The sequence below is a fragment of the Pholcus phalangioides genome, unplaced genomic scaffold, assembly GCF_987345545.1.
Source record: "Pholcus phalangioides strain wild (caught in Gottingen) unplaced genomic scaffold, Ppha-v1.0 ptg000017l_1, whole genome shotgun sequence".
NCBI classification, from domain to species: domain Eukaryota; kingdom Metazoa; phylum Arthropoda; class Arachnida; order Araneae; family Pholcidae; genus Pholcus; species Pholcus phalangioides.
In genome coordinates, this window is record NW_028301610.1 from 37,482,231 (window position 1) to 37,770,588 (window position 288,358).

The window sequence follows — 288,358 nt, forward strand, 5'->3', positions numbered from 1 at the left end:
TTTTCATTAAATCTGAAATTTAATTATTAATTTCACTAATTCTGGTGTTTCATTAATCTAGTTGTTTTCCATTAAATATGAATTTTCCAGCAGTTTTGGAATTATTTATTAATTTTAAATTGTGATCAATCGTTTCATTTGTTTTAACTAATAATAAGTTCCAAATTTCATTCGTTATGGGATTAATTTCGGAACATCAATTCATTCCAATTTCTGTTAATTATATATTATATCTTTATTAATTATATATTATATCTTTATTAATTATATATTATATCTTTATTAATTATATATTATATCTTTATTAATTATATATTATATCTTTATTAATTATATATTATATCTTTATTAATTATATATTATATTATTATTATATATCTTTAATTAAGTTTATTGTGTGATTCATTCTAAATTTTGAATTTTCTTAAATTTTATATTTTCATTAATTTTCGTAAGCCATGAATTTTCATTAAAATTTTTATCCCTCCTAAATTTATCTCAATTTTTATCCATTTTCAATTTTGATTAATTAATGTAAAGTTTTCATTAATTTATGTACCTTTAGTTTTTTTAAGGAATAATTCATCAGAAACATCTGAATTTTCAATAGTTTTTTAATTATTCGCTGATTTTGAATTGTCTCATCAATCCTAATTTATTTCTTTGTGTTCACGTTTTTATATACGGTATTTTAATTCATATTTTCGGCGCATACTCGTATTTTCTTTTTAATTAATGTTATGTCTTCATTAATGTCAACTTTGATGACCAATAATCCAGGATCCGGGAAAATCCCAAATGACAAGGTTCCAGTCCCCCGAAATCGTTTCCTTTCGAAAACGCTCGTGCACTGGGAACGCGTTCCAATATGCGCATCCCCTCGCTACGCGTAGGGCGTGTTGACGTCATCGTACTCGGGTCCCGCCCGCTCGCGAACGCTGCACGCGACTCAATTTGCGTTTAGCATAAACAACTTCAGAACCGCCTTCAAGAATGTGCGTGTAAAGGCGAAAAAAGTGTGCGGTTAGAAGTGCGCTCTGGAACTGGTCACTCCAGCGTTCAATCGCGAACTCAAAATCGTACGTCTATGCCGTAATTACATTTATTAGATTCTTGCAATAATTTTCGAAGATTTGGTTCCTTTATCTCTACAAACATTATTATATCAGATTTATATATAGATATTTTAAATTACTATTATTATTTTGATAACTTCACAAGCTTTCATTTACCCTCAGAGTGCGGGAAAAATTTTAAATAGTTTAACTAGGGGCTCTTAATCCGTAAGTTCTATTTTTTCTTTTTAAAGAAAATAATTCCTTTTTTTTTAATAGGAAAGTAAATATTTTTTAAGAAAGATCAGTTTCAAAATTTGAAATTAACAATAGAAGTATGTGCATAAATCCATAATTAATGCAAAAATAATACGAGAATTGATGAAAGGAATTATTCCAAAATTAATAAAAATCCAGTCGTGAAAAAAGAAATAATTTCAGAATAGATGAAAGCCTTTCAATAATTTGGGGCCCCTTTTTGGCACTCGTTACATTTCCGTTCACTCGCCCGTTAAGACGCCTACCACTGGCTACAGAAATTTCGAAATAAAAACTATTTTATTATTTAGAAATTTATTCAATAAAAATATTTTTAAAATTGGAAATAGATCTGGGAAACACAATGTTGATGTTTTAAGTCGCGGCTAAAAAAGTTAAGAACATCTGATTTAAATTTGATAGTATAAATTTGACATCAACATACTAGAAAAAAAAACTTTAAAAGGGATTTAGGGTTGTGGAAAAAACTTCCATTATCTGAATATCTGAAGGTTAACAATGATATACTGTTTAAAAAGAAGCACCCTATTCATTAGATTTAGTCAACTCTGCATTCATAGCAGGTGTTCAGTGGACAATGTGCTGTATTTTTTCATGATAAGATCACAAAAGATGTCCAAGGTCAAGTGATGTTCAAAATACCAAGTAAAAGGGATGTTTCGTGTTATAAGATTATTGCCGATTTCACATTTAACACGAAAAACCATTAAATATCATGAATGATGTCCAACTAAAAACGTATTGCTATTCGCACTTTTAATTTTATTGCTGTCAGCATGACACACAACGGAATGTTTTATACGGGTAAGAATACGTATATAGAGTTGTAAAAATTTGAAAAAAAAATTATGCTTCAATTTATGTTATTTTTTGCATTGTTATTATGCTCGACAACATTAAACTGAAATGATTTTTTGAGGATATGAATACAACCGAGAGAAATTTATCAAGAATTTCTTAAAAATATCTGAAAAACAAAGCCCTACAAAATAACACCATAATTTCAAAAAAATGCAGTGAAACCTCGATATAACGATACTTAGCGGACCAAGAAAAAATATTGTTGTAGAGCATAGTCTCCCAAACTTTTTGTTCCATCGCCCCCTTCATCAGAAATATTTTCCTCACATCGCCCCCCAACTCAAGTAAACCCATAGGATCCTATGTTAAATCAGTAGGTTCTATCGCCCCCTTGGACCATTCCACCGCCCACCAGGGGGCGATATTGCCCACTTTGGGAAACACTGTTGTAGAGGGATTATCGTTATATCGGGAGGCAGCAGTTTAACATTAGAATATAGACATTTCCAAAAAAGATTTGAAGACATATCGTTGTAGAAGGATTTATCGTTACATCGAGATCGTTGTAGCGAGTTTTCAATGCAATAATTTTGTAATGGTTTCTATCTATTTTTCTGGCTGGTGGTATTAAAAAAAAACATCGACTACACACACCGACTCAATAATTGATGGAAGAAAAAATCTGATTTTTTCTTGTTTCGGTAAAATTATATTAAGTATATAAACAATTAAATTCAGAAAATGTAGTTAAGAGCTGATTACAGCAATTAAAGTCGAACGAACAAATGAAAGTCGAATCGAAACAATAAAAATTCGAAATTAACGATTAAGGAAATTTTATTTCTCTGAATTTCTTATCAATTGCATAAAAAATTACCATGAATTTGTAACAGTAATTTCAAAAACGAATAATCCACGTAGTAATATATATATATATAATAAGCTTTTTTGAAATCTATATTTTTTCCGCGCAAACGTCATCCGAGTTCGATCTACCAACAGGGAAAAAAACTTTGGCCAGGAACGTAGAGTTTCGTGCTTCCCCGAAAGTCCACGCAAAAGCGCAGTGATGGTAACCTCGTCAAGCAAAATTTCCCTCGAAAATTTCCCTTTTGACTAAATTTTTCCCACATATTCCGAAAATTGTGCTGCCATCTATTGGTGGAAGTATGTAATCAAGTATTTTACACTAGAAAAGCATTGTTTTGCATTTATTTTTTTTTTCAAAAAAAATTCTTTTGTTTGCTGAACATTCAAAATTTCCCACAAACGCCAAGAAATTTCCCAAGTTGACCAATTTTTCCCACGAATATGGGAACTTTCCCAGGAGTTACCATCACTGCAAAAGCGTATGAATTTCGTCACACGCTTCCCTTTACGCACACAATTCTGAACGGGGCCTTCTTTCGTGCAGGAGAGAGCGCGCGCGCTAGAATGTGTCTCTTTTTAACAACAAGCTCCTGAACGCCGCGCTCCTATTCTCCGCGCAAAAGCGAAGGGGCCTTTAGTCTAAATATTTGCGGCGTTCTAGGTACGCCCTTATTAGCATTGAGGAAAATTTTCACCTTCCTGCTGCTAGCAGTGATGTTAACTCGTGGGGAAATTTTGAGAATTCATCAAACAAAAGAATTTAATGCAATGCAATACTTTTCTATTGTAAAATACTTGGTTACGCATTTCCCCCGCTAGGTGGCAGCACATTTTTCTGTATGTTTGGGAAAAATTTAGAAAAATGCGTAACCAAGTATTTTACAATAGAAAAGTATTGCATTGCATTAAATTCTTTTGTTTGATGAATTCTCAAAATTTCCCCACGAGTTAACATCACTGCTAGCAACAGGAAGGTGAAAATTTTCCTCAATGCTAATAAGGGCGTACCTAGAACGCCGCAAATATTTGACTTGCAGTATCTCGATTCGCTATCAGCGGTGGGCAAGAAAGAATTATATGTAATATATTACTTTTCTTTTCGGTCAAATGGTAAAATAAATTCTCTATTAATTGCATATTATTGAAAAATTATTAAAGTTAAATAAAAATTTGATATGATAAACCTATATAAGAAAATAAATTGAGAAATGCTTTTTAAAGATGCATTCAATATTCGAAAAAATAAATTCGAGGAATAGAGTTTACTTAACAATGCAGATGGCGCTAATATCAAACAAGACTTTTTCTCAAAAGACGTGTTCCTGACCGCCGCTAGGTAGCCTTGCACACAAGTCAATAGAAATTATTACAAAGATTGCAAACTACATATTGGACAAAATTTCACGGCTAAAGTGTCCTATAAAAAAAAGCCGGATTACACACTGACTGACTAAGGCCGGGATTACACTATAAAAGTTTGATAAAAGTCCTTTTATAAAACTTGAAAAATGCAACCAATAAGATATCGGTTGCATTTTCTAGAATGAACCGATAATCTTATTGGTGGCATTTTCCAAGTTTTATAAAAGTATTTTTATTAAACTTTTATAGTGCAATCCCGGCCTGAGATTGAACTATGGAAGTTTTATAAAACTCGAAAAAAGTAACCAATATCGATTACATTATGCGGATGTAATCAATAGTCTTATATTTTTGTTGTTGTTTTTTTCAAATTTTGTAAAATGTCTTTTATTAAACTTTTATAATGTAATCCTGGTCTCAGGCCAGCATTACACTACAAAACTTTGATAAACGTTCATTTATAAAACTTTAAAAATGCAACCAATAGGCGGATCAGTTGTCGGTGAATACAGCCCTTAATGTCCCGTTTTTGCTCCAATGAAAAATGGTAAGCCATTTCCTAATACTTTAAGGACCACTTAGCAACTAAAATGGCCACTTATCAGGCTGGTATCAAATACATCCAATATACTATATGTTCTTCATTCTGTACCTCCAAGGCGAACAATAAAATTGCACCACCACTCGATTCACGCGCGTTGTAAAGGAGGGGAAAGGTACCGGTTCCGTTTTGAGCTGAAGCTTCAACCCGAAACGAAACTAGATACCTACATCACCTGAATTGGGAGGTACTGGAAATACCTGTTCTTTACAGGTGCCTCAACTAAAAACACCTGAGTGAACCCAACATCCCCACATATAGATAACGAAACCTCTCTTATCTATACGGGGTGATTGTGACGTACGAAGAGGCGTTTACTAAATAGCTGAGGCACTTACTCTTCGTTATCGTAGTTAATTCTGAATGATTTTCAAATTCAAAAATTCAGGAAATTTAATTTGGAATAATGATTTACCTTTGTATGTACCGGTATAGTTAGTTTTTTTTTTTTTTTTTTCGTACTTAAAAAAAGCTTACTTTTCAGAAAAACTATTTCTTTAACGAGATTATATTTTAAGTTCAAACTCTCTCTCTCTCTTTAGGAGAGTGCGGGACACACTCTTCATTGATTTGAAAACGTGTTGCGAGCAACTTTCCTGATCTGGAACGGCACCGTGGGTTATTCAAGTGATCTATGACTGTGCCGCGGGTAGCTCAAGTAATTTAGAACTGTGCGGCAGGTCACTCAAGTGATCTGTGTGAATGTGACGCGGGTCGCTTAAATGATTTCTGAATGTGCCGCGTGGGCTGAGGGTCGCTTAACTGATCTGGAACTGTGCCGTGGGTCACTTGATTAGTTCACAATGTCATCTACATTCAACATCCTTTGCCAGAGCTAAATTCTGAGAATGCTAGTAATATCAGCCTGGTAAAACATAAATGGGTTAAAGTAGAATCACTTTGGTCTGCTCTAGTCTAATGCTGGGATTACACTATAAAAGTTTGATAAAAGTCCTTTTATAAAACTTGAAAAATGCTACCGATACATCGGTCGCATTTTTAAGAATGTAACCAGTGATCTTATTGGTGGCATTTTTCAAGTTTTATAAAAGTAATTTTATTAAACTTTCATAAAACTTGAAAAATGCAACCAATGAGCGTATCATTTACATTCATAACTAATGGGCTCATTGGTTGTTTTTTTTTTAAAGTTGTTTGTAAGTTTAAGTTTGTAATTGTTTAAGTTTTGTAAAAGATTGATAAAAGATCTTTTTACAAAACATGAAAAATGCAACCAATCAGCTGATCGGTTACATTTGCTCGAATGTAACCAATACGCTTATTAGTGGGTTTTTTTTCAAGTTTTGTGAAAGATCTTTTATCAAACTTTTATAGTGTAATCCAGGCCTAATAATAATTATTGAACTATAAAGCTGGGTCTGGGTTCACAGGGTTCACACCCTCAGCCCTGCGCAGCTGAAAACTGGTTTATGAGGTGGAACTACGGTCGAACAGCTCACCGTCTGACTGACTGAGATTGGACTAGGGAAGTTTGATAAAAGTTCTTTCATGAAACTTGAAAAATGCAACCAATAAAGCTCATAGGTTACATTCGAGCAAATGCAACAGATAAGTCTATTGGCTGAATTTTTCATGTTTTATATAGGACTTTTATCAAACTTTTTTGGTGTAAACTCGGCCTGATCGTCAGTACATCAAAGAAACTGGCTCATTCTATTCGAACGTCGTGGCGTTTACTTCTTTCGACGCGCATTGCTGTCTGAAAACTAATTTTTTGAAGATGACGGGCGTCTTATCAAGTGCACCCTTGTTCTCTTCATATGGGCGGCCCTGTACGGGCATAATGACCTGTCTGATATAATGATCGGTACTAGCGCGCACTCCCCCCACATGGAACAAGCTGCTCGACCAAAACCTCACTCCGTTCAAAGTTGTTTTGCTGCTCTTCTGCTCTGTTTTAAAGCCGCTATCAATTTTTACATGCTGCGGTGTCACTTTGGCTTAGCGTTCCGCATCGGGTATGGACCCGGCTTTAGGCCCGGAGAAAAAACTTGGGCAAGTGGGATCACTCGAGGCCGCAAATTTTTAAATGCATTAATTACGTAAGAATTTATATGAATTTTTAGATATGTCATGTCAAAAATACCGAATTCATAAGCAAACACGCCCCCTTCTCGGCCGGATCCGAGCTTCTAGTGGACCCTTTGAATTGATTTTCTACTAAAGGTGCGTGTGTGTATATAGTTATAAGAGGAATAAATTGAAAAATTGATTTTATATATTCAGGCGTTTATAGGCCAGAGCCCTGTCAACTCTCCCATCCCCCCCCCCCATTATAATGGAGGCACAAAAATTCTTTTCACTTCGGGCAGCAAAATGTTCGTCTGTCCTTGGTTAAAGCAGCTATATACTCTAGTGAGCTCGTCGAGAGTTAGAAGCACCAGTTTTCAGCTCAAAGTGATCTCTAATCGTTAAAAACAATGCATAGAGAACAGTTATTGGCTTTAACCAGGGCCTAACTTTATCATCTAGCGGCCCGGTGCAAAAACACTTTTGCGGACCTCTTCAATATTAAGGGAGAGATGCTATAGGAGGTTAAGCCCAGAGATTAATTAATTTTGCTTTATACATCCATCGAAATTCAATTTGGGGGGGGGGGGGGAAGGCGCTAAAAAAAACTTTCCGAGGAGGGTTTCCAAAAAGCAAGGGCCGTCATATAACACTTGGGTATACTGGATAGTGCAGGTGGTTAAAGAGCCTCCACGTAACACGAGACATTGCAAAACAAAATATAAACTAAACTAATACATGAAATACAATTTTGAATCAGGGTGAGACTGACACTTGAAGTCTGATAGGGTGATGTGCCCAGGGAGTCTTTTTTTTTCCCCCGTGGACTCATGGTGCTGTTAAAACCATGGCCTCTTCATCGGAAAGGCTGACAGTGCTATGGGGGCCTTATATTTTTCTCATATTTAAAACTAAGTGTTCTTGAAATTCAATAGGAGGAGAAAGCTAAAAATCTTTGTCTGGGGTCTTGACAAAATGCAAGGCTCCATTCAAGAACGGGGGGGGTGCACGGATTCACTACCAATGTGTGTCTGTAAATAATTCAACATGTTTTTCATCACTAGAACAATAGAATTTCAAGTTCTGGTTTTTTAAAGCAGTTTTCGTGAAACATTATTCGTAATCAATTCAATAAAATCCATTTTTACGGCCCCTAATATATTGCGGCCCAGTGCGATCGCACCCTTCGCATCTGCCTGATTCCGGCCCTGGTTGTAACGATAGTAGTGAGCGATGAGTCGACCTAGATTTTCCCGTTGGCTTATCCCTGGTTAAACCGAAGTGAATGACGAAAACGTAGTAGAAAGAAAAATTCCTACGGAAGCATATGCAAATGAGTAAATGTATATACAAGCGCGATAACTGGCTTTGAGCAACAACAGTGAGCCGTCAATCAAGAAGGCGATTCGTAGTGATAGGCCCGCCCACACACAAAACAATAATCAAGAAAAAATAGGCAGAACACGTAACTAGTATAGGTGCTTGGTGTCTTCACCGAGGAATAATGATTCTAATTAGAAGTAATTGGAGGGCGCTTTCTAGCCCCTGTACAGTAAATGCATAGCAATATTCATCTCGGGTTTCTGGGCTTTAGCAATATCACCCTCCCCTCCATGGGTGGAGGTCATTGACACAGATTATGGCCCCCAAGTCAGATTTTTCACGGCAATTCTAGTGAATTTATAGGATGAAAAAAATAAAAAAAATTGATGGTATTTGTCCCCTTCCCCGAGGCTGGAGCCCTGTCATTCCCAACCTTGGGGGGGGAGGCATGACGCAAGGACAGGTGAACTGAGAATGGTAAGCGTCTTTATACATTTTTCATGTATCGGAATATTTTTTTAAATAGCTGTATTCATGATTTAATGTCTACGTGAACTTAATAACAAATCAATGGCGATCCGAGTCAGCAAACTTTAATACATAGCTTTTTAACAAATCATTGGACCACCTTTGGTTAGGAATTTTCACTCGCCCCCCATGGTCAAATATTTTCTTGTGGGCATCCCACCAGGGCCATCGTACCCACTTCCTATGCTCGGGGGGGGGGGGGATATGCGGATAAAGGAAATTTAATGAAACCGCGGAAATGATGAACTCGTAGGTTTTTTTAATTTACTCTAACCCGTTCAACACTAAAAACCAAATTTTGTTTATTCCACGTATTTCGTCCATGAATTAACATTTCTAATAGTATAGATGGGGTCGCCCTTACTTTGGTTTCTTTATGGAAAAAGTTTCATAAACAAGCTGTAAATAAACTTTTGCACATTTACTCTTTGAACTCTATGGACTTTTAAATAATACCTCAGGTTTTAGGATTTATTAATTTTAAAATTTAAATTAAAAAAAAAATCTTATGGGCATATAGTGAGTGCCCTTTACCTTGGAGTTAAAAATGAAAAAGTCAATACCGGGGTGTGAGACATAGTGCCTTATGCTGCTACGTTTGATTTTTAATGCGAATGCATTCTACCATATGTAAAATTAATTTAGTCCACTCTGAGACACATGTACTTCCGACAGTAAATATGTAAATCGGTAGGTAGGCATTTCTAGCCAGGTAGAGGCTGCAGAAAAATCGCATTGCCCTGTGACCCATCATGCTCTTGAGACAGTCATGTTTTGACACCAGGAGGTGAACACATTTGGGGGCGCGGTAGCCCGGTCGATAAGATGCTCGCCTAAAGTACCAAAGGATGTTTAGAGGTGCCGTGAGTTCGATACCCGGTTCGTCCTTGTCAGAAAACTTTCCTGACACAGGGGTACAACAAAAAACGGCGACCTGACCGCGGCAAAAAATTGCTACCGCAGGAAGTCCCCCATCGAGGGGTTAGCGCACCAACCTCTCGATGAGTATAAAAAACAAGTCTGCCGTTCGGAGTCGGCAATAAATTGTAGGTCCCGGTCTAATTAGCCCTCGTGTGCAGAAAATGACCGTGGTGTGACAAAAATGATCAAATGATCAAGTGAACACATTTGGAAATTAAAAGTTAGTTGTCAGTATCAAGTTTTCTCAAGACAAAAGCTTTTCTGCCAATAAACAATGAGTTTATTTGCTTAAAGTCTTCACATTCCATATTGTGTACAGTGTATGTGGTAGATGTTTGATGTGCAAGCTGTTGCCTGTCCCAAGGTGTCAGTATTGTCATGTTTGATGGGTTTTTTATTTTCCTTTCTAAATGACCATGAACTGTGTCAGCTCCCATATTGGTGTGGCTCTTTAAGAAACACTTTTGATCTATTCGTTAAATCTGGGTAGGTTTTCAAAATCCAAAAAAAATCCATAACAAGATACATATTCTTATTTTGACTATACAATTATCAATCCATTTGATAATTTCTTGAATGGTGGGCAAATGTTTGTTGTACCTGACCAGGGCCGCAACTAGGGGGTGCAGGCAGGTCTGGGGCACTGGACTAGAGGCGGTGCAAATTTCACTCTTTAACTCTCCTTTAACATTATGAGGGAGAGCCAAAATGTGTGCTTGCCCTGGTTGACCAAGCATCTAATTGCAGCTCTGTACCTGACTATCTTAACAAACACAAAACCATTTAGAGAGAGATAGATGGCTTTTTTCTCAGCTCAAGATATCAAGGAAACAGTTATTTTCCGGATATTATGCTGAGGTGGACTTTTCTTTCCGAGTCCACCTCAGCATAATATTCGGAAAATAACTGTTTCCTTGACAAAGCCATTTCTTTTCCACCCAGAGTCTCTTTACTTTCATTCCACATCATGCAATATGCTGATGAGTTGGAAGAATCATAAATAGTAAAGTTTTCACATGGGGAAGTAAGGCTTTTTGCCCAGAGGCTCCCTGATTATAGGAGGGCCAACATTTGAATATATTCACTGACTAACTAAACATCTGTGATTCAGGTCAGATTTCTCTCCTCCCTGCTGCCTAACTCGGGCCTTGATACAGATGCACAATTTTTTCAGCTTGCATGGGTCATATGACAATGAAAACGGGGATAAAATTGATTTTCAAAAAAATTATGCTATTCAATTGATGCTAGAATAATTTCCTCATAGTTACTGCATTACATTCAATAGTACATAATTATATTGAGAAACCATGTGAGGCAATTTGTCTAGATGGTGCTGTACAGAGATATACGGTTTCAAGTCTACTTGGTGCATTTTGCCTCTAAACAATGTGATATGCCTTTTATGAAGTGAATATCTCTAATTTATTGAAATAGGGCTTAATGTCCTATACATATGTGTAGTATAATGAAAGTGCAATAAATAGCTTTTTCGCAATTTTGAAAAAATTTACATGGCGCCCTTTATCTCTGGCATACAGTTGTCTATTTTGTTTTTCACTGATGAGTGCAATATTGGTTTCTAAATATTTATTTAGTTTTTTGGAGTTGTTAGTATTTTTTATATTGTGCAAGCTGAAAAATAGTGATTTTCATGTTCTTTAATTTCTTGCTATAAGAATTAATTTGATCTCTCATTTATGATCTGTGATCCTAGTTATGCATCAGTACAAGGGAAAAAGAAGTGTAAGCAAATAGCATTATTTACCTATGTCTCTTAGGAGTGCAGAAAATTGTCTTAGCGATAAGAGCAACACATGAGCAATGCCATCTTAATGCATGGGCTTGCCCTGGCACCTCAAGAGAAGTGGGGCTCACGAAAATGAGATCTGGTTGAAATTTTCGAAAGTAAACATGTAAACTCTTGCCTGGTAGGACCTTGGAAGAATCACTTGGAATTGGGGTCCCATGGTGCTTTTAAGACAGCCCTGCATATATGTGAGAGGGTGTATAAGTGAGAAATCACTGTATTATTGTATGATGAATTTGATAATTAAATGTATTGTACACAGCACATTTATGTGAAATGCTTTGTTAAGAGTTAACGCATTATATAAGTTTGAAATATTTTTATTTTTCATTTTAAAAATTGAAAATTCCCCATCCCACTGACACTCCAACAACCACAAACCACCTTATATCACTAGTATCAGTCTGACTTAAGTACATTTTTGTATCTAGTTTGGTTCTTTTCAGGCAGACATCCCCAGCCAGGCTATAAAAGTTTGACTGCCCTTTCCTGTTATCGTAAAATTTTCTTGACCATCTATTACCTGAATCTGCCACCTTTTTGGCTACAGCTCACTTAGCTCCTGTAAATATGCTTTTGCTACCAGCCAAGCAACTAAAATTTTTGGTTTGATTTAAATGTAGTGTAACTGCTATGTATTACAACCTACCTATTTGGGTCAATAACTAATGTGATTATAGTTAGAGGTGGGATGAATATTCTGTTATTTGGTATTTGGCCCTTATGCCGAGTAATGCTTAAGTATTCTGCCAAATATCTAAATCTAAGCACAACAAACTAATTCTAAAAAATTATATTAATTGGAATTTTTCTCATAAATTACAATAAAATATAATTAGTAAATTTTTGTGTTGTATATCCTTTTCTGTGGAAGAGGTTATGTCGGTGAATTTCTAGGATAAGGGAAACATGTAACTGAAAATGGAATTTAAAAGATCTTGATTTCCAACTGCAGTCAAAATGTCTGCCTGGTATATTTGAGGTTTACATAATTCGTAAAATCAATTCAATGAGGCTAATTTTATTTTTGTATCAAAACATTACTTTTGATTAATTGTGTAGTTATGAAGAGAGATTTTGAAAGCTTCTGTTTTTGAAAAATAAAGCTGTAGTGGGCAATCAAAGCCTTAAAAGCTGTCAGAATGACTGATTAGTAATACTTGTATTAAATTACTAATAAAACTGACTTATGTTATATGAAAATCTAACTTCATTTTCAATAGCTCTCCTGAGTTGAAGAAAACTTGCTTGATTTTATACTTGATGTCTGGAGATTTAGAAACCTTTTTTCTTTAGTTCGTCCTGGTCTAAAATATGCTGGACAGTTTAGGAAGTCATTGCCTTTTGAAAGTTGGGAGATATACATCTTATGGATAGCCCATAAGAACAAATAATTAAGAGGGTGCAAAGAAGAGACATAGGCACAATGTTCAAGATATGGTGAGACTAATTTTTTTTCCATCATGTTTTCATTAAAAGATTTCAGACACATTTTTTGGGGGGGGGGGTATGATACAAGATATGATTTTCAAAGTTAGAGACGATTCTCATTTTAGTTTTTTACACTATAAAGGGGTCCCACTGAAGATCCTAGAATAGTGGCCCTTTGCTGGATGATATGGGGACAGGGCAGTCTCGAGCATCATAGGCCCCCAGGCCAAATTATTTTTTTTTTAGGCCCTACATGGCGAATTCTCAAATTTCAAAAGATCTAATTCATGTGAGGAGTGAACCCATGCGTTAAGATGGTACTGTGTGGGGAGCCATGATTTTACCACATATCACGCTTTTGACTGCGCTAATGAATATGTTGATTCACTTCTGCGCTACAATCTCTTTTTTTTGAAAATTGTTGGCCTATTCTGCAACTGTAGAGAAGATCAAAATGATTGAAAATTGTTGCAGTGTTCAAAGTTACCAGATTCTAAAACTTGAATAAAGATGCATGCCTATGTACTCTTGAAAACATCATTCATCCAAGTTCTCAACAGATGGCGTGACTATAACAATTATTCTTTCCCTGAAACAAAGATGCTTTTTTAATATTGGTAACTATAAGCTGTTGAGTTAAATGGTATTCTCAAGATTGTTGTAATCTTCCACAGCTGTTTTTATAATGCTTTCATTTTAGTGCAATGTAAAACAATGGCTAGAATTGCATCTGTCTTGCTTGGATTGGAGAATTGCTAGGAATTTAAATACTGATTATAGCCAAAGCGTGTAAATATATATGGAAAAAACCAAATAAACATGCCCTGATGAACCGGTTTTTGTTTCATGCTTTCATGGAGCAATTTTTTTTCTCTTTTACAATGAAAATGAGGACAAAAAGGAAAAATTTCATAAACAAAAAAGGAGACTTAAAATGACAAAAAAAAATAATTTATAGTAACCCTAACCATGTTAGAAATGTTTCCCATTCATTTCAGTGCATGGTAGAAAAACAAGCTGAAATTTTTGTTTGCTGTTAATTTTGATGCCATAATCAGATTTTGTGTTTTAAGAAAAAAGCAGAATTAAAAATTTATTTGCATTTATATAGACTTTCTTAGTGATGAAGGAATATTTATCATATTGTTGCCAAACCACAACAATAATGAGCTCCTCTCATTGAAGGTATTTGGTGAATAGCTAACTCTTGCGATCTACAGTTGGTAAGCAGAGGAAATCTGGGTCTCGAATAAGATGCCTAGATGAGTTTAAATCGTGGGTAAAAGAAATTTGAAATTATGAAATTTCTGTACACTCTACTAATGAGTGGCATTGATGATTTATACAAAATGAATGCATTCAGTGCAGAATACGGTCAGCATCAAAAAGCTATCTTATGTATGCACTTTACATTTCTCAGAATTTTGTGGCTATTCACAATTTTTCTTTCCGCATATGCAATCTGTTTGTCAATTTCTTGACTATAATATTTCAAACACTTGGTGTACTAGTAATTAAGTTTTAATTAAGCAACAAATTACAACAGCTCTAACAATGACAATCAACACCCCTGTTGTAAAATAAACATTGATCTTATATTTTGACAAGTCCTTTCATTCAAAGTTCCAAAAAAATGATGAATGAAAAAAGGATTATCACAAAAAGATACTGGAATGTATGCAGTTTTAAAAAGTTTTGGTAATGGCAACACACCCCTGACCCTGCCCTAAAGCCATGCAGGTAATAAATTTTGGTAAAGAAAAATAATTTAATGGTTTAAGAACTAGCCTGTGAGAGAGACTGCAGGTCTGGGTTCAAATCTCAGTCTGGGCATGGATGTCTACAGGGCCACAATTGGGGGAGGCGTAAATTTTACTCTTTAACACCTTTTTAACAAAACAGGTGTTACAATTTCATACTTGTCCCGGCTGATTAAGAATCTGGTTGCGGCCCTGGATGTCTACTAACACTAACAAATTCCCTGTATAGATCAACTCTTGGGAATATGTTAGAATCACATTTAAAATTGTGTTTACAATGTAACTTTGATATAACAATATTCTGCAGATGTAGAAAAAATAATGTTGCAAACGTTTATCATATATCAAGAGGCAACATCCTTCCATGTGATCAAATTTGTTTTTTTTTGGCATATTTCCTGAATAGGCATTGTTAGTACCACCATAAAATGTACATTCGCCACAAAAAATAGAAATTGATAGTTGATTAATAAAATTGTTACATGCATAGTCCTAGTAGAGAAGTTTACCGCATTGCACTTTTGTGTTACAGAAAGTAGCAATACTAATAACTTTCTTAGCACTTTCGATGATCCTTTAGTGCAAAGTTAGATACTTTCAGAAGAACAAAAACAAGTGAAGTTTAAATCAAATACAGAACTGTTTTGAGCAAAATATGGAAAAAATATCACTATAGCGGTTTCAAAAATCTTTAAAATATTGTTGTATAGGTATTTAATGTGGTTAAGGATATCTTATCGAGAGGAGTTTTACAATTAGACTACAGGCAATTCCAAACATGATTTGAAAAATATCATTGTTGAGGGATCTATCGTTATATCGAGTATCGTTTGTAACAAGTTTTCACTGTGTATTGAAATTTTCTGTTGGAATCAAAATGACAGCTCACCGTTGTTCAAGTGTTAAGATGCATGAGGTCAGCAATCAAAGAAATAGTGCAATTTTTGAGAATTTTATAAAATTTATGTAAAATTGTGAATAAGAAACTAAAATTTCTAATATGTTCAACTGTTTTATCAGTTTTGTCACCCCATACCTTAACTTTTTTTCTCAAAAAATTAAAAAATTCATGTTCCCAAGAGATCGGTGTGAGCTGGTCAGGGAAATTGAAATTTAGGTTGAAATCAAAGTTGAATTTAACAAATCCACAAAAAGACATTCGCTTGTGTTTGCACATAAAAAAAAATTTAAGTGGGTTCACCCCAGGAGTGTATACAGGACCAATGGGATTGAAGCACAAGGAATATCAAGAGAAATCTAGAGTTAATAGCCTTCAAATAATTTTAGTATTTTAAATTAATAAAGTGATTTCAAAACCGCATGTAAAAGTATTTACTCTTTAATTTTTGATTGTCTGAAAAAGACCTATCTTGCGCCTCTGGTTCAACTCTTTTTATCTAGGATATGGGACGTTTTACTTAATGTGCATCGAGGGTGATCATACGACCTGTACTTTACAGGACCTTCCCATATTTTCCTATAATTTTGGCTGTCCCATCATTTTTATAAAGTTTCTAGTACTTTTAATGATGTTTGCTTATAATTCAATTTTTCCCTGAAATCAAAGATTAGGATTATTTTCACAAGTTTTAAATTATATTTCAGTTATGACTTGGCGCAACAAGTATTTTAGATATTTATATTTAAGAACTTTTCATTGTAATACTATTAATCCAATGAGATTTGCATTTGCAGTAGTGCTATACAGAGCTGTAGCTAGAGGAGGGTAAGAGGGTCAAGTGCTTGAAGCACCAGATTAGGAAGGGCTCAGAGTTTACTGTTTTTCCACCAAAACGAACACTCGTCCTGGATGACAGTAAATTTTCATTTCTAGTTGCAGCCATCGCAAGTACTTGAGTAATGCGATGGTATGCAGGGACACCATTTTGTGAGAGGTCTGAGCTCTCAAAACTAAATTCATGTACACTCCACACATCCCATTCCTCTATGTGCATCCTTTAATCCTGTAGATACAGGACACCTGATAAGTCTGGTTCTCCTCACTATTTTGTTGAGAAACAAAGAAAATAACACATTGCCACCAGACTTCTCACAAACCTTGATAACATTCCTGAACAATGTTGACAGTCTCTCCTAATTTTAATATATCACTTTAACTTTAGTTAAAACATTTCAAGCAGGGGCCTTTGGCAGACTGGCGCTCATCTTTCAGCTGCAGAAAATTACCTGTGCGGCAACTATTCCTTGTTCACATTTTGGAAATTCGGAAAGACAAATGGTGATGGAAATCGATCTTTCTCCTCTTTGTTGATAGAATACAGATACCCGTAAGTATAAAAGTGTTTCTTTTCTGGGTATATATAGATCTTTGTCATATCTTGTACACACACACCATTACCAGTGAAACTCTGACACAATAATCAGAAAAAGTATCTTTATACTGGATTTATAGTGATAGAAGATTATATATATACATGGTGGGCAAAAAAGTTCGACACATTTTAAAAATTACTGGAGAATCAATCAATTGACACAAAAATGTGGTTTGAAAATAAACTTCTCAGTTTTTTCATTATTAAAAAAATGTAGTTCAAATTTTCACTTGGATTGCACTGTATCATAAACTCAAGTAATGTATAAATTATGACACAAAACAGTACGTAATTAATATTTTGATTTGTGTTACATAAAACTACCGCATTTCGAATGAGCATCCTTTGTAGAATCATTTACATCAAAACTAGTTTTCTAAACTTTTTGTTCTATTGCCCCTTTCAGAAATTCTTTGTTCATCACCCCCTTCTCCAACTTAAGCCAACTGGGAACCTATATTATATCCATAGCTTCTATGGTTTCTATATAACCTTCCCCTTCCCCGGAGTTGATATAGTACCACTTCGAGGAAAAAATTGAAAACAATACTCAATTTCAGTCCATGTATCTGAGGACATTGCAGAAGAGTCTTGACCATTTTTATGATCATGATTCTTGTTTTTAGTACCTCTTAGCTGCACCTGAGCCATAAACTTCACATATCCTCGCAAGAAGAAACCTAGGAGATGGTGTTATACCCATGGAGAGACAATGGTGGCCATAACAGCAGTCCATTTTTGCCCAGTCTATCGACCAGGGGAATTTCTGACACTGTTTATGTCACTTTTTCTCGATACAGGAAAAGGGATTGCCATCCGAGAGTTAAATTTTGAACACTTTTTTTTATTTATCAAACAAGGAAAAAATCTTAACATTCTGATAGGCATTTTAGTGAAAACCATGTTTTAAGCTTGCCAATTGGTTGAAAGGTCATGGACTTTCTGCTCGCCCTGTGGGAAGTATCCTAGAAAGCAACAATGATTTTCATTACAAAGAGTGTCATAGGTGCTGAACCTGGGGGGGGGGGGGGAAGTAAAGCTATCGAATCCCAAAAAAAATTGTTTTGCAGAATCCTGGCACTATAATGTGTTTGATGCTATATCGAATCCCTAAATTAACCCTATACATGGAAGATTTGTTTACTGAAAATTTCTGGTGCTGAGCAGGTTTAGTGTATCACCTGGAATGCTATAACAGGGTTTGGCTGTATAGTATAAAGCAGTTTTCCAAACTTTTAATTCAAACACCCCCCCTTTCTTAAAAAAATTTCTCATTGCACTCAACTCGAGCCCACCCATAGGATCATTTACTAAACTTGTAACTTCTACCATCCCCAGAACATTTAATTGCCCACCAGCACGGGAAGATATTACCCACTTTGGGAAACACTAGTACAAAGTATGATTGGAATGCTGGAACAGTGCTCGTACAGTGAAGTTTCTATAACATGATTTACAACTGTTTTGCTAGTTGAGAAATTTCAAACAAAATTTATTTTTATGAACTAAAGATACCTCCCCATGCCAATAATATGTAACATCAAAGCCTCCTTGAGTAAGAGGTTATGCATATTTGTGTTGTCTGCAGAATGTTGTAATCGCCACTTGAAAGCGAATGGTTCACTTTAGGCAAGACCGTCTTTAGGAGTTCCGAGAGTGGCGATCCAAGCTTGAAAGACCAGGTTGAAATACATATTGTATGTATATATAATAATTATTAAGGGCTCTTTGTGATTTAGATGCCATTCCTCAAGCATGTTAATGCAAGTGGGGATACCAAAGTGAAGCCCTTGCTCTTTTACATCATTTTAAAAATACTTGAACTTTCAATATAACAAAAGTAGAAATATAGTGCAATTATATAAAATAGCTTGCACATTACTTTTTAAAAGGGTCTTGGTGGGAACGTTGGAAGCAAGAGAGACTGTTGTAAAATGAATCATTCATTGACCCCATGTACTGTAGCGGAGCCCCTATGATGGCATCTTTACAGACCTCTGATCACAGATTTTTCACGGGGTCCCACTATAACGAACTTATAGTGTGAAAAACAAATTTTAAAAAATGGTTATTTACATTTGCTGGAACCCTGTTAGCCACATCCTTCTGGGGAAATCACCCCCCCCCCCCCATTATTTCTTATGGAGCAGCTTGCTTTGATACACGAGTGTTTTGGATTATGTCAGGTCTACAATACAAATTAAGTTCATTTAATCATCCAAAGTTCCACTGTCCCCAGATGAAAAACGAAGACCCTCCTTTTTGAGAAAATCCTGCATACGCTATTGCAGGCTTGTAATGTATAGCACCCGTGTAATGCCTAGGATAAGCGATGAAACTATTTCACTACTATAGTTGAAATTTGCCCATATAATCCTGTACCATTTAAAAACACATTTTTAATACTGAAGCCATTCATATATTCGGATCCTTAAGTACAGGTCAGTACTTTATAAATATTTGTTATGTCGGTCTATATATACATACACTGTTGTACAAAATTTTAAAATTTATCACAGAAAAGGAAGTTTTAGAATAAAAATATCAGACGTATTTTAAGACCCATTTTTACAGATAAACTTTATTATATATATCTAATTTAATCGCCGGAAACAAAAAAAAATCATGTCCACTATGCAGTATGAATACACATTGGCATATGCAGAATTTTCTCTGGGTTTCAGATTTTTTTCCTTCTGGGGAAACTTTTATTTTTTTCCTGCAAAATAACACTATAATCTTAGCTTTGGGGGGGGGGGGATTAGAACCCCCAAAACAACTTTTGTGTACACCAATGTGAATACATTCTTTCAACACTAAGCAACATATCTTGCGTCCTTAAAAGACAAGACTATGTTTTAGCAATAACAGGCCCAGACATATTGTATAGATGATTTATCTCAATGGACCATGTTTCTCTATACCCCTTACTTCCCACTTGCTGAATATCTGGAGTCTACTTTATTAAAGATATGGTGTTTTATAAAAAGTTAAGTAATTTTCTACTAAGCTGTTCGGAGAGTTAAAATAAAATACTAACATAAACATAATTTTAATTCCTACAAATAAATATTTTAATTTATTTCATTGATAAATGATTGCATAAATTGATTATACACTTGCAAAGTCTTGGCAAAATAAATTATTAACCCATTAAAGACAACTTTCATTTTTAGAAAGAAAAAACACTGATTGCAACTATTCCCACCATTTATTAGTAAAGATTAAAATTTAGAATGGCAAATTTTTTTACCAACAGGTGTCAATGGGTTAATAATTTTATTACGGAGAATTATAATTAACTAGGCCGAATAATACAGAGGCCAGTTGTTGAGCCTACTGTATAAAAAAATATGAACTTTTTTTTGAAATAACGTTTTGGAACATCTCCTGAAACATGGTCATTTACTCCTATTCAAAAATGGAGTTATAAGGATTCTGTATATCGTCAAGCATATCTGTCGCTGTGAAAAACTTCTAGAACAGTCATTTATATCAGTAAATTAGGAAAACATAGAAAACACACTCAACACATTTGCTGAATTCTTTTTCTTCCAAATAAATGGCGACTATTTGCAGTAGATTCTTAATCAAATGAGACTTGAAGAAAGGGTAATCATATTTGAACATGAATATGTGAAAATAGCAGTCATTTACCTGTTCTAGTATTCCTTTCCAACACAAGATTGATCAGAACAACCGACACAAATGCCAGAGAAATAGAAGGTCATCTCAAGTCAGTTTCCGATCAATCATTTTAACTCAAAAATCATGACAATTTATTCATCATAAAACAATTTATTCATCACAAACAACATCAACAAAACATTTCACAAAAGCCAAATTTTAATAAAAGAAAGACAGAATTCCACTGGTACAATCACTTGCAATATTAGAGAAATAGAGATTTTAAACTGCTCTATTATTAGTTTTTACAAAACGTTCAAATCCAACTTGCATGAGTCCTCTGCCGCTTGCTGCTTCCCAAGCTTTGCAAAATTCGGCCACAGCTTCCACGTATGGCATGTATTTCTTCAGATCTTTCACAACATCTGGGCAATACTTTTCAAGGAACTTCTCTTGGTGAAGAAATGATTGCAGATGTTTCACAAGTTCGAATATGGAGTACCTTTCATCGCACAACGTGCAATAGTAGCATGCAACTACATGTAAACCCACATCTCTATACTCAATAACTTCGTTCAATCCGACTATTGGCCCAGTCAAATAGGGAACTAATGCTTGTAGTTTCGCTCTGGTGGGTTTGAAGTCAGATTTTCTGAAGAACTCGATGATGGACTGCGGGCATCGTGCGTATTTTTTGTTTGAGAAGCTCATACTGCTTCCTGTTCTTTTTGAAACGGCAAACTATCAATAGAGAACCGTTACGTTTCCTTCAACTGAGATAATACACGGCTTTATGCGCTGCTCGGCTATTCCCCATAACTTCTACTGACAATTATAAATACAGTGACCATATAACCCATATTTTACGGGACCTTACGATGCTTTTCTTACCCTTGACCATTTTTATTAATGTCCCGTTTTCAACTGCACGTTACTTGAATTTGTAATTTACTGTAATCGCGAATGAAGTTAATTTTCATAGAAAGAGATGGACGGCTTTTTTCTCAGCCCAATATATCAAGGAAACAAACGGATATTTTCTAGATATTATGCTGGGTGAACTCGGAAAGAAGTAATCTTGTCGCCGTCGGAACTCGAACCCAAACCCTCTTGTATACCGGACATGCATGCTACCATCTAAACTGGAGACACGCGACCCTGCCTACCTTATTTCACTGTCAATTATTCACTTTAAATTACGGAAAATGTTTCCTTGGTAAGTTTCATAATTTATAAATTATCGCATTTTTGTGACATGCGTGATCAACATTTATATACAGTCGAATCCCATTATAACGAACTCCAAGAGACCGGAGAAATCACTTCGTTAAAACGAAATTTCGTTATAAAGGAATTCCAAGTTTTTTGCATAGTTCCTATGTAAACGTATCTGGGGGAATTAGAAACGTGTTCGTTAAAACGAGATTTTCGCTAAAACGGGATTCGACTGTATTCGTAATACTTGATCTTATAATTTCGTCAAAAGTTTCTAATTCTCTGATTTGCAACAGCATTTTATTTTCTGCCTGGCGTGGACTTGACCATATGCCATCGAGAAAAAATATGGGAATAGAAGTGCTCCGACTACCGGAAAATACAATTCTTGTCGTTGAAAGAGCTGCTTAACGTGGAAAAATACCAGCAATATCTGAAATTGATTTAAATAAAATTGCCATTGCGGGAGGGATATTAAGAGCTACTTGTAAATACCAGTATGAATTAAGATTTGATACTCGAAGAGAACTTTGCACATGTCAAACATGCGAGAGGAATATAATCATAATTACCGTAATACTCGTATAATTTATAAATAGTGAAAGTTATATTCCCATATCCGTGATTTCATTCAAGAGTACAATTTCACGTTTTTTTAAATGCACTTTATTTGACATTTCTATTTTTAAGTGGGGGGGGGGGGGGGACAAAATTATGGAAAGATCCGGAAATGTCTCCTAAAAAGCGTTGTTTTTCAACCTGTGGTCCAAGGGATCATTTTCATTCACTATCTGTAAAATCGTAATTTATCACTAACTAATGATATGCAAGGATGACGTCACTCTCCGCTACCATACGAAGGATTTAACAACTGGCTGTTGCGAAGATATATTTTGGAAAGAGAAAATTCAACTGCCCCTGCGGGGAATCGCACCCACGTCCTTTCACTTTCCGGGTGAACGCCCTAGACCACTAGACTACAGAGGCACCGAATCGTGTACACTGCTCCAAGGAAAGATTGAGAGATTCGGTGCCTCTGTAGTCTAGTGCGTTCACCCAGAAAGTGAAAGGACGTGGGTTCGATTCCCCGCAGGGGCAGTTGAATTTTCTCTTACCAATATATCTTCGCAACAGCCAGTTGTTAAATCCTTCGTAATGATATGCAACTTGTAAAAAAATAACATAACTTTTGGATTTCAAAAGGGCGGGAAGGGACTCAAACATAGGCGGAGATAGACTTGGAAGTCTGGGGGGGGGGGGAAAGGGCACGATTATGTCAATTCATATATACATTATATCAGTCGACTCCACCTTTGACGTTGGGAGCATTGCCCCCCTCCCGTATCTCCGCCCATGGACTCAAAATTTACCGTCGCCGCAGGAGGCCTGAGAAGCGCTGGCCGTCACTACAGGGTGTCCGCGGTGCATTGACATTCAGTGCCGGGGGGTACCACGGCTCCCCAGTGCGACCCAACCCACATTGGTAAAAGGCTTATACATATAGAAACGTCCTCTCCACTTGTCAATACAAGATTCATCGAAAGACTGGTTATTTGTGGATAACCAGTCGCTTCTGGATGAAGGTTGTTGACTGCTGATGAATTTTCTTCCTTGTAATCTTCATCTCCACAAATAACCAGTCTTTCGATGAATGGGTCGTGTCTGGTTGGTCGTGGGGGACCATAAAAAAAAAGTTGGAAAAAAAACTATCCTCATGGCTCCCCTATCTGACCTAGGGTCACCAACCTTCATCCAGAAGCAAGATCCTTTCTACGTATTGAAATTTTTTTTCAGTAAATATTGACTGCCAAAAAGTTTTATAAGTAAGGTCGCCAGACCACTGCGCTGGAATTTATTGAGCTCCCCTTCTAATCACAGTTCTATTCATTGCAGTCTGAACATCATTCGGGGGTGGGAGCGCGGCTACGCAGTGATGCTCTGGTAGTCCGATACTGAGCTGGAAATAAGAGCCTACATACTAACCATTTATTTTCAAAATTTATTGTACTGTGCAAAATCTCGCCTTTCCCGGGCATGACCCCCCCCCCCCCCACGAGAGGGGACTGACAGGGTCCGGTACGATTCTCGTTTTGTTTTTTCACACTATAAATTTAATATAGAGGAACCCGTGAAATATCTAGCCGGGCCCTCCTAAAGACTTCATCCTGGTGCCCTGCTGCAAAGTGTAGGGGTCAGGGCCGGAACTGGAGGGGGGGGGGCAGATGAAGTGCTCGCGAGTACGAAATGGGACACGAGCATCGAGCACTTCAGGGAGCACCGTGGTGGTCGCGAGCAACGGGTTGAAGATGCCTGCTCTACAGTTATATAGTAACACGCATATGACCCTCGGTTGGACAAGGCGAAAATGTTGCTAAGCTACATGGATATTCTAATCTACGCGAACAATAACGTTAAGACATGGATGTCTAACACATTTTGCTAAACAAGTTTGCTGGGATTTCAGAACTCATTCCGTCTGTGTAGAGCAGCAGTCTTCAGCCTTTCTCGAGTCGCAAGCACTGCCTATACCAAGCCATAATCAAACGAGGACCACTTCTTACGGCAACTTTGACAGACGTATGCCTCAAACCTTCTTTAACTGTAATTCTTGAATGCAATTTCTACAGGATGTTTAGTCGAAACATTGATCAAGTGCTCGCGAGGTTGAAAGATGACTGGTGTAGCGATTGCCACTCGCACAAACTTTCGTATTTCTTGAGTAGGCCGACTGGCATTTGCATCTGCTGTTGGCAGGTTTTAATGTAGTCATCCAAGAACCGTAAAACTCCAGCTGCCCATGGAAAGATAAAAACTAGTGCGTAGAACTATCGAAGAAAAGTTTGTTTCTTATTGCTTAGAACCAAAACAAAAAAGTTCAGATTTTGTTGATTGTGAATTTTTTCAATGTTGGTTACATCCTATATTTTAAAGAAAGATCAGTAAACAGCGGTGCAAAGGAAAGGGTGGCCGAAAATTTAGATAAAATAGACATTTTGCAAATGACGTCTCTGAATCAAACTTCGAATTATCCAAGACATGTAAATTTGCTATTTGCTTGGAACAAGACATTTCCCTATGTCTTGTTCCAAGGCACGGAAAATTGGAATCTGAATGATTCCAATTTTCCCATGTAAAAACGGGGATCCCCCGTTAATTCGTTACACACCTTCACAGCCAAAGTACTGTATATTCATACAGAAATAAGTTATGTCGGCATTATACTGTATTAGCATTGTAGCAGAATTAGTACTGAAAACTGCAGAATATTATACAGAATAAAATGTTATTGCATGTGTGCAGCAATAAATGCTGTACAAAACGATAACTCTGTTGGCTTCTACATCTTCAAAGCGATCTCAATAATGCGATGAGCGAGTTATTTTGCATAAATTTTATGAATTTATGCGCCTCAAATTTGGTGCTGTTTTAGCGAATATTTTTTTCGTTTCCATTATCCCCATTGGCTTACTCGTAATCGAAGACATTCGTTGGTGAAGTACTACTGTACAGTGTAAGTATACTTATTTGTTTATTTAGCAACAAAATCGTTAAGGCCCGAAAAAGTTCGGCATTTTTTTGTAGTGATATTAGGGGATGACCCCTGAGGGTAGAGGTCAGCTCCCCCAGCCATCTGGATGCCATATAACTCCATTCTCGCTACCCAATTCTCTTTTGTGGGGGTGGTGACATGCCATCCAGTCCGTGGAGAAACTTGACAGCGTTTTACTACCCACCCATAGGCCAAAAAGCCGGGAACAAAAAATGACCCCTTCCTTCCCCCCCTAATGCCTCTTAAACACAGGCTCATTCAAAGCCCCATTAACCCACCACAGGTCAGAAAACACTTTCAATGGATTTAAATGTCACAAAAATGTGAATAGTACTGTACTTTAAAACCACCATGGGTTATTAACGATAATATTAACTACTAGCTATAATACCCGGCGTTGCCCGGGTTTTCTTCAATGATGCTTCTTGGATCACGCGATACCTCCCTCTTTCTTTGAGGGACATGCAAACCGTGTCTAAGTTAACCTAAATGGCGACTTCCTGCGCGACTCATGAAATAAACAAATCTAGATTTAAAGAAACGTAGAAATGAATATATATATATATTTTTCCCTTTTTTAAGGGTCGCTCAGTATTTCGATCCCCCCCCCCCGAACTTCAAGTTATCCATCTGCCAGTTTCAGCTTCCAAAAATGCTTAATTAAAGCTGTGGAATTTTTTCGATGTACTTTTTACGGGCCCATAATTAATCTTAAAATATCTTACCCCACATGAATTTATGCAGTTTGAATATCTAAAGACAATACGGACATTAATTTTCATGCTTGAGACAGTGGCGGATTACCGCACAGGCGCATGAGGCGCCGGCAGAGCGGGGGGCCTCCAAATAGTTGTGTGCTTCATCCTACATATGAATTTACATGCGCATCAACAAATCTCTTGAACTAAGTACAGTATCTGCTCTCCCTTTTTTTTTAACCGCAATTTTTTTTTTTATGTATACTCTACGTATAAAGGGAAGAAAAACGGGAACTGAAAGAAAAGAACAATTTACAAGACGCAGCTCTCAAGGGCCAGTTCTTCCCCGACAAAGAAAGAAAAGACATTGTAAAGCGATCATTCAGGGAGGGTCATTTTCAAACAGTATTTCCCTAAGGGCACAAGCAGGAGGAGGGGTGAGAACAGCAGGTCCTAATGTCTGTCCAAAATGAAAATTGGAGTGAAGGCATAAACAGATGTCTCATTCCACAGTATTAAATGCTTTTATGGGCGCCGATAATACGACAGCTTTGGTGTAAACTTTTGTATACAGTATAATGGATGACAAGATGGCTATCGGCAAGCGGCGACATCGACAGGAAGAGAGACTCGTACTAATTAAAATGAATGTAGTAGAGCTCTTATTATTGTGATTTTGTCTCCCACTTGTTTGCATGAAATACTATAAGCTGGTTCAAACAACATATACATTTGCAATCTATGACTGGAACCATACCACCATATGACAAAAAAAAGTGGGGTTTGAAATGAATGCTGAATGACATGCATTCTGAATCACGTGATTTTTCTGTTTCTCTTTTAACACTCCCTCCCCGGCTGAAAAAAATCAAGGGGGTTTCTTTTCCTTCTTTCTAAAAAAAAGAGCTACATTTTTGGATTGGTCAAGGAGGCTTGGGTAGACAACATCTTTGTGTCAGACCGAAAAGTGTTTATTGTTAATGTAATTGTAATGTGTGTTATTGTAATGAAAAAAATTTTCATGCCGATCCTCAAGATTTACTTTAGGATTTAGATTGCAGAATCTCCAAAAATAACGGTAAGCAAAACTAAAAATATATAAATTATCTGATAAATTTTTATTTGAGCATTTCAATTCAACTACAGTAGTCTCTCGAGAATTCGGTCGTGCTCTAATCCGACAAACCAGTCGCGGCCCAGGCTCTGTCCCTCCAGGGATATAAGCCTTTTACCCTTGCGGGCTGGGTCGTGCTCTAATCCAGCACGTCCAGTAGTCCAGGATATTTAGGTGGTGTGGTGTCACTTTTCTCCTGATGCCCTAACCCCTTAACACGTTCTAATATTTCTTAATTGCTGATCAAGTCCTGACTATGTCTTTGCACGAAATTTCCTATATTATTTCAATGGGTTTCTTCAAAGTTAATCCAGCAATTTCGGTAAAATCTGGTACACCGTGGTCTAATACGTACCGGATTAGCGAGAGTCTACTGCAGGGGTCTTCAACCTTTGAGGCATAGCAGGCCATATTGAAACATTTTATAAAGTACGCGGGCCACAATGTTATACTGTGGCATTTTTCGTTATTAAACGAAACGGGGGGGGGCCATAATATAGAAGATTTTTATTCACTCTGAATACAAATAATACAAAGGCAAAGGCCACAACAGGGAGAGTGCCCAACGAGGTGGCTGAAAGAGAAAATAATAATAATTAATATAATAATAGTAAAAATAAAATAGAATAAACAAATAAAAAAAAATAATTTCTAAATTTTTTTAAATAATTTCTTTCATTGACAATAATTTTAATTCATTCTGAAATAATTTCTTTCATTAAATTTAATTCATTCTGAACTAATTTCTTCCATTAAAAATATAATTCTTATATTTACTCTGATATAATTTCTTCCCTCTATTGAAGAAATGTTTTTCTATTAAATATTTCTTTCATTAATTTTTTAACGTCTTTCAATGAGTCTGGTATTATTTTTCAATTAAAAATTTTCATCAATTTTTAAATAATTAAAATTCTGAAATTGTTTTTAAAAGTGATTCTGATATTATTTCTTTCATTAAATATAGATTTTTATTAATTCTGAAATTATTTCTTCAACCAATTCCAATTTCCTTTCATAATTTCAATGTAAAGTAGCCATTTTCTGAAAACGTTCGGTGGGCCCAAATAGCTCCGAGCATTGACGTACGCAAGGAAGGGATTTTGAGGTTCTGACCCCCCCCCTCTTCGTTCGGAGGGGAAAAATGATGTGAAAACCCCTCCCTTGAGAAAATCTTGTGGGAACCTATGGCTCCGAGGGTCACATTTGGATCACGAGCTATATAAGTTGAAGACCCCTTTTTGCATTTAGAATGATTATTATTCATTTTTTTCAGTTAATTTTTCCTGTTTTGTTGTAAAATATGATTATTAGGTTTGCAATGTGTGAAATTATAACATAGTTTGAATTAATTAGGATTTTTCATTGATTTCCTTGTTGCATTAATTACAACCGTATAAGAAGTACAGTGGAACCTCGCTACAACGATACTCGATATTACAATAAATCCATCTAGCCCTCTACCACGATATTACTCCAAATCTTGTTTCGAATTGCCTATAGTCCATTGTTACAATTCTCTCGATACAACGATATCCTCTACTACAGTGGTTTGGTTCTTAACCTATGAATAAAATAAATACTGATATGTATAAATTAATAATTGACGGACTGCAGTCTACATTTCCCAATGTAGAAACAATTTTGAGAATCTTTTTGACAATGCCTATCTGCAATGCAAGCGGTGAACGTTCATTCTCCGTACTTAAGCGAGTTAAGAATTATATACGTAATTCATTAAGTCAATTACGTTTGAGCAATTTGGCTCTTATGTTTATAGAAAATGATGTTGTACAATTGTTAGATTATGAATCTCTTATTGATAAGTTCGCGAGAATGAAGGCAAGAAAAGTTCCACTTTAAACGAACTGTTCAATCCGTTGAAATTGTCCATCTTTATAATAATAATAATAACGTGATCCTCACGTATTCCCAAGGGATCAGCATGATCCGTCCAGGGAATTTGTTAGTGGTAATATTAATTATAATCATATATTATTAATCAGTAATATTAAATTACTAAAACTATGACGGATCTCCATTTTTGCCGTGTGGCTGAAGGCACCAGGACGGACATCTTAGTTAGATTACTAAAAATAGGATGCAGAATTTTACTGTGATTTTTTTTTTTTTAATGGGAGTGTGATTATTTTTCATCTAGTACCAGAGAATATCATTATATTTCCTTATCTTATTTTTGTGTTTATGGTTTTGGTGATGCAAAAATAAAAAAAAAGTTATGATTTTCATAATATTGTTCATTTTAGTGAACCATCTCGTTCTTATTAGGGCCAAAAGGGTGCAGTGGTGGATAAACGCAAATTTGTGGGTGGGGGCGGTGGTTGTGACCATGTGTTCAATTTTTCCAGGACGGTTCTGATTTTTTTTGGAAAAAATTCTGAATTTTCCCCCTTTTTTAAGCAAATTTATTTTCTTGGTTTGTTATTCAGTCAAAAACGTAGAAAACATTTTTTTTCCATTTAATTTTTCTACTCTCGGGGGGGGGGGGGGGGGTGGTGACAGCCCCTACCTTTAATCCGCCCCTGATAGGGGGGCCTTCAGATCAGGTTGCGCCTGGGGCCTCCCAAAATCATGATCCGCCACTGGCTTGAGAAGATATAAATAAAAAGTTGAAATCAATGTTGTTGCATGAATATCCAACTAAAAAGTAGGTCCGGCTAATTACTTCATATTTAATCTCGGCTTCGTATATCTCTAAGCGAACTCAATATTTCAAAAATCGAGAATTCTATACAATTTTTAAAATTATTGATGCCACAGAAAACTCGCCAAATTTCCGCATTTCTACAGTAAAATCGGCAATTTTAACACTGATTTCTATGAGGATCATGTATAGTTACTGATGAGGATCATTCTATGAGGATCCGACAGTTTTTTGCTCATTTGGGGCATTTGCCCTGCTCTGACAAAATTTTAAAGTAGCCTATCGTTCAAGTCGGGTCCCATTTGGTATATATGCAAAATTTGGTGACGATCGGTCTAAAATTGTAGATTTGTATAGAGACCACACACACGGAAAATCAATTTTATATATAATAGATTGTAATTTTGAATTAATGGTGTCGAATATACAAACGCTTGTGCGTAGAAATGCTGACCGTTATCTTCTCATTAATAATGCAAAATCAACCAGTTATTAATTGCGATGTATATATAACTATTCTAATTTAATTTGTCATTCTGGTTTGTGAAATGTCGATTGACTGTGTCCGACTTATATATAAATACGGACAATACATGTGTGATATATACGGCTATATTCTCACAAAATTCAATAATATGCATATTTTAAGTTTGTAATTTAAATCCAGTGAATATGTATAATCGTCAGTAACTATACACGATCTCAATTATATAAGCTTTTTAATTTCACTAAATTTCTCATTTTTTTAGCATTGAGTTTATTATTTAGTAGTAAGTTTCATAATGGTGAACGAGAAATAATTATGAATGTCTGGAAAATTTTACCAACTACATACAGGATGATCCTAATTAAATTTCCCGTACTCTGAGCAGTTTTAATCCGAATACAAATTTTTATGATATCTTAAGATCATGGAAGGAAGATTTATGAAATAACATAGTTCAGTTTTCATCCACCAGGTGAAAAAGTGGTGCTTTTGATTGCATTTTAAATTTTCCCATGGTCCATATAGCGTATATACCAAGTTTCAATGGAATACGTCAAACCAGAATGGGCGCTGCTTAGAACGTGTTTGAATTTATTCCACTGGCGTGTTTGAACCCAATATTACGTCCTTGATCGTATGCCAGTTAACTGAGAAATTCATCTTAAGGCCGTGTAGTAAAAAAAAAATACACGCATGTATTTAACTTTCTCATGAAGTTTTCAATGATTTTGATGCGTTTTCAATGTGAATATTTCCTCCGCATAATCATGGGACAAGATTCTTAGCGCCCCCGCCTTTTTTCAGTCTACTTAATCTCTTTTTTTTAGAATCTAAAACTTAGAACGACTTAAAGGGGTGGACGGTGGATATTAGCCCCCACCCATGTTGTCATCTCCCTAAAAGAAGCGTTTCATGCTGATAGGAACAAGGGGGATGTGAACATGCACGTGCAAACGGTAAATTGCTCATCTTTTTTCATGAGAACGACTAGAACTGCCAGGATGGAAACATTAACCGAATTTATGTCTTTTACCCATAGATGGTCCGTCTGTGGAAGTCTCCCAAGTACAGTAATACCACTTCCAAATACTCCATATGTCACTGGCAACAGTGGAGCGTTTTGAAGGGTTCTTATTTTGGAACAGCTGTACTTTATCTTTCAATGAAAGACACACATAGTTGAGAATTCAGTTTCCCCAAAAAATGTCGTTTTTTGGTTTCTTATCAAGTTTATTTTCTTTTCAGGCCATCTGTTAAAAGCCAACCACTTTATCGCTATTCACATTATTCACATTAACTTCGGTTTTCCCTTTGGGTGATGATTGCTACTTGAGTTTCACATTTCAAATGGACCTAAAAGAGTCAGCACCCAACAATCTTTTTTTTTAATTCGTGTTTTTAACAAGCACGTGCAACGGAAACCACCTGCTCCTTTGAAAATGACCTCCCATCTACTGTATCCCATCTATGTTCTATTCTTATGTTGCAGATAATACATCTTTTCAATAGATTTACATATAAATGAATTGAATAGAAATACGTAGTATTAAAAGATAGTTTTTAGCCACTCAATCCCAGTTCGATGAAATACCGCAACTGTACTTATTAATTGCAATTTGTTGACTGAGAAAAACAAGTTTTTGCTTTCGAGACACTTATGGGAATTTTAATGAGATAAGAATTCGTAAGATAGTTAATGAGATTGAGAACAGGGCTCTCCCTCTCATACAAGTTCTTAATCTCAAATAATTTCGGCTAAATTGGTTAATTATAGCCCCATTACTCCATTGAACATCAAATTCATTAATGTCGAAATAATCTCAGCTACACAAAAAGATAGAATTAAAAATTAAAAATACAGTAACCTACAGTGTATTCTATAGGACAGTGGTTCCTCGACCTTTCATGCCACAGGTTCCGTCTGGAAATGCGTAGGAAACCTGAGTAATTCTAGAAATGTTTAGGAATCTTACCTAACCCCAGTGACTGTGTACATACTTCCAAAGTGCCTACTCATATCCCGCCTCAAAATAGACATAGGCCTGATGTAATTGATTTTGGACTTTCAAAAAATATTCTTTATGATGGGAAAACGCATACTAAAATTATTAATTCTCCACATAGTCTTGTCTTTTTCCAAATTAATTTTTTGTGTCCACGTAACAAACGCATAATCAAGCAAATTAACTGGCCAGGGTTCAGAGACATTCTTGATAATGAAACACCTATTACCTTGGAGGACCCAAGTGCAAGGGAAATTGATGATGCTGTAACCCACCCACCCAACTAATACAATACAACATGCCCTTCAAGAATCATCAACAGAAATAATTCGACCAGACAATCAATATGGTCTTCCAAGGGAAATCTTACAAAAGATCAGACACAAAAATACAGTTCGCAGCCTTTGGCAGAAATATAGAAGATGATCCGATAAAATTACACTTAATAATGTAGATTAACTAGGGAAATAAAAACAGAAGTCACCCATTTTATTAATAACAGATTCACTAATTTTGTTGAAAATGCATCTGCAGAAAACAATATTTGGAGAGCGTGGAAATTATGTAAGAAAAAAAGGTATCTCCAACATTAATAAAATTCAAGGGGAAAATAGAATTTTTTTCTCTGAGGAACAAATAGCTGAAACATTTGCATAAGCATTTGAGAAACAATTCTCCCCTAATCATGTTCAGGATACAGAGACACAAGTTCACTTACGACGTAGAATAGCAGAATACATCCGATACCATAATGTCAACAGTTCACAACATTTTGAACCAACTGATATCATCGAGGTGTCAGACATTCTATCGAAGCTGAATGTCAAAAAAGCTTCAGGCTTTGATTGTGTATCTAATGCTGCACTAAAAAACCTTCCCACAGTAATTATTGTTTCACTAACAAATATTTTCAATGCATTACTTCTTGCTAGCTATTTTCCAACTTTTTGGAAACACTCAATTGTAAAAACCATCCACAAAACAGGCACAGACCCTTTGTTACCCAATTCTTACAGACCCATTAGCAAGATTTTTGAACGAATTGTTCTAACACGCTTTGATAAAATTATCACAGAACTCAATTTGATACGACCAGAACAACATGGGTTCAGAAGAGATCACTCCTGTGTCACCCAATTGGTAAGAGTAACCGAATACATAACCTATCATTTTAATAATAGAGACTGTTGCAGCAATTTTTTTGGACATTTGACAAGTGCGACCATCCAACACTACTTGTCAAACTAATAGACTGTAATTTACCACCTTTATATCATTCTCTTTTTCTACAATTATCTTGTTGGACGGGCATTTGAAATTAAAATTGGTGAGAAAACATAAAAAAAAATTATTCGAGCATCGGTTCCTCAGGGAAGTGTGTTGGGTCCACAGCTTTTCTCACTTGTATATAAATGATATCCCAGCACCTTCCAATGGAATATTAGCTTTATTTGCCGATGATGCTGTGTGGAAATAGAAGTGCTGTACAAGCAGTCAACAATTTACAAGAAACGATTGATGATATAACTGAATGTGGTACTGATTCAGATATTGTTCTTAACCAAGACAAATGTAAGTTTGCATGGTTTACACACTGCAAGAATGTACCCTTGAATAGAAGAATTCACATTAATAATACTTCACTCAGACCTGTTTTGCAAGTCAAATATCTCGGCTGTATCCTGGACAAAACTTTGTCTTTTACACACCACATTAAAAATGCACGTAACAAGGTTAACAATATCATGGGTGCACTTAATAAAATCATCTTCCCTCAAGCAAAACTTTCTATGAAAAACAAAATCTTACTATTTAAATCAATTCTTCGCCCAACATTACTTTATACTTCACCAGCATGGGCGCATGTAAGCAAAAACAATATCAAAATCCTTCAACGTGGACAGAACAGAATTTTCAGGAGATTTGTGAGAGCTCCATGGTTTGTTAGGAACGAAAATATTCAAAAGGACCTTGGAATTCCACTTATTTTCACAAACATTAAAGAACTCAACAAAACTCAGTTTGACAACATGACAAACTCTGAATTCCAACATATACGTGACATTGTTGACTATGACCGAGCCCCGACTCCACGAATTTCGGCAAGAAGAAAGGCCTATCGTAGACCTCAACAAATCTTTCATCTCCAATGGGAGAATGAAAGATAATGCTTGTGTACAAAAACAAAAAAAACATTATTGTTATCTGGCACCTATTTATCTTTTACATCTTATCTGTATTACATCTATTACTCAATTCTATTTTTATATATATATATAAATAAATAACTCCTTCTGATACACTTACTTGGCACCTATCTTAACCTCCATTTTTCTTTCATCTTGGCACCTATTTAATCGCATTTATATCAAAACTTGTAAAAATCTGAAAAAAAAAAAATCACCCTGGCGAATTAAGCTGGTCTGATGTGTATTTGAGTGACCTGTAATATTTTTGTGAGCATCTGAAAACTTGTTTATCTGTTGATGGTGAACTGTTTAGGTCAATTTTTTTTGGACTTCTCTATTGATGTTTTGACAGAGCTTGCTTTAAAATTCGCATACGCATGTACATGACCACTGTACAATTTTTTTGTATGTTAAACTGTTCTCTCCTTAGGTAGAAGTGTTGTGGTGGCATTTTTACATTTACTTTTTGGGCAAAAATTCTTTACGCAATGACCGATCAGGACCATTTCTCCCGAAATTGTCAATTTTTTTTTTCTTTTTTACACATAATACACACTCACAAAAACACACAATTCTTCTCTCCTTCATAGGCCCGTTTGTAGTCCCACAGTTAGCCCCATGGAGCTGGGAATGGGGTAAAACTTTGATTCTGGTCTGGTCACCCCAGTGACGTATTTACGGGGGTAAGGCTTGACGGGCTACAGCCCGAGGCGGAAAATTTGGGGAATGAGTGGCTAAGACAGAATGGGAAGAAGACTGCAAAATTTGTATAAATTTTAATAAATATGCCTCTGCCGAGACAAGGGCCAGTGAGTGTCTTGGAGAGTTTGCGATCACGTGGGTGAGCAAAAGTGTGACCTAGAGCAGCGTTTCTCAACCTATGGTCCATGACGATGGCATAGGTGGTTCGCAGGTAGACTTGATAATTCGGTTCTAACTGAATGAATAATTATTCACATTTGTGTTGTAAATGATATTAAAAATATCCATGTGGGTTCAAATAAAAATTGTATCTTCGTATTTAGGTTCACCATACATCAAGGAAAATGCTGGAATTTTAATTCCCTAAATACAGGATATCGCTAATCGCAGTCAAAAGATGCAATTTACGACAAGTTGTCTAATTACAGCAAAAATGGGTGGTGAAATAAAGGGCAGCTACAAATCGCAGTAAACAAATTTATTTGCGAAAAAACTCAAACGCTAGATGACCATATTTTATTGAGAAAAATAAGGGGAACTGATCTTAAATACGGTAAAATACGGGGCGTCACCAATTGGTCATCAAAAATGTTGCCGTAAGTCAACAAAATTCCCCTGTAGTTAAAATCACTGAAAAATTAGCGCAAATTTCACTTTTACCTCTCCAACATTACAAGGGGGCGCCAAAATGCGTGCTTGCCCCGGCTGACAAAGCTTCTAGTTGCGGCTCTGCGTGTAAGGCTGGGACCTGACTACGGCGCGGTTGAGGTTGGGGGGGAAGGCATCATCTATAGTTTTATTCTGTCAACGCACAGATACAACTGCAACCGCTGAGCGCGGTTTTTTCAACCGAGAAAATCCACATTTTTTGGGACGGTTGGGGTAACCGGAAAGCTGCCATCATGTATTGTAAAGGCTTGCGCTCCCTGATGACGGTTCGGCTGGACCTGCGGTTGCTCTCTTCCATTGTCTATTGAGTGGTTTGACAAGGAGGGTGATGCGATTTCGGATGCACTGGACAAAGGAATTGCTCCCCTTCTCAGGCTGCCATAAAAAAATGAGAGAAGACAAATTCGAGGAACTGTATGGTGAAGTTCCATGCGACGGAAACTAATTCTTTGTTTGGCGCTTTTGCACTGATAACAATAAAAAAAACCAATGAAGAAAAAATTAAATTTTTCTAACGAGTGAAATTTTTTTGCTTTCCTACATGAGCATACATTGAAACTCGATTATAATGACATTCATAAACTAACGTGATTACGCTAAAACCGAGATGTATATTTTAGAACACTTGAATGAAATGCATTGGATCCCGATTATAACGTTTTAGCAAAAAACCAATTAGTTACCTCTTCCAAAAGAGTACAAATTACCACGGGGCCCAACCATTTATAATAAATTCATAAAAAATTAGAAGTAAAAATAATCAGACATCTGAAGGAATATATTTTTATATTTGCAAATTCTCCATATCAAACTTTTGAAACATTTATTAAAAGCCTAAGTATGAACCGGGGATGAAATATGTCCCTAAGAGCTGCATTGTGTGTTTTGCTTTCATTATTCTGTCATTTTGGTATTTATTTTTGTATCGTGTATGAATGTGGCTGTCTATCTGTTGTTTTTGCAATGAAAAAAAACCATCTAGGCCAGCGGTTCTCAACCGGTGCTCCGTGTGAACTCCAAAGGGCTCCGCGGCCCTCGAGGAAAATAAAAAAAGAACCAGTAAATTTGAAAAAAATAATTATTAATATTTTTGAATAAAAATAAATCAGTAACTTTGATGAATAAATAAAAAATAGGCCTACGGGGCTCCGCCATAGAAATTACATACTGGAAAGGGCTCCGTGGGTCAAAAGAGATTGAGAACCGCTGATTTAGACAAAACGTTGTATGCGGTAATATCGAAGAGTGCACCAAGACAATTTTCACACCTACCGTTCTTTTCAAGCAGTTTTTAATTTACATACACACACAAAGCCGCAACTAGGGAGAGCGGGTCCACTGTATCGAGTGCTGAACTAAAGGGGGCGCCGAATTGCCCCTTTAACACCACTCCTTCTAACCTTTCCTTATACGGGGACGCCAAAAGCTTGCTAGCTCCAGTTAAAAAAGTATCCAGCTGCGGCCCTGTATGCACCTTAAACCTTGCAACATACATACTGATGAACAGGGCCACAACGACATGCGTGGTCAGCCGGGGCAAGCACGCATTTTGGCGCCCCCTTTTAATATTGAAGGAGAGATGAAAGGTTAACATTTGCGCTCCTGTCTGGCTCGGAGTTCGGGGCATCAGTCAGTGTCTTAACGCATGGGCCCACCCGAGCACGGCCCGGGTGCCTCAAGAGAAGAGGGGCCTCCCAAAAATGAGATAAGATTGAAATTTTCAAGGATTTACCATGTAGGGCCTCCTGAAAACCACTTGGCCCGGGGGGCCCATAATACTCTTAAGACGACCCTGGCACCAGTCCCACCTGCTCCTCTCTAGTTGCGGCCCTGATGCCGTATGTACAGGGTGTTAAGCGGGCCGGGGTAGCAAGTTCAGAGGGGCGGCAAATTTGAGTAATTCGTGGTCAAGAACTTTAAATTATAACGTGAATGGGGGCAGAGCAATTCGAATAGCCAGCACGTGGCGAAGCCATAAATCTGTGTCTGGAAACGGATTTAGTGTGAAGCATGTAAATAATTTCGTATAAAGACATTACGTTCCCTTCGTGTCATCGCATCATCTGGAAAAAATCATCTGATTTCATCTGATCAGGAGAAATGATAAACGAAGAAGTTTTTATGACGTTTTTCGTTACCACGGTTCTTCGTGTTCATCACAACGAATTTACTAATCCTCCGTTGATGGATGTTCTTAGTATTATTATATAGCGTTATACTGTATCATGTGTGATTGAATAAATTAAAAAAAAAATTACATTAAACGAAAATATATGTTCCAGTGGTTGCCAATTTTTTTGTGAGCTAATGGCCCTTTGTACCGTATTTCCTTCTCGTGCTGGCCCCCCCCCCCATCTTTCCCCAGGACCTTCTACCCCGGGTGGGGCACTGTTTCACTTGTTGGTCGAAAATTGAACTGCAGCTTAATCCCATTATAGCAAACTTCCAAGAGACCGGAGAAATCACTTCGTTACAACGAAATTTCCTTGTAAAGGAATTCCAGTTGTTGCCGTTGTGCCTATGTAAACTGTTGTGGGAGGTTAGAAAAGTTTTCGTTAGAACGAGATTTTCCCTGTAACGGTATTCGTTAAAACGGGGTTAGACTGTATTTGTTTTACTTCATAAATCTCCCCATGGTCTCATTGAGATATCCTGAAAATTTGGATGTACTCGGTTAAGCAGTTTTTGAGGAAAAACTACTCGAAGTACGAGAACTTAAACTGTAATCACCCGTTATGTAATTATTTGCACTCTAAACCGGAGGTCCTCAACCTTTTTCTAGTTGTGAGCACTGGCTGTACCCATCATCGAAAGGAGAGCACCCTTACAAGTTTTATCATACGTATGCATGAAAAATTAGGATGATTTTAATCCTCGAATGCAATTTGAACGAGGTAATTTGATTGAAACGTCGATCTACCGTTCTTTTCAAGCAGTTTTTAATTTACATACACACACAAAGCCACAACTAGGGAGAGCGGGTCCACTGTATCGAGTGCTGAACTAGAGGGGGCGCCGAATTGCCCCTTTAACACCACTCCTTCTAACCTTTCCTTATACGGGGACACCAAAAGCTTGCTAGCTCCAGTTAAAAAAGTATCCAGCTGCGGCCCTGTGAGTACCTTAAACCCTGCAACATACATGCTGATGTACACGGCCACAACGACATGCGTGGTCAGCCGGGGCAAGCACGCATTTTGGCGCCCCCTTTTAATATTGAAGGAGAGATGAAAGGTTAACATTTGCGCTCCTGTCTGGCTCGGAGTTCGGGGCATCAGTCAGTGTCTTAACGCATGGGCCCACCCGAGCACGGCCCGGGTGCCTCAAGAGAAGAGGGACCTCCCAAAAATGAGATCCGATTGAAATTTTAAAGGATTTACCATGTAGGGCCTCCTAAAAACCACTTGGCCCGGGGGGCCCATAATGCTTTTAAGACGACCCTTCATAATGTTGTATCATAATGTTTTTTAAAATTTGATTTTTTACAGTTTTTAAAACATGAAATTTTCAGAAATTTCATTTCGATTTCCTATCTGAATTTTTTTTTTTTCCTGACCATCAAAAGAAATATATATTTTTTTAAATAGGTGAAAATAATTTTTTCCTTTTTTTTTTTTTTTGGTCATATGGGGTTTCCCAAAATTACAATTATTATGCTTAATTTCCATTAATTAGAAATTTAATTAATTGGAAATTCACTTTAATTACAAAGAAAAACGTGCTAAATTCATGGCCAATTTTTTTAAACTTCAAAAATATGTTATTTAAATAGTTTTTAATATATGTTATTTAAATTAATTATGATGATTCCAGTCATGATATATAAAAAAATTTGTGCGATTTGGTCACGAATCGTAAAAGCATCAGAAATGGGTCAACTTGTAGGCCGTCTTTCTTCAACTCTGAATTAATTTCAAACGGCAAATATTGTTACAGAAAATTAAATTTCATTACATGAATATTTTTATTAGTATATACAGTAAAACCCCTCCTTTTTGTGAACACGGACAGGACAAAAAAATGAAATCCATGTAAAATGGGTGACCGTTAAAAAGAAGTTTGAAATTCATACTTTTATATATTATACAACTAAATTATTATTTGTCCGTAAAAGAGGGAGTATCCGTTAAGAGGGGGTTTTACTGCAATGCAGCTTATGAGCACGAATTTGCATGCTAGCTGGAGCCAACTTCAGCTTGGCGAAAATAATTTAGCCAATCCCGAGATGTCACGTGACATTAAAAATGAAAAAAACCCCGGTTGCTAACAGTAGTGTGTGTTTCACGCGAAATTCCACGGTTGCTGATAAGATCAACCGCGCCAGCCGAACCGTAGTGTGCCGGCAGCCTAACCCCGGGAATTCGTGACGGACTATTAAGAGTGTGCGAAAAATAATTAGCAAGGCAAAAAAAAAAAAATTAGTTATGGCTGAATTTACAACGGTTGCACAGAGGCGCATTTATGGTTTTACTGACTGTGGGCTACACACGTTTTGCCGCCCTTTTCCCATTTTAGTCTAATTTTTTTGACTACTTATTCCCCGAATTCACCCTGTACTCGCTTGGCCCACTAAATTTCACTCCCCACTCCTGCAATTAGTTTTTATTACTCAACACTCTCCGAGTCTCCGTTTTCTTTGTAATGGTGGACAATGGCATTCTCTCCTAATTGCTTGCGTAAAATCATTGGAGAGGCAGTTGAAAGTGTTGTTCACCATCTTGTCCGTCAATCCCATCCCCCGACTCTTCTCAATCACTTTCTCATCTCACATTCTTCATTTTTTGAAACGCATTGTATTGCATCTATACCTTATTAAAGATTAAAAATAGTTAGCATGGTAATACTGCTTTTTTGCTCCTCCTTTTCTCCTTTCAAGTAAAATCAACATTTTTTTTTTTTGTTTTTCTGAAAATTCGAGGTAGCCTCCTCGCTCCCATTCACCTCGGATTATCGAGGCTCTGCTCTGCGGGGCGGGGCGGGGGGGGGTGTCTTCAACCCCTTTCATCTAGTCGCGAGCACTACAGATACCCATAATCAAAAGACGACCAACCACCCTTAGGGGCCGTTCAAGTATTACGTCAGCGGAATTTCAGCCATTTTTGACCCTTCCCCTCTGTTAGCAAAATTTCGTCAGCTTTGCGCCCCACCTCCTAAAGCATATTTGTGGGATCGGAGACATACGTGGGGGAGGCATGGGCTCCCCCAGACGATCGAAAATTTATTTTTTTAGTGCAAAAAATTATTTTTAAATTTTGAGAGAGAAAATACCTTTACACGTTGTTATACTCAATTTCTGTTAATTTCAGGGCTATTTGAAGGCTAACTCAAAATTTCTTTTTAAGAAATTCATTGCGATCCATCCTCTACGCCGTATATGGTAAACCCTTGGCCCACGGACTAAATGTGGCCCTGGGGTTATCTGATATGGCCTGCCCCCTCAAACTTAATTTTGTAAAAATGAATTAAGCGGCACATTTTAGCTTATGTGACCCATGGTATAATTCCAGAGCCATTGACACATTTTCAGATCACTCAAGTAGGCCCGTGGCACATTCGCAGATCACTTGAGTGACCCATCACACAGTTCAAGAATACTTAAGTGGATAGAGATCCCTTCAGTGACATGTGGCACAGTTTTAGAACACAAGTGCGGTTCCAACACTCAAGTTACCCGCTGCATATTTACATATTACTCAAGTTATCCGCGGGATAATTACGGATCACGCGTGATCACTGAAACGTGGCACAGTTCCAAAGTACTTGAGCGGTCCGGACACATTCCCAGATCACTTGGATACGCGAAACATTTAGAGATCACTAAAGCGGCTCTGTAGGGGACTTATAAATTGGGAGAATGTTAGTTCAGGGGCCCAATAACTATCGAAAGGTTTTTCTCGTTTTTGGCTCACCGAGTAAGATGGCATTAAGAATATTTCATATTTTTATGAAGGGTGGTTGATGACGTACATAATTTGGATGACGAAATATTCATCCAAACAACCACCCTCCGCCTTGTCATCAAATCGGAACACCCCCTCCCCCTTTCCCAATCAATGCTGACGTAATAGTTGAATGACCCCTTACGGAAAGTTTGACATACGAATACATGAAAAATCAGGACTTTAATCCTTAGATGCAATTTGTACAAGGGGACGTTGATTAAAATTCTCGCGAGCATGAAATTAGACACGGGCATAGAGCACTTTGGATGCTTCAGGGAGCACCGCAGTCTCGTGAGCAACAGGTTGAAGATGCCTGCTCTACTGTATATTAAATAAAGCCAATTATATATAGGGTCCCTGAAAATATTTGTGGTCTCTGGGCACATGCATCGTTATGCGAGAAACAGACACTGAACGAAACTTTTTCTCACATGATCATAAAAAATCGATGACAAAGCCAATCCGAGCTTTGACCGAACTGTTCGCCTTTCCCCACGCAGCAACTGTTGAAAGGCTTTTGGTTCTGTTGCTTCAGGCCCTTTACCAGAAGGGGCCGAATTTGCCCATCGTTTATATTTTTCCGCTCACTGGAAATTACGCGGTGGGGGGGGGGGAACCATAAGAATTTCAGTGAATACGAAACCTCGTACGGCACTGATGTTTGAACGTTGAACGTACATGTGAATTGTTAGGCCTGTTTAGTTTCCTTTCAAGAGGCGGGTCCAATTATGCTGTTAAGATGAACCTGCGTACTCGATGGCCCTGGATAGATGGTGGCCCTGGGATATATATGCATGGGAATAATATACTCTGTATAGTAAATGGAACACAGCGTTGTCTCAACGGAGCTTTCCTCCCTCCCCCCCCCCCCTCCCATATTTTCATTCATTCTGAATTTCCATTATTTTTTATGTGTAAATTTCCTTCTATTCAAAGGCATAAAATAATATTGGCATTACGGGCGTGACAACATTTGCTACTATCTTTATAGTATCTTCCATAGCATTTCTCAAGCTACGGTCTCGCGGACCAGTGTTGCCAATTTGATTATTTCCCAACTAAATCTGGTCTTTTTTTCGGCCATTTAGTTGGAAAAAATACCATCTAGTTTTGTTTTTCCAGTCCTTTAAAAAATATTACTTTTTAATAGTAATCCATTATTAAATTACGTAATTCTCAGAAAATGCGGGACGTATGGTAATCTAAATAATGATTAAATGATTAAAGTAAATTCTGGCTGTTTAAGAACAGTTTCTAGTTTTTGATGAAGAATCTAGATGGAAAATCTTTTGACTGTGTTGGCAACACTGTCCGTGAGGATGGCATCGCTGGTCCGTTCCGTCAACAGACTTGATAATTCAATTCTAACTTAATGAAAATTTATTCACTTGTTGTAATTTATATTATTAGTAATATCCATATGGGTTCAAATAAAAATTGCACCTTCGTCCTTGGGGGGGGGGGGGTGCCGCGGCGGGCTTCATTATACCCCATCAAGGAAAATGTAAGGAATTGCTATCCCATACCTGGGATAAATACAAATACAAGGCCACTACAGGCAAAATGCCCAACGAGATGGATGAGAAAAAGATGACCATAGCAAATATGGATGTCGTATACTGTATTTCTAAAATACAGCAACCCGCAATTAAAAATGCAATTATAAAAACTAAAAATTGCATACACATGATGTTTACATTTTATGGAAATCGCATAATATATGACCATATTTCAGTGAGGAAGATAACAGGAACTGGGATCTTAAATATGGTAAAGTACGGGACGTCACCAATTGTTATTAAAAACGTTGCCAGAAGTCGGCAAAATTCCCAATTGTGGTAAAAATCACTGAAAAATTGGAGAAAAAACGTTGAACCTGGCAAATATGTTTGTAAAATAACATTTATAGCCGTAAATTATGACCCATGATTATCATAAATTAAGTAAACGCTGCTTATTCACAATTTTAGCGAACATTGCAAAATCAAATAAACATCGTTAAAAAAGTGGACAAACGGGTAGAAAAAATTCGGAGTAAATACAAATGCAGGAATGTCCCGTAGAAGAAAGTTCTGGCAGTCCTTGTCGGATTGGGCAACCGCTTGTGAAGTAAACGCTCACCTTACATTCGTGCTGCCTCCGTGGTACTTCCGTTTGAAGCTCCGTAAATGAAATGATGTCTGCTTTTTCAGTATTAATAAAGTGCGTCATTATCCCGTACGTTACAACTGTTAGAATGGTGGCGCGCTGGAATAACTTCACAGAGCTGGCATCCGTGCCTTTTATTCACCGTAACGCAGATTTACGTACGGTTTCTTCCCCAGTTTAAATTTGCATGCTTGGTGTGTTTTTCTCCCGATAAATTTCAACAGGTATGCCATTTTAACGTTTGCGGAGCGGCCCTTTCGAAACGCGCTGGCGCGTTTGCGTTTCATATTAGACCATGTATTCTTCGATGACAATTGTTTGTATTGGTGTGTACTATCAACTCAGTTTTCCCATCTTTTCTGAATCACCCTGTATAGGAATGAATTCTTTCAGTCATCTAAAAAAACCTTAAAACTTTCCCAATAGGCTCTAACTTTGCTTTCAAACGACCTGTTTATTCCTGAATCTAAATTTCGCCACTTCTTAGTCAAACCGCCAGGTATGACTGAAACACAAGCACCATAATTTTTGCAGACGTCTTTTACGTTTTCTTGAATATGAGCTTTCATTGAATCCATAACCAGGAGAGCCATCTTTCAGCGGCTGATAACATAATTTTCTGCAGATTGCCCGCAGCGGTCGATAATCCACATTTTTTTAATAGATAATCCGCGGATTATACGGAGGGAAATACGGTATAGTGCTTGACCCCGCCCCCTTCCTATCAAGTACAATCAATCCTCATGAGCGGGTCAGCCGGATAACGAGTCAATCCCATACTGGGTCACGCTTTTGGAAAATCCGATTGTCCACTGCGGTGCACTAATGTACAGTATATAACTCTTAATAATGCTTCTTTAAATTTCGCTTTAGGAATCGCTTTTGTGAAAGCATCAAAAATTTTCATCGAAATCGAAAATTCTCCATACGATAAGTTTAACGGCAAATTTGGCATTTTTTCCCTCCATTCGACATATCGTGGCTTTAATATGGGTTATGCTTTTGGGCCTGTAGAAGTCCAAGTGGGGGGGGGGGGGAAGAGTTCCCCAAGAAGCCAGCCACCAGAATGGGATAGCCCTGCGACAAACTCTCAATTTCCATCTAATCTTGATGAAAGGACTGCTTCAACTCATTGATTATAAGAAATTTTTTTTTTAACTGAGGAAACACAATTTTTAGAACCCGAGTCAGAATTTTTTCAGATTTGGTATCTGGTCCCAAAAAATCCTAAACTAACATACAACAGCACGATAATTTTCCTCAGACACGTACGAAAATTTTTCCAAAAAGTATTGTTATTAAATACGTATTTCAAGCAAGTTTTCCCACAAAGATTTCTAATAGACTTCCGGAAGGTCGAGAGGCTAAATAGGGTGAATTTCACCCATCACAACAAAATTTCCACTTTTTTTGTATTAAAAAACATAACGGACTGAGTTATTTCCTCATAATTTTGAAAATTCTACTTAAAATTTTCGAAGCTGGCCAAATGAGCATTCACGTGAGTTATAGAAATGATACCACTGTTTGTTTATCCAATCGTTTATCAAGAATATTTCGGTAGATATAGCGCCCTATAACTCTTATATTTTTAAAATATGATAACGTATTGATCCAAACTCTTCGAAAATGAGCGCAAAAAAAACCTTCTGAAACACTTTTTTTTCTCTCCACTTCAGTTTGCCTTGTGATTACTTATTTTATTTAATTATTCATTTTAATCAGTAATTTTTTAGCCTGAGAACTGATCTTTTGCAGTCTAAGCCCTATCTTCAGCTTGTATAATATTTCATGATTTCAGATGGCACGGTTGATTGAGATAAATTATCAAGGCTGCACTCTTGACAACAATGAAAAGGTAATTTTCTGTGTGTACACACAAATGCATCGTAGGACATGGATGATCGAGTCCCCTAACGAGGTTTGACTGCTTTAAATAACTCTTTACGCCTAAGTTTTTATATTTCAGTATAGTCAGACCTAAGTCTAACATCTCTTACAGGTTCATCGGTATCAGAAGATTTAAAATTTTTCATTTTTTCTTGCAATAAAAATAGATTGGAGTAATATTCATGTTTGAGTCGTTTCGTAACAATTCACGAGCGGATTCCTTGAGCATCAAGGGTTCCACGCAAACTAAAACATTGGAAACAGTTTGCTCTAACATTAGAAAATGATACAAATACAAATACAAATACAACGCCACAACAGGCAAAATGCCCAACGAGGTGGCTGATAAAAAGATGCCCATAAAAATATGGTTGTCATATGTTTCAAAAATACAGCAACCCAATTAAAAATGCAATTAACACAAATTACAAACAATATATACACATGATAAAATATTATACGATGCCCATAAAGATTACTTATGGTTGTCTTATTCTAAGAATGGATAGCTTCTCGATTTACCCCAACATGTTTATCGTATTTCTTTTTAAACGTGTCAATTGTGTTACAATTTACTACCTCCGGGGGTAAGCTATTCCATTTATTAACAACCCTATTGGAGAAAAATTCCCTGCGACACCATAACCTTGCATTGTCCCTCACTAATCGATACTGGTGTCCCCTTGTAAAAGCAGTCGATTGGCGGTGTACTAAAAGTTCATGGTCCATCCTATCCATCCCATTGAAAATTTTGAACACTTCGATCATATCTCCTCGACACCTGCGTTCATCCAATGTAAACATATTCAAAAAATGAAGTCTTTCTTCATAACTCAAGCCCTGTGTGCCAATAAGGACACGCGTAGCTCTTCTCTGCACCCCTTCAACCAAGTCTATGTCCCTCTGTAGGTATGGTCTCCAAAACCTTACAGCATACTCCAGTCCAGGACGAACTAAGCCTCGAAAAAGAGGAAGAATGACTTTAGGAGAACGCGAAGAGACCTTTTTGAAAATGAGACCAAGCATTCTATTCGATTTTTTGACAACCGCTGAACAATGTTCAGAAAACTTAAGTCGCTCGTCAATGAGATTCCCAAATCGGTGACTCTAGTTGCATCCGGGATAGTGACACCATTCAACTCGTAAGAGAACCGTGGGTTGTTCGAACCAAAATGAGCGACCATGCACTTATCTACGCTAAACGTCATGCTCCATTCATTTGCCCATGCTGCAATCTTGTTTAAGTTGGTCTGGAGCAACTCCCTATCGCTTTCATTCCCGATTACCCCCATTAGCTTCACATCATCTGCGAATTTGCTAGTAATTCCATCGATACCCTGATCGAGTTTATCGATAAAAAGTGAAAAAAGTATGGGGCCAAGGACACTTCCCTGAGGAACTCCACTTGTGACGTCTGTCCAACCAGAGAATTCCCCGTTCACCATAACTCGTTGCGACCTATCTCTTAACCACGATTCTATCCAATTCAGCAAGTTGCCCCCTATTCCAATCTCGTGTAAACGCTTCAAGAGTTTGCCATGTTGGACCCGATCGAATGCCTTCTGGAAATCAAGGTAAACAACGTCGACATTTTTGCTCTTACCCAAAGCCTTAGTCACGTAATCATAGAAGCAAAGGAGGTTAGTTACACATGACTTCCCTGTCCTGAACCCATGCTGATTATCCGACAATACATTATTCTCGTCTATCCACTTCACAAACTGCCTTTTGATGATAATTTCCAAAATTTTCGAGAGGGAGCTCGTCAAACTCACTGGACGATAATTAGACACCACTTCTCTACTACCCTTCTTAAATATCGGAACAACGTTAGCCAGTTTCCAATCTCTCGGGACGATACCCTCAGCAACACTACTCCTGTATATCTGTGCGACTGGCCCCAACAATTCATTAGCACCTTCCCTGAGAACCCTGGGATAGATATCATCTGGTCCTGGTGCTTTGCTTGCACATACATTTCTTAGAAGATTTAGGACCTCCACGTCTTCCACTTGAATATCGTTGAGCGTTTTATTACCCCATACATCTATCCATTTGCATTCGATCACTCTATATTCGGCCAAGACACTCAACGTTTCAGATAACTGAAATTTCTCTATAGAATATGGTGAGAGAGAAACAAATTTAAGCAGAGAATATTACTGTATATGGCTATCAGATGACAGTGGGACATCGATTTGATTAATCAGCACCTACCTCTGATTCATGCATGCCAACCTTGGAACCAAGCATCTCCGTAGGGGCAATGTTAATCGTTGGGGGGGTCCATTGCCACTTTTTTTAAAATTCGAATCAGTTAGATTCACAATTTTTTTCTAAAGTTGAAGCAGACATTCCATTGTATACCAAACCAAACGGCTATAATACCTGGCATTACTCGGGTTTTCTTCATATGCTGAGGCCATTAAAAAAGTGACAAACCATTGTTTGGGAACCAAGGTAACAAAAGTAGACATTTCAAAACTCATTGTTGAACAGTTTTTGACGCTATTGGGCATTAGCCCAATTCTCACGAACTCCGTCATAGAAATTTATATACTAAAAAGGGCTCCGCGAATCAATAAAGTTTGAGAGAACCACTGTTTTATATCAACCAGGGCCGCAACTAGAATTCTTGTGGAAAAACATGATTTTGCTGACCCCCAAGTTTAATAATTTTATATGTGTTCTTTGTTCCAACCTAAAACTCGTCCGCCCCTTAATTTTGCGGCCCGGGGTCCTTCTCCAAGAAAGCAAAAATTCTCATCAGATGGTATCTGGTGGTTCTCGGAACTGGTCAAAGGGTGAAATTCATAAACAGAAAAAGTTTCAGTGATGGGAAAGAAAGTGAATGGTCAGGAAACACAAGTCTAGACCACACCAAGGAAATGCGTTATTCATGGACAAAAAGAGGTCACAAAAATGAATGTTTTCACTTGAATATATTCCTTGAAATGGAAGAATGGGCATTATTTCTCTTGGAACATGTTTGTCCTGGTTCTGGGGAAGATGAATGGCTGCCTCCCCGTTGAGAAATGAGTCATGGTTTATTATACGCTTTTTTACATAGCTTCTTTTCTCTAATCAGCGGTCTCTTTTGAAGATGGCGTTGAAACCAAAAGAAAGGAAATCCAAGGAAAGAAAAAACACTCTGCCATCTGAAAAAAGGCATGTTGTAAGTAATAAAGATGACAGTTTCAACACTGACCAAAGAGGCACCGGCTGGACATGTGAGATGAGCATTGGAATGGCATTTTCTTTATGGTGTCCTCCCTTTTGGCCTAAGCTAGTGCGTCGATTGGTTTTTTTTTTCTCCTGTTGATGGGTGTTCCTCAGTAGGGCCCTTCAAGTGGGTGTCTTGGAGGGGGTAGATAGAAAGTAGAACCTACAGGGGATATCTCTATGGGAAGAGCAATTGAAAAAAACTTCTGGGAAAAGGGGTGGTTTATGTATGGAACAACTCTCCTTTTTCTCTAAACTGATCCCTATTATGGAGTAATGAATGACAATTGGGGATTACAACCTCCTTGGATCCCTATAAATAAGATCTTATACAGTGTATTCTGCTTACAACACTTTTCAAAATACCGCCATGAAAAAACGTAAGCTGGAAAACGCTTTAAACGGGAAGCCTTATTAATGAGAATTAGAGTTGGGACCACGAAAATAAGACGTAATAAGCGGAAAAACCGCATAAGTTGGAGCATTATAAGCGGGATCGACTGTATCTAATTACAACCATGAGTAAAAGTCACGTTGATTATGAAAAATTAAATCTAGATATTATTTCTATAACGCTTCCCCCCCCCCCACGTCGTAGTAAAAACATCTTTAAAATACTCTGTGGTTGTATTTCAAAAGACAATTTTGCTCCTTCATTGTATCTAAATGACTTTTTAAATCGATATCTACCGCACATGAAATCTGATTTTGGAATAATCATTAGATACCCTCTGTTAAGGTGATAATGATGACTATACAAACAATGTTCTCTCCAGAGGCGCATTTCTGGTTTTGTCGCCCTTCTCCCATTCTAGTCTAATTTTCTTGACTATTTCCTCGAATTCGCCACCCTTTGCTATATCAAACTTGGCCTCCCAGTGCTGCAAGCATTGTCTCTAAACTCTTTTACTCACTCACCTGTTTGCGCACTGCTTTGTTCACACATGGTTGCATACGCTCTAGGTAACTCACTGACTTGGTCCCTCGCTCTGTACGTCACTCGTTTGGTCATTCAAACGCTCGCTCACGCTCTATCACTTTTGCTCATTCAACGTGCTTGCAAAGTTCGTCACTTTTTTGGGTCACTCCCTAACCTAGACTTTGCTGTCTGGACAGAGGCGCGGATTTATATTGCGGGTTACATGCAAGTTTCGCCGCCCTTTTCCCATTCTAACTTCCATGGCCACTCATTCCTCAAATTTACCACACCTCTGAACTTGTCGCCGTAGGCCATAGCCCAGGTATGTAAATACGCCACTGATTCCGTCTACTATTGAAAGAATTTTTTTTATTTCTTGAATACAATATACAATTTTCCGGATAAGCTAAACTTTGATTTTTTAAACGTTCGATATCACGACCTCCCAATATAATGTCCGTTTTCCGTGGAACGAAGGGAGTCATTATAACGAGCGTCGACTGTATTTTTGAATGGATTAATGATGAATCAAGAACTCCCGTCCGCCCAGGGTACCAGAGCCCTAATCAACGGAGATAAAATCAGCGGAAAGTGATGGTGAATATTATGGTTTTTGTTCTAAAAAACGTAACTGCTATTAAAAAGTGAAAAACTTTTCAAATTACGAACTTTTTCGTTTCGTTATTGTGGCCCGCAAACTGTTATAAAATCATTTGAGTGACCTACGCTCTTGAAAAGGTTGAACACCTCTGCTCTAAACATTTTGGACGCATCACACATTGTAGCTTCCACAGAACCTGATTGAGAAATTTTGTATTTATACAATTTTCAGTTGAAGTTTAGAATGCAGTAATAAAGTTTAAATTTCCCACATAAACCCAATTTTTTTTATTTTCGCGTTCACCTTCGAGACATATTGTTACTATTGGAGGTGACTATATAATATTTTGCCCCTTTGATTTGCGAGCATTGAAATACCCAGAAAATAAATTTTTTGAGGGGTTAAGTAAAGAAGCCCCATTTACATGTGCTGAATACTGTTTTACCATGACAAAAAAAAAAAATCAATATTTAAATGGGGAACACACCGTATTTACATTTGCATAATTTACAAAGATTTGAATGGCATAAAAGTGGCATTTATTGTTTGCCTACTTTTTCTATCATTGCTGAAGAATACACAGTATAATGTTTTTCCTCCACGATGGCCCCCACACCCTTGAGCAAAGCCCCTAGGTTCGGATCTTGTGCGGGCCCCTTTATAGTTGAATTTATAGCCTGGAAAAAGCAAAAAATGATCGTCCCGGGCCAAAAGGCTGAAGTACTGTCAGCCCCACCCTTGTGGGGGGGGGCCATTTCCTCCACTCATATTATTTAAAAATCATTTTTGCTTGGCATGTCAAGAAATAGGAGAGGTGTACCTTTGAGCCAGTCATTCTGATGATTGTTAAAGGAGCTTCATACACAGAGCCCACAAGTAAAAATTAAATGTTCAGGAGTGGCTTTAGAAGAGCATCAATGTCAAAACGAGCTCTAAATATACGATGCCTTCATTTGAAAAATTTAAAGCTTTTGCCACTGTTTTTTGGCCATGTTGCTTTTAAGAGCAACACGGCCAAATAAAGTGTTAGTCTTCCTACTTTCAGGTCCGAGGTACGTATTTTTTCGTATATTTCAACCATACCGGTATGCATTTCCATGGTCACCCACAGGATGGTCTAAAAGGGCCCCAGCCAACACCATCTATAGCAGAAGGCCTCCGCGCGAAGCGTCACTGAAGGAGGTCATTTCATCCATGGCCTCCCACATCCTGGAGCAGGGCCCCCTAGGCTGGGATCTTTTGCGGACCCCCGACCAGACTTTCACGGGCTTTACCCTTTATGATGAATTTATATAGCGTGAAAATGCAAACAAATTGCGAGAATTGTCCCGGGCCACCCTGGAGCCTTGTCAGCCCACCCCTTGTGGGGGGCAATGATTTCACCTATAGCTATTGGATATAGCAGGCCGACGTACATCCAATGGTTATAGGTGAGATGACCGCATTCAGTGACGACGTCGCGAACTTAGCACGGAGGCTTTCTGGTGTTGCCCCAGCCTAGTCCGCAAATTTCTTTTCACCCCCCCCCCCGAGCCAATCCATATAATCGGATGGAGATGGGCAGTTGAATTGTAGTGTAACGTAGGCGTGTCTACCGAATTGCTTACTCTTGTTATCTGTCCAAATTACACTGGACGACCCCTCCCCACTTTCCTGCTGATACCGATTGTTGTGTGATAGAGAACTTTCCCCCCTCTCTCCGCATTATTTTTTCTTTCACACTTCATCTCTGCTTAGGACAGGCAGTGTATAGTCACAGGATAATATTAACTGGCGTGAAAATTTAGATTTTTGTAATTAAATAAATTAATTATCCAGTAATTGATTGCTATGAAAATTTCAAACGTGAAATATTTACCCTCTAAATTGCATGATTAATTTATTGAAAAAAAATGCACATGGGTATCAATTTAATTTTTCAATTTATTTCAATTTTTATTAATATGTTAGATGAATGATAACAATACATTAGATTAGTGAAAACCACCAAGGAGACACCAAGGTCTCATACTGGTTGTTACAATGAAGTTAATTCAATAACATTTCAATTATCATACAGTGTAAAATAGTCACTATGTACTGATTTTTTGAGATTGAAAACAAAAAATCATGAAAAAAACATCAAAATAGGAGGGGGGGGGGTTGGGGGAAATGTGATTACACAAACACATTTAATACATAAAATACAAATATATATAAATAATGAATAATGAATAAAATTAAAATTACTGTACATGTTGACTTTTAGTGATTAATTCTTGTTTCTTATTCATAATAAATGTCATTTTGAAATTGAGATTCTTTCTTTGAAAAGGCTACCTGCATATCATCTACATTCAAGTGATTTGTGGTTACTGTTTTCACAAGTGATCGAACCCCATTTTGCTAATGAGTAGCGACTAGTAGAAGTGTTTTCAAATCTGTCTTCCCTAGATTTGTAAGAAAAGTTTCCAATTGAGCACACGGAAATAGTTTTAAATAAGAGTTTTGAAATTCCATTTAAATATATAAATATATATACCTGTGCTGGCTCACACTTCAATAAAATTATTTTTTATTAAATTATCATTTACTATAAGCTTAAAAATTTTATCTGAATTCGCTAACAGAAAAAAACTTTGTTTACAGGCAGTTTTCACATGCTTTTTCAGAGGCGTATTTAATGGCGGGCGAAAAGAGTGCGCACTGAACCTCGACTTCTGAAGGGCCCCGCAAAACCTAAACTTTATAGTTTCTCTAATTTAAGGAGTCCAATATAGTATTTTTTCTGCGCCCGGAATTTCAACCGCCCCCAATCCGCCTCTGCATATAAATGTGTTTTTTCTAAATATATATATATATCATAGTTTCCCAAACTTTTTGTTGCATCGCCCCCTTCTGCTTTTACGAGCAGTGCAACTGGCCCTCGTTCGATCCCCACGTAAAATTTGTAGCTGTTACCGCCCCCTCCCCAGGCAGGTAATATCGCCTACTTCGAGAGAATGACACTAGAAATTTACAATGAGGGCGTGAAAAATTCTGTACGGGAAAGTCAGCTTCAGGATGTGAGGGCCCTGCCCATGGCTCCCACAAGGTATAGGCTGACAGGGCTCTAGCTTGTTTTTAAGGTATATTTGTTATACATACTTACACAGGTATGTTTATTATATAAAACTCTCCATACCACATGTTCTCAAACTTTTTGTGTTCCACATGGACCACTCTTTTCTGAAAAATATTCAGTATGTGATTCAGAAATGAGTTATTCGTTCTTTGATTCAAGATCATTTTCTAAGAATCCCCAAGGGGTCCACTAAGCATGAATCGTTACTGTATACATTTACTATAAGATTAACGTTCCGAAAGACATTAATGTTATGAGTATGCCTCGTAGTATTACGATATCTCGTGAATTGATTATCAAAGTAGGATTTTCATCAAATAATTACGTAATCAATGTACAGTATTATAATTTCGCTTTATGATCCCCTCAAAGAATTTTAGCACTAATCTCAGCTGGGGGAGGGGGGGGGGGTGTTCGAACCCCGAAACACCCCCCCCCCTTGCGTACGCCAATGCGGCCTGCACTCTTCTCACTAGATCAAGTCCGGCTCTGACTACAGTAGTTGGTACACGAAATCCTGCCATTTTCTGACAAAAGTAAATTTTCATTTTTTGCGCACTATTAGTACCTTCTTTGTAATTGATTTTTCCCATCAACCATCGAAAATTGGAGCAGTGGTGTTTTAACAGGTGCATTACCTGACTCCCCCCCCCCCCCCAAATTAATTAGAAACTTATTAATACGAAGTGCACGAGATTTTTCAAATGTAAGTTGCCCCCTCCGAACTCATCAAAATTGCACTTCATTATCTTGATGATAATTACTCTTTATCTCTTGTTTGGAAGATTATATACAGTAGAACTAGGTTAATTCGAATTTTCACGAACTACCCTTGAAAGTTTTCTAATTTAATGTTAAAATTTCTTGTTTAATTCGAACTTTTCGGATAATTCGAAGTTGGGGAAAAAATCATGTTTGTATAAACAAATTTAGTTTGAAAAAATTCCTACAAGACCCCCCCCTCCCGACTTTGCTTTTCTTGATCAAATTGTTTAAAAATTTGTTATTTAAGACTACTAAAAGTTTGAAAATTGTCTTTTTTTTGACTTAATGCCCATTTCCACATTGTTCAGCTGGAGGGCATCGAGACCGTAATCGGTGTCGAGTGGTGTGGTATATGTTGTTCAACCGATGCATATCAATGAGTAGCCTACCATTGAACATCTTAATATTTTTTATTGTTATTAAGGGAGTGAGAGTTCAGTATACGTTAATGAAAGCGTATTTCCTGGACAGCTTAAGAATGATGAGCAAAATTTGGGAAACGGTTTCGTAACGGACGATCATGGACTGTTTCCGTAAGGGCCGTATTCACCGACATGGTTTTAACTGTGGTCACAATTTTTGGATAACAGATTAACATAGATGAGTTAAAAACCTGAATTTAACCAATCCGTGTCGATCTCTTATCAAAAAATTGTGACTATAGTTTAAACCATGTCGGTGAATACCACCCTAAATCAGGCATTGAACATGATCAACGAATTCTGCAGTGGTGCCGATTCCAGAATAGTGGAATAATGTAGCAGCTAAGGTCAATTATATATAATTATTCTAAATTTAAATATTATATATATTTAATTTAAATATTATATATATTTAAATATTCGAAATTATTCTAATTTCTATTTGGGAAAGTTTCTTAACTGGTGGTAAAATTTTAATAATTGCCAATTATTATCTTATATCGATTAGCTTGCAATTTGTAGTCATTTACAGATACAGGATAGATTAATTACATAACTAGAATTTTTTCGAGTGACTTGGGATTAACCAAGAGAGTTCCACTGTCATTTTTTTTTTTTGTATTAAGTTTAATCAGTATAAGATTTTTTCTTTTCTCCACCAACAGACCAGACACGCCCCAGGCTCTGTCCCTCCCGGGATATAAGCCTTAATTACCCGTGTGGATTTTTCTCTCCACCAGCGCGCGCACACACAGTACAATCTTCCCAGAATTCTCTTTGTGAAGAATGCTTCTTTCTAATTGGACGTTGTTTCACAAAGGGCGGGTACTGGTAGGTACCACGTCAAAGCTGGTTGGACAACTTATTTTGTGTAGTACTTTTTATTATGTGATGGGACAGCGAAGTTCTCTCTGTCCACCATGTGTGTGTGCGTGAAGATTTCATGTCTTGGTGATATACAGAAGTTTTAATTCTCAATTAGGTGAAAATATAAAAAAAATCTATCTCAATGAAGAACATCGGTGTAGTTTTCTACTGTGAGGTGAAGGACCAATTGTTATTAGAAATGCACGGATTCCAAATTATGGCAGCAAAAATGAGCATCGGCGTCGAGACTTCAAATATGTTCAAGGTAAGAAAATACAGTATATTCTAAAAAAATGATTTGATCGCAAGTTAATGTCATTGTTGTTGAATTTCGAGAATTTGTTCGCGGATCCGTAAAAAGTTATATCTAGGTTTTTCCAGGTACTTCTGAAAAATTAATTTCTCGCGTTTGGAAAAATATTTGGAGATCAATTCAGTATATTTAGTTATATATATTTTATATCGTTCACCAATTTCATCAATATTGGGCTCGTTCTGAACATTTTTTTCATCACTTAAAAATAAGATTTATTCACTAGAATTCTGATTAATTTGAACATTTTTGTTTTGAACAAAAAAATATATTTAAAATTTAAAAAAAAAATGCATGGTTTTTCTATCCTAAACAAGAGTATTCTCGTCTCAGCCTGATGAACATGCTTAATTCGCGGTTATCATGGATTTTTCTGTATCGGTGGGATTGTATTTGCGCGCTTTTCCGTTTATATTATTCGGTATGACGGAAATTTCGGATCGCTTTGCCTATCTTGATTTTGATACGAGTCTTTAATGTGGCCAGTGGATCCGGGCGAATCTGTATTGATTATTCAAGAACACTTCTGTGCATAAATAACTTCTCTGATCAGAAATGAGACATTTTAAATTATGATGCCGTGTTACGCAACAGAGCCGCGATTGTGAATAGGGACGAATTTGTTTTTCTACAATGACACAGGCGGAGATAGGCGCGAGCCACGATGACGTCAATTCATATGTAAATGTTATCGGTTGACTGCGGCATTACACTGGCGGGGGCACTGCCCTCTGTACAAGGACGCCGGAAGTCAAAAATGATTGGTGTTGCTCAAAGTTTATGGGCCATTACTCAGTACGGAGGGTCATAACATATATTTCCTATTCACCATACGTCCTTTTTTGAACTAGTGTCCCGTTTTTTTCCTCAATCTGTTTGATTTCAGCCGGAACGGGTAATTTAACCTACTTTTGTGGAAAAAGATTTTCGCCTCAGTGAAATATGGTAAATCTATGAATGTTTGCGTCAAGATGATCAAAAATTTAGAGTATTTTTTTTAATAAATTAAAATATCGACAGAAGTTGCATATAGCATTTATATGCATTTTCTTTCTATTTCGGTTTGTTTTAAATTCTTCTTAAAGTTTAGCGATTCAAATTTTTTTTGGGAGAGATACCCCGGTCTCTCCCCCAAAATTTGGTTCTGCGCACGTCCCTGAGCCTGCGCACAGTATATGTAGACCTATTAATGTTACACATACGCTCAAATACATGAGTGTATACATATAGCCTACATGAGCAGGGCTTGACAAATCCAAAAAAAAATTTACGTGCCAACAAAATATTATAGGCGCCAAGATTTTTTTCCCCCTACAAAATCCTCCAAAAATGTGTATTCTGACTTGTTCAGGACCCCTTTCATGCTGGCAGACAAGTCGACGTAATTTCCGATAAATCTGTACTGTCCTCAGACTTCAATAAATTATCAGTTATCATACATAAAAAATATTAGGCGTCAAAGACAATTTCTTAGTCGCCATGAAGACCTAGTGCCTGGGATTTGTCAAGCCCTGCATTTTTCCATCAGATTATTTTGAACAGAAATTTTTTGACAAAGGATTTTGGAATTTTTTGAACATAATTTTATAAATTACTATTATGTAAGAAGACACTCTGAAATGAAAAAAAAAAAACGTTTTTTTTTTCTCCAAAAAACTTAACGACGTCTTTTCCGTCGCTTAGAAATAAAATTTAAGTTGACTGAATTTAGTACTGATAAAAGGATACAAAAATGCATGATAATAAAATAAGAAATAATTAAAGTAATGGATAATAATAATAAATAACTGAATTGATAACATTTTGAGAAATAACATGAGGAAACATCGGCGGGCCACGACGAAAAGCTTCGAGAACCAAATCTGGCCATGCGTTGAAGACCCCAGGCTTATTGAAAGAGAAATAATTTCAAGATATTTTGAGAAGGAAAATAATTTCAAAATTACCACAATAAATAATTAAAGAATAATTTAAAGTATTTTCAGATTAAATTAATTACGAGAATAGTTTTAATCAGCAATTAATCAAACTTTTTTTTATAATAAGTGAAAAAATAATTTGAGAATTAATCAAAATTGATAATCAATAAAACAATTTCAGAACAAATGAAGGTTTTCAAATATTTTTCTCCGGGTTCAACATGGGGCCTACTGGCCACTTCTATTAAGATGTCACTAAATCACAAGATTTGGTGGTCCGTGGGCTTCATGGGAAGTTTAAATTGATCCATCGTGCCTGAAAAATTGAAGAATAGAACCAGGACAATTAGAGGACACCAACAACAGGGGAGTGTAGTGAAGCTCAATAAACTCGAGAACCCGAGTTCTTAAGTGCTTTTGGTTTGCACTGAGGTCTTTTTTGTCAATTTCGGACAAAGCAGCTGGAAGAGAGATAAAACATGTCGGAATATGACTGATGTCATCCACCGGAACATTGGGGCTGAGGCCATTTGAGCCCCCCCCCCCCAGTAAATTTTGTAAAGGGGCTGAGTTCTCGCAATAATTTCTGAAAGAACAATGCATTGCTGCACCTTCTCTCTCCTCCGTACGCGCTTGAGTCTCGTATATACGCATAGGCGTACGCAGAATTTTCCCGGGGGGGGGGGGGGGGGTGGGTGTTCAATTTTTTTCTTCTCGGGGGGGGGGGTTACGTTTTCTTCTGCAAAATAACACTATAATCTCGGCTTGAGAGGGGGGGGGTTAGAACCCAAAACCCCCTCCCTTTGCGTACGCCAATGTATATACGGGACAATCAGCGACTTTCAGCACCCCCAATGTTTTCTTCATGTCGACGCCTCTCGCTGATATATGGGAAATAACATGCTTGTCTATTATTCTACCACCCCCCCCCCCCCCAAAAATAAATTTCTGGCTATGAATATAATACCTTCTTCTAATCACGAAATTTCTCCCTCCTCGATTGTTACCCTACACCTTACGTTATTCTAAGGAACAATTATTTTTTTGGCACTCTTTTACCTCTCGTGAGAAGTTTAGAAATTTTCGTATTCCGGTAAATCCATCTCCCGTTATAATCCACCCCCGGATAATTGAGGTTCTATTGAATTTTGATTAAATTTTGCCACAAACGATACATATACAGTACATCGTAAGAACTGTTTCAATTAAAAAAAAAAGATTGTCTTAGCTATTACAGTGCTGTTGTGATAGCGAATCAACTAAATAGACAGACGTCATAGCTCCCCAAGGCAGAGGCGTACGCAGGAGCAGGGCCGCAACTGGGGGAGCAGGCGGGTCTCGTGCCCCGGGCGCTGAACCAGAGGAGGCGCAAATTTCATTCTCAAACCTCTCCTTTAACATTACAAGGGCGCGCACTTGCCCCGGGTGACCAAACATCTAGTTGCGGCCCTGCGCAGGACCGACTTTCAAAGGAGGCATAAGGAATTTTTTTCAGAAAAATTTTGATTTTACCAACCCTCAAAAAACATTCAAATTAACTTAAATTGGTTTAAATAGCATATTTGAATATCTGGTCAGCGTGGAGGATTACGGCGAAAGACCCTCTAAAAAAAGAAATATGAACTCTGTCAAATAGCATATAAAAAGTATTTCTTTCGATATTTTAATTACGATAATATTTTCAATTTTTCCAAATTATTTTGTCAGCTTAGGGCGGAGGCCCATTCACCCACCCAGTTCCTTCGTATGCATCTGCCCGGGGGCAATGTGACGTGCAATCTGGGTACCACTGGTATTGCACATTCGGCAAATTTGATTATACATAGTTTAAAAAAAAATGGCAGCCTGCAGACGATCGCTAACACGAAGTTAGCCATAAAAAAAAAAGGAAAGTTCTGATAACTTGTTTATATAAAAGTGAACTTACATGAGGTACGACCCGTTTCTTGATAAATGCCGATATGAAATTTCATTGAGGAAAAAAATTTTAAATTTTTCTTTCAGCTCGGCGCGAGAGCGTTTCATTTTACAAATGATGCACGGTACTGGGCAGGGAAAATCCAAACAAAATAAAGGAACATGTTTTCAACAGCAGCAGCAATGCCGGTTTTTTTGCTATACAGTCACCAAATATTTCCAAGAAAATAGGCAGGATGTATGAGCAACAGTCACCAATCCCATACTGATCAGCGGCACTCTTTTTACTTTGTGGCATTGCAATACAATTACTGAGTTCAAATATTCCATGACGCCGACCTAGGGGCGAATGTGTCACCTGCTGTGCAAGAAAGACACTTGTCACCAATTGGGGTTTGGGTGCATGCTTTTGTGTGCATGGATAGCCGTCCGCAAAAGACGATCACGGACAGCAGCTGCAAGGCCGTGGCGAGGGGGGAACTGGGAGGTAAGGTTTCGCCCCCAACATATTAGAAAAAGGCAAAGAAAAATTTATTAACACTTCAAACCTCCTCCAAAAGAATTTCTGGCAATGGCTCTGATAAGCTCCTTCCAATTGAATACATTTGTTCAGAAAATTTGTTCACTTGTTAAAGAAATTAAAATGTAAGGCTTCACACAGGATAGTAATTTTTTAAACATATAAAATTTTATGATTAAAGTAAAATAGGCAAGCAAAAATTTTAAAATAGGCATCAAGAAGAAATCATTTATAAATAAAGGAAAAAAATAACCTAAAATTAAGGATTTAGAAACTGACAAGAAAAAAAATCACTCTTATGCCACATATCAGGTGCCGTAGCCAGAAATTCCTTTCGTGAGGGGACGACCATAGCGACAGAATAGAATTAACTGTCATCCCGTACATATCAGTCATTTTCTTATATTGCGGGGAAAGGTAGATCCCAAGTCCCCACTAGGTTTTCTCTCCGGAGATCCATTTTTTCCGCGATCCCGCACCTAGAATTCAACCGGGAATTTCCCTGGAATCTGAACTCATTTCTCGGAAGTAGAATAAGGTTGAAAGACATCACATTTCTGTACTGAATTTGACATGTCTCAAGAAATTTTTATCACTATAGAAGCATGCATTTTATAAACTGTAACCATTCGCGTATGCAAAGGGAGGGGGTGGTTTGGGGTTCTAAGCCCCCCCCCCCCCTTGAGCCAAGATTGTAGTGTTATTTTTCAGGGAAAAAAGTAAACCCCCCTCAGAAGGAAAAAATCTGAACCCCTTCCCCCCCCCCTCGCGAAAATTCTGCATACGTCTGACTAATCAATAAATTTTGAATACAATTAATAGTATTAATAGATAAATTATTAAAATGAAATACACGCCGTATATTCAACCCTTGACGAGATATTTTGTTAATTCTGCTTAAATCTCTCGCCTATAATTTTAGCGTTTACAAGACTAGACATTTTGTAAAGCTGATCTCTCTCATTAACTGTATGGAACTTTTTTAAATATTACCACCACATATGAGAGTAAATACAGGCATAGGCGTACGCAGTATTTTCTGGGGGGGGGGGTGTCGGATTTTTTATCCTTTTGGGGGGGGGATTTAGTTTTTCCTGCAAAATAAAACTAATCTTGGCTCGGGGGAGGGGATGAGAACTCCAAAACCCTCCTTTGCGTACGTCAATGAATACAGGGCCCCTTCAAGCGTGGGGCCCTGTGTGGTCGTATCTGCCAAACGCCCCTGAGGGCCACTCTGGTCAATTTAATCGAATATTAAATGCTGTATGTATGTTTAATAAATAGCCATGGTTGTTTGCAGTGCATTTATGATTTATGGTACAAAAAATATAAAATCAAAACATCATGTTGCCCTGTCTGCTCCTACTCCTCCTTGTGTGAGCCATGACGTCAATTCATGACCTCTTGGAACAGCCATCAGTCAGCTATGCACATCCAACGCAGTCCAATGCCTGGCCGAGACATTATGTAAAGCGTGCGGGGGAGAAACAAAAACTTCTAGTTTTCCTCTGCTTCAACATTACAAGGGGCGTCAAAATGCGCTCTTGCCCCGGGTGACCAAGCATCTATAGTTGCGGTCCTGGTTTTAGGTGGGGGACATATATAGGTGGAGATGTACTACTTGAAAGGGCCATGATTGTGTGATGTCAATTCATATGATTAGGCTGACCATATTTTCTCAAGAGAAATACGGGACATTGAGATTTCAAATACGGGACAACGCCAAACAAAGTTGCCAAATATTATTGAAATTACGGAAAAATCACAATGGCGGGAAATGTTGCATCGCTGCAAATTGCAGTGGATTAAAATGTATTCCACGAAAAACAAACGTTCAAGACAAATGTGGGAGATTAATATTCTCATATATATAGTTGTAATTATCATAATATAATGTCAATCTTTGACTTCAATAAAGAATAAAAATTTAAGTAGGCTTCCTGTAAAATACGGGAATAACCGGGACACTTTTGCCATAAAGTCGGGACGGCCAAAAAAAACAGAAAATACCGGGACTGTCCCGGGAAATACGGGACGTATGGTCACCCTATTGTGATATACATTCACAGTCGAATTTTGCTGCAGTTCAGTGGCACTTTCACCATAGGCGGACATAGACTTGAAAGTCTGGGGGAGGGGTCATGATGTCAATTCATACCCCATAGCAGCGGCGCTTTGAATGATTTAGAATACCGTGGGAGATGAGATCTTTATCCCTCTTCCTTCCCTATATACAGCTTTATCTTCACGATGTAGTGCGTCGATCGGATTAATTATTGGATATCATCGGGTTTTTCTATCGTCTCTTGTTGTACCTTTTAATATTATCGGGTTGTACCTTTTAATATTATCGGGTTGTACCTTTAAACTAGAGTCCGGGTTTTATTTATAGCTCTGATCGGTTTATTTTTATCCAGTTTTATTTTTTAAGCAACAGGAAGGGCTGTTTTTAAAAGCGTCTGGATGCCTTATGTTGCTTTGATTATTATATTTAGTGATAATTATGTGCTTGTTGGTTTGCGTTGTTTTTTTATGCTGGCGATTTTTTTTTTCCGGTGCCCCGTAGTGTCGGACGCCCGCCTTCGCTACTTTTCGTCGGACATGCTTGGCACCGAAAAAAAATCGCCAAGGTGGAAGCTTTTCCCGTTGAATATTTCGGAGTTGTGCATCGCATGTTTTGGATTCGGCTTTGAAGATGCTAAATTAGTCTATATTTTGCGCTATTGAAGTCTCTTTCTATTGATCTTGCTAGAATGGAAATCGTGGAAGCATTGGCCAATGACCACTTCTCGCTCCCGATCATATTGCCCAAGATAAATCCTCATAATATGATGGTGGGGGAGCTGGCGTTATTTTTTCACGCTATAAAACTACGTATTCTAAGAGGCTGAAAATGCTGCAAGGGAGTGGCGCTAAAATGTTTAGTTCGGGATCTGGAGGCGATCCAAGATTATATTCACCTGGTATCTGTGCTAGATGAAATTAATATACTTGATCATGATGCTCAAGAACTAAATTAGAAAAAAAATTTAGTGTGTGGTACGAAAAAAATATTTGAACAGGGCCGTCTTGAGAGCAGCATGGGCCCCCGGGCAAAAGTGGTTTTTCTGAGCCCTACCTGGCGAATTCTCGAAAAATTCTTTTTTCTGAGGCCCCTCTTTTGAAAGCCTCTGGGTGGGCGAGCCCATGCGTTAAGACGGTACTGGTTGTGAACCTCTATGAAAGTCCCCTTTTTGTAAAGGGTGGCGCGGATCACCCCCTTAAGCGAAATGCCAAAATTCATGAAATTTTCGGAAGTTCTATATGATAATAGTGCATTCAATCTGTTCAAAATTACCTGTATCAATGTTTTTGATTAAATAGCTAATTCAAGGAGACTTCGACTAAAAAACGGGGACGTATGGTCACCATATTCAGGGTGACTGTTTTTCATATAAATGCAACATATAAATACATTAGATCTGTTTTTCATATAAATACATTAGATCTGTTTTTCATATAAATACATTAGATCAGTAGGCTCCAATTTTGACGCTGGGGGAAGGGGCCCCCCAATGCCTCTCCATACTCCCTCGTATCTTCCCCCTATGGCCAGCAGGGAGCTCTAGATCTGCCCGTGTCTAAAGGGGCCCACCTCGAAATTGTTTCCCTGCTCAGTTCACTTCTAGCAAGCAGGGCCGTAACTGGATGCTTCGACAGCTGGGCGAACGTGCATTTTGGCGCCTCCTTGTAATGTTGGAGGAAGCAAAAGGGTGAAGTAAATATTTGCGCCACCTCTAGTCCGGTGCTTCCCCTCAGTTGCGGCCCTGCTGGCAAGGGCCTGTTTTTTGTTTATTCAGTTTCCATTCCCTTTCTCTTGAACATCACTTGCATCAGCGTTTATTAGAAATAAATACACCATTGAGTTATAATTGATAGATAAAATTCAGGTACTCCACACTGTGTTAAGAGGTTTACTGTACTACAGCACTTTTGTATACTACACAGGAAGTAGCTTCATGGCAACTTCATTTACAGTTTCGAAGGGTAGATAGTGCAAAAAATACTGATATTAAACACCCAAAGAACAAAAACTGATGAACTTCAAAATATATTGAAGGTCATTTTGAGTGATATATAAATGGAGGTAGAGGTTTAAAATATTGTTTAAAAAACTTGTCATGGAGAGGTTTATTGTACGAAAAGATATTGTTGCATTAAGAGTAATTTAACATTAATTAGGCCATAGTTTCCTCAAACTTTGTTTCATCGCTCTGTTCTGTAGAATTTTCTTCCCTCATCGCCCCCACCCCACAACTCAAACAAATGTGGACCATTCCATCACCCACGGGGGGGGGGGGCGGCCCAATATTGCCCACTTTAGGAAATACTTAAATAGACTATAGGTAATTCCGAACAAGCTTGGAAATAATGTTGTAGAGCAGGGATAGAAAAATCCCAGGCCGTTATGCACACATGGTAACTTGCAAATAGGTATTGGCACCTAAAATTTTTGATATGTGGTTGCTAAATTAGAGTAAATATCTGAATTGAAGTCTAAAGGATGAAAAAAAAAATTCTGATTTCATTATGCTATATCTTATAATAAGACTGAATCATTGGTTTCACTTATAACAATATATATGACAAAGTGTAACAGCTTTGAAAAGCAAGGCAAATTCTGAATATGATGTTTAAAGTATTTGCGAATGAATTGATTTCATGCTTGGCTTCTTAGGAAAGCTAAAAGAAATTTTAAATTACTTCTAATATCTATTTTTATTATAATTATGAAATGTTGCAATCAAATTATGATTGACAGCATGGGTATAACAAGAAACAAATATAACTCTGACAACACAAGTACATTAGAGCTACAAATAGTAGATCCTGTTTGTTTTTAAAAAATTTGTAAAAATGGAAAATTTTAATTAGTTTGGATCACATGAAAATAAGTCGTACTAGGCAAGAAAACACAAGTGTTAACGTTATAAGGGGGAATCGCCTGTATATGTATACATACACATCACTTTCCAACATGTACCAATTTGTTAGAAATTTGACAGGAATATTAACGAGGTGCATGTACAGTTACGTAATAAATGTTAATGAATAGTAATTAAGATACAATTGAAAAATTAATAGCCTTGCACATCAACAGGGATATAAACCTTTTATATATATTTTTTAATTGCATAGATATTTATGAGTACCAAATTAGTAATCTCAGACGTAATCAGCATGCTGATTTATATTTAATTTTTCTTTGAAGTAATCATGGTATCACTTTCCACTTGTACTCCTGCATGGAGTTCCCAGTGACCTGTAAAGTCAGGGATGGTGAGTGAAATAGAGAATGATCAGAAAAATATGCAAATAATTGACAGGGTTGTTTGCAAGACCTGTTTGCGTTCCACTCACTTCTACAGATAGGAGAATCCGTTTATCATGGTGCAGAGAGCATAGAGATTGGAGTATGGATCAATGGGCGACCGTTCTTTTCACTGAGTCCCGGTTCAGCCTAAGCACCGATTCTCACCGTACGTTCATATGGAGAGAACCAGGGACCCGCTACCTACCGTCCAATGTCCACGAAATTGGCTATTATGGCGGAGGAGGTTTAATGGTCTGGGCAGGCATCATGTTGGATGGCCGCACACCTCTCCATGTCTTTGAAAGAGGCACTGTGACTGGTGTGAGGTATAGGGATGAGGTCTTGGAGCCCTATGTTTGTCTTTTCAGGGGTGCAGTTGGCCCTGAGTTCATTTTAATGGACGATAACGCGAGGCCACATAGAGCTCTTCTGCTCGATGATTTTCTAGAGAGTGAGGATATTCGCCGGATGGATTGGCCAGCCAGATCTCCAGACCTTAACCTTATAGAGCATGTCTGGGACGCTCTGGGGAGGGCAATTGCAACTCTCAACCCCCCTTCGGGAACCATCCAGGGAATGAAAACCGTGTTGCTGAACGAGGGGGACCAATTGCCACAGGAAATGATAAACTGCCTTATTTCAAGGATGAAATCACGTTGCGAGACCTTTATATCTGTAAGAGGGGACCATACCCCCTATTAACCCATTTTTTTTGTTTATTCTGCAACCGCTGTTTCATATCTTCCGACTCCAACGAGTGTTACCCACGATCATGCGTGTGTATTACAATTATTAAATGGTTATTTGTTTTGTATTGTATCAATGTATGTACATATCAAATTTCATTAAAATCCGTACAGTAGTTCTAGAGATAATCGACCAAGTCTGCAAATTCTGTTAATTTCTTACACCAGTGTATTTTAGGCAATACCAACATCAATCAAGAAATGCAAAATAAAGATGTTTTTCATCTTTTTTGTAATTTAGTAACTATTGAATCATTAGTAATTGAATGCTCAATCACTTCCATGATGTGATTGTATACTGCTATCACTTTAAGACAAGTAGGGTTATTTCATTTTAAGGTGGGGCTTGACAAATCAAAAAAATATTTATGTACGTCAGCCCAACTTCTTAGAAGCCAAACATGACATTTGGCTTCTAAACGTGAAATACAGCTCAAAATGTTTTCTTTTACTTTTTACAATTTTGCATCACCCTTCGACTCAGATTTGGAAATTTACTCCAATTTGGCAACTTACCGCACCAATACCAATTTTCTAGTTGCCATGCCAACCGGGTACCTGGAACTTGTTAAGCCCTGTGTTAAGGTACATTATTTTTTAATTTACTTCACCATTGCTTTCTCAGTTAATATTTAAGGTGTGTTTCAGTTAGACTTGAAAATACTTCTGCAATCAAACCTACAGCTTGATCTTCTTTGTTTCATTACATTTCACTGCACCATATTTTTTCTGAATTTGCCAACTGACCTGCTATAATGCATCAAGTTTGGCATAAAATGGAATTATGTTTTGACATGTGTAATGCCTTGAAATGGAAAATTTATTCACTTAAAATTTCTGGCACTAGCAGGGTTGGCAACAACATCTGGAGACATAACAGGGTTTGACTCAGGCCTTTATCCAGAAATTTCGTTCAGGGGACCAAAGTGATCGAGCAATAGATTTGGTCACCTGTTTTTCTTTTTTTTGTTATTTTCTCACATTTTGGGGGAAGACCAGACTCCCATTTACCCCTCCCCCTACTATAGCCTTGGTTTGACTGCATACACCAACCTTTCTTGCCGTGGTTTCTAAAATGTGCATCAAAATTATTTGTCGTAAGTACCCATATAAACTTGATCCCCACAATACTCTTACAAAGAAATGCTTCAAAGCACCAATCATGCTCGCATCAATACTGCCAACTCACTGTAGACTTCTTAGAAAAAGTACTGAGTATCGTAGCGACATTTCACTAGCTATATAATTGCTTACTGCTGGGTTGGAAGAAATCCTGGCAACAGGATAAGTCCGACAACAGAGTTCTGGCATTCATTCAGTTGCTTATCATTCAGTATACATGATTTTCACTGTAATAACTATTAGTATAACTGATATTTATTTTAGCGAGTAATTACTACATGATTGATATTTGTGCCGCTGTTAACCTGATGCTCTGTTGAAAACTTTTTAATTGGAAGAACACAAGTTGAAATCACCATTAAAGTCTTGCCACAGAGCAGCAGGCTTTACAATGGTACAGATAATCAATCATTACACTTCATAGTATTGGCTAAGGCTTCCACGGCCGGCATTCAATGACTTGCAAGCAGTTTCTGGGCTATTAGGTCATGATCTAGGATATTTTCTTCCTAATGTCTCGCCCAAATCTGTGGTGGGGTATCTTCTGAGGTTAAACAGATATAGGTATCAGCGGCACACAGATGTGGGTGAAACGTCTGGAAGAAAATGTCTTAGACCATGGCCTAATATAGCCCAGAAACCACTATAAAGTCCTTACACTTGACAATTCAAAATATAGATGGCGGCACTACAAAATCACACTGCTACATAGGCACTATGACTATTGGCGGCCACTCTCTTTGTTCCAGACTCATGGAGCTGATCCCTGTAAGTTCTGGAGTTCACTCTTTTAGTTGCTTTTCGCTCTCTTTATTATATAGGCCTAACTACATTTTTACACAATGGGAGAAACTAATCTATCATTAATTTTTGGTTGAGTTGATGATTTAAAAGAAAATTAATTTTTCTCATTCCAAAGCTAAGTTCAGGTATGACAAATATTTCAGGAATTCGAATAATTTGAGTTGCTAACCTAACAGTTCTGCCAAATCGGTTGGGGGAACAGATAGCTAAAGACTTAGTTATATAATGAGGATTTTTTATGACCTGAGAAATGTCATTACGGATTGGTTAAAGTTTCAGGTTTTTAAACAATCCGTAATTGGTGTGTTTCTAAGACATAAAAATCCTAGCCCTATGTAATAATTTCTTCCTTCCCCACAATATTAATCATGTTTACTTCAGTTCTTGTCAAATCCCAGGTCACCATATCGACTATAAAAATAGTATTTGCACCTATATATTAAATTGGAATCTGGGAGCAACACAAAATATTTGGAATTTGTATATTGGAATATCACTGTATCTCTCAATACCAAAGGTGGTCATTGTCCTGCAAAAGTCGAAAGAAACATAATTTGTACCCATTTTCCGTGGAAAAAATTTGACTTTTAAAAATTGCTCTGGCACCCTAGATCTTATGTAATATGTTAAGCCCTGGTTTACTCCGTATGCAGCAACAGGGGCATCTGAAGTGTTTGGAACTTGTGTGTGCTCGTCTTGATCTTTACTTAGGAAAATTTTTTGATTTCTGAATCAATTCAATGGGTGCTCAGGCCCATGGTATAAATTAACATGGGTGCTGTACTCAAACACCCTGACAGACCAGTCACGACCCAGGCTCTGTCCCTCCAGGGATATAAGCCTTTTACCCTTGACTCAAACAACACCCCGGCTCTGACAATACTGCACAGCTATATCTTAATGTACAAATTTAACATACACTAGTTTGAATCTCATGTATGAGTAAGCATGCATAGTAATTCTTTGTGTGAATTATGATAAGAATCACAATAGATAATCACAATTTGATAAACAAATACTTGCTGAATGAAATGAATTTTAATTGAAATTTCATTCCTCATAGTGTACATGTGCGAATACATCAGGATGTTAATCAGTCAGTCATCCTTTTTCCAACTGCTTTACTCAAGTCTTGTATGAAGATCTTGAATTCTCGCCTGTCCAAACGTTGTTTGGCGCGATGTACCACACTGGGATAGGTCAGTTCCAGATAATTCAGTTTGTGGGTGTAACTGACCAGATGCTGCATCAGATGTTCGTTCCACATTTCATTTTCAAAGCAACACTCGCAATAATAGCGACGGGTTCTGCTCGACTTCACTATCATCTCCATTCCTACGATATTTAAATTTAAGGAGATGTCTCTTACAGATATTCTACGACAAATTCGGTCCATTATTCACAGAAAACTAAGACACGAATATAGTTCTAACCACTAAAATTATTCAATGTTGACGTGGATCTGTCTTGAAAAGCTGGCTTTTGTGAAGATTTGGGAAAAAAACGAAGTGAGAATTTTTGAAGATGATAGAACATTTTATATTCATTTTCAAATTTTTATTTCGTTTTATTATGGACGAACAATTTTGATTTTAATCATTTGGTTTTACTCTGCCTTTTGTACTCTGCCTTTTGAAGAAGTATGATGACCATACGTCCTGTATTTCAACGTAATGAGGTCCCAAAGCAGAATGTTTTGTATTCTGCAACGTGGCCCCCGACTGACTGGAAATGTTCTACAGTAAAAATTCCCATAATAGTGTTTCTTCACACCTTTCTTAAAATTCTTCCAGGTTGTTTTGCAGTAGCACTGATATGCGTTGCAGATTTTGGCATGAGGCTTTTTGGATCACGTGATATTTCCCTTTTGTTTTTAAGGGACATACCAGCTAACCAATATGGCGACTTCCTGTGCGATTCATGAAACAAACAAATCTAAATTAAACACAGGAATGAATCGTTTTTTCTTTTTAATTGGAGCTAGAAATTTCGAATTTTTTTTAACTTCAAGTTATCGATCTTCCTATTTTTCCTTCAAAAAATGCTTGATTAAAGCTGCGGAATTTCTTCGATGTAATTTATATGGGCCCATAATTAATTTAAAAACATCCTAAACTATATGGATTGATGCAATTGGATAATATAAGACAATAACGGAGACATTACTTCTCATTTTCCCGCTTGAGAAGATGTAAATAAAAATTATAAATCAATGTTGTTGCATGAATATCCACCTCAAAAGTTGGTTTGGCTCATTATTTTACATTTAATTTTCTAGGCTTCGTATCTCTAAGCAAGCTCAATATTTCGAAAACCAAAGATTAAATTCAATTTTTAAAATTATTGACGTGGCAGAAAACCCCACTAAATTTCTGCATTTCTAGTCTAAAATCAGCAATTTTAACATTGATCCCCATATAGATCATCCAGTGTATATCCCTCAGGAGTGATGATGATTATGACGTCTATTCGAAAAGCCTCATTGGTGAAAAGCCATCTGATTTTTTTTGTGAAAATGCCTCTATTTTTCGCTTATAACTACTATGCAAGACTGCTTGCATTTTCCTTTATTGAAATCGGGGATTTAATTCATTTTTCAACTTGAATATTATAGTTGTAATTATAATTTATCATGCATATTTGGTAAGTTTTATTTCATGGAATTAATTTTAATCCACTACAATTTGCAGTGGGGCTTTTTCTCCCCATTTTCGGTTTGTCAGTGATTTTAGCAATATTTGGCGACTCTGCTGACCTTGGCATCATTTTTGATAGACTCCTGATTTCCCGAGGAAATACGGTCAGCTTAATGTGAACAATGTTGTGAGTTTATATCCGTAGTTGGTCAATTCGTAACGGTACAAATTTGTCGGTGTCAATTCGTCGTGTAACCAATGCATCGCAACGTCGATTCTTCGCTGTACATGTTCCCCACGATTTTATATGTAGTTTTTGCCTTAGGGGTCATTCAAGTATTACGTCAGCATCGATGGAGGGAGGGGTTTTCCAATTTGCTGACTTTTGATGACAAGGGGGGGGGGGTTTGGATGGTGCTTGTCATCAACCACCCTTTATGAAGATATGAAATATTCTTAATGGCATCTTATTCGGTACGCCAAAAACGGGAAAAACCTTTCGATAGTTATTGGGCACCTGAACTAAAATTCTACCTATTGATAAGTCCCCTACAGAGCCACTTTAATGATGTCTAAATGTTTCACAGATCCTTCAAGTGCTCTGAAAATGTTTCAGGGCCGCTTAAAGGCTCTCGAACTGTGCCACGTATCACTCAAGTGATCCGTAATTATACCACGGATCACTTAAGTAATCTGGGAATGTTCCGCGGGTAACTTGAGTGATGTAGAACCGCACTGGGGACCGCTTAAGTGCTCTAAAACTGTGACACATGTCACTCAAGGGATCTCTAAATGTGACACGGATCGTTTGTGTTCTGTAACTTGCGAGCTACTTAAGTGATCTTTGAGGTCTACTTCAGTGATCTGAAAATGTGCCGCTAAGTTCATTTTTACAAAATTAGGTTTTGGGGGGGGGCGGCAAGCCACATCAGATAATCTTCAGGGCCACATTTGGTATGCGGGTCAAGGGTTTGCCATATATGGCTTAAAGGGTGTATCGCAATCAATTTCTTAAAGAAAAATTTTGAGTTCTTATTAAAATCAAAAATTATTAAAAATTGAGAGGCGTATGTTAAGCCAGCTTACTGATTCTTCACGGGGGAGCAATACAGTATATTCACGTTCCTTACCATTTAAGACGTGCGAAAATTCAGCGCCGTAACATTACGTTCAGGATCGTTTGGAGGAAGATAATTTTGGCCGCAAAAATACTGCCAGAACCGTTTTGAAGTAGCCAACTTCACACGTAAATATACGTGCAAGCACGCCGGTCGGTAAACATTCACATTCAGCAGGCTGATAACCACTTCAAAGCGGGCACTAAAATGATATTTTTATTGTATTTTTGTCAATTATGGAGATGCGGCGAGCCCTAAACAAAATTTTAATTTTTCGAGGGGTGACCATACTTCCATTTTCCTTCCATGTTTGTGTTTTCTTTCCCAGCATTATTTCGGAAGCATTGGAAGACCCATTGAGACGTTTGAGAGGATATCACAGTTCGCTCCTCTATCTCTAGTAGAGAAAGGTTCAAAAGTTAGGTTTACTAAAGTATTCAGAAGACTTAGAGAGTTTTCGGTTCAGTTACGGATGCTAAATGCGAAGATCGGAACTAGAGGGGACAAAATGTAGGGAGCGGCAATTTTAGATGGGAACAAAACACCGTTATAAAACTATTGAATTTTAAAGTTGTGTGGGTGGCGAAATTGCATAGACTTAAGATATAAAGTATTATTATTATATTATATTATAATTTTGCACAGAGTATTATTACTCTGTGCAAAATTGTTTGCCCCTGGCGGCAAAAATCCTTGTTACGTCCCTGTTAAATGCACTGGCTTTCGTTCCTGAAAATAAAGTGGGTTCCATTTTCGAAGAACTTGTCAATGCGGACTATTATGTCCAAAATGAGGAATTGCTTCAAATCGTGAATTATTTTGAAGAAACTATGATCGAAAAATGCAATTCACAGGGCATTATTCAAAGACTTGTTTCCTCATAATTAGAGCCCGGATTATATGCACTAAAAATACAATATATGCACTTAATGCATACAAATATGCACTTAAAAAACCAAAATATGCACTAAAATATCCTGAAAATGTAAAAAATCCCACTATATGATATATGCACTAAAAATGAGTAAATATGCATTATAAAAAAAAGCACCATGAACACAAAGATGTTTTTAAAATTCATATTTTCTATTTCTTGGTGCATATTTATTTACAAAAATAATATTCCCGCATATGCAGATAAATTCCACATTTTTTATTTAGGTATTTTTAATTTCTATTTTCTTGCATCTGCTCAGTGATGGAATACCAGTAACGAAAGAATTTCGACAGTATTTCTAAAAAAAATGTATATTCTTTGCTTTTTTGAAAAACAAGGTTTTTTTGGTTTAAAGCGGTTTTAATAACATTTACATTGAATGATTTTTCAGTTTTTAATTAATGTCATTAACACAATACCCGTATCAATTAATCTATACTGATTAGGGGTTAAAAGCGGACGAGACATATGCGGACATGTCGGAAATCGGGACATATGCGGACATTTTATGTTTACCAATAATCAAACGTTACTGGCGAGTAATTCTGGCGAATTTTAAGGTACGTTCTCTGGTCGCGATCGGGTCAAAATCGGACATTTTATGTTTACCAATAATTTAACACTTATTGTCGAATGATTCTGGCGATTTTTCGAGCTACATTTTCTAAATGTGTTTAATGGGGGGGGGGGGGGAAATAAGTTCTTGGAAAGTTTGAAGAAGAATCAATATATGTCGGCTGCCGACCCCATGGGAGATTGTACTATGAAGAAGAATAAATTGACTGAGAGCTGGGAGGATGATTAGAGTCAATTGTCGCCTTGTTTTCTTCTGAGAAACGTCGTTTGCCGTCCGTACCTCCAAATACGACTCTTAGCCAGCCCATGGATAAAAAAGTAATTTTAAAACTTTGAGAAGGTTTAAATCAAAGGACTTTTGAGGTGTTTTGCAATAATCTCTGCCTCAGAATTAACAATCGCTGACTTCTGCAAACATAATTTAATACACTACATTCCTCATAATTTTTATTCATGAAGCTTGGCAAAAAGTGACTTCCACAGGGGCGCCGTTATTAGACACGGGGCCATCTCAAAAATTTCGAGGCATCAAAAATGTTTAGGACACCATTAGCCCCGATTTTATATATTTTGTTGGGGGGGGGGGGATCATCAGCTATTATTTCAGAATATGCAGGAATGCTGAGAAATATTCTAACAAAAAATTATAAATGCGCAATAAAATGTAAATAAAACAAATTAATGATAATTCAGTAGTTAAAGGTAGTTTTAAAGTGATGAGAGGAAACAATATTCCAGAAACTGATGAAAATTTCAGAATTGAGGAATTAACAATAACTGTAAGAAATGGATCCAACACCAATGAAAATTCAGAATTAATTAGAAAAATAATAACAGAATTGATTTTTTTTAGAATGAACGGAAGAAAAAATTCTAGAATTGATGAAAATTCGGAATTAATGCAAGAAATAATTTAAGAATTGATGGAAGCCTCCAATAAGTTACCGTGAGTGCGGGGCCCGGTGCAACCGCATCTGCCGCCCACCTCTAAGGGTGGCTCTAAACTTACAGAACCATGAATTCCGTTTGGGACGCATTATAACCAGATTGCTTTTCAGGCAGAAATTTCGAGTGCTTTGACACGTAGACTGCTCAACACTAATTTCATTGAAAAAAACTTTTTAGTGATTTCAGGGTAATTTTGAGTGCTGATTCTGTGTGTGAATCTGGCATTATTTTTTTTCAAACGCTGTAATTTTTAACATAAAGTGAAAACTAAATTTCAGTAGCACTGCATAAGCAGCACACAAATCGCATTTAAATCTGCGAGCGGAGTTTACATCACTAGAAAGCTTGAATCAATGGAATGAATAAATTTAATCATGAAAAGTAATCAATACATAAATTGCAAGATAAGTCAATACTGATGATACTTAGGGCCGGACTTGGGCAAGTGTGAAGGTTGGCCGCAACCGGGGCGTAAAATGTTAGGGGCCTCAAAAACGTGATGAAAGAAAATACTTTGATTGCATTTTAATTTAAAAACTTCGTTTTCAACAAAGCGAATGCATTTAAACCTCACTACAACGATACTCAATATAACGGTAAATTACTCTACAACGATATTTTTTCAAGCCTTGTTTGAAAATGCCTATACCCTAATGTTAAACTGTTACCTCTCGACATAACGATATATAATCCCTACATAATCTACAACGACATTTTTTCTTGGTCTGCAGAGTCGTTTTATCGAGGTTTCGCTGTAGCTTAAAATTTTGTCTAAAACCTTTAAAATTCAGACATCGAACCCTATTCCTCTTGCCTAGGGTTTTCACAAAATCCCTTCCTCCAAGTCAAGTAAAGGATGGAGGTGGATCTAGTGCTCCGGACGATGGGTTGCTAAATTCTTCTTTTAAAATTTAAAAAATTACACAAGGCATACATAATGCATACTTGCCCGGCCGAAAGAGTATGAAGTTGAGGTCCTGGGTAGGTAATCGGTTCAATTTCCCCGACAGCTCTCCAACCTTTAAATGTCTGGAAGCAGCGGGCAATATCGTTTAAATTTATTGTCGAATAATTTTTTTCTCTGTGACCACACATGAAATAGTAGTTTGATGTTCATTCTGCCTATGTAAACCTGGCGTGCTCCAGGGTGTTCATGGTTACTCAGGGATTAGGAAACTCCGTTTTCGAGGGCCACAAAATGCTTAAGCCCGTCCTTGATAATAAAATAATGCGTATTTGTAAATCAATAAATGCACATCTTTAAAAACACTCCACTCAATTATCAGATTTCAATATGCAGGCAATGCACGTCACACGAAATTTGTGGTACATTTATGTTTAGAATAAAAGTAAAACAATATATGTATAATATACATTATACATATCGTGTATACATTTATACATCGTATAATATATGGAATGAAAATAAGGGAATATATTTAGGATATCAGAATAGATCAATGCAGTAATGATATGCTCTATAATGTTGCATTTTGTCCACTAAAATGAACACAAAATGATATTAAATTAATTCAAGGAGAAGTACTTGCATGATTTTCTGTTATGGGTTTTGAATGTCTTTCATAGGAGGCTTCGGTAGAGTAATCAGCCATCATACGTGAGGCTCGAGCTTGCCTTGATACTTCTGTTCCATTACTTTCATATCTTGATGAAACCACCTCTCTTGTCATTAAAATGACTCAGATTGTCTGTGAAATTGGACCAAGTAACTAAGAAGAAAATGCGCCTTTGTGCTCATATATTAACAGCCTATTTTTCAAACGTTTGAAAATTTTTAAATTCAAATTACAAATTAATCGTATTTTACTGCAATTCTTTCATCGTTCTCTGCTTTGTAATCATTCAAAAAATTCTCAACAACCGATACGAAACATGATCAAACTGAAGATTGACCGGATTGAACGGATATTGATTATTATCCGTCAAAAACGCTGAAAATTTCGAATCTTTAAGAAATTTATGAATTTGAGAACCATCAAAAATCCCTGCTCACAGCTGTCTGATGATGTGATATACGTAAATTTTGCGCATAAAATTTCGAAATTTCGCAAAAATAAAATTTTCTAAATTGGAGATTTTGCATTTGTTCGCAAAAATGAACAAAACTAACGATACATTTTTCCTTCAGGTTTCATTTTGAAGCGAAGTAATAAAGTACTTAATTAGAAGCTAATATTTCTGTAGGCTCTCCATATTTCCTTCTTTAATAGTACTTCCCTCTGTGAGTAGTAACGGCGTTGTAGGTACATAATACAGTCGACTCTTGGTTTACGAAGTTAATTCGTTCCTGAGGTAGGTTGGCAAACCGAAACACATTTGCCCATAGGAATTAATGTAAAAATAGATTCATTCGTTTCTAAGACCCCGAAGATTCCTACAGTGTCAATTTTTACACTTTTTCACGCTCAAGTGAATAACTCGAAACCTATTGAATCGGAATATAATCATACTGACATTAAAAACACTTTTTTCCAGAGAAAATCCAGACTTTACGAGAAAACGGGCATATATGCTATACATGGGCAGAGCTGTACCCATGTCTTGTCTGATTAATTTCACATATTAATCTCAATGTCAAAGCTCTCGAAATTTCTGCCAAAGTAATCTGGCTACAATGCGTTCCAAACCAAATTCATGGTTTTATAAGTCACTTGCTGCCAAACTTCATCAATAAGTTCTATGAGTAATGTGGGACATTAAAATGATGTTTCTAGAAATCAGATAGTAGTAATTATATATGTATCAGAGGTTATTGCAAAACGTGTTTCAAAAATTTCTTTGATGAAAACCGTCCCAAAATTTGAAATGACAAGCTGATCTATGAGCTGGATAAAAGGAGTCGAATTCGGAGGAATGCATTTGAAAAAATCGAAATGCGGTCGTAGGCACTTCAATTTCTCCATTATCATTTCGAATTTAGTCAAATATTTTCCTGCTTGCGTGTTCGTAAACCGAATCAATTTTTGTTGTTGGTAAACCGAATTTAACGCAAACCGAGACGTTCGTAAACCAAAAGCTGACTGTGTCAGCATTCTTGCTATTAGCGGGACTACGAAGACTTTGAATTACTGCCTTTGCAAAGTAGGTAGTAGAATTTCATTATATTTAACATGCGCATGGCCATCAACGCATCCATGGCAAACAGGTGTGCAGCAGTCTTAGCTGTTCGAGGAGACCACACGCCCTATTAAAACTCATGCATCATGTCTAAACAGTACTTTTATTTATCGTTTACATGTAACCAAATTGTTGCCCTAAATCATCTTTTCATGTTTTTTCCATATTTTCAAAGAATTAAAGCTTAATTCCAAATTTTTTTACGTCTTTTTTCTGTAATGCGCATTGATACGCGTGTACTATCCATTGTATGCCAATACGTGGCTGTCTCGCACGGTTTTCTTCACTTTTTTGCTTGCTCCCTAATTGTTTTGAGCAGTGTATTTTTTCAGTTAGAGATAGTCGGCGGTTATTTTCACGAAAAACGGCTACTTACCTTTTTCCCATTTGAGGCTTTTCGAATAGACGTCAATCATCATCAGCATCACTGAGGGACAAACACTAGGATCCCCCCATAGAGATCAATGTTAAAATTGCCGATTTCAGCGTAGAAATTCGGAAATTAAGTGAGGTTTTCCACCACATCAATTTTAAAAAATTGAATCGGATTTTTGATTTTCGAAATATTGAGTTCGCTTAGAGATACGAAGCCCAGAAAATGAAACACAAAATAATGAGCCAGACCCACTTTTGAGGTATATATAGCTCCCATAAAAAAGAAAAACTATTCATTTCTATGTTTCTTTAATTTAGATTAGTTTCATGAGTCGCACAGGAAGTCGCCATATTGATAACCTTGTATGTCCCTCAAAAAGAGGGAAATATCACGTGATCCAAAAAGCCTCATTGACTATTCTAATACATGGGCTAACCATATCACTTATTTTTGGCCATCATGACTTTTGAAAAAAGGGACATTTTTGGGTGGCATGTAGTTTAGACCCTTCAGAAAGTCGCCAACTGTGGCATCTCGGAAACGTTTATTTTCGCTGTGCTTGCTTCAACTGGATTGTACTGCCTTCTCTGCTAGGGCTTTAATCCTGCCAAGTGAAACAGTTGTGAAAACAGTTGATATTTTCAGTCCGGGACAGGGGCCCTTTTTAATGGCCGGCGGCGCTTCTTGGCGCCAAGCAGGGTGAATTTTTCACTAGGGTGGAAAAAACCATAAACAATTAGAGCTCTTCTAGTGTAAATCAGAAATTTTACATGTTTTCAAGTCCGTCACTTATGAAATCATTTTTATTTGATTCCTAGGGATGTCATACTGAGGTTTGTTCTAATTATATGAAATACGTAAACATGTATCCAAAATACTATATGTAAATATCAAATGACCGCCATCAATTGATTTTTTATAGATTTTATTATTTTTATAGCTTTAGTAATTAATGTATATCTTGTATTCTCTGAATATGTATTATAAAAACACATACTACACAAATTACAATTTTGTTCATTTATATCCCTGGTTAAATTGTGAGGAAATCTTGCTTAACATTGGAATTGTATAAAAGTTTATTGTATATGTTGAATCTCTTTTTAATATAAAGTACCAGGGCTGGACAAATAGAAAAAAAATCTAACAGGTGAACAATTTTTTAGGGGTTAAATGTTTTTACCCAAAGAAACAAGTCTAAAATAATGCTTCTTTTGACTTTCAGGACATAATGCTGTAACTTCAGATAGTTTTCGTTTATGAATTGTAACTTGACACATTTAGTTGTACAAAGCTCTTAAACTCTCATTGCAGGTGAAAATCTAGTTATTTCAGGGTATATGTTAGCATTGGAGATATCTGAAGCTCAAAATAAAATGGGTTTTATTTTGAATAATTGAGTGTATTGTGGCATTATTTCAATGTGATAAAACTGAAGCATTTTTCTCCTAGTTGATTTAACTTAAATTTATTTGTTCTTGCCCACAAATACTATTATGCATTTTTTGTTTACTGAAATTATACACCTCAAATAGTGTTACAATTTGAGCACTCATTTGTATAAGTATGTATATGTAAATCTTTCTAAAAGTTCAAATTTAAAAAAAATTCGACATGCTGATTATACGTCACATTAAATTAAAAAAAAAACAACAACTTTTTCTCAGTTTAAAAATTTCTTGCAATCCTTTGCTCCACAAAGGCATCTGATTCGGACGGATTTCTTCTTCCTGCTTCCATAACCGATTCTACTGTTCATTTTGTAGTCGAAAGTCAGTTCCTCGTCCTCCTCTATAGGCCTGGAAGCGAAAAATGCCAGCCTAGGAAATCGACTGTCCATGAGATTCACGTACACAGCGAACACTTCAAGGTTCGGAGAGCACGAGTGATTTATAAATCTTGCGGGATTCCCTAATTTTGTACCATCCACGACGTAAGATGATGCCGAGTCACTTCCATCAAAGTTCAGGTCGAACATGTAAGTAGTGCCGTCATCCTTGTTGTTCTTCTCTCTCCTCTCTGCTTCTTCGTTTGAGATGATTTCGCCAAGGTACTCGATGACGAATTGGCCTTTGCTGATCGCCGTCAGTGTTTTGAGACCCCAACCGCGGCCGTCGTCGGTCTTGAAGATTTCGAACTGAGTCTCGACTCCCTTTTGGACCACACGATTGGGGCAATCGATGCCGCACTGACATTTCCTGTTGCATTCAAATATGGGCTGACCCGGCAGGACGTTCAGCCTTCCGTCGATGTAATTCGGCTCTTTGCGGTTCGGATCTGCCAGGGCCGGGCAGCAAGTGGACGACACCGTCGAGCAGTTCCCATCGCAGTCGCATCCGAGAAACGGTTCTTCCCATAACTCAACGCAAGTGGATACGTAGTCACTCAAAATCTTGAAGTCTGACGGTGGACCGTCGTCGTCAACGTCATTCGTGACTCTGATGTATCCAGTGTTTTGATGTACTCTATTAATTTCTATTTCCCAATCGACCAACTGCTCGAAATTTGTTGGGCAATTTTGTAAACAAGTTTCATTTACCGCCATCGCGTTTTAAATTGCCGTACATAAACCAACTGGCAATGTTGCCAACTCGAACAAAAAAATAAGTGATCACGTGACTGGTCACAGAGTACAACTCTCATCTCGGATCTCTCTTGATTTGGATCGTATACCATGCAGGTACTGTATTTCTAAAGTGACGCAATAAGACTGACCATATTTTTTCGAGAAAAATAAAAACTGATTATAAATATATGGGGAAATAAAGAACATATATTGGTATCATTTTTGGCATTAATTGGCGAAGGTAAGCAAAATTGCCAACTATTGCTGAAATCACTGGAAAAATCACTAATGACGCGTATTAAATGTTATGTATATATTTATATTCGTCACCACGAGATGGCACTAATATCCCACCGCCACTGGGTGAGAAGTATTTTATGAGTAGAACCCGGAAGTTTAGGCACTAAAAATGGTCGAAATTGGAAGGTTATAATAACTGCATATCCAAGTGAAATTGATTTCAAGCCCTAAATAAAATGTTAGTAAACCCTCAGGATCGGGCCAATTCAAGGACCACCAGACGCGGAGCCGTTAGAGAAAATGATTCGTGGGGCTCCTCCGAGTTGCGAATAATTTTCGTTTATTTGCTGTATTATTTGGAACAATCGTTATTTTTATATTTGAAACATGGCTATCCTGTTCCATTTTTGTAAAAAAAAAATTTTTTTGTTTATTATCACGTATTTGGGAGTCCTATGTGGCCCGCATCTGTCACACCCCTGGTTGCGACTCGGGTAAATTTAATCGAATACTAAATATGTGCATGTTTAATAGCCATGGTTGTGTGCAGTGCACTTTATGGTACAAAACGCTCCCCAGAACACTGTCTGCTTCTGTGAGCCATGACTTCAATTCATGACCTCTTGGGACAGTCACCGGTCAGCTATACACAAACAACGCAATCCAATGGCTGAGCGAGACGGGTGAAGCATGTAGAGAAACAAGAATTTCTAATTTTCCTCTGCTGTTCTAACACTGACTGCGTTCATATGAAACAATCATTTGTCTAACGCCATCAGGTCAAATAAACGTTTTTGATTCAATTTTTCAAATTTTTTTGGTCACAAAGTTTTGGTTCAGTACATGGCATCACCCAACACCAATTTCTCAGATCACTTATTTGCATTTAAATGGAGCTGGGGGGGGGAGGAAGAGCGCTTTCTGATGGTTATTAATACTGAGAGTTGGAAAATTTGAAAGTTTTTCTTTTGAAGTTCTCAAAGTATCCAAGTTTTACAGATTATGACCTCTGAAGTTCACTAATGAACTTAAAACTATGTTAAAATAGGCACACATTTATGGCGCAAAAATTCCAAAAAAAGCATTTTTACCAATAGTTTGAAAATAGATAAAAGCCAGTTATGGCATATTTTGCCTCAACTTGGGCTCTGTTTATAGCCCCGTTTGTGCAATATTGCGATCTCAACTGGGGAGCAGGCGGGTCCCGGGCGCTGGAGCAGAGGGTGTCCAAATTTCATTCTCAAATATTACCTTCAACATTACAAGGGGGCGCCAAAATGCACACTTGCTCCGGGTGACCAAGCATCTAGTTGCGGCCCTGGAACTGGGAGTTCTAGCACCCGCTGGACGACTCTTTTACTTCGTAACGGCCCAGTTTTATTCATTTTTGTGAGTAGAAGGCCTGGTTAAACTTCTCCCGGTCAGAAATTTTGCGAGATAGATTCGGTAGGCAAGACGTGTGTGTAATTAGTTCCCATATGAATAAGCTTCTTGCTATCAATCCAGTGACAAATTTAACGAATGTCGGAGCGTTGAGGAAATTTTTTGAATGTTAAACTCCTATACGAAGCTTTGAGTCCCTGAACGTCACAATCTGTCGCGAATTTGTTCAACGACAAGATGTGCACGAAAACGAAACGCGATGTATAGAGAACAATCGTTTCAAATCGAATGTAATCAGCTTTGGCAGCTGACGATACAATTTGCATTTTTTGCAAAAAAGATAACCGCGACAAATTTAGATGCAAAGAAATGAATGTTAAAAAGAAAAAGGACTTTCCTGAACGTACGAGACGTTATTTATGTTTTACTCGACAACGTTTATCTCGGTGTAAAAAGCAAAAGACCGAATTGCTAAATTTGCCAAAGAAACATCATGAAACCGTGTTTCAAATCGGTGGAGCCACAACCTTCCTCCCCGCGAGCTGATACAGATAATCCAATATGTTCGAGAAAAGGGTGTCGGAAGTGTCCCAGAGTATAACTGCGTGTAACAGGATCAGACGTTATTTTTACGAACGGTTTATGCAGTAGCTAAGAACGGAAGTGAAAGCTGCATTGCGAAATGCTTAATTGACCCGAGGCAGCCAAATTTCCGTAATTCGCGAAGATATATCTAAAAAATTGTATCTCCCAGTGATAGGTTAAGCCAATTTGAACCTCCAAACTTTTGGGGATGATAAACGAGAGATGATGGCACTGACAAGGAGTGCTGCTGGCCTTATACAACACAGCCGACCCCACCAAGTTTATAACACTGGAAGTAGTGGAAACTCCTGACACACACTAGTGCTGAGAAACTACCACCCGGCTCCCAGATGTTTATGGAACTCTGACTTGGGGGGTCTCAAGAATTGGTGGGGGTGGAAGCAAGTGATGAAAATGGGATGCTCATCGGCACAGATGTCGTATGAGATTTTGACTAGTGAAATAAAAAGAATCAGCAGTTGTCTCGGCCACGAACACCCTGTGTTCTCGATTGGTGTTTACAAGGGTCCTCCATAAAGAATGTAAAGAACGCGCTCTGTGTGTTTGTGTTAGCACGAGGGCTACTGATGATTTAACAACTTTACGATCGTTTTGGGATTGGACTCTATTGGCATAAAAGAAAAAGAAGGGAAAGACCAGGAAGCGTTATTAGAGAGAACTGTTTGAATCTTCGGTCGTTTTGAGGGATGACAGATAGGAAATAGTTTTCTACCATAGGAAAAAAAGAAAATGTTCTTCCGCAATATTTATGGAAATGCCATTTTCTGAAACTTACAGAAAAATTCAAGGCAGACTCAAAGTTTTAGGATGACTATAAAAGTGTAATTGAAAAGTAGAGATGTGGGTCAAATATTTGACTGCTATTCGGTATTCGGCTCGGCCGAATATCTGTAAATCTAAACACAACAAACTAATTTAAAAAAATTATATTTATTGGAATTAGAGTGAGATAGATGGCTTTTTTTTCTCAGCCCGAGATATCGACGAAACAGTTATTTTCCGGATATTTTGCTGAGGTGAACTCGGAAAGAAGTCATCACGTCTCCGCCGGGACTCGAACCCAGTCCCTCTTGCATACCGGGCAAGCATGCTACCATCTACACCACTGGAGACATGACCCTGCCTTCCTTCATGTCTCCATTAGTGTAAATGGTAATTCTTTGCAGGAGGTAATGTCAGCGTGAATTTTTAGGATAAATGAAACTGATAATAGAATTCTACTGCAATAATATGGAAGTGAGTATGAATTATACAAATTCACTGACAGTATTTAGACAAGAAACGTATTTGTTTGCTCAATCAATATTTATCATAAATAGTATATATAGTTGTAAGACAGACCAATAAACACACACGTAAAAACCATGGGGCAATTTTTATATATATATATATATATATGTATATATATGTGTGTGTGTGTGTGTGTGGTGTAGTAGTAGTAGTAGAACCTTGATTAACTGGGCATAATGGTGAAAGTATGTAAAAAAAAATGTGAATATTAAGACAGTGTACATCACCCAGAGATGTGCTACTACTTATGGGAAAGAAAATGTCTATGAGGTAAGGTAATTACTATTACACTGGTCTTTGTTCTCGAGGAGCAGCAGCTGGTGTCTTTATTGGATTATAAGACCACCTGCTTCTAGCATGATGGTGTCACTACTGTTGCTGCTACTTCGTGAAGGAAAAACACAAAAACAAACCCTGAGAGATAACGTACCATTACATCAACATGTGTAATGCAATCTTTATTCATGAATTTTCTACAGATAGAGCATCAGAATGTAGCCAAAGGTTAGAAAACGTGGTAAGAATGAGAATTTTTGGCTTCTATACATAACTTTAAATAACTAAGTTGCTTTACATGTGAAAAAAAATATACATATTCAGAGAGAAAGAGAGCACTTTTAAGACCCCCTGGGGAAAAAAAACCACCTATACCATGTTGTACCATTTAAAGATATATTATCAGAATGTAACCAAGAATATAAAATGTAACAAGTGAAAAATTTTGGCTAATGAACAAATATGATTTTTCTGAAGGAAAAAAAATTGTATTTGGACCACTTGTATTTGATTTTTTTGAAAAAAAAACACAACTTGGTTATAAAATCAACGTTGTTTAAATTATTGTCGCGAAGGAGTAAATGTTATATGTATATATTTATATTATATATTCATCATCGCCGCGAGATAGCACTAATATCACCCCACCACCACTGGGTGAGAAAGAAAAACGCCACTGTTTCTAGGGAGTAGCGTTTCTAGATTATATTCTAGAAACCTTGGTTTCTACATCCACAAATAAAGGATTTAAGTTGGATAGCTGGCGTTTTCCAGTAGTGTTGTCTTTTCGATGTCTTTTTTTTTTTCAACGGGAAAGGAGGCACTACTGCAAATTGCGGTGAATTAAAATTAATTTCGCGAAATAAAACGTTGAACATGACAAATATGAGAGATTGATATTCTTAGTTACAACTATAAATATATCGTAATATAATTTGAGTTGAAAAACTATTCTAATTCTTGATTTCAAGGCTTCATTGAAAATACGTGGAATGACGGGACGGTTTTTTAAAAAAAAAAAAATCATGACCAATTTTACGTGAAAATACGGAATGTCCTAGGAAATATGGGACGTATAGTCCCATAATATTTGTCGACTTTGGACGCAAGTCCACCCTCGGTTTACGAACTAACTTCGTTCCTGAAGTCCGTTCGTAAGCTGAAAAATTTTTCCCACGAGAGTCGATGTACAATGGATTAATCCTTTTCTGCTTATACCTGTGTTAATCCACGATATAACGATTTTAGTCGATTTAACGAATAAAAATGTCGGACTTCACCGATTCGTTAAATCGGGGTTCGACTGTAATCATGTGTGAAGAAAATCTTTCAACACTTTCATTTTTATGGCGAAATACGGACAAATGCTGAAATACGGTTTGATGGACAAATCGCAGACTAATAAACTGGTAAAATGAATAGAATTGAAAATTTTTTTTATATTTGTCAAATTTACCGACTTCAATTAGGAATTATGGATAATTGCGGGTGAAAGTGATAACACAAATTTACAGATAGTGTTTACCGAATTACAATAATCATTAATTTACTACTTTTCTCGCAAAATTTATGGTTGAAATATTGGAGTGAAATTATTTTCCACAACACAAACACATTCGACATTCTGGTGATGAAAACGTTGAAGTTTAATGATGTGACATGGATAGAGAACGTATACAACTTCTACGGAGAATGGAATAAAAAAAAAAGAAAAAAAAGAAGGGGGAACTTGGTTGTGCGGATATGTCGCCAAACCCCGAACTTGCTACCCTTGGATATAGCCCCACCACCTATAAATATTGCAGTGCATGCATACTCGATGATAATACTTGTTCTATGTCTGTCGGTTTTCTTGATGTATTTGGGCTGTAAAAAAACCGCCTCTGTATAATTGAAATTATTCATTAATTCTTCAGCTAGCACTATTTTGTTAGCGAATTACGTATTTAGTAGTTATTTTCCGGATATTATGCTGAGGTGAACTCGGAAAGAAAAGTCGTCGCGTCTCCGCCGGGACTCGAACCCAGGCCCTCTTGCATACCGGGCAAAGCATGCTACCACTGGAGACATGGCGCAGCCTTCCTTATTTCACGCCCTGTGGCGTGAGGCGCTGAAGTAGAGGCATTAGTACCCCCCTCTTAACTTAAGACAATTTCCCAGGCCCTCTTGCCCGGTACGCAAGAGGACCTGTGTTCGAGTCCCGGCGGAGACGTGATGACTTCTCGCCTCGGCACAATATCCGGAAAAATAACCGTTTCCTTGTTATCTCAAGCTGAGAAAAAGCCATCTATCTCTTTCTAAATACGTATTTAGTATTCGACTAAATCATTTTCGAGCAAAGGTGAGCGTATGTTTCTTTTTATTGCTCCTTATCTAACTTTGAACAAGAGCTGACTCCGCCCACTGGCAGTTGATTGGTTGGTTGGGGGGGATGGAAAACGCGTTTTATCGTAAAAGCAGTTTCATTGCGTTTTTATAGAAGACTAAATGTCTCGGTGACAAAAATAAAGCGCATCCAGTTGGACGAGATATCTCGGGATTGCCGCTGAAAGGTTTAATTATAAATGCCTTTTTTGTGTCAATTTTTAGTTTTTTAATTAAGTTATTAGTAATAAGTATACAGCAATTTATGTATATAATAGTTCTTGAAACAATGTTGAAAAATAAATTGACGTCGCGTGTCACACTTGAAGTTAAAAATGAAATTGTTAGTTTATATATATAAATATTTCGTCATAGCTGTGATTTTAAGTAAGATGAAATTTTACCTTTTAGTCAAGAAAATTTGGTTTTCTCGAATCAGAGATGAATATTTATATTTTGAGCTGAAATAATACTCATGTCCATAAATAAAGGATAATTCAGAATCACTCGGAAATCGAAATCTAAAGTAAACATTTCACCTGTAGAATTATCACACATCTGCAAGAATGATATGCAAATTTCAGGAAGCCACCAGATGATGCCGATAATACGTCACAATGACGAGAGTGTAAGAGGGGGGTATACAAGGAATGGTGGCAAAGAAGTAAAATTGTTCACAAGAGTTCTGTAAGGCGCTCAGTGCCATAAGCGAATAGTTATGACACAGAGGACGCATGTGGATGATTTTTTACGTGGTTGAATTATCGGCCGCCTGGAATGTGGGCGTACTCAGATGGAAGTATCCGAGGAAATTGGAATTGCCCAAAGGTGTCATCTCTAAGCTTTGGCAACGATTCCAAGATAACGGAAATGTCAGTAGACGTTACAGTACAGGTCGCCCCCGAGTTACAACGCCGAATGAAGACCGGTATTTGGCAGTAACTGCCAAAAGAAGCAGACGGAGCACAGCATCCGACCTGTCTCGTCAGCTATCTGCAGCCACGGGCATCACAGGTTCAAGGCAAACCGTGTACAGACGTTTGGGAGATATCTGACAGGCTTGCGAGCACATAGACCAATGTGTTCCGCTCACGGCAACTCACTGTCGGCAGCGATTAGCCTGGAGTAGAGAACATGCAATGTGGACATCGTCACAGTGGGCTTGTGTGATGTTTTCCGACGAGTCCAGGTTTAGCTTGCAGTCTGATTCACGTCGGCTTTCATATGGAGAACGCCAGGTACCCGTTACCACCAAGACAACATTGAACGACACCGTTACGGTGGTGCAGCATTGCTCGTTTGGGGTGGAATTATACTGGGTTCCAGAACAGATCTGCATGTTCAAACCGGAACCATGAAAGCCCAAATTTATCGGGACATCATTCTAGAACAACTAGAACAACATGTACGTTTGTTTAGGGGTGCCATGGGCGCAGAATTTGTGTTTATGGATGACAACGCCCGTTCTCACCGAGCAAACATCGTAAACGAATGCCTTGAATCTGAGGATATAACCCGTATGGAATGTCCAGCATTCTCACCTGACTTGAATCCGATGGAGCATGTGTGGGACATGCTTGGCCGACGAGTTGCAGCCCGTCAACCACCTCCTACATGTGTTCCGGAACTTCGGAGAGCATTGGTTGCTGAGTTGAGTGATCTTCCCCAAAATCAGATCGATAATTTGATAGTATGCCTAGGCGTTGTACGGACTGTATTTCATCGCATGGGAGACATACTATTACATGGTTGGTATGATGGTTAATACATTGTAAGTTTTTGTAAAGGAGGTATTTTTTACAATTGCTCCAGGGAGCAAAAATCGTATTTTTTATGAATGGTATCATACATACACCATCGTTTTTGTTCTTTATCTTTTGTTTAATAAATGGGCTTTATGAATAAGTAACGTTTGTTTTGTTTCTGAACCTTTATTTGCCGGAGCTGGCATTATCCTCAATTTATGGATATGAGTGTAGATTAAAATTTTATACTATTGCTGTAGATGTGACGATGACAGATATTAACGCTTCGTGTTATTGGGCAACAACGAATTCTCGGAAGTAGAGAATGAAACCATTGACTTGGAATGTTACCAATTTTTTTTTTTTATCTTGAGAAACATTGAAAAATGTCCTTTTGAATACTCGCGTAGCTCATTTGTCATCATTGCTTATTGCAATAGTAATTTTCAGCATATTCATTGTCAATTGAGTATTATTCAAAAAATACAGCAGGACATGAACAAATTGTTTTTCGTTAAGTAGTATAATATTCGCAATTGATGTGCTTTGGCTTTCGGAAACGAAATGCGGAATAAAATTTTAATTCGTGCGTGCTCCACCCCCAACAAACTTGAATGGCGAATTTATTTTTGTTCTGACTAATTTGACGAAATTAAAATGCAGTGAACGTAGTTTTACTTGATTATACAAGAATAGAATAACTGGAATACAAATGCACAGAGTAATAGAAAAATTCTTTTATATTGTTAACAAAATTTATGGTCGGCATTATTTTTAATGGGCGATTCCCTCTCGCTAATCTTGGTTCACCTTAATAGTAAAGACAATGTCTTATATTTCTAGTACAAATAGAGTAATTGAAACAGTTACAATTTTAAATTGATCAACATTGCCATTTTCCAATCAATACCCAAATTTTTTCTGCGTTTTCAAATGCTTTACATCAAAAAAGGTCCAAATTCATTTAAATTATATTTCTTCCTAAATTAAGATATTAATATTTACTGGAAATTGAATATTTGTGGATTTCTTTTCGGTTGTGTAATCGCAATGTACAACAGTGATTTCCCCCTAACAAAACGATATCCAGATTACATGGCTGAATGGCTCGCCAGTCGGACGGAAAATGGTTTCGATGCTCTCGCGTTTCTCTTTTCCTCACGTTTTTGGGAGTTGCGCTCAACTGACGTTCTTTCAACTGGGATAGCAGCGCCACTTCGGTAAATTCTCAAATTTACCTGAAGTTTCGGTAAATTCTCAAATTTACCATTTAGAATCGCAAATCGAAGTAAACTAAGTCACTCACGGATTAAAAATCATTGTCCCTAGAAATAATATTTTCAGAGACTTTCTTTCGCATTCGAAAATTAATGGTTACGAAAAACCGCAAAAAGTGAACGGTACTATCAAATTTTGCATTTATAACAATGTTAAGAATAAATTATAATTTAATTTTAGCCAAGAACATAAGTATCCACCACTGACTTGAAAAAAAACTTGTATTCATTCGCTGAACTGAAATAGGTGAAAATATTATAGCACTTTAAGTCATAGCTATGACTGATATTTTTCGATTTTCAGTACATTCATGAGAGATTAATTTGTTTCGAAGTTGTTTCAGCGTATTTCTAATTTTGCAATACATTTCACTTTTCAGTAACATTTTATTTTTATTTCTCAATATTAATTACGTGTATTATAATTTATCAAAGTAACAAAAAAAAATAATTAATTTTTGAGAAATTATATGGAAAATACTATTTCCTCTAATATATTCATCGTTTCTCCGGAATCTGGGGATTGAGGCTACTTGAGCCTCAGATTTTGCGAGGGCTGACCTTCTCTTCAATAATTTTTAAATGAAAAACAATTCCACGTGCCACTCCCTCGCCTGTGAAATGATCCCGTATATACGGGGCCACTGGCAACTTTCAGCCAATGTTCTCTTCATATGGTGAATCTTTATCCAGCATAATTTATATAAACATGCATCCAAATAAAGCATCCCTCCATGAGAAACATGAAAAAAGTTACAAATTACCATGTGACTCGTGCAAATATCGAGGATTTACCCATATTATCTACAACTCGATGAAAAAGTACGTATTTCCTATATTGAGTGGATGCCCAAACTCCGGTGTCAGTCTAGTTATAGGAAATGTACGAAATTAATATTCAGAAAAGAAAAATTAAAAAATATACACACATTAGAAGAAAGATTTAGAAATGCATTTTAAACAAGCGCTCAGTCGTTCTCATTACGCATATGAGCACTACCAGACCAGAATGAAATTTATTTTCCCAGGCCATCTACGGGCTTACAAATTGTAGCCCCGGGACTACGTATGAAGGGAAAGACGAGTTCGTAAGTTTATGTGTGAGGCAGTACACCCGGTTCGGACGAACATCCCGCCAATCCCCAAGCAGCACAGCCAAACCCCCAATTAACGGTAGGACAGCAACGCGAGTGCGATTTCCCTCCGTCCCGACAACCGTTAGAAGGCCCAAAGTCTCCTAGAAGTACCATCTAGGAGGCTTTGGAAGGCCCCGCCGGCGCGGTCCGCGAAGGAAGACCCCCGACCACCCCTACCATCCCCACCCCTAAGTACTTCTATTTAAGTGGATATGATTTTACTTATAGATCAGTGGTTCTGCTACCCTCTCGGTCAACGGGCTGCTTGTGGCCATCAGTTTCGAAGAAATCTGTTTTCCCTCAAGTCCGTAGACGGTCGGAAGTCCGTAGAGTTGAGCTGATGGTGTCTCGTTTTCGAAGTTCATGGAGAAAAGAATAACTTATATAATAAGATAATATAATAAAGAATGTATTCTTTTTCCTCCATGCCATCAGCTCACTTGGAAAATTCAAAGTTTCTCTCCAAGTCGGTAGACTTTGTCACTGAAGTCTGTAGAGTTGGACTTTTTTCGCCGCTGTTTTTGGACGAATTTTATCAGTTTTTCCTGATGTCAGTGGGATTTCTAGTTTTTTCCGCTGGACCATTGCTGTTGGACTTGTCTTTTTTGTCACTGGTGCTTGGTGAATCTTGGTTCTAGTTGAATTTTTGCCAAACTGCACGCGGGAGGAAAGTGGTGTCGCTGTAATTTTTGTCGATTTGGACACGGTTAAAGTTGGGATATTAACCTCGGGCGCCTGTGATTTGCGCTTGGGTGCTGGACGTTTGTTTTCAGCTCGTAATTTTTTGACTGCTTCTTTGAAGGCGTCACATTTTCTGTATGGATGACTTTTCCCGCAGTTCACGCACACGGGGATCTTTTCCAGTTCCATTACTGCACGGCGTATCTGGGTGGGAGTTCACACATTTGATGCCCCTTTGGGAGAAATTGCATTCGTTTGCCACATGCGACTAACGCTGGCACTTTGTACACCTTTTAGGCTCAACGTTGTTAGGCCCTTTTTTTTTAAAGGGCTCGATGCTGATGAGAGAGACGTCATATAAACGACGAAGTCCGGTGAGTCCAAGTTACGTCGCTTAGATGTTAGCTGGAAAATGTTGAGTATATTAAATCACAGTTTCTCAAGTTCGTTCTGTATACCTAGTGTATTTGTGGCCGCATCAAGGCCTCTGAGTACAAAGTTGGCTGTACTTTTTCTTTTTTTGTGAAATTTAGTATATCGATGTTGTTACGGCAGACATCCAGGACCGCGTCGTGATCATCTGGATTTTGCAACAGGATTTTATAGCTGTCTTTTAGATGTTTCACGTCAAACCCGTTCAATAGAGGGGGGAAGCTGAAACCAGCCGCCGCCTTTCTGGATTTCAATAGGAAAAATTTCCGACGCTTGGATTCCCTCCGGATCCGGGATCGAGGTGGTCTCGGGGCACTCGTTATTCGATTGGTCAGTTTGGATCACCGGTGGTGAGGGGGCGGAGCTTTCCAGGGTTTCCTCGTACTTGTGCCGTCATCTCCAGGCTAGGACCGACTCCTGCATCTGGTTTAGGCGGGGCCTCGTCAATGCAGACGTATTGTGATTGGTCGCTTGGTGGCATCGTTTGAGAAGGTGTGATGCTTTCTTGAAAAGTTCGTGGGTCTTCTCTTGTTTTTTCTCGGAGCTTTTCCTTGTCCTTTTTTCTCGGTGTCTTTTTCCCGGAATTTTTCGCCTGCACTTTCAGAAGCTCTTGGCAGATTAGAGCGTCAGTGTAGCTGATTTGAGATTTTACATGGGCCAGGCCGCAGTATTCAACCTCTAGTAATTCCTGGAAATTTTCCCAAAGTACCATGTCGATGACACTCGGATGCGATGCTATCATTTTCCGCTTTTGTTGATCATAGATGTTTCGAAGAATGGCGTCGCCTCTGCAGGTTCGATGGAGATTAGCACTCTTTTTCATTCTCTGGAAGTAGAAGTGCCGCTCTGAGAATTTGAGCAGTTGTCTGATAGCATCAACAAGTTTTGTGACATCAGTTTGTTCCTCGGATAGCTGGATGATCTCGTGCCATCCCCAGTTTTGCGGGTCCATCGAAATATCGTGGAGAAACCATCGGAATTTAAGCGTGCTAAAAGACATTAAGTTTTTGTTAAATGCTATTAAATTATTGTTTAAAATTTGCAGAATCTGACTGAGTACGGGTCGCTGAAGTTGAGCAAAAATTATGCGTCCGTGCCTGACGAAGGCTGGGACGTGTTTTCTGTTGACCTGTTTTCTTTCTGAGTTGCATATGCGCACTGCACCCAAACATTCCTATGTAAAGTAAGCTAGCGCTCGAAATAATCCTTATGATGCGCATGCGTTCCAAGAAAGGACACGACTAGCCAAAGCTATAGCCACTACAATAGGGGTCCAGTCGCCTTAGCCAAAGCTATAGCCACTACAATAGGGGTCCAGTCGCCTTAGCCAAAGCTATAGCCACTACAATAGGGGTCCAGTCGCCTTAGCCAAAGCTATAGCCACTACAATAGGGGTCCAGTCGCCTTAGCCAACGCCGCTTAAAGATCAACTCTTAATGCAGCTTTGCTAGTAGCTGTCTCAAACTAGGTACTTGTATTCACCCAAACAGCCGATAATGATGCCACGTTTTTAGTCACTCGTTAAGCTGAAGTATAAAATTCCCACGTCATAGAATTTCCACGAATCAGGATTCGCATCTTTGACATGACGCGGAATCGCGTATGTCAGTGTAGTGTTTATCAGCATTTACCGAAACTTGGTGATTCTATAGTCTGTTTCAGGTTAACTTTGCAGTGAAGAGAAAGGTAGAGTGTATTCCTTCGCAGCAAAATATAGTTCTCATACAGGGTGAACAGCGAATTAGCCCTTATTTCAAAATTAAATATCTCTACAACAAAGATCAATAGAATTATGCGGTAAATGGTACGTTTATTAGCAAAACTAAGAATGTTGTACAGAAATTTCGAAAATTTTTTTTTTTTTTAAATTTTAAACATGTTCACACGATGGTCAATTGATTCATATAAAATGGGCACCGACCTCGCAAAAATCCAAAATGGAAACTTCTATAAACGGAAACTTCCGAAAACAAGCGTATTTCGGACATTTATCAACTCACCTTGATATAACCTAGGTTTTGCCAGTCTTCGGGCTTCTCTCTCTCTCTCCAATCTTCTAATAGGTGTTGGAATGCAATATAGTGTACAATATCTCTAGTTTTGTCACTAAAAATATTTTACAATGAGGAAATTTAACCCTTTCATTGACAAAGGAGAGATATCTCGCCTATGTAGTGCTGTCCACACGATGGCGCTGGCGTATCTTCCCAGCTTGTATAATTATTAGTCTATTTTCTGCTGGTGGCATCACAACAGAAATTGGGAGTCAAAGGCGTCTGGCTCGGTTTGTTGATGGTTGATGTTGTCTCACTCACCAACGCGCGTGTCTGCGTCTCATCATGCACGGGCCACTTTTTCCTCTACCAGCATCCCCGTTCGTATTATGTAAATATTATCCGTTGTAAATAAAGTGTAAATATATATCAACTAAACCTATTTAAAAGCCTCTTTAAATAGGCAATGAAAAGCAAATTTTCGCAAAACACACACCTGTCCATCAAGCATGTTTTCCAATTCCCCCTTCTCGCCTTGTAAGATCAACTATTAGTGGGTGGAGCCATGTTTTGTTCTTATATTGATAACAGGAAAATAGACAATGTTTCGAATTGATTCTGTTTCTGCCTTCCCTTTGTCTGTTTAAGACGCCTTCAACCATTGACGAAGCACGGGAACAAGTCAGTCAAATTCAACATTCTCAATCAGTTTATCTTGTTTTTTTCTGGAGCAGCTGGCCCATGAGAAGAATGTTCAGCAAAGATGGAAAAAATTCTAAAACTTATCACTTGTCTCATCATTTCCCCTTTGGCCCATTTTTTCTTTGCACACGGCAGTTTTCTCCCTCTGCTTTCAGTTCTGTTATTATGTTTGACACAGTTGATCTTGAATCCAATACTACGATTTTGCTGGAACTCTTGAAACTTGAAACTAATCAATAACATCTTTCTTTTCTAAGATAAAACTTCACAAACTCACGTTTACTCATAATTGGAGCCCGGGTAATATGCACTAAAAAAGTGGCCAAATGTGCACTTGAAACTCAAAATATGCACAGAGATATACCGAAATATCCGTTAAAAACCCAAAATATGCAATGAAAAATCCGGAAACTTAATTCCAAAATACGTATGTACCAAAGCCGCTTGAAAGACTCTTAATGCAGCTTTGGTATGTACCGAAAATGAGAAAAATGCACTTAGGAAAAAAATAAAATTAGATGTTTTTTTTAAATTAATATTTTCTATTTCTTAGTGCATATTCATTTGCCCAGGTCTTGGACCACCTACTTATAAATTCTACATATTTTCCATTTAGGTATTTTTAATTTCTAGTTTGTTGTAGCGCTGTGCACAGTAACGAAATACAAGTAACAAAAGAATTTCGATGTTATTTCTAAAAAAAAAATTCACCACTTTTGACATTTTTAGTAATATCCTTACAAAAAAGTAGTTGATATTTGAAAAAATCTAGTATAATACAAATACCTCTATTAATTCTCTAAATCCCACTTGCGAAAAAAACCCATTTTATGAAAAAAATATGCAATACTTTTTTGTAAAACTATGAAAAAAAAGTGAGCTTAAACAAGCTTTCAAAAATATGCACTTAATCTGAATTTTTTTCATTTTATGCGTTCATATGCATTAATGCTAAAAAAGGCCAAAATATGCAAATGCATATAACTCGGGCTCTACTCATAATGATTAAGTTGAAACTTACATTCACAGTTGTAGGAAGACTAAAACGACTCTTCCCCCACACACACTATTGAAAACAGTGAAATTTTGAAAAGCAGAGGTGGGGGGGGGGGGGGGAAATAGCTTGAGGAATTAAATTATGCACAGTTGTAGTAAAATCACGTAATCTATTATTTTGCAAGTAAAAAGGTTCAATGAACGTGTTTTTTAAATTTTCAAGAGGTTGAGCCTAGGACAAAAATTACGTAGTATCACCAAACATAATCAGTAGACAATGCGCTATACTTGTCCAAGAGAACAGTTTTCAATGTCCAAGATACAGAGTATTGTGGACGTTCTTTGGTTTACGATTATGTCCGGTTACATTCAAAACCCCTGTAATAGGTGTCCAAAGTGAAAGGTTATACTGAATTGTTTCCCCAAACCTTTCAGGTCAACTGCCAGTGGGCGGAGTTGGCTCTTCCTCAGATTGATAATGTACCACCCTCCCCATTCTTCCTTATCAGCAAAATTAAGTAGGCTGGGCCAAAACCTAGACTGGTACTGGTCTCAACCAAAGAAAAAGCTTCGGTCCTTACCACATTAACATAAATAAAAGAGTACTACAAAGCATTAATATTTAAATTGTTACACAATTTTTTTTTTTTTTTGAAGGACAATACCTTTATATATGCTGTTTTAATTAATTTCTTTTATTTCAAATGATTCTTGAAAGCTAGTAATTAGCTTGTCCCATTAATTAGAAGCACTCTAGGATAGTAGACCTGGCGAGTTTTGATGGAAAAGGTATCAATATGCAAAGGTTTTTAACAGCTGGCTGATGCGAAGATATATTTGGAAAGAGAAAATTCAACTGCCCCGGCGGGGAATGGAACCCACGTCCTTCCACTTTCCGGGTGAATGCCCTAGACACTACAGAGGCAACGAATATCTCAATCTTTCCTTGGAGCTCGCGTTCACCCGGAAATTGAAAGGGCGTGAGTTCGATTCTCCGCAGGGGCAGTTGAATTTTCTCTTTCCAAATATATCTTTGCATCAGCCAGCTGTTAAAAACCTTTGTATGGATAGCGGAGAGTGACGTCATCCTCAGGTATTAATATGGTTGTCTCAAAAATGGATCCGAGTCACCACCTACAGAAGGCCTCCGCAAGAAGCTCGTGACTTCACAGAAGGCCATTTTGCCTATAGCCATTGAATAGATCAGTCCGACGCATGCGCTATCTTCACCCCTTTTTCTAGTGCCTATTGGTTGTCAGCTGAATGTAACCGATGCTCTTATTGGTTGCATTCAGGGCCGCAACTGGGGGCGGGGCAGCGGATCTCGTGCCGCGGGCGTCGAATTCACTATTGGGTTGGTCGTTCAACATATAAATAACGGAGGGCTTCAATTGCCAAAAGTTATATGAGAAAATGTATAGAAAGGGAAAAAGGAAATGAAACTTCTTTTACATTGACAAATCTTTTTTTTATGATTAACCGTTATTTCGAAAACAAATCAAACAATCCTTGATAAGGTTTCCAAATGGTTTTTACACTATGAACACCGTCGCGCAGATTATTTAGTATTCCGGTACCTGTATGTCAGTCACGAGATGAAGCCTCTGTAAAGCGGAAGGCGACGGTGGGGTAATTTGTCAAACAATGGCAGTGGCCACTAAAAAATTAGTGACTTTTTTGAATTGACCTCATAATTTTTTTTATGTAAGATTTTAAATAATCGTTAGGATATTCTTCACTAATTGCAAGATGAAAAATACTTTCAACTGCGCCAGCTAAATGCGGGAAAATTTGAAGGACAGTCGTGGTGTTCTTATACTACAAAATCATTGATTAGTTTAACAGCAATATCAATAGAAACAGCTAATTTAATAACAGATTGGAAATTTTTTTTAACAACTTGAAAATAGAATGCATGAAGACACACTAATTTTTTTTTTTCAGGCTCCCTGTTGACATGAGAAAATTTGTGCTCATTATGAAATGATAAAAAACAAGAAAAAAGAAGTTTTTCTTTAAATTAGCGCCGCTCTCGTCTTACGTTATTAAAAAATATATTTTTTTTTCTTTTCAACGGCTTGCGGGCTCTTGCATATTGATGCCTTACTTGTATTTTTTTTCCATTGAATTTTGAAGAATTTGACGATGAACATTATTGCATAACGTTAAAATTTCGGTCAACTGTAAGTTTCAACAGAATTTGTTGCAAACATTCAGCAAGTATGTTTACGTATCTTGTGTTTGGAGAACGCAAGAAATCAATAACTACGTGAAGTTAAATTTTATCATGGAAAGGAGTGGTGCATAAGTCCGAATATTGCTTATTTCGAGAAAGACGGAATCTTCAATTTTTTTTTTTCGGTATTTAATGTCATCTTGTGGCTTTTATTGCACTCAAAAATAGCGATCCAGATGTGATCGCACTAATTAGTGGGAAATATATTGTGCAGTGAAACCTCCATAGGCGGGTACCTTTATTCGACCGGAAACCTTCCATCGCCACTAGTTTTTCTCCGAAAGCATAAATAAAAGCATAGCCCACTGAACAACATGAATGTGGAGTCGGCCGTGCTGAAGACCCCAATATGATGGAAAAAAAAAGCTGTGGGGCAAAAATCTTTTTTTTCCTAGGGGAGCGATGATTTTTATGACTTTCTTTGAGAAAACGGGTGGAGACTCGGAAAATAACATTATAAAAAAAAAAAATTGGTACTGTCCCGGGGGTAGGGTGTTGGAGAAGTCTTGTGGGAAGGGGAAGAGGACATTCTTCTTCTAAAGGGGCCTACACACGTTCAGTTATGCCTGCACAGTTATACCTGTACAGGCATAACTGAACGGTTTGATGCATCCACACCATTCAGTTATACCTGTGCAGGCGAAGCTTCTGGAACCGGTTCTAGGCAATCTGTGGGGATATTTTCATTCTTCGATCTCTGTCTTCGCGGTCTTTTGATCAATTCGGATTTTTTCATAGTCTATAAAGTTCGGAATTTTCTAGTATGATTTCCACAGATGATGCTTTGGGTGTAGTTGGATTGGTTATGTCACTGAAACTTATTAACTTGAAAAAAACGGGTAACGTGGTGCAAAGATTGGTTAAAAAAAAGGCAACAATATTCGCACGTTAAATTATTACAGGAATTGAGATTTGCACCAAAAGATTGGCATAATTTTCTCAGAATGGATCAAGATACCTACTCAAAGCTTTTTTTTTTCAATTCCTTTCGGGAATTGCTTCTCAAACTTTATTTTTTTAACAACACTGTCTCTGTTCGCTAGAGGATCTATTTATCTCATTTTCCACACCAATCTCTTATAACTATCATCTTTCTTAATTTTGTTATGGTAATCTTTAGTTTTCACCTGCCACAAGCATTTCTTATTCCTATACATTTCAATGAATTCTTCCAAACATTCGCGCTGCCCGTTTAGAAGATCACTCGTCATTATAAACCTCGAGTCGTGAAAACTAAACTGAACTCTGAACTAAGCTCTGGAGTGTTGAAATTGGTGTTTCCCAAAGTAGGACTATTCAGGCTATGAATGGACACAAGGGGGTGATGGGGGGACGAGAGGAAAACATCAGTTTTCGAAAACTCGGACCATTTTTACCAAGGAAGCCTTTGTAAATATATACCTCTCATAATGACCGATTTTCATGACTTAAGTAAAAGGCACTACTGCCTACTCATGCTTATCAAGAATGCTATCCATATCTACAGTGATTATGACAACATAGGCAATAAAAGATAAATTTTGGTATTACAATCGACGCTCCATATAAAGACACCTTCGTCCCGTCGAGAATCGACGTTATATTTGGAGCAAGGTCGTAGCGAGGGGGAGACTTGGGGGTGTGGTCGGGCCTGATTGGGACGGTCGTTATATAAGTAAAACGTAAAACATTTGGGACTTACCCTACCAGTCTTTGTCGCTATAACGTGAAGTTGTCATAACGAGCGTCGACTGTATCTTCGAAAACAAGCATCGTTTCTCCTCTGAATATACAGATAGCGGATACATGCTCCTTCAGCATCGTATGATAGTATTTTCTTTTCACGATAGCGTCGATTTAAAAAAAATAATTTTTTTGACTTGAAAGAAAACTTCATTTTCACGCGACCTCTTACGATTAATTCAACTCAATTAGAAATTGACTTATTATGAAACATAGTATGTATATTAATAGTATTACTCAATGATATAATTATATTATCAATCGTATATCTCTCTCAAAGAATTTTTCGATTGTTTTCTTACGTTTAACTAGCGTAATTTCATCGGAATTTTTTTCTTTCAATGTTTGAGCTGAAAATTGAAATTCGTTGCAATCTGATGAGATGTGTCCAAAAAACAAATTCAATGAGATTCATTAAGAATTACATGTAAAAGAAAATAATAAATTGCAGTGATTTTTGTCCTGTTGATGCTTGCTGGTTTTCGGTCAAAAAAGGAGTAGGAATCCTGCGTTTGAAATTGCAAACTAACTAAATCGTATAAACACCTGCTTGATTTCTAAAGGAAGTACATGTGAAAGAATACTAAAATAATCCGATGTCGCGGGGCCCCTAAAATCTCCAAGAACCCTACTTAAAAACCTCTTCTCTAAATAATCAATAAACAATTAATAGTCATAGCACATTATTTGAATATAGAGTTTGTGTGTTTCGGTGCATAATTTCAGGTAAATTTAATGAAAAGAGTGACTTCAGAAACAAAATTGCAAATATTAACAATGGTCGAAATATTTCTAAAATTTTATTTCGATTTTTTTATTCGATATGAAATTGTAAGAAAATATCGTGAAAATTAGGCCATTAGAAGATTTTCTTCTAATTAAATGGAATCCCTCTCCAAAACATGTTATTCAGTTATTATTGTTCTATTACATTATCAGTGAAAAAAGAAGAGGGAAGAAAGTAGGGCGAATATAAGAAAGCGGGAAAAAATAACTGCACAGTTATACCTGATGGCCCATACACACGCTCAGTTATACCTGCGCAGGCATAACTGTACAGTTATACCGAATCGAAAAACCATTCCCTTCAGGTCGCCTGCGCAGGTCAACTGACGGCCCCTACACACGCTCAGTTATGCCTGCACAGTTGGACTGTACAGGCATAACTGCGCAGGTATAACTGAGCGTGTGTAGGGACCTTAACAGACAGTGGACATCAGAGAAAGTGGACAAAGAAGGACCACAGTATTGAAAGCCAGAGGACACTATTCTAGGAGGACTGTTGGAGTCAGAAGATGCGAGAGGCAGATAACAGATCAGAAGACATGAGGGTGATGGGGGACCGGAGGAGATGTTTATTTTTACTACATTTAAAAAGTAGGGTGACAGTAGAGAAATGAATAAATGATCAAACTGATCCACTGAACTGTTTTTGAGGAATGGAAGACCACTTTTTCCGGTATATAAGGCATGAAAGCAATCTATATATCAAAAGAGTTTATTCTTGAGGATAAGGGCCCCAGACTCCAGATATTTATTTACATACGTTATAGAAAAGTTTCAATGACATTACGAAAGAAAAATTCAAAGAATGAGGCAACCGAGAGAAATTTAAATTCGTTAAAACAAAAACTGCACGATATTATGCTACATATACGTAGTGGGTGTAAACTCTATAATATAAAACCACAAACTCGAAAAGGGCCTGTTTTTATGCAACGGAAATCGGTTACGTTTGTTGGTGTGTTACGGAAGTCGGTAACGATTTTGGGTGAAGTTTTCATTTAACACTTGAATATATCGGGAACCGTTTGACCCATCGGGACCAAATTATGTACCGAGAGGCGCGGCCCCCACATCCTGCAGCAGGGCCCCAAACCAGTTTTCACGGGGTCCCTTTGTGGATAATGTATAGTGTGAAAAATCAAAGAATCGTTCCGGCCCCTGTCAGCTCTGCCCTTGTGGGGGTCACATGCCGAGAGGTATGTATAATATGCATATATCACCATTGCTCCCACAGAGTAAGAATAATTTATATCTTTAGTCTATGATTGCTCCCAACACACGGGGGGGGGGGGGCATTGCACATACAACCATGAGGAAGTTAAAAGGTTTCATTTCCAGGGAATTCAATCTCATTGTTTTCTTGCTGCTTTAACATTGAAAAATTTGTTTTCCAGCAGTGTTTTCCAAAGTGGGCGATGGTCGGGGGACGATAGAAGCTACGAATTTAACACGATCCTATGGGCAGGACCGTCTTAGGAGCATCATGGGCCCCCGGGCCAAGTGATTTTTCTGATGCCCACCTCGCAAATTTTCAAAAAATTCAACCACTTAGTGTGGCCCCGGGCCCATACGTTAAGACGGCACTGCCTATGGGTTCACTTGAGTTGGGGGGTCGATGAGAGAGAGAGAATTTTCTGAAGTTTGGGAAACTTATATATTTATAGATATAGATGTATTTTTCGAAAAGAAAATATCTATACTGAATGTGTATTTCTTTGTGTTCTTCCCCCCCCCCCTTCTTTCAACGCAGTAATCTCTTTTTCTCGCATCTAACCTTAAACAAGAGCCAACTCCGCCCACTGGCAGTTGATTGGTTGGGGGAGATAGAAAATTTTACGTTAAAAATACCTTCAACGCGCTTTTGGAAGACTGCGTATTTTGGAGTGACTGAAATAAAGCGGCTCAAGTTTGACGAGATATCTCGGGATTACCGCTGAAAGGGTCTAGTGGATATAATCCGGGCGTTTTACTGGCGAACCAAGATATTTGAATTCGAAAAAACGGAGGAAAGTTGGGAAGAAAACAGCTCTAAATCAAAATAAAAACGTTTTTTTCCGCATTTAACGCCGTTCCCCCCCCCCCCCCGCATTTCCTCCGTTTTTCGAATATCTCAATGAACACTTAATTACATGGTTTTTTTTTTTTTTTGCGGCAAAAGGGCCAACAACTTTTAAATAGGTCTTGGGGCACGCGGGGACTGTATAAAAAGTAATTTTTTTTTATTTTAATAACTATACAAACCCTTGAAACATGAATAGCATATCTGAGTACTATACGTTATTTGGAAACTTTTTCTAATTGAAAGTATACTTTAGAATGAACGGTTCACCAGTAAAATGCCATACCCCCGTTTGCTTGCACCCTGTATGTAACAATAACAACCGACAACAAGCAATATTTTTGGCCAGAATTCAGCGATGCCCCGTACTTATGATCCCAATTTCTCATACTTTTCTTTATTTGACGTATTGCACCTAACATTTTTTATTTTAAAAAAAATGTAAACATCGATTATAACGACAATTTCGCTGAACCTTCAATATCATTATAACCGAATTTCGCAATAATTGTATTTGTTATTGCAGAAAATTTGGATAAAAAATGACTTTGTCTGTAAACTCCAAACTATGAATGTATGTATTAGTAAACGGATGACGTGTAACATGGAAGTGAAAATTCCTGTTAATGACAATGGGTATTCTTCTGTAAATTGCAAAATTCACTATAATCATCATCAAGAATGAATAATAGTTTGTTTCACAATTACCTTAATCGAAAAACAATTGCAGATCGGTAACAGGTGCAACAAACACAATACCTTGGGAAAACATATAAAAGACTGCTCACAATAGGATTATTCTGAATCGGAACTTCCTTCTTGCACGAGTTCCTTTAATTTCAATACATTGGAAGAAATGATGGCCATGCTCGCTGTAGTTTTTATCGCAGTAGTAATTCTGCTAATTCTTCTTGACCAAATCGGTAAGATTTAATTTACTATTACTAGATTGTTGATTAATATGAAAATTATCTCTCTAATCAGGAGAAATGTGAATTCTGCATTCCATTTATTTATCGGTCAGAAATAATTAACAATATTTTTCAAATTGAAATACGATTCTCAATGTTTCATTGACTTTTCTGATAGCAGAATGCTACAGGACTACAGGTAAACCACCATCCGAAGGCACCACAGAAAAAGGAACAGCCCAAGGCATCACAATTAAACAAGTTACTAGAGGAATATCTAACAATTACAGAGAGAGTCCGCCATCGGAAGGCAAACGAACCATTGAGACTTTCACTTTCAAAGATCCCGTCTTCTTTGAGGACATGAAAATGAATCCTGGAATGTGATTCTGATGAAAATCTGTGAGCTACGGATCAGCTGTTTGGCCTTTTTTTTTTAAATTGAAATTCAGCATATTCAAGCGAAATCATGATCTGTTGTGGAATTAAATTCATCAAAAATTGGTTATAATAATGCTATAAAATTTGAATAAATATTTTGCAGGGGACAAAATATTAGCAGCCATTTCTTTTTCCATTTGTCGTTTTGAAATGTTTTGTCATACATGTTTTTGTCGCACATTTTTACGATATGGTCACCACAAAAAATTTCGAAAACATTTGAGAAATTCATTTAGACATTGAGAAATTGATTTAGACATTGAAAAATAATGGCGACTTGAAATTTACTATACAAATGTCGAACTATGGCTTAATTTTTACCTTCAAAATTTTTTATATTAACAAATCATCACAACACCTGTATTATCAGAACATTCGCAGCTGGCAGAGTGGCGCAACGGAGAACGCGCCTGGGTGCATTAGCTCAGGTCGATAAGATACTCGCCTAAAGCAGGAATGGACAAATCCTAGGCGATAAGTCGTCATGGCGACCAAAAAATTGGCATTGGTGCCTAGAATTTTCTTTGTGTAGTTACTAAAGTGTAGGCTGAGAGCAGCACAAGATGTTTGGAATTTATAGCAGCTTATCTGCCAGCAGGGTCACTATGGCCCTGAAAAGGTCGAGAAGCATTATTTTGGAACTTTTTTCTTCCGGTGAATACGCTTTTGGTGCGTAAATTATTTTGCGAATTCGTTCAGACATGGCATAAGATACTAAAGAATGTTTAGAGGAGTCGCGAGAGTTCGATACCCTGTTTGTCCTTGTCACAAACTTTCTTGACGCTGGGTACAACAGAAACGGAAGATTGCTACCGCAGGGAGTCCCACACCGAAGGATTAGCACTCCAACCACTCGGTGAGTATGAGAAACGGCTGTCAATCGGAATAGACAATAAATTGAAGGTCCCGGTCTAATTAGTGCTCGCACGCAGAAAATGACCGTGATACGACAAAAATGATCAAATGATAACGCGCTCGACTCCGAATCGGGAGATATTGGTCCAAATCGTGACCGGATCGAACTGTTTTGGGTATTCACCAAACGAATTTTTTCCGTGTCTTTCAACATCGCTGAAGAAATCTGACCACCCAGGCCCATTTTACCATAGACGAAAACATGAACATATTCATGTCTTTTTTTTTTTTTGTGTGGTCTATGCCGTATATGCCCTATTGCCACGAGTGGATCAACAGGGATCTGAGTGAAACACCGACTTTAAAATTGCTGAAGATTTAGTCAAGCCGGCATCACGCTGTAAAAGTTTTATAGTAATTTCATAAAACATGAAAAATGCAACCAATCGGCGTAACGGTTACATTCGCTCAAATGTAACCAATACGCTGCTTGTTTTTTTTTTTCTTTCAAGTTTTATAAAAGATCTTTTATCATGCATTTATAGTATTGTCCCGGCCTTATATACACAGGTATTTTTAGTATGATTACGAATCGGGTTGAGAGGGTTCCATAATACTCGGGAACCTGAACTCAAGACGGCTCGGCTATAGCACAAAATTGTCAAAACCTCTGCACACACTGTGCACTTTATTTTTCATTTTCATAAAATTACGACTTATAAATATCAAAATTGGAGGTGGGAGGGGTGAAAACTCAAAAAGGAAGTAAGTGGATTAGTCTCTCTGGTAGCGTGCCTCACTCTAAAAAATCAACACGTGCGAGCGTGGCTGTTTACGATACGAAACTAGATGGATGTAGCATTGTAACCAAGCGTATGTGCACTAATTATTTTTCTAATTCTGCTTGTAGAAAATAAACCATGGACTGAAACTATTGAACGTGACTTTTGCGTGAAGGGCTAGCTCCTGAACAGGAGCCGCCAGTTGTAGATGAGATTGTGTCCTTGGGGAAGAACCACGCCGTAACCCCCACCACTTTCTCTTGAAATGCCGTTTTCTGTTTTCCGGATAATCCGCGTTTCCATCAATCCGAGGGGGGGGGGGGGTCTCTGTCCTGGTCACCTCGAATTATGAGACTATTGCATGGCTGAACAAATCCCAGGTCGCCGTGGCGACCAAAATTTTTGTATTGGCACCTAAATTTTTCTTCATGTAGTTGCTAAATTGCAGGTTGAGAGCAGCACAAAATGTTTGAAATTCATAGCATATCTGCCAACGTTAAAGGGGGTCACTATGCCCTGAAAAATTCAAAAGAATCTGTATTTTATACCTTTTTCTCTGGTAAAAAAAATTTTAGCGCTAATTTTTTCTACAGTTGCCCAGCCCTGCTCTATTTTATGTTTGATCTTTTTCAGGAGGATCAAAGTGATCAAGAATGCCTTGCTAGACCATGCTCTTCACCCAACTGAAGCATCTCGTCATCCAGTGTGCTTCGCTCGCGGAGGTCATCTCGGAAGAGGAAAGCACCTGCAAAGCGATGACAAAATTCTTGGTGTTCTGAGGATGGCGACAAAGAAGTTTTGAGTCCTTGAATTCAGAGGATTCGTTTGAACGGTACGAAAAAGTACATAGAAGATCGACAAGATCAGCCCACATCCGACAAAATTCGTCCAGAAGATAATAGGGGGACGCTTTGTTTGAAGGAAAAATGGACTCCCTGGGCAAATACTGCAAAATCGTTAATGCGGGGGAGAGAGATAGAGAAAGCCACGTTATCGCCATCCTGTATTCGGATACGAAACACCATAGATACACCACTACCATCGAACATATTCAAATTTCGCAATATGATGCGCCGCAACTATTTGCTACAGTTTCTTCACCACCTGTTGGAGGTTTTTCATTGACAGACAATGGTTTGTATAGTCGACAAATTTCTTTAATTACACCAATCCCTCTTTTATTTAACTCTCTCACAATTTTTTCCCTAATTATTACTGGTATTCGATTTAAGAATAAGAAAACATAGAAATTGCAAGAAAAAAACCTCCTTGTATATTTTGTAGAGCCATTAGTTTTTGATAGTTTTCGTGAGGTCTCGACAAATAAATCCAGAAAAAAATCTAGGCACTTGTCAAATTTCTTTTAAGGAGCCAAGTATATATATTTTTTCCAGTAAAACGATCTAAAACAACTTTTCTTCGACTTATCCACACCCACTTTATGTTGACTGATATGAATTCCGAAAATTTTGTGTAGTCCTCAAATTCCAACTTGGTAAAAATTTAAAATATATATATAAAGCTGAAAGAATAATATATTAGAATAAATGTTAGAATATAGTTTAAAAAGTTAAAAAAGGCTCCACGCTTGAAGTAATGCTGAACATTTTTGTCAGGTTCTGGAATTTCTTCTCTAAGATCTTGTTATTTTTTCAGAAAATCAATCATTTCAGGTTGATCATTGATTTTGGTATTGATATGGTAAGTACTTTTGATTCATATAACTTTTTACGTTAAAAACTGCTCTCGAATGGAAGGGGGTGGGGGCTGATGTTTCCCGAATACGAAAAATGCTGTTCACAATGTAGACAACAAATTTCACTGAAAATAATTGGAAAAAACTATGGAACTCTGAAAAATAAATTTTCGTTGAATCGACGAAATATCGAAAAACTTCATCAAAATATTGATTCAAATATTTTTAAATATGGCCACCCATCTGAAATGTTGCATCTAAAAATATAATTTAAGACATCTAATCGCTTTCGTCAAACAAAAATTATGAATTTTTATTAAAAATTTTAGTCTAAATTAAATCGCATTAACATCGAGCCAATTAACTCAACTGAAATTTTTAACTGCGATTAACAATTAACCGATTAATCGAATAATCGGACCAGCCCTAGTACATACAGGGCCACCCTTACCAGATGCGGGGCTCGGTGCAAAAATAATCGTGGGGCCCTGCGAGCACCACAGAAATATTTTGTCAATCAAGCCTGAAGAGATTAGATATGCTGTCAGTTCCCCGAGAAAAGGAAAAAAAATCTTATTCAGTATTAAAAGATTTAAAAAAAAAAATATATACATAAGTGAAAAGCAGTTAAACAAAAAACAAATTAAATACATTTTTAATAAAAAATAATTTACCAATTGTTTAATACGACTCGCTATTATTTTCAAATGTTTTTCGATAAAACTCGATAGCTTAATTGTCTGAATTGATGACTCACCTTATGGAAATTTTTTTCTTGCTTTCACACCAGCGAAGTCCTCTATTACATCATCAACATTTATTTTATCCACTATGTCTGTTTCGGCTGATAATGCCGCTAAAGATGACTGTTTTCCTTTACTCATTGCAGATCTTAAATAAGATTTTATTTTTTAAGCGTGGAAAGCTTCTTTACGCACTTGCCACTGATAGTGGAACGGTAAGCAGTATCCTTATGCTATATGAAAGCTTCCGAAAAGGATTTTGGATCTTGCTCATGAACTTTAAAAACGCATTGAATATCATCTGTTAATAACTCGCAGGCTCCATTTATTGTGAAATATCATCAACTACTCTTTACCAGAAGGCTGAACTGCGTGCTGCAGAAATTTTTCATACGCACCACGTTGTGTGTTTATTGTTTTCGCTTTTCCTTTTTTTTTTTTTAGCCTTTTCTCTACAAGATTGATATGTATTTCCGAAATTTTTTTGTCAGGCTCTTTCTATGCGTCTCGAAAACACTCTAACTTTACTGTAGCACAGTGTTGCCTTTTGCGAAAGATGGCAGTTGGAACATTAAACAAAATTACCCTGATGTCAACACGGTATAGAGTAAATAAACCTCCCCTCATTTATAGGCATGCAATTTTTCTCCTTGGAAGGAGCTTCAATATGAGGAAAGTGTTGCTAATATTCGATGGGCGACATGAAGGTTAGTGTATGTTGTGCTTGTTATATGTGTTTATGTCGGCAACGTGTGGGAATGTTCCTATAATTCAGTCTCGGTGGCCACCTGCACTAGGGAGACACTCCAACTTTTCTTGGAGACCACCTCCCTTTTATTGATACAATCTTGAAAGATATATACACATATGGCGTGTGTATTATATAAAACCGCTTCCTACATCCGCATTCAACAAATAACTATTCTTTTTTGTTTTATCATTACTGTACATAATTAGTGTGCGTGTGACGAATAATTCTCGCTTATTCATTACATAATTTAGATTTTTCTATCATTTTCTTTGTCAAAATGCAGCAACCTTGTTTTATTATTGAAATTTTTTTTTATAATTGTAATTTTTTCTTTTTTAGTACCAGAAGCGCGGGACCCGGTGCGACCACACCTGTCGTATGCCCTCTAAGAACGGCCCTGACTACATAAATAATAATGTTGCTTCTCGACAACCTCTGATACGGAGACTCTCTCTCTCTACCTTTCGCCAGTGGCGTAGAAAGGCGGGCGCGGTGGGTGCGGCCCGCACCGGGTACCAGCTCTGAGGGGGGGGTGACAAAAAAATTGCCGATTTTGTATTAATGCGCCCTTTTGTTACATAAAATAACATGTCAAATAATTTACATGGGCCTTTACAATCGCTAATTGCAGCTAATTGCTGGTGAACGATGTGATACTGTAAATATTTAGTATTGGGTGGTGCGTGGCGGGGGGGGGGGGGGGGGTGTTCTGTCTCGTTTCTTTTGAACTGTGCTGGTGCTCAAGTAAACAAACAGCCGGTCCTGGTGACTCATCGTCTCATCCTTGCCACAAATATCATTTGCCTCAAGTCATTCTGCCGAAATGCATAAGAAATGTTTTTAGTATTTTCCTTTTATTCGTTGCCTTATTAAAAAATTGCTTCCTCAGTAAATTTCATTTCATATTTTGGTGGATATGGGGGGGGGGGGTGGTAAGTTAGAACTCCACACCGGGTGCCACCAGACCTTGCTACGCCACTGCCTTTCACTTCACTGCAAATTTAACCGCAAACTATACACGAAGAAAATTTTAGGCACCATTACCATTTTTGCCCTGTTGAATGGAATGTCTTCCATTGTTTGAGAACATTCTCACCGTTAGATGGCTGCTGCTATAAACCGGTGTCAGTGATGGTACGTTTTTTGGCGTCCACGACAAATACAGATTTCCAAGGGGTCCATGACCTAAAAGTATTTGGGAACCGCTGGGGTCTATAACAGTGGTTCTGAACATTTTTTTTGGCTTTTTAGCTCGTTTTGGAATTAATTTCTATGAAGGAATACTGAGTGTGAACCCATTTATTTTACATTTCTGGACTTGCCGTGGGAATGAAATAAACGGCCGTGGGGCCCTTTGCTTCGCGGAGCACAGGTTGAAAACCACTGCTTAATGACATGAGCGTGTTCAAAAAATCATTTGGGCGCGGTAGCCCAATTCGATAAGATACTCGCCTAAAGTACCAAAGGATGTTTAGGGGTGTCACGAGTTCGATACCGGGTTCGGTTTTCTGACACGGGTACGTAAAAAAAAAAACGAAGACTTTACCGTAGGAAAAAATTGTTACCGCACGGAGTCCCCGTGGGCGGAGATACGGGGGGGGGGGGCATCGGACCCCCCAGAGTCAAACGTGGCGTCGACTGATCTAATGCATATATGTATAGATATCATCATCGTGCCCCCCAGCAATAATGACCTTGCCCCCCAGACTTCCAAGTCAGTCTCCGCCTATGCGAGTCCCCCATCTAGGGGTTAGCGCACCAACCTCTCGATGAGTATCAAAAAGAACAAGCCTGTCGTTCGGAATCGGCAATAAATTGTAGGTTCCGGTCTAACTAGCCGTTGTGACCGTGGTTCGACAAAAATGATCAAAAATCATTAAACAAACTTGAATGTGCGTATCTAGGTCTGAACAGTTTATACGTCTATCTTTCGCAACCAAGCTTTGATAAGCCGACTCGTTCTTTCCATATTATTCGTAGGAGGCCAAGTTGTGTAAAAAGTTTTGTTTCCTGATTCAAACCTAGTTAGCTTAAAATTTCACTCAATTTATGAAGCTCTTGAATACTTGTTTACAAATTTATCCTGTGGTGGGTCATTCCAGTGAGTAAATTCATCGCAATCTGCCCCAATAGACATTTAAAAATGAACTGTTTCAAGGTAAATTGTGTGATATCCACTCGTGCGATTTGTTTTCTAAATACCGAAATTTTGTTAGCGAGTTCTATTTCTAATCACATCAAAATCAATAACGTTCTATACATGGGCGGAGATAGACTTGAAAGTGTGGGGGGCATGATGATGAGGATGATGTTAATTCATATATAAGCAAATACATTATATCGGTCGGCTTTACCTTCGATGCTGGGGGGGGGGGGGAGGGAAAGAGCGCATTGCCCCCATGCCCCCCCCCCCGCATCTCTGCCCATGGTTCTATAGCGAACTTTCTGTAACCGTCGCACTTGGGACTGAAAGTTTTCACTGTTTTTAAGTTTTTTTTAACAACCTTCAAAGCATGAATTTTTATTTTATAAATTCTGTTGTGCCATATATATATTTTCCCATATTTTTACCGAGGTTGAGCATTTTGCTGGCAAAAATTGATTTTCGCCAGGATAGTGGTAAAAACTAGAGCAAAAACGATTTTCTGAAAAGGGGGGGGGGAATATTTCATTCAATGTGTATTCGACTTGAAATCATAAAAATCACACTGATAATATTGTATTGTGGTAATCTGGTAGAAAATACATTTACAAATGAATAGAGATATAGTGGATGCTGGTTACAATGGGCCCACATTATAGCGATCATTCCATTACAATGACCCGTGGGGAAATTTTTTAATGTTTTTAACGACTATCTTATATCTTTCCTTTCGATAAAATGGCCACTCGTCTTCCAGGACGATCGGGTCGTTATAACAATATACAATTCTTTTGCATAGGTTTTTTTTTTTTTAATGATACTAGATGTATATAAATGAGGGAAGTGTCGATTTGTTTTATGCTTGGCAAAAATCTATTTTTGTCAGGGTGTTTTTTACAGCTATGGAATAAATTTACCAACCCTAATAATTATTCACCATTAAATTGGAATTTGAGTTCACAACTATGTCATTTGCTTAATAAATGGGAAAATAAATGCATAACAATGCCTCACGTGTATAGATAGATGGGAAAAGAATATATTTTTGCCAGGACAGTTTTTTCCACCTATGGCAAAAACCTCCGATATAGTGAAATATTGATATACTCTATGGAGCAAGGAAAGAAAATTGTTGATTCATTGTTATATCGGTCATCGTTGTAGTGAGATTTCACTGTACAGTATATGAAATATGTATACAGTATATGAACTGTGTAATCCCGGCCTTTACACAGTAAAAGTTGGATAAAAAGTCTTTCACAAAAAAAAAAACAACCAGTAACCCTATTAGTTAATGTAACCGATCCTCTCATTGATTGTAAAAGAACTATTATAAAACTTTTATAGTGTAATTCCGGCCTAATACTGGCTTTTTCTCGGAAATGTTTTTCTTGCTTTTTTTTTTTTCTTTCCAGCTTGTCAATACAGAAGGATTTTCGTGGCCCCACCCATCACGCCGTCATCTTTGATTGTTTTCATTGTGAGGATGCTTCTTGCTGATTGGATATCGCTTTATCTCTTGAAGCTGGTGCTGGAGAATTCCCAGAATTCGTCATAGCGTGGTGGGCTCTCTCCAAAGAAAGGTTATACGAAGTTAATGCCGTGTCCGTCGATGATGCGTTTGTGACACGTAACGCAGGAACATTTACTATTTAATTCTCACCAAAAATAATCATGGATATAATCTCAATTTGTGATCTTTTATATGTGTATTATCGACCATGCCTTAAGGAGGATCTTTGTGAAAAGATAACAGTGGAAATTTCGGAATACAAATATGACGAGGTAAGAAAGTATGTTCTATTTACTTGAAATTTCATGCGATTCTAAAATTTTTTTTTATCGATGTTGCTGCAAAACGGGTTTAAATTCGCAAGATTAATTCTAGATAACTACACTTGCAAATCAGTAACTAATCATTCGGCTCGTAGACTACGAATTAAAAACAAGGGTATCTTTATATTTCATTTATTTCGAACAAATTTAGCGTAACTGGAGAAGTATAATATTTCAATTAAAAAAACGAAAAAATGTGTTAAAAAAAACTTAGTTATGAAGGTACTGTGAGTGATGTGGTGCGGGTGCGACCATTTCGAATTCGCAGAACTGGTAGGGCTCGGTAGTGTATTAGACTGGTGGTTCCTAACCGGGGGTACGTGGAAAGAAAATGGTAATGGCGGCCACCCATCTAAAAAAAGAATTTTAAAAAGGCAGGTAGAGGTTTTTATTAATATTTTCAGTTGTAATAACATTGACCTCCCTATCAATAAAATCTTTCATAAAAAAGGGGTTGCGTCCAGCCGTCCGCGTCCAATCTATTAAATCCGGATTCACACTCTCCTTCCTCTCGGCTCAGAAAACTTTCCTGACACAGGGATACAAGAAAAACGGCGACGTGACCCCAGAAAAAATTGCTACCTCAAGGAGTCCCCCCGTCGAGGATTTAGCTCACCAACCTCTCGATGAGTATAAAAAAACAAGCCTGCTGTTCGGAATCGGCAATAAATTGTAGGTCCCCGTCTAATTAGCCCTCGTGTGCAGAAAATGACCGTGGAGCGACAAAAATGATCTTGTGCATGTTATTCTCACAATTTTCTACCAAGCATCTACTACTCGCGCAGAGGCGGATTTAACGACCCGACTTCTACAGGGCCCCGAAAAACCCAAACTTCACACTTTTTTCTAATTTAAGGGGCCCTCGACCGATTTTAATCTGCCACTGTACTCACGTGATTTGCGCTATGGGCCAGTGGATAAAAACTGGGTCCCCGCGGAAGTTAACTGAAACACCAAAGAGAAGTACCGTGCACCTGTAAACGTGAAAACATTTTGCATCTGCCAAGTGATTTTGCCAAAGCTACTGCGGCGGCTCACCAAAGACTGTGGCCAACGGTCGCCAAGTGCGGGGACTGCGCGAGAGAATTTTTTGTGACTAGACAGACCTGAAGATAACGCTGATTCAACATGTTATGTTCTCGATGATACAATAAAAGTGGACAGTAACACTACCAAGACCTACTATATTAGCTATCGTATTGCGAGACGAGGAAAAAGCCGCCCCCAGAACGAAATGGACTCGCTGCTATATTCATAGACAGAGCCCTGCGCTTAGAGAAGAAATAATATTCATTCAACATTATCAAGGTGAATCCTACCAACTACAGGTTGTTCAAATTGTGTGTAGACATGGGCAGCCTTCACAACGCTTAGCTTTTGCACACCGAAGTTAGGTGATTGTTTCCGGGGTTACGTTTTGATGCGGTTGTTCGAACTTCGGCACGACGTAGACTTTTTTTTGGGAGTGTTCGAAACACTTCATGATATCTTGTCACAAGCCGAGCGCGAAATTTAATAGTCGGTAATTTGGAAGGATTGAAATCCTCGTTTGAAAAATATTTTTCAGATCCGGAAATGGGTGATCGGTGGATATCTAATCCTTTCAAAGATTATTTTGGGCCTGCTTCATTGTCGATTCCTGAAAAGAAGAAATAGCTAGAGCTCTCATCAGATACCACTCCGAAGATCCTCTGCGATGGCAGAATGGTAAACCTTGTTTTTTTTTTTTTGATGGATACAGTGAATTTTCCAGAACTTTTCTTCATATACTTACATAATATATAGAAGCAAATTGAACGCAGCTACAGATTTGTGTTTGTATTAATCCACTTTTGAGCGTAATTTTTCAAAACTTCGTAATTCAATAGTCCCAAACATATTTTTTCCAATCTTTGTGTTAATTTGTTAGCTTACTCCAAAAATAAAAAAAACTACGTGTATAATGAAAAAAATAGACATTTTTAATTTAATTCAACATATACTTTGTTTAGGGAAGTATTCGGAATCTGTAATTGGTTAAACAGATTGGGGGAATGCCTGGAGGTTTCGGGCTCGGGGGGTAAGCGGACTCAAAAAGGTTGGGAACCGCTGTATTAGACAAATGCTTAATAATTTATGGTTAAATACGATAATAAATTTTTATATCGAAAGCTGCAGTGGCACCGGGTCGCAAAACAAACACCCGAGTGGCGTCATGGTGAGATGCCAGTCTACCACCGCACAGGTTGCTGTCCCAGGTTCAAATCCGGGGAGAATACAGATATTTTCCCCTAACGAGCATGAGGCGACCACCGATAGATGGCTCCTTCATATCCAATCCAACTCATTAATGGCAGTATATCGCAATACAGCGATATGACCAGAGTTGGTCTTTGGTGAAATAGGGCCGTAAAACAAGTGCATAGACCATGCGTATCTTGATTTGAATTCCATTAAGTTATAAAAATGTCGGACGGAATCGTGAATATACTATCTTACGCCTTAACCACTTCACGATCAAGGACGCAATATTGCGTCCAAACAAGTTCTCTCTGTTCTCTTTCCTCTCTCATCATCGTGAAGCTTTGTTGCAATTCTCTGGGGGGGGGGGAAAGTTCATTTTTACCCCCTATGATGTAAATCATCCTCCTATATGTAAGAACGAGAGAGAACAACAGGTAAGGGTGAAATCTACTTCAACCTACTCTCTTATCTGTAAGTATTACAGATACGAGAGAGAGTATATAATAAAGTATGAGATATACTTATTTATTAATACTGTTTTCCTTTCATTTTTTTTTTACTCTCCTACGTTTTTCCCTTTTCTAACATGCGATTAGGTTACATTAGTACAAGGTTACCATATTTATCGCTGACTTGTGAAACAGATCATTCAAATTTCTTGCCAATCGGTTGTAAACGAAGGGAGTTAAATTTCTGAAAACGTGATTTAAAAAAAAAAAGAAATCAAATTTTAGGAAAATCTCGAATTTATCAATGCATTTTTGGATAGCAAATCACCTAAAAGTAAAAGGCAAATTATAGTATGAAAAATACATAGCTATAAAATATTTAAACATCTATTTAAATATCGGAACTTCGGATGAGAAAAGATGCTAAAAGGATTATTTTTATAACATTATTCGTTTTACTAATTTTTCTACATGTTTTTGTTGTAAGAATAAAAACACATCACAATCAGGAGTCGGCACAAAATATATTGCAATGTATCGGCAAAGAAAATTTGAAATATTTCGATCATTTTCGGACGAGAATTGAAAAAAAAAAGTAGCATCAATCAGAGCTGGATTCGAACCTTAGTCTTCTGGTTCACCGTCCGTTACACTAACACCTACACCATTTCAGTTGACGAATTAAGGAAGGCCTAAAAATGCTTACGACAAAAATCGTAAACTTTTGATGAAGTCCACAGCTTAAAAAATTTTTTCTTTTTCAAAATGTTTTATTTCACTCGCTCCCATTAACTACTGAATATTAATTTTTCCCTTACACGAATTGAAGTAAACAGGGGTGGCGAACAGCTGGCCCGCAAAGTGATTTTTCTGCGCTCAAAAAACTTATATTTTTTTATATTTCGATTAACGAAATTGTGGTTAATATAGAAAATAAAATAATTGCTGATTTGACAAACAATTTGTATTTTTAACACACAAACACAAAACCTCTTTGAACACAGGTCACATGATTGATTTCACAAACTTGCTATGAGGGTTATGGCCTTATGGGAGTAACAGCAGATTTTTTTGCGCAATCATCGGAGGTTAGTGATGGTAATCTCCAAGAGCACAATTTTTCTCAATGTTCCCTTTGAGTAAATAAAAATTTCACATAAAAATTCACAACTGATGTGCTGTTGTGTAATGGTAAAATTATTTTTTACCATTAGTTCTTGAATGCCAGCCTCATGCACCGCCAGTCCATCGTCTCCCCCCAAGCACGAAATCTCTTCCACAAGTAGTGGCTCTTGTTCATGAGCTAGCCCCCCTCAAAATTACGTTTAATAATGCAATAAACCCACATTTTTTCAAGCAGAATTAAAAAAAAAACTTCAGGTGCACATACACATTGCTGCTATGTTACATCTAGTTTCGTATCGTAAATACAGTCGCCCCCCCCCCCATATTCGCGGTATCCGTACTTGTATTTTTTTCCTTTATTGGAAAACATTTTTTGGCAAAACACACAAATCGTCATGCATGTGTTTTGTTTACGAAATTTGAGCTGTGCATCTGTAGGATGACTCGCTAATGCCATTACTGTGATCACTAGAGCCGTCGCAGCTCTTAGGGGAGAGATAGTCACGTCGGGTTGGATTAATCTTTGGCCACAATGTGCGTTCGAGGACACAACCAGTTCTACAGAACCAACTGAAGAGATTATAAAAGACATTGCCACGTTCGCAAAACAGGTGGGTGGAGAAGGATTCAATGATAGGGATGTAGAAGAGAAGTCGAACAGCTAATTGATAGCAATTCAGAGGCATTGACCGAGGAGGAATTAATGTAGCTGACTCAGGGCCGGATTAACCATTAAGCAAAATAAGCACGTGCTTAGGGCACCAGGAGAAAAGGGGCACCACAAAAAATGATCAAATATAGTACTTTTTTCAACAAATAATTTTTTTCCTCCAGCATCAACCATCCGGTAGAAATCCTTAAATGCTAAGAGCACTTGATTGAACAGTTGAAGATCTTTATCGAAAGGTTGACCATGGCTGCAACTAAGGGAAGGGGTATGGTGTCCCAAGCACTGGACCAAGCAGGGAGTCGAGATTATTCTTTTCCCATTAAAATTACGGGGAGTGGCGCCACAATGGATACAGATTCCCCCAAGCAACCGGGTAAATTTTCGTTTCTAGTTGCAGCCTTGAGTATGATAAAAGCAGAGCAACTAAGTTAATTGCGAACAAGAACTCGTGTAAATTCTCAGTTTTTGTGTTCAGATCATAGGCGGAGATGGACTTGGAAGTCTGGGAGGGGGCAAAGTCGTTATTGCTGCGGGGCACGATGTCAATTCATATACATTTATCTGCCCACTCCACTTTTGATGCGGGAGGGGGCGGCATTACCACATTAGATCTGCCCACGCCCCCCCCCCCGTATCTCCGCCCACGATACAGATTACACTGAACTTCCATAAAATAAGAGAGCCGTCTCAACATCTTGGCTACTCCACCAAACCGGCAAAACAAAGTTTTCTGATGCCCCCCTACTAATATAAGTTGCATACTTACTCCCCCAAAAATTGTAACCATATCAAATTGTCACGAGACCTCCATAGCAATGCAGGCTCGAGGAATGACTCTTTTTAACCCCTCCCCATCTTAAAAATACCTGCTTACCAGTTTACATACTTATTCTTGAAAATTTTAAACAGATCTAACTTTCATGAGGCCCCGTTAAGGTTAAAATTGAAGGGGACGGGGCACAAGAAGCACTTGAGTGCTTAAGGCCTTCACATGGGTTAATCCGACTTTGAGCTGACTGCTCCTGAAACAAGTGGTACCAGATGAAGATCAAGAAAAAGAAGTGGGAAACAAGTTGACCATTAGTAAGGGGACGTTCAAGTATTACGTAAGCCGATTTTTAGCCATTTTTGACCCTCTTGTCAGCAAAATTTCGTCAGCAGCTTAGAATATTTCATATCTTCAAAAAGAGTGGTTGATGACGTTAGCAACCTTCAAAACCCCCCCCCCCCCAACCTTGTCAGCAAATCTGAAACTCCCCCCCCCCCCCCCGATGCTGACGTAATACTTTAATGACCCCCTAACATAGCAGAAGGGCTTTGCAAGTTCAAATCAGCAATAAATTATTTTCATGACACAGATCACTCCATGTTATGTTCTTCACATGTAGAAAAATTGGTAGAGGAAGCCTTGTCAACATACTTCATATGAAGAAAAGAAACGGCAAACAGAAATCTCAAAGATCTTTCAGAAAACACATCTACAATCGCTGCAATTTCTTTTACATTCCCTTCTACCCTCTGCGTCACCCTGCTCTTCTCATGATGTTTAATAAACGAGATATACAAAAAAAAACACCTATGATTTCGGTTATTCGCGGATTTCCCGTATTCGCGGCCACCCCCGGAACGTAACCATCGTGAATACGGGGAGGGGGCGACTGTATTCACACTCGCACGTATGTTAAATTTCCGTCTGAGGCATTCTTACCGGAGACCGTAGGGGGGAATATTACCCAAAAGTCCATAACACGTGTGAAGCGAAAGCAAAAAACCCATCAGCTCCATTGTGATAACGTGAAAATAATTAAAAAAGCTCAATTTTCGCTCGTAATGCGAATTGCTCGTTAACCGAAGTTCCACTGTATGCCAAAACTAAATCTTTTATTCAGCTGAGCTAATTACCATGCATCAGACTATGTAATTCTATCAAATTCGACTTGTATTATAATCATTATTTACGGCTCCGTCATGCCAGAATCACGAATGTAATGTCCTTGCAAAAAAAGAACGTGGGAAATGTTTGACTATTTCCCATGTTTACTCTATGCAAGTTATTTTCCTAAAATGTTCTGTAGCGTGTGGTTCAATAGGACATTATTGAAACACGTATGTTACATTCGGGTTTCAGGCGCAACGTAGGTAGCAAAACAAGGTATCCAAACAGCTGATTAAAAAAAGGAAAGTTTGTACATTCGTACTTTCGGCATGCGGCGGACGATATCAAGTTGATACTTCTACTGCGTGAATTGGAGAGAATAACTCAATTTTGAAAAATTGAATATTTCTTAAAAATTAAAAACACAATAGAGTGACATGTGAATATGCGGGAAGGGGATGTGTACGTTTTATGAACAATTTTTTTTAATGGTCGACTCTTTAAGTGTAGAATCCTTTTTAAATAGGATGATTCTTTATTAATCACTTTGTATACGAAAATCAAGGACCATACACCTCCTTAAACTTCCATCTAGCATAAGGGACGCTAAATACATAAAAAAAAAAACTAAGTAAACATTTGTGATATTAAAAAAAATGAATATTTTTATGTCAATATTGCCTAATCGAAACGCGTTCCGAAAAGTGCTTTCGGGACGGCACATTTACTGGCAAAAATTGGAATGTCCCGGAAAACTGGGGTATGTGGGCAGCCTATGTAGGGTCGCCGATACATTTTTGGTCAAAAGGGGGTTTCGCTTCAAAAGGTTTGCTGCTCTAGGCTTTGGACAAGCGGGAACTCGAATTCTTTCCTTGCCCGATTGCGTAAAATTATCGGGTATGGGGCACTAAAATGTATACTTGCTTCTGATATTACGGTCCAGGGCCCTGTCTGTTCCCTCAACATTTTCGTTGTCGAGGCATGCGCTCAATAACACAGTTCCGTCTGTTAAACTTTTTCCGGGAGTGAGGTGGGCAAAACATATATACTCATATACATGTATATATATTTCACCTTATTTGCACATTTCTAATGAATTTTTTAAAGCCAGCGCCCCCCCCCCCCTCCCCCCAAATGATGGGCCTGCTCAAGAGTGGCAGCATCTGGTGTCTTGCGTGAATTTTTAATATTCCTGAATTAAAAAAAAAATTGTCCAAACAAAAGCCCCTAAGCTGCCCGTCCTTTGCAACTAGCCTCCCGGGTGCACTGCCCCGTCGCTCAAGCTGCCCCTTGGGTTGTAGGTACAGTTTTTAGTATTGGGAACTCAAATTCCCCTCCCCCAATGTTTTCTTCCTCAATCTATTCCGCACTTTTTTTCTTTATTTCTTTCCCAAGCAATGCTAAGCTATCTGTGTCAAACAGTGTTTCCCAAAGTAGGCAGTATCGCCCATGATTGGCGATGGAATGGTTCAGGAGGGCGATTGAAGCTACGATTATAACAGGATTCTATGGATTCGCTTGAGTCGGGGGCGATGAGGGAAAAAAATTTCTGGAGGGGGCAAATGGAACAGAATGTTTGGTAACTATGTTCAAGAGCATGTAAATAAAAAGTTGAAATCAATATTATTGCATGGATATTCAACTCAAAAGTAGGTCCGGTTAGCTATTTTATATTTAATTTTCTGGGCTTCATATCTCTAAGCTAACTCAATACTTCGAAAATAAAAAATTCAATTTTTAAAATGAGGCTTTTCGAATGAACTTCGCTGAACATAATAGGCATCACTCCTGAAGGACATACACTGGATGATCTCCATAGAGATGAATGTTAAAATTGCCAATTTTAGCGTAGAAATGCGAAAATTTAGTGGGGTTTTCCGCCCCATCAATAATTTTAAAAATTGAATTGAATCTTTGGTTTTCGTAATATTTAGCTCGCTTAGAGTTACGAAACCTACAAAATTGAATATAAAATGAGCCAGACCCACTTTTTTGAGGTGCATATTCATGCAATAACATTGATTTCAAATTTTTATATCTTCTCAAGCAGGAAAATGAGAATTAATGTCTCCGTATTGTCTTATATTATCCAATTGCATCAATCCATATAGTTTAGGATGTTTTTAAATTAATTATGGGTGCATATAAATTACATCGAAGAACCGCAGCTTTAATCAAGCATTTTCTGAAGGGAAAACAGGCAGATCGATAACTTTAATTCAGATTTGTTTCTTTGAATCGCACAGGAAGTCGCCATATTGGTTGCCTTGTATGTCCCTCAAAAAAAAAAGGGGGGGGGGAAATATCACGTGATCCAAAAAGCCTCATTATCCATGTGGTGGGGAAATTCCCACTGAATTTCCGCAAAACGCGGAATCAGAAATTTTCACATTGATTTCTATGGGGATCATCCATCGAGTTTATATTACTGGAGGGAGTACGACGTCAGCGGTCCCCGAAACATCATTCATCGAAAGATCACGTGACTCGGTGAAAACACAATTTCCCCGTTATTTTCTAATGGCATAAATAGGAGTTTAAACCAATAAACGAAAAAAATAATTTCAGCATCGGTGAGAATTCCAAATTCATTGCAAGAGATAATTTCAGTATTGAAGAAAGGTAATTCCATTCCAGTATTAATGAAAGATAATTCCAGAATGAAGGAAATGGATTTCCAAAATTAATGAATTTTTTTTTTCCAAAATCGATGAAATAGGTAATTTTAGCATAGTAAAAGATAATTCCAGATTGATGAAAATGATTCCAAAATTAATGAAACCGATAATTCCAAAATTAATGAAACCGATAATTCCAAAATTAATGAAACCGATAATTCCAAAATTAATGAAACCGATAATTCCAAAATTAATGAAACCGATAATTCCAAAATTAATGAAACCGATAATTCCAAAATTAATGAAACCGATAATTCCAAAATTAATGAAACCGATAATTCCAGAAATAAGGTAAGAGAAAATTCAAAAATTGATGAAAGATAATTTCAGCATTGATAAAAGAAATAATTTAGTTATTAATGAAAGTGATAATTCCAAAATTAATGAGAGAATTCCAGAATTAGATATAATTTCAACATTAATGAAAGAAACAAATCCAGAATTGAGGAAAGAAATTATCCCAGAAGTAATGAAAGAAATAATTATAATAAAGGAAATAATTCCAGAATATTGATGAAGGAAAATTCCAAAATTAATGAAGGAAAATTCCAAAATTAATGAAGGAAAATTCCAAAATCAATGAAGGAAATTTTTCAGTATTAACGAAAGAAGTTATTCCAGCATTAATGAAAAAAATTATTCCCGTATTAATGAAGTAACTAATTTAATCTTTTTCTTATCTTTAGATGAGTTCTATATCGTTTTTTTTAAATCTTTATAAAAACCGAATATTTAGAGGCAGAACTGTATGACTGAATAATGGGGAAACTGCTAGGCATGAACTGTTTTCACCGAGTCACGTGATTTCCTTGAATTCGATGTCGTGACGGCTGGATGCTCCCACCAGTAATATAAGCTCGATGGGATCATCCTGTGCCTTGTCTATTACCTCCCGTATCTTTATAGGAAACCTGCCCCTCGCCGTCACGCTAATGATGACGTCTGAAGCTTTTTGAATCACTTGATATTTTTCTCTTTCTTGAGGGACATACAAGGTAACCAGTATGACGACTTCCTGCTCGACTCATCAAAGGAACAAGTCTAAATTAAAGGAACGTAAAAATGAATAGTTTTTTTTCCTTTTGATGAGCTCTAGGTATTTCGAAAATTTTTTCGAAGTTATTGATCTGTCTGTTTTTGCTTCAAAAAATTCTTGAATAAAGCTGCGGAATTTCTTCAATGTAATTTATGGGCCCATAATTAATTTCAAAACATCCTAAACTATATGTATTGATGCAGTTGTATATTATAAGACAATACGCAAACATTAATTTTCGTTTTCGCACTATATTATAAGGCAACAGAGACATTAATTTTCGTTTTCGCACTTGAGAAGATGTAAATAAAAAGCTGAAATCAATGTTATTGCATGAATATCCAACTCAAAAGTAGGTACGGCTAATTATTTTATATTTAATTTTCTGGGCTTCGAAATATTGAGTTCGCTTAGAAATACGAAAATTCAGAATTCAATTCAATTTTTAAAATTATTGATGAGGCGGAAAACTCTACTAAATTTCCGCATTTTTACGGAAAAATCGGCAATTTTAACATTGATTTCTATGGAAATCATCCTGTGCCTGTCCCTCAAAGTGATGCTGATGATGATTATGACGTCTATTTGAAAAACTTATTCAAAAAGCCTTATAAACAGTAGTCAAAACCGTCCAAATTTAGGAACACGCGTGTATATTCACATTGAATTCCCGAGGACGTTTTGTAAAAGATTTTTGCACTAATTATCGTCATGGATGAGATGGGTAGATGATTAAGTTCCACATTTTTTTTGTATTATTATGTGATTATATTTGAATGTAGACAAAGTAACGATAATATTTTATTTTAAAGGGATAACGAAACGCGTCAAAAACACAATACACCAATGGTTCCTAACCCTTTTACGGCCGTATTCACCAACACAGTTTCAACTGCAATCGCAGGTGGAAGGATTGAAGATCGAAACGGTTTGGTTAAATTAAAGATTTTAACCAATCCGTGTCGATCGCTGATCGTTTAAATTGCGATCGCAGTTGAAACTGTGTTGGTGAATACGGCCGTTAAACGGTAACCCTCCGTACATAGTGACCATATGTCCCGCTTTTTTAATAAACATGGTTCAATTTCTATAATTAATGATGAAATCAAATTATTTTTCAATATTTGGTTTGCGGAACTGTTTTATTATTTTATTATGAAATTTTCATGTTTTTCAATTAAAGTAATATTTTTTATGATAGTGGGTAACTGGTGTACTCGAAATATTTTTGACGGGCCTTCAGGATATTTTTGAGGCCCTTCCAATATTTTCAATAATTTCACTTTTCTTTTTATCAAAAGAATTTCATAAACTGCACATTCATGTTATTAATTGTTTACAATCTAAAATGTAGATACATATTCTTTATACGTTTAGATGTTGCAGTCGAATCCTGTTAAAGTGCCATAAATTTTCAATGAATAAATCATTCATATAGGGATTATAATGTTAAAAAACTTGCTAACTATTGTTTGCACACTAAGTCTGCATTGGTTTGTGTCCTTCTCCAAGAATTCCCACATTTTTTTTTAAAGGAGTTGTGGATTTATCCCTTTTCGTTTCTTTTGTTGTTATTGGTCCGCATAATAGTGTGAGCAAATCAGAATTTAAAAGTTTAATGCCGGGCAGGAGGACGAGGCCTCTTTCAATGGCAGCTGTAAGGGTCCTGTGAGTGGGTGGAAAATAGGTGGAAATTTGGGATTCTAACCCCCCCCCCCTTGTTTGTCCTTGGACTGTCGATTCAATTTTTAACAATCATACCTTTGCAATTAAATACATTTACAACGAAGAATAGTAATAATCTTTTCCACTGGTTCCCATCAAAGAAGGAATCAACAATAAAGGCAAACAAGGAGAAAAAAGCCATGAATTCCTAAAGCAACATGCTAGAGGTGCCATCTTCAAAGGGCAAATACAACCATTATCAAGCTGACCAGGAATCCCACTTGGGTTGATTACCAAATTTTACGCGTATCGGAAAAAATACGTCATACACCACAGCGTCTGATGTGTCAGAATCAAGGGTGCCTTTCGCGTGGGCATTCTAACCACTGACTACTTTTCTTATATAAGCAAAATTGGTCATTTAAGGAAATGTGGTACATAATAATTCATTTTGATTAGCAATAACACTAATAAATGATTTGAACTCAATGTTCAACAATAAAGTTTGTGAGAAAAAAAAATCAAAATTCAATCGTTAAAATAAATGTTTTTGAAATTATCAATCGAACCGCTCGTGAGACATTCATTGTTATTTTAAGTAAACTTTGAAATGAATTGGATGCAATTTTCTTGTTTTATTTGTTCATTGTTACATTGCTTGGCGAAACTTCATTTTCCCCTGTGAAACCGTTCACACCAGAAATATAACAGAAAATAAAGTAATATAATAAAAAATATTTGTGTCCGGACGCAAATATTTTTTATCTGATATTTTATTTTAATTACGTATCCAAAACACTATCCAGGTATTATTCACGAGATAGCCAAAATATTTGGACGTAAGTCAGAGACCCGAATTCTTTTCTTGCCCAGGACCTTCTCGTGTCTAGGTCGAACTCTGGCTATCTGTCATTTATCTTTCAAAGCACCAGTGTTACTGCAATATTATTTAGGTCCAAATTAAAAAAATATATAATTTTGCATAATTTCAAATGCGCAGGACTCTCTTCTTCCTTGATTAAAACTGGCAAGCATCATTTGGGGGGGGGGGGGGAAGGGAATCATTTCAATTGATTATTTTCTTTTACATATTCAAATTCTGAAACACAAGTCACCGTATAAAATTTTTAATACAAAAAAATAAACTCTTTACTAAACCGACGCCATCGCGAGAAGAAATTGCTGTCATCCAATGCTGAAGGAACGTGTATCCCTTATCCACACACAAATGTATTAGGAGGAGAAATGATGCTTATTTAAAGAGATAGTACCAAAATTTAACTTTTATCCTTATATTGTCGCACGTTCTTGATAAGCATGAAAAGATAGTTCCACTGAAGTGTCTTACCAGGCCCGTCATTTGGGGGGGGGGGGATCCCCCTGGCTTTTGAAACTACACTAAAATTTGTGTATACACACACACACACACACACTGAGTACATGTTCTTGGCCCCCCCGGAAAAAGTTGAAAGACTGCCCCGTGTCTTACTCAATTAATGAAAATCTGTCTATATCCGATCACTTGAGTGATGCGTTGCACATTTCCTGAGCACTTGAAGGATCCTTGAAACATTTAGAGATTGCTGAAGTGGCTCTGTAAAGGATTTATCAATAGGGAGAATATTAGTTCAGATGCCCAATAACTATGGGTGGTTGATGACGTAAGCATCATCAAAACCCCCCCTCCCCCTTGTCATCAAAAGTCAACAAATCGTAAACCCCTCCCCCGTAGATGCTTACGTAATACTTGAATGACCCCTAATGTATTGTCAGATACTAAAAACAGAAATAAATTGTTTGTTCATTAACATAATATTCTAACAAATTTGTCTTCTTTTACCAGACCAGATTGCAGTCACAATGCAAGTTAAATTTATGAATCCCCATAGAAGACTACCATAGCATTATAGTCATAGAAAGAACACCCGTCTTTTTCTTTCTTACTATAATTTGGTCTCAATTAGCTAATATGTATATGTATTTCTATGGAAACCTGTATCTCCACTTACGTGGTTGTCCCATCCTATTGCATAACTTTGGAGTATTAGAAGAATTGGTTTATTTTGGACAAAATTTGCTACTTTCATTGCAAACAAAATTTCGTGAATGATAGGGGTATCAGATGTTTTAAATGCTTTTGTAAAACAATTTATGCTCATTGTTTTGATAACAAGGATATATGTTTATTAATTTTAATATAATTCTTAAACCAGAGTTTGTTTCAAACAATTTTTTTGTATTAAAAAATATTGCTTAACAAAAACCAGTTATTGCCAGAATATTTTTTATTGCAGTTTTTTCTATCAATGGCAAAAACTCAGGCTCAAAAATTAGTTTTGAACACAAACTTTAATATAAGAATTAGCTTATTTGCGTTTAGACGAATAATCAAATGCACAATAATGCCTTACATGTGTGCATAAATGAGAGAAAAATCAATTTTTGCCACTTGGCAAAAAATCTAATTTTTCTGGGACGGTTTTAAGTTTTTTCCAAAAACTTGAAACTATGGCAAAAACTTGCCAACCCTGGAAATTTATTAAAGAAAAATGAATAGAATTTTTTATTATTCAGCACGCTTTATTTGGCAGTTGATATTGACAGTAGCGGCCCTAAAATATATCTACAAACTATTTTACACTGCAGTTCAATAAAATTTGGTGTAGATGTAGGCGGTCAAATGACCAGAAAATATTCTGTGAAGGTAGCATCACAGAGGTCTGTCCATATTTTCTATAACATCCTAGATTTGCTATAGTAAGTTCCTTGATTTTGTATTAAAGAGCACAGGATGACAAAACTATTTTTCAAATGCAGTCCTTCTAAAATCTTATTGAAGAGCTACGTTCTCATCATATATGTTGCCCTTGCACAACAGGGGACATTTGTGCTCTCTTGATCATGCGACTGTTTTCACGAACAGTTGAATGTTCATCCTTTAACTGTTTTTATTAAAAAAAAAGTCCCATGTCAGGTGACCTGAAATTATCGAAACAAAATTCAATTTTCAATGTGTAATTTAAACGTGTTAAATGCAAAAGAATCGCGAAAAAAATTCACTCGTAACTGCTGATCATAAATTCTATTTATCAGTAAGAAATCAATACTTATTTGACTGAATCATATTGACTTATGAAGTTTAACTTTCTCGAACTTCATATGACACATTTATTTTATACCTTTGTCATATTATGGGTATACTGAAAAAAGTTTTTGTGTATTGAATAGTGTAAATACTGAGATAGACAGGGTTATTTTTCTCGGCCCAAGATATCAAGGGAAACAGATATTATGCTGAGGTGAACTCGGAAAGACAAGTCATCTTGTCGCCACTGGGACAAGATGACCTAGACTGGTTCTTTTCTCAGTCCAAGATATGTCATATATAAAAGTCATATTGTCCCGGCAGAGACAAGATGACTTTTCTTTCTGAGTTCACCTTAGTAAATATCCAGAAAATGTTTCCATTGTAAAATACTATGTTTAAAATCTTATTTTTATTTTATTGTATCATTTTTTAGCTAATTTTGAAGGCCATTTTATATTCATAAACAAATCTAGTTTATTGAATACACAATTAACAATGTTAAATAAGAGTAGTTTAGAGAAAAATCCAGGAACTCAAATAAAACTCCTGGTTCTGCTATGAAACAGTTTCTTCACAGTTCTGGTAAATTTGACCCAGTCGTTGGTTTTAGGTATATTGAAAGTGCAGTATTTCTAATGTTAAAGATATCCATTTGAGTGTCTTTGATGTTTTGAAGAATTGACAGTTTTTGTGTCGCATTTAGAGGAGTGTTGAGCAGGGAAGATAAGGTTCATATAAGGACTCGGGTTAGATTCATTATCTCCAGATAATAAGAACAGGAGTGACACTATAGCAGAGAAAGTTATGAAATTGCAATCAATTGAATAATATAAATATATTTTAGAGTAATATTAAAGTTAAATATCAGTTTGTCTCAATCTCAGTCTGCATGATCCTTGGTATAAAAAAGTAACATTAACAGAAAAGAATATGGTGATGAGAAAAACTGACTTTGTATAGTAAAAATATTGAGATCAGCATCTTTACAAGCTTGAAAGCAACGACACTGGATATAAACTGCATGATTTCGTCAGTCAGTGACCTGGAAGCTTTTTTGTGGCAAGTGAGGTTGATGGAATAGGAATAATCCATTGTGAAAATGGTGAGATTCTATGGTAGGGGGTGGATAGGTAAACAATGAAACTTTGTAGTGGGAAAACTGCAATTCACGGATGAGGTGTGGCTGAATTTATGTATAGTAAATGTGTATATTATTACCTACCTATATAGTATGTATTATGTGCAATAACACTGCTAGAGGACACTTCGTGCATGGCACATGTTAATTCTATGATTGTTAGTGTGTTTTTCCACATTTTTCTTGCAGTATTATGTTAGCCCCGACATTTAGACCATTTTACTCATAAGATCAAACAATTTTTTTCCAAATGTTTTAAAAATTTGTCTCTGGGTCATTCCATGTCAAATCACCCAGCCATGAAAACCCATAGTCTCAGATTTTGATAATTTTTTTTATTTGTTGCTTTTACCATCCTTATTAACAGTGTGAAATATTATTTGCATATCTCTAAAACTTTTTGAGAAAAAAAAAGTTGAAATTTATCAAAAAATAACGCAGATGACTTTTCTGAGGCTCAATTTTTAAGCCGCATTGTTTTAGAAAATAAATCGAAACATTTCCGTTTTCAATATATTCAAGTGAAATTTTCACTAAAGTGTTCACAAAAACATACAGAATATGGATAAAAATAATTCATACACTTAAATTTGAAATTTACATGCAAAAAAATTGTGTAAACTTCGTTTTTGGGGAATGTTTCTAACATATTTTTAGACCAGAGGCACAGCAGTTACCTAAACAACTTTTATTTTAAATTTCTCCTAAATATATGAAGTAAAAGACTGGAGAAAAAAAGAGGTTTTTTTTGACCGTTAATATATTTATTTATACAAAAATTGCCACGTTTTTAAGACAAATAAATTCAATTGATCGAATGGTCGACGCGTTTCGGCTCTTCAATGGAGAGCCGTCATCAGGACTGCCGCTGTGGTGGTCGAGTGGTTATAGTGCCGGACTCGCGATGCGAGGATCCGGGTTCGAACCCCACAGTGGTGGTCTGCTGAAATTGGTTTTCTGTGGTTCCCAACTTCAAGGTGCAAATGCGAGCCGATCTCCCAGTTAAAAAGTCTCGCCACAGAGAGCAACAGTCCTACAACGGTAAATCATTCAACCATAACACTTCACTCATAGTTTGTAAAACTGGGGGCAGATGACAGCACTACACATAACAAGCATTACACAGAAACAAACTTTACGTCAGGTTGCACTACACGTACACGCACATTCCCGCATGTACCGATTCGTTGGGGGGTTCCGCGGGGGGGGGGGGGTGCATGTGTGGTGTAGCAGCAGTAGTAGGTAGGGGCTCGGGGATCCATGATGTTCTTAAGTCAGCCACCTCGTTGAGCAATTTGCCTGTTGTGGCATTGTATTTGTAATTAGGACCTCGTGGTCAGAACTCACACGAATGAAGAGTGATGTTTACGTCTGGTCGTCCGAAGAGTTCGCCTTTGTATTTGCTGCGTCCGAGTGGTCTTTGGATGCGAATTGGGGAGCCATCTGTTGTAAAGTGTTGAAAGTTTTTTCACGACTGAGGTTAATAAAGCCTGTCCAAGCTGACTAAATAGGTGGTGTGTTTCTTCCATCATTAACGAGGAAATTCTGGCATGTTCTGATGAAGTATCCCTAGAGAAAATTCCATTCCGAATTGTGTGTTGCTTTTTTAAAAACAAATGCTTTGTCAAAATCAAAATAATGTGAATGTTGCCAACAGTGTTGGGCAATAGCCGAATTATCCGTCCGTCCCTTCTCAACATGCTTTCGGTGTTCGAGAACTCGAATATTTAGATTTCTTCTAGTTTGGCCAATATATTCATTTTCACAATTCTTGCATGGGATGAAGTAGATACCAGATTCTTTGGAGGGTGAGATAGGATCTTTCAGATGGGAAAAGGTGAGTATATTTGTTGGCTGGAATATTGTATGGAAGTCAAATTTCTTGAAGATAGAAGAGATCATGAAACTTCAAGAAACGAATGGAAGAACAACGGTATTAGAAAACCGTTTTGAGTTAGCTGGGAGCAGGTTCGTGGTGCATGTCTGGGTCATTTTTCTGAGGACCTTGTCGATGATAAAAGGTGAAAAACCCCGATTAGAAGCGATGTCACGAAGGATATTGAGTTCATTCTGGAGGGAGGCTATTTCGTCAGCTTGGACAGGCTTTATTAACCTCAGTCGAAAAACTTTCAACACTTTATAACAGATGGCTCCCCAATTCGCATCCAAAGACCACTCGGACGCAGCAAATACAAAGGCGAACTCTTCGGACGACCAGACGTAAACATCACTCTTCATTCGTGTGAGTTCTGACCACGAGGTCCTGATGACGGCTCTCCATTGAAGAGCCGAAACGCGTCGACCATTCGACCAATTGAATTTATTTGTCTTAAAAACGTGGCAATTTTTGTATAAATTAAAACCAGGCAAAGTTACTCATTTTTTGTGATAATATATTTATTCTTTCTCTCAACACAAAATTCATCGAAATAAGACTGGATCGCTCCGATTTCAAATCATTCCACTAGATATTGAAGTGCAACTTATCCTAGATTCCAATTATTATTTTTTGTTTATTGCTTCTACCATCCTTGTTGACCATGCAAAATTTCATGTACATAATCTCCATGGCTCGTACGGTCCTTGAAAAAAAAAAAAAAAACCAGTGTTTTCCGAAATAGTTTCGCCATTTTTTTTTACTCCGTAAGTGACGTCCTTAAAAAAAGTGCAAAACACAGGAAAAAAGCCTAAAGCCGGGTTTTCCTATTAGAACGTTTGCGCCGTGTACAGCGTGAAAACGTTGATTGGTCAAAAAACCTGAATTTCAGGTTTTTAACCCATCAGCATTTTCCGCTCCATACGGGGCAAAAGTTATACTCCTAGGAAAACCCGGCTTTAGCAGCCAATAACCCCAGATAATTGGATTTAAAGCACGTTTTTTTCCCCCCCATTGTTCTTAAGCCAGGTTTTCGTAGGAGCAGGTTTTCTGTGTCTCGTGCAAAGTGAATCGCCCAGCGTGACACGCCGTCCACTCACCAATAATAATAAAACAGGTTCGACTCTGTTTTCCTAGAGAGCGCAACAAGCCTCACGCAAGTGTTTTACGTCGGGCGTGATTCTGGAGGAGTCAAATGCGTTGCGCGCCACGCGCTTCACCGATCTTCTCTTCATTTTTGGTTTTTTTCACTTCCCTTCATCGAGCTCGATGCTTCCCTTCAAACCGGAGCATGCAGACGACAGTAGCTGATGCCACAAGGCCGCACGGGTAGGAAAACACAAACGCGTAGTGTGATTATGTAACACGTTTGTGTTGACGCGAAATGATCCAGTTCGGTTCATACGGCGGCAAAACCCTATGTTGGAATGTTTTTTTTTTCCTTTTTAATCTCTATGCACGTGGAAACTGCTCGGCCCCCACACAATGTGAATCGTCTGCGATCCCGGCTTTATATTGTAGGCTGGTTTTTCTGCGTGTATGTTGGGATTGTTTTCTTTCTCCCTGAGATTGCCGGTTGTTATTTGTCAGCCGTTTTATTTTTTTTTATGATCGTAAATGATCTTGTTTTTTTTTTCCCAACTCAGTGGGCACGCTCTGGCCCCCAACCACCCACTTCTAGGAAAACCCGGCTTTATGGTAGCATGTATCCTGCGATCTTGAGAAATCAATATCTTTTAAAAAAAAAAAGTTTCATAATTTTTTGCCGAAATATTTCAGACTTTCAGTCCGTAAGTGAGCGAAGCTACCTGTGATTAGTGTCAACAAAACATTGATTTTTTTTAAATAAAGGAGTGATGTGAAGCGCTTGTACAATGTTCTTTAAAGAAACAAAAAACAAAATGATTGGCAAGTGTATGTATTTTTAATAACTTGTGGCTGAAAAATGCCTGCTATCAAGATTAGTTGCTGAGTGTGCCAGACAAAAATGCCGCCGAATGCAAACTGTGCTTCAAAATCATCAATATCGCTTCAATGGGTGAATCTGCACTGAAATCCATTGAGCTTATATTACTGGAGGGAGTATGACATAGGGCCATAACTAGGATTTTTGTATCGTCTTGCCGCCCCCACCAATTCGGAATTCGATAATTTTATAACGGTGTTCACATAAAAAATGTCACCCGGGGCAGAACACCCCCTCCGCCCTCTAGTTCCGGCACTGATATGACATCAGCAGTCTACATTATTCCTTGGAAGGTCATGTGACGCTTTGAATGTGGGCGCAATCTCCGTTATTTTCTTATGGCATCCATAGTAGTTTAAAACAATAAATGCAAGAATTAATTTCAGTATCGATATGATTCCAAAATTAATGAATTACAGAATTAATAAAGCAATAATTCCAAAATTAATGAAAGATCATTTTAGAATAAATGATAGATAATTCCAGAATCAATAAAAGAATTCAGCATTAATAAAAGAAATAATTTCAGCATTAGCGAAAGAAGCAAATCCAGAATATGTATATATATATATATATATATGTATGTATGTGTGTGTATATACGGGGTGATTATGAAAAAACTATCCCGACATATGGGCCCCTAACTATCATACCATTCACAGAAACTGAATGAAATTTTGGCATAAGGTATTTTGAGGTATGCGCTCAAGAATGATATGGAAAACAACAGTGTCACTAACAGTTACGGTTACAGTGAGAAAATTTCGAAAATATCAAATGGCAACACCAAGTTTTTTGTATTGGAATGTGATCTCCATTGTGAAAACCCCTAAATAGCGTTGGAATGACACCTTTAGCACGAAAATCCCCAGAGCTAAGCAAGGAAAAAGTAAAAAGGACTTTGCTGTGCACCAGAGCATTAATGTTCGTTTCATTCATCATACCGTTTCTTCGGCTGAGATCCCAGCCTGATTAGTTCTCCACAAGGTCATGTGGAAAATTTGTGAAACACAATAAAATGCTTTATTTTATGCTGCTTCTCTGTCCTTATTGGTTGTCCTCACTTTTAGCCTATCTACCGCCGGTGATTTTCATGCTACAGTTGCCGTTCGAATGCTATTTAGGGTTTTTCACAATGGAGATCACATTCCAATACAAAAAACTTGGTGTTGCCATTTGATATTTTCAAAATTTTCTCACTGTAACCGTAACTGTTAGTGACACTGTTGTTTTCCATATCATTCTTGAGTGCATACCTCAAAATACCTTATGCCAAAATTTCATTCAGTTTCTGTGAATGGCATGATAGTTAGGGGTCCATATGTGGGGATAGTTTTTTATAATCACCCTGTATATATGTATGTGTATTTTGAAGGTTTTTTTTAACATGCTTAATTATAAAGGTATTTTACCAAAAGTGTTAATTTTTTTTAATTACTTTGATTTTTACAGCATATATTTTAATAAACATATTTAATATATATGATAAATATGAAATGGTTATACTTGACAAAGTCTACATTATAATATTTAATACAGGCCTATAGATTTTTCCCAAGAAATAATTTAGAATTGCTGATAAAAAAAAAGCTAGAATATGAGGAATCAAATCACAAAGAAAAATAATTATCAGATACAACCTGATTGTTGTAGCTGAGGCAGATGGAAGAGAGTAGAATTAAAACCTAATGTATATAATGACTGGTGGTGATATATTAGATGTGGTGGTTCTTGTGATGATGATTGTAAAAAATAATAGCTTCTGTGAAGATATAAACTATGGGGCACTGGTCTTTGTTTTTCAGAGGCAGCTGGTGTCTTATTTGATTATAAGACTTATCATCCCAGCAGGTGGTGATAAAGTCCCTGCTGCTGTTTCATTGAGAAAACTAAAACAAAAGTATGTGGGGTGTTAACCCCCCCCCCCCCCCCACATACAAATGATGTGTCTCAATTGTGATCTTGCTGAAGACAGAATGTGCTCCATAGAGTAGCCTACTCCAGGGTTAGCAAATTTTTCTTATAACACCATTTTCATTTGAGCTATATATTTTATATCATAATTTTGGAATTCAAAGTAAAATGTCAGAAAAGACACTTGAAATTTATTGTGTTGGAAAAGAAACTGGATCTGACTGTCATAAAAAGTGTTATGCAAAAGTGAAAAATCTGTTACCCATTACATCATTGGACCCATCCGACATCAATCTTTTGATCTTGAGGAATGAAGCAAGTTCTGAACATTAATCTACTGTGTGTAAGCATCATAGAGCTTTTTTCTCAAAGTATGAAACATACCTGAAAGCATGCTTTAATCCTTTTAAATGTCATAAGAAAAAAAATAAAAGTTTTAAGGATAGTAAACTTGTATTTTTCACTTATAAATGAAATAGAAGGTTGTACAAAATCAATTCCAGGGCAAAAAATATGCCATGCTCTTAGGGACGAAGTGAATAAACACATCAATGAATTTGGTGAAGGAACTTAATACTGTGAAGAGATGAACAGTGATATTGATGTAGAGATAAGTAACTTGGAAATGCCAATTTCTAAACAAGAAAGGTAGCTTCACAGTGCAGGTCAAACTAAGCCAAAAGAAAAGTTGAATCTGCCTGTAACACTTTAAAATTGAAGGTTTGTAAAGTTTTTGATGAAGAATCACCAGAAAATGAATCTCAAAGCACACTTAATGAAGATATTTTCTTTCTGTTTAATATGATTATTTTGATAGAGTTAATCTTTGAAATAAGACTCAATTTAACCATCACAACAAGGGAGAAACTGCAAATTTTAACTCTGGTCCTTGCTTCATGGAACAAGGAAGAATATCTGTGAAGAGTTTGATTTCACTGAATATGCTGTGCGAAAAGCAGGAGAGCTTTTGTGAATGAAAAAGCAAAGGCGAGTTACTGTGGTTTTATTATAAAAAAAAAAAATCAAAAATTAAATTTCAGTAAGTTTTATGCAATCTAATTTTTTAATTCAAGGGTTTAAATTTTCTTTTCTAGTCATAATTTGCATTTTTTTGTGAGCATTTTATTGAAAATTTCATTTGAATGTATTGAAAATCTGATGTGTTATGATATTTTCATAAATAATATTGCTTGAATGGGGTTGCCTTAGACATCATTCCTAGGATTAGAAGACTTTTTTTCTCAGTTTTTGAGATATGTGCATGAAATTTTGCATGGTCAACAAGGATGGTAGAAGCAATAAACATAAAATAATAATTGGAATTTGGGATGATGGGTTGCACTTCAATATCTAGTTGAATGATTTGAAATCGGAGCAATCGTTTTATTTTGATAAATTTTGTGTTGAGAGCCAGAATAAATATATTAATTGTCAATAAACCATTATTTACCCCCCCCCCCCACAAGTCTTTTACTTCATATATTTAGGAGAAATTTAAAATTGAAGTTGTTTAGGTAACTGTTGTGCCTCTGGTCTAAAAATATGCTGTAAACTTTGTTTTTGTGGAATTTTTCTATAATTTTTTTGCATGTGAATTTTAAATGTAAGTGTATGAATTATTTTTATTTTTTATTCTGTATGTTTTTGTAAACACTTTAGGGAAAATTTTACTTGAATATATTGAAAACTGAAAAAGTTGATTTATTTTCTCAAACAATGCTGATTAAAAATTGAGCCTGAGAAATGTCATCTGCATTATTTCTTGATAAATTTCAACATTTTTTTTCCGTCAAAGTTTTAGAGATATGCAAATATTTCACACTTAATAAGGATGGTAAAAGCAAGAAATAAAAAAAAAATTATCAAAATCTGAGACTATAGGTGTCATTTTGGCATTGTTATGATCAAAGTCATAACATATTTTTTGTAAATTATATTAAGGTTTTAGATGGGTATATTGTATATAAAGTGTAGGTGTTTTTTTTTTCGGCTGGTGAAGGGGAATTATTTCATGGATCGTGAGAACGGAAGTTTGACCACATGGCCCCCTCAGACATTCCTTGGATGGACGAGGTCCACTTTCACTTTGAAGGGGTCGGGTGGTCTGAGTTCCTGGAAACTTTCCATGACATAGATCTCATCCAGCATGCTGATTGGCTCAAAGTCGCTCTCCAGGAGTACTATCTTGTAAGTTTCGCTTCTCTCGGGGCAATTCTTGATGACAGCTGTACAAGTGGTAGACACTGAAATATGGCAAAATTACAGTTGTCATTAGATTTTTAAACCAGTCCTCTGGTCCCTAACAATGTCATCTTTCAAAATCACCAGTTAAGAACTAATTGTTGTATAGTCAGAGTTCTTAAAAACAAACAGCAGCTGTACAAAAACCTATGACACAGATTAACTAAGCAGTTGTTCTAAATGTTGGCCACAAGTCAAATTGATTCTAATTTCATTCCCACACATAGGACATCGAATGCTCCTTCATACCAAATTTTTAGTAGCAATTGTAAGGTTAGACAAATTCTGAGTACTGTGTCATCATTTGGACATCATTGGCATTGACATCTAAAGTTTTGTGCAGATCACTAAATTGAAATCTCTAAGGGCACACAAAATGTGTAGAAATCATGTTGGCATGCGTCTACTAATAAAGAAAGGGATCACCAAGTCTCCGAAAAGTAAAAAAAAAAAAAATTCGAACAGTTTTTCATGAAAAAAAATTCTTTTGGCTCCTACGAAATTTGGTGCCAAATTATTTTTTGATTTATTAAGCCTCTACCTATTGAGACTTACCAAGCCCTGATATAAATAAATAGTTCAATTTATTAGATTTGTTTCTTTGTATTTATTTTGCATACATAAATGCTAACAAAAACATACTTGTAAAAAAGCTTTTGTTTTGAAAAGTAAAATTATGGAAGCACTGAGTAGCAACTGTTATAACCTCCCTTTTATGCCAGAGACATGAATATATAAATTTCAACTTTTGAAACTATCAGCTGGGTTTGATCAGTTATTTTACTATTTAAGTTTTGCCAGAACCTAGAATGTGTATCCCTATTGAAACACATTTTACAAAACATACTAGCAAAACAATTTCCATAGAGTAAAACAAAGTAGAATAAACATTTAAACATAGTTTTTCAAGTACTTGAAATTTTCACATTTATGTTTCAGGCGTAGGAGGGGGACCAATATATCAAATAGACATATTATACACTTGATTTATTGTTTCTCTACAATTTGAGAAGGGTATGACATTTTTGAAGAACCATATCAGGAACAGATATACAGCAGCTCTTTCATACATAGAGCTTTAACAGAGCAGATTTTATTCTTTGATTTTGGATATTCCCATGCCTGTGGTTGATAATGGATCCAAAATTGTCCATTTTTTAATACGGGACTGACTTCTTGATTAAACAAAAAATATTTTTTTCAAATGTATTTTTCTTTTTCAGACATGTTTAAATGTGGAAGATGTGCCAAGGTATTTTCTAGTATTGATGATTTCGTAAATCATCTGGAAGAGTGTCAAGTCACAGTCGAAGAGTCGAGCAAGGTTAAAATAGTTGAAGCTTTCTTTTTTCTTTTTCTTTGGGGTAATATAGGAATATGCGTGCAGTATTGAGTGATAGAAAAAAATAAGAGTATGGTAGACCCTTGTTAATCTGTCACATATTAGACCAGGGTGTTTGAAGTTATTGAAATCACTGAATTACTAGACATTAATTGAAAAAGCCATGTAAACTTCTCTGTACAGACAGGCAATGATAGGTTTTCTTCTGCGCTCACAAAAACCCATCCAAATATACCTGATCACTGGAGAGCTGAAGCAGCACACCCATAGGCGGAGATAGACTTGGAAGTCTGGGGAGGGGGTCACGATGATGTCAATTCATATATACATTTATACATTAGATCAGTCGGGACTCCACCTTTGACGCTGGGGGGTAATGCCCCCCACACTCCCCCCATATCTCCACCCATGGGTGTACCACCACATTAATGAAAGTTAATATATTTCTTTTCCTTTTTTTTCTTTTTATTACAAAGCTGTCAGTCTCCAATATTTTCCAGGAGGCTCCAGCATTTCTGTTCCATCTCCCAGACTTCCAAAAATTCTTGTCTCTCGATTCCGACTGTGATGAAAATCCCTACTCTTTTGGGGAAAAATTTATTCTTAAAGAATTTGCTCAAAAAAGGCAGTTCCTTTCATTTTTACAGTTCTTTCGCTTACAAATTGAACACAGTAAGATGCAAAAACACCTGTCATGACGTGTGTGGCTTTCTATAAGTAGAGAAATACTTTTTTCTTTTTTTGGAGAAATTTTTTTTTTGTATTATATATACTTAGTGTATATTTTTTTTTTTTATTAAGGAATGGGATGAATAGAGATTTGGCCAAATATCAATTTTCTTAAAATTCATCAAAAATATAAATAAAAGTGTCATTTTTAATTGAAAATGAATTAGTAATTTCAAATGATTGATATTGAATTTTAATTATGCAATTTATTATTTAAATAAGTATTGAAAAACTGGTAAGACATTTATTGCCATGATACTAGCAATCAAATTCAGCAATACAATATATATTGTATTTTAATATCACAGTGATACCTCTGCTAACGAAGATGATTCACTCTGAAATCAAGTTCACTAGCCGAAACATGATTTTCAGTAGGTTTCTATAGAGGATCATGATTCATTTCAGCTTCTGCCTGAAATTTAAAGACAAATTTTTGAAACACCAAGGAGCAGTATAAAAAAGGCAGAAACTGATCGAAAACTAAAATGAACAGCTTTGAAATTGGATAAATGAGAATTTACAGGAAGAAGGTACTGAAGGTCTTATTTTACACTAAATGTTATACACACATAACTAACACCAGCTTCCATTTACTAAAGTTGGTGTTGACACAACCCAGTCAGTTTTGTAGATGTCCTCATTCATTTGCGACTTGGTGAGCTCATTTCTGTGTCTGATACATAAAAATGGAAAGATAAGCTCTTAGAATGTTCAGGCTGTTCAGTTTCATGCTTTCATGTTGCACTGAGAGAACACATGCTCTGAAAATAAGGGCTCTCCCCCCTTTTTTTAATGAATTTTCTAATTTGACTGAATCTTTCATTTTGAAATGGTTCAAAGCATTTCAGAGAAGAAAGTGTAGGTACATCTAAAATAATATTCCAAGTTGGGCATGTGAGTTCATCAGGCTGGAGTGATAGTAATTCTGATCATGATAGCCGCATCGTGTTAAATTTTTGCAGCAATTTTGTTAGTGCGTTCGTTCATATCACTAAAAATGTTTGTTAGCTGAGGCAGAAAATCACGAAAAATCTTCAGTAGACAAAAAATTTTTAAGCAGACACATTTGTTAGCCAAGGTATCACTGTACTTACACAGAATCGTTTTTTTTTCAATACTTGTTACAATTTTATATCTAATTAAGAAAATGTCAACCACTATTTATGCTCAAGTATTAATGCGTCATAAAATTTACGATTTATTTTTCCTTTCTAAATGTTCTTTATCCCTTTGAGTAAGTAGATCAATACGTTTCTTGTCTAAGTACATCCTTCAGATAGCGAACTTCTGTAATTCATGCTCACTTCCACATTATTGCAGTAGGATTCTATTTTCGGTTTCATTTATCCCAGAAATTCACCCTGACATAACCTCTTGCACAAAAAGGGATAGGTATGCACCACATAATGAAATATAATCAGTAAATTGTGTTAATTTATTCTAACAATTCCAATTAATGATTTTTTAAAATTAGTTTGTTGTGTTTACATTTACACGGATATTCGGCTGAACCAAATATTCAGCAAAAGGGCCGAATACCGAATAGAAGCCAAATATTCGTCTTGTCTCTCTTCTTTACTGTGCTGAAAGAAAGGGGAAAAAACACTTTTTCGTAACAAAAAAATATAATTACTGGTAACAGCGTTATTTCATTAGAGTAACAAAAATTGGGGGTGCACAGGGAGCATATTCCTTGGCAAGTTTAATTGAAAGTTGAGTCATTTTTGATTAAACCCTGATGACCAACGTAGTGATCATTGGTTTTAATAGCCATTGTCTTAATAATTTTTCTTTGTAGACACCTGTGGTTCATAGGCAAAGATTCTCGCCAAGAAATTCCCAGAAGCCATCTCCAGTTTCCAAAGTTGGCGCTGGTGGTTTTCCTGGAGTGTCAAAGAAAGGTTTGGTTCTTTAACTGTTATCATTGAGATTTGAAAAGCTGAAGAGCCAAAAAAACTGGTACAGGCATGCGTATGCAAATAAAGAGATATGGAGCCAATCAGAGTACGGCGCTGCGGTCGGCAATGCCTATATTACACAACAAGTGTCTGGCATAGTTGTTAGATTGGTTACTGCTGCTACAATGGCAGGTTATCAAGATTTAAGTGAGTTTGAATGTGGTGGTATAGTCGGCGCACGAGAGATGGGACATAGCATCTCCGAGGTAGCGATGAAATTTGGATTTTTCACGTACGACCATTTCACGAGTGTACCGTGAATATCGGAAGTCTGGTAAAAAATTAAATCTACGACATCGCTGCGGCCGGAAAAAGGACATGCAAGAACGGGACTGACGAGAATCATTAAACGTGACAGACGTGCAACCCTTCCGCGAATTGCTGCAGATTTCAATGCTGGGCCATCAACAAGTGTCAGCGTGGGAACCATGCAACGAAACATCATCGATATGGGCTTTCGGAGCCGTAGGCCCACTCTTGTACCCTTGATGACTGCACGACACAAAGCTTTACGCCTCGCCTGGGCCCGACAACACCGACATTGGACTGTTGAGGACAGGAAACACGTTGCCTGGTCTGACGAGTCTTGGTTCCAATTGCTTCGAGCTGATGGACGTGTACGGAGACAACCTCATGAATCCATGGACCCTACATGTCAACAGGGGACTGTTCAAGCTGGTGGAGGCTCTGTGATGGTATGGGGCATGTGCAGTTGGCGTGATACGGGACCCCTGATACGTCTAGATACGACTCTGGCAGGTGACAGGTACGTAAGCATCCTGTCTGATCACCTGCACCCATTCATGCCCATTGTGCATTCCAACGGAATTGGACAATTTCAGCAGGACAATGCGACACCCTACACGTCCAGAATTGCTACAAAGTGGCTCCAGGAACGCTCTTCTGGCTTTAGACACTTTCGCTGGCCACCTAAATCCCCAGACATGAACATTATTGAACATATCTGGGATGCCTTTCAACGTGCTGGTCAGAAGAGATCACCACCTCCTCTTACTCCTACGGATTTATGGACAGCCCTGCAGGATTCATGGTGTCAATTACCTCCAGCACTACTTCAGACATTAGTCGAGTCAATGCCACGGCGTGTTGCGGCACTTCTGCGGGCTCACTGGGGCCCTACATGATATTAGGCAGGTGTACCAGTTTTTTTGGCTCTTCAGTGTACATACATTTTATGTAGAACAATTTTTTCATTAAAATTGCAATGTTCCTGTGAGAAAAAAAGAAAATCATAGACTAAAAAATAATTTGGCAGAAGGAATTTTGAATGGAAACAAAGTTTGAATATGAAGTGTAAATGCTGCTTTTAATCCTTTCAACTTTTCAGATTATCTACTGGATGTTTACATTTTCATAGTTGCCTGTGCAGCAGTGGTTCTCAAAATTGTCTACTTGAAGTTGCTAAAGGATCCATAGAATGTGTTTTTCAAAACGGGGTTGGGGAAACAATAGCAGTAGGAGGACTGAAAATGACAGCACAGGAGGGGTATTTCTTACGTTGAAATGAAATTAAACATCTTTAACTGATTGCAACAACTATTGTTGAAGTGAAATTTCTATAGTGACGTTAAAGGGACACAATAGGGAATATCTGAGGGAGAGAAAACCATCATGAAAAAGTGAAATGCTTTTACCCTCAAAACCTGTTCTGTAGAATAACTGATTGTGTCATGAAGCAGATGGGTAGTGGTGGTGGTGCAATGCAAGAAATGGTTGCATTCCTGGTTCAATTAATGATTTCCTGACCCATTATTGCATTTCAGATGACTAGAATAAATCACCACTTTTTTCTTTTTTTAAAACATTTATTTTAACATTTCGAGAATCAGATCGTACACAATTAATATTTCATTCAACCTTGGTTATAAAGATTAAATTTTTCGTTAAAGTTCTTTTAATGACAGTTTCTAGAAAAAGTTTTGATCTCACCAATTACATAGCATCGGACCACCCTCACAAGTGTCATACGATTCAATTGAGAAGTTCGTCCCAACCATCATTCGATGATGTCATCGGAAAGCAGGCAGCCAACGGCATCTCAGACGAACTTCTGTACCAGTAGAATCAATGTATTCCAATTCAATCAGTAACGTAGCAGCCATGTGAAGAAATCTGACGACCAGAATTAACACATAATGTTGGTAGAGGCGATCAGCAACCAGGTGGAGCCGTGCGTAAGTCTGCTACTCAATTCCGCTATTACCATTCATGACGATGCAAAAGGCGATGTCTGGCGTGCACCCGACCGGGCAAAACACCTTAGTAGGAGCAGTTCAGTGCATTGGTGACTTGGTATATTTGTGCCGTTTCCAGCACACCGCCACTATTTAAAGGGCTATTCCCAGCATCCCCTGCTTCACCATCGAATCAGGATGCTCCATCTCCTGCTGTGGAAAGGTAAGTGCTATTTGCATAAATATTCAGAATAAAAATACGACGACATGAAATCTGGCAATACTGATATGTAAATAATGGCAGCGGACTGGTTCTCGGAGGTGAATTAAAGGTAAATAAATATTTTAAAATGACTAGATCTGGGACTATTCTGCGAGGGATCCAAGGGAATGTGACAGTGGCAGGGCCGTCAGACTTGCGGTTGTGTAAGGGAAAAAAATCTTATTTTCCTTACTGGTCACTCCTGTACATTCAGTCCTGTTTAAAATAAATTAGGTAGAGGGGTTGGTTTGGACAGTTTGTATTTAGCCATGAGGGCGCTGGTGTTCAGTTAGTTTTCTACTCTATGTATGATAATGTGCAAATTTTATTTTCTTCCCAATCAATTGTCAGGAGAAAGAGTCTACGTCGAAGCAAATTGGTAGAAGTTTCAGTCCATAAATGCAGGTAGCTGCAGAAACCTGTGGAATAATAGCAACAATTCTTGTGGTGTCAAACTGTGGAAAAGACAGTATTCACTGATACGAAGGCCGGTTGTATCAGCTAAAATTAGACAAAATTACGATTTAAGATAAAGTACTTAACTCCAGTTTCATTTTCCATCCTTATTTAATCCAACATTCATCACACTTCTTAGAATTTACATAATCATTTAATTACGCGAGGTGGCAAGTAATGAAGAGGAAGGAGCCAGTAATTAACTTACCGCCGCCAGGCAGAGGTGTCCTCTCGCGTCGAAGTTTCTTGTCACTCTGTCTGTGTGTTACCGTTTCTTCCTGAAGGTCTCATTCTATCTCGCCAAACACCTTATTGTGCTCCAAAACAGCGTAGTGTTCCCATATTATCACTTGCAGTTACGGTTAAATTGAGCAGGGAAATTATCACAAATTATTTCTCTGTATTATCCTTCTCCCCTTTGTAAAACTTGCCACCGAGGGATTTTCAACTAAATTTACCAGTTCATTGTTTCGTAATGTCCAAGTGTTCATAATGTCCTATTCTGTCCACCGCTGTGCATGCTGGTGTGTGTCTGGGTGACACTTGGCCTGGTGGACGATGCCTCGATGAAGCCTGGTCGACGATGCCTTGATGAAGTTTGCAAGGGTGCTGCAGTGTGGTGATGGCTTTGCATGCTGGTGTGTGTCTGGGTGACACTTGGCCTGGTCGACGATGCCTCGATGAAGCCTCTCCGACGATGCCTCGATGAAGCCTGTAGGGGTGACTTGACCCTGACAAACCATGAATGGACCCTGGTGTGGCATGGTCATGATGCAGCTCATCGTTGCTCCAGTATGGATGTGGATGTTTCAAAAAGGAAAAAAAAATATTCTTGGTTATATTGATATGTTACAAAACAACACACCTCTCCTGGCGACCACTCCTTCCCTCTCCAAACTTACCACCTGTACACTATGGCTTGCTGTACCGATTTGCCAAAATTTTTATCTATATTCAATTTGGAGAGACAATGCATGTGACTATACCAAAACATTCGAGTAGAGAGAGTGACGCCAGAAAAATAATACACATTCACCAACTCTAAAAAAAATTTAGATTTTTTTTTTTTTTTGATTTTTGCTCTTTCTCAACATCTCAATAGCAATCTCAACTCTAGAACAAATTCAAATTCCTAAAATTTCAATCAATTTCCGTATTCAATTTTGGCATACTGCAATTGAAACAATGTCTGGTTCCAATAATTCAAATTCAACAAACAAAAACAAATTATATTCAAAATTTTCCATCTATACTGACTTTGTATTTACAACAAGAGCTTGTTCGAAATTCATTCAAAATTTAAAATGTGATGTGTGAATTCGTTTGCATACAGTTATCAAAACATTCGAGAACAACCAAAAAATTCATCTCATACAATCATTATCAACAACTATCTTTGAGAACTGCAACCTTAGAATTACTGTTAAACTTTAAATTAATCTGATTTCATATATATATATATGTATATGTTATATATGTATGTATGTTTCATGTGTCAAACTGCAACTCAACCACGGGATCAGTGTGGAGGTGTTAAAGTTAGACACACTAATCAATGACAATTGTATCACCTCAACACAAGTTATTTTACAATGCCTGCACTGAAAAAATTTATGTTGTAGGCATGGATAGCATATCTCATGAAAGTATATCTCGAAACACTCATATAGTCAATCAGAAAAATTTTGCATCTTGAAAAATTTGAATGGCATCATTTAAGAGTTAAATTCTTGGCCTTAAGTCGTACCTGGCTTGAGGTTCTGGGTTGTCATTCGCCTCAAGTTCACCTTCTGGCTCACCAATTACATTCCCTTCTGTGTTCACCAAGTGCAAGTGTGAAAATCGTTGAGTGTATGGGATCATTCTGTTTACATGCGTGTTAAATGTTTTTCTAGTGACGAACTTTATAATTAACTTTTGAAAATCTCTCCAACACTCTAAAAGGACCTTCAAATTTAGGTTTGAGCTTCGATGACAACCCTGGTTTTAAGTTTGGAGTTTTTATAAAGCATAATGACCCAATTGGATAATCAAATTTTTCATTACTTTTTCCAATTCTACTGTGAGCCATATGTTTAACTTCTTGTTCCTTTAAATTTTGCAAAACTTTTTGAAATACTTCATTTAATGTTTGTACCAAATGTTGTATGTACTCAAATTTAGACTCGTGTGTTTGTGTTTCTGTGTTCAAAGTGTATGGTAATCTGATATCTCGACCATGTTCCAAAAAGAATGGTGATGTGTGTGTTGCCTCATGTATTGCTGAATTCAATGCTAACATTGTCTGGGGCAGACAAGTGTCCCAATCATCATTACTACACATGGAAGCCAAAATATTAGCAATGGATTGGTTTGGCTTTTCTACTCGTCCATTGACGTGTGCAGAATATGTGGAAATGTCTTTTCTGTATACCATGGACTTTACAAAATTCAGTGAATTCTGCACTAGTGAAATATCTAGCATTGTCTGTAATTAATGTGTGTGGACAGCCTCTATGTACAATGTAATTGTTGAAAAAAGTTTCAGCTATAGTTGTCCACTTAAGGTCTGACAGTGGAACGAGATGTATGTACTTCGAAAAAGCATCTATCATGGATAGAACATAACTGTGACCTGATTTAATTTCGTAGAAAAGAAATACAAGGGTTTCACTTCACCATTGGGGTATCTCTGTTCAAGAACTGCACCTACACCTTTACATGATGCATCTGTTATCTGCAGCTCTGCTGAGGGATCTGGCAATGCCAAAACAGGGGGCTTTAATATAGCACTCTTAATGTCCTCGAATGCAGCTTGGGCCTCGTCATTCCATACGAATGGTACATTTTTCTTCAAAAGTGTAGTTAAAGGGTGGGCACGAAAAGAAAAATTCTTGATGTACCGACGATAGAACCCACTACAGCCTAAGAAAGATTTTAGTTGTTTCTGATCAGTGGGGACAGGAAATTCATTAATGGACACTGTCTTATCCTTATCTATCATCATACCCTGAGGAGTAACTATGTACCCAAGAAATTTACAAGATTTAGTGAGAAACTGACATTTTTCGGGATTGAATTTCAGACGAACATCTTCAAATCTCTGAAGTACCCTTTCTAATAACACCAGGTGTTCGTCAATAGTCTTAGTGAACAAAATTATATCGTCTATATATACAAGAGCACCATTGTGTAACAAATCACCAAGAACTTCCTGAGCAATAGACTGAAAAGCCTTAGGTGAATTTTTCAATCCAAAACACAATCTATTAAATTCATATTTGTCACCGTCAGGTGTAGAGAACGCTGTTTTGTGTCTATCATCTGGGTGTAGTGGTATCTGATTAAAAGCAGATTTCATGTCTAATGCTGAAAAATAATTTGAACCAGATATCTTGTGCAAAATGTCGTCTAGTGTAGGAATGGCAAATTCTTGTGTTACAGTGATTTCATTCAGCCTATGAAAGTCAAGAACTAGGTGCCACTTAGTGCGTTGCTTGACAAAAAGTGCTGGGATGTTATATTGTGATTGAGATTTCGATACGATTCCAGCTTTTTCTAAGTCACTGACTTGTTTGCAAAACTCAGATCTCAAATTGTAGGGGATTTTATATATAGGACATCTTATGTCCTTATGGGTTTTCGTGTGCTAGTGTGATTTCGTGTGGTTCAGTTAAAGCTGCTGATAACTCAATGGTAGAGCGAGCAAAAGCACTCGAATGTTTTAACAAGAGTTTCAACAGTTTGTGTTTGAGATGTGTGTCCACACCATGAAAAGAAAAATCTTTCTCGCACAAAGGTAATGGTATTATATCTGAAACGTTAATGTCTGTGGGAATCTCTTCAAAATTGTTGACAGTACAAATTTTCATATTTTTATTTAACATTATTGGCTCCCTAGACAAGTTAGTTACTTTGACACTGGTTTCTTGTTCATCACTGTTTACATTAACAATAGGAGATGTTATCTCTACACCTTTGTGTTGCAGTTTGGGACTGATAACAACTCTCGCTTCTACACTAGAATGTGGCAAAACAGGTACATGGACGTTAACAATGGTGCTTTGGTTAGGGGGCAAGAAGGTTTTATTTTTCAATCTCATAGATATGTCTTCCCCGTTCAAATTTGTTGATTTTCCTCCCATCTAAAGATTTACAATTGGTACAGTAATGTCATTAAATTTCAAATAATTATTCTTCATGTCAATGATAGATCGCCTACTTTTCAGAAAGTCATATCCCAAAATAGCCTGATACCCGGTCAGTAATTCAAATTGTGTGACATAAAAATTATGTTCAGTTCGTAAATTGCCTATAGCAATAGGAATTTTGTATGATTCACTGATGGCTACGTCACCTCCATTTACTGCCCTAATTTGAATACTTGCCTTCATCGGTTTCAATTTACCATGCAAATTTATTTTACCAAAAAGATCTGGAGAAATGAGTGAAACCGATGCTCCTGAATCTATCAATGCAAGAAAATCATGGCTATTTGAGTTGACTTCTACAGCTGGCAGAAAAAATTTAGGACCAAAATTTGAATTTTGGGGAGATCGCACAGTTGGCCCAACATGAGTATTTAATTTTGGCGCCTCCCTTGCCCGTTTAAATTTTGCCTGTTTCCTCTATTGTTTCGCTGAGTGTTGTGTGTAAAATGCACTCTCCTACCTCCTGAGTGTGATCGATTGCGCTGTGTACTCTCTCGTTTTATCCAACAATCTGCTTGTACATGTCTGACACGGCCATAAAAAAACATGTTATGTGTGCTCGTGGTATGTGTGTTCGGCTGTTTCTCTGTGTGTACGTATTAACTTGTTGTGAGCTCAGATTGTGTACTTGCATGGTGAGCTCTCTAATCTGGTCGCTCAATTGAGACACTATGTCTCCTTGTGCCTCTTCTCTACTCCGCAGTGAGCTCATGTAAAGTTTGTTATTTGCCTCCTCAGTGAGTGCATCAGTTACAGCTTGGTCAAAATTTGGAGGGGCTCTGCTAAGCACATGGCGTTGTATGTCGGGTCTAAGCCCAGCAGCAAAACGAGCCTGCAGTAACCTGTCATTGGCTGCTATGACCTCTGGAGAAATGGCGGCTGTGTTTTGGAAAACCCTGTTGTCAAGGTGTCGCACTCGAGTGGCAAAATCTTCAACTGACTCCTGTTCCTGCTGTACACAGGTTGCCAGGGTGTGCAACTGGGTAGGCAGGGGCACTTGTTTCTCAAATCTCGAGACCAACTTCTGGGAAAACTCCGAAAAACTGGAAATTTGGTCATTTTGTGGGACTGAAAAAAAATATGCCTCAGCAGTTGCCGTCAATTTTAATTTAGCGATGGAAATTTTGTCATCTTCGGACCACCCGCTGAGTCGCGCAACTTCGTTTATTTTATTCAAAAAATTTCTCACGCTGCCTGAACCTTCTCCCGAGAACGGTGGAATTAAATCCACAAAAGAAGCATTGAAATTTGCTGTGGGGACTCGTCTGATTGTGCGTGTAACCACGGGTGCTCGGCGTTGAATGCGTCTATTCATTTTTTTCAAGATGCAATTATAAATACTTTTAAATACACAATGAAATTTTACAACATGAAATACTTTACACAAGCCACCAATTATTAATTAATTCCAATTAATTCAAGACTTCATTACGAATTTTCACGTCACGTGGTTTCACAAGAGAAAAAAAAACGTGGTCACATTAAAATTATATTTTACCGAACAACAAAAAAAATACTGATAGAATCGTGAATATTACAATTATTTCATTAAAATAAAATCGTGGATTGAGAGACATTGCACAATAAGAAGTGGATGGATGCGGATTAACCGAGGATTGGTCACGGTACCAGTGTGACGAAGGCCGGTTGTATCAGTTAAAATTAGACAAAATTACGATTTAAGATAAAGTACTTAACTCCAGTTTCATTTTCCATCGTTATTTAATCCAACATTCATCCCACTTCTTAGAATTTACATAATCATTTAATTACGCGAGGTGGCAAGTAATGAAGAGGAAGGAGCCAGTAATTAACTTACCGCCGCCAGGCAGAGGTGTCCTCTCGCGTCGAAGTTTCTTGTCACTCTGTCTGTGTGTTACCGTTTCTTCCTGAAGGTCTCATTCTATCTCGCCAAACACCTGTGCGCCAACCGACACCCTCTTGTGCGCCAAAACAGCGTAGTGTTCCCATATTATCACTTGCAGTTACGGTTAAATTGAGCAGGGAAATTATCACAAATTACTTCCCTGTATTATCACCTTTTTATCAGGGTTGGACAGTTTCTTCGGAAGTGCAAAAGAAACTCAGAAAAACCATGGAAAAAACTGGCCAGGAAACTTGTTTTCTTTCAATATAATTTATCATACGAGTTTTAGAATTTGTTTTAGATCAGTGTTCCCCAAAGTGCGTTACATCGCCCTCTGGTGGGCGATGGAATGGTCCAGAGGGGCGATAGAAGCTAAAGACTTGACATAAGATCCTATGGTTCACTTGAGTTAACCATATGGGGTTTAACCATTATGGAGTGATAAGAAAAAGCAATTTCTGAAGAAGGGGGCGATGGAACAAAAAGTTTTAGAAGCTATGATTTAAAGATATAGTTGATGTATATTATCTATAGTATTAAGTAAATTTAATTTCATCAACCTATATTTATTTAAATCAATAACTGCTTTAAATCAATAACTGCATCTATCTTTTGTAAAGTTGGGCTGTTTTTTCCAAGTGGGAGCAGTGCCGTCTTAAAGCATGGACCCACCCGGGCACCTCAAGATAAGAGGGGCCTCACAAAAATAAGATCTGGTTGTAATTTTCGAGAATTTACCTGGTTGGGCCTCAGAAAAATCACTTGGCCCGGGGGGGGGGGGGGCATGATGCTCTTAAGACGGCCCTGAGTGGGAGACACTAGTTTTCTTTTTGTAATCATTATTTACATTGTAATGTGAGATACAGCAAATACATTTTTCTTAATACCTCTGATAATTTTAAATTAGGCCTATATGGCAATTTATCAATTTCACATGTGCAATCTTCTGACCAAGGTCACATATCTAGCTGAAGCTTCTCATTAGACACTTGAAATTTCATTGAAAGTTCAATATCCATTTATTCAATTACAATCTAATTGACAAAATTAAATAGCTCTCTAAATAACAAAACAATTATTCATTTATTAAACGGCACCGATTTTTTTCATGCATAAATACATTTCACTCTTTCCCAAACATTATTAGAAAACAGATATATGTTTACATTAATTTTATTCAGAAATCTAATAAGCAATAATTTCAATGTCAGAAAATATCAAAATCCTCATTTTCTTTACTGCAATGCAACATTGTATAACAAAACAAAAGTTTTTTAGCAGTTTGCTGTGATCAATTTCTTTACTTACAATGAATGAATACAAAAGACGAGAAAATTATTCCGTGTCCTGCAGAACTTAAATAATGCTTAAAAGCATTTTCACATGCCCACAAAGTTCATTGGGTATGTTGCGTAACTTGGGAACACCCTTGTACCAGGTAACTGGATCCAGTCTTTTTCTTACAGTCATTGAAATAAGTTTTGGGAAATAGACCACTTTCTTTCTCGAAAAATATTACAGAAGGCAACACTTCATTTTCTTCTACCCATTTCCTTGCAGTTTCTTTCTGTTCATGACTTGACCTTTCTCCTTTGCCTATCTTATGCATCCAAGCTACAAACATATGAGGAAGAATTGCTTTGTTAAACCTATCCATCACAGTATGGAAATGAGGTTTAAGTTCATTTTGTAGAAGGGCAAGCCATTCATGGGTTGCATCAGCAATATTTGCTGTGTCTTTCTGTAGATGGTCCAGAGCAACAGAAACAGGCCATAATTGCTTTACAAGATCTTTAACTTGTTTATGTAAGGAATGAAAGTTTCTAATAACATCTGTTATTGCGCTATTAATATCATCAAAATGCTCATTTACAATACTTGAATAATATGTGCGGTTTGTTAAGAATGACTGGAGACATTTCAACTGGCTGTTCCATCAAGTTTCACGTGGCAGTTGTGGTTTAGTAGCACAAGCACATCCTCTCAACCACGCTCCAGAAATATGGTGATTTCTGAAATATTTTTGAACTTTCACCACATGAGCTATAATATTTTGCCCAAGCAAGTTTAAACATCCATGAGAAATTACATTAAACTCTTCTTTTTCAATCTCTTTGTACATTTTCACCATACAGTTTGTATTATCAGTGACAATACTTTTGACATGGCAGTTATATTTGTCTGTTGCTTTACGTATGACCTATATGCTTGAATCAATCGGGTATTCTGCACTTTTGTGGATACAACCTGTATCAACAATGTTGACAAGATATGATTTCCCCTCAGTATTTAAGGCTGCAACAGTGAGAGATTCATTATGGACTTTACTCCATCCATCAACAAAGTTGTATTCTTTCCTTTGAGATCTCTAATCGTTTTATCCTGTAATTCATTGTGAATATTATCCGAAATATTTGTAGCAAGGGCCTTCCTGGTTGGTGGTGTGTATCCTGGTAAATAAGTTTTCATATAATTTTTTTGAAATTTTCGCTCTCTCCACATGTGATAATGGTACATTACAAAAATAAAAGAAGATGCCAATCACCTTATCCAATTATGTTTTTCACTCTCTTTTGTAGAACAACAAAACACATCAATTGCAATTTCCTTCTTAGGAAATTTTCAGTTTCAACGACTGAATTCATTCTCTCTTGGTCTAGCTGATCTCTAAAAACTTCATCTCTTACATTAGTAGAGTTACTAATATATTTTTCACATGATTGATTATGGACACGCATTCTACAGGCTTTCACACTTTGCACATGTCCACAAGCTTTACATTTAGCTTTTAACATTTTGCCATTTTCCTTTATCTTTTGGAAATAAGTCCAAATAGGATCTTTTCTTCTACCTTCCATATTAATTTTTGCACAGAGGACCCCTGAGAATAGAAAGTGTTTTACAAGGCCAATCTGATGAAGCTCAACACACCTAATTACCTGCAAAATTCTATTTTAACTTAAAAAATTCAGCACTTTTAAATTATACTAGCACAGGACTGCAGGACCAGCTAGAACAACTACAGGAAGAAGATAAAGGGCCTTGCACTATGACTAGGTCCAGTTATCCTCCTCTAACCTTGGGAAGCAGTAATTTATGGCTCTCTATACAAAGGCCATAGAATAATGATTGATTGGAGATTTTCTCCCCCACCAAGCCTCTTTCTTTGAAATTTCAAAAGTATGGGGAAAAGTAATGCTGGTTGCCAATGACATTTAGCAAGCAGACTTCTTATCTTTCACCTTAATTATTTGACCATGTGTCAGGACCCAGTAATAGTGAGAAGGGTGCATAAAGCAGGGATCCCAGGATTCGTGGTTTGTGACCCAAGGTAAGATAGCTAAAGTGAAATATAAGCCTTTGTTGGACATAAACCCCAAAATGCTATCAGCAACCGAAGCCCGCATAAGGAAAATCCTGTACTTTTTCGGAAATTTCAAAAATAGACACTTGGCGGGGAGAGAAAATTCAGGGAGTGTATAAAATGGTTCTGTGTGTTAGCTGTAGGACAATGTCTTTTATCTTTGCCTCTTTTTTTTTAACACGTTATTTCTTGTTTGGAAATTTTTACCCATATTTTTAGTTGTACTTATACTTTTGTCAGGTGACCATGTGGACAACGAAGGAGAACCCATGATATGGGATCCCAGAAATGACTATCATAAGGACAGGTTTAAAGTGTGTGACACCTGGAAAAGAATCCAAAGTAGTTTAAGTTTTGATATTAAAGTAATTGGTTTTTCTCGCAGTGATTAAAGCATTGCACTAATAAAATACAATTTGATGAGATAATTTCACTCAGTCAACTCTTTGTTAATTTAAAATAATTTTAACTGTAATTTAACATTCTTTACATGATAGTGATGTTTAATTTTGAATTCTAATTACCTGTTGTGGTTCTTATTGACTGACATCATCCACCATCGCCTTTTGAGCTGCACTTTTCTTCTTTGAACACATTCTAATTCTTTGTCCAATAATATGCAACAGTGCAAATAAGCAGTCTTCCTTCTCTATCCATTTCGAAATGTCTGAACCTTCCCTGTTGGCTAGATGTTCCCCCAGTTCCTTTCTGTGGCCTTTGTATAGAAAGCCATGAAAGTTATTGCTTTCCCAAGACCTGAAGACAAAAACCTCAAAAGACAGCAACCTCTGATCCTGACAAAGACTTTTATTATTTTTTACTTTAATTATCTTACCCTTTCTCTTCCAGCCATGAATCTTTGAGATCCCCACTTAAGAACTTCTCTTTGTCCATCCCATTCTGTTTAATTAATCCTAACTTCAAAGAAGTTTACAAGGGCCTGCTGTTGTTGTTCCTCATATGTCCTGGGTGGGTGGTTCAAGGTCAGGGACACAAAGGGGACCTATGACTCACTATATTCTTTGTCTCCAGCCTTCTGCAGCTGGAGTTGTGACTTTGATAATGAGGCAAAATAAAGCCCTGTAGAGACATGGGTAAACTCAAACTTGTACTTGGGGGGGGGGGAAATATGCTGTTTGATAGATTCTTCTAGATAGACTTGAATGCAAGATGGTCTTTATATTGATCTACATAAAGAAAACTAGTTTCTCCTTTGCTCCAAGCAGAAGAAAACTGCTTAGAAAGAAAGATATTAAATGCTTGTTACTAACATAAAAGTTCATACATATAGTAAATACATTTTTGTTTTTACCAGTAGTAAATATTATTAGGCTTATGGCAATTTACACTTATGTAGTTATTACCTTAGCATACATGTCTCTTTTTTCAAGGTTATACAATTTCTTTGAAAGAGAAAGAAAACTGGTGTTAACTTATTTCTTTTTTCCTAGGTTTTTTTTTTTCTTTTCTTCTGAGTAGGAAAGTAAGAAACTGGGTTTCTTTGTCACACATGTTATAACTCAAACTCACTCAAATGTATTATGAATTCTCTGCATGGATCTACATTAGTGTTTCTCAAGGTGGGCGGCAACATACGTATCGCCTCCCCCCCCCAGGAGGCAATGGGCTGGTTTGGGGGGGGGGTGAAGTTATGAGTTACGTAAGATGCAATGGGTTGACTTGAGTTGGGGGTAGGGTGCAATGGGAAAAATAATTTTGAAGATTATGGATCAGAAAGTTGAGAGAACTATGATCTATATCAGTGGTTCCCAAAGTGGGCAATATCGCCCCCTGGTGGGCGATGGAACCTACTGATTTAACATAGGATCCTATCGGTTTACTTCAGTTGGGGGCGATGAGAGGAAACAATTTCTGATGAAGGGGAGATGGAATGAAAAGTTTGGGAGACTATATGATCTATATGAATAAAATATAAATTATTTTTTTAATTAATATTAATAAATTAATAGATAGCTTATAGATGTTAGAATTTTAGTTTGTTTTAAACTCTTTTATAGTTTATATACTTTTTTAACATCCTTTTGGTTTAGTGTTATTTCTTCGTTCTTCTGCTGGCGTGGGACAAACCCAACCCTGCTTTTTATGCCTATAATTATTGAAAATGGCAAACAGAGACCTCTTTCCTTCTATCAGCCACCTTATTTTTTTTCAAGAAGTATTGTTTTTCTTCCCAATTGATAGGTACAAGAAAGCGTCAACGTGAAAGCAAATTGGTAGAAGTTCCAGTTAATACAAATACAAATACAACGCCACAACAGGCAAAATGCCCAACGAGGTGGCTGATAAAAAGATGCCCATAAAAATATGGTTGTCATATGTTTCAAAAATACAGCAACCCAATTAAAAATGCAATTAACACAAATTACAAACAATATATACACATGATAAAACATTATACAATGCCCATAAAGAATACTTATGGTTGTCTTATTCTAAGAATGGATAGCTTCTCGATTTACCCCAACATGTTTATCGTATTTCTTTTTAAACGTGTCAATTGTGTTACAATTTACTACCTCCGGGGGTAAGCTATTCCATTTATTAACAACCCTATTGGAGAAAAATTCCCTGTGACACCATAACCTTGCATTGTCCCTCACCAATCGATACTGGTGTCCCCTTGTAAAAGCAGTCGATTGGCGGTGTACTAAAAGTTCATGGTCCATCCTATCCATCCCATTGAAAATTTTGAACACTTCGATCATATCTCCTCGACACCTGCGTTCATCCAATGTAAACATATTCAAAAAATGAAGTCTTTCTTCATAACTCAAGCCCTGTGTGCCAATAAGGACACGCGTAGCTCTTCTCTGCACCCCTTCAACCAAGTCTATGTCCCTCTGTAGGTATGGTCTCCAAAACCTTACAGCATACTCCAGTCCAGGACGAACTAAGCCTCGAAAAAGCGGAAGAATGACTTTAGGAGAACGCGAAGAGACCTTTTTGAAAATGAGACCAAGCATTCTATTCGATTTTTTGACAACCGCTGAACAATGTTCAGAAAACTTAAGTCGCTCGTCAATGAGATTCCCAAATCGGTGACTCTAGTTGCATCCGGGATAGTGACACCATTCAACTCGTAAGAGAACCGTGGGTTGTTCGAACCAAAATGAGCGACCATGCACTTATCTACGCTAAACGTCATGCTCCATTCATTTGCCCATGCTGCAATCTTGTTTAAGTTGGTCTGGAGCAACTCCCTATCGCTTTCATTCCCGATTACCCCCATTAGCTTCACATCATCTGCGAATTTGCTAGTAATTCCATCGATACCCTGATCGAGTTTATCAATAAAAAGTGAAAAAAGTATGGGGCCAAGGACACTTCCCTGAGGAACTCCACTTGTGACGTCTGTCCAACCAGAGAATTCCCCGTTCACCATAACTCGTTGTGACCTATCTCTTAACCACGATTCTATCCAATTCAGCAAGTTGCCCCCTATTCCAATCTCGTGTAAACGCTTCAAGAGTTTGCCATGTTGGACCCGATCGAATGCCTTCTGGAAATCAAGGTAAACAACGTCGACATTTTTGCTCTTACCCAAAGCCTTAGTCACGTAATCATAGAAGCAAAGGAGGTTAGTTACACATGACTTCCCCTTCCTGAACCCATGCTGATTATCCGACAATACATTATTCTCGTCTATCCACTTCACAAACTGCCTTTTGATGATAATTTCCAAAATTTTCGAGAGGGAGCTCGTCAAACTCACTGGACGATAATTAGACACCACTTCTCTACTACCCTTCTTAAATATCGGAACAACGTTAGCCAGTTTCCAATCTCTCGGGACGATACCCTCAGCAACACTACTCCTGTATATCTGTGCGACTGGCCCCAACAATTCATTAGCACCTTCCCTGAGAACCCTGGGATAGATATCATCTGGTCCTGGTGCTTTGCTTGCACATACATTTCTTAGAAGATTTAGGACCTCCACGTCTTCCACTTGAATATCATTGAGCGTTTTATTACCCCATGCAACACCCGTATATCGAATATCATTATCTCCATTAAAAACCGACGCGAAAAAGTCATTGAAAGCACTACACATGCCTACATTGCTCTCTACTTTTGAGCCTCCTATCGAGAGGGGGCCAACTGTCCCCTTACATCCATTATTGACGTATCGAAAAAATGATTTTGGGTCAGAGCCAATGTTATGTGCCAACCTAGATTCAACTTGCTTTTTACTATCCCTTATCGCTTTCTTCAACAGTCTTCTTTTATCAGTAAACAATGATAGGTCACCTCGTCCACTTTTATACTCTCTGAATGCTCTTTTCTTTTCAAGATAAAGGTTCCGCACGCTATCCGTGAACCATAGAGGGTGTGATGTACAAACACGCTTTTTTCGAACAAAGGGTATGACGTCGTGCAAAACAGAGGACAGCTTCGTACTAAATTCTTCCCATTGACTTACCACCCCTACTGATTCCAACCGGTCTTTGAAAACTTCCGCTAACCTTCTTCGCAAAACATCAAAGTTAGTTCTCCGAAAACAAGGAACCAGTCTTTTGTTATCAACCTCACCCGAGGAAAAGTTACAGAGAAATCTGACGATACGATGATCACTGGAAGAAAACTCTTCCCCCGCCGAAACATGTTCAACTAGATCCTCAGAACTAGTAAGAACTAAATCCAAAATAGCAGTACCCCTAGTGGCTTCTGATACATGCTGATACAAAAAATTTTCGAGCACCAACTTAAGAAAGTCTCTTTCATACTGATTTCCAGATGAAAGGTTCTCCCAATCAATACCCGGGTAATTGAAATCCCCTAGTATGAGAACCCTCTTTCGCTTACACATGTAGGAAATTTCATCATGCATTTTGGCGATATAGTTTTGATCCCTATTCGGTGGATTGTAACAAACCCCAACAATAAGCTTATGACGTCTTTTGTTCTCAAGTTCAACCCATATGGTTTCAATATCACTTCTCTGCACGTTACACTCTCTAGCCTTCAAACATGATTTCACGTATATCAACACTCCACCCCCTTTCCTATCAGATCTATTTCTCAAAAAAGTATCGTATCCGGAGATGTGTAAGAAAGATTCATCCCCATCGTTTGCCCAAGTTAGTGATGCAAGAAGCTGCAGCCATCTGTTGGACAATATTGACTGTTCTAGTGCTGTTGCAAATAGCGAAAAAGATGGTAATCACCTTTCTTATAATTTCCTAAAATTATATCAAGGGTGACTGATGGGTAAATTCATGTCTTAGCACAGGGTGTCTGCCATCACGGAAAACTCACGAAGTCCCGGTAAAGTTGCGGAATGAGAAAAAGGTCACGGAAGTCTTGAAAATTCACAAAATTTGTGTGAAGGTCAGATTTTTTTGATTCTCCAGTGATCTTTTCCCCCCTAAAATCTAGGCTTTGCAGAAGCTGTGGCATTCAAAATTTTTTTCTTCTCTCTCGGGTTTTATTCCTACTTTTTTTTGCCCCGGAGGGATGAATTGAGTAGCAACAGAAAAAAATGTCAATGTGTGGCCACCGTACATTGGGGCAGACATTATATGGAAAAAGCTATTTAGACTATGAACAGCAAAGAACTTTTTTTTTCTTTTCCGGACCTTATAACATCTGTAATATTCCCCCTAAAGCAGTGTTCTCACAATCGTGTGATAATTCCTAGAGGAGGAGTGGGGACTGTAATTGACCACGGCAGTAGAGTCCTCTTGGGAACAATATAGGTTTTTCGTAGAAAGGACATGACCTTGCCCTCACATCGTGGAGCAGGGCGTTTGGATCTTTGGCGGGTCCATAAGCAGAAGTTTTCACTGGGTGAGGTCTTTAGTGAATTTATGACATGAAAAACAATAATGGTGATTGTGCCAGGCCTTAGGGCAGCCTGTCAGCAGGGCCGTCTTAAGAGCATCATGGGGCCCCGGGCCAAGTGATTTTTCTGAGGCCCTACCTAGTGAAATCTAGAAAATTTTATCTAGATCTCATTTTTGTGAGGCCCCTCTTCTCTTGAGGCCCCCAGGCCATGCCCGGGTGGGCTCATGCATTAAGACAGCACTGCCTGTCAGCCTCATCCTTGTAGGGTCCAGGTGAAAGGGCACAAATTTTTCCCACGTAAAAGAAGAAAAATTTTCTTTCAAATTATCATTATTTTTTTTTTTATCACTTTGATTTTTACTATAACGAACTATACACTAGCTATAACGAATGCCAAAATCGTACAGCATACGCATGCCACAGAACAAGATCGTTCAAGAAAAGATAGACATCAAACTCGTTGGCCATTAATTGTGCTGCAACACGACATTTAAGCGAAACTTAAAGGAGTACCACAGTGTTTCTGAAAGTGTGCGTCGTGGCTCCTAGGAGTGTCATGGCGAGCTCAAAATATGGATTTGTGCACACAAAACCTATGCCTTAAAGTCGTTCTTTTATATCGTGATAAAAACTGCGAAACATCTTGGGAAGATGCAGACAGCTGGCAAAAGAGAACCATTGTAATACAGTAACAAGCTTATGATCTAAACCAACACCTAAGCATGATGATACAGCAAATAACAAGCGTCTAATATCAGACTTCTAAAAATGTGAATAGGAAAAGGAATGTGAAATCCATCCTTTTGAAAGGGCCGTTGGTTGGTCTAGTGTAGTGTTTCTCAATTGCCGGGCCCTGGCATCCGCCAAACTAGGCCGTTGTAACGTATCGGGATCCGATCCCTCTACGTTAATGGTGATCTTGTCGTTATGTGGGGAAATTCCTTCTTATTTTAGACTCCAGTTACCGGAAACCACCCGAGGACCTGCTGGCAAACCGGTAAGGGCCAGAATGTTCGCTTAGTTCGGCAGTCGACGGGTGGGGTCTTTCGGCTGTCGAACGAGAACGGGCCAGAGGTCGAGCTACTGATGTCCCACATAAATTAATTTCCCTCATGACGACGATGCCGCTATTTTCGTGGAGGGGTTTGATCCAGAATATGTATAGTTGGGCGAGGCTTAAGGGTTTGCCCAGTTAATTAATTTTATTTTCATTGAAGAACCTCCCGGGGGAGTTGTTGCAAGTCTCGTTGTACGGAAAATATAGTGTTGTACTCACTTATTTTCGGCGGGGGGCTGCAGACCTCCGTCGGAACAATTCATTTCTTATTGTCTTGTTGGTAATGTTTACATAATCGGGAGAGTCTGATCAGCTCTCCGGATTGTGTCATGTTGCCAGATTCCAATGTAATAATTGAATTGTAATGTTTATAATAGTGACGCATGAATATGTAAATCCGATATTTTTGTTGAGGCGAAAAGGCCTTGCGAGGACATGTGGTCCCAAACTTCTTGTAAAATGGGAGTATAAATTCCTCCCTCTTTGTCTCTCACATCGCGTTCATCTTTTCTTGTTCTATTCAACTGAAGCCCTCTAGTAGGACGGTTCACCGTCTTGCTACCGTATCCATTGGCCTTAAGCTGATTTGTTAAAATGCAATAATTTACATAGTTTGAATCCGTTTTCCGGCAGGTCCGGAATCAAAAATATAAAATAATCTTCACAGTCAAAGTTCTTCATTGCTGATCGAGGTGGTTCGGCCCTCAACCGAGAGGCCCCCGGAGCTGAGCAAGGTTGTTCGGCCCTCAACCGAGAGGCCCCCTGGAGCTGATCAAGGTAGTCCGGCCCTCAACCAAGAGGCCCCCGGAGCTGAGCAAGGTGGTCCGGCCCTCAACCGAGAGGCCCCCAGGAACTGATTAAGGTGTTCTGGCTCTCAACCGAGAAAACTCCTCTGATATTTACGGGAAAGGCTAACAACATCGGATGTCCGATCACTGTACAAGTTGACTGTTGATGATCATCAACTGGTGAGCCAGTATCTTTACTGTTAACGTCAAATAGAGGGCTCCACATTATACTAATCCATTGTTAAAATTGACTAACCCTATAATTAATTTGAATAAATAATAATATTTCATGCGAAAGTTTATTTGCAATCATTTTCCACTTGTCGTTTGCCACTTTATTACTGGATATTTCGAACCAGGCAAGCAACTCCCATAAGGGACGTTGCACCGCGAGTGGTTTATTTCTTCGTTTTTACCTATCTATTTCCCATTAACCTTGTGTATGCCAAGGCGCTCCAATCAAGAAAAGGAAATCAACCGTGCCAAAGGTTGAGAACCACTGGTCTAGTGGCCCCACATCCTGCAGTAGGGCCCCCTAAGCTGAAATCTTTGGCGGGCTCCGGTCAAACTTTTCACTGACTCTGTGTAGTGAATTTATAGTGGGAAAAAATGAGAATTTTCTCATTTAGGGTCCTCGGGCTGAAACCCTATCAGCCCCCCTACTGTGGTTCCCTTTTAATTGGAAAATTGGCCGGACTATGTTTGTACCCTTACATGATGGTTTTGGCTCTCATATTTTTAAGAAATGTTTCTTTTAATTTTTTTATTTTACCTGTGCCAATACGGTTTGTCAGCTCGCGGTACTGCAATCAGTAAAGAAATGGGCTCATTCCTGCACATTATATTTAGACAGCATTTTCTTGTGATGCAGATCTCTGGCAATGCACGTTGATTCCAATGCCAAACTGCAGATTTCGACAGTCAGCACCGATCATTGAATTGACTGAACAAACTGCTCGATCAGTTACATCTTGCTCCATTCAACGTTGCTTGGGTCTTTCACTCTGTTTTGAGGCCACTATTGCTATGCGTCGCAGCGCAATACGGCTGTTGTGCACATGGCTTAATATCAATAATATGTTCAGTAGTTTTGTATTCGCAGGACACATTTTCAATGAGCGTGGGTGTTCCCACGGAGCTTGCTTTGGAATTTGGAAAGTTTTGTAGTAGGTGGCAAAGAAAGTCTGATATGACAAAATCATTGATGATTGAGTATCTAGGGTTGCCAGACGTCTATATACGACTTGCAAGGCCATATGCAGGAATGAATTGCATTGAGTATTTATGATCTGCTGAGAGCCTAAGCGATCTCGCTAAGTTCGTTGAAGCCATGGGTGGGGGATATGGGGGAGGACAATAAAGACGATCGCTGCTCCCCCCCCCCCAATTACATAAATTATTGGCTTGGGCAGAAGAGCAGCAGGTAGATATTAGTTTCTTCCTTTCACCTTGTTAGGGAAACAACCTGTTTCCACTTATGCTTTTGTGGGGGGGGGGGGCATGCTTATGTGGCTTGAGCCCTTAAGGTCTAGTTTCTGTGTGGCATTGTGTTTAAATCAACTTTAAATTTAAGTTTTAAAAAATTAGAAAAAAAGTTTTTTTGTAAATTCACTTGTTTCTTCTTTCATTAAGACCCTCTATTTTATTAACCAAAACTCCCAGGTGGTCGCTACTCAGTTTATGAACCACTGATATAAGAACTGTCCATCATGGCTCATTTTGTCTAATGCAGGGCTCCTACTCATCTTACTTTTTGGTAAAATGCCCCACTTTTGTCTTACTTTTTAAAATTTTTTTAATGAAATCTTATCAACAAAATTTGCATAATTGATTTTAATTGAGGAGAAAATCATAGACATAATGCCAAATAATACAAATGTAGTAAATTGTATTTAATACTTGTGCCAAAGCATAAATTGTATTGTTTAAAGTATCCGACTACGTTGAAAACGTCATTTTGGAAGAAAATATGGATTTTCATTTTTTTTACTTTTTATAAAAGCTTTATTTGTTGTGATTCCAAAATGGGCCTTGTTTTGTTTATATGATGCTTAGAATCAAAGTTGCATTCACTTTAGTGTTGTGTTTTCACATACAAGTAATACGCGAATAAAGACTTTAAACGTGTTTTACGAAGAATGTTATTTTTGACATTTTACTTGACTTTGTGACATGATTTGTAAAAATTGATTCATTGCATCCTTACGAAATTTTAATGTGATATTTTGCTATATATTGTTGAGGTTATGAACCGAAATCTAAGGTCTATCACATATATTTTTTGAATTAGTGTTTTATAGACAAAATGTAGGATGAAATTTCAAAAAATTCACACATACTTAAACATATTTTGATGTAACTTATGAACATATCATGCAATCCTTTAAATTTTGGTTCATAACCTGCAACATTACTAGCTAAATGCACTGTGAAAATCACGAAGCATTTCATTAATAAAAGTTTTTGCAATCGTGTTTCGAATATCACATGAATTTTGTCTAAAATTTGACATACAAACGACTTTTTCATAAAAAATATATAAGATAGACCAAAATTCGTCACTATTTTCACCATTTCGAGACACTTTCTATCAAAAAATGTATTTAAAGTTCACTCCAGAGCCATTTTAAAGAAAAGTGACAAGAAAGGTAGTCGGATACCTTAAGTTTATTTGGGGGGGGGGAGAGATGTATGTGGACTATTTGGTGGTTTCTGCCTGGTTGAAAAAAAAATTTGTATTTACTACTTCATGGACAGGAACTAACATTCATCGTTCAAAATTATGGTGCACATTTTGTTTGTAGGTGAAACAACAGTTTGCATAACAAAGCAGTTGGGTAAATAGACCTTTGCTAGGTTTTGTGACTTTGATACCCAATGGCATTCAATTGTCTTCTGTATTTTTAGGGCGTGCAGAAACAGTATTTACAATGCTCAAGTAAAGAGCTAGAAATGAAAGTGCTTATTTGTCAAAATGATTATACTACTTTACCACACAACCAACTCCTGTCATTTATTGTCATACAGCAGTTTCCAACCAGGGAAGTTCAGTGGGAAATGATGGCGCCATCTATATATCGGTGGTCACCCCATGCTAGGTAGGTAGAGAACTTATTTCTGATGTTTTTCCCTGGATTCAAACCCGTGGACCTTGACAGTAACCATCATGGAAGATAAGCATCTTATCACTGCATCACTGGGGAAAAATTATTACACTGGCATTGAACATTAAAATTTAAACATCCTTTTTAAAAGGGATGGAAAACACAGTAAAACCATCTGGCCGATTTTGACTTATTTATATCAGATCCCTTTTTTTTTTTGTAATTTACACATTTCGCACTATCCATTTGGAAGTGGTATCGAAAGAGCATCATTCTTAAACTTATGTGTTATGGGGGAAAAAAAAGGAATTTTAAAATTTTTCAAAAAAAATCTAGTGATTTTTAAATGCCATGATTGTTGCCTAAGGGGGGTACCTTCCCCCATCCTACTTTTTCTAATTTTTTGAGCGAGAGCCCTGCGAATGAGAAAAGGTCACCAAAAAGGCCCCGAAAAGTCACTGAATTTTGATTTTGGTAGACACCCTGTTCGCCTGAAGTACCAAAGGATGTTTAGGGGTGTTGCAAGTTCAATACCCAGTTTGTACTTGTCAGCAGAGTTCGTCTTGACTTTTTATCAATTGTAGGAATTTGGCTATTCAGATGGAAAAAGTTGTAGCCAAATGAGCCGAATTCACACGTCATCAAAATGCAAATCATGTATAAATAAAAATTGTGTATTATAAAATGTAAATTACGGTACAAAAAATATTTTTGTTCTCAAGAATTTGCAGAGATTTTTTTGCTGTCTACAATTCAAAAGCATCTTCGAAATTCAATTGTTGCCTGCTGGGACCACATTAGCAGGAACAGAAATACTGTTATTCATATTTTTTACATTTATTCTGTTCTGCAATTGTGTTTTAATGAGGTTCATGATACTGAGGCAGCGATGCCACTCCACTCTAATTTTCCCGGGACCCAGGTTACTGGTAAAATCTGGATCCTTTTTGGGAGAAAAATTGGGTTCCCCTCGAAAAAAAAATGTTGGTCCCCATCATTTACAGGCACCCCTGTGAATCAAACAAATAATTGATTTCTAAAAAAAAGTTCAATCCAAAGATTAAGGGCAAAGTGCCTGAAATTCGTCTGCCATAAATTCCCTTTCTAATTTGCATGTTACAGAGCTGCTATCTTGCGAAAGTGCCAGAAAACTTTATACATCCATATTTGTTATGGGCATCTTTTTCTCAGCCACCTCGCTTGGCATTTTGCCTGTTGTGGTTTTGTATTTGTATAAACTCTTCAACCCATTCTGTTGACTACTTGCAGTGATGCAGTTGCTTTGCTCTCTTGAAATTTTTTAAAAATAGTTTTTGTTACAGTGCGAAATCAACTTTGCAGTTATTTATGCCTTATCGATGGAAAGTTTTTTTTCATCAATTATAGTGATTGATATTTATAGATTGCTAATTGAATATTGCATTGCATATTCGTCATAGTCGTTTAGTCAGGAACAGTCACAATTTTTGCTACAGCTGAATTCTCATCCCCTCTGAGTTTGAGGGAAACTCATCATGTATATGCTTGTGATATATTTTTTCCTGACTACTTGAATTCATTTTGATTGATGCATGATCACTTGTGAACCATTTTATACTGTGTTTAACACTTATGTCTTATTCATGAAGAAAAGGTAATTATATAAATGTAATGACGTAAGAAATATAAGCAATATAAATATAACTTACTCACACACACACACACACACACACACACACACACACACACACACACACACACACACACACACACATATATATATATATAGTGTTTGACTGATATATATATCAGTCAAACACTCGTTGGTGCGTCACCCGGTTAACATGTCACTCCGCTTACCAGGTCACTTTTTTGGAAGTCTCAATTGTCCTCAGGCAGGAATTAGCACAGCTATGGCTTACTCTGTTTAACGAGTCACTCCGCTTACTAAGTCATATTTTTGCTCTCGTGACTCATTAACGAGGTTTGACTGTATATATACAGTATATATTAACAAATTATTATACTTAATATAACTAATAAATATAAGCAACTAAAATAAATGTGTACATAATATCTGGAGGGGGGGGGAGAATTGGGATGCCTTTTTGAAAAATCCAAAATTTGTGGTTTTTTTTTGCTTAGGAAAAATTTATTCCGTACAATCACACTTGCAGCACGATTAGTTATGGAGTTACTTAAATCAGTTTTCAAATTATTTTTGACTCAAAATTTTTAGAATTAATAATTTTGTTTTGGCGGGGGGGGGGGGGGAGAAACATCATTTGGGCACTTTCCCTTACTAACAAAAAAGTTTAATTTAGTAGTATAACTAGGTTTTATTTTTTACATTCATTGCTAAGTATTCTATTGGTACAGAAAAGAGCTGCAAAGAAACCCATCGACACTGAGGAATTAACATATGTAACTAATTTAAAACAAATATAATTAAGTTATGCACGCTGTGGTGGTCGAGTGGTTATAGTGCCGGACTCGTGATGCGAGGATCCGGGTTCGAACCCCACAGTGGTGGTCGGCTGAAGTTGGTTTTCTGTGGTTCCCAACTTCAAGGCGCAAATGCGAGCCGATCTCCCCGTTAAAAAGTCTCGCCACAGAGAGCAACAGTCCTACAACGGTAAATCATTCAACCATAACACTCCACTCATAGTTAGTAAAACTGGGGACAGATGACAGCACTACACATAACAAGCATTACACAGAAACACACTTTACGTCAGGTTGCACTACACGTACACGCACATTCCCGCATGTACCGATTCGTTGGGGGGGGTTCCGCGGGGGGGGGGGTGCATGTGTGATGTAGCAGTAGTAGGTAGGGGCTCGGGGATCCATGATGTTCTTAAGTCAGCCACCTCGTTGGGCAATTTGCCTGTTGTGGCGTTGTATTTGTATTTGTATTTGTATTATATACAGTATTTACTAATAAATCAGTCTATAATTTCTCATTTTTCATTTCAGAAAACCTCAGCTTCAATAATAAACTTAGCAAATGATTTTTTGATCATCTGATTTATATAAATCCTTTTTGAGCACTTCCCAGCTAGAATTATTCCCCCCCCCCCCTGATGGTCCACAGCTGCGGTCTACCACCATTTAACTTCCACATATTTCACACCTGAATATGGGAGCTATGTCATTTGCATTTGCCCTGCAATTCCTAAAGTAATAATCTTTTGTGCACTTTCATCTCGGATTTTGTGACCCTCCAGAGTGGATAAACATTTCCTTTTTTTTCCAATCAAATTTTTTTTTCGCTTTTTCATCTTGGATTTTCTCCCCTCCCAGAGCAGCACCCCGTGGGAGTCACGTATCCCAAGAGCCGCTTCTGCGTTGTGGCAACAGATTTTTTTTCCGAAGGGATAGATAGCCAACTGAAAGTGGCAAAATCGTATTTAGTCTGCACATTAGTGGCCTAGCGGGTCCGAAACTCGGATTTTCGTGACGTGAAACTCACGACCCCATAGCGGCTTGATAACTGGATAGTTTTTATAGATTTCGTTTTTTTTTTCTCCAACGATCTCGGAAAATTGTATTACGATTCGAACGGGTGATTCTTCAAAAAATCGCATTTGCAATCTCGTGAAAACGAAGCGAATTTACGCGGCAAATACGCTGTCTGAGGTGGGTGGGTAGCCACAAACATACCGTAATTTCTGATCGATAACACGCAGGAGGAAACCCTCCGAAATTGGGAAAATTCGGTATAATAGCCGCTCTCATTTCGGGACACAACTTGATATTTCCTCAACCTCACTCGTTTTTAAGGTCACACCTTATCGCGATCATGATAGATGGTGAGGAGGAGGAAAAATAAAATTGGTACACATGTTTTTTCCCCCTCCGTATTTTTTTTCTTAAAACTCAGAAAGTACGCATCCCACAGCAAGCGTGAATAAAATTTTTATGCATCCTTTCCCGGAATTCCGGGTATTTGATGCGCAATAGGGTGTCAGTGGCATATATGCTGACGGAAAGATTATCATCGAGTAAAGGGTTGATTGGTTGTTTTTTGAATGTAGGCTCTTGAGGGTGCGCTCAACTAGTAACGCTTTTAGATAGATGAGGTTGATTGTCCCTGTCAACCCTTCATCCTCATATGGAACCAAGTAGCTGAACATTGTTCGCAATTGGCCAACAAAAATTTCACTTCTAAATTTTTGCACATCCGTCAAATGGCCGATTTGACCATCAAGAGGCCTAATGGACACTCGCGATTTGGCAAACTCGTTTTTTTATTTATTCGCCAAATGAAATAATTTGTCGCGATGGCAATCGACAGCGCGAACCCTGCTTGTCAGGGAGTTTCCTGGCGCAGGGGTACTACAGATATGGCAACATGACCATAGAAAAACATTACTACGAGAGGGAGTCCTACACTGACGGGTTAGTGCACCAACCTCTTGGTGAATATGAAAAAGGCTGCCACTCAGAATCAGAAATAAATTATAGATGCCGTTTTAATTAGCCCTGAGTGCAGAAAATGACTGCGGTTCAACAAAAATGATCAAATGATAAGCAAAATTTGGGAAACAGTTCTGTAACGGACAGTCATGAAGTGTCTGTAAATCAGGCTTTGAATATGGTCAAGAAATTCTGTGTGATGACGATTCCAGAAAAGTGGAATAATGTACCAACTGCGAATTACTGTAAATTTTTAATATTTTAAAAACAGTTTTGTAACTGATAAAAAATTTAATAGTTGATAAATACTATCATTCTATGTGAATATTGATTATTAAGTTGCAATTTGTAGTCATTTTACAAATCCCCGATAAATTGATTGGACTTCCAAATTTGACTGTATTTAACTAATCTGTACTGAATCCTGAAAATGACTACAAATTGCAACTTAATCTAGAATTAATAATTGATCCTAGCTGTTACATTATTCCATTGTTCTGGAATCAGCATCACTAGAATTTTTTGTATACCAATGCCTTATAAAAAATCAATGCCTCGGAAACTAGGCAATGCTCTTGGCCATCCACTAATCCAGCACATTCAACATACCCATAGTGTATTTGTGCCTGCTTTTGTCCCACATAATTTGTTTCCTAATAGACAGTCAATTATTAGAGCACAATCCAGGGGAGTGCTTTCTTGTGCTAAAACATTTTCAACATATGAGAAAGCTTTGCTCATGAAACCTGGGTAACATTCAGTAGAGCTTGCCGATGATATCAGCATCGCTGGGTAGGGGAAGGGAAAACTTTTTTCACAAATAATTATGTGAACAAGGAGAATAAAAATATAAAGTGGAAATTCTTTCATGCACAATGTGTATCATTTCCCACTCGGTTTCACATTTTTATTTCTCAGCTGATGTACTAGAAGTTCAAATGAGACATCTCCAAAAGTGTCTTTTAACAATGTAACAGTTTGTGTGGGCATTCCACATAGTTTTTGCACCATTGTTAATATTGACGTAAGATACATTTTTTGTCTTTATCTTTGCTAGAGCAATTTTATTTTTTGCCTCAGCTCAGCTTTGGTGCACTACGCATAACAAATATTACACAGAAACAAACTTAACAGAAGGTTCACTACACATACACACATTCCAACATGTACCAATTCGTTAGAAGTTCCGCAGAGGAATATGGATGATGTGCATGTCTGGTTTAGTAGTTCAGTTATGGTGGGACTCTGACTTCGGCAATTCAGAACTGATCTGGCTTGGAAAATTAAGGCAATCCTCCCTTGACAAAGTGACTGTAGCCAGTTTTGATAATGCTGTAGTAGCTGCTTCAAATTCATTTTGAACATTTGATTCACCAGTTTTTGTCATGTTGTCATGATTGTCAACAGCAGCTTTCAACCTTTTAAAAAATTTGGAAAAATGTCCTAATTAAAATATTAATTTCATATATATATACACACACACACAGTACAAACTCTTTTAATGGCCACCTCCAAACTCTACTGCTGCCATATCTTGTTGAAACCAAAGGAGTCTCAGACTTAACATTACAAGTAACCTCTGATCAACTATTTCCGAACGATCACTTGGGATCACTTAACAGAGTTGAAAAAATATGCATAGCACAATGAGAAAAATAATTTTCAAGGCAGTCCATAAATACTAGATGGGTGTTGAAGGCAGTGGAGAGGGAAAAAAAATCTTACAGATTAGAGGGGGAACAACAGAAGACATGCTGTCAACACTAATACACAAGCTGTCAGATTACTAGAAAAACTTTGTTTATGTGACACTCCTTACTTCAAGGGATGGTTCAATCCAAAAAAAGGACCTCACAAATAGCGAATGAATAGAAATATATCCAGGGCATAAATTTTTTGGGAGGGATATGTCAATCTTTTCACAAGAACGTTTTCAGAAGGCTTTATTTATTTTGGATGGTCCTGTTAGTGGTGGTTGTTAGGTTATACTGTAATTTTCCATTATACAATAGTTTGCAAATAAAGTTGTTTTTAATTTCTAGGCGAAAAACAAATTCCCAAAGGTTTTGAAAATTATATTACCTTTTATATTTTGCAATATAAAAGGTGTGTACTACGGTGCACAATGACAATTTGATTGTTCTCTGCGTAATTGAATACACTTATAGGCGGAGATAGACTTGGAAGTCTGGAGGGCACATTGATGATGATGTCAATTTATATATACATGTATACATTAGATCAGTCGACTCCACCTTTAGCGCAATACCCCACCAAGCGCCCCCACCCTCTCGTATCTCCGCCCATGAATACACTGATTAATCAAATTTTTGTGTGTCAGAGCTGTTGATAACCATTCAAGTGGGGCTGATTGTACCTAAAATTTGAAAACCACTTAAATAAGGAAAAAATAACAAATAACTATCTTACCAGTGGAGGGTGTTCAATAAGTGATCAGCTTCACTTCTGCAAAGGTTGAGGGTGATGTGTAAAATTGAATATAGTAGGAACAGCATGTTCTTTCAAATAGCGTTGAGAAGAAGAGCATTTCACAGCTCACATATAGCTGTCAGCTGTGAAATGCTCAGTGCAAAGAACAAATGTCTTAGTAGGATGTCAAGACTTTCTTTTCACAGCTTCCACCCATTGTTTAAGAACTTCTGCGTTTCGAAGAGGGAAACCCTTATTTAAAAAAGTATATTCATTACCAGGCTTCAAGAAAGCAACAGAATCAATCATTGTTCGTAATAGTAGCTTAACAATGGTAATTGTTTGATAATTATATTACATTGATAATATAATTAGATATTATACACATAATTATAACACTTTGATGATTGTGATATATTTATGATTTTGCATATTTTCCTTTTTATATTTAAGCAAAAAACTGATGTAAATGATAGTAATTGCATTTTACCACTCCTCACTCTCATATTATTTTCCCAAAATTATTTTTACCAGAAATAAAAAAAGTTTAGGTCGTTTTGTTTCTTTAATTTACAATCGATAATTTTAGTTCTTCAATGCATCAGTTTTTTCGGACATGAATGCAATTTTTAATAAAGCACATTTTGTCAGTTTTTCTGTCATAAAAAGTCTAACCCCAACAATAATAAGAAATTTCTACACTATTTCAAAAATATTTTTGAAGTTTAAAATTCATTTGGTATTAATTTATTTTGAATTATGTTCATTAAACAAATTGAACGTAAAATGAAAACTACATGCATTTAATTTCACAACTATAGTATAAAAATGAATGTATCTTTTAATATGAAACCATGTGCACTTATGTATGAAACTGAAGTTTATTTCCATCTTCCTTCAATTTCCCTGTCAGTCGGTGCAATTATAGGTAGAACACGATATCACCATTTGTGTATGTTCAGATGGGCAGCTATACTAATGAAATAATATGAAAACAACTAAAAAAAAGACTGAAGATCGAAGTTTCCCCACATTGTTTACATGCTGAAACAGCAATGTTTTGCCTGTCTTGCTTCATCACGCCCCCTTTTGCATTCTTCCACATTGGCTCACGCACGTCTGTATAGGGAGTTTTCGCCCCAGTTTACTTATAGCTCAGTGTCTGAACAGCAACAGATATTGTCTCTTACTTTAAGTATTTGAATCTCTATTAAATATGTGTCTGTCTTCAATTGAATATTCTGGTTAAAATTACTTACTCACACACATCATTAGTAATAAGGATATATCAACAGATCCAAAATAATAAGAGGTTATGGGTCTCTTCATGCTAACTCTGCTGTGAGTGTGAGTGAACAATGAGTTCCTAAGCCTAACTCCAGTCAAGAAGCCTACAAGTGAAATTCCTAAGGATGGAAGCTGCCAAGATTCAAGTCAAGCCATTGAGTGGCAAAGGAGACTGGACACAGTGGAAATATAGGATAAAATTTGCATTAAGTTTCTATGGTGAGGCCTTAGACCGAATGGGAAAATGCAACTGCCAGAGAAGGCATTGGATGGATCATAAGAAGCTATTGTAAGTCAATACAAGATTGACTTGAAGGAGTATAATAAAGCAAATAACTGTTATGATGGTTCTAACAAATTCAAAGACAGAGTACGTATTACAGAAAGTAATGAGATTTGACTGTGCTAGGGATGTATGGCTAGAGCTACACAAGCTATTTGAAGCCACATCTGAAAATCAACTGTACAACATTTGTTTAGAGTTCTTCCAGTTTAAGTGGTCATCAACTGAGGATATGGCAGCAAACTTATCCAAATTGAAGAATCTGGAATGAGCTTCACAAATATTTAGAAAGTAAACAAGAAACCAAGCTTCCACATATGCTGCTGATATGTAAGATACTCAATGCTCTTCCTCAAAGCTATAGTGCCTTCAAATCAAGTTGGTTGCTCCTGAGTGAAGAAAAAAGAACTGTTGATGATTTCACAACACAGCTATGTTCTCATGAGCAGGAATTAAGGACAGACATCAATGAAAGTGAACCAGGTCACGAAGCACTAGTTGCAAGTTTCAAACAGAATACCCAGAATCATCAGAAAAGAAAGCACATCTTCAAGTAAGAAATATATTACGTTTAATTACTGTCATCTAAAAGGATATTGGGTCAAGAACTGCCGTAAATGGATTGCTGATGGTAAACCACTGAAACAGAGTTCAAGTCGTTCCCCAAGATATCAGAGTAAGGGTGGTGGTACTGCTGCTACTGTCAGTATGACTCTCTTGGCTGTAGATGATGTTTTTGCTGCAGAAGTTATTTGTGATGATTGGTATATAAATAATGGTGTATCTAAACATGTTACTAAGAGTAATAATTTCTTCATAGACTTTGAAAAATTTGAATATCCGTATGGTATAACTGTGGCAAATGGAAAAGTACTACCACAGTAGGGAAAGGTACAATAAAAATAATGGCCATAGTAAATGGTAGAAAACAATTCTAAAGTTTACAAGATGTCTGGTACATTCCTGATATTAGCAAGAATCGGTTTTCAGTATTAGCAACACAAGACAGAAACCAGAACAGTGTATTTGAATCAACATCTGGAAAATGTTATTTGAAAATTAACGGCAAAGCAGTCCTTAGTGGATCACGAGATATCAGTGGTGGTCTTTTCAGAGCTGAAATTAAAGTGCTGATACCGGAAACCCCAGTTGAAGTAAATATGGCAAGCAAGTACGATTCTCTTCAGCTTTACCATGAAAGATGGGGACATCAAAATAAACAGCATGTGAAGTCATTAATGGCTTTTTATGTGAAGCCTGTATCTATGGCAAGGCTCATCGTTTGAAGTTTGGCACTGGAGAGAAAGCCACAAAACCAGGAGAACTCATCTGTACAGATGTGTGTGGACCATTTGATGTATCATGTAGAAAGTATCTATACTTTGCTGTTTTCAAGGACCAGTATACCAAGTTCCGCTATGTTTTCTTCCTAAAGCAGAAATAAGAGGCTGCGAGTGCACTAGAAGACTTTTTAGCTCATGCTAAAAACTTGGGACATAAAGTTGAACAAATATTGAGTGACAATGGTGGAGAGTTCGACAACCAAGCAGTCCAAAGAATTCTCAAGAAGAATGGAATTATTCACAGATTGACTGCAGCATATACTCATGAAAAAAATGGAAGTAGCGAACGAGAGAACAGAACTCTTGTTGAGATGGCAAGAACTCTCAAGTACTCCAACAAAGAAATGAGCTTTTCAGCTTTCCTATGGGCTGAGTTTATCAATACTTCAGCTTATATTCTGAACAGGACTGGAAAATCTTTAGTTCACAATGTAAGTCCGTTTGAGCTATGGATAAAAAGAAGCCTAGAATAAGGCGTATGCGTGTCATTGGGTCAGTCTATTATGCTCGTATCCCAACTCAAAGGAGGAAGAAGATGAATAAGGAAGCAACAAAGGGTTATCTTATCGGATACAATGGAGATGAAAGATATCGCATCTATATCAAAGAAAAGCAGACAGTAATTTGCTGTCATGATGTGGTATTTCAAGATAAGCCTTGAAGAATGAACAACAGATTGAAAATACAGTGAGATTTCCAATTGAAAGAAATAATCAAAATGAACTTTAAATGAGAGAAAGTATACCCATGATGAAGAATCAGAAAAGCATAGCTGTAGCACAGAAGATGAAAATGAAGAGGCTGAAACAAACATCAGACAGCTCAGGAACAGAAAGGAGTTAAAAAAGCCTGAAAGATTTGAAGACTACATTATGTTGGCAGATGTCTTCATGGTTGATGCAAATGAACCAGAAAATTATCAAGATGCAGTCAATTGTACAGACAGTACATTTTAGAAGAAAGCCATGGACTTCGAAATGAATTCCTTTTAAAGAGAAAATTGTACATGGATTCTACAGCCATTACCTAAAGGATTGAAAGCTATACCTTGTAAGTGGGTGTATTTTATCAAGAAGAATCCAGATGATGGTATTGGCAAGTATAAAGCGAGACTTGTAATCAAAGGATTCGGTCAACATCATGGTATTGATTACAATCAAACCTTCAGTCCGGTAACCAAGTTAGGAACAATACGCTCGATAATCAGTATTGCAGCAAGTGAGAAATTGCATTTGACTCAATTTGATGTCTCAAGTCTCTACAGCATTTATATATGGTGATCTAGAAGAAACCATTTATATGCACCAACCTGAAGGTTGTAATGATGGGACAAACAATGTGTGTAGACTCAAACGCAGTCTTTATGGTCTTAAGCAAGCTCCTCGCTGCTGAAACAAGTGTTTTGGAGATTTTTTTGTTGAAACTAGGATTCAAAGCAAGTGAAGCTGATCCTTGTTTGTACACCACAGATCATAACAGAAAATAACTTGTAGCTTTATATGTTGATGATAGACTAGTTGCAGCAACTGATCAGCAAGAAGCTGAAGATTTCATTAAACAGTTGAAAATGAAATTTAAAGTTGAAAATGAAAATACCAGCAACGTACTTCTTAGGATTGGAAATTGAAAAATTTTCCAATGGAAACATCATAATTAGCCAATATGCATATGGAAAGTGCTGAAGAAATTTGGTATGGAAAATTGTAGACCAGTTCATACACCTATTTTGAAAGAGACGTCAAAGGAAAATGGTCTTGAATCATAAGCTAAAGAATCATTTCCTTGCAGAAAAGTAGTTGGAGCGAGCTATCATGTATCTTATGGTAGGAACCAGATCCGATCTAGCATACAGTGTAGGAATTTTATCATGCAAGCTAGAGAATCCTTCAAAAGAAAATTGGGTGGAAGCCAACGTGTTCTCAGATACATTGCAAGTTTCACAAGTAAAGGCATTATCTACAGATGTAACTACAATCCCAGAGTATTAGAATGCTATAGTAATGCTGACTTTGGAGAATGTGAAAAGACTGGTGGCTCTCAACTACAGGAGTGGTGATGGCGGTGGAGCAATGTCATGGCTCAGTCAACGACAATCTATGGTAGCAAAATTTGACCAATGAAGCAGAAATTGTTGCAGTAAATGAATGTTTTAAAGAAACAGTATTTTGTTGCAAAGGTTGTACAAAGCAATTGTACAACTTGAAGTTCCAGTGATCCAAATCGATAATAATGCAGCTATAAGACTTGCATAAAATCCATAATTCCATCGCCACACATAAGCATTAAACATTTCTTCATTCGTGAAAAAGTGATGGAAGGAAAGATTGCAGTAAAAAGGTCTCTACAGAGAATCAGTTGTCTGATATGATGACGAAGCCACTGTCTGCTAAAATGATTTTTATTGTAACAGAATTGTTTGTTTTATTAACAAGGGAAAGTGTTAGATATTACGTTAATGAGCAAACAATTGGTTTATTTATTTGTTTTTGGTATCTGGCAACACATTAGTCAAGTATTTGGTTTCAGAGTTTTGACAAGAGTACAAAAAACATGGCTGCTCAAGTCTGAACAACAGATGCTCTTTCATTTTAAGTGTTCAAATCTCTATTAAATATTTGTCTTTGTTCAATTGAATAGTCTAGTTATAATTACTTACTCACACATACAATACACACTACAAAATGCCAAAATATTCACTTACAAATCACAATATGCACCAGAAAAAAACCCTTAAAAAGTGGTTAAAAATTCCAAAATTAGCACTAAAACTGAGATAATATGCATTTGAAAATTAAATACCCTAAAAGAAGGAAAAATATTTTCAAAATGTATATTTTCAATTTCTGAGTGCATACTCATTAGAAAAAAAAATTATCATAAAAATAATTTTACACATTTTTTATTTGCAAGTTTCTAGTAATGGGTGAGTTATTCGTACCCCATGAGTGAGCCAGGACAGCAACTAGATATTTTTTCAGCCAGGGCAAGAAATCATTTTGGTTTCCATGTGTAATGTAATAGAAGCAGTTGAAGGGTGCATTCGGTGCCCCCTTCCATCCATCATGTGGGGCACAAGACCGGCCTGCTCCTCCCCCCAAGTTGTGGCCCCGAGTTATGCTCACAATTTTTTTTTCAGAGCAATTAGTTGGGCTTACATTTTTTTAAATAACTCACGGAAAATTTAATACTCACTGTCTTAACCAGTATTAATTTTTTTAAATCCGGCCAGCAGATACCTCAAAAGTAACAAACATCTTTAGTGATACATTAAAAAATCCTCTGTCTAAATAGTGTCCCAATTGCTTATTATTCATGTGCCCTTTTAAAAGCAATACTCATTCGAAAAAATATAAAAATGTGATTGAATTTCCGTTAGTCAGTATTTTATCCACTGATAATATTTTAAACATCGCGTGACAACATCACACCTCAAAACATCGCCGTGACAAAAACATTGCACGTCAAAACATCGCCGTCACAAAAACATCGCCGAAAATTAATATATATATATATATCATATTTACCTGCATATAATCAGCTGCTTTGAGTTTTAAAAAGACATCGGATATTTTTAATTGCGCTTCATTATTTTATTATTGCTTTATTCCTTAAGATTATACACTATCGCATATTTTTCTGAGATTTTATTACAGAAATAATAAAGGTGAACTTGGCTATTTCGAACTTGGTTAATTCGAATATCAGGAATTCCCTTTTAGTGTCTTGTAAAAATTTCAATTCAATTTGAAATTACTTGTTTAATTCGATTTCCCCCCCCCCCCCAAACGTTTTGGATAATTTGATGTTTGATGCAGATAATATTTCATTTGCAAAATGTCTCTCATATATGTGTGTGTTACTGCCAAAGCCAGAAGTTGTCTAGTTCTCGAACTGGCCGGCGCAGTTGAAACGGCCATTGTCCGAATTTCAGGCTTTCGTTGAGCTTTGGCTGGTCCCTATATGTCGATCATTATATATCCCTCCATATATGTATCACCATAATATTGAATTATTTCTAATAAAAGAATAATTTCTTCTACGAACAATCCTTGTAATGAAAGAGTATCGACAGCTCAATTATTATAGTAGCAACGAATATTGCAGGTATGATGAAGAAAACTATAGTGAAAGGTTTATTAATTTAACGGTTTAGCAGAAAATTCTTACCCCTTTTTTTAGAATCTGGAAACCATATTTCCATGATGGGGTGGTGCAAAATGTCTCCCGGGCTGAATAAGCGCCTAATAACGGCTCTGGGTACAGATAATACAAAATCCGAGGATGATGTCACTCTCCGCTTATCCATACAAACTTTATTAACAGCTGGCTGATGCGAAGATATATTGTGGAAAGAGAGAAACTTCAACTGCCCTTGCGGGGAATCGAACCCACGACCTTTCACTCTCCGGGTAAAAGGATGTGTTCAGTGCACACGAGCTCTTAAGGAAAGACTGAGATATTCGTTGCCTGTGTATAGTCTAGGGCAGTGGTTCTCAACTGGGGGCCCCAGGATATTCCAGGGGGGCCATGGAGGAAAATATCGCAAAAGGGGAGCCATGACTGCTGATAAGAGGGCCATGAGGAAAGTTATCAAAAGAGTGGCCAAAAAAATTTAATTTCAAACAAAATGCATAGAATATTTTTCGCAATTTTTTCCCTATTTAAGTAAATAAAGATTTAGTAATAAAGATTTGATTGATTTTTGATTGGTGGGCAGAATATTTCAATGCCGAGCATAAGGATTTGAGTAGTTGAAAGATGAAATTTAGCACTTGAAATATCAAAAATTTTTATGAGTTTCACAAAAACAACCACAATGATTTTTTTGCGTGTATGTGTAACCAATTTCTCATAAGTAGGGCTCTGATTTTTACTTAAAGATGAAACGTCGTTGCTGATAAATTATTAGCTACTACGTTTCTTCTTTAGGTCATAAAAATCAAAGCCTTTGTCATAAGCTTGTGTTATCAATAATTATAAGGTTTCGAGATGAATGTACTGTATATATGCTAACAGTGTCACTTTATTGACAGTAATATTTATTTGAAGACAATCAACCAAAAAACAACGTTAAATGCGGATAAAACGGTTTTTTTTTGGCGTCAAAAGAGACTGGGCAAGAACATTGTAATTGGGTTTTTGAGCACACGTGTCCGTATAAAAAGTTAACATTTTTATTTTAATAGCTATATACCCCCTTGCAACATGAATGGCATATCTGAGTACTACACATAATTTTTCTAATTGAAAGTATTCCTGTAGGGTGATCAAGGTTTGCCAGTAAAGTAAAATACCATACGTCTTGTTACCTATGCCCTCTGTACATTACATATAGTAGTGTCTGTTATGTGAAATATTGTGTTGTGTTTAAGCCAACTCACACGTTACTTCGTTCGCCTGTGGGAGAGGGGTCACATTATGAACCAAAAAGATAATTGGACATAGCTTGTCATTCAGCGAGACATCAATAAACCGATAATTTTCTTTTTTTGAAATCTTATTTCTACTTCCTGATTTGTTTGAAATTCTGATTCACCCAAATTCAAATTTACCCAAGAAAAACTAATTTGTAAATAATTCAAACTTCATCCTGAACAGTAACTTGATGACATTACGCCGTCTTCAAGCGTAATGTTTACATTGATTGAAAATAACTTATTATATATTTTTTTTTACTGTGTTTTAATTTTCATAAATTAAAAATAAATTCAAACACATATTTATATTGCAAACGATATTTGAACAATTGTCATTTAACGGGAAAACGGGAAGGGGGGTAGGAAATTGATCATGGTCGCAAGGGGGGGCCACAGGAATGAGAAATGGTTGAAAGGGAGAAATGAGCAAAAAAAGGTTGAGAACCGCTGGTCTAGGGAGTTCACTCGATTCGTGAAAGGTAGTGTGTGTTTGATTCCCTGCACACGGGCAGTTGAATTTTCTCTTTCCAAAATATATCTTCGCATCAGCTAGCTGTTAAAAGAACCTTTGTATAATACAGAATTTATAAGAACTCTCTCTATTCATTGTCCATTACTCAAAAAAAGGCCGAATTCGAAGGATTGAGAGAAAACTAATAGGTGTGGAAACAGTCGAACACAGACATACACATGACAGTTTGGCTTTGTCACAACCAAAGCCGCTTGAAAGTTTAACGCACTTTTAGTGCAGCTTTGGTTACCAGTTCAACAACAAAAAAAAAAGGGATGAGGTGATTTACATTACAATTTTTAATTAAAAAATTTTTCATAAAGCGATCTTTTATCCAGGGCCATGTGCAGGCGATGTTTTGACGTGCGATATTTTGACGTACTATGTTTTGACGTGCGATATTTTGACGTGCGATGTTATGACGTACGATGTTTTGACTTGCGATGTTTTGACGTACTTGGCGATGTTTTTGACCGCGATGTTTTTACGTACTTGGCGATGTTTTTGTCACAGCGATGTTTTGACAAGCGATGTTTTTGTCACGGGCGATGTTTTTGTTCACGATGTTTTGACGTAGACCCGTATATATATATTGTTTATAATTTTTGTTAATTGTATTTTTAATTGGGTTGCTGTATTTTTGAAATATGACATCCATATTTTTATGGGCATCTTTTTCTCAGTCACCTCGTTGGGTATTTTGCCTGTTGTGGCGTATTTGTCAGTTTTATGTCCTGCCTAGAGCAAGAAGGGGGGGGGGGGGTTTCTTTCTATGTTTCCAAAAGGTTTTTTTTTTTTGTCTTTTGGGAGAGTTTGCTTCCACCCTGCCTTCCCTGTCAGAGGAATCAGCATTGAGTATTGTTTGCATCCTATTTTCTTTATTTCTGAATGGAGAATAGGTTACCTCTCTCCCACTTTAGTACATGGAATCTGCTGTTGGTGAGCAAACAATGGTATTCTCAAAATGGGTATTGTGGTTTTTATTCTTTCAGAGCTATTTTTCCTTTTCTCTTTTTCACTTTATCCTTGGGCAAGCTGGGCCATAGTTAGGCCAACTGAGCACTATGGTTCGGCTGGTGTGGTTGATCTTATCGGCAACTGTCGAATTTTGCGTGGAACACACACACACTGCTGTTAAGCAGCAGTCCCACGAGAGTGGGCTGGGGCACTCTTGGTAAGATAATTAAAGTCTAAAGATAATAAGTCTTCATTGAACATAACTGCAAAAAACCACAGCCGGCGTGGACCCCGGCGTGAAGCAATCCCTACTTGTTCAGTCATTCACAAAGGAAGACGCTCGTTCCACTGCCTCTGTATTGAAAGCCATAAAAATTATTGCTTTCCTGAGGCCCGAGACGACCGCGAATCCTGACAAAGACTTTTGGTAAGATAATTAAAGTTAAAGATGATAAGAGTGTCCCAGCCCACTCTCGTGGGACTGAAGCTTTAGCAACTAGGTTTTTTTATATTTTAATGTCGCGTGACATCTCGGGATTGGCTAAATTATTTTTTCGTCAAGCTAAAGTTGGCTACGATTATCCTGCAAATTTATGCTCATAAGTTCCATTGCAGTAAAACCCCTCTTAACGGACACCCCTCAGATGTGGTAACCCCCTCTTTTACGGCCAAATAATAATTTACAGTTGTATAATATATGAAAGTATGTATTTCAAACCCCCTGATTAACGGTCACCCCTCTTTCATGGACAAATTTTTTAGTCTTGTCAGTGTGTGCAAAAAAGAGGTTTTATTGTATATACTAATAAAAATTTTCAGGTAATTAGATTATTTAATTTTCTGTAACAATATTTGCTGTTTGAAATTAATTCGGAGTTGAAGAAAGATAACCTCAAAGAGAGTTGACCCATTTTTGACGACTCTTAGAATTTGTGACCAAATCACGCAATGTTTTTATATATATGATGACTGGCTATTCAAATAACATATTTTTGAAGTTTCAAAACATTGGACATGAATTTAGAATGTTTTTTTTGTAATTAAAGTAAATTTCCAATTAACTAAATTTCTAATTAATTGAAATTAATCATAATTATAATTTTGGGAAACCTCATGTGACAAAAAAAAAAAATTAAGGAAAAAATTATTTCTGTTGATAGGAGAAAAAAATTCAGATAGAAAATTGGAATGTAATTTGAGAATTTCATGTTTTAAAAACCTCCTAAAAAATCAAATTTCATTGTAAACAAATTTTAAAAAACACTGATACTCATTAGACCTTTTAGTTTCCAAAAATATTCATTTCATGAAAACATTTATGTGAAAACTATCTGAAAAAAATATTAAATAAAGCATCGCACAAACGCAATGTTAGTAAAAAAAATAGAAAACCTCATGAAAATATTGATGATTGCAACGTCTCATATATTATACACACGTACTGTTCCGAGACAATTCGGTGTTATCGAGGGATCGATCCCCCTTTTGGATCTGCACCTGTCCCAGGGAGTTCCAGCGGCCAACATTTTTTTAATATACAGTCAAACTTCATTAGTGCATCACCCAGTTAACACTTCACTCCGCTTACTAAGTCATATTTTTTCTCTACCAAGAGTGACTCATTAACAAGGTTTGACTGTATATTTGTGCAATAAATATTTCGTGTTGACTTAATTCAATTCAATAATGATCTGTTAATGGATCATTAGCAGATTAGTTCTGATGAACACAAAGAACCGTGGTAATGAAGAAACTTCATAAAAACTTTTTCATTTATCATTTTTCTCCGGATTTGCTATCAAAAGATGATTTTTTTCCAGATGGTGCGATGACACGAAGGGAACGTAATGTCCTTCTTATGAAATCATTTAAATACTTACTGAATCTGTTTGCAGACAAAGATTTATGGCTTCGCCACGTGCTGGCTATTCGAATTGCTCTGCCTTTTTTCACAATATAATTTTAAGTTCCTGACCACGAATTACTAAAATTTGCCGCACCTCCAAACTTGCTATCCCAGTCGCAGAAGGGACTCATGCCAGGGCCATCTTAAGAGTATCATGGGCCCCCGGGACAAGTGGTTTTCCGGAGGCCCAACCTGGTAAATCCTAGAAAATTTCAACCGGATCTCATTTTTGTGAGGCCTCTCTTCTCTTGAGGCCCCCGAGCCATTTGTCAAGATGGCACTGACTGATGCTCCGAGCCAGAGAGTTGCGCAAATGTTATCCCCTTTCATCTCTCCTTCAATATTAAAAGAGGGCGCCAAAATGTGTGCTTGCCCCGGCTGACCACGCATGGCGTTGTGTATCAGTATGTATGATGCAAGGTTTAACATTACATGTAGGGCTGCAGCTGGATACTTTTTTAACTGGAGCTAGCAAGCGTTTGGCATCCCTGTGTGAGGAAAGGTTAGGAGGAGTGGTTAAAGGGGTAATTTGATGCCCCCGCTAGTTCAGCACTCGGTACAGTGGACCAGCTCTCACTAGTTGCGGCTTTGTGTATGTATGTAAATCAAAAACTGCTTGAAAAGAACTGTAGGTGTGGAAATTGTCTTAGTGCACTCTTTGATATTACCTGCATACAATGTTTTGTCTAAATCAGCGGTTAACCTTTTTTGCCCTACGGAGCCCTTTCCAGTATATAATTTCTATGACATCACCCCTTAGGCCTATTTTTTATTTATTCATCAAAGTTAGACTTATTTTTATTATTCAAAAATATTAATTATTTTTTTCAAATTTACTGTTTTTTTTTTCCTCGAGCGGCCGCGGAGACCCTGGGAGTTCACGCGAATTTTTCATTGAAAAAACAACAGATAGACAGCCACATATGCAGCTCTTAGGAACATATTTCCTCCCCGGTTCATACTTATGCTTTTAATAAATGTTTCAAAAGTTTGATATGGAATTTTTACAAATATAAAGATTTATTATATTTGCAAATGTAATAAATTTTATATATTTTTATTATCCTTCAGATGTCTAATTATTTTTACTTCTGATAATTTTTTATTAATTTATTAGAAATGGTTTGGCCTCCTGGCAATTTTTTACTTTTTTGGATGAGATAGTAATTGGTTTTTTTGCTAAAACGTTATAATCAGGATCCAATGTATTTCATTCAAGTGTTATAAAATATATATCTTGGTTTTAACGGTGTAATCGCGTTACTTTATGAATGTCTTATAACCGAGTTTTAATGTATGCTCATGTAGGAAAGCAATAATTATTTATTAGTTCGAAAATTTTTTTTTATTTTTTATTATCAGTGCAAGAGTGCCAAACAAAGAATTCATTTCTGTCGAATGGAACTTCACCATTCAATTCCTGGAATTTGTCTTTTCTCATTTTTATGGCAACCTGAGAAGAAGAGCAATTCCTTTGTCCAGTGCATCCGAAATCCAATCGCCCTCCTTGTCAAACCACTTAATAGACAATGGAAGACAGCAACCGCGAGTCCAGCCAAACCGTCATCAGGGTGTTCAAACATTTCCAATAGATGATGGCAGCTTTCTGGTTACCCCAACTGTCCAAATAAAAAGGGAATTTTCTCGGTTGAAAAAACCGCAGTCAGCAGTATTTTATTGACAGAATAAAACTATAGATGCCTTTCTCCCCCCCCCCCCCCCTCAAACCTCAACTGCCTGCAACCATGCCTTAGTCAGGTCTTGGCTTTACAGTAGCATCTACCCTGCTTGGGGGCAATTTGGATTCCTCTGGGACTTTGAGGGACATTGGTCAAAGCCTGTAAAAATGTGTGGGAAAAGCCACATGCAGAGACACTTACGAATGAAGAGATATTTGTTAGACTGGAAACCAATTCCCCAGGGGGAAAAAATGGTTCTGGAAACCTAAAAAGGAGGACAAAACAAGTAATTTTCAGGAGAATTTTCGAATGACACCAAAAATGAGAATGGTTGGTAACCCTAATCAAGACCCCCCCCTTATTTTATTAACCCCCCCCCCCCCCAGGTGTCGCTACTCATAGCTTGGAAACCACTGATATAAGAATACAATCCAGCATGGTTCATTTTGTCAAATGGGAAAAGATCACAAAAGTCACAGAATTTTGCTATTTGGTAGACACCCTGTATTTTTTGTGTAGTACATAAAAAGTGCTGTGCAGTATACCACTGTACAGTGTGGAACAACCTATTGAGTTTTATTAATCAACCAATCATTTAGAATTTTTTGTTGAGAATAAATACTTATTAATGCATTTTATTGTGTGGTACCAACAACAATGATTCAGAAGAGATGTCGACAACAGCATAAATTTGGTGGTTACTGATGGTAATGCCATCTTTCAATTTTAGAATAACCTCTCTATAATAGTTTTTTCTTGGTCTGCAGACTGTCATTATATTGAGATTTTACTGTATATATGAAGTGAATTAAAATATGTCAATCTCCAATTTTCAAAATAACAGATTACACCAGAACTTCACAAATTTTGAAAATATTTAGGTGCTAGCCAAATTTTTTAGGACCCAAGCAATTTCTTTTTTTTTTCTTTTTTTTTTGCAAGAAAACATTAAAAATTTTTTTTTTAATTTTTCCGGGACTCAACTCTTTATGTTGGAAGGTACTTTATAATAAATTATTTTGTTTCATCCTCAGACTGATTTAGCAGTCACATACAGAAAATTTTTGGCTCCTATATAGACTTTCTAGTTGACTAGCACTTTAGATTTGTCAAGCCCTGAATTATACTGTATCCTAAAATGTGCTTTTGATGCTTTTCAATAGCTTACGAATCAATTTATTTTATTCATTTAGCGATGAGGGAGAGCATGCAGATCACTGGATTGTCACAGAGAGAACTACTTCCTGCATCCGATCTCAAAGTAGAAGATATGCATCTGGCCAATAGATCGTCGAAGCATGAAATGCTTGCATGTTGTTCGAGACTTTTTGTGTTGGAGCAAGAGAACAACAAACTTCGCCAACATTTAAAAGCGAAAAGTCTAACTTGCAAAAAAGCTATAGCAAAAGTTGAGAATCTTCAAAGAGAGTTGAGGTAAGTTTTTGTTTTTTCCCCAGGTGGATTAGTCTTTTCAATTTTGAAACTTTTGATCAGATTGTGTTGATTAATTAAGGTGAAATTTTTAATCACGATTGATGAATTTGTAACAATCCGCTTTTCATGTATCATCGACAACACAACATATTGAATCGGCATTCTGCTCTGGTCTGAAGAGTCACAAACATCGACATGGCTATCTCCGTACTTACAGACTGTTGGCCACAGTCTTTGGTGAGCTGCCGCACTCCCCCTCCCCAGAAGCGAACTTACGGTCTGGGAAATGGACAGTTTGTCCGGAACGTGTTTTTCTTGTCTGAGGAACGGGAGGCGTAGGCAAAGTAATTGTTGTTGATGACGGACTGGGATCATTCATGTCTGAAGACAGGAAGGCTGGTTTCAGTCTGTCCAGAGAAACTGTTCGTTTTTTCCCATGGACATCGATGTCGAATGTCTTTTCACGTCGTTGGATCACTTGAAACGGTCCATCATATGGAGCTAGTAGCGGCTTCCGCACTCCATCGTGCCGAATGAATACGCGTGAGCAGTCCTTTTAGATGAGGGTAGATGAAAATACTCTTTGGTTCATGACAAGATGTCTGTCATGGTCGTAATTTTGAAAAATGTTCTTTGATAGTCTCAAGTTCTTTTGATGATATCTCCCTCAGAGTAGGATCGAATATTTCTCCAGGAAGTCTGAGACTAGTGCTGTATACCAATTCCGCTGTGGTCGCTTTAAGATCATCTTTGAAGACGCTACGGAAACAGAGTTATATGGTGGGCAAGGCAGTACACTAGTGCTGTGTTATATGCCTTGATGGCAGCTTTGAGTGGTCTGTGTAGTTCCTCTACGAGGCCATTTGCTTGCGGGTGATATGGAGAGGATCATATTCGTTGAATTCCTAGTACTCTTGCCAGTGCTAGGAAGAGAAGCTCTCGAATTGACGGCCTTGATCTGTTGTACTCTTTGATGGCACCCCGAAGCGAGATATCCATGTTGAGTAGAATGTGTGAGCTACAGTCTCGGCGCCGATGTCTTTAATCGGAACCACCTCCGGCCAACGTGTGAACCTGTTGATCATAGTTAGACAGTAGGCATTGCCACCAGAAGGAGGAAGAGGACAAATTATTTCAAGATGGATGTGATCTAATTGCTCAGTTTGGTCAGGAAATAAGCCTAATGGTGTTTTCGTATGTTGTGTTATTTTAGATTTTTGACAAGCTATACATTGTCTGGACCAGTTATTACAATCTTTATTTCATGAAAACCAGATAAAGCGAGTCTGAATCAATTTAGTTCAATTAATTAGCTTTAATTCCTGGATGGGAAATATTATGAATGGTCTCGAAAATCTGCTTACGAAATTGTTCTGGTATATATGGTCTAGCTGTGCCAGTAAGAGACGTCATGAAATAGTGAAGTATGTGAGTCTGGCAAAGTCACTTTTTTGAGTTCTAATCCTCATGGATTTTGTAAAAGATCAGTTAAAGTTTGGTCGCTTTCTTGTGCTTTCGAAATTTCGTTATAGTCAACAGGATTGGGCATTGAAATTGATGCAGTGCGGGAAAGTTCATCCACGGGTATGTTTTCGCTACCCTTGATATAGTGTATGTCAGTAGTGAATTGGGCAATAAAATCTAATTGCCTGCATTGACGAGGAGAAGCCTTGTCCAATTTTTGCTTGAAGGCGTATGTCAATGGTCTGTGGTCCGTGAGTAGAGAAAAGTCCCTAGCTTCTAACACATATGCCAAAACTGCTTTATAGAAGCATATGCAGCCACAACTCGCGGTCGTACCCACTGTAGTTGCATTCTGCGGGAGATAATTTTCTAGAAAAGAATGCAAGCGGCTGAAACTCGTCAACCACCTGAAACAGTGCACCGCCAATGGCAAAATCGGATGCATCTACTTCAAGTACGAGTTTGGCATTGGGAAGAATGTGCTAACAGGGTGGAGTTGGACAATGGTGTTTTGGAATTTTGAAATTCCTTATTTGCTATGTCAGTCTAAGCAATTTCTCTGTTGTCGTTTTTTTTCCCGACCCTTTTAAATAATTATTCAGTGCAGTTTGTGTATGTGCTGCGTGTGGTAAAAATTTGCCAAAATAGTTAAGTCGTCCAAGGAAACGTAGTTCTTTTAATTGTTTTTGGTCTTGGATAATTGAGAATCGGCTCAATTTTTTCTGGCAAGGGTTTGGTGCCTTGTTTGGAAATGGAGTGGCCTAAAAATGAAATCTCCGCAGTACCGTAGATGCATTTGGAAACATTAATTGTGAGGCCATAGTTATTGAACCGTTGCAAAACAGTGCGTAAGTTAACCTTATGTTCAGTTTCATTGTCACTGAAATCTAAATGTCATCTAAATAGACATAAAAACTTTTCAGATCGCCAAGAATCTCACTCATAAATAGTTGGAAAGATTGGGCAGCATTACACAAGCCAAAATTCAGGTAAGGAAATTCAAATAAGCCGAAAGGTGTGCGAACAGCTGTTTTTGAAACGTGGTCAGAATGAACAGGAATGTGAAAGTACGCCTGTATAATATCAAGTTTTGAAAAATAACTTTCCACTTGAATCAACCATAACTTTATACTCTGCCGCTATATGGGCTGGAGTTTCAAGGCAATGTGACAAACTTGTAGGTTTTTTGGTGATGGGTCAGGTGGCGAAGGGTTAGGAGAGTTACCGTTAGGCATTTTTGGATAAAGACTATTGTGCGAATCTAGTTATGTAATTGCGAAAATAAAAATATTTGTTATCCTGACCAAACAAAATAGAGCGATCACATAAAGGTCCCACCCAGATCATAATGGCATCGGCGGTGCTGCACGCATTGGGCTTCAGCTGAGTAGATTCTTCTTTTTGATATCAGAAGGTTGCGTTGGTCTTGGTCACCACTGTAACAATCTGCTTTTCATGTATCATCAACAACACAACATATTGAATCAGCGTTCTGCACCGGTCTGAAGAGTCACAAACATTGACTCTGTGATCTCCCTACTTGGTGACTGTTGGCCACAGTGTTTGGTGAGCCGCCACAATTTTTTTGCTTTGATCAGTCAGACCAGCACCAGCTATTTCTGAAAGTGGCAGATTGGTGCAGTGGTAAGATTCTTTTCTTCCACCATGAAGGTTACTGCCAGGGTCCACAAGTTCAATCCAATAAATAAAATTTGAAAAACAAGTTATTTATTTAGCCTGGGGCAACCACCAATATATACAGTATCTTCATGTCCCGCCAAACTCCATCTGTTGAAAATTGTCATATGGTGACATGACCAGAATTGATGCGCTGTAAAATGATAGTTATTGCTGAAGGGGCAAAAAAAAACCTGCTTAACAGGGAAGAATAACATTTCAGGAATTGATTTTTGGTATTTTATAGAAAACCCTAAATTGCATTGCATTTGAATGAAAAATCCCTAAAGAAAATCCTTCTGTCTTTACAATCCTGGCTAACCAATAGACTGATCGTATGTCCTCAAAAAAAATATGGAATTTAGGATTTTAAATGCAAAAAGAAGAGCTAAAAGTATGCTAAGTTGTCAATTATTATTAAAATTGCAAATGAAAGGCTACTGCTAATCATAGTAGATTAAAATTGATTCAATGAAATAAAATGTTAAAAAAAAACATGACAAATATGGAACAAATATTTATATTTACAATTTAAAATTGTCATTCAGCAAAATAATTTTGATATTTGATTTCAGTAAAGAATAAAAACTTGCAAAGGCTTTATTGAAAATGACTTTTCTTTTTGTATAAAAATAAGGTTAGGATAGCCAAAATTAGGGTAAAAAACAAATGTCCCAGGAAATATGTGTGTCTTATTTCTACGTATAAAGAAACATTCACTGATGTATACATACACCCATGTTTTTGGATTCTTGGAATGTGCTTGAGAACCGTAGCATGGGAGTGTATAGAAGAAACCCATATACTGGCACCAATTGAGGTTTGTCTATTGCAAAGGGTGGCAGCAGCTCTCATCTGTTCTCACCAATTTAAATAAATTCTCATTTTTCTTGATATTATGGAATTGCTGCTGACTCTACATGTCATTATCTTAATTTAAATAGGGCACATTTAAATACCACATACAGACCTGCCAGAAATCCGGGAGAGGCCAGGCCCGTCATTTAGGGGGGCCGTTGCCCCCCCAGACTTTCGAAAATACACTAAAAATGGTTTTATATATATATTAAGTACATGTGCTTTGTCCCCCCCCCCCCCGGAAAAAGTTGAAATGACGGCCCTGGGAGAAGCTCTGGATTTCTGTATTCCAAAAGTTGGCACATATGCACATAGGTCATATGGTCATTTATTGAAGTCTTCTAAAAATCCCTAATTTTGCTCTTCTATTTGTATGACACATTTTCTTCTGCAGGGGAATATTTCATCACATGACAAACTACAGATTTTTGTCTGGGAATTGGTACTTATGTGTGTGGAATAAAAAAATGAACATATGAATTTTTTTTACAGAATTTCACAAATGAAGGTTAGTATTGCTGATGAAGAAAAAAAAGCAAATGAAAATCGCATAAACAAACTGGAGGTGGATTTAGAATTACTCCGTGAAGATTTGATAACTGAGAAGCAGGTGGTGACAAATGCTATTGATAGCCAGTCTCTGGCTGAGTTAGAAGCAAAAAAAGTGAGTTCAGTTTTAAACATGATCATTTTAGAGATAAACGGCTTTTTTCTCATCCCAAAATATCATTTAAACATTTTCTGGATATTATGCTGAGGTGAACTCAGTCATCTTTTCTCTGCCGGGACTCAAACCTATGCCATTTTGTGGTGTACAGGGCAAGCACGCTACTATCTACATAACTGGAGACACAACCCTGCCTTGCTTATTTCACACACTGTGGCGTGAGGCGCTGAAGTAGAGACATAAGTAGCACCTCTTGTACCTTAAAGAAATAGGCACGGTAGCCCAGGTCGATAAGATACTCACCTAAAGTACGAAAGGATATTTAGAGGTGTCGCGAGTTTGTTACCTGGTTTGTCCTTGTCAGAAAACTTTCCTGACAAAGGGGTACAATAAAAATGGCGACATGACTGCAGAAAAAATTGCTACAGCAGGGAGTCCCCATCGAAGGGTTAGCGCGACCAACCTCTCAGTGAGTATAAAAAAACAAGCCTGCTGTTCGGAATCGGCAATAAATTGTAGGTCCTGGTCTAATTAGCCCTCTTGTGTAAAAAATGATCGTGGTGTGACAAAAATGATGAAATTACCTTAAAGAAATGGTCCCCAGGTATGACAGTACAGATAAACATGGACAGCTTTTGTTTTTCTCAGCCCAAAATATTAAGGAAACAGGCGGGCCATTTCCTGAAGTCAAGAGAGGCTACTAATGTGTCTACTTCAGTGCCTCGTGCCACAGTGCATAAAATAAGGCAGGGTCGTGTCTCTAGTGGTGTAGATGGTAGTATCATGCTACTACTTTTTTTTTTTAGTTTTTTCCAGGGATTACTAGTCTATTAACATATGAAAACCTGGTGATTTTCTTTATTTATATGAAATTTTATATACAAGAGCTGGTAGTTTTTTTTTTTAACATAAGTGATTACTTGATACTGCATTTGTGTTTCATGTGTAACAATAATTGTAGTTTTGTCTGTGCACAGACGGCAATTTGTGAATCCGTGTCTAAACCTGCCGCTCTACCAACACCAGCTAGAGAGCTTTGCTCTAGCCTACGGCAAAGCTGATCATTCATTACTAGTGACAAGCTTTAAGCCAATGTCCGCACATGCATCTACTTCGATGATTTGTTCAGATACGAGCCAATGGCGTTTTTTTTTTTGGTATGATTTAATTTGTAAGTAGTAATGACCAGTGTTATCTAAAAGAATAATTTCGGAGAGTAATTTAAGATCAGATAATGAGCATGTAGTGCTGCCCGCACGATGGCGCTGGCGTATCTTCCCAGCTTGTATAATTATTAGTGTATTTTCTGCTGGTGGCATCACAATGAAAATCGGGAGTCAAAGGCGTCTGGCTCGGTTTGTTTATGGTTGATGTTGTCCTCGTGATGGTGTCACCGATGCGCGTGTCTGTGTCTCACCATGCAGGGGCCACATTTTTCTCTACCAGCATTTACGTTTATATTGTGTAAATATTATCCATTGTAAATAAAGTGTAAATATATAAACGAAATCATTTCATAGATGAACTAAAGATTGGTGACATCGGACGTGAAACAAAAGAAACCACCATGGCAGAGGTGAGTGCCGTAGTTATACCGCCATTCAAACGTGCGTGATGTATCGTTATGGTTCGTGATGTGTGAAAGCACTTTTGAGTTAGCCGCTCCGAAACCGATAACAGAGTCAAAAACAAAATACAACTACATCGTTTCAAGCCTTCCTCCAGATAACGCATCTCTAGTACGAGACATTCTCATGAACCCGCCAACTTCGGAGCCATACGAAAAACTAAAGCACGAACTAGTCACACGTTGTAGTGAATCCTCGTCTACACAGCTTAGGAAACTTCTCGCTGGTGAGCCATTAGGAGATCGGAAACCGTCTGACATTCTTTGTGAATTAAAACGAAGAGCGGAATCTTTCAGCGTTTTGGACGAACTATTGACAGAACTCTTCCGGCAACAACTGCCCAAATCTACTCTATCTATACTCGCGGTCGTAAGCCCACTAACCCTTGAAAAAACGGCAGAGCTGGCCGACAAGATCCAAGAAGCAAGCCCACCTCGTGTAGACACGGTGAACAAAAGTCAACAATCGGACACAATCGCACAACTCCAAGAAAAGATTGCCCAACTACGCCGCGAACTGAAAACAGTTTTGCGTGTGCATTCCCGTAGTGTTTCGCGCTCGCGTTTCTCCCGTTCAAAGAGATCAACATCACCACCTACGTTGCCGGATAGGCAATTTTGTTGGTACCATAAGACATTTGGCAATCAAGCCAGAAGGTGCACTTCACCATGCAGGTTTACAAAAAACGACGAGGGCGGAGAGTAGTCGAGACGTGCTCCCTGCCAATGACATCTCGTCGCTTATTCGTAGTCGATCGAAGTACCAACATTTCATTCCTTGTAGACACTGGATCTGACGTTTCAATACTCCCATCATGCAGCACGGACAAACGTCAACCACTTCTCTAACTTTCCGCTGCAAATTTGTCTCCGATAAACGACTATGGTGAGCGAACAGTCACTTAAGATTTTCAACTCAGCAGTGACTTCAGGCGGACTTTCCTCTTGGCCGCGGTACCGAAACCGATTCTTGGAGCCGATTTCTTGTACAACTTCAATTTGCTTCCGGACTTACAACGACGATGCCTCCTCGACATGAGGACGAAACTCACTGCAAACTGTCAACTACAGAAGTCAGAAGTGCACTCAATCAAACTTTTCGACAGTGACACAACTTATCAAAGCCTGCTCAGAAATCTTCGCTGAACTCCAAACCATGCTGTGAGCATATCATCGAGACAACAGGTAGGCCAATTTTTGCTAAAGCTCGCCGTCTCTCTCCAGAAAAGTTATCTTGCGCCAAAAAGCAATTTCTGGACATGCAAAAACAAGGATTATGTCTGCCATCAAACAGTGCATGGGCCAGTCCAATTCATATGGTCAAGAAACCTAACGGTGCGTGGCGTATCTGCGGTGATTACCGTCAGCTAAATAAGATCACCACACCAGACAGATATCCCATTCCTCATATCCATGGCCTAACCCACATGCTTCACGGGACTGCAATCGACTCGACCATCGACCTCGTCTCGGCATATCAACAAATTCCAGTGGCAGAAGCTGAAGTGCCCAACACTGCCGTCATCACGCCTTTCGGGCTTTATGAATTTCCTTTCATGCCCTACAGACTTTGCGATGCCGTCCAGACATTCCAGAGATACATCGACCAAGTGTCATAGGCGTAAAGTTATTGAAAGTGTTGGGGGGGGGGGCTCAGGTCCTATTCAACAAAACCTCATTAATACGACTCGCCATATAAGTGAGGTTTCAATCATGCCGCCGAAACAGCGGGTCAAAGCGTCGTATAAATGCAGAAATCGCATAACTGAAACCTTATTGAAAATGAACCCCCCCCCCGCGCTCCCCTTCCGTAAGAATATCCCTACAGAAATCTCGAAATAAAAAATTAAAAACTATGTAAAATTATATAAAACTTGTAATTTAAAATCATATTTCATAAAATTAAAATCAAGAAAAATTTTATTACAAAAAAATTACTCAAAACACCGTGCTAAGATTGACATGCATTACTGATTCTTAAATCTCAAACACTCTTATGATGTTTTTGATCAGTTTTGAATAAAGATTTGAAAATAGCCAGTTCGTTTGAAATTACCCAGTTTTGATAAAGATTTAAAATAAAAAAAATGTGTTATTTAATAGCTTAAACAAAAAATCGTGTTTTGTTCGGTTTCTATATAAAAGCAAAAAGTCAACAAAGCATTGAGCTCAGGTCCTTTGAAAAAAATCAGTTTTTTCAGAAAGAACGTTAAATGCGGGTAAAATGGTTTTTCCGTATTTAACACTGTTCTTCCCAAAGTTTCCTCCGAGTTTTGAATTTGAATATCTCTGTGAATATTGCACCAAGAAAACATGGAATTTGTTTATGGCATGGAATCCGGCACGGTATAGTGCCGGACTCGTGATGCGGGGATCCGGGTTCGAACCCCACAGTGGTGGTCGGCTGAAGTTTGTTTTCTGTGGTTCCCAACTTCAAGGCGCAAATGCGAGCCGATCTCCCCGTTAAAAAGTCTCGCCACAGAGAGCAACAGTCCTACAACGGTAAATCATTCAACCATAACACTTCACTCATAGTTAGAAAAACTGGGGGCAGATGACAGCACTACACATAACAAGCATTACACCGAAACAAACTTTACGTCAGGTTGCACTACACGTACACGCACATTCCCGCATGTACCGATTCGTTGGGGGTTCGTTGGGGGGTTCCGCGGGGGGGGGGGGGGTGCATGTGTGGTGTAGCAGTAGTAGGTAGGGACTCCAAAAAATGGCTCGGGGATCCATGATGTTCTTAAGTCAGCCACTTCGTTGGGCAATTTGCCTGTTGTGGCGTTGTATTTGTTTGTGTATCAGGAGAGACAGGGCAACAACTTTCTAAATGGAAGTTATAGGACGGGATAGTACAAAAATTCAGATTTTTTATTTTGTTACACATTGTATCATAAAAACTAGTACAGGGTAATTTTTGAACGCCTTTCGAGCATTTTTCGAATTAGAATCGTTCCTCTACGATAGGGACGTATGGTCAGGCGAAAATAATTGTAAATGTTATGGTCTGTACAGAGAAATGACTCGCATACTTTGAGCAACACCAATCATTTCTGACTTCTGGCGTCCCTGATTCATTCATTGGGATGGTAAATTGCTACCTGCTTTAAATGTGAGAGATTTAAAGAGTGAAAGACTACCTATATCACTGTTACATATAAAGATCAAGAAAAATTATTCGGGATGCCAAAATTAGAAAATTCTTCAGGGAAGGAGCAAGCTATGGGTATATGGAATGTTCTGAAAGATTAGGGATTGGAAGATAGGGATTGGAAGATAAGGCTCAAATTCTCCAGCCAGTTCCAACATTGGCCGTATCAATGGTACGATTACATTTCTAGAGCATTATGCAGATCGAGAGATGACATATTTTCCATGTCGGCACCACATGTATTAATTAGTGCTATGAAGTTTTTTCGAATATGATGTACCTCAAGTGACTAGTAGTCCAGATGTTTTCAAAAAAAAAAAAACAGAGAAAAATAGAATAATATCGAAAAAAAAAATTATATGGACGGGTATAAATACTTGAACGAAATGTGTAGTGAAAGTGAAATACTGAATAAAATGTGTTTTAATACACTGAAAAATGGAAAACTGAAGCACAATTATCTGGAGCTCGTTGAATTATGTATAGTTTTTCTTGGAAGGAACTCTGAATCGACTATCAAAATCTGGCCACCAGTGGCTTTACATCATGCTCGATGGATGGCAAAGGCAATTTATTCCTTTTAAAATGTTTTTATTTAGACAGCAATTGGCTTTATAAGTGTCTGAAGTGAACAGTCTGAAGAACATTTGTTTGTAACTCTGTATGTTAAAGCATGGCTGAATAGTTCATTGGCAGTCGGTACTCCGTTTAATGATTTGATGTTTTTGAAAGATATGAAGAAATACGAAAACATAAGGATATTTCTTCAGTTGCTTTGAAAAAAATTTTGAATCACCTGTGATATTTAAATGAAGAGTCAAGAATTTTAGAAATTTTTGATAAAAATGTTACTATTGCATCCAAAAACTGCATCGTGGAGAATTTGAAACGGGAAAATCTTATATTAACCCATTAACGCCGGTTGGTAAGAAAATTTGCCATTCTAAATTTTAAATTTTTTTCTTTGCCAATAAAAGGTGGAAGTGGTTCCACTCATTATTTTTGTCGTCGTTAGTGGGTTAAGAACACTGCACTTTTATTAGATATTCACCTCTGATTTTACAATGATATCATTTAACAAATTTTTAACAAGGTTTTCTAAGGAATATTTACAAATTAGGTCATTGAGAATTTAGATATGCTATCTAATAATTAGTTCAATGTTGTTTTTTTCAGAAGAAAAAATATAAGATTTGATTTCTCAGAAAAGTTTAAATTTGTCAAAAAAAACTGGATGTTGACATTAGCTTTCTGAATCTCCGTATAGATCTTTGGGATAGGGACAATTCTTATTTAAAGGCTCAAGAAACATTCAGGAATCTCAGTGTTGTGAATGGCACAGCCGAAAGAGGGGTGAAATTGATGCTAGATTTTAATGGGCTCTTAACTGTGGATGAAGAGTATAAGCAATTTCTTCTGTAGTGTGTCGAAGACCACAGAAAGCAGTACCCGGACTGCAGAAGGCTACTCTTAAACAAAAATTTATTTAAATATATTATTAAAAAGTAAATTTGTTTCATGTTTTTTTAAAGATGTCATTTCATAATTTTACAGCAGAATCATAAAATTTCTTAATATGAGTAATAAATAACTATTTTCAAATGCTTAATTTTTAGCAAATTTTTTCTACATCTTCATTCAATCAAGCTCAATGAGGCAAGGGTTAATCTTCATATATTGAAGAAATATTTAGCATACTTTCACATTGTGGTAAAAGAAAAAAAATTAAGGGGTGGGGTGCTTAAAAAATTTTAAATAAATTTTTCACCATTATAATAAGGGCCACCCTAATAAATAAATAAAAATGTGTGTGTGTGTATATATATAATATATTAATATATATATGCATGTATGTATATATATATATGTGTGTGTGTGTATATATAGTCTGCAACATTACCATTAGGTCTCTGCAGTAACTCCTTAAATCTAGTCATTATTATCTAGTCATTATAGTTATTATTTTATTGTTTTACTGCTGCTGGTCACCTCATGTTTTCATTCTGAATGTTGCCAAATTCCATATTGTATTATTTTACAGTGTTATTTTTGTTCCGTGTTATGTAAATGAGAAATTGTCAAAATCTTACGTTGATTTTAGTGCTGCTTTGATTCGTATTTTGTTTAAGCACTCATCTTTACTACAGTGTTTCGCCCAGTTAGGTGTATAGGGGTCATGGGGGTGGCAGGGGCGTAGGGGGCATTGTGCCCCCCCCCCCAGACTTCCAAGTCTATCTCCTATCTCCGCCTATGATACGGGTAATCTCTCATCCATCACCACATGAACTGAACGTTTCACAGCAAGCTTTGGCACTATCCTAGTCACTTCGTCGCCTTATGGTTTGAACAGTAGCCTGACCGGATGCCTCTCAGTGTGCTTCGACATCGCCTCTCCACTTTCTCATCGCCTTACGGTCTGACTAGAATTTCCTAGTATAGCTCATCCTGAATAACGTGGACTTCTGCCACAGGGGATAGATGCCTGCTGACATCCTCCTTGTACCCTTCACCTCCAATTTTTGGCCGCACCTACGTCAATGTTTGGACTAGTACTATAAGTGATGAATAGAGATGTGCAGTCATTCTTTTTACGGAACTGTTCCTTTTGAGATCTTTTTATTGAACCAGCTCAAGTTAACTACATAGTTGATTTTGAATGTGAAGCTACCAATAAATCAATTTAATTGCCTACAAAATTTGAATGGTCTTTACTCTTTGGGAATAAACTCAGTGGGGGGGGGGGGGGCGACTTTCTATTTCTAAGAACAGATTATTTTTTTTACGGCAGGTAGAATCTTTTTTGAGGATTTCCCGAGGGTTTATTTTCACCCAAGCTTTTCATCTGGGTAGTGGGCACCACTAAAGATGGGTTTATTCCTATTGCAGACCTGCCAACTCTCCGGATTTAGGCGGAAGACTCCGGATTTGTTAAAATTTCTCCGGATTTTGGCAGAAAATATGATTTTACTCGAGCTTTCACGTTGTCGTGACGTCAATGATTGCTGTCGTCATTAGGGAAAAAACCCATATAGGCCAGCCATAGTTATTTCCATCGAGCAGGAAGGCGTGATATCATGTATCAGAGGCATGACCCTGGTTGCTGAAATTTCTGTATAATCTTTATTGTATCCCATTAACAGCTGTGCGGTAAACACAAAGTTTTTTGGCAGCAGCTTTGTATTTTAAAGTTTTTTAATTGCTTCCGCTGATTAAATATGCCTTCAGAGAGAAAATATAAAACTTTAAGCTGTATAAAGCTAAATATAAAGCTTTTAAGAGTACATTTTATACTCAATATTATGAATCGCTGATAGCATCCACGAAAAGAAACTTATGTTTTATGAACAGTATGTAGATGTAATTTCTCTATTCTGTGTGGAATTATATTTTGCTCGGGTTGGGGGGGGGGGAAGGGGGTGCAATACAGAACCTGCCTCAGGAAGGGGGAATGGAACTTTTTCTTAATTGATGGGAAAAAAAATTGAAACAAATGTTTTTGTGAATTTTTTTTTGATAGTCTAAGAGCGCCCGGGGAGGGGGGGGGGTACCCCCCCTCGGGAGAATCTCTCGATTTCTGGATTCCAAAAGTTGGTCTGCTATTGCCATCAAGGGCACAAGGGTATTTAACTGCTTACCTGGTAATGTCTGGGAAAAACCAATTATTTGATAGTTCATTGAAATCTATTATGGGATGATCCATATATTTTGTCTTTCTGTCAAGTGCAGGTAAAAAAAATTACAGTAGGTGTGAGCAAACATTTATTAAAAATGTTATAATAATTTTAGTTACATCAATAATTAATAAAATTTACACTATTTTACACTTGCACGCACTTTAAATTTTGTAATCTATTTCTTTTTTCGGGCATTATTTGACCCATTTTATAAAAGAATGCTTTCGCAAGGAACTGAACTGGCTTGTATGCAATGCCTTCGCATTGCTATTTTGTACAAATGGGGGTATATTAACTTTCTTCGATCCCAACAAAGTAAAGGGTGAAACATCCTAGGTAAAAGTGATTGAGATAAGTATATATTTCCACGATACTAGCTGCTTTAGGGTTTTGTATTGCTATTAGAGCTACTACTATTAGAGCTACTACTACTTACTGTTTCTTCATCAAATTTCGCTCAAATCTTGGACGAGCTTGGAGTATCCGGGACAAAGGAAATTTGAGATTTTTAAAAGGGGGGATCGTTTTGATCCATCGTGATTGTTTGGATTTTTGTGACTAACCCTTCTTAAACTGCATAGAATTTCTTTGTATTCTTAAACGTGGACTTTTTAAAGCGGTTGTCAAGCAACTCTTATTCAGGGATTAATTCATGCTCCTCTGATATCAGCCTGTCACCGATTTCTTTTAGCAGCTTATCGCACATTTCTTTTAAAAATTTTAACATGTCTTTGACAAAGTCTTGAACAAAACCATTGCTTAACTTTTAGCAGCATTCAATTTCAATGACACTCTTGAGGTTTGCCTAAGACCTGAGAGAGCATGTAAAGTTTGTAAGCTATATCAGGTTGAGTGACCATAGATAGAAACACAAGGCTTCCAATAGCTTCTCTATAAGGAACGTCAAGGGCTGGAGCTGTAGACATCTCTGCTGTTAAGCAACACTTTTCAATAGGTGTGCCTACTGGATTTGCATCTGTCATATTGAAACGGGCTAAGGTTCGTCTGCAATAAGATTCCTGATGGATGAAAATCGATCCATCATCCAAGTAATTAATTTGCATACCCAAAAAGTACTTGGCATTATCGATTACAACTGCAAATTTAGATCTGAATTGGTCAAGAAATATATTTAACATTTCCAAGTCCTTGGAAAATATCAGACCATCCACATAAGGGATAAGAAAAAAGGTTTTCTCTTCATTAGCAAACAAACATGGATCTGAACTTGATTTTTAAGCCACAATTTCCTAGAAATTTGCTGAACTTATCATGCCAGAACCAGGGACTGTTTCAGTCCATAGATGGTCTTCATCAAGTTGCAGACCTGATTTGAACCATTCTCAAAACCTTCTGGCTGTTTCATGTAGATTTCTTCTTTTAGTTCTCCACGAAGAAATTCTTTTTTGATGTCATACTGAGCAACCTTTAATTCCTTCTTATCAGCCATGCTTAACATTGTTCTCGCAGTATCCCATAGCTGCCAAGTCTCCTGAATTTCAGCTTCATCTCTCAACCTCCCGAAAAATTCTTAAATCTCCTGAATTTTTACAAAAATCACAAAAATCCCTAATTGTCCCTAAAAATTCCCTACTTCATTTAAAAAGAATTCCTGCTTCTGAAAACACTCCCTAAGGAATTTCTTGTGGGGGAAAAAGTCTTTTGCAGGTTCTCCCCCCCCCCTTTTTGAAATGTCACGTGCCATAAATGTGGGGAATAGTGGGAAATTCCTTTTGTAATGAAGTTTTACAAACCCTCTGATGGTAACAAGAAAAGTTGTTTGTCTTATCGTGCAGGGAAATAGCTTAGCAGCCACTAGTCCTGGATAATAATTGAAGATTATAGTGACGTGCATGTGGTCAAAACTTACTCTTTTGTTGAAGTTATGTACATGCGATAACAAAACATGAATACTGATAAGCAAAAAAAGTTTAATCAATTTTAAAGATACTTATTCTGATGAATTTCCTTTCATCAAAAGTTCCAGAAAAAGGCTCACTTTTTCTTTTTGTACAAGTTGTGTTATGAACAGAAACATCGGTCATGGAAAGACTGTTATCATCACTCATGTGAAATGAAAAAAACATTGTCTTTTTTTCCCTTCATCTCCCGATTATTTTGGGGTCATTCACACAGAATGTTTGTTCACAGCTTTTCTGATTGAACACTATTTTTTTAGATCACCATTTTGAAGTTTTGGCCTCCAATTTCATTTGTTTTTTGCGTAGGGATTTTATTCCCAAGGGTTTAACTTCCATGTATGTAAAAGCCCTATTTTAATTTGACTTCAGTAGATTAAAAGGAAGTAAATCGTAGGGATTAAAATCCTTTTGAGTAGGATTTTATTCCCTATAATTCAACCTTTATTTGTAGAAAATCCCTATTGTATTTATTAGGGAGTGGTTTTAGCATAAAATGCGGGTTTGCGCGAAAATCTCCCAAATTTTCATTTTCAAAAGTTGGCAGCTATGTCAGCTCATTTGGGTTTGAAACCGTTCTCGTAAGTACGTAAGCGAATACCGTTCCCTGGTTTCCATTGCGCTGTGTATATATAAAGTATAACCCAGGCAAAGATTTTACACAAAGTAGTTATGCACGAGATTCTTGAAACTTAATTAGTTTAATTACGCTGTAGTTAATTGAATTAATGCCATTTGTATTCCCATATTACCATCCTTATTAAAAGAAATTAATACAACTCCATTCACAAATACTTAACAAATTCTTCTGTTGGCCCCAAAACATTTAAGTTCTTGACCCTGAATATTATGACCCATGATTTCATTACACCTCAGTTTGCTCCCAAAACAATTAAGAGAACCTACACTATAAATCACATATGGGAGAGAGAATACAATCCATGCATCACTCACCAGGTTCATTGAGAGACCCTCTGCAGTCTTTAGCACTTTAGAATATCGTAGCAGCCAGCAAACTAATTCCCGAGATTACAACTCTTGTCTTCACTCATCATCTCTTTTTCAGTCTCGTCCGTTACCGCCTTTCTCTCTAATTCCTTGTATCCAGATTTTCTCTTGCCATTTAAGATTTCATTATGGACGTCTCAGTCCCTTGGAAAACTCCACCCATTTAATTTGATATTTACCCATCATCTTTAAGTTTCTATTCGTTTCTTGAAGGTTTATTCATAAGATTGTCCATTGCTGATCCATCCCTAATTTCTTTGTCCAAGCGACTCTCCCTTCAAGACCCAGAGAACCCCAACGGCTATGACCTAACCTTTAACCTACATTCAAGCTTCCCATGACTAACATACTCAGCATTTTAGATCCTCTGCTATACTTTGATTGCACCCCCTAAATAAAGGGATTCTATTTCTACTTAAATGGCCATCATTTATTCTCAATCTTGAAATTTGCCTTTCATCCGTTGGTCCCCTTTATTTTCTACGATTCCCCGCTTTTTCTCCAAGACAACACTCCTCGGACGATCCTTCTTGCCTAGGGCACCCCTGGATTAACTAAAAGATTCCTTAATGAATGGCAATTGCCCCATCTACTTACATCGGTCTGTGATTGTATTTTAATTGGGACTATGTTCCCACTGGCTTGAACAAAGCTTCTTCCATCGACATGACGCCACTTACTTTAAACCCTCAAGAAATATGTCTACCATCCATAGACAACCATTCTTACTTACGTTCCTATTATTCAATTATTTGTTTGCTGTACTAGTATATCGGTTACTGTCGCCTGCTTATCGGCGCCTGGAGACCTACACCTCAATAGTTAAATCCAAAATAACAAATTTAAATACTCCAAACTATCAGTTTTAAATATGTCTGAAAATCATTTTAAATATTCCCTGTATTCTCTATTTTTATTTTAACTAGCACTAGCTAGTTAAAATTGTTAATTGTTAAATTGTTAAATAGCACTAGCTAGTTAACATTCCTCCCCTTTTTCTAAAAAAAAAATCAATTTTTTTCTCCCCATTCCATGGTGAGCGATGTGTGTGATACTCTCCTTCCCTTACATATGTGTCAGCATATTAGCAAACTACCATTCATGTTGCTAGAAATGAACATATCCTAACAATCTAATATTCTCTTTAGGTCAACTAATCTTCTTTCTATTGCATATGTTAATAACGCATGTTGTACACTCCCACTAAAATTTAAACAAATATCATACTTCAATTGAAATACACTATGCAGTACCTGAACCAATAAAACAAAATAAATGAACCAAACCTACAAGAAATAAATTAAAACATAATATATAACACAGTAAGACAAACACACAGATTTCAACCTATGCTACTTCGTAGTATATTACTTACTATTTGCTATCAGAGAGATGTAGCCTATACAGTATATCGTAAACTGAAGAGCCAAAAAAACTGGTACAGGCATGCGTATGTAAATAAAGAGATATGGAACCAATCGGAGTGCGCTGCGGTCGGCAACGCGTATATAACACAGCAAGTGTCTGGCATAGTTGTTAGATCGATTACTGCTGCTACAATGGCAGGTTATCGAGATTTAAGTGAGTTTGAACGTGGTGTTATAGTCGGCGCACGAGAGATGGGACATAGCATTTCCGAGGTAGCGATGAAATTTGGATTTTCACAAACGACCATTTCATGAGTGTACCGTGAATATCGGGAATCCAGTAAAAAATTAAATCTGCGACATCGCTGCGGCCAGAAAAAGATCATGCAAGAACGGGACGACTGACGAGAATCATTAACCGTGACAGACGTGCAACCCTTCCGCAAATTGCTGCAGATTTCAATGCTGGGCCATCAACAAGTGTCAGCGTGCGAACCATTCAACGAAACATCATCGATATGGGTTTTCGGAGCCGAAGGCCCACTCGTGCACCCTTGATGACTGCACAACACAAAGCTTTACGCCTCGCCTAGGCCCAACAACACCGACATTGGATGGACTGTTGAGGACTGGAAACACGTTGCCTGGTCTGATGAGTCTCGGTTCCAATTGCTTCGAGCTGATGGACGTGTACGGGTATGGAGACAACCTCATGAATCCATGGACCCTACATGTCAACAGGGGACTGTTCAAGCTGGTGGAGGCTCTGTGATGGTATGGGGCATGTGCAGTTGGCGTGATACGGGACCCCTGATACGTCTAGATACGACTCTGGCAGGTGACAGGTACGTAAGCATCCTGTCTGATCACCTGCACCCATTCATGCCCATTGTGCATTCCAACGGAATTGGACAATTTCAGCAGGACAATGCGACACCCCACACGTCCAGAATTGCTACAAAGTGGCTCCAGGAACACTCTTCTGGCTTTAGACACTTTCGCTGGCCACCTAAATCCCCAGACATGAACATTATTGAACATATCTGGGATGCCTTGCAACGTGCTGGTCAGAAGAGATCTCCACCTCCTCTTACTCCTACGGATTTATGGACAGCCCTGCAGGATTCATGGTGTCAATTACCTCCAGCACTACTTCAGACATTAGTCGAGTCAATGCCACGGCGTGTTGCGGCACTTCTGCGGGCTCACTGGGGCCCTACATGATATTAGGCAAGTTTACCAGTTTTTTTGGCTCTTCAGTGTACATACATTTTATGTAGAACAATTTTTTCATTAAAATTGCAATGTTCCTGTGAGAAAAAAAGAAAATCATAGACTAAAAAATAATTTGGCAAAAGGAATTTTGAATGGAAACAAAGTTTGAATATGAAGTGTAAACGATGCTTTTAATCCTTTCAACTTTTCAGATTATCTACTGGATGTTTACATTTTCATAGTTGCCTGTGCAGCGGTGGTTCTCAAAATTGTCTGCTTGAAGTTGCTAAAGGATCCATAGAATGTGTTTTTCAAAACGGTGTTGGGGAAACAATAGCAGTAGGAGGACTGAAAATGACAGCATATCTGGGATGCCTTGCAACGTGCTGTTCAGAAGAGATCTCCACCCTCTCTTACTCGTACAGATTTATGGACAGCCCTGCAGGATTCATAGTGTCAATTACCTCCAGCACTACTTCAGACATTAGTCAAGTCCATGCCACATCCTGTTGCGGCACTTCTGCGGGCTCGCGGGGCCCTACACGATATTAGGCAGGTGTACCAGTTTTTGGCTCTTTAGTGTATATAGGCACTTGAACAACACCTGATGTGTTATTCGGAAATCCTTGCTGAATTTTCTACTCCCAAAAGTATTTATCTTCATATGATTCCAAATATGAGAATCATCCAGAATAAAGCACTAGAATGTCACAATTTCGACGTTTAGTGTCTCTTAGCGTCACACAGTCACACGCGAAATAGTTCATTATTTTCTTTCGTGATGAAAATGTACAGATTGGACAACACTCCAATTAGAGAACAACTGTCAGCTGGCATGGTTCCTGCTCAAAACTCAATTGGAAATTGAGATGCTGCTTTTCCAAGTGGGCGACAGTTATTGGAAACTATGCATTACAGTTCCGTCTTTCCGTATTCCACGATAATTGAAGATTTCTAAGATATATGAAGATTCACTGCTCACTGGATTCGAATATAATAGTTCAGAAGACATTTTTAACTGGACGCTCCCATGGGCATAAAGTTATTTAAAATGTTGGGGGGGGGGGCCTCAGTTTCAATATAACGAAACCTCGTATATATGGGTCAAAACGTCGTATAAATTTGAAAGTCGTTTTACTGAAATTTTTTGAAAATGTCCCTTGCCCTTGTCCAGCCATAGCCCTTTTTTTAAAGAATTTAATGGTTTCAATTCAAAATCACACTGGTTTCTGTTGAAAAAAATTGGGGTAGGCTGTGTCGTGGACAAGGCCGCAAGTTTGGATATGAACACTTTCATTGTGCCTTGAATCTTGTTGTTGTTACTTTTTTTCAAAAAGAACATGTGGACCAGGCTCTATCAGATTTAGCATATATGGAAATATCAAGTGACCGAACTCTAACTCTATATGATCCAAACTTACCAGTCCTGACGTGTGATGCTAGTCCTGTTGTTATCGCCGGAATCTTAGCACACATTATTGATGGTCAAGAAAGACCTATTGCATATGCCTCAAGATCTTTGACGAAAGCCGAACAAAATTATTCACAGCTTGATCGTGAAGCACTAGCCATCGTGTTTGCAGTTAATCATTTCTTCAACTACTTGTTCGGAAAACGTTTCAAGTTAGTGACAATCGTCCTCTAACAAGGATTTTTCATCCGAGTTCAAAGCTACCTCCTATGACGTCTGGCCGGTTACTCCAATATGCTAGTTTTCTTTCAGCGTTTGATTACGAAATTACGTTCAAGAAAGGGATTGAAAATGCAGATGCTGATTGCCTTTCCAGGGCTCTGGTTGTGCAGAAAGAGACGTCTAGTGACATGGCTATCAACAACGAGATCAATCAAGTGTGTATGGCGTCAATTAATGAAATATCGACAGAAGTATTGAGTGCCGACTCGATCAAAAAAGCAACTGACTCTGATGAAAATTTATCGAAAATCAAACAGAAAACTCAACAAGATCCTGAACTTTCTTATGAATATACCTTAGAAGGTGGAATCCTATTCAAAGGACAGAGAGTAGTAATTCTCCGAAGATACTACAGAAATCTGTTTTAAATGAACTGCATCGAACACACATTGGCATCACAAAAATGAAACTTTCTCGAAGATACATTTATTGGAAAGGAATAGACAAAGATATTGAACATTTATCCAGATCATGCGAACAGTGTGTACAAATCAAGACAAATCCTTCAAAAGTGCAAGTCCATCCTCGGGATGAACCAAAGGAAAATTGGGACCGCGTCCACATCGATTACGCTGGGCCTTTCCAGAACAATTTTTTCTTGGTCATTATCAATGCAAAATCCAAATGGACCAAGATCAAAATGTGTCAAAATGCGCCTTCTACATCCTCAACCCTTGAAATGTTATCTGGCATTTTCGCTGTACACGGGTATCCACGCACAATTGTTTCAGACAACGCAACAATTTTTGTCAGTGACCAGTTCAAATCTTATTGTGCTAAAAATGGAATCTTTCAGAAGCTTTTTGCACCTGGACATCCTGCTACTAAAGGCTTGGCCGAGCGAAATGTACAGACATTGAAAAATTGATTGAAAACAATGTCTAATGAGCCAAATTCAATGCATGCGAAAGTGAGAGAAATAGTTTTTCCATATCGAGCCACTCCATTGGCAAATGGTAAAACTCCGGCTGAAATGTATTTGCAACGAAATATCCGTATTAAATTCGATACTTTTCGACCCAGGAAACACATTAAGAACACTGAACACACAATCAAGTCCAGACATTTAAGCGTGGGAGACAGAATACAAGCCCGATGTTATATCAACAATCGAACTGCATGGAAAATAGGTACTGTCGTTCAGAAATTTGGAAAGCTTCACTATCAAGTGAAGTTGGATGATGGTTATTCTTTCAAAAGACACATTGATTAACTGAGAAGGACAGAGGTTCCGAAAAAGTCAGTCTCATTCTTACCAACTACCAAATTTAATGATGAGTATTCTGATGAACAGATTCAACAACAACCCAGATGGCAAGACTTATTATCCAGGAATGTATCAGCAACAACCTGATGACTCCCAGAATTCAGATATTCAACCACAACCAAGAAACAGCCAACATGTACCAGTTAGACCAACCTGATACCCAGATTCGTAGGTCAACACGGCAATGCAGATCTCCATCATACCTGCAAGAGTATGTAACAGATTAACTGTTCAATTAAGCGTGGGAGAACTGTTGTATCTGGCAACAAGATATAAAGACAGTGGTCAAGACCGTACATGTGTGTGTTTACGTCCTGTATCAATCCTGGTCACATTGCCGGTTGCAGTGTTATGTCTTTGTCTATATTCTATACATTAATTATTAATCAAGATTGTTCTTATGTTTTCGTTGATAAATGGTGTATGATAATATGGCATGTCTTTTAATCAGCCTGTTTAAAATCCTCTGTAGCATACATAGGATTTTTTCATCAGGGGGAGCATTCACTCAACATTTTTTCCCCTTCCCGAAAGAGGTTTTTTCCTTTTTAATTGTAAAAATAAACCATTATCTCAGCTGGGGGGGGGGGGAGTGAAGGGCCTGTGAAAAATCCTGGCCTGGGGGCCCAGCACTAGCATGTGGGGTCATAGTGAAAACACTCGCATATTAAATCTGTCAAAAAAAAATTGGTGCCCATGTAATCGTGCTGTTTCATGCCTTGTGCCGGCCTTGAAAGCAATATTATAATGTTGCTATAACATTTTCTTTGCAAAAGATTTCATCTGTTCCTGCTATTTAAGAAACAAAAATTTTCCAAAATACTTTGATATGGCCGAGATTATGCAATGAAAGTTTTAAAAAAGTCCTTTTATAAAATTTCAGAAATGCAACCAATAATCTACAGGCTTATTGGTTTTTTTTAAAGTTTTGTGAAAGATCTTTTACCAAATTTTTATATTGTAATTCCAGCCTAAGCAGCTCTTTCTAGATGTCAGTTGCAATATCAATGGATCACATAATGCAAAATGGCATGCTATTCTAAAATTGTCCTGAGGAGTAGGATCTGCAAAAGCAGTATCCCGATCACCAAGGAACTTCCTTCTAGATGCTTTTTCTTTTTTTTTATGGTATCGTACATTGCGTTAGGATTGAATTACCTCGCTTCTTCCTTAAACGCATCAAAATGTTCTCTGAGTGTATTCTATGAACAGGGCCATCTTAAGAGCATCATGGGCCCCAGGCCAAGAGATTTTTCTGAGGACCCACATAAATTCTCAAATTTCAACAAATTCTCATTATTGTGAGGTCTCGGGCCATGCGTTAAGACTGCACTGTCTACGAGGGAGGGGGAAATAACTAGTCTGTTTCAGGATCAGGGCTGTATTTGTTTTTGCTGCTTGTGGGCTAGACAAATTTTGCTGCCCTCTTCTATTTCAGTCGAACTTTTTACCCTCCTTCCATGCCATTACTAATAAATCATATACTAACAAAAGACAAAGTGGTACTGTATATAGTTGCACTTAAATTTTACTTTTTCTGTCCTGTATTTGTATTGTATTCCGATCCATAATGATTGCCATATAACCCGGGAGGGGGGTGCTCGACCTCTGGCCCACAGGCGTCTACACATTGATGAAAAACACTGCTAAATTCAATTTGAATATATGGTGCATATATTCGAATATGAAAGTGTGTCTGCACCAATCAATGGTACTGAGATACTTTCTGTGTACTTGGTTATAGACTAGCAATAAAATCAATAATTCATTACATAATATCTATACATGTTATCTGTAACCTCGCGTCCTCATTTTAAAATAATGAAATACTTTTTCAAAATCGTTTTGTGTACCAATTAAAATTCTAAATGGGGCCACCAGTGGTTTGTGCATTTGTGATTTCAATGCTTGCATTACTTGAATGTACAAAGTATCCCACAATCACCTGACAGTTTTTTAAATGGGAATATCAAGAAAACAGTCGCAGGTATTAGTCATTCTTGCGGAATGTAAACATGTGAAGTTGGGAATTTCAACTACGTCATTCATGTTTCAAGGGATTGTATATTTGTTAAATTAACTTTTTATATGGACGACCTATGCCCAAAATTCAAATTAAAAATTTTTTGTCAACGAAGAAATTTTCACGTTTCTAAGTGCAATATTCGTAGAGATATCTGAATTTAAAAATCGGAGAACATTTGAGAAAAAATGTGTTTTCCCTATGTTATTTTTATATTGGAAGCAACATAATAAAAAAATATATGATACAGAGATTATGTAAAAAAATTCTTTGAAAAGTTAATTTAGTATTTAAAAGGTTACAAATACATTTTTCTAGATTTTTTCCTGTTATACCGAAATCAATTTTTGTGAAATTTTTTTTTACATGACATTCAAAAATGAGCCACGTTTAAAATCAGTGATGAAAAATTCATCACGAAATGCATGGTATTTTTCTAAACTTGGTATGTTCATCAGTTTCCAGACATTTTTCCAAAATTTCATTTCTACAGGTCTGAATAATCAAATTTATTGTATTAAACTGATTCTAAATACAAATTGATATGGGATTTTTGAGTGGTAATTAATATTTTTTATTAGAATTAAAAACAAAATGAATAATTATATATTTTATTGTGGTCTTTTGTTGTGATATTTCATTGTGTATATTTTTTTATTGCGGTACATGTACAGGGTGATCAGCGAATAAGCCCTTATTTCAAAATTAAATATCTCTATAACAAAGATCAATAGAATTATGCGGTAAACGGTATGTTTATTAGCAAAACTGTAAGAATGTTGTACAGAAATTTCGAAAATTCAGTTTTTTTTTTAATTTTTTAAAATTTAAAAAAAACCTGGAGATTTTGGGGTTCCGAAAATCCTCATTTGTGTGAAGAGAAACCACTGCATTCGTCTAAAGTTACTGCATGGGCTGCGGTATGCGCCAGAGGCATTATCGGCCCCTTCTTCGTGCGAGAAACGCTTACTACTGAACGTTACGTTACAATTTTGGAACAATTTGTCAGCATACATGCCGCATACCGCAGCCCATGCAGTAACTTTAGGCAAATGCAGTGGTTTCTCTTCACACAAATGAGGATTTTCGGAACCCCAAAATCTCCAGTTTTGTTGTTTTTTGTAAATTTAAAAAAAATTTTAAAAAAAACTAAATTTTCGAAATTTCTGTATAACATTCTTAGTTTTGCTAATAAATGTGCCGTTTACCGCATAATTCTATTGATCTTTGTTGTAGAGATATTTAATTTTGAAATAATGGCTTATTCGCTGATCACCCTGTAGTTTAATACAGTACCACATTTCTTAGAATAATTACCCCATGAACATATGCGTCGCTGTATCGGAAAAAAAAAAATCCTCAATATATGACATTTTGTTCATGAACTTAACATAAGGTCCTGGACCCACCGCACATTTCTGATATAAAATTTATTAAATGCTTATTTTTAATTTTGGAAATACTTGCTAAATGCTCAGTAATGCTTGCCAATTTTAAAAATGGTACTGTCAATTGAGAGTTTGGCCTATTGAATTACATGATATTAATCTCTTGGAAATTGAAATGTTTTTGAATGATTATGAACATAAGTGTTGCATCTCTCTGCGTAAGCAGCACCAGTCTCTAAAATTGAGTTTTTCAAAACGTAGACAACCTGATGCTCGTTCCATGAAATAAGTGGGGGGGGGGAAAGATTCATATAACACTAGTTAAAATACTGTGTATATATATAAAAGCACTGTCCATTTTTGCCAATATTTTGAGATAACGCTATTAATTTGCTGTATTTTCGTTGCACTGTACACATAGGTATACAGCATGTCCTATTTCAATAAATAACAGATACTCACTTTAAAAACACTTCAAACGGCTCTCTCAAAATTTCCCTTTTGGTGCTGGTGTCAATTATCTCCGATATACAGAAATAGTTCAAACTGAAAATGTAAACTGTTTACTTGCGTTTGTTACACGATAATTTGTTAATATAAATGTTGGTAAGTCTGCATCTAAATAAGAATTATATTATGCCACACACCAAATTGAAACTATAAAACTATTGAAAACATTCAAAAACAGGGTGCATTCATTTATGTGAAAGAGGTATGTTATTGTGTGGTGTGAATTTATTTTTATGATGGTGTGCTGTTTCTCTTTCTAATCATGATTTGAACCCAATAAATGCTTCCTTATATCATTGATTTCATTGAAATAGCTCTTGTCTCTAACAAAGCATTGCATTTTCTTCACTAATATCAAAATCCTATCTAAGAATTTATCCATATCTTATTCTTTCAAGAACATTATATTGCAAGGAACATGTCTATTTTGTATGTGATGAAATGAAAGAAATATATTATTTATTGTAGACTTTGTATTATGGTGATAAATAATTTCAAATAGTATGAGTTCTAAAGAGTTCCAAATAGTAGCATTTAAAAAAAGTTATATATTTATATTATTTACATACTCGAAGATTGTTTGGTCTTCTTATGTTTTATTTGGATATAAAGTGTATCCAGTTAATTGATAGCATTGGAGATGACATTATTAAATATAAAAACTCTTATTTCAGGCAGAGGAAGAAAAGAAAATCTTGTCTCTGCAAGTGGAGATGCTTAAATACTACACAAAACTACAGCAAGAAACTATAGATGCTGAGAAACAGATGAAAAAGCAGCTGCAAGATCAGCTAAAATATTTGCATTCTGTTCAAGTAACTTTACACAATTTTTTTTTTTATATTATACAGGCAAACTTTATTAATTTTATTATTAATGTAATTAATGTATTAACTTTGAGGTACTCAAAAATTGATATACCCTTACACACATAAAAAATATATTTTTACCAAGACCTTATGTGGTCGTTTTTAAAGGGAATGTTCATTTTGATAATCATAGGTTTTTGTGTTTGAGCCAAAAAATGTGTTGCCTTATTGCTGGGCCGTGACTATAATTTTTGCCACCCAGAGAGAATATGATTTTGCCTTCCCCTCCCCCCCTTAAACATTGAATTTGATCATTTTTGTCGCACCACGGTCATTTTCTGCACACTAGGGCTAATTAGACCGGGACCCACAATTTATTGCCGATTTCGAATGGCAGGCTTGTTTTTTAAACATTGAAGTACTCAAAAATTTAAGGTGTTTTTTTTATCTGACCTAATAAGAGAGTTACAATTATTACAGTCCTTGTTACAATTATACCATGAGAGATGGGGGGGCACCAAGACAAACGGCACATCAAAAGGACACTAGAGAAGGAGTTAGACATCACTGTGAGCCTCGATAAAGAACTGTGTGAGCCATGTGTTTATGGCAAAGCACACCGTTTATCATTTGGAACCAGAAAGAAAACTTCTGAGCCAGGCGAGCTCATTTCCGCTGATGCTTGTGGCCCATTCGAGGAATCTTTCCAAAAGAAACTGTATCTGGTGGTGTTCAAAGACAGCTTCACCAAGTTTCGATATGGCTACCTACTGAAAGAAAAGTCAGAAGTCAAAGATGTGTTGGAACATATGCTTGCACATGCCAATACAACAGGACATTCAGTAAAAGAATTCCTCAGTGATAATGGTGGCGAGTTTGACAATGAAGATGTGTGTGCAATCCTGAAGTCAAGAGGAATTGTCCAAAGACTGACAGCTCCATACACACCTCAGCAGAATGGAGGTAGTGAACGTGAAATGCGCACCATTGTTGAAATGACCAGAACGTTCAAATATTCAAATCCTGAGGCTAACTTCCCTGCAGCTATCTGGGCTGAGTTAGTAGGCTCTGCCATATGTGTATTAAACAGAACACGCAAGTCATCAGTGGAAGACAAAAGTCTGTATGAACTTTGGCTTAATAAGAAACCCAGGTTGAAACACCTACGAGTGATAGGGTCAACATGCTATGCCCATATTCCAAGCCAGAGGAGGAGAAAAATGGGTAAGAAAGCCATCAAAGGTTACCTGGTGGGATATGATGGGGATGAACGCTATAGGATCTGGGTTAAGGAAGATCATCGTGTAATTCTATCAAGAGATGTAGTCTTTCAAGAAAGGCCAAGCAATTGCGACAGGCATGCCAAATTACCATTATCAGATAGACCAGTATATGAAGAACCAAATCAAGACCAGAGTGAAAAGCATGAAGTTGAGATTGAAGATCCTGAACAAGCAAACGAGAGTCAAGAAAGCATTTTGAGTGATGCTGAAACTGATGATGATGATGAATCGGAAAATGTCACATCAGATAGGCAATTAAGAAACCGTTCCCTTCTGCATAAGCCTAGACGTTTTGAGCATTACATCATGGAAGCAGAGTCATTCCTGAGTGATGAAGATAATCCCCAAACATATGAAGAAGCAATCAACAGCAAGTGCAGCATAAATTGGAAGAAGGCTATGGACAGTGAGATGAGTTCTCTTAAAGAAAACCGGACATGGGAACTGACTGACCTACCACCTGGAGACAGGGCGATACCCTGCAAATGGGTTTTCAAATTAAAAACAAACCAATGCCAAGACATTGACTATAGTGAGACATACACTCCAGTAGCAAAATTAGGCACTATACGAGCAGTGTTGAGCATTGCAGCTGAAGAAGAAATGCATTTAACACAGTTTGACGTATCAACAGCATTCCTTTATGGAGAATTGGAGGAGACAATCTACATGATGCAACCAGGAGGTTTTAATGATGGCACAGGAAGAGTGTGCAGACTCAAACATAGCCTCTATGGCTTAAAACATTCTCCACGTTGTTGGAATAAGTGCTTTGGGCAGTTTTTAGAAGAACTCAGTTTTCAACCAAGCAAAGCAGATCCATGCTTATACATTCGGGAGAAGAAAGGTAGAAAATTATTGATAGCATTATATGTAGATGACGGGTTAATTGCTGCATCTGATCAACAGGACTCTGAAACGTTCATCAAGGAACTGAAAGCAAAATTCAAGGTCTCTGTTGGTGAAGTCTCATGTTTTCTAGGACTTGAAATTGAACGCCATGGTGACAATAACAAGTCAATAACAGTTAGTCAGAAAGCATATGCTAGAAAAATCCTTCAGCGTTTTGGTTTTGATGAATGCAAACCTGTTAAAACTCCTATGTTGAAGAATTCAGAAGTGCAAAGGACTGAAGATACCAAAGCAATCTTTCCATACAGACAAGCTGTAGGTGCTTTGATGTATCTAATGGTAGGAACTAGACCAGATTTGGCCTACAGTGTAGGTTATTTGTCTCGGTCACTGGAAAATCCATCTGCAGATGATATAGTGAGAGTAAAGAGAGTGTTTCGTTACGTCACTGGCACAGTTCAATATGGAATCACTTATCGTGCAACTGACACAAAAGGTGTGCTTCAGTGTTACAGTGATTCAGATTTTGGTGGATGTACAAAAACTGGTCGGTCAACACCTGGATATGTGATATATGCTGGAGGAGCTATCGCTTGGCTAAGCCAAAGACAAGCTATTGTTGCCACATCAACAACTGAAGCTGAAGTTGTTGCAGCATCAGAAGCAGCCAAGGAAGTTATTTGGCTCCAGAGGTTTCTCAAAGATATTGTGAACTTGAAGAACATTCCCATCCTTCAAGTGGACAACAGGGCAGCTATAAAGTTATCACATAATCCTGAATACCATCGGCGTACTAAAAATATTGAACTGAAACACTTCTTTATCCGTGAGAAAGTGCTCCAAGGAAAACTTGATGTTGAACAAGTGTCAACAGAAGAACAGGTGGCAGATATCCTGACTAAACCCCTAATGAAGTCAAGACTATTGACTTTATGTTGTCAAATGGGACTTATAAGATACAAATCAAACAATTAACAGGGGAAAGTGTTGAAGTAAATGATGTTAAATGTTTTGAGTTTGTGAAGTCCTCGGCAGATGGCGCCACATTGTTGTTCATGTTTGTTCTATTTTCACAGTATTAGTAGTAGTGTATTGTATTAGTCCGGTGTGGTTCAATAAAGATGTTAACTCCAGTCTAAGCTTTAAAACTATATCATTGGTGACTGCATTTGAGTAACTGGCAAAGACGTGACTTTGTTTACGTAGCGTTTATTGGCAATCATTTATCAGGAGTGTGACCTTGGTTGCCGAAATTCCTGTATAATCGTTATTGTATTCCATTAACAGCCGTACAGTTTAAACAACTTTTTTCGTCAGCAGCTTTGTATCTTGAACTTTTTTAATTGTTCCCTCCGATTAAATATGTCTTCAGAAAGAAAATATAAAACTTAATATAGCTTAAAGCTTTTAAGAGTTCATATACCCAAGATTATCAATCACTGATAGCATCCACGAAATGAAACTTGTTTTATGAACAGTATATGTAGATGTGATTTCTCTATTCTGCATAGAAAGACTGACATGGAATTATATTCTGTTCGGCGGAGGGGCAATGCAGAACCTGCCTTGGGAAGGGAGGAATGGAACTTTTTCTTAATTCAGCGTTTCTCAATCTTTCATTATTTGCGACCTAATTTTCAATCATAATTTTCATCGCGAGCCCCCACCCACAAGTGCAGTGCAGTGGGGCACCCCCCAAGAAATTTTTGGAACTTTTATATGGAATATTACATTCAAATAATTTGCTGAAAATTACTTTTATCAACTTATTTTAAACGAAAATAAAACGATCTTTCCTCTGAGAAAGTCACGAAAATACTGAACAATATGGGATGTATGTCAACCCATTCACAACAATTAGACAATTAGAAAAATCATCCCTCCCAACAGGGAGCTCTGTATTCCCCCCCACCCACCGTTCCCTATCGCTACCGAATCTATCGCGAATGTGTATGTTATAATCTGAGTATTAGCTGATCGAGACAAAAAAAGCTGCAGTAAAGGACCCCTTTATTCGTGGGAGTTAACGATATTAGTTTTAGTTTCGGTTGGGGGGGGGGGACTGCGGAAAGAAAAAAAAAGGAGTAAAGAAGAGAAGGGAGATGCTTGTGAAGACGAGATCACGGGAAAAGAAGAAAGAGTTTGTGTATGTTTGATAGGAAATAGTTTTTTTTTTGCGCTGTCATATTCAAGTTAATATTAAATTATTTAAAATTAAAAAAAAAAAACAATGGATTTCATGTGATTTTATTCTGGAGGAGGTGTATACGGTTTACAACGGTATTAAATACATATTACTGCAGTAGATTTGTACAGAAACATGGATAAATTTTTAAGTGGGCGCAAGCGAGCAGTAGACGAAGCATAGACAAGTGCACAGAGTAGCGTGGTTCCAAAAATGAAATCAAGAAAATGTTCTCAAGAATATTTAAATTTTGGTTTTACCAGCACTGAAGTAAATGATGAAGAAAGACCTTTATGTGTCATTTGCTCAAAAATTTTGGCAGCAGACAGCCTGAAACCTAATAAACTTAAACGGCATTTGGAAACGCTTCATGGTGAGTACGTTAACAAACCCCGAGAATTCTTTGAATTGAAATTAAAATCGCATGAAAAACAAAAATCGTTTTTTATAAGAACTTTGTCTGTGAATGAAAAAGCTTTACTTGCCTCTTACAAAGTTTCATATAAATTGCCAGATGTAAAAAGCCTCACACCATAGGTGAAGAGCTTATTTTGCCAGCTGCAATCGAGATTGTAGAAACTATGTTTGGGGATAATTTTGCCAAACAATTACAGTCCATACCTCTATCAAATGATACTGTTGCCCGTCGAATTGGTGATATAGCTGAAGATGTACAGCATCAGCTTTTCGAGAAGTTACGTGACAAATTGTTTTCAATTCAGCTTGATGAGGCAATAGATAGCAATAAAGATGCTCATCTCATTGCTTATGTTCGATTTTGTGATGGCACGTCAGCAGTAGAAGAAATACTTTTCTGCAAACAAATAGAACTCAAAGCAACAGCGCACTCATTATTTGCTATCTTAAATGATTTTATAAACGACGCAAACATAGAGTGGAAAAATTGCGTTGGAATATGCACAGATGGTGCTCGTTCAATGTCTGGAAAATTTCAAAGTATACAAGCACTTATGAAACAAAAATCCCCACAGTGTGTCTGGACACATTGCATGATCTATAGAGAAGCTTTGGCTTCCAAAGAAATGAGCCCTGGTCTTAACAATGTGCTAACAACGGTTGTGACTGAAGTAAATTATATAAAAATGAGACCCCTAAAATCAAGAATTTTTTCTGCACTTTGTAAAGATATGGGTACAGTACATTCAGCGTTACTATTTTATTGCGAGTCGCGATGGTTATCACGTGGGAAATTTTTGCAACGTTTTTATGAATTAAGAGATGAAATCGACTTGAATGTAAACAAACCAAAGTTACATATAAGTTGACAAGGGGTAACGTGCCTACCCGTGCTGTCATTACAAAGTAGATAAGATATTCGATAAAATTATTAGTACAAACAGTATTATGGAAATGGAAAAATGTACATGTATAAAAAATAAAATAGGTATGCAGTAAATCCTCAGAAGATTCATGTTTTTAATATAAAACATCATAGTGGCATACAGCAGGGTTGGTAAAAACACTGGTTTTTTTTAAAAAAACCCAAAAACCGGGTTTTTTTTTGTTTTAAATAGTATTAACATTAAAAACAATGAAATTTCTGAAAAATCATTCAAACTTAAATAAGTTTGAATTAATTACTTCTAAAATAAAATGTTTATTAATGTAATTAACACTATTCCCATGCTAATTAATAAATATTTATTAAATTTTAACAAAAACCAACTTTTGCTATTTAATTATTTTTTGCTTAACTCAATGGATTACTGTTTGTTTGAAAATTCTTTTAATGTTATTATTAATCATATAATATATAAAGGTTTTTCTCCAGTTACTTTCAGTATACTTAATTACGGAGCTATTTTGCAAAAAGTAATAAAAATTAGGTGAATATAATGTATTTAATGAAGCATAAATAATGCAGATTAATCAACAATGATTTACGATATACCGGGTGATTATAACTACGGTTCTGATTTCAAAACACTGTAAAAAAAGAACGATTGTCAGATTGACTTGAAAATTGACATGAATATTCCTGAAAAAATTCAATTTTATTTCATAAAGGGGAAAAAATACTTAATGTAAAATTAATGACATCATCTAACATGCGGGAAATTTGCTTGCAGAATGCAAACGATAGCCAGTCATGGCAGAATACCTTAATTATAGCATTTCATAATTCATGGAAACATCACAAAAAACGAAGTAATTGAACAAATAACTACAACTTACTTAAGAAATGTTAAATATGTTGTCCACTGCGTGTTCTGGCTATGAGGTTGAAAACACAAAAATTCCTGTGCAACAACAGAATCGGAGTATGCCATGGTCATAATGTGGATATGCTTGCAATTCAGCTTTATTAAACCATACACGTTTCTCTCCCCCCCCCCCCCCCCCCCTTCCGTTAATATTCCAGAGGAACTTTAACATATAGGGAATGTGCTGGAGATTGCAATTCACCAAAGTATGCAATCCGACCACTGTTTATAACATTTTGAGGTACCTCCACAGCCAGAAGTTGCAAGGGTTAAGGTGCATCCTGTCAAAATGGGTCTTCAGCAGCTGCTTTGCTGGTGTTGCAATGTGCATCTTGATAGAAGTTCTATCCACACACACTGATGCTGTGGAAGTGCCGAAATGATGTGGTTGCACAAAGTAGATTATACTGCTGGCCAAGTACAGCATCATCTAATTGCACATTTTGCACTTTTTTCTTTTGCAAAAGAAACTTCCATTGCTTCAGGAGTATCCATGCAAATTTTCAAGTCATTCTGATCAGTACTTATTGTATAGTTTTGGAATCACAACTTAAATTATAATCACCCAGTATATAGCTGATTATTTTTCATAAATCTGTTACTACTATACAGTAGAACCTTGATTAACTGGGCTTAACAGTGTGTGTGTGAAAGTATAAAAAAACAACTATTGAATATTAAGACTGGGAGATATACTACTTCTTATGGGGAAAGAAAATGAAAATGTGTGTGTGGTAATGTAACAACTAGTACACTAGTCTTTGTCCTTTAAGGACAGCTGGTGTCTTTATTGGATTATAGAACCACCTGCCCCTAGCATGATAGTGTCACTACTGTAGCGGCTTCTTTGTGAAGGGAAAAAGAAACCCTGTGAGATAATACACCACTACATTTAGATGTGTGATGCAATCCTTATTCATGAATTTGCTAAAGATAGAGCATCAGAATGTAGCCAAAGGTTAGAAAATGTTGTAAGAATGAGAAATTTTGGCTGTTATATATAACTTTAAATGACTAAGATACTTCATATGAAAAATATATATATATTCTGGCCACTTTTATGAGACTTTTTGAAAAAACCACTTATAAAATCTTATGTCATTTAAAGATATACCATCAGAATGCACCCCAAGGATATAAAATGTGGTAAAAATGAAACGTTTTGGCTAATAATGAACCAATATGATATTTTTCAAGGGAAAAAAATGATATTTAGGCAACTTTTATTTGATTTTTTTGAAAAAAAAACCACTTGGTTAAAACCAACAATGGCAAACAGGCATTTACATTTGATAAAGAATGGTCAAATTGTTTTGGTAAAACAAATTATAAAAATTCATGTCACAATTAAAAATAAGCTTTGATATTTGTGATATTAGCAATGTATTGTATTATTTTTTAAAGCTGAAAAGTCTTATTTTTCAATTCAAAAGATTGTTACAGATGTTAATAGCAATGTAAACAATTTTTGATATACCCTTACACACATAAAAAATATATTTTTACCAAGACCTTATGTGGTTGTTTTAAAAGGGAATTTAGAGAGATATAGATGGCTTTTTTCTCAGCCAGAGATATCAAGGAAGCAGTTATTTTCCGGATATTATGCTGAGGTGAGCTTGGAAAGAAAAGTCATCACGTCTCCGCTCACGTTTCCAAGCTCACCTCAGCATAATATCCGGAAAATAACTGTTTCCTTGATATCTCTGGCTGAGAAAAAAGCCATCTATATCTCTCTAAACCGTCCCACCCGGGGGCCATTTCCTGAAGTTAAGAGAGGCCACTAATGCCTCTACTTCAGCGCCTCACGACACAGTGCGTGAAATTAGGAAGGCAGATTCATGTGTCTCCAGTGGTGTAGATGGTAGCATGCTTGCCCGGTATGCAAGAGGGCCTGGGTTCGTGTCCCGGCGGAGACGTGATGACTTTTCTTTCCAAGCTCACCTCAGCATAATATCCGGAAAATAACTGTTTCCTTAAAAGGGAATGTTCGTTTTGGTAATCATAGGTTTTTGTGTTTGAGCCAAAAAATGTGTTGCCTTATTGCTGGGTCATAACTATAATTTTGCCACATAGGGAAAATATGATTTTGCCTTCTCCCCCCCCCCAAACATAGAAGTTTTCAAAAATTTAAGTTACTTTTTTATCTGTCCCAATAAGAGAGAGAAAATTGAGTAATTTCATTCTTTGCAGGCAGAGAGTGGAGATCAAAAGTTTTTCATTGGTAATAAGCCGGGTTCACTATAGGGTGGTTTGACAGTACAAATACATTTTTCTTTGCTAGATTGCATTCTAGTATTTGTCTCCTGCAATAGTTTCCCCCCCCCCCCAATCTGGAAAATAGTTTTTCTTTGCCCACGAAAACCTATAGGCTATAATTTTTTGATGAATGCCGCTACAGTCTTGTTTAAATGGGAAGTAAATTCTGCATTTTACACTGGTATCAGGTTTTTCTTTTTTTTTTTTGTTTTAAGTGAAAATTCTTTAGCAAAATCAGAGTGAAACTTTGTGAGGGACAGATCACAGAAAATGGAACGCTTTAATTTTTGTCAAAACCAGTTCCGTAGAATGATTGTGATGAAGTTATTTGAAGCAGATTGATTGTGTTGAAGTAATGTCAATATAGATTCGGTCATCTAAGAAAACAAAACGTCCCCTTTAGTATTATGGGTGATGCACAGTTTGGAAATAAACAAAAATTTGATTGGAGTGTATATATATATGTTACCTCAGAATTGAATTCTATTTATAAATGCAAGGTGCATAGGTAACAGCACACACACAACATTTTACTGGTGAACCATTGATTCCAGAGGCATACTTCCAATTAGAAAAAATATCCAAATAACGTGTCGAATGCAGATGAGCAGACCTGCCAACTCTCTGGATTTAGGCGGGAGGAAACTCCGGATTTTAACAGAAAATGAGATTTTACGCGAGCTTTCACGTTGTCGTGACGTCAATGACTGTTGTCGTCGTTAGGGAAAACACCCATAGAGGACAGCCGTGGTCATTTAAATCGAGCAGCTGTAAAAAACGTCTTGGTGACTGCATTTAAGTAACTGGCAAAGACGTGACTTTGTTTACGTAGCGTTTATTGGCAATCATTTATCAGGAGTGTGACCTTGGTTGCTGAAATTCCTGTATAATCGTTATTGTATTCCATTACAGCCGTGCAGTTTAAACAACTTTTTTCGTCAGCAGCTTTGTATCTTGAAGTTTTTTAATTATTCCCTCCGATTAAATATGTCTTCAGAAAGAAAATATAAAACTTTATATAGCTTAAAGCTTTTAAGAGTTCATATACCCAAGATTATCAATCACTGATAGCATCCACGAAAAATGAAACTTGTTTTATGAACAGTAGATGTGATTTCTCTATTCTGCATGGAAAGACTGACATGAAATTATATTCTGTTCGGCGGAGGGGCAATGCAGAACCTGCCTTGGGAAGGGAGGAATGGAACTTTTTCTTAATTGATTACAAAAATGTTTTTGAAATTATTTTTTGATCGAGTCTCTATAGGAGCTCGAGGGGGGAGGCCCATTCGGAAGAATCTCCGGATTTCTGGATTCCAAAAGTTGGCCCGTCTGGATAAGTCATTCATGTTGCAAGGGGTTGTATACTTATTTCAATAAAATAACTTTTTTTTTACCCACAATTTATGCTGTTTTTCCCAACTCTCTGCTTTATTTCGCAAATTCAAATATCTTTGTGAATGTTCTACTTAAAAGCTTGAATTTTTTTTTGTATCCGGGAAGAGGGTATAAAAAGTTTTTATTTTAATAATTACAACCCCTCGCAATATGAATGAAATATCTGAGTTCTACATGTTGTTTGGATACTTTTGCCAACTGGAAGTATGCCTCTAGGATCAACGGTTTGCCAGTGAAATGCTGTGTGTGCTGTTACCTATGTACCCTGTATATTTTACAATATATTTTATTTAGTGGCTTCATTTAATTTTTTATTTTGTTGATAAAATTAAAATCTTTCTCCAGGTTTTCAGAGAGTGCAATTTACCCTGTTCTTCATCAATGCAAGGTGTTGAGGTGAGATCATTTTAAACAAAATTTCTCTTAATTATATATGTATCTTTATTCACTTACACAGAGAAAAGATGCAAAGAAAACACGATATGTATTAAACAGACTTGAATGTAAACAAACCAAAGTTACATATAAGTTGACAAGGGGTAACGTGCCTACCCGTGCTGTCATTACAAAGTAGATAAGATATTCGATAAAATTATTAGTACAAACAGTATTATGGAAATGGAAAAATGTACATGTATAAAAAATAAAATAGGTATGCAGTAAATCCTCAGAAGATTCATGTTTTTAATATAAAACATCATAGTGGCAAACAGCAGGGTCGGTAAAAACACTGGTTTTTTTTGAAAAAACCAAAAAACCGGGTTTTTTTTTTTTGGTTTAAAATATTTTTTGGCTGTCATATTCAAGTTAATATTAAATTATTTAAAATTAAAAAAAAAAAACAATGGATTTCATGTGATTTTATTCTGGAGGAGGTGTATACGGTTTACAACGGTATTAAATACATATTACTGCAGTAGATTTGTACAGAAACATGGATAAATTTTTAAGTGGGCGCAAGCGAGCAGTAGACGAAGCATAGACAAGTGCACAGAGTAGCGTGGTTCCAAAAATGAAATCAAGAAAATGTTCTCAAGAATATTTAAATTTTGGTTTTACCAGCACTGAAGTAAATGATGAAGAAAGACCTTTATGTGTCATTTGCTCAAAAATTTTGGCAGCAGACAGCCTGAAACCTAATAAACTTAAACGGCATTTGGAAACGCTTCATGGTGAGTACGTTAACAAACCCCGAGAATTCTTTGAATTGAAATTAAAATCGCATGAAAAACAAAAATCGTTTTTTATAAGAACTTTGTCTGTGAATGAAAAAGCTTTACTTGCCTCTTACAAAGTTTCATATAAATTGCCAGATGTAAAAAGCCTCACACCATAGGTGAAGAGCTTATTTTGCCAGCTGCAATCGAGATTGTAGAAACTATGTTTGGGGATAATTTTGCCAAACAATTACAGTCCATACCTCTATCAAATGATACTGTTGCCCGTCGAATTGGTGATATAGCTGAAGATGTACAGCATCAGCTTTTCGAGAAGTTACGTGACAAATTGTTTTCAATTCAGCTTGATGAGGCAATAGATAGCAATAAAGATGCTCATCTCATTGCTTATGTTCGATTTTGTGATGGCACGTCAGCAGTAGAAGAAATACTTTTCTGCAAACAAATAGAACTCAAAGCAACAGCGCACTCATTATTTGCTATCTTAAATGATTTTATAAACGACGCAAACACAGAGTGGAAAAATTGCGTTGGAATATGCACAGATGGTGCTCGTTCAATGTCTGGAAAATTTCAAAGTATACAAGCACTTATGAAACAAAAATCCCCACAGTGTGTCTGGACACATTGCATGATCTATAGAGAAGCTTTGGCTTCCAAAGAAATGAGCCCTGGTCTTAAGAATGTGCTAACAACGGTTGTGACTGAAGTAAATTATATAAAAATGAGACCCCTAAAATCAAGAATTTTTTCTGCACTTTGTAAAGATATGGGTACAGTACATTCAGCGTTACTATTTTATTGCGAGTCGCGATGGTTATCACGTGGGAAATTTTTGCAACGTTTTTATGAATTAAGAGATGAAATCGCAATTTTTCTAGAAGAGGAAAACCGACCGGAAGCAGAGATGTTTCGAGATCGTTTATTTGTGATGAAATTGAGCTACTTGGTAGACATATTTAATAAATTAAATAAATTGAATCTTCAACTCCAAGGAGCAAATATACATATGTTGGATACAAGTGATAAAGTTAATGCTTTTTGTAGAAAATTAGAATTTTGGAGCAGAAATTTAAAGCAAAAAAACTTAGAAATGTTTGCAAATATGGATGAATGTGTTAAAACTTACAAAGCTGAAAAACAACATGTGAAAGTGGTTTTTCTAACCATTGAAAATCATTTATCCATGCTGGCGAAGAATTTCAAAAAGTATTTTGTTGCTGACGACAACTTGGTAGCAAGTTACGAGTGGGTTAGGGATCCATTTCGAAATACGCCCCATGGTCTCTCAATTGCTGAAGAAGAAATCTTCATTGACTTTACGGCAAGTGGCGAAATAAAAAGACAATTTAGTAATAAATCACTCTTTGAATTTTGGGCAGGGGTGGATAATTAGTTTTCTGCACTGAAAGAAAGAGCATTTCGTATACTATTACCATTTCCAACATCCTACCTTTGCGAAACCGGATTTTCTGCAGTGGCTGCTTTGAAGACAAAATATAGATCTCAACTAAATATAGAAAAAGAACTCAGTGTCCATTTCTAATATTAAACCTTCCTTTGAAAAACTTTGCTCTTCACGACAAGCACAAGGCAGTCACTAAAAATAATTGAACTTGTTTTTAATTTAAATTGGTATTCTAATTATTAAATACATTGTGCAGTACTGATAAAGTCCTATTTGAAGTGTATTATATCAGTGTAAATGTGAATTTTATTTTTTATTATCTTATAATGCATTTTGTTTTGCTTTCTTTCAGAGTAAAATAATCATTTTTTTAACTAATAGATATTTCTTTCGATATGCTAGCGCCCCCCCTTTCATTACTATCTCGCCCCCCCCCCCCCCAGGTTGAGAATCGCTGTCTTAATTGATTAAACAAATGTTTTTGAAATTATTTTTTGATCGAGTCTCTATAGGAGCTCGAGGGGGGAGGCCCATTCGGAAGAATCTCCGGATTTCTGGATTCCAAAAGTTGGCCCGTCTGGATAAGTCATTCATGTTGCAAGGGGTTGTATACTTATTTCAATAAAATAACTTTTTTTTTACCCACAATTTATGCTGTTTTTCCCAACTCTCTGCTTTATTTCGCAAATTCAAATATCTTTGTGAATGTTCTACTTAAAAGCTTGAATTTTTTTTTGTATCCGGGAAGAGGGTATAAAAAGTTTTTATTTTAATAATTACAACCCCTCGCAATATGAATGAAATATCTGAGTTCTACATGTTGTTTGGATACTTTTGCCAACTGGAAGTATGCCTCTAGGATCAACGGTTTGCCAGTGAAATGCTGTGTGTGCTGTTACCTATGTACCCTGTATATTTTACAATATATTTTATTTAGTGGCTTCATTTAATTTTTTATTTTGTTGATAAAATTAAAATCTTTCTCCAGGTTTTCAGAGAGTGCAATTTACCCTGTTCTTCATCAATGCAAGGTGTTGAGGTGAGATCATTTTAAACAAAATTTCTCTTAATTATATATGTATCTTTATTCACTTACACAGAGAAAAGATGCAAAGAAAACACGATATGTATTAAACAGACTTGAATGTAAACAAACCAAAGTTACATATAAGTTGACAAGGGGTAACGTGCCTACCCGTGCTGTCATTACAAAGTAGATAAGATATTCGATAAAATTATTAGTACAAACAGTATTATGGAAATGGAAAAATGTACATGTATAAAAAATAAAATAGGTATGCAGTAAATCCTCAGAAGATTCATGTTTTTAATATAAAACATCATAGTGGCAAACAGCAGGGTCGGTAAAAACACTGGTTTTTTTTAAAAAAACCCAAAAACCGGGTTTTTTTTTGTTTTAAATAGTATTAACATTAAAAACAATGAAATTTCTGAAAAATCATTCAAACTTAAATAAGTTTGAATTAATTACTTCTAAAATAAAATGTTTATTAATGTAATTAACACTATTCCCATGCTAATTAATAAATATTTATTAAATTTTAACAAAAACCAACTTTTGCTATTTAATTATTTTTTGCTTAACTCAATGGATTACTGTTTGTTTGAAAATTCTTTTAATGTTATTATTAATCATATAATATATAAAGGTTTTTCTCCAGTTACTTTCAGTATACTTAATTACGGAGCTATTTTGCAAAAAGTAATAAAAATTAGGTGAATATAATGTATTTAATGAAGCATAAATAATGCAGATTAATCAACAATGATTTACGATATACCGGGTGATTATAACTACGGTTCTGATTTCAAAACACTGTAAAAAAAGAACGATTGTCAGATTGACTTGAAAATTGACATGAATATTCCTGAAAAAATTCAATTTTATTTCATAAAGGGGAAAAAATACTTAATGTAAAATTAATGACATCATCTAACATGCGGGAAATTTGCTTGCAGAATGCAAACGATAGCCAGTCATGGCAGAATACCTTAATTATAGCATTTCATAATTCATGGAAACATCACAAAAAACGAAGTAATTGAACAAATAACTACAACTTACTTAAGAAATGTTAAATATGTTGTCCACTGCGTGTTCTGGCTATGAGGTTGAAAACACAAAAATTCCTGTGCAACAACAGAATCGGAGTATGCCATGGTCATAATGTGGATATGCTTGCAATTCAGCTTTATTAAACCATACACGTTTCTCTCCCCCCCCCCCTTCCGTTAATATTCCAGAGGAACTTTAACATATAGGGAATGTGCTGGAGATTGCAATTCACCAAAGTATGCAATCCGACCACTGTTTATAACATTTTGAGGTACCTCCACAGCCAGAAGTTGCAAGGGTTAAGGTGCATCCTGTCAAAATGGGTCTTCAGCAGCTGCTTTGCTGGTGTTGCAATGTGCATCTTGATAGAAGTTCTATCCACACACACTGATGCTGTGGAAGTGCCGAAATGATGTGGTTGCACAAAGTAGATTATACTGCTGGCCAAGTACAGCATCATCTAATTGCACATTTTGCACTTTTTTCTTTTGCAAAAGAAACTTCCATTGCTTCAGGAGTATCCATGCAAATTTTCAAGTCATTCTGATCAGTACTTATTGTATAGTTTTGGAATCAAAACTTAAATTATAATCACCCAGTATATAGCTGATTATTTTTCATAAATCTGTTACTACTATACAGTAGAACCTTGATTAACTGGGCTTAACAGTGTGTGTGTGAAAGTATAAAAAAACAACTATTGAATATTAAGACTGGGAGATATACTACTTCTTATGGGGAAAGAAAATGAAAATGTGTGTGAGGTAATGTAACAACTAGTACACTAGTCTTTGTCCTTTAAGGACAGCTGGTGTCTTTATTGGATTATAGAACCACCTGCCCCTAGCATGATAGTGTCACTACTGTAGCGGCTTCTTTGTGAAGGGAAAAAGAAACCCTGTGAGATAATACACCACTACATTTAGATGTGTGATGCAATCCTTATTCATGAATTTGCTAAAGATAGAGCATCAGAATGTAGCCAAAGGTTAGAAAATGTTGTAAGAATGAGAAATTTTGGCTGTTATATATAACTTTAAATGACTAAGATACTTCATATGAAAAATATATATATATTCTGGCCACTTTTATGAGACTTTTTGAAAAAACCACTTATAAAATCTTATGTCATTTAAAGATATACCATCAGAATGCACCCCAAGGATATAAAATGTGGTAAAAATGAAACGTTTTGGCTAATAATGAACCAATATGATATTTTTCAAGGGAAAAAAATGATATTTAGGCAACTTTTATTTGATTTTTTTGAAAAAAAAACCACTTGGTTAAAACCAACAATGGCAAACAGGCATTTACATTTGATAAAGAATGGTCAAATTGTTTTGGTAAAACAAATTATAAAAATTCATGTCACAATTAAAAATAAGCTTTGATATTTGTGATATTAGCAATGTATTGTATTATTTTTTAAAGCTGAAAACAGTCTTATTTTTCAATTCAAAAGATTGTTACAGATGTTAATAGCAATGTAAACAATTTTTGATATACCCTTACACACATAAAAAATATATTTTTACCAAGACCTTATGTGGTCGTTTTTAAAGGGAATGTTCGTTTTGGTAATCATAGGTTTTTGTGTTTGAGCCAAAAAATGTGTTGCCTTATTGCTGGATCATAACTATAATTTTGCCACATAGGGAAAATATGATTTTGCCTTCCCCCCCCCCCCCCAAACATGGAAGTTTTCAAAAATTTAAGTTACTTTTTTATCTGTCCTAATAAGAGAGAGAAAATTGAGTAATTTCTTTCTTTGCAGGCAGAGAGTGGAGATCAAAAGTTTTTCATTGGTAATAAGCCGGGTTCACTATAGGGTGGTTTGACAGTACAAATACATTTTTCTTTGCTAGATTGCATTCTAGTATTTGTCTCCTGCAATAGTTTTCCTCCCCCCCCCCCAATCTGGAAAATAGTTTTTCTTTGCCCACGAAAACCTATAGGCTATAATTTTTTGATGAATGCCGCTACAGTCTTGTTTAAATGGGAAGTAAATTCTGCATTTTACACTGGTATCAGGTTTTTCTTTTTTTTTTTTTGTTTTAAGTGAAAATTCTTTAGCAAAATCAGAGTGAAACTTTGTGAGGGACAGATCACAGAAAATGGAACGCTTTAATTTTTGTCAAAACTAGTTCCGTAGAATGATTGTGATGAAGTTATTTGAAGCAGATTGATTGTGTTGAAGTAATGTCAATATAGATTCGGTCATCTAAGAAAACAAAACGTCCCCTTTAGTATTATGGGTGATGCACAGTTTGGAAATAAACAAAAATTTGATTGGAGTGTATATATATATGTTACCTCAGAATTGAATTCTATTTATAAATGCAAGGTGCATAGTAACAGCACACACACACAACATTTTACTGGTGAACCATTGATTCCAGAGGCATACTTCCAATTAGAAAAAATATCCAAATGTGTAGAATACAGATAAGCCATTGATGTTTCAAGGGGTTGTATACATAAATAACTTTTTGTTTGCCGACATTTAATGCTGTTTTTCCCAACTTTCTCCTTTATTTCTCAAATTCAAATATCTCAGGTTGGGAAAAATTACTGAGAGCACTGGGGCTGTTCCTCCCCTTTCTTCCTGTGGTAAATCAAGTCTTTCAGTGGAATTTTATGAGTGTCTCAGAAATTGATTCTATGGTGTTTGTGCCTCTCAACGAAGCAAACGTGTACTTTTGGTTGTTATTTTGGAGCCACCAGATGCAAGAATTTTGAGCTGAAATTTTTTTTTACTAATGCTTCGTTAAACACTGTTATTACCTTGAAATTGGTGATTTTAAGCGAATATATATTATATACAGGGTGATTATAAAAAAAAACTATCCGGACATATGGGTCCCTAACTATCATACCATTCACAGAAACAATGAAATTTTGGCATAAGGTATTTTGATGTATGCGCTCAAGAATGATATGGAAAACAACAGCGTCACTCTAACAGTTATGGTTACAGTGAGAAAATTTCGAAAATATCAAATGGCAACATCAAGTTTTTTATATTGGAATGTTATCTCCATTGTGAAAAACCCTAAATAGCATTCGAACGGCAACTGTGGCATGAAAATCACCGGCGGTAGATAGGCTAAAAGTGAGGACAACCAATAAGGACAGAGAAGCAGCATAAAATAAAGCATTTTATTGTGTTTCACAAATTTTCCACATGACCTTGTGGAGGACTAATCAGGCTGGGATCTCAGCCGAAGAAACGGTGTGACGAATGAAACGAACATTAATGCTCTGGTGCACGGCAAAGTCCTTTCTACTTTTTCCTTGGCTAGCTCCGGGGATTTTCGTGCTACAGGTGCCATTCCAACGCTATTTAGTGTTTTTCACAATGGAGATCACATTCTAATACAAAAAACTTGGTGTTGCCATTTGATATTTTCGAAATTTTCTCACTGTAACCGTAACTGTTAGAGTGACACTGTTGTTTTCCATATCATTCTTGAGTGCATACCTCAAAATACCTTATGCCAAAATTTAATTCAGTTTCTGTGAATGGTATGATAGTTAGGGGCCCATATGTCGGGATAGTTTTTTTATAATCACCCCGTATATAGGTGTTGATTAAGTTGTGCATGTACACTATGTGAATTGATTGTATTATATTTGCCTGTATATTTTCGATTTTTGCCCTTAGTCTGGTTCGGAAAAGTCGCTGTCCACCTCTGCTGCTGTTATCGATCTGGCACTTGAAGGTAGTTATGAAGGTACGGGTAGTTATGAAGGTTATGGTGCCCCTGACCCTGCTAATATGAGCTTAGACTTTGATAATATCAATTTGGAATAAGCTAACATGGATTCCTATGTAAGAAATACAACATAATTAAATGAATAAATCGTATCATAATAAAAAATGTCAAATGTATGTTGTCTATTAGCCATTGTATCTAAATTTTTTTTCCGGTTTGTTTTAATGTTAATCAACATTGAAATACATTTGCAAATGAACAATGAAATAAGAGTTTTTTTCCACTAGTATCATTTATTAACAATATAAACTTGTTAAAATATTTTTTGGATTAAGCAATGTAACAAATTTTTCTTTGGGATATTTTCTAATGTTAACATCTCAATGTTCTTGAAATGTTCTTATCAAATCAGTCTGTCAGGGCATGCTTCATTCTCAGTTTCTCACAACTTCAGTAATGGAAGAATATTCCAAATCATCTCCCGATGGCACAAGTTCAGCAAAGCACTACACCAGTGAGTCCAGGATGAATGTAGACACGTCTCGAAATCCGTCAGCAATATTATATCGCTGATGAGAGGGCATCCCCTCTTGATTTCGCATGCTGACCACTGGACGGGTAGAGATACGACCAACGAGAAAAGCAGAGCTATTCAAGCAGCATTACAGCAGGAAACTGGTCCATCAACTCATAACAAAGAAAAAGCCACTCTTTGCACAGAGCGAAGTGGGACGAGACGTCTCGGCGACAAACCTCTACATCAGCGGTTCTCAACCGGTGCTCCTTGTGCACTCTCCGGGGGCTCTGCGACCGCTTGAGGAAAATAAAAAAAAGAGTAAAATAAAATTTTAAAAAAATTCTCAAATAGTAAAAATAAATCAGTTACTTTGATGAATAATTAAGAAATGGGCCTACGGGGCTCCGCTATAGAATTTTTTTACTAAAAAGGGCTCTGTGATTCCAAAAAGGTTGAGAACCGTTGCTGCATGTAATCGAATACAGAACTCAAAACTTGTTGATACCTATCACACTGCTGGTATATATGGAGAAACCCTTCGTCAGCTATCACAAGAACAAATCAGAACTGAGAATTGATGGTAGTGAAATTAATAAACCTTTTAACAAACCTTTTACAACTTTATGTAATACACTACATACATAATACACTATACACACATAATACACTATACATAATACACGATAATACACTATTACATAACTTTGATATATAGAAATTAGCCACACATAGAATGTAAACATTGGAGACCTGGCCAGGGTCCACAACACTAGGCCTATTGCGCTCTGAAATTCTCATGGTGTTATTAACTGCAAGGGGGTTCATGGCAAACTGACAGCACAAAGGTAAAATATTGCATTTCCATTTATAATTATATTTTCTAAAGGGAGGACTCATTGAGGAGAGAGATAATAAACATGCCACACAACACCTCTATGGTAGTAGGAGCCTGAATTATATTAAAAGAACAGCACAGTAAAGATACATTAGGTACCTATAACTGCATAGTGGCGACATCTAGATAATAAACACGCGACACAACACCTCTATGGTAGTAGGAGCCTGAATTATATTAAGAGAACGGCACAGTAAAGATACATTAGGTACCCATAACTGCATAGTGGCGACATCTAGCGGGCAAATTCGGAGCTTACATTTTTAATACTCCCACTTGAGTTTTGAATAAATAAACCACAAAAAATCAAAATAATTGTAATAATCACAGAAATCAAATCGCTTGATTAAATGAAATCAAAAAATAAAAACAGTAAAATAACACATCATTGGATGCAATAATGAAACAAAAATCTCAGGGAAAAGCAAATGCAATCATGAAAAATAACAGTTGGTTCATTTCAAGCCCATTGCTTGAGCGCACATTTCATGTTTTGATGTATAGACAGTTTTTGTCAAATAGTCTATCATATTTAAAGTGTCCATATTTCTGACAATGATATGGCAGAGGTTCACAGCTTCACTCACAAAATAATACTGGATATCAATATGCTTTGTTCTTCCATGGTATACATTAGTTTCGGTTAAATTTATGGCCCCATTATTATCACAGTAAAGTGGAACTGGTTTCACAGAAGACAGCCCCAGTTCTTTCACTAATTTGTTGATCCATATAGCCTCTTTAGTTGAGGCAGACAGAGCCATGTACTCTGCTTCTGTTGTACTGGTCGCAATGGTTGGCTGATGTTTACTGCACCATGACATTGCACCTCTGCCAATAATAAAATCGTATCCAGTAGTTGACCGACGGTCACCCACGTCACCTCCAAAATTAGCCTCACAATAGCCAATCACTTCCGCAGCATAATCCTTTGTGTATGTTAAGGTCCTCGAAAGTATCACATAATTCTTTTCACACCAGTCTAGTGTGGTTGTTTCAAAACTGGCACACAAGATTTACAGCATGACTGATGTCTGGCCTTGTTGCTTGCACTGCGTAAAGCAGGCTTCTAACAACCGCTTAGTATGGAACAGTAGACATCTTCTGCTCCTTTTCAGCATCATTTGAAGGTGATTGAATTTTTGACATCACTTTGTTTGGGTCTAATGGTGGTGTCACAGGATGTGACTCATGCATGTTATATTTGCGTAGCATACTCTCCACATAATGAGTTTTTTTTTTAATACCGAAGCAATAACTAGCCGTTCCTAAATCTTTCATTTCATACCTCGCTTCTTTAGTTGTGTTTTAACCTAATTTTTAAGTTCTGCATAATTACTAAAAATAAGTCAGTCATCTACATACATGGTAACAATTACTACTTTAATTTCATCAATTTTAATGTATGCACAACTATCAAAAGAACTTTGCCTAAATCCCATCTCAACTAAACCTTTTTCTAGCAATTGATACCAAAGCCTATCCCACTTTGCTTTAAACCATCTAAAGCTTTATTAAGTGATTTTCCTTATAGTATTCACTTAAACCCTCTGGAATTTTCATGTAGATATCCTCACTTAAGGTTCCTTGCACAAAAGCCATAACAGCATCCATTTGATGGATTCCCCAATCATATATAGCTGCACATGCTAGCAAAACTCTTAACGTCATATAACGTACAACTGGTAAAAATGTTTCATTATAGTCTATCCCTTCAACTTGAGAAAAGCCCTTAGCTACAAGACGAGTTTTATACCTTTCTATTTCACCATTAGCATTGTATTTGATTTTGAAGATCCATTTGCAATCTATGATATTTTTATCTTTAGGCCAATCAACAATTTTCCAAGTATCATTTTTAATGTGACCTGCAATGGTTTCAGATATTGAATGTTTCCAGTGATTTGCATCAGTGCCATTTAGAGCCTCAATGGTTTTTGACTCATTTGGGCAAAAATCTGTTGCCAGTGCTAATGCTTTGCCTATGCAAGCACGATTTCAAATCCGGCATACCATCAGTATTATATTCTTGGTAATGATTGATGGATAATGTAAATAATGCTCCACCTGTATTGACTCGCCCACATAGAGAAATAAGACTCCCCAAAGTGCTACTGTTATGATCAGTGTCAGCACTTTCAATGTGGTCATTTTCAATGTCTTTGAAAATGTTTTCGCTAACTACTATATTATTTTGATTGTCCCATCTCACTATCTACATCAGTGGTTCTCAACCTTTTTTTGTCCATGGCCCCCTTTCAACCATTTCTCATTCCTGTGGCCCCCTTGCGAACATGAATAATTTTCTACTCCCCCTTCCTCCCCCCCCCATTTTCCCATTAGAAGATCGTTATTCAAAAATTGTATGAAGTATAAATATTTTTGAATTTAATTTGATTAATTTTTAATTTATGAAAGTAACGAAAAAGCAAAATAAACATAATAGAATACAGTAAAAATAGAAAAAATCCCTTGGGGTCATGAAGTGTCTGTATCATCGTAATGTTACTTTTTGTGAAGTTTATTGTTTTGTGTTTTTCTCAGTTTGATTTGTATGTTTTATGTGTTGTGTCAGTCCAATTTAAAAAAAAAATATATTTTTAATCAATGTGTAAACTCTGTGCTTGAAGATGGCACAATGTCATCAAGTTACTGTACTGGATGAAATTTTTATTATTTTCAAATTAGTTTTTTTTTTTTTGTGTAAAAGATTATGGTTTCATTGAGAAATGTCAGTTGTAGCTTTTAAAATATGCATTCTTATAATGATAAAAATCACAAAAAGTGGTAGCAAGCAGTTTTGTTAATTTTATTCTCTTCGTGCGGATAAAAGTATTGTAGTAATGAGAGAGTAGCCACACACAAATGAATCACAATTGAAGAGGTCAACCTTTCGCATCGTTTTTAACAATAATACATGTATCAAGGATATAGGTTCAAGTTTTAGCCCTACTATGAATTTAAAAAAATGAACTAAAATAGGTGTGAAAACTTTCTTAATATTTGTTTGAACCATTCATTCCAGAAAAACCATATACGCAGTGGCAAAACTGTTCATGTGATCAGAATAATGATTCATTGTCAGGATTTCAAGCCCATTGGAAAATATAAATAATCAGATTTTCAAATAAGAAAATTATCAGTTTGTTGACTTCAATTTCGATACGGTGAAAATCTGATATTTCGTTGTATGACAAGTTACCTAAGTTACCTTCAAGTGGCTTTTTGGTTCATAATGTGACCGCTCTCTCGCAGGTGAACAAAGCAACGTGCGTGTTGGCTTAAACACAACACAATATTTCACATAACAGTCCGTACTATGTTTAATACATATACAAGGCGCATAGGTAACGGGGCATATGGCATTTTACTGGTGAACCATTGGTCCTAGGGGCATACTTCCAGTTGGAAAAAGTACACGAATAATGTGTAGTACTCAGATATTTCATTAATGTTGGGGGGGGGGGGAAACAGCATTAAATGCGGGGAAACCATTTTGCCCGCATTTAATGCTGTTTTTTCCCAAATTTCTTCAATTTTTTTAATTCGCATATCTCGGTGAATATTGCACATAGAAACATCAAATTATTTTAGTTGGCATCGGGAAAGACAGAGCAACAACTTCTTAATTGGGTTCTTTGGCACACGGGGACGGTATAAAAAGTTGTTTTTTTTATTTTATAGCTATACAACCCCTTACAACATGAATGACATATCTGAGTTGGACACGTGATTTGGATACTTTTTCTAGTTGGGTATGACTAATGGCCCACCAGTAAAGTGCCATACGCCGTGTTACCCATGCAGCCGCCCACACGTAAAAAAATAGCTTGAGACGAAATACAGTCAACTCTCATTTTAACAAATACCATTATAACGGGAAAAATTTCGTTTTAACGAAAATCCCTCGGATAGGTTTACATAGGAACAATATAAAAATCTGGAATTCCTTTGTAACGAAATTTCGTTATTACGAACTGATTTCTCGGGCGTCTTGGAGTTCCAGTGTAATGGGGTTTGACCAAATCGTATTAATAAAGGGTCTTTAATACGCTTTGGGTTTGACTGTATTTCCCCAAAAAAAAATCTGACATTTTTGCAGTTAAGTAATTGAACTTCGGCAGTTTGATCTGAAAACAGTCCTTTTTATAATGATTGTCCTTTTTACTTTTATAAATTTAGGAAGGAAACGAAAGGGTGGGGAGAAAAAGAAAAATGGCCAAGACGGGCTCGGTTGTGCGTAAATGCCTCGAAATTCCACTTGTGCGCAAGGGAATTCGTGCCTCACTCTGTTTTATGACAAAATTTCACATTTATGAGACGTTTGACTGCGGGCACGATTAATCTCTCTATCTATAGCTTTCAATATTAAAATATTTCATTTATACGAAGCACAATTTCAATTATTTGACATTTTCATTTTGATTCGAACTCCAGATCTTTGGCATTTAGACATCATTTCTAACTATCAAATCCAAGCAGTTTTTTTGCAGATTGTGAAAACGCGTTTCTGAATTGGTTTTGCATGCGTATTATCAACACTAAAAACCATAAATTTTAGGTTGACAGACACAAAGAGACGCATTGAGCGGGTTATGGACATTTCAAAGTGAAGACTTACATGAGAATTTATTGCACTTTTTTTATAAATCAGCAGATGCAGTGAATCTCTAATAAACGGATTTCAATCGCTTTAAATGTAGTTATACGCCTTTTTAGAATTTTTTTCGAATGTCCACAACATTGTTCTTGCAGGATAGGAAAATGGCGTTGAAATTATTTAGGATGCTGCAGGCCACTAGTAGGGCAGTTAAAAGGAAGCATTACAGTACCGATTAAAAGACTCTAAAGATGTGGTGTCAATACAGGGGCGGCTCGAGCTTAACTGGCGACCCTGCCAGTAGGCTGATAGGGCTTCGGTGAAGGGCACCTGGAGATAAACCTGAATTTTTTTTTTTTCAGAAGAAAGCCGCACATCATTGTTTACCGTGCAAAATGTGCGTGACCATACGTCCCGCTTTTGAAGTAGAAAACTTTTTGCCTTTGGTAAAATAATTCTAGAGCAAAAAACATTCTTAATAAATGCCAGATAACTTAATCCTTGAAAGAGCATTTATTTTTGTGAGTCATCATCACTTATCCTGTAAAGATATTAAACGGGGTAATTTTTATTAAGAAAATTGTGTTTTAGGTGAAAAATTAAGGTGTTTCTGGTATTCCAGGGGCAAGTGAAAAACCAAATTTTTCCTTTGTCTTCATTTGACTATTGTGGATCAAATTCTGAGTGAGGGTATGGGCCCCTAGGCTGGGATATTTTGCAGGCCCCCTCCCAGTCAGATTTCTCACGGCCCCTTCTATAGTTTATGTATAGCCTGAAAAAGGCAAAAAATTATGAGAATTATCCCGGGCTCTTGTGGGGGGGCCATGGGTGAGGGAACCAAAATGCACACATGGCCCTTGTAATAGAGTACAGGGGTGGCGCTTGGCCATGCAACCCATTGCGGCCACATGGGGCACCGCTTAAGAGGATGCTAAATCCGGGGTGAATGGGTAAAAAAAAATTCCATTGGCCAAAAAAAAAAAAACCATACTGTCGGCTCTGGAGGGGCGAAAAAAATGTTTTGTTAGGAATTGTTTGGATAAATTGTGAGGGAGGGGCATGACCTTCTAAGGGTAGGGCTGACAGGGCTCCAGCTTGAGGCCCTGGATTAAATCCTTATAACTTTTCTTTTTTTTCACTCTATAAATTAACTGTAGAAGGGGACCCCCACGAAAGATTCCCTGATGCAGGAGGTAGCGCCTATGGAGGGAGAAATTGTTAGGAGGTGCAAAAAATAAGTCCCACACGGGTACTGATTTTGTCTCGAGCCGCCCAGATAGCTGAAATTCTTGTTTCTGGTATTACGATCAGAGGCCTTGTCTATTTTCTCAACGGTTCCGTTGTCCAGGTATGGTATGACTCAAAAGCTGATGTCGTGAATTTTTACTGTGTTAAATTTTGTTGTCTTAAGTAAAGTCTACGCCCCCGCCCGGGTGCACCGCACCCCTTGCACCCTCGCTTAAGCCGCCCCATCCCAATACATTATCACAGCAATGTAGTTTTAAAAAATCAAATTTCTCGGGTATTTTTCCTCATGTATGATTTGGTCTCTTGAAGTTCGTTATAACTGAATTCGACTTTATTTCTTTTCAGCAGAGGCAATGTATTACACCCCCTTTCAAAATTCATAAGAAATACCCCAGAGCAATCACTCTCTATTCGATTTTTATAAATATATTCCCCATCAGACCACTCAGTGCTAGCTGAAGATAGCTTTGTGCTAAACTACATGACTATCCGTCTGTAATTGCATGAAAACGATGGGTTTTTTACAAGCTTTCATTTTTCACCCATCTACTTCTTGGATTACATTTACTACCAGCACTCAAAAGAATGTCAATGAATGGTCAACAAATCTTGGTCTGTTTTCTTTATGGCAGCACACTTTTTTAATGAAAAGTCTGAACACTGTCTTTACACTTACTTCATTTTGCTTAAACCTCTTCTATAGTTTGTGTCAGGGCCTACTGTCACCCCCAAGTCGTAAAACCAGAGAGATTACATGAACCACTTTTTTTATTTCCTTCCTCATGTTAATGTTACTTGAATGGGGAAAAATTACGAAAAATATATTCTGCGCATTTTGTTTGAAATTACATTTTTTTTTAGTCAGTCAATAAAAAAATTTAATGTCACAAATTTCTTCGTGGCCCCCGTATCAGTAGCCGTTGCTCTCCTTTTGCAAGATTTTCATCCGTGGCCCCCGGTTGAGAACCACTGATCTACATGATCAGTTCTATTATCCTCACTATCTAAAGAACTGTTTCCCCTAACCATTCTCCCACTGAATAAAGAATTATCATGGAACAGCAGTGTCTCACCTATCCCTTTATGATACATTTCATTTTCCAAAAAATGGAAATCCTGTGCATTAGTTATTTTCTTAGTTACAGGATCAATCGACCTATTACTTTCTTTCATGGCAATAGCCAACAAACATTAGTAGTTCTGCTTTTTCCTCTCATTTCAAACGTTTCTGTTTTGGGATATGAGCAAATGCTCAACATCCAAACACCCTCAAGTATTCCAAATTTGGTTTCTCACCATAAAACTTTCCATATGGAGTCATGTCTGAAACTACTAGAGAGATGTTTTTATAGGGATTTGCTGTTTAACTGCTTCAACCCAATAAATGGGATCGAGGTGGGCATCCACCAACATTGATCGTGCTCATTCAACTAGGGTGTTGTTGGTACGCTCTGCGATTCCCATCTGTTCTGGTGTAAAATACCCTTTGAAGCTAAGTACTCTTCCATTTTAGAGTTCACGTATTCAGTACCATTATCACGCAGAGCGCAAAACTTTGATTACTTTGCCAGTTTGCCTTTATACAAATGTTTGAAATGCTCTGAATTTTTCAAATGCTTCTGACTTATTTCTTAAGAAATAAATGAATGAAAAATGTTACAAATCATCAATGAAACTCGGAAAGTAACAAGAACCGCCAATTGATGAGACACACATTGGTCCACACAAATCACTATGAACTATTCCTAGCAATTCTTTTGCCTGCTTAGCTTTAGCCTTTAATGCAGAATGTACAATCTAACAATTTCCCATTAAATGAAAATCCCTTGACCACATCCTTCAACCTCATCATCTCTTCTATACTCAAATGACCCAGGGGTGCGGTAGCCGGTCGATAAGATGCTCGCCTAAAGTACCAAAGGATGTTTAGAGGTGTCGCGAGTTCGATACCCGGTTCGTCCTTATCAGAAAACTTTCCTGACACAGGGTACAACAAAAAACAGCGACTTGACCGCAGCCAAAAATTGCTACTGCAGGGAGCCCCCCCCCCCCATCGAGGGGTTAGTGCACCAATCTCTCAATGAGTATAAAAAAACAAGCCTGCCGTTCGGAATCGGCAATAAATTGTAGGTCCGGTCTAATTAGCCTTCGTGTGCAGAAAATTACCCATCATTTTATGCAATAACTCATTAGAAACACTTTGAGTGGCAATTAAAGCCAAGTCATCACACAAATCAAGGGAATACAAGTTATCGCTGACACCTGTTCCACTGGTGCCTAGATGGCTACCTTTATGAACAAAACACCTTTCTCCTGTAAACGTACTGACCATGCCAAATGTTTTGTTCAGATATTTGATAGAAGGTTGGCTGTTAATTTTGGCACATGCAAAACATTGCTGAAAGTTACCTTCACCTTTTCACCATTTTGAAACAAAAAGAAAGTAATCTTACCTGCCTTTTTTACTGCTATTACTGAACTTCCTGTTTTTATCTTATGAATCTCTGGTTCATCATAATCATCAGATAACTCCTTATACGGGTGATGATATGATGCATGAATTATATAAATATAATTCAGACTCCTACTACTATAGAGGTATGTTGTGTTTATTAGCTCTCTCCTCCTTAATAAAGTCCTCCCTTTGGGTTATGGGCCCAGGAGCCCAAGGGGGTTTAGAATAAATGTGTGTCAATAGTAAAAGAGCTCTGTTTAAGTTTAATTCTATTGATAAGCTTTTAGAATTAAATAAGGGGATCAGTGTAACCACATATTGGTGATAGGCTTAAGTAGTAACCATGTGCACATTAGGCTTAACTGATAGAATGGAATTATTTCAGTAGAAAATTTATTGAATTTTTTTTCATCTTTTGTCCAAATTGCATCATATATGATGATTCATATGATATGATGCACAAGAATCTATATACCAAACATTAGGATTTGGGTTTGAGTTAGCAATGAAATTTTCAGCTAAATAAGCTTCCCTTTTCCAATATTTCTACCCATAGCGCTACCTTTCTTGCCATTTCTACTTTCATTATTCCCACCTTTCTGTCATGGTGCTTTCTTGCATTCAGAGGTTTTATGGCCAAATGTGTTAAATCTGAAACATTTCCCTTTGAAGGATCTTTTCCTCTTTAAATTTCTCACAAATGCATGCTCCTTACTGTCATCATTATGAGGTTTTTCCTCCTCTGCCATTAAACGAGTCGCGGCACTATTGACTGTGATATTTCCCCAGTTTTTCAGAGCCATTATAAGGGGTTCAAATCTATCCGGTAAATTGGCTAAAATTATCCCAGCTACCAATGGTTTCACTTGCTGCTTCTACTATATATGGTAGAGCTTTGGCATCTTTTGTTACATCTTTAGTTCCTGCTACATAAGCCCATAGATCCCTTTTGATCAAATGCATTTTCATTGCAAACTTCCAATCCATATAGTTTGCCCTGCCAGTCAATTGCTTGTGGCTAAATGCACCTTGGCCCCCCCCCCCCCCCCCAGACATTCTTATTTATTTCTTATCTCTCAATTTGGACAAAAGATTAAAAAAAAAATTTCAATAAATTTTCTACCGAAATCCATTCTACCAGTCAAGCCTAATGTGCACATGGTTACTACTTAAGCCTATTACCAATATGTGGTTACACTGATCCCCTTATTTAATTCTATTGATAAGCTTTTAGAATTAAACTTAAGCAGAACACTTTTACTATTGACACACATTTATTCTAAACCCCCTTGGGCTCCTGGGCCCATAACCCAAAGGGAGGACTTAAGGAGGAGAGAGCTAATAAACAACATATCTCTATAGTAGTAGGAGCCTGAATTATATTTATTAAGAGAACAGCACAGTAAAGATACATTAGGTACCCATAACTGCATAGTGGCGACATTTGGCAGACACATTAGGAACTTACATTTTTAATAATTTCACATTTTAACGATGTTAAAATTCACGAGTTAGACAACTACTCTGTGGGATATCCACCAGCGATCCGTGGGACCCCTATAATTGGGAGAGGAAGGTAACAAGATGAAGCTCCAGGACCCCCCCCCACACGGGTGTGAACGGAATTTATATGGGACATTGGCAGCCCAACCCCTGGTCCCATTCTCGCCTGACAGCTGGGAGACCCACCCCCACTGCCAGACTTAGTGAACTTAACTAGCCCGAGCAAGAATGCCAGTGTGTACCTCGGGTGGTTTCCCGTAGCCGAGCAGTTCCTGGGGGTCTAAACTAGAATTTTAATAAAAAAATATGGAATTTTTGAAGGATCCTAGGTGGTCATGTTTTCCCCCCACAAAAAAAAAGATTTTATTTATAAAATTTTTTCTTAGGAAAGGACAACCCCCAAAAAATTACTAATTAAACCCTACTCAAACAAAGAGTGGAAAACACATCTACCCAAAGTAGAACAGCAAAAATTTTTAATTTTATCTATTAAACCTTTTCCCTACCACACGATAAATATCTCCTTGCAGGGACTTATGACCGTTAAAAAAAAAAGTTGTCATCTCCAAGATCTGTATCTTGTCTAAGATAGTGAAGAATTTTTACAGAGCTACGAATTTTAGAACCATCAGGACCGTAATAATACATATTTGTACGAGAGGTCCTATTTTTTTCACTAACATTCTCTGCCAACTATGTTGCAGGGGGGACCATCAATTTAGAAACCTAATAGGATCATGGAAGCAAGAGAGGTAACTCTAGCCTTAAGATGCGTTTCCTGCTCAGGTCCATTAGTGGCAGAACGTCTGCTGAAATTCGATTTTTGACTAGTTTTATTAATAGTTGCAGTATTACTCTATCATTTTTTGTTTGATGTAATTCTTCCTGAACGTGGGAAATTTCTTGACTAGAACATTTTTGACTAACCTCTACTCTCTCTTTGTTGACAACAAATCTCTTTAAGTCACAAGCGTTATACTTGCCAATAATTTTACAATTTTGATCATGAATTAAATAAGCTATGGGAATTTTTTTTTTTTCTGTACTAAGAATGGGCTGTCTCATTTCGTGTTAAGTTTAGCCCTAACATTTCCTGGGGCACTGGACCTATAATGGGTATGAACTAATACTTGGTCCCCAACATTAATCTCGTGATGGACTCCCCTTTTGTCGTAATATCTTTGTCTTTGCTGTTGCCTCTTCACTCTTTCTTTGACTTGTTGAACCAAGGTATTGGGAATATTCGTTCTTTCCCAGATGGGAAGGTCCAATGCCCAATCGAAGGGCAAGGCAAGCTCACGATCAAGAAACAATTTAGGGGAGAGACCAGTGGTCTCTGAGGGCGCGGAGCATAAGGCCAAACCAAAATAAAAGACATTCTTATCCCAGGTATGATGATTATCGGAAATATAACAAGAAATAATTTGTTTCAGGGTTTTGTTTATTCGCTCAGTAAAATTTTACTGTGTGATAAGGGGTAATATATCTTTGATTTATTTTTAACACATTACAAGTTTCTTTTACCAAATTTGAAATGAAACGGGGATCATTGTCAGAAACAATATTTTTTGGGAACCCGAACCTAGTACAATATTCAAACACAAATTTTTTGCCTGGTATGTTTTTTTGTTTTCCCAGATGAATATTTGGCAGGCGACAATAAGGAGTGACAATTTTTTCTATATGAACATTTATTACATTAATTTTATATTAACTGTTTAAAGGCCGAACTATGAACAAAGTCACTTATTGTTTTGAAATTTGGAATTCAGGGTCCTTTCTTGAGTACAGTTATCACACGAAATTTTCTACTACAAATTCAAATTCGTAACTCTCACTGGCTTTTTTGACATAATGTGTGTGAGTGCAGAAAATTCAAAATTTTTTCTAATGTCAGTGATAAAAGAAAGAAAACATATACATTTGATGAAGCCGTTTGTCACATTTGTAGCATTTATACACATTTTTGGCCAAACCGCACACCGTTCTTGCGTCGCAGAGACAATATAATGGCCATCAGATGACCTGACATCTTTTTTTCAGTTGACAACGTGGACCTGGATAAATAATTAACCCCTCCTTAGCTCGTAGAAGGTTCATTGTCACTGCTCTTCGGAATTCCATATGCGAAAGAAGATCCGATTCTCGCTACTCTGAATGAATTTTCCAACGTGCTATAATGGTCATATGGCAAATCTTTTTCAATGGAATCCAGAGCAGATGTTTTGATCGGATTCTAAAAAAAACTTTTTTTATCCCATGCAATAATTTTTTTTTTCGGATTGCTCAAAACTATCTTGCCTTTTTTTGAAACTTGAGTGCTGGTCTTACGTTTTGGTCCTTTTTTCTGCCCTACATCTTTTGAAGAACAAATTTCAGGAGTTTTCTAACACTTCATCCTCGTTGTTGCAAAATTATCTAGCATTTCACATGCATCAGTTGGAACCATTGATACTAGATCAACAATATCTTCATCTCTGATGATCCCATTTTCATTAGCACGTAATTGGAATATATCTACATCCTTTAATTCGGAATCTGAAAGAGTTTCTAAATATCCTACAGCTTCTTCTAATGTGAGATCTTTTTGATATGGTTACACTCGGCTGAACACAACAAGGCTGTCTAGGATTGTCGTACTTGATTTGATTAGTCTGCAGTTCGCAAAAACATACATTTCTAAGAATGCAAGAATAAAAAAGCACTCACAAAATATAAACATTCCACCCCAGAGAGCACATTCCTCTGTGTCATATTACCCAGAATTAGTCCCTATAACCATGTCAAATGATAACACCCTGGGGTTCGAACGGGAAAATCGAAGCGCACTGCACATTAGATATTCCTAGAATCCCGCTCTCTTGAAAGGCCAATGTTCCATAAATGGAACATGCATTTTTGAACACGCGTAGCTCTTTAACGTTTAGCAATACAAAGAAACTAATTAATTTACTTTGATTGATATATTGAGTGGTAGAAATACACAAAATTTTCAATTTACTTCAAAATTAAAATTTTGGAAAATTTTAATCGAAATGGGGAAAAAATGCCCAGAAAATGTCTAATTTCAAAATTCTGCCAAAAATTTTTATATCAATTTATTTCAAAAAATACTTTGAACTCTCTTCTACATACGATAAAAAACCGAAAATGTTTGAATCAATTTTTATCTGATATTTTTGTTTATAAAAACTGTTTTCCATTTATGGAACATAGGTCTTTAAACGGTTAATTTCAGCAACATTTGATCGATAATCTACGGAAATGATAAGATGTGGAAATTTTAAATGTTTACATTAATAAGATTTAAAGTCAAAATATCAAAATTAGTTTTGAATACAAGATATACGGAAGACTGGATGTTGTGAAGATATTTATTATTTGAGATGTTAATTTTTTTTTTTTAAGGAAGGAAAAACTCATCTCTGCCTCTACCGGGAGTCGAACCCGGGTCCCTCGATTGCCGGACGAGTGCTCTGACCACTAAGCTACAGAGGAGATAGAGATTTTCCTTCGCTAGAGCGTATAGTAAGAGAGTTTTTCCTTCCTTAAAAAAAATTAACATCTCAAATAATAAATATCTTCACAACATCCAGTCTTCCATATATCTTGTATTAACAAGTGAAGAGCGACATTCATGTCATTAGTTTTGAAATCTGTCTCACCAATATGATGATCGGGAAAAATATCCGCATGACTAGAAATTCAGTAACGCCCACGTCGAAGCACATGAAGTTGTCATCGTTCTCGACACCTAGAGTTCACACAGGACCACATTATGGGAACCCCATTACCACAAGCACGGATCCAAGCGGTCATCACATCTCGTCATAGATTCGAGGATCTTTCCCAGAGAGATCAGCAATGAAGTAACACTGGGACTGCAACGTGTATCTTGCATTTCCCGGTTCTTTATCATTTTTACCCCAGTAACCATTGGATGGATGACAATGAATGAAACAAGACGTTAATTAAACTATAAATATTTATTCAATTATCAGTTAACTATTAGTATATCATTTTAACAAACAATTATCACATTAAACCTTTTGTCTCAATATCACAACGAAACAAAACAGAACAATCTCATCTCCATGTGCAGATATTCACGTATTAGTTCACATCATCCACAAGACACTCCGAGATGTCTACTTCACGGTAGAAGACACCAGGTTCAGACGGGATTGGTGTCTCGAAACACGCGTTGAGGCCACTGCGTAGGAAACTGGAGGCGAACGTCCACACAAGGGTAGCCGCTAACCAATCCACAGGCGAAGGGATCACGACGACGTTGGATTATCGCATGAAGTCAGGCGATGAGACGGGTGAGGTGCCAAAGACACACCTTTCTAATTTTAACTCATTGTTTTGAGAGACAATCTGGCTCACACCTCAACAGGGCGTGACGCCCTATTGATGAAGACAGGAAGTGGCGTAAGTGTAGTGGTGCACCTCTCTATCTGGTTTTATATAGGAGCGTTCCCACAATGCCCCATGAAAGAACCAATCACGAGGTCGAAGGTGCGGTATTGAGCTTGCATCTAATTTACATAACTTCATGAGAGAAAAGGAAATATTGTAAACATTATAATACTGAATGTGGCAACCAAACATAACAAATTGGAGATCTGGCCAGGATCCACAACTTTTAGGCCTATTGCACATTGTATAAACTCATGACAGTTTAGACCGTGAGATGGTCCGAGGAGCCACCGACGGCGTGGAGGTAAAATATATTGCACATTTATATAACACTTTGCTGAACATTTATATTATATTGCACTAATACAAATACAACGTCACAACAGACAAAATGCCCAACGAGGTGGCTGATAAAAAGATGCCCATAAAAATATGGTTGTCATATATTTCAAAAATACAGCAACCCAATGAAAAATGCAATTAACACAAATTATAAACAAATATATACACATGACAAAATATTATACAATGCCCATAAAGAATACTTATGGTTGTCTTATTCTAATAATGGATAGCTTCTCGATTTACCCCAACATGTTTATCGTATTTCTTTTTAAACGTGTCAATTGTGTTACAATTTACTACCTCCGGGGGTAAGCTATTCCATTTATTAACAACCCTATTAGAGAAAAATTGCCTGCAACACCATAGCCTTGCATTGTCCCTCACCAATCGATACTGGTGTCCCCTTGTAAAAGCAGTCGATTGGCGGTGTACTAAAAGTTCATGGTCCATCCCATTGAAAATTTTGAACACTTCGATCATATCTCCTCGACACCTGCGTTCGTCCAATGTAAACATATTCAAAAAATGAAGTCTGTCTTCATAACTCAAGCCCCGTGTGCCAATAAGGACACGCGTAGCTCTTCTCTGCACCCGTTCAACCAAGTCTGTCCCTCTGTAGGTATGGTCTCCAAAACCTTACAGCATACTCCAGTCCAGGACGAACTAAGCCTCGAAAAAGCGGAAGAATGACTTTAGGAGAACGCGAAGAGACCTTTTTGAAAATGAGACCAAGCATTCTATTCGCTTTTTTGACCACCCCTGAACAATGTTCAGAAAACCTAAGTCGCTCGTCAATGAGAATTCCCAAATCGGTGACCCTAGTTGCATCCGGGATAGCGACACCATTCAACTCGTAAGAGAACCGTGGGTTGTTCGAACCGAAATGAGCGACCATGCACTTATCTACGCTAAACGTCATGCTCCATTCATTTGCCCATGCTGCAATCCTGTTTAAGTTGGTCTGGAACAACTCCCTATCGCTTTGATTCCCGATTACCCCAATTAGCTTCACATCATCTGCGAATTTGCTAGTAATCTCATCGAGTTTGTCGATAAAAAGTGAAAAAAGTATGGGGCCAAGGACACTTGTGACGTCTGTCCAACCAGAGAATTCCCCGTTCACCATAACTCCTTGCGACCTATCTCTTAACCACGATTCTATTCCAATCTCGTGTAAACGCCTCGAGAGTTTGCCATGTTGGACCCGATTGAATGCCTTCTGGAAATCAAGGTAAACAACGTCGACATTTTTGCTCTTGCCCAAAGCCTTAGTCACGTAATCATAGAAGCAAAGGATGTTAGTTACACATGACTTCCCCTTCCTGAACCCATGCTGATTATCCGACAATACATTATTCTCGTCTATCCACTTCACAAACTGCCTTTTGATGATAATTTCCAAAATTTTCGAGAGGGAGCTCGTCAAACTCACTGGACGATAATTTTTCACCGCTTCTCTACTACCCTTCTTAAATATCGGAACAACGTTAGCCAGTTTCCAATCTCTCGGGACGATACCCTCAGCAACACTACTCCTGTATATCTGTGCGACTGGCCCCAACAATTCATTAGCACATTCCCAGAGAACCCTGGGATAGATATCATCTGGTCCTGGTGCTTTGCTTGCACAATATATTGCACAATTAATTAAACATTGAGTTTGACGATGACTCCACGCGGTTCCCACCGATGAGCCACGGGAACCCCATAGAGGGAAAGAGAGGGTAACTAGACGAGCTATTGGGATCTCTGACATGGATGTAAACCAGAATTTATATGGGAACGTTGGCAGCTCGTTCTCGCCCGACCGTCAGAATAAGCGAACTAATTGGCCCAAACCGGATCGCTAGCGGAAGCCTCGGGTGGTTTCCGGTAGCCAACGAAACCTGGGGCCTAAACAAGATTAAATGAACATTGAGATTGTGTAAGAGAAATTCCAGGTTGTCATGTTACAGCACGATCATATCCACAGAACCGGGGAGACGTTGATCGTAAAGTGGGCACAAGATTGACTGTTCATCCTTCAGGACATCATGATGCGGCGATGCACAAGGTGCCTTTACCGTGAGTTAATTCATACTGTAAAAAAAGCAAGTCTGAGCGAGAGGATAACACGTAACCAGTATTTGAAGGAAACTTTCTCGATCACACAGGGTCACCGGATCCAATCAGATTCAAGAAATAACACCTGAATTTGCTTAACACAACAGTTAAACAATCTCATCTCAAATCTGGCAACAGCGTTAGAATCGACCGCAATCGCCAAAACACGATCGAGACTGATCTCAAAGAGTAAAAAGGTAAATATTCAATAAATATAACTACACTGCTCAAAACAATTAGGGGAGCAAGCAAAAAAGAGAAGAAAACCGTGCGAGACAGCCACGTATTGGCATACAATGGATAGTACACGCGTATCAATGCGCAATACAGAAAAAAGACGTAAAAAAATTTGGAATTAAGCTTTAATTCTTTGAAAATATGGAAAAAAGATGATTTAGGGCAACAATTTGGTTACATGTAAACGATAAAAAAAAAGTACTGTTTAGACATGATGCATGAGTTTTAATAGCGCGTGTGGTCTCCTCGAACAGCTAAGACTGCTGCGCACCTGTTTGCCATGGATGCGATGAGGTTATCGATCAGACTTTGGGGAATACTGTTCCACTCCTCAAGAAGTGCAATCTGCAAGTCTCGGACAGTAACAGGCGGCCTTGGTCGCGCAGCAATGCGTCGTCCAATGCGTCGATTGGATTCAGGTCAGGAGAGCACGCTGGCCATTCCATACGCTGTATTGTTTCAGCTTCAAGCATGTTCTCCACCAGACGAGCTCTATGCGGTCGGGCATTATCATCCTGGAAAACAAAGGAATCTCCAATGGCTCCATGGATTCCGGTAAATCACGTTGTTGAGACATCCTCAAGTCACCTTGTCTCAAAAAAAAATACTGCGCAATCGAATTTCACAGTTACGGCAGTAAAACAGACGTTTCTGCAACATCCCGATTTCTGCCCTTATCTCCTTTTTCTGGTTTTTGACGTCACGAACTTTGATTTGCATATGAAGTTTTCTTCTTCCGTTTCCTGCTAGACTTTAAATTATGGATGATTCATTTCATGTTACTTATCGGTATACATCTTTGCGTAATTTTGTTAAAACTATGTGCTTCCCCTAATTGTTTTGAGCAGTGTATATTGAGACTAAAAATTACTCCTTTGCTGGGCCGTATCATGGATATGTTACACGTTTGACTGCCAACCCCCTTTTCTCTCCACAACATCTTGTTTATGTCGTCCCACTTCATCAGTGCTATGAAAAGTGACATGGGAAAGCACCAATTTAATGACGAATTTTACAATAATAAAAGCAACCACAAACAAACATGATTCATCAAGTACTCCCAGAAAACTTCCCTATGAGCATCCCCAGACTGGAGCCCTGTTGAACCTTGAAAAATTTCACGTGTATTCATTTTACCAACATATTCCAGGGCCTCAATCGAGGACCTGGGACCCACTTTGCAGAATTTTAGCGGATGCTCAAACTGGATTTATCTCGGGCTTCCACTGTCGCAAATTTTACATTGTAAAAACAACAGAAAAATTATGCGTTTCACCCAGGGCCCCCAGAATAAAACCTGTCAATGACTACGATCTCCTTGCCTGGTAACTTATCGGACATCCCCGTGTGAGGGCCACGAAGAATTTTCATTTGTATTCATTTTACCCACAAATAATATCCATGGTCTCCAATCAGTTACCCGCTACCCAATTTGCATACTTTTAGTGGGGCCCAAGACTGGCTTCACTCAGGCTTTCTGATAAAAATTAATACTTTCTCGTCCTGGCTCCATTTAAATGCAAATAGGCATAAATGCGTGAGAGATGGGGAAAATTGGTGTTGGGCATAGAAGTGACAGACTTTTCATCTCTGGCATATGTAGCTTTCAGATAGAAATAAACATAACGTCTAATTCGCATCAAGATTGTAAGAGTTTTAGACACAAAAGCAACCTATGTATAAGAAAAGCAAAAAATAAATAAAATTTTGATTTTCCATTTGCTTCACATTTTTTGCTCACACATTGCACAGCATTGTAGTTGAATAGCTGACCAGTGGCTGCCCCAATAACTCATTGGTTGGCTTCATGGCTACACCATAGGTGGGGAGAGCTGATAGTGCTCTAGGCCAGGATCTCATGTTATTTCAATTTTTTACCCAAAGTAAATGCACTGTTAACAATCGTGGTCAGTTATTTTAGATGTGGAAAAATCATCTGAATTTGAGAAATCTTTTTTTTAAAATCGAATGTAAACCAATCAAATACATAACTCAATATTTGAAAATTTTGAGAATATATATCGTTAGCATAAAAATATTTTTTAAATAACTTCATATGAAAACGTTATAATTTTGGTATTTTTAATTTCAGCTAGCACTATATTTTTACATGTTAGCTAATTACATTTTAAGTATTTGATTGAATCAAACTCTCATCTAATTTTCCTGATTTTGAGGGACCAGAAACACTTTTTTTTTTTTTGACATAACATAAAATTAATTTGACTCGTAATGAAATTATATTATATTGAAAAACGAAAGAGATTCAGTGAGTGCAGTCAAGATTTTAGCCAATTTTTAAACCTTTAATATGATAGCATTTAGTTACTTTTGCTTGTTTTCATTAATTATAAATGCCCTTTTTTTAGTGCCTATTTTGATCATTTTTAGTGCCTGAACTTCCGGGCTCTAATTATAAAATAGATCTACACCCATTGCCATGAAAATTTGCGCACCAAGAAATAATTGCGGGATCGAAACGAAAGTTGGCCTGAAGGTACATGTCGGGCAGATATGCAAATGATTAGAAATGCAGCGTGATTGCGCATTGCGTAATGCCACTAGAGGGCGTTGAACTTCGTTCTCCTTGGAGTATAAAACAGGTAAGCAGAGCTTGCTGGAGTGTATTTAATCGTTTGCAAAGGAAATGCTGAGGTAGACATGCCGTTACGCCGCCGTCGAAGACCATATGAGCAGTTGTCAGAGTTCGATAGGGGAAGAATCATCGGGATGATGGAAGTTGGGTGGTCAGCTCGGCGAGTAGCTCGTCAACTAGGCCGTTCTGATTTTACTGTGAGGAGGTGTTGGGACCAGTGGACAGAAGAGACGTCATTTACACGGCGACCAGGTTCAGGACGTCCTCGAAAGACCAGTCGTCGAGAAGACCGTCACATCATCCGAAACGCACGCGTAGAGCCAACTGCCTCTTTGGCCGCTATCCAGACACAGGCAGCAGCTTCACTACGGGCCCCTGTGTCTTCCCGAACCATCGCAAGGCGCCTGGCTGAAGGGCATCTGGTATCGCGGCGCCCATTACGTGTGCTGCCAATGACACCCACCCACCAACGCCTCCATTTGGAGTGGTGTCGAGGGGTGTAGGACAATTCGTCGCGCTCAACTTGCCGCATTCAATTTGTCGCAGCGTCAATTCGTCGTGCTACAAACTCGTCGCGGTACAAATTTGTTGCAGGCTCATTTCGTCGCGACAGATTTGAATTGCTTTAAAATTCATATGTTTGTTGTGATCTTATAAATAGGGTAGTTGCTTTAGGCGTAAAAAATGGAACTAATTTTTTTTTCTCATTTATTGGAAATGCTCCCCCTTCCCATCTGTTTTAATTTTTAAAAAATGAAAGAAAGTATTCAATGAAGTCCATTAAATTTTTAAAATTTAATTTTTACCATATAAGCCGCATTTCTGTCGGGATTTCCATTTCTCGCAGTGAGGGATGATGAAGAGCTCACCCAAATATAAAATTGAGATAAAATAAATTTTGAAAATTTCGTTTCCATCGTATAGGCCGCGTTTCCCGCTTTCTATGTATCCATGCAGAGAATAAATCTTTAAGGAATTTTTTATGACAATGTATCTAAGTTTTATGTGTAACAGCTGCGAAAAGTATTATTTTCAAATTATTTTTTTGCAATGCAGTGTACATTTCAAATCACTTTGTATTATCACACCGAAATAATATTCAAACACTCCGGCCATAGGCACCAGAACTGGGGACTGATGCCATTTGAGGCCCCCCCCCCCAGCAACTCATGAATATACAATTCAATGCACCATTTCGCCTCCTGAGTACGGGTTTGAGTCCCTTATAAACGGAATGAATGGCGATTTTTAGCGTCCCCCACCTCCTCAATGTTTCTTTCATGTCGGCACCTATGACTGGCCAAGGATGCCGGAAGTGTTTGGAACTTGTGGGGTCTTGATCTTGAAGTAGGAAATTTTGATTTCTGAATCATTTCTCTGGGTGCTCATACCCATTCCATAAAGTACCCTGGGCACCAACAGCATCTCTGTCTCTGACACCACTGCAAATGTCAATCGATTTTTGATTTTTTTTTTCAACTCCAAAGTAACAACTCTCGAGTAAAAAGAATGAAATCAGACTTTTAATTAGCCCATTGTATGTAACTTCATGTACATGACACTCGAAATTAAAATTACAATATCAATTACATTTAAAAATTTAACTGCATATGAAAGTTTAGTTATATTTTAAAATTCGGTTATAAAAATTTGAAATGTTAAATAATTGATTTTTGCTGTGATAAAATTTCAATATCATGTGGAAAAATTTCGGTTTGTATGATATTCCCCAAATTACAGTGAGCCTATCTTTAACGGTAAATTTCTATCTGCCCCATGGGCTCGAGAGTTCCCCCCCCCCTTCGAGAGTCACCAACATTTACCATTACAGTATCTCCATAAGAACCCGAAATATTTAATTAATTAATAATTCAATTAAGTTAATATTTAATTTTCACCGTATAAGCCGCACTTCCCGCTTCCTGTCAGGATTTCTATTTCTCCCAGCGAAGGGAATTCGTCGCAGATCAAGGGTGGAAATGTACAGTGCTTATGAATGACGATTCGATGAAGTTTTCATAATGCCCACAGGATGAGCACCGACAAAGGCAATGTAATCACCAATAAGAAAGATGACTATGGGTCAGTCGTATAGATATAATATAACCATTAATATTATATTTATAATCAGTCGCATATCTTTGGCTGGTTTGTTTGTGTGGTTGTAAGTGCGGCTTATACGGTGAAATTAAATATTAATTTACTTGAATTATTAATTAATTAAATATTTCAGGTTCTTATGGAGATACTGTAATGGGGCAGATAGAAATTTACCGTTAAAGATAGGCTCACTGTAATTTGGGGAATATCATACAAACCGAAATTTTTCCACATGATATTGAAATTTTATCACAGCAAAAATCAATTATTTAACATTTCAAATTTTTATAACTGAATTTTCAAATATAATTAAACTTTTATATGCAGTTAAATTTTTAAATGTAATTGATATTGTAATTTTAATTTCGATTACCTTTCTGCATTGACAAAAATTAATTATTTTCAGTTAACTGCGTGTACACTTTTGTGCATGTTTTTATTTCACGTGTAAGACATACATACAAGCTCGCGTGGAACATGTACAGTGAAGATTCGACGAATTGATTCTGCGCTGTAATATATAAATTGACGTGACGACGAATTGACACGGCGGCAAACTTGTACCGCGACGAATTGGAGTTGCGACAAATTTGTACCGCGACGAATTGACACTGCGACAAACTTGTACCGCGACGAATTGGCAATGCGACGAATTTGTACCGCGACAAATTGAGGCGCGACGAGTTGATCGCGACAAATTGACCGGTTACGGGTGTCGAGCACGACGGGATTGGACTGCAACGGAATGGAACCAGGTCGTCTTCAGCGACGAATCGAGATTCAACTTGAGCAGTGATGACAATCGCGTTCGTGTGTGGAGGCCCCGTGGTGAACGCTTCAATCCTGCCTTCGCTTTACAGCGACACATCGCTCCCACAGCTGGTGCCATGGTATGGGGTGCTATTGCATACAAATACAACGCCACAACAGGCAAATTGCCCAACGAGGTGGCTGACTTAAGAACATCATGGATCCCCGAGCCATTTTTTGGAGGCCCTACCTACTACTGCTACACCCCAAGACTGCCTCCGCCACATTACCACCCTTTCCTGGCCTGCTCTATCCCCAGATTTGTCACCAATCGAGCATATCTGGGATCATTTGGGACGGCAAGTTGGACACCCTACGAGGTTGGTCGAACTAGAGACGCATTTACAGCAACTGTGGAACGAGATGTCTCGGGACATCATACGGAACTTGTATGCCTCAATGCCCGCTCGTATCGCATCGTGCATTCGCGCTAGAGGGGGTCCAACAGAGTACTAAAACTTCTGTTCATCTGTACTTTTTTCTGCAATAAATGATCCTTTTTCTTGGATTTTCTAATCACTTACTTATATCAACGTAGTACTTACATGTGTAAAATTTCGTTTCATTTTGACGACTACTTCTGGGTGCGCAAATTTTTATGTCAATGAGTGTATATGTATTTGCCAGTTTACTGTGAAGTCTCGCTGTAACGATACTTGATATAACAATAATCCCTCTACGACAATATTTTTCTTCCGCAGAGTAATCGTTATATCATGGTTTCACTGTACTATAGTCATTATTATAGCTATGGCCCTATAAAATATGCTAAAAATTTTCCAAAGTTTTTGTGGGATTCATGCTAAATGTGCGGAATAAAAATGATACATAGTAAAATCGTGTGATTCGAAACTATTGGTAAGCTAGCATTCATGAACTGAATCACAAAATATTGAGGAACGGTATATAATACGATTGTGTTATTGTTGTTGTTTATTGTTTTATTATTTTAAAATCAGCCGAGGGGTCTAAAGACCCATACTGGATGATACATTGCAAATTCAACGAATAATAAGGAACACAGTTGTTTATTAGTAAACAGCATCAACAAACTAAAACGGAAAAACGAAATATTAGAAAAACACACACACAGTTTTACGAAAATGGGGAGGGGGTTTCAAAAAAAATGTCAAAACAAAACTTTCACATAATTTGTAGTATTTTTGGCAACAGCAAGGAGATAAGTATATGCAAATAAAAATCAATGTAATGTTGCAATGCGCAAGATCAAATAGATTCATAATTTAACTGATTGAGTAGCATAAGGCAAATCAAAAGAAACTCTTGATGTAACTTATTGAAAAAAGATAAGAAAAGTTGGAGTAAGGTATATTGAGTTGACTATGTGTGACTGGATATAGTGTTTATAATCATTTATGTTAATATTGAGTGGTGAAATGTTAACGTAGTGGGCATTGAAATTTTGGGCGAGGATGTTTGATTATTATCTTTGAATATTATTTCATCCAATAACTTCCAGCGTTTTTTAGATGTGTTACATTTCGAAAATTGTTCGGAGTAATGATTATTTTTAGCAATTCTAATTTTGGACTTAGCTTATAAAAATGTTGCTCGTATGGTTATGTTTATAGAAACATCAAAGGGGTATTTTCGAGATTTTATTTTTTATAAGATGTTCGAGTGAGATCCAAGGTTTCTGTTTGATTTTATATGTTGTGTGGTTGACGTTTCTAGTATGGTTTTGAACAATCGTTTGAAGTTTGGATACGAATTCACCGAACAAGTCACAGAGGTCAGTAGCATTTGATGAAAATGTAGTGTTTTGCAAATACCTAATTAGCTTGTTGTAGTCAGTTAATTTTAGCAGAACATTTTAGTTTGCGACCATTACTAATTACATTAATATTACTGAATAACAATTTGCAGACTATGTGGGGTTATGATCTGTCAGATCAGTGGAAAATATAGATGAATAAATATTAGTAATTATTGGGGAATGACGCAAGAAAATATGATCGAGACATGTTTCCGATTGAGGTCTGGTTATATTTTGAATCAAAGGTTGAAAACCCAAACTACATAGGTAATCCATATATTCAATACAAATATTCGATTCAGTATTCAAGAGGTCAATATTGATATCACCAATGATCATGATATTTTTACATTTGGTATTATTTAAAATAAGTTTCAATTCATTGATAAATTCTGTTACTGGGAATAAGTGGGATCTGTGGATAGAAAAAATGGTCATGTTTAAAGATATTTCAACGAGGGCTATTATTTCAGCAGTATGCATAGTTATAGAAGATATTTGATTAAAATTGAGGAATTCGTTTATGTATACCAATATACCTCCTGAATTGGCGACAACATGAAAAGAGTTTAAATCCAGCAATATTAAAAAATGTGGTTTCATAATCAAAGATCCAAACCTCAGACAAAACAATGATATTTATAGTTTCAATGTTGTCGCCCAAAGTAGACAATAATTGATCAAAATTTGCTCTAACACTACGAATGTTGGTGTGGAATATATTTAATGAAGAGTATGGAATATTATTATTGCTGGGAGAGAGGAATTTATTTAATTCGTCCAGGGTGTTCAGTGTAGTTAGAATTAGAATTAATAGACATCATTCAAATCATTAATATGAGTGATTTTGAACACCCTGGAGTCATCATCTTGTCTTAAAAATATCTTGCCGTCTCTGATCCAGCAATGCTTGAAATTATTCTGTTCTTTAAACTGTTTGCATTGGGAAAAAAAAACCTTTTTCATATATGGGCATAAATGAGCATTGAAATAAATAGATGTGGGTCTGTCTATTGTCTATATGAGATGCTTGTAGTTTCTTCGATCTTGCAGCCTTGAGAAATCTGTCTGTTTGATTTATTGTCAAACTGCATCACAATAGGCTTTATTTTATCCTTTATTTTGGTAGGTACACGGTGAAAGGCTGTAACACTGTCAAAATCATTTCAGGAACAACTTTAGATATTATGCTTGATTTGAGAGATTCTATATCTTCGTCCGATGACTCGGGAAGTCCCTGGATTTCGATGTTGCAGCAATATTGTTGAAGTTCTCCTACTTCACTTTACAGTGTTTTGAGTTCGGATTTCAGTATGGAATTTTCAGATGCAAGTTGATGTGTGTTTTGAAGATCGGTTATTTCGAGTCGATATTGACGATTTTGATCGGAGATTTTAGAAAATTCTGCTGCAATATATGATTGAAAATTTTGAAATTGCGATTCAAATGTTTCATTGATAGCAGAAATTATTTGTTTGAGGTCGGTGGGTAAATCCTTCGTACAATGTTGGAGATTAATGGCCGGAGGTGAAAATTGGAAGGGGGGGGGGGCTTGATGTTGAGGCGATGGAAAATTCACAGTATCTGTTGCAGGTATCGATCCGATCATGGGTGGCGAAGCTGTGGAAATCAAGGAATCTGATGATACTGTAGGTATCGAAGATGTAGTTATTGAAGGAGCGGAAGTTACAATCGAAGTCGCCGATATAGAGTTTTGCTCGGCAACGGCAAGACACTTGTTATATTTAAACGCCATTACGGATTGGAATGATCGCTCACTAATGCCAGCACAGTAAAAGTGAACAATATTTCCACAAATCGAGCAGTTCATACCATCCTCCATTGAGATTAGAACTTCTGAGCACAAGAAATACTTGGAATCAGTCGTGATAGAGCACGTTTTCAGAGAGATTATTTGATGGCTCCAACTAAAAGTAATTAAATTTTAGTAGAGAGTCAGGATTGCACATTAAAATAAGTTACATCAAGAATATAGGTGTGATTAAAATTTTACATTATACTGGGAGTTTTTTTTAAAATAAAATAAATAATAAAATTTCAGACTTTGAGATCGTACGAGAGAGAAATTTATCGACCGCTCACCACTGTTGCCGTTATTAAAAACAATTAAAAAAATAAATATTTAAAATGATAGTGAACGTGTGGTGGTCGCCACTGTGGTGGTCGAGTGGTTATAGTGACGGACTCCACAGTGGTGGTCGGCTGAAGTTGGTTTTCTGTGGTTCCCAACTTCAAGGCGCAAATGCGAGCCGATCTCCCCGTTAAAAAGTCTCGCCACAGAGAGCAACAGTCCTACAACGATAAATCATTCAATCATAACACTTCACTCATAGTTGGGAAAACTGGTGGCAGATTGCAGCACTACACATAACAAGCATTACAGAGAAACAAAAAACTTCGTCAGGTTTCACTACACGTACACACACATTCCCGCATGTACCGATTCGTTGGGGGTTCCGGGGGGGAGGGGGTGTTGCATGTGTGGTGTAGCAGTAGTAGGTAGGGCCTCCAAAAAATGGCTCGGGGATCCATGATGTTCTTAAGTCAGCCACCTCATTGGGCAATTTGCCTGTTGTGGCGTTGTATTTGTATTTTATTGTGTGTATTTGGTAAAAATTAATTGTTTTATACTGCAAATTTATTTTTTCTTCAAAAGCCAACAAAAATTTTTACCATGTTTCATTTAGTGATGAAAAATTGGCATGGGGAAGATGCTGGTTCAATTTATCACCACTTGACGTATTTGAGAAGTTGAAGTTGAGGGGTGTCGTGACCCCTAGCATAAAAATACTGAGCAAAATATATTTTGAATACTATTTGTTTCATATAATAAATCTTGTCTAATCAATTCAAAATTCTGATATTTTGTTTATAACATTATAAATAATTATAACTGTTCCTTTTTCTTTCATACTCGTTTCAATTTTTTTTCAACATTTTTGAAAATCGGGTAAATTTTGAAATTTTAGGGGGGGGGGGATTTTCTACCGTCCGTAAGATTGCTCCTGAATGGAAACAAGAAAATTATATTTTTAATTTTTATAATCAGAACTCTCGTGGTTGGGAATCGATTAAATCTTTAATTGGTTAATCAAAAATTTCACACTGGTTGATTAAAAATTTTCAGTTGATTAATCAACTGATTTAATCAAATTTTATTTGAATACTTTCAAATGCACTCCATATCGTCGACTGTTCAAGCACACGTCATCAAGTCCAGTTTTGAAATTTCGTCAATTTATACTTTTGAGTCGTTATGGGAAGTAGTAAAAATAATTTTGAACGATTTCTCTCTTAACATTTACTGGTGTTTAACGATAACTGCATGTGGTAAGTAACTGTTTGTATTGTGGTAAATCACCACAGAAGATGCACCACCACGCCAAATCTCAACAGAAATTCGCTTTTGCAACCCTGGAGAGAAAGGGAGAATCTTTTCGTGGGTGGGAGTCATAGCGAGGTGAACAACCCCACTAGAAACATAAAAATGTCCTTTATGAATATGTATTTGTTGTCAATTAACTATCCGAACACTAATTTAATTACAATTAATAAAAGTGATTTGTTACTATTGAAATTATGAGTGTTCAATTGAGAAGGCAATAATATCAAGGGGCTGATATATGGTGACGCCGACTGAAAAGAGAAAAAAGACACGAAAATTAACAAATTAACCTTTCTTCGTGAACCTCTCCACGACTCCAGCCGTTGCCGAGGGGGAGATCTCCCAACTTCTATAGATGGAGGACACAATAGCAACAAAGAGATAAGTACTCTCACTTTTGTGTGTGTGATCCCTTTTCCGATTTTTTAAAAAATTATCGTAAAAAAGTAAGTGCAATGTTTAATGCTTATATTTTGCGTTTAATCAAAATTTATTTTGAATTTAATAATAACTCGTAAATATCTAATTTTTCAATTTAATTTTCATTGTCACTTCAAATTTTTTTTTTTTAGGAATTTATTTCGCACCATGTCAGAGCAGTCCAAATTCCTGCATATAACAGGTTAGATCCAGCACTGTGGTTCATAATGTGCGAGAGTACATTCGCTCTCGCAACTCCTAAGCCAATTGTAGAATCCCTCACCAAGTACAACTATGTAGTCTCCCATCTACCCCCTGAAATTGCATCTCTGGTTAGGGAAGAAACCAGATGCCAGCGATCCATACGGTGTAACATTACCATTGGGCCCCGCGGAAATAGTCCTTATTCTAGTCATTTTTTTGTTATATTTATTTTGTCTTACCTTTTTAATTTGTAGTCGATCCGCGAGATCGTGTGCCGCCGATCGACCGCCATGTTTGTTTTGAGTTGTTGCCAGATTCTGTGTTGCATTATTTTTTCAATATCAGTTTTCTCCTGTGATATGTAAATGAGATGTTGAATTCAGTACCATAGATTCGTCCTTGTGATTAGTTCCTGTCATGATGTATGATGGGAGTTCTCGCAGATAAATACCGGATACGCAGTGAGAGATGTTTCGCAACTATTCCAGCTCCTTCGGAACAGTTATCTTATCATAGATTCTCATTCAACTAGTGATACGGACGATGTGATCATGAAAAATGTATTCTGGGTCATCTAAGCTAATGGTGAAATTGTTATGATTATTGATTTAGTTAATCGTTATGTTTGAGAAAAATTAACTTACTGTGATAACCAAGTGTCTGAAAAATGTTCTATTGAGAATGAGTTTTAATATTTTTATCAGAATAAATGTTTTAAGTGAACAAACTGGTTTGTTTCATTGTGGTCATCTGTTCAATGAATAATACTGGATACAATATAACAATTGAACCGGAAAAATCAAAGGGAACGTTGCAACGGAAAGCTCAAAACTGAACTTATCAATCGTTCTGGTGAATCAGCCTAATCAGAGATCCGATTTCTTTTATCGGGGGAAGAATTAGGGAATCGCAAACCCTCCAAATTATTGAAATGCACATGAAACGCCGTGCAGAGTCATTAAATGTGCCAGAAAATTTGACGGATCTGTTTTCACAACGCCTGTTCTGTCCATCTTCGCCGCAGTGTCCGAGTTAACTCTGGAAAAAGCAGCAGAAATTTCGGATCGGATTCTTGTGTGTCAGGTTACCCCCATTGAGAATTTCGCAGTTTCGTCTTAGTTTTAGTGATGAGAAAATTCTCCGGGAAATTAAAGTACATAAAAGAATCAACGAACTCTCTTGCGTAGCCAATCACCATTTCAGAGAAACCGAAACCAATTTCGCGATAGAAGTAATTCTCATAACTCACAAAACATTTGCTGGTACCATCGACGCTTCGGAAAACACTTTTTTGCCAAAATGTGCAATTTTTTAACCTTCACTATTAAGTCTAATTTTCTGAGGGAAGGTGCATACAGTGCGTACGTGTTTACTGCGCGATCATTATTTTACGTTGTTTTAATCAGATTACAATGTTGATCAATAAAACGGCAGTATCTTTTTTGGTTTTTTGAACTTTCATCAAAACGGTTACTTGTAAAAAGCTTCAACGAAGGATTTAAAAATGGTAGCTTGACGAAGTGTATAACTTAGTAGAAACAGTAAAATAATAACGATTCAATCAGAAACTTTTAATCAAATTTATTACGTTACGAATTGACGTATTCAAAATAATTTTTGGTTTCGAATTTTTCTGTTGATTTACACTATTCACAACTCTGATTTTTTTTTTTTTCTTTTTTCTCAAGGATATTTCAGTGATTTTGGAGCAGGGTGTGTGGCAGCAGATTCACGGTGTTTTTTTGAGCACTGATCCTGAATCTGGTTTTATCAGATCGGCTCTAGTTCTTGAGTGAATGAAAGTTGAATTTCGATGGTAATACCATAAGCAAAACGCGTATCTATTGGGGGGGGGGGCGAAGCAAAATGCGATAATTCATGAAATCTTCGGAACTTCTATATGATATTGCATTCAATCAATCCGTTGAAAATTACCTGTGTGGTGTAGCAGTAGTAGGTAGGGCCTCCAAAACAAAATGGCTCGGGGATCCATGATGTTCTTAAGTCAGCCACCTCGTTGGGCAATTTGCCTGTTGTGGCGTTGTATTTGTATTTGACTAAATAATAGGAAAAACTACATTTTTTAAAAAAAAAATCGAGACGGAGGAAAAACGAGACTATTCCGGAAAATACGAGACAATGAAGGAGGTATGGCTACCCTATTCACAGTGACTAGCTCATTTTACTTATTATTTTTTTACATCATAAAAAATCTTATTTTTAAATCCCCCCTCTCCCAACACAGCGAGCTCTCGATCCACTCAGGCCATAAGCCAGCATGCAAATCACATTGGAACTGTACTATATGTGTGTGCGAATCATTTATAAACTTCATCATTTGATCATTTTTGTCGCACCACGGTCATTTTCTGCATACGAGGGCTATTTATTGCCGATTCCGAACGGCAGCCTTTTTTTATACTCACCGAGAGGTTGGTGCGCTAACCCCCTCGATGTGGGACTGCCTGCGGTAGCAATTTTTTTCTGTGGTCGTGTCACCGTTTCTGTTGTACCCCTGCGTCAGGGAAGTTTCTGACGAGAACGTACCGGGTATCGAACTCGCGACACCTCTAAACATCCTTTGGTACTTTTAGGCGAGTATCTTATCGACCTGGGCTGCCGGTAATGGTTTGTACCCCACCGTCGCCATAGTGGTGGTCGGCTGAAGTTGGTTTTCTGTGGTTCCCAACTTCAAGGCACAAATGTGAGCCGATCTCCCCGTTAAAAAGTCTCGCCACAGAGAGCAGCAGACCTACAAACAGCTCAAATGTAATTCAATCATAACACATCACTCACTTCCTTTCTGAAACATAGATGGCAGCACTGAAAAATCAAACACAACACTACATATGCACTCAGACTGTTAAGTACACACAGTTACACCTCCAGCACAACTCATTAGGTAGTAAATTGCCCATAGATGGCGATAGACCCGAGTTGTGCTCGGTTTGAAAGAAAGTATACAGGTGTCTGGTAATGATATAAATGTGATAATGTGTTGAATAAAATACGAAAGTGAATAAAAAAATTGGAAAGAAAAATTTTTACGTAAAAATTAGTGGCTGCAGACTACATTGAAGTATTGATACTGCACCGAAACCATCAGCAGGACAGACGCTGGGCTGGATAAACAACGTGGTTTGACGGGGTGATCGGCTGCTTCTTCGTAATCCGGTTTCCGCGTCGACTTTTGTAGCGCTAGTTTGTTTTTTGCGTTTGTGTTAGAAAAAGGATAATCTTTCCTTTCTGTAATTTTCTTTCCCCTCCTTCCCTTTCTTCATATTGTTCGTCACGGTAATTTTTTCGTTGTTTTTTTTGGTTATTTATTTAATCCTCGTTTTATCGTCGAGACGGCGGATTTGGTATGTAGTTCCAACTCTCTTATAGCTAACTTGAGTGATAACAATATCGACATGGAAATTAATAATGATGCCCCCTCTAATGGTTTTGCGAACCCTAATAGGGCTCTGCCTGTCAACACGTGGTCTTCAAATATTAGTGATGTAGATTTATTAGCCTGTGCGTGTAATGAAATTAAATGCTTCACTGTCAAGCTGTCGGGTGCTCAAGCTATTCCGAGATCTCGACCGAGGGACTTGAAAAAAAGCTTATTAAATTATTTTTCAGACACCTCCCAGATCTTAGACGTCCGTTTCACTCGTGGTAATGAACTCATAATTGCGACCTCTTCACAAAAAGCGGCGACCGAAGCCTTATCGATACCTAGGATCCTAGATATTCCAGTCAAAGCTATTTTGCTTACTGATAACATTACCTCGAAATTCCTCCTGCGGAATATTCCTACCTCTGAAACTCTTGCGGACTTGGCCGAGGAAATTCGCGAAAATAACATCACCCTTTTGAGTCTAAGAAGATTTGCAAGAAATGGTGAAGCGTCCACGTCAGTGCTTGCTACTATTTTGGGAGTGAATTTACCTTCAGTTCTCAAAATATGGTTCACCATACATAGACCGAACCTTTTCATTGACCGGCCATTTCAATGCTCCAGGTGCTTCAAATTGAATCATCGACAAGTCCATTGTCGGGCCTCTGGTCCAGTCTGTCGATCCTGTGGGGGTGCTCATAGCTCCTCAGATTGTTCAAATCCTAGATCATGTGTCAACTGTGCTGGTGATCATGATCCAATGGACAAATCATGTGTGTCGTATATCTTTGAATGTAAAGTGCTCGAATTTAAGGCAAATAATCATGTCACTCTTCAAGAGGCCAGGGTTGCGTGTCGTCCTAACCATCCTCAATCATATGCTAATAAAGCTAGTATGTCCACGATTCCTGTTGACTTGGCATCTTTGAAATTAGAAATTCACACTTTAATCCAGAGTGAGATCACAAAGATCAAAGAAGCTTTGTTGAATGAAATGTCAATTCAACTACAAGAAACAGTCTCGAACTGTTTGTCTGCTCTTATGCCTAATGTAATCAAGACTGTTATTGACTCTCTCCGTCCCACGGTGGACGACAGGACGTTGCCGAGAAAAAAAATAAATGATCCATCCTCTTCCTATTCCTCGAGTCTTCTGACAGGCGGAGCTCTAGGGGGTTTTTATCCTCCCAAAGGTAATACCTAATTAGTTTTCTTATTCATATGCATGCCACTTTTTTTTATTGCCTTTTGTTGTCAGAATTCCAAGCTGGTCCTGCCTTTATTTTTATTTTTCATGTCTTTAAGTCAAAGATTAAATATTTTGCAGTGGAACTGTCGTGGCATTCGTTCCAAATTTAATTTATTTCGTAATATTATTCATCAATTTGACATCATTTGCATCCAGGAAAGTTGGCTCAATTCTAATTACCAATCCTTTTTTATTCCGGGTTTCCATATATACCGTTCTGATAGAACATATTCTTCCGGTGGTGGTTTAATTACAGCTATCAGGTCTGATTTTTCATCTCAACTCATTTGGGCCACTAATGATGTATCTTTTGAAATTCTCTGTGTTAAAATTTTTATAAATAATCATCCATTATGCCTTGCAAATATTTACCGTCCTGATGGCCCTTTTGACATTTGATCCTTTGAACCACGTGATATCTTTGATGACTTGCGATTATATTATGTTGGGTGACTTTAATTCTAAAAATGTGAACTTTTGTGGCAATGTAAATTCTTCAGCTGGTATTGCCCTTCACAACTGGTATCTTCAAAATAATATTTGCTTCACCATTCCTACCTGCCCTACTTACTATAGTGCCAATACCAACTCATTTTTAGATTTTTGTTTCAGCTCCCCAAATGTTCATCGGACTCTAACCTGGTCTCCGACTGACAGTCTTCTGAACAGTGACCACCTTCCAGTCAAGCTTTCTATTCCGATAAACTGTAATACTTCATCAATGGTTCGTCATTCCCATTGGCCTTCAATTATCTCGGACTTGAAAAATATCCCATCGTCCGATAATTTTGACGACTTGTATACTTTTTTACGCTCTTCTATTTCAAAGCACACTTCGCTTAAACCTCGTAAAAAATTCCCTCGTATCAAAATGGATAGGGATGGTCGATCTCTTCTCATTGAAAAAAAACGTAACTTTCGAAAGTTCCGTTCTTCGCCATCTAATTCAAACTGGATCTTGTACAAACAGAGTGCTGCTAAATTTCGTCGTCATCTGCGTACTCTTCGTCTTAAACTTCTGGCTTTTGAAGTTAAGCCCCATTCTCCCCCTTCAGCTGTTTATTCTATTTTGAGGCGAAACCGGTATGTGGCTTCGAAATCTTTTGATTCTTCCCGACTAGTTTTTTCCATTGCTCACAGAGACTTCACGGGTCCAGAGGACCAGATTTCAATTCTAAAAAATTTTCATTTTCCAAACATTTCCCTCCCTCCTCCGAATCAATTCACTGGTCCCCACCATTGTTTTCAACAATGTCTAGATGCGGATTTCTCTTTTCAGGAACTTCGCAGAGCCATAAGATCCGGAAAATCTACTGCACCTGGTCCTGATCACATTCCTCTTCACGCTTTTAAATATCTCCCTGCTAAAGGCTTGGAATTTTTGCCCGCCTTCAATAGGATTTGGACTTCTGCCATAATTCCATACTCTTTCAAAGAGGGTAAAATTATTTTTATTCAAAAACCTGGCAAATCCCCATCGCATCCGAGTTCTTTTCGCCCTATCACATTGATCAATTCCATAAACAAAATTTTCGAACGCATTATTCTGTTTCGTCTTAATTGGATTTGCCTACGGTTCAAAATTTTTCCGCACTGTTTCTACGGCTTCCGTCCAAAAACCTCTGCCGAGGCCTGTCTCAGAGATATTGTTTCTTATACCTCAGATGCCTTCCGCCAATCTAAGACCTGTTATCTTCTTGCTTTTGATATCAATAAAGCATATGATTCAACCCAACACTCTTTTTTGTTACATAAACTGGCGAGAATGGGTTTGAATGGTCGCTTTTTACTTTGGTTATCTAATTATTTGGGTGGACGGGATCATTTCATTCACTGGCGTGGTTGCTCATCCAATAAGTTTTCACCTTGTTCAGGATTATTACAGGGCTCAACATTGTCTCCTACCTTATTTTCTCTCTTCACTCTTGATATTGTAACCTACTTACCGCCCGACATTAAACTTTTTGTGTATGCAGATGATATTTTCATCATGTATAAATCTAACTATGAAGCCTATATGGAAGCTCGTATGATGTCTGCAATTAATTGTATCTTTAGGTGGGCGGAGGACAGTGGTCTGTCCATCTCGCTTTCGAAATCTTGTTTTACGATTTTATCTCGGAATCCCACTTCATATGTTCCGAATTTCCAAATCAATGGAAATAGTATCCCGTTTGATCCTTACCTTAAAGTCCTAGGTATTTATTTAGACCGTTCTTTAATCTGGAAAAAACAAATTAATCATCTCAGATCTCGTTGCACTTTCACTCTCAATATTCGTCGTTCTCTTCATCATTTTTCCAGAAATATTCCTTGTTCTATTGTGAAACCTATTTTCATTAACATCATTTCAGCTCTTTTAGGATATGGTTCCATAGTATGGTTAAATGCAGCTAAAACTAACCGTTCGAAATTGGATACTATGTATCATTCTGCAATGAGAGCTACCTTGGGCCTACCACTTTCTACTAGAATACTCAAGATGCGTACCATTTTAGCACTCCCCACTCTGGAGGAAATTCTTCTTCTTAGAAATGGTATTGCATGTATTCAGGCTGCTGCTTCTCCTACTCAAGGCTGTGCTGATAACTTCAATTCAATTTTTTCACATATTGCTCCCAAACTGAAAATCAGACTTTCCCAATTTTTCAGTTTCCTTAATTTCTCGTTCTCCCAAACTCTCAGACCAATCTACTCTTTCTATCCTTGGATTTCGAACAAAATTTCGGTTGTCACTGATGACCTGGATTTTCAACAACATAGACATAAGAATATAATCAACATCCTCTTTCAAAATTTCTTGAAATCTTTAGACCGTTCAACGATCATCATCGCTACTGATGCGTCTAAAAATTCTAATGTTGTCTGCGGTGCTTTTTGTCCCTCTACGAATAGTATGAGAGCATGGTGGATTCACTCTCACTCCTCTATATTTACAGGAGAAGCTCTAGCTATCACTATGGGCTTGAGATCATTTATCCCCACCAGGGGCCAACCCGTGGTCCTTTTTTCGGATGCTAAATCAGTTCTTCATGCGATTAATGAATTCTCCAGTCACTCTCCCACAGTCATCCACCTCCTTTATTCCCAACTTCTAATGGTTTGTTCTTATACCTGCCATATCTCATTAATTTGGGTCCCTGCACATTCTGGGATAGATTTGAACGAGTCTATTGACAGCTATGTTCGTTCGCTTTCCTCCTCTCCCAGTCCTTACGTCACGCCGGCTCTTTATCCAGAGGACCTACGATCTATGTTACGACTCTCATTTCGTCAATATACATCTGATTCGCTTAATTCCACTATTCCTGACTTTCAAATTTTCTTCAACTGTTGTAATCAGATTTCTCATCTCTTCTCTAATTCAAAATTTGAACGCCTCTTTTACAAGTTAATCTGTGATAGAGCGCCTCTTAATGCTTACTTGTTTTTCATCAAAAAAGTTAACAGCCCTCTCTGTTCACACTGCCAACTTCCGGAAACTGCGACCCATTTTCTTTTCAACTGCTCCCGCTTCATGCGTCATCGCATTCCATCCTTTTTTGCGTCCTCTCCTCCCATTAAATCTTGGCCTACCTTCATGGCGTCCAACCTCCGTATATCGATTGGTCATTTCGAAAAATTCATTTCGTTAAGTAAAAGATTTATTTAACATTTCTTTCTGGTTTTGAGGTCCTTTCCAACCTAAACACACACTCATCCTGGGACTACATCTCATAACTCACAAAAGTGATCTAGCATCGTCCCCTAGATCTGAAGATTTTCTTTTTCATATCATCCCATTTCCATTCTTTTTGTTTTTGTAGTAATCTACTACTGTTGTTGTTTTGAATTTTCAATTTTCTTTATTTTATTACCTACCTCACATTTCTCTCTCCCAGCCAGGGAATGGTCTCTGCAGCCGATAGCCCTGCTTAATTCAACTGTAACTGTAACCATCAGCAGTTTTGAAATCAGCCGCCCTAATACACCCTTCAACCTGTTGCTCGTGAGCACCATGGTGCTCCATGAAGTATCCAGAGTGCTCGATATTTGTGTTCGATTTCGTGCTCGCGAGCACGTGATCAACGTTTCAATTAAAACACCTTATAAAAATTGCATTAAAAAGGATCAAAATCATCCTGATTTTTCATGCATTCGTATGCTAAACTTGCCGTAAGGGCAGTGCCGTCTTAAGGCATGGGCCCACCCGGGCACCTCAAGCGAAAAGGGGCCTCACAAAAATGAGATCTGGTTGAAATTTTCGAGAATTTATTTGCTAGGGCCTCTGAAAAATCAATTGGCCCGGAGGCCCATGATACTCTTAAGACGGCCCTGCGTAAGGGTGCTCTTCTTTTGATGGCGGGTACAGGCAGTGCTCGCGACTGGAAAAAGGTTGAAGACCTCTGCTTTTTATATAGTGTATCACATAAAAAGTAGCGATACCGAACACCTTCGGTGATTAGGTGATGATGCCCAATACCGATATTAAACGTCTTCGGAAGAACTGAAACGTGAGATGAGTTAAAATATATACTGAAGGATATTTCGAACAAAAAATAAAATAAGTGTTTTAGTGGGGTTTTCTAAATCCCCTCCTAAAAAATATTGTTATAGAGGGGCTCATCATAGTGAAGGATATCGTTATATCGAAAGAAGTTTAACATTACAGACTGTAGGTTGTTCCAAACAAGATTTGAAAAAATACGATTGTAGAGGGATTTATCGTTATATCGAGTATCGTTCTAGCGAGGTTTCACGGTATATGTATGTTTTGTGGCCTTTGTAAATAAATTGAGAATAAGGTTTTTTTTTTTTTGCGACATTGAAAACCGTTGTTTTGACACGCCCCCTCTGAAATGTTTCTCCTGTCATACAACCTCTATTAAGCGGTCACCTCCGCAGACGGTCACTTCTTTTTGCTGAATGCAGAGTGGCCGTCTCGGAGGAGTTTCACTATATTTTTTTTATTTCCCGAGATTTTTCGAGAAAGAGGTTTCACTGTATACAGCATCCATAGGCACCGGATCCAAGGGGGCCGAGACACTTTAAGCCCCCCCACTACCAATAGTAAAACCCAATGCAATGCACCATTCCTCCCCTCCTGCGTACGCGCTATGGTCACGTATATACGGGACGACCAGCAACTTTTATCCTCCCCTAATATTTTCTTCATGTCGGCGCCGCTGACAGCAGCCATCTCCAACCCGTTTCCCGTGAGCGCCATGGTGCTACCCGAAGCATCAAGAGTGCTCTATGCTCGTGTCCATTTCGTGCTCACGAGTAGCTACTTGATCATTGTTTCGATTGAACACCTTGCAGAAATTGCATTCGATAATTACAGTTAAAAATGCAGAGATTTAAGGCATACGTATATCGTGGCCGAAAGGAGTGCTCTTTGATGATGGGTATAGACAGTGCTCTCGACTCGAAAAGGTTGGTATACAGGGTGTCTTGTAAGTTCAAATTCGGGCTTTATCTCAACAACCGTTTGTCGTAGTGGTATGGTTTTCATTTAAAAAAATGCTCAAAATGTGTACCAGTTTCAAAAAAGAAAATATAGTGTCATAAAGTTAAAAAAAATTATAAATTTTTATTTATTCGCCCTGTCCCTAACTTCCAATTAGAAAGTTGGTGCCCTGCGGCTCCCGAAGCCAACAAAATAATTCCACGTTTCCAAGTGCAATATTCCCCGAGATATTTGAAAATTTGAAAAAACGGAGGAAAGTTGGGAAAAACAGCATAAATGAGGAAAAGAAGCGTTGTCCATTAGTTTATGCTGTTCTTTCCAAACTTTTCTCCGATTTTTGAATCGTATCTTCGCGACTATTGCACTTAAAAACGTTTTTTTTTTTTGCCTCAAGCGAGAAAGGACAACTACTTTTTAATTTAAAGTTAAGGAACAGAGAGAACGTATGAAAATTTAGATTTTTTTTTTATTTTATGACACACTGTATTTTCACTCTCAAAACTAGTACAGGGTGATTTCTGAATACATTTTGAGCATTTTTTAAACTAGAACCATACCTCTACGACGAACGGTCGATGAGAGATAAATGTCGAATTATATATACAGGACTTACAGGACACTCTGTATAATTCAGTATGGGTCTGTTAGACCTATAGCCCCTAGAACAGCGTTTCTCAACATCTCTGAACCCAAGGACCAGTAAAATGCCTGAAACAATTCGACGGGCAGCTTGCGTCCCGTATTACAGGACATTCCTGTACTTTTGGTTGTTCCGACTTTCTTTATGCATTTGTTACGTTTTTTTAACGATGCTGATTTGTAATATTTAATAAAATAGTGAATAAAACCATTTCCCAGAGTGCGTTTACCATTTTCGTAATATTGTATTATTATATAATTATGGCTATATAAATATTCATCTCACATGTTTGACAGGTTCGTTGATATTTCCGTAATTTTAAGAACAATTGTTGATTTGGCCAACTTGTGGCAACGTTTTGGGTGATAATTGCCGAGGTCCCGTACCGTGTCTTGCCATATTCAAGATCGTAGTTTCCTCCCCAAAGCAGAATGTTTAGCACTGTTCTGCGACGAGCCCTCAGCTGACTGGAAATGTTCTGCGGTAAAAATGTTCTGCGGTTTTTTTGCACTTTTTCTTAAAATTCTTCCAAATTGTTCTGCAGTAGCGCTAATTGTTCTGCGACGTCCGTCGCAGATTTTGGCACTTTCTACTTTGGGGGTTTTCCCAATAAAATATGGCGACCAGGTCTATTGAATTTTTCTTTTACGCGAAATATATTTTTGCTTACAGCGATCACTAATAGCCCTTTATTTCACACCCTTTGGCAATTGTAGCAGCAATTAGAAAATTTTTTCGTTAATTGCATTTATTGTCTACAGTTAGTGATATTGAGATTGCAATTTCTCCCATTTTCCACGATGAGGTACGCATCCAAGTATGAAAGTACATATAATTTTTATTCGAGAACCCCTTATGAATATTACCAATGTATCAATCACAACTGAATAATTTTTCATTCAGTTAGAATTAAATTATCAAGTCTACCTGCGGACCGTAGATTGAGAAACGCTGCCCTAGAATATAGCATCTTATACAGTCGCCTTAGTGAGACCCAACCCTATAACTCACGGGACATTTTCTCATCCGTGCACTGGAGGGTTAAAAATTAATTCTAAATTATGAGTATTTTGAAAGGTTTTTTTTTGCAAAAATGAAGTTTCGAAATGAAAACAAAAAGACATTGAATTTTCAAATCAATCTTTAATTTCCATTTTCATATATAATAATGTATTGCAAAGTATGCTGTCTTTTTAAATCTTCAGATCAGCTTGACATTTCCTTTTAGCAACACGAGCGTGAGCTTTTCTCGGTAGGACATCCATGTCTCTTTGCTATATTCATTGCACATGGCTAGAGATAAAAGATAAATCAAAAAAATGTTTATCAATTCATTTGCTAAAATTTTAATATAATTTAGATTAACGTTTTCAAAAATAAAATTTGATGCATAATTAAATGCCTTTCAAATAAAAAAATATTTAAACGCTTACCTCGAACTTATCGTCGTACCATTTATAATCAGCAAGCTAAAAGTAATTAGTAAATTAATTTATATTTACCCACTACTTATTTCGGTAATGACTACTAGTAAAATGAAATTTATATACATAATTTTTTACAAAATCACGAATTTACCAGGCACAGCGAATTTGGACGTGAAATTTTTATTTTTGAACTTTAAATCCTACGAGATATTAATTTGTTTTGGGATGGAAAAAAAAATTAAGTATTAATTAAGTATTTTTAGCGGATCAAGAACATATACGAGATAATAAATGATCTTATCACTTACGGGATCTGCATCTTTTTTCATACATTCATAAACCTGTTCAAAAAATAGATACGCATTGTTAACGAAATTTCTGATTCCCAATGTGTTCCGAAATTTCTCTAATAAAGCAGCTATCAAAAGAAGAATAAAAATCAATAATAAATTTGATTTGAATTTACCTCATCAAATCCTGATTTTTCGTTGCTGCAAAAGGACGTCAATGTATCTGCAATGGATTCTTTTTTACTAATTTTAGACGCGCAGGCTTTACCGAGTTCGATGAACTATAAAAAAAATGGTATGGCATCAATAATGAACATGTATATTCATCTTTTCTTTTTGTTGAGAAATCTGAATTATTATTTAATTATTTGATCAGCAAACCAATTAAGAAAAATAACTCACACTGTGCGGCATGAAGTCTTTACACTGGGCCATTTCCACCAAAAAGCTCGCTGTATTTGGGGCTGAAATCAAACGTACTGTTAAGGCGATTTCATGTTGCGTAACAAATAAGCAAATTTATAAATATGAAGTATTTAGTTATTCTATTTCAAAGAATGAATTTTAACTAAACTATTTTTAATACACAATACGTCTACGATACATGGATTATATGCAGAAAAAATTGCTTCGTAAATTACTAAATTATCAACGGAATTCGTTTGCGGCTATAATAATTTATTCGAAAATCAGAACTCGAAGACATTATATACAATGCAGGTTGCTTACGGCACATCATGCAATGATACATATTCTTCATTGGGGGATCGGATGGGAGTTGTTCTGCCCCGAAATTTTTAATCATAGCCAGCATTATGGGAACAATTACGAGTGCAAACATGCTGAAAGATTTCATATTGAAATAGGTGGTCGGTGAGAACTCGACTAAATTATATACGAATATCTAGAGAAGAGCGAGGATAAGTTGCTTGATGGGTGGAAGCACATCCTTATTTATAGCAAACTAAAGTAAAGGCCACGTCATTGGAATCTCTGAAGTACGTGGAAATCTAACGCAATTCACGAATGCTATTTAGAAATCATTAATGAATAGCTCATCAAGAAATACAATAAACAATTGTTGAATACGCACGTGGCCTGTCGTTTCCTAAGAAATCGTTGACGAAATTCCCCATAAACAATGCACATAGAATGTTGAAGCGTTGACAAATAACATTACGGGATTTAAAGTGACGTGTCATAAAGAAAAAATACAGGGTAATCCAAAAGTCAGTAACTCTGAGATTTTTATTTCCTACAATATTTAATGAAATTACTTGTTAAATGTAATGTCTGGGTCTTATGAATGTGATTCATGGTGAGAATTTTTTTCTACATCCCTCAGAATGGAAGTGGATGGTAGTTTAGCAGCGTAACACCACCTCAGTATAACAAGATACTGATGAATTTTCAAGATATTAGTTTTACATCAAAAGGATAGTCATAATTATCATTTCATTGGTAAATATTACAAAATGAAAATTTTCAAAAACTTTTAGGTTACGTATTTAAAAATATAATAAATTTAGTATTCATTCTGATTCCATTTCGTACGATTTTGAATCGATCAATACTGAACACAAAAAGAAAATATGTGAAATAAAATAATTGAATACAGAAAAGTATTCAGGATTACTCAATAAAAAATTTATAAACAAAATTCATTCATATTATATATTTCTTCTAACTATAATTTCCGTCATAAATCATGAAATTTCTGAAAACCTGTGACACTTCTGCTAAGAAAATACAGTGGAACTTTACAAGTACTGCGAATAGTAATATTTCAGTGGGGCTTCTCTCTGGTAATACAAGAGACACATTTTTGTGGTGTACACTTTACTAATACGTGGATATGTAACCGTTTGTCTTTTTTCTTCAGAAAAGGGCAAAAACAAAATGCTCTCCCCAAAAATGCATTATTGAACGAACCCACATCCTTTCACTTTCCGGGTGAATTCCGGTCGCCATCTGTTGTGAAAATTGAAAGAAATTGCGTTGATAAGGTGCGAGCAGGCGTCCTATCTGAGTTTTCGAATCTGGTAACCCTAGTTTTATTGAAACGTTGAAAAATTATCATAAAAGATGACACTGGAGAGATTTTTAATCTATTTTTAATACAGGGTGGGCAAAAAGTCTGTAGAAACTTTAAAAATGAATGAAAACCGGGAAAATAACCGAAATAAAAAACGGTTTGCAGGGTTAGCATCGCTAGGTCACGGGGATTTTTTTAAGACGGGGAAAAAAACTCGAAACATTGCCGATAGGTGGCGCTGGTACGAATGACTTCGGTGGAAATATGCAAATGAGACAGTTATAAGAACTTGCGCTCCTAATCCACAATCAGTTCACCGTTGTAAACCGAGTATGTGGACCTGCTGCACTCTGCCGTTGCTGGATTTGTGACTCGCATGCAATGTGTTATCCCCTGTGGTGGTGGTGGAACACATACTGCTGTAATAAACGATTTGGAGGCAGTCTGTTCGTTATTTGCGTATCTTTTCTTTGACTTGTGTACGTCAGCGCCACCTATCGGCTGGCTTTTTCACCGTCTTAGAAACATTCCCGTGACCTAGCTATGCTAACCGTTTTTTATTTCGTTTATTTTTCCGGTTTTTATGAATTTTTAAAGTTTTTACAGACTTTTTGCCCACCCTGTATATTAATTAGTCTTTGCTTAGATTCATTTTAATGCTAATTTTTGCTTTTGTTATCAAATGAAGCGCCATCTTTTGGCTATTTTTGTAATTATTTTTTAAGGTTTCAATAAAATCCCATGTCGTTTCCATCATATGCGTCAATTTTTGTGTCTCTGTGTCAGTGGTTCTCAAACTTATGTCACTTATTACCTTACCCAATTCATGGTTCATCTGCTGCTCCTCAGAATAGTTTAATAGATACTGTGTGCATTCATAACCACATCAATATTTCCAGCTCGTCGCGACGCTCACTTTGAGAAACACTAATGTAGATTTTAATGGAACCAAACTTTTCCAGGGAAATTTTATAGTAAATTTCTGGTATAACAAATACAAATGTAAAAATATTCCCCCTGAAATCCGATGCCAGGATTTTTCAAACCCCCCTCCCCCACAAGAAAAATGTATGGGGGAGAAACTAGTATAAGATTCATTGAGGGTTCCGGCTGGAACTCTGTTAGCCTCCCTCGTGTGAGGGCTATCCCAAGAACAGGATTTTTTAATGGATCCCGCTCAATTATATTTCTATTGCATAAAACACTAAAATCAAATTCGACCAGGGCACCTGGGAAAAGATTTTTTCGCAACCCTATATATTCACAATATAAAATAAGATTTAATGAAGGCCCCCCGGAATGAAACTCGGCCGTCTTAAGAGCATTATGGGCCCCCGGGCCAAGAGATTTTTTCTGAGGCCCTACTTGGCAAATTCTCGAAAATTTCAAACAGTTCTTATTGTGAGGCCCCCGGACCATGCCCGGGTGGGTCCATGCGTTAAAACGGCATTGATGAAAGTGAATATCTCTATGTAGAAGCCATATCCACTCTAGAGAGCACAAATGCGTTTAATTTCTAGGGTAGAAAACGAAATTCATCCCAGGTGCATGGACCAGAGATTTTCAGGGACCCTACAAAGATAAACGTACAGTTTGAAAAAACAAAAATGTAACAAGATTCATACAAAGCCTTCGTGCTGGAACTATCTCAGCCTCTCCATGCACGGTCCCCACAAGGGCAGGGCTGACACGGCTGTAACCCTGGGTCCCGGGAGAAGTCTCACCATTTTTTGCTTTTTCACGCTATAAATTAATAATAGATGGGCCCGTGGAAGTCTGACCGGGGGTAACCGCAAAAGAACCCAGCCTAGGGGGCCCTGCTCCAGGATGTAAGGGCCATGTGACGTTTACATTTTTTGTGGGCCCCAAGACAAGATTTTCCAGGGGACCCTCAATATATTAAATTCGAATCGATATTATAATGATCGATATATAATGCCAGAGCCAGGAATTTTTCACGAGCCCTCTTTGTTAAGCTTCTAGCCCGCTTATAGCGTTTTTCGAAAACTATCATTGAAAAACGTTATGTGCGGGAAAACTTTTTAAACTGGAAAACTTAATGAGAATTAGAGTTAAGAGACCATGAAAATAAGTCAAACTAAGCGAGAAAACGTTCTAAGTGGTAATGTCATAAGCGGGATCGACTGTATAAGACTCCCAGCCTGGAACCCTATCGGATTTCCCCAAAATATGGCTAAGACCTAAGGAGGCATTTTCGTGCGTGGTCATCGAAAACGTGGAAATCTTCTCCATCAATATTCCTTGGCCCCCACATTGGAGACCCCGAGCTGGCAGGGCTCTAGCCTGGGATGTGAATCTTAATTTTCTGCACTAAAAATTTACTATAGAGGGCTTTGTGAAAAATCCTTGCTTGGAAGCCCGGGATGAATTTTATTATATGTTATGCCGTGTCCTGCATCAGAAGTTTAATATGAATAGGCCTTTAAAAATTCCTGGCCTGGGAGCCCCTGTATGAAACTTGATAAATGGATCAGTGCCCGCCTCCCTCTTGTGAGGGGTTCTACGGGATTCTATATAAAAGCAGCCACATTTTCTCTTCACCATATATTTCACTTAAATATTTCCCATATATCTTTATTCATGAGGTTTCTGTGTCCCCCTTGACCGTTTTAGCGGCACAGCAGAAATTACTAAATCCCTTTCAAAATGTCATATTTTTTTTTATGAAGTATTCTTTCATCCAATTTTCAGCAGGTGCAAACAAAAGTGCCCAGGCTTGTTAATGCTAAGGGGCTTTTAAGGGCGCGAGATATCTCGTCAATGTCACTTAAATGTTTAATCACCGGTCATGGCTCCCCTTCCCCTCGACTTTCATTCGGGTCTGTTTAGAATATCCCAGCCTCACAAAGACCAGTAAAATGCTTGAAAAAATTCGACGGAGCACTAATTTACAGCCTAAATAGCGTGACCATATGTTCCGTATTTTACGGGTCATGCACGTATCTTTGGCATTTCCGACTTTATAAAATTATCACGTTTTTTCAACGAAGCTCATCTGAATTTATAATCTTTTCCAAAATCAAGAGATAGTTTGATAACTTATAAATTATGTTATAGTAGTTATAGCCGTAATTTATAAATTATCATCTCATATATTTGTCATATTCACCATTTATTCCGTGAACTACGTTTCAATTAGTAGCCATCAGTAGCCCTTCCATTTTCCACCCAACGATAATTTTTCAATAATTTTAGCACTGACTGTAGATTTTGCCGACTTCGGGCAACGTGTTTAGGAACAATGAATGATGTTCCTGCTATGATTAGGATGACTATATTTCCTCGAGAAAAAACGGGATGTTAGGATTCCAAATACTCAGGAAAATACAAGACATTGCAATTATCGCTAAAAACGATGTGTCAAAAGTAAGCAAAGTTGCCAACTTCTGGTAAAATCATTAAAAACCGCTAATGGCGGAAAATGAAGCGCTACTGCAAACTGCAGTTGATTGAAATGAATTCTACGAAATGAAACGTTTAAAAACAGGACAAATATGTGAGATGAATACTCTTATTCATAGTCCTAATTATCATGATATGATTTGTGAATTGGGAAGTTAATTTCAATCTTCGATTTCATTACATAATAAAAATTCAATTTGGCTTCGTGAAAATACGTGAAAAAAACTGGACATTTTTGCAAAAAAAAAAGTCGGGATAGCCTAAGGCCGGTATTACACTATAAAAGTTGGATAAAATCCCTTTTATAAAACTTAAAAAATCCAACCAATGAAGCTCATAGGTTACATTCGAGCAAATGCAACCGCGATAATCTTATTGGTTGAATTTTTCAAGTTTTATAAAAGGACTTTTAGAAAACTTTTATAGTGTAATACCGGCCTTAGATTCAAATTTTACGTATTTTTAGCTACCAAATATGGTCACCAAGTAAAGATGAATATTTTTTTTCCCGTGAAATGCATTTTTGACATTTAGAAATGAAGCATTGTTCGCAAAACGCAATCTATCGACATTCGTCACCACGTACACGTTGCAATGGCGGCTGACGGAAAATTGCGAATTTCTGGAATTTCCAACACCTGTTTGATCTTTAACGAAACATCGTCAAAATGTGATTTTCTAAGAAAAGCTGAATCAATTAATGAATAATAGAACACGTCACGCTTCCAATACAATGTCACGCTGTCTCCATCTTTCGTCATTCAAGCATGAAAAAAACCATATGGCAGCCAAACTCGGCTATAACAGCAATAATTATTAATTAAAGTTATAACTCGCACTCATGGCTCTGACTCTCTTAAAATTGTGTTAATGAACGTTGGTGAAAGCGTAAGAACTTCGGATATAATGGCGCATTTTTCCTCGTTTTCGCTTCTAGTCAAACTCGGTTATAATGACATCGAAGATTCCGTGAATTTTTGTCGTTATAATTGAGGTTATTTCCGAGATCTTTTTTTAAGGAAAAACATTATCAGATGCAATCAAATGCTGTTATTTCATGTAGGATGGAGGGAAAACGGTATATTGGGGGTTATCACCACCGATTCTTGCCAAAAATATTTCCAACTGTCATAGAAATCGCCAAATATAGCTATCAATAACCCTTGGAGACAAATACAGTACTTGGAAATATAAATAGTATAAATAGTTCTGTAAAATGCATTTTAAGGAGAAAAAAATTAGAATATTAAGTAAGTGAGATGAATATATTTGTAGTCGTATATACTCATTTTTACGCAATTCATAAATTATGCAAAATACATTCATCTCTGATTCTAGTGAAGATAAATAACTGAAGTAAATTTTTTGTCCTAAAAAATCCAGGATATTCGGGGCATTTTTTTATTGGAAAAAGTCGGATAGGAAATTTCGGGGGGGGGGGGTACAGTAATGTCCCACATACGGGCCATGTTTAGCCATAGTTTTCTAAACTTTTTTCCATCACCCCGTTCTTCATAATTTTTTTCTTTCTCATCGCCTTTAACTCAAGTGAACCCATAGGGTCCTATGTTATACCTGTAGAATTTATCACCCCCGGACTATTCCATCGTCCCCCAGAGGGTGATATTGTCCATTTTGGGAAACACTGTCGTGTGCACACAGGAGCACGTCGGAGCCTAAATTCCTTGAAAATCATTTTTTCCATCGTGAGGCATAATACCACTAAAATGTGTCGTTATATCTGAGTTCACATCAATTATTGACGTTATAACCGAGGTGTCGTTTTCACCGAGTTTGAATGTATTTCTATAACATTTTCACTAGAAATTATTTTCCGCCAAGGGCTGTTTATAATTCATAATTATCGATTAAACAGACAATTGGCAACATTTCTGGAGAGAATTATCCTGTGTTTATTCAGAATGTCCTGTGTTTATTATTGCTGGCATTCTTCCCGATAAAATATAGTCACCCTAATTACAAGGAAATTTCGATTCCATGGAGAGTATTTGATTGGATTTGTGTGATTATTATTATTATTTTTTCCATATTTCTCTCTCTCTCTCGGCTTGAAAACGACAGCCTCGGTTGTAAATACACCTCGGCTATAACAAAATTTCGTGGAATATTCGTTGTCGTTAGAACAGAATTTGGTTTTATCAATAAGCTACAACAAATATTTCAATTTTTTCCAATTTTTAAAACATCCAGTGACTTTTAGTGCACTTTGTATAAAATACCGGATATGACCAGGACGTATTGTCAACTCTTCATTTCATACTCAAAGCCGGTTTTCAACAGATTGCCTCAATCAGCGGTTCTCAACCGGTGCTCCGTGCGCACTTCCCAGGGGCTCCGTGGCGACTCAAGGAAAATAAAATAAATAAGTGAATTTTTGACAGATAAATGAAAAAAAGAGGCCTACGGGGTTCCGCCATAAAAATTATACACTAAAAGGGCTCCTCGAGTCAAACAGGGCTCCGATATAAAAATTATGTACTGAAAAGGGCTCCGCGAGTCAAAAAAGGTTGAGAACCGCTGGCCTAAATGGACGCCAAAAAATGCGCCATCTCTTTCTTGGATTTCAAAATCCACAACCAAATTAGTCTAAAATCACAGGGTCGTACACGAAATTGTGTTCGAAAAAAATAATTTTGTGACTGATTAAACTTCTTCATAAGGAGCTCTCAAATAATTCAGAAACTTTTTAGCTAGGTTGCACAACCCTTTCAGTCCGCGGGCAGATATGTGGTGCTTCTGCCCAGTGGCGTAGGAAGGGGGTGAGGCCCGCGCCGGGCACCAGTTCTGATGGCGGGGGGGGGGGTGACAAAAAATTGCCGTTTTTGTATTAATGCGCCTTTTTGTTACATAAAATAACACGTCAAATAATTTACATGGGCCTTTACAACCGCTAATTGCAGCAAATTGCGGGTGAACGATGTGATGCTGTAATAATTTAGTATTATTGTGTGGTGCGTAGGGGAAGGGGGGTGTTCTGTCCATAGGCGTACGCAAAATTTTCTCAGGGTAGGGTTCAATTTTTTTTTCTTCTCAGGGGGGTCGGGTTTACATTTTTTCCTGCAAAATAACACTACTCTTGGCTTGCCCCCTTTGCGTATGCCAATAGTTCTGTCTCTTTTCTTTTGAACTGTGCCGGTGCTCAAGTAAACAAACCGCCGGTCCTGGTAACTCATCGTCTCATTTTTTCCACAAATATCATTCGCTCCAAGTCGTTCTGTGCAACAAGCAGTACCGCTTAACGCATGGGCCCACCCGGGCACCTCAGAAAAACGAGAAGTAGCTGAATTTTTTGAGAATTTTTCAGGTAGGGCCTCAGAAAAATCACTTGGCCCGGGGGCCCATGATGCTCTTAAGACGGCCCTGGCAACAAGATGATATTTTTCAACCCGAACACAATAAAATTCAAAAAATCAACTAATAAGGCAAATGCCAGGAAATACTGAAAAATTCTTTATGCATTTCGACACGCTATGGGTGTTGTCTTCAGAGGATAAGAGTATCACGCTGACCGAGTTTGCCACTTGATTGATTTCCAAATCTTCAATCTCGGTTGCTCAGCGGAAAGTGCCAAGTCAAACGTCGTGGCAAGAATGAAGCGAAGCGCCTGCGTGTAAGTAAACTCGGTCAGCGTGATATCCTTATCCTCGGAAGACGACACCCATAGCGTGTCGAAATGAGTAAGGGATTTTTTAGTATTTCTTGCCTTTTATTTGTTGCCTTATTAAAGAATTACCTTCTCAATAAATTTCATTTTATATTTTGGCGGACATGGGGGGGATGTGACAAGTTAAAACTCCTCACCGGGTGCCACCAGACCCTTGCTACGCTACTGCTTCTGCCGCTAGCGGGCTAAAAACTGGAATATATAAGGTGGCCATATAATCCGTATTTTACATTCTCGTAATTTTTCCATCCCAACGTTTTTCTACAATATGTCCCGTTTTTTCACGTATTCTCAACTAAGCTCCACCGTATTTTTCTTTCCTTCACTGAAATCAAAGATTGAAATTATTTTCGCAACTTGAAAGCTATATTATGATAATTATGAATATACGGTAATTTGAAAAATTCACCTCACGTATTAGTCATTTCGTAGAATTCACTTTAGTTCACAGCGATTTGCGGTAGTACAGGGTGGGCAAAAAGTCCGTAGAAACTTTAAAAATGAATAAAAACCGGAAATATAACCGAAATAAAAAACAGTTTGCGGGGTTAGCATCGCTAGGTCACGGAAATTTTTAAAGCTAGGGAAAAAATAACTCGAAAAATAGCCGATAGGTGCCGCCGGTACGAGTGACTTCGGTGGAAATATGCAAATGAGACTGTTATAACTTGCGCTCCTGATCCACAATCAGTTCACCGTTGTAAACCGTGTATGTGGACCTGCTGCACTCTGCCGTTGCTGGATTTTCGTATGCAATGTGTTATCCCCTGTGGTGGTGGTCATGTGGAACAAATACTTCTGTAATAAACGATTTGGAGGCAGTCTGTTCGTTATTTGCGCATCTTTTCTTTGACTTGTGTACGTCAGCGCCACCTATCGGCGGTTTTTGAGGGTTTTTTTCCTGTCTTAAAAAAATTCCGGTGACCTAGCAATGCTAACCCTGCAAACCGTTTTTTATTTCGGTTATTCTTCCGATTTTTACTTTTAACGTTTCTACGGACTTTTTGCCCATCCTGTACTTTATTTGCCACCATCGGCGATTGCTCAGGTGATTTTAGCAATAATTGGCAACTTTATTTGCCTTTGGCATCGTTTTTGACAATAATTGTCGATTATCGTCCCGTATTCACCCGCATGTGGGGGTCCTCATTTTGCTATTTTTCCTCGAAGAAATATGGTCAGCCTATTCTTTGCTGAAATCTGGGAATGAGATAATTTATAACTCTTTCATGATAATTATGACTCTAATTGCCACAATTAACAGTAATTGGGGCCGTATTTGTCAAAGATATACGTTTTTTGATGAATTACATTTTAATAAATTTTTACGACTTGTAGTAGCCGTCTATTTTCCACCATTGACGATTTTTTTAGCAATTTCACCGATAGTTGGCACTTTTATAAGAATTTATTTTTGGCTAATAATTGGCCACTATACTTCCCTCTGACAATAATTTTTTTGGTAATAATCAGCAATTTTTGATAAATAAAATGATATTAAAAAAAATGCCAAAAATAATAATAAAATAATGTTAATTAATAAAAGGTAATTTTTCACGAAAAAAATGACAAATTTATCAATTTTTATTATCATCGAATCCCTACTCAAAAGTGAAACTATTTTAAGAATCTCTATTGTGATGTATGTTGAATGACTTATTGCGATAATGTCGAAATTGAGAAACTCGTGCAATTTAGTTTCATTATACGTAAGTGTACCAATTCAACGGTTTCTCAGAAAAGGATTTCACCCTGTGTTTTCATCATAATCTCAACCACCTGTCATTAAAAAACATGATTAAAGCGCCAGAATGATTTTTCTTTCTGAATACAGACGCGATTACTACGTGATACTAGGGTTTCTACTACACCCTAGGTCAGGGGAGGGGGGGAGGGTCTTCAACGTATAACCCACGGGCCACATTTTGCCCTCGGCACTATTTACCGTGGCCCATCGACCTTTTTTTTAAAAAAACGGTTAAATGCATTGAAGGCAGACCCGCAGTCCAATGAGAGACGGGGCACGAGGCCCAAATAGTTTATGGAAAAAAATTCGGTTTTTAAGTGGCATATCTACCAACAGAATTCACAGAAATTCTGAAGAATACCTTCATGAAAATATGATTTCAGGATTAATGAAAAAGAAATAATTTCATGATTGATGAATAAGAAATAATTTCAGGATTAATGAAAAAGAAATAATTTCAGAATTAATGAAAAAGAAATAATTTCAGAATGAATGAAAAAGAATTAATGGTTTCCGAATTAACGAAAAAGAATTAATGGTTTCCGAATTAACGAAAAAGAATTAATGGTTTCCGAATTAACGAAAAAGGAATAGTCTCAGAATTAATGAAAAATAAATAATTTCAGAATTAATGAATAAAAAATAACTTCAGAATTAATGAATAAGAAATAATTTCAGAATTAATGAAAAAGAATTAATGGTTTCGGAATTAACGAAAAAGGAATAGTCTCAGAATTAATAAAAAATAAATAATTTCAAAATTAATGAATGAAAAATAACTTCAGAATTAATGAATAAGAAATAATTTCAGAATTAATGAAAAAGAATTAATGGTTTCCGAATTAACGAAAAAGGAATAGTCTCAGAATTAATGAAAAATAAATAATTTCAGAATTAATGAATAAAAAATAACTTCAGAATTAATGAATAAGAAATAATTTCAGAATTAATGAAAAAGAATTAATGGTTTCGGAATTAACGAAAAAGAACTAATAGTTTCAGAATTAATGAAAAACAAATAATTTCAGAATTAATGAAAAACAAATAATTTCAGAATTAATGAAAAACAAATAATTTCAGAGTTAATGAAAAACAAATAATTTCAGAATTAATGAAAAACAAATAATTTCAGAATTAATGGTTTCGGAATTAACGAAAAAGAATTAATGGTTTCGGAATTAACGAAAAAGAATTAACAGTTTCAGAATTAACGAAAAAGGAATAGTTTCAAAATTAATGAAAAGAAATAATTTCAGAATTAATGAAAAAGAAATAATTTCGATATTAATGAAAATAATTTCAGAAAAATATTTTCGGTATTGCTGAAAGAAATAATTTCGAAATGAATGATAGCAATGATTTCGGAATTATTGAAACTAATTTCGAAATGAATGATAGCAATGATTTCGGAATTATTGAAACTAATTTCGTAATTGAATTATGCAAAATTATTTCTTAATTGATCAAACTTGATGGGGGGGGGGGTTATTGATAAAACTTAATGAGGGATTATTGATAAATTTAATTTTGGGATTATTAATAAAGATTAATAGGAGAATATATTCCAAATTACTGAAAGAAATAATTTTTGAAACAAATATTTTCAGAATTATTGAAAGAATTAATTTCGGAATTAACGATGAAATTATTTCAAATAATAAAATAATACCAGAATTATTGAAAGAATTAATTTCGGAATTAACGATGAAATTATTTCAAATAATAAAATAATACCAGAATTATTGAAAGAATTAATTTCGGAATTAACGATGAAATTATTTCAAATAATAAAATAATACCAGAATTATTGAAAGAAATTATTTCAAAACCTTTAAAAGAGAGTGTAACAACACATTTGATCAACGTCCCGATTAAATGCCTTGTACAAATTGCATTCAAGAATCAAAATCAATCCCGATTTTTCATGCATTCGTATATCAAACTTGCCGTAAGGGTGCTCTTCTTTTGATGACGTATACAAGCAGTGCTCGCGACTAGAAAAAGATTGAAGACCTCTACCTTAAAATATACATGCTCGACCCGTGGCCCTCGGAGAAATCCACTTAAGTAGCCTAAGAAATATAAAATCACTAAAGGTGCACCATGGCACACAAAGCGACCCCAAGCGGATTTCCAAATCAGCTGAGTGGCCCGCGTCACACCTCTAGTTCACTTAAATGATCTGTAAGTATGGGGAACCATGATTGAAGACAGCTTTGCCATACATCCCCCCCCCCCGCATGATAAGGAAGCTCACCGAACCACAGTGGGCGCGAATCCTGGGGGATATGCCAAGGGAAAAGATTTATTGTGTGTTTCTTTGATCGTCCAGTATTTTACGGGCGCTTTTACAATTTTTCCCATATAATTCGGATCTGAGGAGGGATCACTACCACCTTCCCCTCACCAGTAGCGTCGAAGCCGGGCTACTGTGGGAGTACCCACACAGTATTTTGTAGCGTAGGCCCGAGCAACGGAGAATTAATTTCGAAATCAAACTCAAGTCGAGCACCACTGGTCTAAAACACATCCGACGCCCGCAAGACCACAACTAGGGGGTAGCATGCGGGTGTTATGCCCCGGGAGCGGGACCGGAGGAGGTTTATACTGTATTTTATACTTTAACCTAACCGTCAACATCACAAGGGGGTACCAAAATGAGTGCTTGCCCCGGTTGACAAAGCATCTAGTTACGGCCATGGACGCCCCTGTCCTCTCCCCCACATCTGGATCTATGCCTCTGGCCCAGGGGTCCCCAGATATTGGTTATATTTATAAAAAGTGTTGTTCATTATATAAATTTAGTTTTTTGACTAAATTCTCTAAATGTCTAAATGGAAAGGGACTTGCCCCCGGATGAGGGTGGAGGCCCTGGACATGGCCCTCATAATGGTGGGGCTGACCACCACCATGTTGATATCGATGTCTGACACGGCTCCAGCCCTGTGAGGTCCGTCACGATTCTCATCATTTTTTCACATTATAAATTCATTACAGAAGGAGTATTGAATATCCTAGCCTGCTCCAGAGGCCCTGGATAAAGTAGCGAGGGCCACGAGAAGGAAATATGATCTAAAAGGCAGTGCCGTCTTAACGCATGGGTCCACCCGGGCCTCACAAAAATGAGATCTGGTTGGAAATTTCTAGAATTTACCGGGTAGGGCCTCAGAAAAACAACTTGGCCCGGGGCCTCAAGAGAAGAAGGGGCCTCACAAAAAAATGAGATCCGGTCGAAATTTTCTAGCGTTTACCAGGTAGGGCCTCAGAAAAATTACTTGGCCTGGGGGCCCATGATGCTCTTAAGACGGCCCTGCTAAAAGTTACCATAAGCTAAAAGCGTTTAAGAAATACTGGATTATAGTTATATATATACAGTACTATGAGTGCCAGATGGCGTAAAACAATCTTAACTGTAGATAGTTTTGCGCCATCTATTAACTTTTAGTATAACTAAACAAAAGTTCATTGATTTTTTTATTTACGCTGATATTAACTAGATGGCAAAAACAAACGTGCTAAAAGGATTAAAGTATAGTAAGGCGTGGATTGACCATATTTAAGGGAGGGAAATGCGGAATGCAAGAAAATTCGCCGATCTCTGCCCTCAGGGCTATTTCAACGGCTTACAAAAGGCCTGGCAGGCTAACGTAGGGAGAGAAAACTGGAGATAATGATCTTAAATAGAGGAAATGGCTAATTTTCACCAAAAAAAGTTACCAAATAAGGGAATATTTGCCAATTATATTCAAAAATGCTGAAAAACACCAGGGGGAGAGCTAGACCTACTACAGACTCTGCATTATATTTAAGTATATTTCACTAAAATCACAAGCATGACAAATACATGACATGAATGTTCATATTTATATCTTGATAATACGTCCCCTCCATAAGAGTGGAGCTGGCCGGGCTCCACAGTCCAGGAGCGCGATACAATTCTCGTCATTTTTGTTTTTCCACGCTTTAAATTAACTATACCGGGGCCCACCGTAAATCCCAGCCTAGGAGCCCTTCTGTAGGTTGTGGTCGGGTGGGCATGCTTGATAATTATTATAATGTAATTTATATAAATAATAAAAAGTATCTTCATCACCCGATTTCAGTTAAGAATGCTAACTCAAGTAGACTGTTATATATATATGAGAGAGAGAGAGAGAGAGAGAAAAAAAAAAAAAAAAAAAAGTGTGTAGAATATACATGTTCTGACCATACGTCCTGCATTTCCCGAGACATTCCCGTATTTTCACGTAATTTTCGCTATTCACTTTTTCGCAAAAGTGTTTCGTTTTGTTCGGGGTTTTTCAACAAGTCCACTTCAATTCCGATTCTGTATTCAAATCGGGCACTCAAATTATCATTCAACTCATAAATTATATTCTGATAATTACAACTATAATAAGAATATTCATCTCACCATGGCTCCCACAAGGGTGTGGCTGACAGGGCTCCAGCCCTGTTGCCCAGGAGACAATTCTCATGATTGTTTTTTTGTTTCTAAGGCTATAAATTCACTAAAAAAGGGCTCGTGAAGTCTGTTCTGGGAGCTCGCAAAAGATCCCACCCTAGGGCTCTGTTCCATGGGTCCCACATACTAGATCAGGGCCCCTAGGCTGCAATTTTTGACGGGCCACCGAACCAGACTTTTCACGGGCCCTCCTATATTGAATTTATAACATGAAAAAAACAAACAAAAAAATTATTATAATTGTCCTTGGCCCTAGGGCTGGAGCCCTAGGGCCATGTCGAGTAACGACATTGTGTGGGCCATGCCCTGCTCCAGGTTGTGGGG

At 37.2% G+C, this 288,358-nt stretch overlaps 2 protein-coding genes, 1 long non-coding RNA gene and 1 pseudogene across 7 annotated transcripts; 2 read left to right on the forward strand and 2 right to left on the reverse strand.

The window, feature by feature from the left end:
• Positions 1-55,878: 55,878 nt before the first annotated feature.
• On the forward strand, positions 55,879-230,766 carry LOC149072996 (uncharacterized). 5 transcript variants are annotated; one of them, XM_089246890.1, is made up of 12 exons: positions 55,879-56,168; positions 106,440-106,940; positions 112,555-112,924; positions 114,543-114,682; positions 138,144-138,244; positions 140,793-140,895; positions 185,451-185,691; positions 190,183-190,354; positions 211,883-212,023; positions 222,565-222,615; positions 225,794-225,844; positions 230,550-230,766. In XM_089246890.1, the coding sequence occupies exons 5-12, from the start codon at positions 138,146-138,148 to the stop codon at positions 230,697-230,699; spliced, it is 1,008 nt and encodes a 335-aa protein (XP_089103016.1). In that variant the 5' UTR covers positions 55,879-56,168; positions 106,440-106,940; positions 112,555-112,924; positions 114,543-114,682; positions 138,144-138,145; the 3' UTR covers positions 230,700-230,766. The 5 variants fall into 5 exon arrangements, with proteins under 5 accessions (XP_089103016.1, XP_089103015.1, XP_089103018.1 ...); XM_089246889.1 differs by lacking the exons at positions 114,543-114,682; positions 138,144-138,244; XM_089246892.1 differs by lacking the exons at positions 55,879-56,168; positions 106,440-106,940; positions 114,543-114,682 and having other exon boundaries at positions 112,806-112,924.
• On the reverse strand, positions 79,990-80,871 carry LOC149072997 (histone-lysine N-methyltransferase SUV39H2 pseudogene; annotated as a pseudogene).
• Positions 103,661-104,188, forward strand: LOC149072998 (uncharacterized). Its single transcript, XR_016194449.1, has 2 exons — positions 103,661-103,740; positions 103,910-104,188. It is a non-coding gene; the product is annotated as an uncharacterized LOC149072998 (long non-coding RNA).
• A 41,319-nt stretch (positions 230,767-272,085) lies between the features above and the next one.
• LOC149072999 (uncharacterized) lies at positions 272,086-273,608 on the reverse strand. The gene is made up of 6 exons (XM_089246664.1): positions 273,409-273,608; positions 273,082-273,143; positions 272,856-272,960; positions 272,698-272,730; positions 272,396-272,431; positions 272,086-272,255 (listed from the first exon to the last, which is right to left on the reverse strand). Exons 1-6 carry the CDS (start codon positions 273,533-273,535, stop codon positions 272,187-272,189), a joined length of 432 nt encoding a protein of 143 aa, XP_089102790.1. The 5' UTR covers positions 273,536-273,608; the 3' UTR covers positions 272,086-272,186.
• Positions 273,609-288,358: the final 14,750 nt, after the last annotated feature.

Bases quoted from the DNA above. Each gene is read 5' to 3' on its own strand.
- LOC149072999 (XM_089246664.1), bottom strand. From the start codon at position 273,535: ATGAAATCTTTCAGCATGTTTGCACTCGTAATTGTTCCCATAATGCTG. The intron at 272,961-273,081 runs GTGAGTTATTTT...TTTTTTTTATAG, and splicing joins AAGACTTCATGCCGCACAGT to TTCATCGAACTCGGTAAAGC. The intron at 272,432-272,697 runs GTAAGTGATAAG...AATTACTTTTAG, and splicing joins TGAAAAAAGATGCAGATCCC to CTTGCTGATTATAAATGGTA.
- LOC149072996 (XM_089246888.1), top strand. The intron at 190,355-211,882 runs GTGAGTTCAGTT...CTCTTATTTCAG, and splicing joins CTGAGTTAGAAGCAAAAAAA to GCAGAGGAAGAAAAGAAAAT. The intron at 225,845-230,549 runs GTGAGATCATTT...TTTTGCCCTTAG, and splicing joins CATCAATGCAAGGTGTTGAG to TCTGGTTCGGAAAAGTCGCT.